Source organism: Cygnus olor, chromosome 3, assembly GCF_009769625.2.
Source record: "Cygnus olor isolate bCygOlo1 chromosome 3, bCygOlo1.pri.v2, whole genome shotgun sequence".
Classification (NCBI taxonomy): Eukaryota; Metazoa; Chordata; class Aves; order Anseriformes; family Anatidae; genus Cygnus; species Cygnus olor.
In genome coordinates, this window is record NC_049171.1 from 55,119,744 (window position 1) to 55,329,562 (window position 209,819).

Below are 209,819 nucleotides of genomic sequence, written 5' to 3' on the forward strand. Positions count from 1 at the left end.
ATCATGAAGAGATATAGTAAAAGAAAAGCTTATTTTTTCCTCAAAGATTCTTCCTCCTCTTCTGTCTCTAACTTCTGTGCTGTGTAACCTAGCATGGTTTTCATGATCATTGACTTTTCTTTTGATGTTGCACCAGGAAGAATTGGTATTAGCTCCACATAGAGATGCCCCTTTTTTCAGCGTAATGTTCTCAATAAAGAGTAACCAGAGCAGGACAGCACAGACTATGTGAATTTGAAGCAGTGCCAGTGGAGCAGCCATATTCATCCTAGATTTTATTTTTCTTAGGAGTGGGAAAGACCGTAATAACAGTTGTGTGTCTATGTGCTTCTCCACTGTTCTTTCTGTGCTATTCCTCACTTCAGGCATAAAGACACATTTTCTGTACATTTTCCATATCTTAACTTTAGTGTAGAAAGATTTTTATAGAAAATATGCTGCAGTAACTTTCTACTTCATACACGATCTCAGCTGTATACTGAGAAACATCCCTTATACAAATTCTACAAGGTATAGCTTCCCAAGAAGTACAGATTTCCTGATTACTTTGTTGAAAAAATATCCACAGTTTCTTATCTACATGGGAATGTAATCCTTCAGTTCCTGGGCAACGTGAAGTATACAGTATAGAAGCCGTTGCTGCACAAGGGTTCATTTCATCATTACAACTGTAACAAGACAGACCTCAATACAGCTCTCTGCTCCCTTTGAAATCACTTGCTCACTATTTCGCTCATTCACTCACTCACATCCCTCATACTGAGCAAAATTAACGCTCCTGTAAGCTGGTGTGGTTTTATGCAATACCTCCCTCACTACAGCACTTCAAGTTACAACCACTATTGATTTGTATGTTTCTAGGCTGCTTTGCCCTGGAAACAAAGTGACCCCATAATGTGTATGCAAACGTGTGTGCATGTACACGTCTGCTTGTCTACTCTGACCTCCTGTTTTGGAGCCTTTTAACTTGTTTCAGTTATTTTTGGGAAAAAGACAGAGGCCTCAAAGCTGGCATGTGACAGCACAGAGTTACATGCCCAAGTAGCCCAGCCCTGCTGTGGGAGCTGCCTGGAGCATCCTGCAGTTCGTGTGCAACTGTGGCACCTTTGTTTCCTACCAGAAGTGGCCAGGTTGTGGGCTGGAAGATAGGGGAAGCCTTGCATTTGGCCTGAGGGAACTGGGTTGCAATGGGCACCTACACTAGGGCAACAGGGATAGTTTAGATGTGTGGTACCATCAAAACAGGTAGGTGGGCAGAGGACGGTGATACTACTAGCTCCTCTAATGGCAAGCATAGCAAGCCCTTGCTGTCAGACACCGGTGTTTCTATATCACAGAATCAGAGTCTAGGTTGGAAGAGACCTCCAAGATCATCGAGTCCAACCTCTGACCTAACACTAACAAGTCCTTCACTAAATCATATCACTAAGCTCAACATCTAAACGTCTTTTAAAGACCTCCAGGGATGGTGACTCAACCGCTTCCCTGGGCAGCCCATTCCAATGCCTAACAACCCTTTCAGTAAAGAAATTCTTCCAAATATCCAACCTAAACCTCCCCTGGCGCAACTTTAGCCCATTCCCCCTCGTCCTGTCACCAGGCACGTGGGAGAACAGACCAATCCCCACCTTGCTACAGCCTTCTTTAATGTACCTATAGAGAGCGATGAGGTCGCCCCTGAGCCTCCTCTTCTCTAGGCTGAACAATCCCAGCTCCCTCAGCCACTCCTCAAAAGGTTTGTTCTCCAGACCCCTCACCAGCTTCATTGCCCTTCTCTGGACTCTCTTGAGCACCTCATGTCCTTCTTGTAGCAAGGGGCCCAAAACTGAACACAGTACTCGAGATGCGGCCTCACCAGAGCCGAATACAGGAGAACAATCACTTCCCTAGACCTGCTGGCCACACTGCTTCTTACACAAGCCAGGATGCTGTTGGCCTTCTTGGCCACCTGAGCACACTGTTGGCCCATATTCAGCCAACTATCAACCAATACTCCCAGGTCCTTCTCTGCCAGGCAGCTTTCCAACCACTCATCTCCCAGCCTGTAGCTCTGCTTGGGGTTGTTGCGCCCCCAGGTGCAGGACCCGGCACTTGGCCTTGTTGAACTTCATACAGTTGGCCTCAGCTCATCGGTCCAGCCTATCCAGATCCTTCTGCAGAGCCTTCCTACCCGCGAGCAGATTGACACATGCACCTAACTTGGTGTCATTTGCAAACTTACTGAGGGTGCACTCGATCCCCTCATCCAGATCATCGATAAAGATATTAAAGAGGACTGGCCCCAGTACTGAGCCCTGGGGAACGCCACTAGTGACCAGCCTCCAACTGGATTTGACTCCATTCACCACAACTCTTTGGGCCCGGCTATCAGCCAGTTTTTAACCCAACGAAGCATACGCCAGTCCAAGCCAGAGCAGCCAGTTTCTTGAGGAGAATGTTGTCGGAAATGGTGTCAAAAGCCTTACTGAAATCAAGGTAGACCACATCCACAGCCTTTCCCTCATCCACTAAGTGTGTCACTTTGTCATAGAAGGAGATAAGGTTCGTCAAGCAGGACCTGCCTTTCATAAACCCATGCTGACTGGGCCTGATCACCGTGTCGCCTTGTAAGTGCCGCGTGATGACACTCAAGATAATCTGCTCCATGAGCTTCCCTGGCACTGAGGTCAAACTAACAGGCCTATAGTTCCCCGGGTCTACCCTCCGGCCCTTCTTGTAGATGGGCATCACGTTTGCTAGCTGCCAGTCGACTGGGACCTCCCCTGATAGCCAGGACTGCCGATAAATGATGGAAAGTGGCTTGGCCAGCTCCTCCGCCAGTTCTCTCAGTACCCTCGGGTGGATCTCATCCGGCCCCATCAACTTGCGTACATCCAAGTGCAGGTCGCCAGCCATTTCCTCGTGGATCATGAGGGCCACATTCTGCTCCCCATCCCCTTCCACCAGCTCAGGGTACTGGGTATCCAGAGAACAACTGGTTTTGCTGCTAAAGACCGAGGCAGTTAAGCACCTCAGCCTTTTCCTCATCTCTTGTAACTAAGTTTCCCCCTGCATCCAGTAAAGGATGGAGATTTTCCTTAGTCCTCCTTTTTTGTGTTGATGTATTTATAAAAACATTTTTTGTTATCTTTAACAGCAGTAGCCAGATTGAGCTCCAGATGAGTTTGGGCCTTTCTAATTTTGTCCCTGCACAGCCTCGCAACATCCTTATAGTCCTCCTGAGTGGCCCGCCCTCTTTTCCAAAGATTATAAACCCTCTTTTTTCTACTAAGCTCAAGCCACAACTCCCTGTTCAGCCAGACTTGTCTTCTTCCGCGCCGGCTTGTCTTTGGGCACGTGGGGACAGACTGCTCCTGAGCCATTAAGATTTCCTTCTTGAAGAGTGCCCAGCCTTCCTGGACTCCTCTGCCCTTCAGAACCTCTGCCAACCAGTGTCCTGAACAGCTCAAAGTCAGCCCTCTGGAAGTCCAAGACAGCGGTTTTACTGATCCCCTTCCTGACTTCGCCAAGAATAGAGAACTCTACCATTTTGTGGTCACTGCCCAAGACAGCTCCCGACCACCACATCTCCAACCAGTCCTTCTCTGTTTGTGAACAGAAGGTCTAGTGGGGCACCTCCCCTGGTAGGCTCACTAACCAGCTGCATCAGGAAGCTATCCTCCGTGCTCTCCAGAAACCTCCTAGACTGCTTTCTCCGGGCTGTGTTATGCTTCCAGGATATGTCTGGGAAGTTGAAGTCCCACACAAGAACAAGCGCTGATGATTTCGCAACTTCTGCCAGCTGCCTTTAGAACTCCTCATCCATCTCCTCATCCTGGTTTGGCAGTCTATAACAGACCCCCACCAGGATGTTTGCCTTGTTGGCTTTCCCGCTGATTCGAACCCATAGGGACTCAACCTTATAATTCCCAACCTCAGGTTCCACAATATATGGGCAGGAGGTTGTACAAATCTTCCAGCCACAGGCAGAGTGTCAGTGTTGCTCCCACCTCCGTGGAAGCATGGTGTATCAGAGACTCATCTGGAGAATTAATTACTGATCATGCGACCTCAACCTTGGTATGGGCTACAATAGCACAGTAATGGTGTAGGATTCAGGAATGGCTAGTGAAACCGGGGGCAGTGCTATTAATTTCAGTAGTACTGGTGGTGTTTAAACAACCCTGCATATGTCTATTGGGCATAATATGAACAAGTAAATGTTCACAAAGCTGAAGGTTCTTTATGCCAGTAGAAAATAAAGCATTTTGCCTCATTGTCTGCATGTGTCTTGACAGGGCTGGTTTCATTCTCACAAGCTGAGTAGCGGGGAAAAAGAGCACTTGGCCTTCTTGACATGTACAGATGGTTGGCTGGTCAAAAGCACTTCCAGCACCTGAACCCTGACTGACAGAGTATTCCTTCCCCTCTGGATAGATTACCAGGCTGTCAAGAAATCGTTCTGCCCTTCATCCATCAACTTAACTGTTGAAAACTCTGGAGATTAACAGCTGAGAAAGTGTATATGCATCAAAAATATGTTACGCTTATCAAAATGGAGATAATATTTTTAAAACTATCATTCTCTTCTATTCACATCTGCAACTTTTTTGCTTTTTTCTTTTAGTGAAAAATTTAACACCTTGTCTCCTACCAAGTTTAAAAAAAAAAAAAAGTAATGAATTATCTTTATTAAAATTTTATTTCCAGCAGTGGTAATGCTAGAGGATACAATTAACCATATGATTTGATAGCAATATTTTTCATTTCAGTCTCTTAAAATAAATATATTTTGTTAGCAGATGTCATTTCTTCTTCATGAAGCAACAAAATAGGAGTCAGACAGATAGTACCATATTCAGTCCTCAGAATCACTGCAGAAAGCCTCACCCTGATGAAGAAGCTGGGGTTTAAATGCTGATCTTAATAAATTTTGATTTTATTTTGATGTATAAACTGAAAAATTGTAAAATTTGAATATGAAATATGAAGCATTTTATTAAGTTTCTAAATAGACACTGCTGGAAAATGACAACAAGTTCAAAAACTTTACAGTGTTTCTTTTTTTCTTTCTTTCTTTCTTTCTTCCTTTCTTTCTTTCTTTCTTTCTTTCTTTCTTTCTCTTTCTTTTTTTTTTTAATGCATATCAACTTTTACAGTTCAGACCAAGCTATGAACAAATGAGAAAATAACCTGAAATATTAAAGTGATCGGCATAAAATATAAAGCACAGCTGTGCATCAGACTATCAAATGTAGCAAACTAAAATTTTCTATCTATTAAAGCTTTACATTATTATTAGATCCTATTAATGCTTATATAGTAAAGACCTCAGGAAGAAATAAATCATCTTGTTTGCAGAAAACAAAAACAGAAAATGAACAAGGGCAGGCGTATCATATTCTGTGCTGATCTCTTGCTGATTTTTGATTTATTCCTCATACATATGACTTTCTTTTCTTCTTCGAAAAATTGTAGCCATAGATATTAGCCCATGCAGTGTATCAGGGCGATCTCATTTGGAACTTGCATATTCCTCCACGCACAAGCATGCTAAACCATAATAGTGTCTTACAGTATTATAGTGTCATTACACCCAAACTATTTCAAAGTATTTATGGACTAAACCTGATCATGAAATAAAGCTGCAGCACAGAAGAGAGGGTTTGGAAAAAAACCATTGCAGAGAGCCCTGTCTGGTACATAGTTTCTCCAAGATGTATGGTCTGCAGTTACTTTAGAGCATGATGGTCTTCAAATCCCAAGTGAAGAAAGCAGAAAATGAATATATCCACTAGAAATATATGTAAATCTGATAACTTAATAAGCAAACTCATTATGAAAAAGTGGCTTTAGCCTACTGTTAAGTTCTTACTATGAGAAAACTGTCACAATGTAAGGCTTTGGTAAAATGCAGAGGCAACTGCAGCACAACGTAGATTGATTAAAATTCAGGCACTAACTGAGATTGGCCTCTTTAGGATTCTTGTGAATAACCATTGTGCTTTAACCTCAGCAGGTAGCTCAGCCCCACACAGCTGCTCACTCACTCTCCCAGGTGAGAAGGGGGAGAGAATCAGAAAGGTAAAAATGCAAGAACTCATGGGGAGATAAAGACAGTTTTAAAGATAAAGACAAGCCAAGCAAGCACAGCAAAGCAAAGAATCCATTCTCTGCTTCCCATCAGCAGGCAAGTGTTCAGCCACTTCCAGAAAAGCAGGGCTCATCATCTGTTATGGTTTAATGGGAAGAAAAATGCCATCATTGTGAGTGTTCCCCCCACACACACCTCCTTTCCCTCAGCTGCTGTTGCTAAGCACAGCACCACATGGTGTGGGACATCCCTTTGGGCAGCCTGGGCCAGCTGTCCTGGCCGTGTCCCCTCCCAGCTCCTGGGGCATCCCCAGCCTCCTTGCTGGCAGGGCAGCACCAGGAGCAGGAAAGGCCTTGACTCTGTGCAAGCACTGCTTTGCAACGACTGAAACATCCCTCTGTTATCACCCCTATTTTCATCACAAATCCATAAAACAGCATTGTGTGAGCATCTACAAAGAAAATTAACCCTTTCCCAGCCAAAATCAGGAAAATGACATCCTTAGACTCTCGTTGTTTTTGGAGAGGATCTTATGGAGGTTTTCAGGGAAAGTGGGAATGTGAGTTATTACTACTGCTTCTTCTCTTCTTTATGTTCTCTAAGGCTCATTGCCTTTAATTTTTCTCTACTAAGGTCTTGACATTATGAAAGGAAGCAGATGGATCTCATATATAGAAATTTCTTTATTCACCATTCAAGCTGGTTCCTTGTCTTCTAATTCTATCAATGCTGAGGTTATTTTTTGTCTTTTTTTTTTTGGGGGGGGGGGGAGGGGGAAGGTGGGTAAATGAATCCTTTTTTCCTTTTCAAGGTAATTAATCAAGTGATGTTTTCATAATCCAGCAGCTGCAGACATTTATTTTCTGACTGTTTGATCCCCTTGTTTATTATTCAAAGATCAGCTGTTTGTAATTATTAAATATAAGCATCTCAGATATGCATAATGATGCCAATTTTCTGCCTAGTTTCCCTTTCCAGGAAACACCTTATCAGTGCAATATGAAGTACCTCTGCAGAGACAATAAAATGCAAATAGCATGGTTTAGCTTGAGTATTTTCCTCTGGAAATAATTAATTTTACTTTCTTGTTATTTTCCCTTGCACAAAAAATATGCACTAAGATTACAGCTTTTTAATTTATATATTTATTTATCTGGCTCAGATAAAAAATTGTCTATTATAAATGGCTATCAGCAAATATCTTGTATTTGTTGGATGCCGCATAATGATCAGGCACCTGCCGGCTGCCTTTTGTGACTGCTGGTTCATTGAGTGGCATTCATGGGTTTCAGATTACTGAAGTGATTTTTACTGAATTTGTGTTATGGGCTGAAGTCACTAAATAATGAGGAGCTATGAAGAGTGGATGCAGCACGTATTCATGGTTTGGATTTCAGAAACAAAAAGCTCTTTTTTTTGTAAACAGTACTTTATATGGTTCTTAGTCTCTGTGGAATTTTTGTCACATAGCCTCACTGAGGGAAAGTGCTTCACCCTAGGGAGAAAAGTATTGGTGCTATCAGAAAAATCGTATTGGAAAGGCGGAGAACAACTGTCAGCTCTCCTGAGCTCAAAGATTCCCAAAGGGACTTTTTATTTTGTGAGAAAACTGCCATAGCCTTGTAACATTACTGGTATTGATTTCAATATTCTAGTTTGCCGTCTTTTTGCAAGCACATTTTGTTTAAAATGGTATGTTAGTCTTTGATTTTCCTTCTCAAAAAGGTTTTAATTTTAAAATGATTTCTGGACAGTTTATATAGCTAAAAATGGTTAAAGTAATTTAAGTTTTTATCAAAATCACTATCCTGATTATTAATATTGAAATTGTATTATTATTAATGAGTCTGAATTATTAACATTACATTTTTTGAAGGAAGTCTCAGGTCATGTTTTGTTTGGTTCTGTGTCAGAATGAATTCAATTGTCACACTACCACAATTTATCATGGAAAAGGAATTCTTAGATTGAAGCTGCTCTGTTGCTTGGCTTCTGCCAAAATAAGTCAAAGGCAGCAAACACATATTAGTTGCTTTCACCAGTTTGCTCGAGGAAGATTAAAGAGAAAAAAAGGAGACTGTAAGTCACTTATTTGCTGACTGCCTGAACCAGAAAAATGATCAGATCATTAGCTCCTATCTTAAAATGTAAGACTGGGCTTCTGAAAACTTTAGCTAATGCTTGCACTTGCTTTATGAATTTGAGCAACTCATCCTTCAACTTTATTACCTCCATGACACTTACACAGTGAGGTGCGTACTTCCAAAGCAATGATGATTAATGTCACTCATTGAATTCCATGCAGTAGCCCAGTATCCGAGATCGTCAGAAACTACCTGCACCTGTGTGATCAGGCAGAGAGGAAGGGAAATATTTTAAACCTTTGATTTTTTTTTCCTTCATGATACTTTGCTTTCCCTATTGCCCTGAGTGAAACAGGTCAGTATTTTTCTAAGAAGCCATTTTTCCACTGAAGAGTCTGGATATAGGAAAGACTAAACACTCCATGAAACATTCCTCTCTCTCAATTCCATTTTCAGAGTAAAGTTCTTAAACAGTTTAAATACTTTTTTTTTCTTTTGATGACACATTAGTTAAAACAATAATATAAAACATTTCTGCTTCAATTTGGATATTTTATTACAATTTTTCAGATCTTCGTTAGAATTTAAGACAAACATAATTTCGAAATACATAATAGTTCTGAGGAACAAAATTTCCTTGTTTAATTTTTATTTTTGATTTGCATCAGCTTCTCTAGTTTGCTGTAGGTAACCTTCAAGAAGGTCATGATTTGATCAGTACTTGCCTCCAGAGTATCAAAAGATATTCAGACATTTAAAGTTTTATTCTTTTTTTTCCTTCCTCTTCATCTATCCCAAAGTTTCTGCCTCCTCAACTCTTACCTAACAGATACACCAAAAGATCTTTTGAGTTTTATATTGAATAAACAAGATGATGTCTTTAGATCTTAAAATCTTACAATTATCGCACGTGTCAGAAGCAATTAACGTGAGAACAACATTTCTTGATATCATGATAGACAAGGAACTCATGTATATCAAGAAAGCAATAATAACCACATACATCAGATACAAACCTGGCAGTGATGGCTAGGAAGTAAAGCATTAGGATAAATACTGCCAAGCTTTATGTGTAATCCCCACGTGTAAGGGTTTCCTTTCCTTTCTGATCAGATAATCAGCTGAAAATCAGTTTACATTAGCAGAGAGCACGCCACATGTTGTTGTAATATTTACAAAAGAGATTGTCTCCCCTGTGCAGTGTTATTGACTGCCATCAGCAGTCAATCTAGAGAGGATTCTTAGTTGGCTTGCACAGAGAGGATACAATAAAGCTAAAAATTCACTAAGAGGAACGACAAGGATGATGTAATCTACACATGGAGAGTAAATGTGCTAGGACAGTTCAGCCCTGAAAATAGCCTGTGGGGTATGAGGCATAATGAAAGCCTACAAACTCATGTGCGGCTTGGAGAAACTGAACAGTTTATTTATCTATTTATTTATTTATATTCAGGATACACAAAAGTGGGTGTGTTTTCATGTGACCTGTAATTAGAATCTTTCCCTCATTGCCACATGGCACTGTAGATACTGTAAGTATATATGACTTCCAAAACTATTTTCATAAAAAAATATTTATGTAGGGTCATTACAGGCAAAAAACAAACAAACAAACAAAAAAACAAACAAACCACTGGCTTAAGGAGATCTTGAGACACAAGGCTTCAGCAGTATGTACAGTTCACCAAGGGAGAATCAATATCTTCTTGTAGCAATCGTATATCCTTCCTGGGCATCTACTGCTGCCTGTTAGAAACAGGACCAGGTGGGACTTTAGTCAGGCACAGTATGGCTTTTTTCTACATTAACTAAAAATAACTAATGTGATGCAGATTTATGTCATTTCCAGCTCTGAAATGGATTTGAGGTTTGCTTGTATTCAATTGTATATGCTGTCTTTTTTTTTTTTTTTTTTTTTTTTTTTTTTTTGTGGTTCTTTGAAAACTGCTGTGCTATAGAGGTTTGCTATCATTTAAGAGAGACAGTGAGAATTCATCTCACCCAAATATTCTTGGTTAGAGTCATCTCACCTAGGAGATGGACTGTGAAATACAGGGCCTATCACTCTCTCTAAAGGGAAACAAATAAGTAACTCCCATGTACACACCTACACTGCAGTTGTCAAAATTTAGATATATGAATCACTCTGTGTCTCGACCTAGGTGATGGACTAACTAGGATAATTGCACTTGACTGGTTGTCCACGTTGGAGATAATGTGAGAGAACTGGTAAAGAAGGGAAGCAAGTAACCAGAGATCTGTGTCTTGGTTCTGATTCCTCCCTTGTAGAGTTCATTGCATAAAAATGGAAGTTTTTTTTTTTCCCCCCGAAAAAGAGACTACTATATCGTCTAAAACAGCAGTGGAAGAGCAAACCATCAGGAAAGGTTGTCTGACATACAGATTTTAACCAGGTTTGGGGTCCACAAAGTTCTAAGGACAGTTTTTTTTTTTTTTTTTTTTTTTTTATCAAGAAAGATTCTTTATTTTCTTCCTGAGTGTAATTTGTCTGCGGAAGATAAATATGACTAGAAAAAATATATTCATTGCTCTACTGTTGTGTAGTTCCTCCAAAGTCATAGTTCTGCAATTCAAATTGCTGGGAGTGAGAAAAATGCATTTAAGTCACTCCTGGCTCTTCGCAGTTGGGTTATGGAGAGAAGACTGCCTAAGAATGGTGTCAGACAGGAGATAATGCATATAGCAGTACATTTGAAGGGCAGCACTAGGAGCAGTGGGTGGCTGTTACTTAGGTTTAGGGGAATTGGACTGTATATAGACTGGAATTGGTGGCCAAATCCATTCACAATAGAATGGTATTAGAGGTATTAGAGTTATTATTAGAGCTATATACCTCTCTAGGTGCAGGCTTCCTCTATCACACCAAGGACAGTCATCTTCCACACCCATGATATATCGTTTCTGTTTTCAGGCTAAGATTATCTGACCTTCTGCCATATACAAGCTTGTTTGTAACCTGAATATTTTCCCATATCACCAGCAAATTTTAGCTTCCCAAATCTATTGGTATCTATACTTACAATTATAGCTATACCTTTATCTATATATTTTTTCCAGGTTGTCAATCATTCTTTTTCCTTAATGCTTGTCTGCATGTACAATAGGCCATTGTTTCTTCATGATGACACTTAAATTAGGAGACATTTCTTCTCAGAAAGAGTAATCAGGCATTGGAACGGGTTGCCCAAGGAAGTGGTGGAGTCACTGTGCCTGGGGGTGTTCAAGGAAAGGTTGTACCTGGTGCTTAGGGACATGGTTTAGTAGGTGACATTGGTAGTAGGGTGATGGTTGGACCAGATGATCTTGAAGGTCTTTTCCAATCTTAATGATTCTATATTTCTATGAAATTGCTCGTTGATCCTTCTTCAGCCAAATTAATTGTACCACAGTGCTTTGAAGATACCCCATCTGTCCTGAGAGAGGGTTGTTTATAAAATCTATGCTCCAAATGTTGTGTTTTGCACTGTGAATCTGAAGGGAACTACTTGCTATCACAGTGTGATCTTTTCATAAAAAGGTACAGCTACTGGATACTTATGTGAAGGAGAACACACAATAACATCAGCTAAGGATTATCATTTGGGTCAAAATGGGTGGGATTCATTTGACCAAATGTCAGCTAAATATAAACTAGCTCTATATACCCTAGCTAATAACAAGAAAGAGTTACGTCTAAGACATTACACATCTCATCCTAAAGCAGGAATCTTAGCTATGGGAACCATTGGTATGACCGACCAGGGAGGAATATTGGGAAACTGAAATTGCGTACATGCTCCACAGAAGCAGTACAGAAGAGAATGTTTCCTTCACAAATTATTAAACACTAAGAGGAAGCCATTTCACACATTTTACGTGTCACAAAAAGGTAGGTCTCCAAAGGAAAATGCTTTTTTAATAAAATATATATAATCAAGGCCTTAAACTTCAAAGAGACACTTTTGCACGTGCTTCCCCTCTCCTTCACAGAAGACATGATGACTCATATAAGTACTGAAAGATTTCTCAAGCTACTGTTTCCAGAGGCAAGGAAAAAGGAATGCGCTACATTTCTTTTCAAGCTGATGTTTATTATGGTGAACAGTAAAGTCCTCAGGAGTGTGAGGCATGTGGGCTTGGGCTTTCAGAACAGCTGATCTGCATGGTAATGAATCAATAAAAGACACCACAGTGGATCTCAAGAGAAAGTGCCTCTTAGCACGTTCTGTGCACACTGAACATTGAACTAGCTTTTGAGATGTATGCATACCACAGTCTGAAGTATTTTTTTTTTTCCATAACAATAAAAAAAATGTCAAAATCATAGGTTACTGTGCCAGATCTACCTCATGAATAGATATTCATATTCATTACCTATAAATCGGGACAATTGTTTTTGTGTGGTTAACCAGATCTCTCCCCAGCCTCTATTCAAACAGCAGTGGAGACTCAAACCCTCAAACCTTCGACTTGGAATCCTTACTCTAAGGTCTCCCAGTCCTAAAAGGAGCTAAATGAGTACCACAACTCAGAGATCCTGAGGTGTTTTTTTTTTTTTTTTTTTTTTTTTTTTTTTGAATGGGCAGTACTTGCACATTTGAAATTGTGGTTACTGTACTTTGGTTAGCTGGTATCAATAACTTAGACCTCTGCTTTCTGCTCTGAACTATGGTTTAGTGAGTATGAGCACTGGCTGAACACTGACTTGTGTGAACAGAGATGCAATTCTGATTCTTGTCCCAACAGTCTGCACAAGAAGAATTATTGCTCGCTGCTTGTAATGGCCAGCAGAAAATTATTTTCATACTAGCTTGTACTGTAACTTAAATGGACAACCATTCCCTTATATGCTGGCTTCAAAAGAGGCAAAAGAGCAAAAGGAAAGTGAGAGAAGAGATGACAGCAAAGCGTTTAAAGTATTAGGATACCTATTTCAGTGTGTGAGTTGGAACTTTAATGTCAAAAGCTCCTCTCATTTAACACCTGTAAGTGTATACCTGTCATTTGCACAGCGTGTTGAAAGCAACCAGAGTTGTTGCTAGCTGTGCAGTCAGACACAGAAAGCTGGAGATGGTTCAAGATGTATATGGTTCTCCCTCAAAAGAGTCAGGCTGTGTATCCAGAGCCAAATCCTGAATATTGATGATGCATCCAAATTTGCTACTTTTCAGAATGACCAAGAGTACCATCAGAAGATTTGGGATCCTGAAAACTATGTGTGGCCAAGCAGTATCTATTTCATCTGAATTCAGGACTTTCTGAGGGCTGAGTTTATTCCAGAATGGCACTTGATCCTCTTAGAAATTTAAAAAACGCTTCCCTGTCTTATCAAGAACTGGCTATGCTTAAAATATAACAAATTCATGTACATCACAGTACTACCTTCAGACATGCAATTGTCTATTCTGAGTACATGTTGTACCATTCTTTCCTGTCACAGTTTTGTGGAGGGGTGGATGGTAACAGTGATTACTACACAGGTTTGAACAATATTTTTTTGGTTTATTGGGAGAGTTTTGTTGTAGGGCCATCCAAGGTAAATTAACAAAAAATACATGGCGTCAGTAGTGGTTAAAAGGTAATTTAAAGAATTCACAGCAGGAAAAGAAAATGCTGTACACAAACTAGCTTATAAATTTCAGACATTGTTCTTAAAAAGAAGCAGGTGGTAGCTTCCCCATTGTGAATCCAAGGATTTCTTATTGGAAATCAATCATTCTTTCCATGGGAATCCATTAGACCATGTTAATCATAGCAATCTATTGCACTTCACTGATTGATTTTGCAGCAGACTGTGATTTCCTGGACTTGTATTTACCAATGATTTAGGATGGCTGGCATCTCTAAAAGGCATTAATTAGCTGTTCTCCTACTGTGTTTAAATTCTTCCATAAAGACATTGTATATTAATCATAGTTTGTCTCTGGGATTACAGGGAACAAACTTGGTATGTTTCCAAGCTATCTTGCTTTCATTCTAGAGGACTAAGCACAACATTATTAATAAATAAAAATACAACTGTGAATATAAGGACAGGAAGAATTTATAAAAACAGTGCAGCTTCAGATGATTTTCATAGAAGAATACTGCAGTGTTCTTCCTTTGAGAGGGTTTGCATTGTGTTCCCCATCTCCCATGGTGTTATAATTGTCCTCTTCAGTTCATGCCTCAATGTATGATCTCTCCAAAAAGGGTTCAGGAGAAGAGCAGGCTATAAACCAAGTCTTCAGCTTGGACAGCATGGAGCTCCTTGAAGAACTGAGAAGCAGGAGAAGACAAGGCCTTCTCTGGGTAGAGAAAGCTCATCCTGCTCTATAAGAAGTCTGAGTATGTGCTTTAGTGCAAGGCATGTGTGCCTGCTCTTACACATGAGCTCATCAGGAGTCAGATTATTATTTTCTGATGTGGGGATGGCCTGAAATGATCTTTCTGCCAAATCCAAAGAAAGAAATTTGTACTGACTGCATTCTGATATTTGTCAATATTTGACATTTTAGTATTTAGGAAGATATTTACTAAGATTATTTTAAACAGTAAGTGTACAAGCAGAAAGCAGGTATACTTTTGTAAGTACTTAAAAGTTTTTAAGCCAGAGTATTTGGATTTTGAGCACATGGGAGACTTAAATATGCATTTTAATTTAGTGGGAGAAAAGGACATTTTTCCTGTTAGAGTAACAAAAAATAGTTTATTGTGTGATATATTTCTGTATGAGACTGAAATGTTTGTCTGAGCAGTCTAGTTAATTGAGAAGTTTTAGCACCATTTTCTTCCTGCATTTTCTAAGAAGTTAAAAAGGTTAATCTCCAGCAGTACTGTGACTCCAAAAACATTAAACTGTAGATGTATATTTAATAATGTGTAATAGTCTTAATCAACAATCATAGTCTATGTATGCTTATTTCAGTTAGGTAGTCTGAGGAAAATAGCATATTAAAGGAGGGGAACTTTTCCTTGTAGCAAAAACCTGTAACATCTGTCATTTATGTTGTTAGTAGCAGCCAAACAGAAAACTCATGTGTATCAGCTTCTCTTTGATAGAAAGCTTATTTGAAGATTTATAATAAACTTTTATATTACTAGTTTACTACATTAACATAAGTATTTATTATAAGAAAAAATCAATAATTTGGTGTGTTTTAAAAGATCTATTAACTGAAAAAAAAAAAGTGTATTTAACTAGTTTATGTCTATCCAACAGCCCAGAAATATGCAGCCATACATCAGGCCCCATTTTACAAGGAAAATGCATGCAGGTATTTGGATTAGAAATAAAAATGCCTTTCCAGTAGTCATGTAATCAGCAAGTTGAGTCTCATTGACAAAATGCAGTGTATTTTTGGCCTGACTGTACAGCCAAGAAAGGGTTGGAAGATCGAGCACATCCCCATGAAAGGCTCTTAAATCCTACTCAGGATCCACAGCCTGTCTGTTAATGGGAATGTTCTACACCCTTTCATGAGAGTGAGAGAGAGGGAGAAAGAGGGAGAGAAAGGGAGAAAGAGAGAGAGAGAATTCTTAGCCCTTAAAAACACAGTTTTCCTTGCCCAATCTTTGAATAACAGGGTACTTGCAACAACTGCTCTTAATAGAGAGGAGACTAAAGTTTGGCCTGAGGTGAAATGTCCTATGCACTAGATCAGGCTGTGGGGAAACAGATTTGGGGACATTGGGGCACTTGCCACCCACCACACCACTGGGGCACTGAGCAGCAGTGATACCAAAGATGAAGGTGAAAGGAAGAGGGAAAGGAGCTGTGAGTGTGGTAATGCTGTGCTGCCTTGTGGTAGTTATGTATGGCACTCCCCTGCTCCGGAAATAACTCATACTCTTTAACTAATGGGTATCACACAAAGGCAAACTAGAAATAGATGTGATGAACAATGGGCAGTGAGCAAGGTACCTGATTGTGTGTGAAGGCAATGACAATTCTGGGAAGTTTCTCCTATAGCATTCCAGTGTTGGCCTCACCTGTGTCTCCTACAGAGATATACCCTTCTCCCCAAATTCTCCCCCATTATTTGCATACTTGCAGTAACTTCATCAGACCCCTCTCACAGCATCATTGTACTGGAAGCTCCTGCTCAGTTGCTCATTCAGTGTGATTCTCACAGAGCTCCTGTTCCATATGCAGTATTTAATTTGAGAGGCACAGTCCAGACGCTTTCGTCTAGAACTACTTGGCATTTAAAAAGATTATTTGTTTGAGTGTGCCCAGACTGACAAGTTGAATGTCTTTATCATTATTATCTGCTACTCTGGCAATCTTTGTGTCATCCACAAATGCTACCAGCAGTGATATTGTGTATTATTCCAGAGCATTAATAAAACATTATTGAATTAATCTCTGCAAAGGGATCATCCTGTTAGAATATTCCTCACTGGATGATGACTTGCCATTGACAGCTGCATTTGGGCATCTGCCAGTTAGTGAATTCTTAATCCATTTAATATGTTCTCTACTGGTTTATAAAAGACTAATTTGATAATAGAACTCACATGTGGTACTAAATCAAACACCTTACAAACGGCAAAATTTACCAATTACTTTTGTCAAATGAGTTAGAAATCTCATCAAGAAAAACCATAAGTAGAGTCATCTTGCGGACTGAGTTAGAGAATTTGAAACAAAACATCTTCAAAAGAGAAAAGTAGTTAAATATTTGTTTATGGCTAATTTTTCCAAGGAAATTAAGAACTGGAAGCTAGAAGTGTAACCCAGGTGCAGCCTCCTTTCAACTAAGTTCCTGATCCACCTACATAAGTGAAATAAGTGAAATAGTATCAGGTGCAGCGTCTTCAGTGGGAAGAAATGAAGATACCTACTCTTGCTTCTCTCTCACTGTCAGTTTCCTTTCTGAATATTTTTGCTACTCAACCTATTTACCACAAATTGTGGGAGAGGCTTTAGTACACTGTGCTTTGGACAAAAGTGTTGGGGGACCTGGGGTTGCAGTGCAAGCACTCATTTAAACTAATATTACATTAAACATATTTTTTCATTTTTAATTTTTCTTCAGCAGTTACTTATAAACTGAGGACAGTAGTCACGCTGATCTTATAAATATTAGTAGGTCATAAACAACTCTTAGGATCTTCCATACCAATAGTAATATATTTTAAATTAACAGCATGCAAGGAAAATCATGTAGACTTCTGTCTTTCCAAATCTATGCAGACATCTATATCACAGTGTTAAAATACCAAAATTCCCTTGCATATGGCATCAGTCAGTTTTATGAGCTTCTGGATAATTTAACTGTGCAGATGTTGAAAGATTTAGAGTTACTGTCACCAGCCATTCTTTCAGGTACTCATTGTTACTAGACAAGGTGGGAGGAAAATGATTTAAATATAATAATTTTGACAAATTTTAAACAAAACAAAACAACAAAACCCAAAAACAACCATGTTGCAGACCAATTAGAATGAGAACAAAGACTATACTTGGAAATAAGACGGAAATAAGAGAAGCATACTAGATGGGAAAATGGCAACAAGGTAGAAGTTCTCAAGAAAAGGATCAAGAGTTGTATTATAAATACAAAAAAGACCACATGAGGTTAGGACTAAGGTCTACCTAGCTTAGCATCTGTTTATGACAATGAACAACACTTTATGCTTAGGAGAAGACTACAAGAAATAAGAGAGGCAGAGTGACATCACCCCTGAGCACTTTTTGCCCTGCTGGCACTCTGCCTTAGGAGTTCCCTGAAGCAGAGTTATATCTCCAACATTTTTTTAAATATACCTTAGTGGATCTTCCATGATTTTTTTCCAAATCTCTCTGGACATATTTGTATTTATGGTACCAAAATCATCCTGTGGCAAAGGGTTCCATAATTTGAGTACCACATAAATCTTTATTTCCATTTGTTTATGTTAAGCCTGTTACCTGCAATTACTTTGTAAACCCCTTAGCTTATATATTATGAAAAATGGTATATCAGTGTTTTCTACTGATGTTTTTCCATGACATATATAATTTCATAAATTTTGATTATATCTTTCAATATTTTAAAAGAGTTCTACTCTTAAGTAATTTGTTCTCCTACAGAGGTCACTATATGTTGCTGATTATCCTTGTAACATTTCTTTGTGTCTCTTCTGATTCTTCTTTATCATTTTCTGATATCTGTTGTATGATTTCTGATATGGAGTAGCCAGAACCACACACAGCATTTTAAAACCTAAATTCACAAGGGTTTTATTCAGTGATATTATGTAGCTCTCTTTTCTTTTTCCCTTTCAGCTTCTTTCCTAATCATTCCACATATTCTAGTTGTTTTGTGACTGCTGGTGACCTTCAAGATCATCAAGTCCAACTGTCAGCCTGACCTACCAAGTCCCTTCACTAAACCATGTGCTTTAGTGCCACATTCATGTCTTAAATACCTTCAGGGACAGGGACTCCACTACTGCCTTGGGCAGCCCATTCCAATGCTTGACAACCTTCTCCATGAATCAATTCTTCCTAATATCCAATCTAAACTCCCCCGGCATAACCTGAGACAATTTCCTCATGTCCTATCATTTGTCACCTGAGAAAAGAGCCTGACACTCTCTTCACTACCATTGCTTTTCAGGTAGCTGAGAGTGATGAGGTCTACCTTTCAGCCTCCTCTTTTTCAGACTAAACAACCCCAATTCCCTCAATTCCTCCTCATACCTCTTATTTTCTAGTCCCTTCACCAGCTTCATTGCTTTTCTCTGCACACACCTGAGCAACTCAACATCCTTTTTGTAGTGAGGGGGCAAAGCTGAACACAGTATTTGAGGTGTGGTCTCACCAGTGCCACATACAAGCAGACAATCACTTCCCTAGTCCTACTGGTCACACTATCTGATAGAAGCCAGGTTGCCATTGGACTTTTCAGTCACCTGGGCACACTGATGGCTCATGCTCAGACAGCTCTTAACCAGCACCCCTAGGTTCTTTTCCCCTGGACAACTTTTCAGCCACTCCTTCTCAAGCCTGTACCACAGCACGGGGTTGTTATGACCCAGGTGCATTTACCCTTGTTGAATGTCATGTGATTAGACTTGACCTGTTGATCTAGCCTAGCCAGATCCCCCTGCAAAGCCTTTCTACCTTCAGGATCTACAGTCCCACCTAACTTGGTATCACCTGCAAACTTACTGAGGGTGTGTTTGATCCTCTCATCCAGATCGCTGACAAAAACGTTAAACAAATCTGGCCCCAGAACTGAGCCCTGAAGAACACCACTGGTGACTGGCCACCAACCAGATTGAATTCTATTCATGACTTTTTTGAGTCTAGCCATTCAGTATGTTCTTCACTCAGCAAACTGTACTCCTGTCTGAGCCAGTTTCTCCAGGAGAATACAGTGGAAAACAGTGTCAAATACTTTACTAGAATTCAGGTAAACAAAGTTCACAGCCTTTCCCTTGTCTTCTGACTGCATCGTCTTGTCATAGAAGGAGATCATGTTAATCAGGCAGGATCTGCCCTTCATAAACCCATGCTGGCTACATCTGATCACTTGATTGTTCTGCATGTGCTCTGTGATGGCACTTAAGATTATCTGTTCCATAACCTTCACTGGTATGGAAATTGGACTGACAGGCCTGTAAATTTCCTGGATCCTCCTTCCTGTCCACATTTGCTAACCTCCAGTTAACTGTGACCTCCCTGATTAACTAGGACTACTGGTAAATTATTGAAAGTGGCTTGGTGATTACTTCCACCAGCTCCTTCAGTACCCTTCTATGACTCCTGTCTGGCCCCATAGACTTATGAACATTCAAATGAAATGTTCAAACGTCTTTTCATGTTGCATCATTATATCTTTCAGCTACTTTCAGCCACTGTACCTCTGACTAACATCAATGTAGGAGCTAGTACTGCACCCCAAATATTAGCCCATTTCTGATTTAGAAGTGGATCTGTATACTTACATGTGTTGTTTGCTTATATGCACAGCCACTCAGAATGTAAATATGTATGTGTGCAGATACCTGGTTTGTGATTACCCAGGTGGCATTTATGCACATAGATCAGATATCCATAAACATCTGTGTTTGCCTGTCACAGAAAATCTGGTCCTCAGTGAATTAAATGCCATCCTCGTTAAAAACAGAGCTTCATGCCATAGAAGTGGTATTTGCACATAGTACAATCAATGAGTCCCAGGACTGAAAGAAAATCCAGTCTTACACTCTGCATGTTAGTGCTGTTGGTGCTGAGTTATTCTCATAAGTTTAATAGATTGCTGTGGAATGGAGCTTGTAAACTGATTAATGACAGTGTTACAGCCTGGTAAGGCCTTGTATAATTTTCTGACAAGGCTGAACTGAAAAAAATATAGCTTATAGCCAATGCTACTGTGTATGCTGCTCATGGGCTAATGTGATTCCATTTTGTATGATTTTTAACTATGAAAGAATGATTGTAGAGCCTTCATTCAAAATGATAAAGGTAAGCAGAACATTAGAAAAATAATTTTCAAAATGAGATGTGCCCAATTAGGTGTGAGTTAGCTGAATGCCTGATCGCACACCCAATTTGCACATTAAATTTATCACGTTTGCTTATTCAGTTTGGGTAATTGTGCATGCAAATGAACAGGTAGTCATGTAACCCATCATTTAAGTAAGTAATAGACATATTTACATTTGTAATTACTTTCTTTGTAATCAAAACCCAAATTTTGACTACTTTAAATTTCAAGAACAGGTCCTTTCAACAGAAAATGAAGTTCAATGACCACTGAAAAAGGGGAGTTCACCTCACAAAAAATGAGGCATTATTTTGTCAATCTAAATTATCTTAGAATATTTTCTTGACAACCTAGAGTAAGAGATTCCGCCCTGTATCAGCTATTATAGGTAACAAGGTCTTTGTTAGATGTAAGCAACAAGGACCTAGAAACAAAAAGATTATTTTTAGTGGTCACTAAATCATTAATATTATTTTCAGGAGGAATAAAAATGGAAAAAAACTGTTCAGCACATCAAATATTTCTATACTACGTAGCATAGACACCTCTATATTAACGCAAGAAACCTAGTCTCATCTCTATGGCGATGTAATAAGCGTAACAAAGATGGGATAATTCATATGACTGGAAGATGAACTTAAATTAGTGTAGCATAGTATTCTCAAGATGTCCATCTTGACATCTTGCAAGGGAGAAGGGGAAATATGTTACTACGTATATACAAATAACACTCGGTGGCTGAAAGTGTAAAGTCTATGCCAAAATTCTCTGGTTAACAGTTAAAGAGAAGAGGGAAGAAGGACTGCAGGTATGTTGACAGATCTTGACAATTTTGTCTGAAAAAAATGAAGATGAAGCTTAATGGGAACACAGGAATAATTGGCAAAACAAAATGGGATGAAATACCATTTATTTGAGACAAGATCTAGGATTTATTTTGGACCACAAGCAGAACATGAGTTAGTAAGGTTGTACAGATGTTGACATCATGATTGAGATGTAGACTCAGAAGAGCAGCTCAGAGGATATTTACTTCTCTCAGACGTGTATGGCTAAGCTGTATTGCTGTGGTCATTGCACTTTGACAAAGGTGAAGCAAGTGGAGGGAGTCCAGGAGAACTCTCTAGAAAAGATGTCCTTTCTGGAAATACTGAAAAAATAGGACCCACATAACACACAGAGTAGGAAATGACTGGGGAAAGTAACAGACCTTAGGTGTATAAAAGTCTGCTAAAAAAGAATGAGAGGATAAGCTCTTTTCCAAGTCTTTGATAGACAGAGAAACAGTTATTTTCAGCAAGAAAAGATCAAGTTAGGTATGAGGAATAGTATCATGAGTGATAGTATTGTCAAAAATACAGCTTTGTGCTGTATGAGCAGGCATCTGCAGAGGTTGTAAAAGTCTTAATTGCTAGAGATATTAAAAACAGTTTAGCCATGCATCTGTTATGAATGACATAGGACTAACCGATCCTGCCCGGGTAGGCTAACTGATATTCTCAGGGTTGCTCCAAGATGTTCTTTATATAGTTCCATTACTTTATAGTTACATTTAAAATAATGCATTTTCAGTAACTGCTTAGGATTTTACAAAACCAGAACTGAAAAATTTTAATAACTCAACAGTGTATAGTTTCACAGCTACCATCAATCTCTGATCTTCTCCTGGACTCTTTATTTAGTGTTTCTTTCTAGAAAAACAGTGGTTTAGTGGCTTAATGTGCTAGTCCCTAAGGAGGGACCCTAAGGGGAGGCTGGAGGTAGTATCAGTATCCAGGAGGGAAACAATCATGAAGGCTTTATTCCTCAGGTTGTTGCCTAATCCAAGCAGTCAGGGCTGTCTGGGTTGAGGATTCGCAAGGTCTCCCAAGAACAAAATGACACTTTCAGTCTATTATTAGTCATTTCTTAACCTGACTTTGTCCTCTAAGTATCTGGAAATGTAGCAAAACCCCCACATTCATATGCTCCACTTCTGAGGGGAGCTCCTTTTGAATCATTGAGCCATAAACCCAAGAGGTGGAAACAGGTATTGAGGAGGGAAGACAGGTGGCCACATATGTAGTCAGTCTTCCATCTTTTCTGAAATCTGTATCTATAATAGTCATATATAGTAGCTGAGAAAACATGAAATGTCATAGTTTTAATAAAACAGAGATATCTTAGATTTTAATTAAGATTATTGGGTTGAATTATTTTCAACAATTTTGATTATTTTAATGAAGATTTATTAAAGAATTTTAATAGAGATTAATAGAAAAATTGTGTAGAACTGAAAACATCTAGCAATACACACTAGCTAGTATAAATTTACAGTGGGGATCAAGAGACCTTTATTACCTTCCTCTGTCCTTCCCCACCCTTCCCACACTGGTAGTGGCTGGGCTATGTGGGCTCCGTAGTTGCACTGCGTGGAGCCGTGCTACGCCTGCACCTGGGATGCAGCTTAGACAGGGATGGCACAGTGTGGAAAATCTAAACCACAATAAAAATGCAAAATGTGAGGCAGTGAGATGAACATTCACACTGAATTGAAGCTGGAAACCAGCTTAACATATCTGGGGAAAAAAGAGAAATCCTTCATAACTTGGTGAAATGCCTTGACTGTCATTATTTCATGAAAGAGGAACATCAGTTTCTCAGGTCAACATACAGCACAATGGCTTAGTGTGAAATACCCATTACTGTCAAGAATAACAATTTATATCACCTGTACTTGCAGTCTTGTAGGTATAATTCTGAATTTGGTACCTTCAACTCTGATAAATAAACCTCTGCATTGTGTTGTATCGGGCAGTGTAATTAATCTGAGTGAAAGCAGCAAACTGAGAGGGCCTGCTCTGACAGAGGCAGTCAATGAGCCCAGTCAGAACAAGGAGGCAGCTTGGAGTTGCCCACCTCCTGGGGTCTAGCTCAAGGAGCACTCTAGGGAACAGACTGCCAGACATGGGAGGGAGTGGAGAGGGAGGTTTTCTTAGCAGCCACTAAGTCTGCAGCATGAGGAGTGTCTAGAGGTCACAACCAGGAGCTCTGCAGGAGTCAGGTAAAAGTGGGTGTCTGTCAGCCTTGGACCTCAGCTGAGCTTCCAGAGCCGTAAACCACCAAGGCCAGAGCCTACCGGCCACCGCACTGCAGGAAATGGGCTGCGAGGAGCAAGTTTTGAGGAGGTTATGAGTCAGTGAGAACTCGTGAAGTTATGCAGGGGTTTGCCTTGCCAAAGACTGTTGTGCAGCCTAGTCAAGCAAGTGTTAGTAAAACTGGTGGTCTCTGAGGGACGGTTGAGCAGCAAAGCCCAGCACAAGCGAGACTCCTGTACAAGGAGCTCTGCTGGGTTTATGACTTCCTGTGTGAGTCAGCAAGACAAATGTATTTGCCATTTGTTTTCATAATAAGAAAAACACTGATCTTTGCAAATTCAGACTCAAAGTTGTAGCCATGTTATTCTAGCTGCTCTTTTAAACTCTCAAGGATCTCTACACTATTAAATAATAAGGCATACATTCACACAAGCTCTCTCTTCAAAATATGAAGCAAAACACACTGATGCTGGAAACTCAGTTGCATAATCTCTGTGTGAGAGAATTTTATGTGGTATGTGAATGGTACTTTAAGACTCTTTTACAGATATTAGGATTCCTCTTAACAAGTGTATGTCTTTCCTGGGCTAAAGTAATTAGATTTAAATGATGGTTTTGTTTTCAGAGTGCTGCAGAAGGAAAAATATTCAGATCTCAGAGCTTTCTCAGTGAATTTTGTCATGGTAGATGCATTTCAGTTCCATTTGCAACATTGTGATTGTTTAAGGAAGATCTACAGAACAAAACTGTTCTATAGGTTATGAAACACAGGCAGATCCTGCTTTTCTGCTAAGATTTTAGTAAGGATTTTATTCCACATTCAAATATTATTGCTATGAATTAAATTTTTGCCATTTTGTCTCAAAATATATGTGTATATGCACATGGCCAAATCTTGGGTGGTATTTCAGCTGAAGAAAACTTCTTGCCAGTCAGGAAGAAGTGGCACAACATAAGAACACTAAAATTCCTCAGTTGTAGGCAGTGAACAGAACTGGACTGGGAAGTTATAGGTAGGTCTCTTCTTGAAGGTGCCTCTGAAAGAGCCTTTATGTTTTCTACAGAAAGAGGTCAGCTAGCATCTGTCCAGAATATAAAGCAATAAATATGATGGACTTCAATTTTAAATCTTTTTCAATGAGGGTTCTTCAAAGATTCAAGTGAATCAAAACAGATCTTCCCCTTAAGTAAATATTTTACTTAAGAGTAGCTAATAAGAATTTTTGTGCATCATATTTGTATTGTATGTGTAGCTCTAGAAGTAATGGTAAGAGCTTAATGACCATCTCTCTTCTACATTACTTTTGCTGGGCCCTTGTTTCTGTAAAATTTTTCATTGATAGGATGGCTTAGTGTGTTCATTTCCTCCCAGTGTAATCAAAAGTTAGGGTAAATGAATTGTTCTTGTTATTGTGGGTAAAAAACATAGACCTTCTCTTTCTCTAAATTGTTCTTAAAAGGTTTCCTGTTTTTCTCAAGCAGTGCATTAACACGGACAGTGCCAACTAATGGTGCAGGAAGAACAGGAGAACTTCATGTAAAAATAGAGATACTTTGGAACAGAGAATCCTGGAAAGTTTTTGCAGCTTTATCATTGGAGGGTTGTAAAAATATGGTAGGCAAGAATCTGATGGGAATGGTTTAGACATAGTTTATCTAGCATACTAAAGATTTCTCCAAGCACTGTTTTTGTTTTCTATCATTTATTAATTTTTATCACCTCTCTCTCTCTTTTTTTTTTTTTTTTTTCAATCTCCATCTTCTGGCACTGTGAGAATCTAAGCTGTCAATACAAAAAAAAATGAAGTAAGTTCTTACTGTTCATACCTGCAGAGAAAGGCTGAAATAATTGATTCTAAGGTAGCCTGAGGACACAACGCAAGCAGGCTTTAACAATAAAAGCCTGTTCTTAAAACAAATTGCTCTGTGAAGAGCAGAACCAAGGAAGTCTAGTTTCCTGTGGATTCTAGCACTGCATTTCTTGCCTCTCTATCATAATAATCCCAATTCCCTGAAACTACTCCATATCCCCTATCATTAAACCTCAAATTTTCCTTCAAGCCCTCTTCAGTCTGTCAGGACAAGACCTTCAGTTTTCTCATAACAGAAAGAGATACTAATCTTTTCCAACAACCTAATTTGCTTTATCTGTCAGCAAAATGCTGCTTAAGCAAGCAACAACATTCAGTGTCTGATCCAAAGTTGTGGAAATGTTGACTGGCAGCTCCTGCTGTTGGGCAAGATAAGCAAGAGTGGTGATGTGCCCGTGTCTCCACCAGCAGGCACACTACTGGTGCACCATCTAACTGACAGTTTTCATTGCAATTGCAGAACTTAATCTTTTTGAGACCTCAATACCTCTGTCAAATTTGATTAACACCCAAAAGTGATTCTGAATGTCTGGCAGACATACAGTATGATCACTGGAGTCTCAATTAAATTAGCTAAAATAAACTTTAAGTATAATGACATTTTTGGGAACCTGGCTCATGGTTTTTGAACTGCTGTCAGTGGAAGGTCTGAACAAAATGTTCTTTAAAATAAATAACTCTATAATCTGGTATCTTATAAGTAATCTCACTGGCTGCTTTAAATCAGCCTCTTTCTTTGCCAAGACTCCATTCTTTCATTTTACTCTCAGTGGTGTGAATTGTTCTGAAAAACTAATATTTAATTCTCTGGAATTTAGTAAACTATCACTGGTTCCAAGTGACTTAAAAGAAAAGATCTAAAAGCTGATAAAGGTTGTCCTGCTGGTCTGACTAAGAATATAAACACTGGAGAGTTGTGCGTTCTGTTATCAGAAGGTGTTTCAGAAATACAGGTGTATTCCTTTACACCACCTGCTCTTGCAAAAGCACAAAACACATTGACACTGGTTCTTGTTACTATTCCTTGTTTCCTTGTTTTGTCAGAGACTATATATTTTCTTAAAAAAATGTTTAAATTATCTTTCCATTGATCATAATTATTATAAACCCAAAGATCAATGGAATCTCATAACGTGACAGTAGTTTATTAAATGTTGCAACTTTTAAAAGATTTTGTGTGTAGAATTTTGGTTTTGATAACTAAAAAGAAAAAATATATAACTTGAAATATATATATTGACATTCATATACATGAAATATTAATTTGCAGCAAGATCCAAACTAATATCTATGAAACGATAACTTCAAAGACTCAGAAATAATACTCAGAAAATTATACAAAAGAAATGTTTCTGGAGAACTTTCATTCACATATTTGTTAAAGTTTCCTGCCATGATTTAATATGTCCGGAAAGAGACCCCAGAGACTGTACAGTAGCAGGAGTTTGTGCCTTTGCTCTAGTCATCTAACATAAGCCATTTAGAAGGCCAGATCTAGAATTAGTAGTTCTACGATTTAAAATGAGATGATTTTTATATGTTTACTGGTGATCATTTCAGGTTCATTTCAGGTTACAGTTATAAAGCAGGAAATGGACATGGAACAGACCTATTGTCCAAGACCAGCCTGCAAGTCACATCTGAAGACTGTGTGTACTGAAAATAATATTTCTTCTGTGCTATGCTTGTTCTGTAGTTAAAACAGCAGTAAATTATAATGGATTTGGCTTCTGTACACTTATCCCTTATCTTGTGTTGGCATTGTATTCTCAGTGAGATTTGGTGTTCCTCAAGCCAGAAAAAAAGCTTACATTCTTACTCACAGTGAAGTTGGTACTTACTGTCATCACATTCTCTGACATCTCCTTATGGGCTGGAGCAATGGAGTGAGGAACATATCAGACTGAAGCTTTGGATTTCATAGAATATTTTTTGGAAAGTTGAAATGTGATATAGAATTGCTTCATATGTCTCAAAACCAGTCATGAGAAAGAAATATCTCTTTCCCCAGACAGTGATAACTACTTTCTGTCCTTATTTTTGATATTTAGACATTGCATTTTGGAAAAAAAAAATATTTTCCAAAAGACTGTAGATATATATTTTATAATCTGCTTATTCAAACAAGAATTCTCCTTAATGGTTTTTATTTCTTCACCATTAGTTATTTCCCCTACAGTCACATGTTGTGTAGAATAACACTGGTGTACAGGCACCTAAGCAGATGTTCTAGGAAACTAGATGATGTGGAAAGGCATGGTCAGCTGCTGCTTTGTTTTGTTTCCTTACAGTTCTACATCAGCCAAAACCATATTTCTCCCCCCTGGGGCCTTGGCGCCATGGAGCTGGCTGTCCAGGAAGGCCACTCTGGCACCGTACTTGGGGTTTCCAGCCCCAGCCCCGCACAGCCCTGGGCAGCTGGGCCCGGCCTCAGTGCTGGGCCTGCAGCCCTGGGGCTGGGACGGGGATATCCCGGGTGCCCAGCCAGGCACAGCAGTCCTGCAATCCTATTGTGTTAGTGATCTTTACCTTCATTTACTGTAGTATTCCCACATTCTTATGATCTCTGATAACACTTCTCTGGGTAAAGATTAATTTAGGGACAAGACTGGATGTGGCATTGCTAGAATTGTCTAAATGACATAGGAAAAATCAGTCTGAAACACACAGAGACAATAAATCCAATAGTTGTGTGATTCCAGCTTCTGTTATGTTCCTCTCCATGTAAACAGCAAAATATCTGTCCTTTCTGCAGTGACCAAATGTAAGCTTTGTTATCAGAAGACAGATGGGATCTGTTTCTTTTCATCAAAAGATTCAGTCACTGGTATGGGGAAAAAATCACTCAGGGTTTTAAATTTAATAAAATCTCTCTGATTTAGGAGATGTGAGAAATTAAGAAACTCCAGATATTTTTCTGGTAATAAAATGACCACTCAGTATTTCAATCAGTGGAAGAGGATGTCTCTGTAGACAGCAGCTCATAGACATTGTCAGTGGACTGTAAAGAGGTTGATTCTGAAAAGGTCATAGAGGCCTTTGCTTGGTGTAGTAGGATGCCTTTTTTCCTCTAAGTGTTAGGCCATTTTATGACTTCCTTTCATTGTGGACTACTACTCATTCAACCACCTTTCCAGTGTTTTCTTTGCCTTACATAAAAATAAAAACAATGGGTAATTGGCAGCAAAAATAGCACATTAGATAGCTAACAATCACTTAAATACCTCATCTGGTTTTAAGCAACTGTATGTGAGCTATAGGAAATATACAACTAACATCATTTTCCTCAGGCACCAAACTGAGATGAAAACAACATTCATACAGAAAAGCTTGAATTACAGTACTTACCAGAATTGCTTTTGTACTAGCACTATCAATAGTGGAAGTGCTAGCATGGACATAGCCACACAGAGGGGATGTGTGTCTTGTCTTATCAGTGCAGGCCTGCTCAGAAGACAATGGAGAAAGCTACAATTCACCTATTCTTTTTCAGATGCATGTTTTATAAATTGTACCTGTTCTCTCTGACATTGCTGACAAGTTCTCCATTGATGAGGAAGGGTGATTTGCAGTAAAGATTACCATTTAGTTAGGTGAACCCCCACCTCCACCTTCCTAGTCTAGGAAGTTCGTGGGTGACTATATAGTCTAACCCCCTGCACAGACCACAAGTTATCTTTAAACCCTAACTATTACTGCAGGTGATAGAACTGTTCTCTGAAATATGTTAGCATGCCCTGCCAGTAGTGATTTTCTCCACTGCAGAAAAGCCTGTGCAGATTAAGGAATTTTCTTTCACAAAGAGCCTTCAGAAAAAAATTCTGGCATTTTATTTGTAATGAAATGGGTCAGAGAACACATATATATTTGAAAGAGAGTCGTGTTTTTAGGAACTGCTTGCACATATTGCTATTTGTGCATTCAGTACTTTACATTTGAACTGGCAAAGGGAGAAATGAAATGACAGGCATGGCTAACTTGGTCTAAATGCAGAGTTGTTAATGGCAAGGCTGCTCTGATCTCTTGCCTTATTTTCCTCTGCAGCTATAAAATGATGAGCACTTCTTAACTATTTTTGACATGGGCCTTGTGATTTTTCTTCACAACATCAACATGTCATATAGGAACTATACAAGTGTGTTAATGTTTTGAGGAACATATTTCATTACAGAAGAAGATACTTCTATAAATATGTTTTGTTTACTTTTTCATCACAATAACATAGGATTGTTATATCAGATTAAACTACTGGCTTATCATGTCTTAGAGTCTGCCTCCAGTGACAATATCTGACAGTTTAAAAAATAAGGATAAAAAAAAGTATAATGCACCTGGACTGTTACACAGTACTCTGAATCAGAGCTGCGTATAGACAAGATTTCTTTCTGATCTCTTTTACAAGGTATGTCTGTATGTCAAATATTTGAATATCTTTTGCTTCACACGAATCATTGTTGCAGTTACAGAAGTCATTCTTAAAATAAGTCCATAATATGAGATGCAATATAAAGGGGTTAAAAAATATCTACAAATCAATGTGAATGTACAAGTGACTATTAATTAAGTACTAATAAGGTAGAACAGGAAGGATGACACTTTACACACAGAGAAAAACAGAAATACATATATATATATATATTGCTCCTTCCTTTCACAAACAACCTATCATTTTTATCCCTGTTTCTTTATTTGGTCAGAGCTTTTTGTCTACTGCTCATATAATTTTGATTTGCTGAACCAAAATAACTGATATGTGCTGAAGGGGATATGAATGAATTATTGTTATGCTGCTAACTTTTGTCAAAAACATAAATATATACTCAAAAACAAAGAAGAACTGGGCAACCTAAGCCTACCCTGGTGCAACTTGAGGATATTTCCTCTTGTCCTGTTGCTTGTTCCTTGAGAGAACTGACAGACACCCACCCTGCTACTACCTCCTTTGAGGTAGTTGTAAAGCATGATAAGGTTCCCCCTGAGCTTCCTTTTCCCTAGGCTAAACAACCCCAGTTCCCTCAACTGGTCCTCACAAGATTTGTTCTCTAGACCCTTCACCAGCTTCACCAGCTTCTTTGCCTCCCCCCCCCACCTTTTTTTTTTTTGACACTGTCCAGCACCTCCATGTCTTTCTAGAAGTAAGAGGCCCAAAATTCAACACAGTATTTGAGGTGTGGCCTCACCAGAGCCGAGGAAGGGGGAACAATCTCTTCCTTGGTCCTGCTGACCACACTATTTCTGATACAAACCAGGATGCTGTTGGTCGTCTTGGCCACCTGAGCACACTGCTGGCTCATATTCAGCCAGCTGTTGACCAATACCCCCAACAAGGTGGTCTGTTCCATAACCTTCCCTGACACTGAAGTCAGATTGACAGGGCTGTAGTTTCCCCCAGGTCCAAGAGGCTTCAATACTAAGCATAGCAGGGTTAGAGATAGAATTTAGGTTGAAGGAATCAGGGCAGTTCTGGTTAGAAGGAAGTGCTGCAGGTCATCTGGTCCTACATCCTGCACAAACCTGAACTTTTGTCAAAGTTGCATAACTTTGCTCAGGAATTGACTTAGTGAAATTTTGAAAATCTTCCACAGCATCCCTGGGCACCTACTCCAATGCTTACTACTCTGATGGTGACATTTTTTCTCTTGACTCAGCTTGTCACCGTTACACCTCCAAGAAGGATGTAGATTTACTTTGTAAACCCACTTTAGGTAGTGGAAGATTGCAGTTAGACTTCACCCTTAGCCTTCACTTCTATGGGATGAAGAAACCCTGTTCCCTCAGCCTGTCAGCGTGGGGAACCGTGCATCATGCACTGCAGGAGCCCAACCACCTTATTTGCCCTCCTCTGGCCTCTGTGCAGGTCAGCTCTCTTGTAACAGGGGGCAAAACTGGAGACAAGGTACCACATATTCCTTCACAGGTTCCCTGTAGAGAATATCATTTTCTGCAAACTGCTTGGCAAAATCCTGCTAAAGCAAGCCAGCATGTGGTTAACCTTCATCACTGCAAGGATGCACTGCTGCCTCAAGTTGAACTTGATTCCACCATGATCCCCATTTTTTTTTTCTTTCTTTAGAAGTACTACCCAGCCAGCTAGCAACTAGCCTGTAATATTGTGTGGGATTTTCATGCACCCCAGCACTGCGATTTATCTTTGTTGAAGATCCTGTTGTTCTTTGTCACTTTGTTTGTTGAGGTCCTGGGGAGAAATCTGCCCTCCAGTGTATAAACCACTCCCCTTGATTTAGTTTTATCTCTCTCAGGACAGATTTTATCTCCCTCCTCCAGGCTGTTGATGAAGAAGTTACATAGTACTATCTCCAGTATTAAACTTTATGGGTCAAAACCAGTGCCCAATTAAACTCTGAACTGTAGTCACGACTTTGAGCTAGTTTTTGGTCCAGCAAGTAATTCACCTTGTAGTTTAGCCATCCAGTCCATCTCCCCAAATCTTACAGAGATTCGTCATTATTATTATTATTATTGTTATTGTTATTATTTTTATTGTTATTATTGTTATTATTATTCCTAGTCACATTGTTATAACTTAAAATTTTGCTCACTGAGTGTGTGACAGTAAAAACACACAGGGGAAAGAAGGTTTCCCTTTTCATTTAGCAATAAAGAGGATTGATGTCAGTGTTTGAGTAGGCTACCAAACAGAATCCATTCTGGGCAATGTTTGCAGCTCAAATATTGCAATTTTATTGAAGGAAGAGAGGAATTCTGAGTCAGGCTGATGGGGGAATAAATAGTGCCACCTCAGCTGGTGTCAGGGGACACCACCAAGGATGGGCTATGACAGTTCTGGCTGAGAGGATGACAGTGGAGTGCTTTTTATCTGAACAGGAGGTCTAATTAAGGCGACTCTAGATATGAACATTTTGACGTAACTTAAATGCAGCAGGATAATTACTCCACAAGCTATAAGTGGATGCCAAAGATTAATTGTCACAGCCATCTCATTTACTCTTTGCTTGCTGCCCTCCCTCCCAGTAGGTCGGTTATCATTTTGTGCAGCTTACTTGTTGGGCAGTAAACTCCCAGAGGGAGATGATGTTAGCAGGAGTTAGCACATTCAGTTTTCCTGAAGCAGGAATGTTGAAACATATACATGCAGTTCATTAAATTTTGTTCTCATTAGAGTTCTATTAAGCATATTTATTTGACTCCTATGGCTATTTATGCTGCTGTCACTGGAGTCATGTATTTACAATAAAGTATTAATGTTATTGATCAAATCCCTAGAAAAATATTGTTAATTTTTCAGTGCTATTCCTATTATATATTTAATTCATTAAAAGGTCTAACCTCAAGAATAAGTCAAACAAATTTAAGGGCAATGACCTGTTCATGTTAAATGAAATTAAATATTTGTTATAAATGAGGAATTTCAGCACTTAATGTTCAAGTCTTTGAGCATATATCTATTTCTCATAATGGAGAAAGACTATGTTTAGAGAGCACAGTGAAGTACTTTTCCTTTTTGAAAGAAAGAACTCTATAAAACATGTTAGGAGAGGGAAGCAGAACATGTAAAAGCACAGCTGCCTGAAGGAAGAGGCAAAAGGAGACAACCATTAAGTAATTGGATTAACCTTTATTTGGCCTTTTTCAGCTGAGTGAGATTTATTTTGATAGCATGCTGTTAGTTTTCTTCCAGGTTTGCACACAATATAGGAACCTTTCTCAAAGGCTGAAAAAGAAGTTGACGTATGCATCTTAGTAAAAGTCCCTGCCTGGGTAATAAAATAGTACATCTTTCAGTATCTTGGAATCTGAAACAAGGTTGTCCTGGTAGCCATATTCTGAATAATACACCAATGGAGATATTGTCTTATATACAGCTTCTTTCCAAATTGCAGCTACAAGGATGACCTACAGGAAGTGGGAATGAAATGAGGGAGAAAACTTGTCTCATTTTACTTGAAAATGGATTTATGGGGGAAGAAAAATTAAATTAGAATAAAACAACAAAATCTAAGGCTTTGCAACATGGAAATCCAAACTATCTGTGATTCAAACAAAATATTGCTTTCCATTAATTTTTATTTTTCACTGCTTGAATTGGCTATATTTAGCTTAATTGAGAAACCAGGTTAATTCAAAGCAGAAAAGTGTAAGATTTTTATTATAAAAGATCAATACTGTTTTGACAATTTTAAAGATAAGGTAAAAAACACATATTTTCTTCTTAGCCTATTATACAGAACCATTATTTAAAAAATCTCTAACAAGCATACATTCTGTAGCACCTGTAGGAGGTGTTTATTTTTCTCAGAACCACCATTTTCATTTACCTAGGCTATGCATATTTTACTTGAGAAGAACTTCAGCAGGGACATATCACATTTTCCATTTATGTGGATGAGTTATATTAAGGTTTTCTTTGTCTGTGCTGGATGTGGATCTGGTGTGAAAGTGGCCAAGCTCATGACCTTGAGCTGTATCCATCCAAAACACCCAACTCAGCCCTAGCAACTGCATGTATTATAGAGATGAGGATGGGTTTGCAGCCAAGGGCTGGCTGGCTGATGTCTGATTTGAGAGACCAAAGTGCTGGCTATGGGAAACAGCATGAACAGATGGCAAAGATAATATTGCTAGTTTTGACTTAGAAAAGGCAGGTAGGAACGAAGTTAGTTACTGCCAGCATTAAAAAAAAAATCAAAAAAAAAAGAATCAAAGAACTACTATAGAGAAAGGGATCTGGTTTCCCTCCTTAGTTTTCACTTTTTTTTTTTTTTTTTTCGTGTAGGTCGTGCATTTGGTTCTATTACATTCAGCTTAGATTTTGCAATGTATTTTACTCAGGGCTATGCTTTTCAAACATCTGGAGACTGAAAGTGTAGCAGAATTTAAGTCTCTGCTCATTGACAGCATATCTTTCTGGAGCATACACATTAATGTTTTTGTATTTGTACCATCTACTCAGTAGGAACTAAATAGGATTTTGCTTAATTTGCTGGCCTGGGACCAGCTTTGCTGTAGTATCTCCTCTCTCCTCAGGCTGATTTGTTATTGCTGTAGTTGGAAGGAGACGCAGTTTAACCCTTGCCTCTGAACAGCCCAGTATCCTGCAGAGGACATTGCAGTAACCTGCCTGCCTGGCAGGGTCCTGCCTTTCAGTGGCAAGTGGGGAGATAACTTAAATGAAGTACAACCCTGCTTGCATGCTGAATCCTTACCCACTGCACTTTCATATGCCTCTCAAAACTCCAGAAGGATAGCTACTGCAATCGGAAGCTTTGAAGTACTGTCAAAACAAACAAAGGGGCTGCATGAATACCTTGTGTGAACATTGGAAGGATCAAAATTTAAATGAACCTGGGTCAGAAAAGATCATTACGATTACTGAGTCTTGTATCCCAATACCATGGGGATAACTACAGCATAACATTGTATTCACAGACATATTAAACTCAATTTTTTTTTTTTCCTCACAGAATGTTACCTCTGGAAGGGCTGTTTCAGATCCTTATTCTACTGGCAATTTAACTTCTTTCAATTTTGTTTACCTATGTACAGTCGCTACCTGTAGTCCTCCTCAATTGTAGGGCCAGTCCTGTTCAATATTTTTGTCAATGACCTGGATGCAGGAGTTGAATGCATCCTTAACAAGTTTGCTGCTGACACTAAACTGGGAAGTGCTGTTGACTCTGTGGACGGACAAGAGGCCTTGCAGAGGGATCAAAATACATTGGAGAATTGGACAATTTTCAATGGCATGAAATTCAACAAAGGAAAATGGTGGGTGCTGCACCTGGGATGGACGAATACCAGATGAAAACACAGGCTGGGAGAAGTCAGTCAGTTGGACTGGGTGATCCTTGTAGGTCCCTTCCAACTGAACTATTCTGTTTCAGTGTCTTCAGAAGTTTGAGTGTTTAACATTGAAATATTTTTTTTTTTTTGCATGTCTTCTTTGAGGCTTTTACAGTCCCATACTTTTCATTGAGAAAAGGCTCATTTCATTATATAAAATGATTTGAATCAAACTGGTATATTTTGCTTAGCTAAAAGATTCATGGTTGAGTTGCCTGGAATGGGATATCATTTTGAATCCAAAATATTATAAAATATCTAGAGGTTCACGCCTCCTTTGTGACCTCACAGATTTAGGTATAACACTGAGCAAAGCTAATGAATCTGCTTATGTTTTATGAATATTTTTCCACTGTGCATTTTTTCTCATGACACTGTATCACTAGAAAATGTCCCACTCCCTGGTTTTATGCTGAAGATTGAGTTCTGGACTAACACCTGAGACTTTGAAGAATACAGAATGTAAATGGTTCCTAGAGAAAAATCACTGCTAGGAGTAGAGTTTAAGATTTACAACTTACTTACCTCAAATTTTGTGTAGAATTTCAGCTCAGAAGAAACAAGAGAGTAACAATGTAATTAGAATGTCAGAAACATTATAAATAAAACAATTTTAGACATTACAGTCTTCTATTGCAAAATCTCTGATAAGCCCAAAGGAAATTGTTTGGAGTTACGTGATCTCTTCCTCTTGATAGCAAAGTGAAGCAGAATCTGGGCTTATATTGCAAAACAATTTCTTTATCCTTGTGATTGTGTTATGAAAAAAAATCAGATGTAACCACCCATGCATACAAAGATATACACTAAACAACCTTTCCAGTACTGTCCTTATGCTCTGCATGGAAGTTCTTTGATGTAGGGATAACAATGGAGAGACGTCTCTGTGTCTCCCTTGGATTCTTGTCCTGGGTCTGATAGATTAAATATATCCAGTAAATAGCAAAAGGAAATGCAGTTTTAGGTAAATGTGATAATGCAAGATTTTACCAGAACCTTTGCCCAAAAGGACCTTAGTTATAAGCACTTTATTTAATTTTCACACAGCAGAACCAGGAATTGGAGGTTCTTGTTTAAAGCTCTGTGTGTCACATATAACCCGGATGGAAATGCTAACATTCCATTCATGTTTTGGTCTAGAGAAGGTATCACTGATGCACAAAGTGGGAGAACTGTCCACTTGGCAGGAAACAAGCGTCATTCTTCTTTTTACTCTCGCCTAGCCTGTGCCTTCATTTTTCTGTTTCAGAATACTGCTACTGACATACATTTATGCTTTTCTCTAGAGCTAAAGATATCTCATTGTCCACCTAAATACTAAATAGCTTGAAGATGCAGAATAATCTACTATCCTGAGCCTTTTCAGTAGAGGCAATTGGTCATTTCACATACTTTTGCTATTGCTGTGAATAAGGTTGCAGAAAGAGACTCCACGAGAACGTAAGGAGCCGGAGGTTAAGAGCTGATAGTTTGATGTCAGGAAGCAGCACAAAATTATTTGAATGTTGAATGATTTATAAAGAATTTAATGGTTTTCTTGAGGCAAGAGGGAAAAGTTTTCAGGGAACGTCATGTGTTTCACATATTTTGGGAGAGAATAAAACAGAGGGAGATCTTTACTAGATCCCTGAGAGGGTCCCAGGGCACTTGGCTTGTTTGTTTAATTTTCTTCTCTTATCAGAAAAGAAAAAAGATTCTGTACCTTGTCTCCATTTCTCCATTTTTCTCCACTGTTTGAATGAGTATTTCTTATAATGTGCTCTCTTTCTCTCTCTCTCTCCTCTCTCTCTCTCTCTCTCTCTGAATTATTTATTTTTCACCAGAGGACACCAAGACATTGACCCCAGTTTTTCAAATGTGAAAGACTCTTCACAAATAACTACTTTGAAAGCTAGCATGGTGCATAGGTGAGATGCCCTAGGTATGTTTAATTATGTAAGTTAACTTTCATCCTCTCTTCTCAGCATATTTAACAATTTTAATGGGCATTTTTAAGAGAGACTGTAACAAATATAGTATCTTTTTGTGCTCTCATTAAGGCACTGTGTTTCCTCATTTTGAAAATATTTTGTCCAGTTTTGAGAAGTGGAAAGGGATAGGTTCATTTCTCAGAGAACTTGGATTGGATTTGGATTCTGTTTTAGCTAATAACTGGACACTACATATTAGGAAAGATATTCTGAAAATCCGCTAACAGAAAAATGGCTTGAATGACGGGACCTGAGTGAAATAAAGGCTTTTCTAACAACTTATTTCAATGGTCAAATTGGTCCATTGTAATCACACAAACAAATTTGGATGACTTCCTGGCAAACGATAGGTTCTAATAGCGCAGACAGTGTGTTATGGGACAAATATTATGTACTGTCATAATTTTAAATCTGAAGCAAAGATGTATTCCAGCCAGGTCACTTAATATTTCAGACAAACAACAGATTTTGCAGTTAGGAGAAACAACGGTGTCAAAATATGAATCCATATTTCCAATATGAAATATTATATGAAAATATACGAATATATCATATATAATATGAAATACAAAATATTACATGAAATATAATATAAACATGAAATATATATTATATAATATATATGAAATATAATATAAATATGAAATATTATATGAAAATATTCCAATTTTCCAATATGAATCCATTTTCTTTCCTGGGAGGAGTAGACAAAAATGCATAATAATTGCTTTCTAACTTGATCTTTCATTTACAGAAAGAGATACAATCTACAATCTCTCTATAAAGATTATCTATGATTTTAGTGTTATTTACAACAGTTGCCCTGTAAATGAATTATTTTATTGCCTTTTTGAATTATTATCAATATATATATATTTTAAATTTTAAGTCCACGAGAGACTGTCTTTTTATTTCCAGAGGCTGTAGAAAATGGAAAGGCAAAAAGAAACAGAATAATCTTTTAAATATTACAAATTGTCATAAGTTTCCTACTATAAAGCATAAAATCAAAATTGTTCTGATATCATTTATTTTTTCATTCTTAAGAAAAGAACAGGCTTCTGTTCTAGTGATTTTTGTGTTACAAATAATACCAGTTCTGTTGGCATTGTAGAAAAGTATTGCTTGTTTTGGGCAAATACTATTTCTCTGATGTTGGTTACACGGTGCCAATATATTTCACCATTTGTAGATATTCGATCTGAGTTAACTTTTATATGGAGTAATAAAAGTAATAAGTAACTTGACTAAAGTCAGTGGAATTTTGTTAAACTGAGTAAAAATATTGTATGTTTCAAAAAAATGGTCCTTGTATTATAAATTAGTTATAGAAACCTTGTTTCTCCAGTTATTTCAGTGGGATTAGGCCACTTCCATGCTAGCAAAAATCCAACGAGCCAGTCTGCAAGAGTCACACCTAACATTTGTCTTTATTATAATAATAGGTGATCTTAGTATGGACTTCTGAATCTAGTTTTCATGTGTTCCTATATGAAAGAAGACTTGTGTATTTTGGTAAGAATCAAATAGTACTACTTTTAGGTACTGTATATTGCTTGATTTTTAGTATGATAACTGATATCAAAATGATAATGCCTATTTCTTGAGTCCAGATCTGCCTATGCTATAATGTAAAATATTGTCATTTCAGAATATTTTTCTCAAATAACTTAAAAAATCCTCATATGCTTTCAGTTTAACTTTTCTATTTTGTTGACAGATCCCACAACAGAATCCAAAAACATTTGTTTGAACTGGATTTAATTTCCACCTTGGAGTAAATTCAAAATCAAATCTTATGGAAGAAAAAAAGGACATAAAGTCCCTTCTCTGTAGAAGCAATTCAGGTCAGAACTCTCTGAGCATTAAGGTAAATTAGGAAAGACCATCAGAGTTGTTCCTTCATAAGCCTGGGACACATCTGTCATTAGTATTCTAAAAAAGAAGGAACCGCTCTGTTTATCAGTAAAGTACACACCATCGGTTTCTCAATAGATGCAGTATTTCTTTCTCCACTATTGGTTTTGTCTGTTACAGTCTTAGAATGGCAGACTTTTCAAAATCTAATAGTTCATTGGAGAAAAATCCCCACTAGGCTCCCTGCTTTTATTGAGAAAACACACTATACAGGAAATAAAGACTGTTTCTCAGGATGAGAGCAGCCCTTTCAGAATGATTCATGAAGCTTCTGAAAATGAAGGTGGCCTCAATTAAATCTGTTTTTCTTGGTCTGATTTTTTTTTCCAAGTCAGATCAACAGCTATAGTGATATTGTTAACCTCTTCATGTCTCTACAAACTGCCAGTTTGCCCCTCTCTGCTCTCACTAGGCAGCTGAATAAGGGGAATACGATGTCAAAAATCACCAGTCAGTGGGAATTGTCTTAAGAAATTTTCTGAGGTGAAAGGCTTCTTTAAAAACTATCAGAGTTGGCTTTGTTGTCCTGAGTTAGAGGAGGATTGTAATTTATTTGTCATTAATTTATTAAAGAAAGAGAATGTAAAGGTGATATGAATTAATACAATTGGAAAGTGGAAACTTACCAAATGCCCCACATAAGTGGCAACACATCAAAGGATAAGACATTTCCATTTCAATAGCACATGGGAAAGTAGAGGTCACCCTCTTTAAAGAATTAGAAGTTTAAACCATTCTGATGGGAAACATATCCCATGTCACAGCTCAAGCCAAGTCAGGTCTGAACTTTATCTACTCATGCATTACAGTTTTTGAGAAATTTCTAATCCAAAGAGAGACATTCATAGAAGATGGACTACGTGAATGCAGACATAACAGGAACAATAATATATTATGTCAGCAAAACTTTCCAGTTTGGTGCAGCATCATTACTGAACCAGAGGTCTAAAGTTCTGATAGACAGAGATTAGCAACTTCAAAGCTGTATGTAGAAACAAGCAGAGCCTTGTGAGCACTTTTTGAGACCAGTTTCTTGAAGCTGATCAGACTTTATGTCTATTCATGTCTGTTTTCTTCATCCAGTTGAATTGTTGGGCAAATTTCAACCAAGTTTGGTGGAGAAGATAGTACTTAAATTGACTTTGTTCCAGCAAATGTCATACAAAGTGGTGCCTAGGCCCACATTGGTGCCTCCCTCAGTTGAAATGCAGATGAAATCAAAAACAGAGGTAAGCCGTACAAGTGGTGGTGCAAATCAGTATGTTTTCAAGAGGTAGAATCTACACCTGCCTCTTGCTCTGCAGAAAAAATAAAAAGTGTGCCATATAGTCATAAGTGACCAATGGAGAGTTGATGGCATCATGGGAGTAGGTTATAGCGGGTTCGGCAGGATGTCCTGAGACAGAAAGTTACAGGAGTGTGGAAGGGAGGTACTGTTGTGGAGAGAGATGAGAGATTCATTAGTTCGACTGCTGCAGAACAATGCTTGGTTTTGTTTCTTTGCTTTATTTGTTCATTCCAATAATTCATTAATAATGTTGTTCTCCTTTATTATCTCAAAGAAATATCTTCACCTTCTTTGTCCTTAGTTTCCCATATGTGCAAAGACATTGATTTTCTTTGCCTATCTTGGAAACTCACAGATAATTTTTAAAAATTGATGTTGTTATTAATCTTCTGGGAAACATCAGTCCAGGTAAGTCTAATTAAATAAATAGGACAGTGTTCAAAGATTATTGGAGCAAGAATGTGGCATGAAAATTTTATATAGAGAGAACTAATTAAGTTAATGTGTTGCTGGACTAGTAAAAATGAATGTCTGATGACAAAAGTGTGCTGGAAAGAATCTTCTTGGCAACTGTGGAGAGATCTAAAACTTTCATGTTTGGAAGAAATAATATGCAGTTTGACTTGCTGAAGAATACAGAATAGTATGATTAGCACTTGAATAAATGAATGAACAAATTGCATGGGGTGTATATCAAACATCAAATGTCAATGTGAAAGTTAGAAAGGCATCTAGGTTCAAAATTGTGCAAATAACCACAAAGATGAATCATTAACATTATTTTTTGAAAGGACTGGGTTAGGTTTGCCTAGCACTTTTTGGTTGCGATCCCTCTCTACTTCTGTCCTGTAAATCAAAACACAGGTTATACAGGCTAAAAAGAAATCATATGTGTTTCAGACACTTCTTTGCCACAATTGTGTTGATAATTCATTGGGGATGTTTCAGGAACCTAATGGATGTAGCTAAATTAGCTAATTTGTTGGCTACCTCTCTAATCCATAAAGAGGGTTAAACAATTTCAGAAAGTGATTCAGAGCAATCAGAATCAGCTCCTATCTTAACTGGATATGTTAAATAGTTATTCATGAAAGGAGTGGATATAGCCCAGTCTGGATATGTTTGGTGGGAGGTGACCTCTGTATATCTTTCGTGCTGGTGCACTAGAAAATATCAAGGAAAAAAAATGATGCATCTCTCTTACCACTTCTTAATATATCTGATTCCTTATGGAGTAAAGGTGGTCATGTTGTATTCAGGTTAAAAAGGAACAAAAGTATTCCCTTAGCAGAGTAGTATGGGAAGAAATGATGACTCATGACATCATTTCTTCTTCAGATTCTGTTGGACCTTCTCAGCTATATAGCATCCCATTAGCAAAGCTTGTTGAAATACACAGGTCTTGTTGAGAGGTAAGAGATGGAGAAGACAGGTAATCTCTTCTACAATGCAAGACTCAATACAGGAGCATAATCCACCTATTTATATATTCAAGTGATGTATCTTTCTCTGCTTGTTGTGGATCTGTTATCATATGATACATTTACCATTAGGCAGCTGTCCCTGAGACTAATTTTTAATTCCTACCAGATTTTAAGGGAGAGTCAACAAAAATACTTGATACGAATAAGCACAGCTCAGCACTGGGAGTCAGTTAAAAACTGGGAGCTTTGAAACAAGATTTCCGCAAAGAACTGTTAAATGCAGACAGTCTTAGCACTGCTCCAGGAGGCTAAATGTGAAGACATTTTATCTAAGAACATCAAGATGAATCAGAAGCCAAAATCATTGTGCCTTGGAGTCTGTGGTAGAATGACAATGTTATCAGTCTTATAAAGAACGCTGTTTTTTATTATTATTATTATTATTATTATTATTATTATTATTATTATTATTATTATTATTATTATTAAATTATTATTTTATTTTATTTTTAAATTTAATTTTATTTTTTTTTCCTGACATGTTTTAGTACCAGGAAGAAAAGCTATTACTGGTGGCATTGCTTTGGTAATTGTATCATAGAATCATAAAGGTTGGAAAAGACCTCCAAGATCATCAGGTCACTGGATGCATCACATCTGTTGCAAGTACCTAATGAAGACAAATAAATGGTAACAAAGGTGGCCACATTTGCTCTATTTCATGATTGCTTGCATTATGTGGACTACATACAACAAAACCTCAGCAAAAGTCATTACACAGAATGGGTAAAAGGGAATACACTATAATCATACAAATGTCCTCTCTAGCAGGAAATGTTTTGCTCATAAATATCCTGAGAGAGGTGAAAGTACACACTGATGGATCAGAAATTGCCCTGGCCAAGCTGTGGTCAAGATCCAGTCAACTTTAAACACTAGGTGAAGATGAAATTGTATGCAGAGCCAGCATTCACAGAAACAACTTGTAATTGCAGGACACCCTCTATTAATAGGATAAATAATTTAATAATAAACCAAATATTAATAGATCAGTCTAAATCCAGATATGTAGCTTTTGAATTAAGTCAGTCCCTAATCTTGGCAGTATGCTTTCCAGGGCTGAAAGGGGTGGTCTGCTATATTTGGTCTAACGTAGTGCCTGCCCCATGGCCCATGGTCGGTATCAAACTGTAAAACCAATGTGTTCGTCAGTGAAACAGTGGCGCTGGTGTCATTACTTTCAGGATGTCCACTAGGAGCTAGGAATTTGGTTCTGCATAAGAGACTTGCTAGTGGTCTTAGCATATGTGAAAGTCTTACTAGTGGTAATCAACATGGTTACATCATAGTTATATGCCACAATGATTTCCTTATTCTAGTGTAAATTGTCAGTTTTAGTTTAGACTTAATCCCTTTCTGAGAAGCATGAGTTTATACCAGATAAGAAAGGCTACACTAAGAAAAGGATAGTGAAGACAGTAAAAGAGAAGGGCATAATCTATCAGTGTACTGGATGAATTTTAATTTATTCTGAGGTGTCTCCTTGTTGTGGTTTAGCCTGGCTGGCAGCCAAACACCACACAGCCGTTCGCTCACCCTCCCCCCTCCCTCTCCGGGATGGGGGAGAGAAACGGGAAAGTGAAGTCTGTGAGTTGAGATAAAGACAGTTTATTAAGACAGGGAAAAGAATAACAATAATAATAATAATAATAATAATAGTATTAATAGTAATAATGTGTACGAAATAAATGATGCACAATGCAATTGCTCACCACCCGTTGACCAATGCCCAGCCTATCCCCGAGCAGCCGGCTCCCCCCCAACCCCGGCTAGCCACCCCTATAATATTGTTCAGCATGACGTCAGATGGTATGGAATACCCCTTTGGCCAGTTTGGGTCAGCTGTCCTGGGTCTGTCCCCTCCCAGCTCCTGCTGCATCCCTAGCCTGCTCGCTAGCAGGACAGAGCGAGAAGCTGAAAAGTCCTTGGCTTGGTGTAAGCACTGCTCTACAACAATTAAAACATCAGCATGTTATCAGCGCTCTTCTCATTCTAATCCAAAACATAGCACCCTGCCAGCTACTAGGAGGAAAATTAACTCTGTCCTAACTGAAACCAGGACACTCCTGTGTAGATAAAAATGTTTGAGATCATGGTGAAGGAATAGTTATCATAAGAAACAATGGAAAAAAAATCCAAACATATACACACTTATTAGATATTATTAGTAACAAATTATACTTCATGAACATAAATTTTACAGAATTTTTGTTTTCTTTGAAATATTTCAAAAAAATATAGCTTTTTTTCCTTTATTTGGGTGGAGGGAAAGTCAAGAATACAATCCACCCTATCTGCCTCTTTAAAAAAGAAATTCTTCCCTGCCTGAGAGAAAAAAAAAAAAAGAGAGAGAGAGAGAGAGAGAGAGAGAATAAAAGAGAGAAAGTAAAGAGAGAAAGTAAATCACATCCTGAATGCTTAAGAACACTGAAGGAATGGGTTAATGTAGAACTGAAGCACAGGTGAAAACCATTTCAGAGCTCATATCCATCACCAAAAGATATAAATGGGTAGCTGTAGAGTGAAAGGAGGTTTCCATTGCTAGTGAAAGGATGATGGAACAGAAATGTATTTGTGAGGGTAAATATGAGAAAATTTTCAACGTGTTTTCATTTTGTTTAGACTTTTGTCTCAGTAAAACTATTATCATTTTCATAGATGAAAGTAAAAAAAAATTTGCAAAGAATTCTATTCTTGCTCTAGTCAAAGTGTGGAATGGTTAGAAAACGCCTAGTTTATTTTTTTGTGGAACAGAGAAGAGCCCATAAATTTTAACAACATGGAAATAAAGACATCACTTCATAGATGCTGCAAGGAAAAATGAATTTATAGTAGTTGAAATGATATTGTTGGCTAGCTTTTTTCCTCCATCACAAAAATTTGAAAATGATGACTTTCAATTTAATTCTTTAAATAGCCTCTTCTTTTTCTGTTGCCCTTAGAGCAATAATGTATTTGAACATGTCCCTTGAGTCACTGACTAGTTCTAAAAACACACATAAGAAAAAACAATGGAAAGTCAAATAGGAGAGAAAGTACAATGAGAAGTCCTGAACTTCAGCCAAAGATGCAAAAACTTATATGTCGTCAGCCCTTTCAGTGGTGCTTTGAGTGAATTGAAACAGTTTGCCTTCACCTCTTCACATATAAACTCCACTGAACTCATACGCTCCATATGTAAAGTAGGTATTGAAAGCCCGAGCATGACTCTATATTATCACAAGAATGAATAAGTATATTAATGTCTACACATTAAAATTTTGCATAATATTCTTCAATTTATCCTATGATAAATGAAAGACACAAAGTATTCAGAAATTGTGTCACTTACCTGCTTTTTATTAATCAATGTGTTTCATTGGATTACCTATAGCATAAAAATGTTGTTTGAATTATTAAAGAAGTCCTATTAAGTTGATTCTATTTATAGACTCTCATTTAAGTGATCATTTCATTCAGTTTATCAAGTTCAAGCGCTAAAGATAATAATAGATATTAATTAAAGATAATAATAGATAATAATAGAAATCCTTTAACAGTGTTTTTACACTATAACTTTATTACTTCTTAATTAGTTGGAAAAGTTACCTGCAAGAGAAACAGACACATGCATTTATTGTGAATAATTGGAGTTACATTGTTTGTATTCTGTATTTTCATTATGATCTTTTCCTATGACAAAAATAGTAAACACATGAGATCTTAGTAGAGAATCTGACAGCTGGCTGACTAAGAGTCAGCAATGTGCCCTTGTGGCCAAGAAGGCCAACGGTATCCTGGGGTGCATTCGGTATAGCGTTGCCAGCAGGTTAAGGGAGGCGATCCTCCCCCTCTGCTCAGCCCTGGTGAAGCCACATCTGGAGTATTGCGTCCAATTCTGGGCTCCCCAGTACAAAAGGAACACAGAATTACTGGACTGAGTCCAGAGGAGGGCTCCTAAGATGATGAGGGGACTGGAGCACCTGTCATACGAGGACAGGCTGAGAGAATTGGGCCTGTTTAGCCTGGAAAAGAGAAGACTGAGGGGAAATCTCATCAATGTGTATAAATATCTGAGGGGAGAGTGTCAAGAGGATGGAGCCAGTCTCTTTTCAGTTGTACCCAATGACAGGATGAGAGGCAATGGGCACAAACTGAAGCACAGGAGGTTCCAGCTGAATATGAGAGGGCACATCTTTACTGTGAGGGTGACAGAGCACTGGCACAGGTTGCTCAGAGAGGTTGTGGAGTCTCCTTTTCTGGAGACATTCAAACCCCACCTGGACACCATCCTGCACAATGTGCTCTAGGTGATCCTGCTTGGCAGGGGATTGGACTAGAGGATCTTCAGAGGTCCTTTCCAACCTCGGTCATTCTGTGATGCTGTGATAAATTAAAGTTTACCTAAAAAGTGCGAAGGAAAAATCTCTTAAAAAGTAAGATTAAAAAAAATGGAAATGAAGAGGAAAAATAAAACTTTTCTATTTTTATTCTCCTCTTATCTGTTCATCAGTGGGTTTTCAGTCTTTCCTTTGCCACTCTTTCTTCTCAGATGCTTTAAAGTTTGTAACTCATACCAGAAATTATATTTCTCATATCAAAATATTTTTAAAATGAAGATTTTTTTGGAATCTGATAGGATAGCATATTTGAATGACTTTTAAACACAAAATTCAGTAACATACTTAGTATGTAATTGTATTCCACATGAAAAATCATGTAGTTATGGTCTACACAAATTCATATGGACACGGTTCTGTAATTCTGTGATTCTGTGGTACAGGGTTTTGATGGGGGGTGACTATTCAATTTCATAGCCCCATTTAGAGTACACATACACATAGTAAATGATCTTGCAGATAAAAGTTGCTTCGAGGAAGGTGATTCCTTCAGGCCTCATGCCAACATGCTTAAGAGACTTTGAAAATTGAGAAGTATAACAGCTTATTCAGTACAATAATATAAAACATTATTACTTTAGTGCAATTTCTTATACATTAAGCATGTTCTCAGTAAGCTGGGTTGGGTCTTGAGAGGACCTTCAGTGCTGCTCTGTCTTCTGTAATTTGATTTAGCCATAGTGAGCACCAGACACCTCGCACAGGTTTTGGCAGTTTCATGCTTTGTCAAAAGTAAACTTGTAGGCATGTGAAGATATCAGATCAAACAGGAAGGTGTTTAATGAATATTTCAGTTACAGTTATATGGACCTAAATTTTTCTTAAACCCTTTCTCATGTATCTAGGTCCTTCTTCGTTGTTCAACAACCAGAATAATTATCTTCAGAGAATGTTGCAGAAAGAAATACATAGTTTCTCTCTTCTGGACACACTTGGTATCAACTGAAATACTTGTGCTTGATCAGGACATTGGTTTTGAAGGACAGTCAGACAGCTGACAAAGACTATATGGAGGTATTGGGACCCAGACTTCAGGCTTCCTTTCCTCTTACAACAGTTTGTCTAGAATCTTGATGCCTGCCTACTTCAAACTGACATATCTATGAAAGCAGGTGTATTTTCTGAAGTTCAAGAGAAGATTTGGACTCTTCTCCAGTGGGCACAGTGCTGGTGAAAAAATGGAGTTAGACAAAAATATTTAAAAAATTACAGTGCTGACGTTGACAATGGTTAATAAACAACAACAAAAACAAACAAGCAACAAAAAATCAACAGACTGATATTTTACTAACTCTAGATGTTACTATAGGCTAAGGTAGGAGTAAAATATGCTCACTTTCATTAAAAATGTAGGAAGCATAAAAGAGCCATGCACTCTGAGCTCTAAATCTGTCATGACTGGTACATAGCTGAAATGTCTTGCACTTTGGACAACCAAGGAGTAAGTGTAGCCTAGCATGGGATTGCTGTCCCCAGTGTTGTCCTTGAGGAACTCACCACTGAGGGAGAAGATGTTCAGAGAGAAATATTCTGCATCCAAACAGTAGGAGGCACATTGTCTTTTGTATTGCACCTGACTGGCAGCTATACTTTAAGGACCTGACCTTCCAGCTTCTGAAGAGCAGAAATGTTCCAGCTGAATTCAATGGTGTAAATTCAGGCTTTGAAGTTGAGAGGAAAGCCTTTGACAAAGATTCATTCCTGAACAAGCTTTGGCTGTCATGGTTTCATCAGTGTCTCTGCAGAGGAATGAATCACTGATTAGGAAATGAGTGATTTACACCTCTGTAAATTTAAAGCAATTTAATAAGTCAATTAAAAAAAACAAACCATAAACAAAAACAACACAACAGAACACCACCATCAACAAAACAAATAAAAAAGAACACCTGCATAAACAGTACAAGTAGAAAAGAGAATTACTTTAGGCATTTATAATGTGTCCAACAATTGAAACAATTCTTATATTCTGTGTAGTTCTGAGGGAGTGAAAGGAGAGTAGGGGGCTATTGAGGGGATACTGTAAAAGTATTTTAAAGTTTGAGCTGATTTATGCAGTGCCAAGTTATTCTTGTTCATTTTTCATTCATTAGATATAGATATGTAGATGGTGATAGCCTCTGTGAAACATCACCTCTTCATTTGTTGAGAAAAAAATTCCAGTTAGAAAGTTGAGTGAAAACTTATTCTTGTGACATCTAGATGATATGGTATTAAAAGAAAAGAGGGAAAAATAAGAGAAAAATGACCTTAATGTACCAAATCTAATGTGAATGCTTTTGTTTTTGGCAACTAAAAATTGTCTGAAATGCAGAAAATGCTGCATTGCACCTTTTCCATACGTCAAGTTTATGGTCATATACTGAAACATGCCCATTTTTAGCTTTAGTACTAGGCACATAACGTCATAGATGAATCTCATACAGCTTCAACCCCATGAAAACTAGAGAGATCTGCTCTTAGCTGGTTAAAAATACTACAGATGAAGAAAGATGTGTTCCTCTCACAGCTGATTCATATCAGCTCTCAGATATTTATTGCAGAATAGGTGAACTGTCATCAGGGGTTACTAGTCTCCCTTCATTGACCACAGACTTAACATTGACTGAACTACTGCCTTAGACTGGACACTTGACAAACCAGAGATAAGGTTAAGTAAGATAAATCACATCCAAACAAAGTGTCCTTTGAATGATACAGTTTTGTATTCGCTCTGAACTTCAGCTGTTCTTTTGTATGGCAGCTCATCTTCACTATGACCTACTGGGAAAGAAGAAATATAGCCTCAGAACTTAAGAAGGTTCACAGTATTTTTAGATTTATTCTCATAATCTCTAGAGTAAAAGAAATCTGTAATACAGTTTTTGTTATTGTTTTTTGCTGGCTTGTTTTTCATTCATATATGGCTCTAAAAATTAGAATAGCTGCAGGTACAAAAGTTATTCCATTTACAGGAATCTTAAATAAGAACTTCACTTCTAGGTGTTGCTGCTACTCAACATTCCTGAATGTTGTTTCACCGGGATTCATGAAAGTTTTACTATGAAAGTGAGATCTGGATTATCAAAAGTAAGTTTAATGTAGCCCTCCATTTTCGAAGAGATTTGAAAATATGCCATAGTAGTGAATATCGGAATGCAACAGTTTTGACAAAAGCACCTCAAATATGGTTTGAAAGCTGGTTAACTTCAAAGGAACATGTACTTTCTTGGCATTTCAGAATTTATTGATATACAAAGAAAAATATTAAGGATATACATTAACACGGAACCATAGCACACAGGGAATGGACATTGCCTCAATCAAGATCAGTGACAGTGGTGTTACTCCTGACAGGTGTTTATCTAACATTTCTTTTAAAATTCTGAAAATTCTCTGGAGTCTACCACTTTTGCAATGATTAATTATATTTACAACCACAAAGTTCTTCCTAATGTTAAATCAAAACTCTTAAGTATTCTTATTTTTTTTTCCAGTGGTTGGACTGTAGAAAGAGAATCTAATCCAATCTTTAATTCTGCAGTGAGAGGAGTATGTATATTTTCTTCTTTTTAGCCTCTCATATTGGAATTTTAGTCAGCAACCAGAATTACAGTTGTCAAAGTATTATAAAATATAGACCAGAAGAGATGGTGGCCTCTTCTCAGGGGAAAAAAAAAAAAAAAAAGACTCATTCTATATGACTATTTGTTTCATGAGGAGAATACCTAGTATTGTTACATATGAGGTTACGCATTTGTACAACACAAAGGCAAAAGTGTTAATCCCAGGGCTGTGGTTTGCAAGAAAATTTAATGGTAAAAGGATGATGAGCAGTTTTCTATTCTGTCATGAGTGATTGACAGGAGCAGGCAATGGAACGAATGTTTCACACAATCTTACAGCAAGCTAAGGCAGGAGCTGTGGGAATAGAAAAAGTTTTACTGGTGTGATATCAGGCTGCACACATCTCTTCCTATAGCTTAGAAAGAAGCCGCTTCATTGTCTCATGGGATATTAACAATCTTTATTTTTCTTTAACAATGAAAGAACAGAATTGTTATCTAATATTTGTTCCCGTGGGAAAAAAAATAAAAAATCATTTTAAACATCTGAAGATGCCTTTGGACATATTAAAGGAGCAGAAAAGAGCAAAATTAATTAACTTTGGTATGAACAGTTGGTTTTCTGCCAGGCACAGTGATGAGATCTGGGGCCTTCTGTTTTCCTTTCTTGTACCTGAGAGAGTATAATAGAAATTATTGTCCGTTGAAATTGGACAAGGGGATAGAACTCATTACACTATTTGCGCAATCCCACATCTTTTTTATTTTTTAAATTGAACAATCTTAGCAGTGACTGCTTTGCTTTTGTCAAGTTTCAGTTTAAGACAAGCATTAACACAGTAATATATAGTGGACTTATGATAGTTAAAGACAAGATGCCTTTTTACATGAATGATAACTGTCATATTATGAGCCCTGAATCAATATATAGCAAATAACGTTTACTAATAAAGATAAGGAATAGAGGACCCAGCCTAGGAGAGCTTGTGAGCACACTGCCTGGGTGCCCTGCTTGTCACAAGCTGTGGGTAGCTACCCTGAGTCTGACAAACTCATGTAGCAAATGACTCCCAGTCTCCATATATATGATGAGCCCTGCCTTTATAATTATTTTAAATCCTTATCTTGCAGGTGATGAATTACTTGCCTGTGAGCAGTTCAGTCCCCAGGAAGAGTCAAGATTTCTAGCAAATCACAGAAGCAAGCCTTCCTTGTCCAGTAGTTATCTAGCACTTGATCATAATTTTTCCAAAAAGCACCAGGAAAAAAAAAAATCACACTGCAGAGAGGCAATTTTTGCTTCCCCAGAAGAATTAACAGTAAAAGTGATTGGTGATGACTTTTGTCCATCAACAGAGGATGGTGGAGACAGCTTGATGTATTTGGGTTCTTGCCAGACATGGAGAGGTAAGGAAGAGAGAATGCTAATTTTTCAGAGGGTCAGCAGCTTCAGTTGTATAGCTGTAGGTTAATGATGGCTAGGCCAATTGATTTGATCAGGGACTGATAGCCATCAAAGCTATTATATATATATATATATATATACATATATATATATACATATATATATATATCAAAATGAAATACAGCATGTTTGTGTTTTTTAAGGGAAACAAATACCCTGTTCATAAAACTGAACAGGAACATGGTATATCCAAAGATATCTCCTCAAAAATACTTGCAAAATTGAATGATACTGTCCCAAGGATGAACAGAAAGTGCTGAAGGTTACCAAAACTTAATTTTGTAGCAGTGGCTTGGGGTCATTTCTTGGGTGATTCCTTGAGTTCCATAACATCCAAGGAGCCCAGGGCCTAATGTTCCTCCAGCCTTGTCTTTGCTCTCATCTACTTTCACTGTCCTCTTGCCTTCCATTGCTTCCTAGGGTGGTGTATGCCTTCCCTCATTTCTCCTAGAGTAAGGGGAGCTCCCATTAGCTCATTTGCAGTCATGGTTGTGCCATCAAGCTCTCATTTTCATGTATGTGATATTACACCTCACAGTTTATCTCCAGACCTCTTTCTCACAGGTCTAAAATTGAATTCATAAACAGACATTAGTTTGGATACTTTGGAAGGCTTTCATCAAAAAAAAGTCTGTTTAAAAACTTTAAAATAAGGTAATTCAGCTATTTTAATAGCTGGAGGTGCACATCTAATATCAGCTTAGCTCTTGTCCTAGGTAAACATCACATTACACCAAAATTAAAAGTCTTATAGCTTTCCCACTATTTCCTCTGCTAAAGAACTTCACTGAAGGGGTTTATGCAGATCTGTGCCACTTGCAGGTCTGCCTGGTAGGCAAAATGTGATTTTCAGGGTCACATACAAAAATAAATGGGCATAGCTTCATTGATATCCACGGGAAAACACTGATGTAAAATAAAACACTAAAATAATGTACTAAAATAATTTTAGTTGTTTTGGAGAAAAGGGGAGACTGGAGACTGAGACCTCCTATAAATACAGACAACATGGGAGAAAGAGAGCACTTAATCTAGAAATTTCTCTTCAATTTGTCCAATGTGTTGCACTTTAAACTGTAGTGCTTCGTTCCAGCTTGAGTTATTGGACTTGATATAAAAGGCTACAGCATTAAATATAGGGGATTTTTCTGGCTTTACATTCCAAGAATTTACATATGTGTGCTGAGGGAAAGCACTTAGTGTTCTGCATGTGCATGCCAACAGGAATACATGTGCCTTGCTGCATCCACACACACACACAGACATTTCTTCTCATCAGTCTTTGCGTGTTATGTTCACAATGGCCACAAAAGTTATGTCCTCAGATTGTACTTTTCAAGTGATTGGTATTTGAGCCATCAACAGGTTAGATGCCATCCCCAGTGCGTAAAACAATCATTTCTGACATCTCAGAAGACAACATTTATGTTACATGATTCTGGATTTAAGTATCCATTGTTATTATTTACAAACAACCTTGAAATTTTACAGAAATACTGGAGAAGGTCTTCCAGTCTATTACTCAGTGATCTTACTAAAAGTATCAAAGAGCCCCCCAATTTAATTTGAATCATATTTTCAAAATTAAAAGTTTTGGTTAAGATCAGTATATAACAAATAAAAGAAGAAAAAAAAATGAACAGAAGTGGCTGATTTAAAATCAAATGCAAAACTTGCTCATAGTGATAGTTCTGTAAGCCTAAAACACTCAGCTCCATTCTATAACTAGGCTTTTGCATCTTAGCCAATGATTTAATTTTTATAGCACATTGGTATTAGAGAATGAATGTTAAATAATGGCTTTAACACTCCAAAAAATATGCATGTACCTAAACAGAAGTAGAGAATGGTACATTCCTGGAAGCAAAAGACTTGTAATGGTTGCACAGTGTATAAACTCTCGTAGCATTCTCAATATAAAGGATGAAAGATGTCAAGTGGGGTCATACTCAGACCTTGATAACTGCTCTATTGTTAAAATTTCTTTTCACAGAATTTATAATGTCAACTAAATTGCAGAAACCCTTTTCAGTGGAGTGTGCCAGTCACTACTGTCCATGATACAGCTGTTTACAAACTAATATATTTGTAAAACACCCCTGCGACCAAAGTGAATAGGACTCTCATACTTCATCTGACAATATTTCTGCCTTTGGTTACATTGATTTATAAATCACACTGATTCTAACCCAATGAAACTATACGGCATCAACAGCACTGCTATAAACTGAAAACGGCTAGACAATTTTTTTCCTTAAATCATTAGGTTACAGGCAAATTATAAGCATGCTGTTGATTTTATTTTTTGTAAGCTGAAGCACCCAGATGTTTCATTTTCATTGTCATTTAGCATTTAATAACCTCACTGTCATTGGTATTAATCTTACAAGTACATTTTCTGCTTTGGGTTTGAAAATGTGTTCTGGTACATCAGGTTTCTCTTCTATTTTTTAGGGAAGTTTCCAAAATGAGTAGCTAAAGGACCAGTCAGTTAAAAAAGTGGATTCAGGGTTGGATCCAAATATCCTTAAAGTCTATAGAATTCTAGTAATATCAATAGCCACACTACTTATGCCCAGAGATGATGCATAAGTTGACAAGGCACTCATGGGAAAACACACTTGACAATTAACTAAAAAGGAAAATTTATCTGATTTAAATAGTTATATAGGATCCTAAAATATTTTTAGAAAAAACAGGTATTTTGATTAGCTTTTATCTTAATTTCTACTTTCCTTTTTTTTTTTTTTTTTTAATTATATTTCTTTGTGATTTTGAAAAGGTTGGTGGTATTTGACTGACCACTCCAGCTTCCTTGTTCTAGTTTATTAATGATCTGTCAGAGAACATGTTGTCATTTTAACTGAAATGTCAGTGGCAGGTATGCAAGGATTGTATATCTAGGTTTTCACTCACATATGCACGTATATTACAGCTGAACATTGTATTGACTTCCACATTCTAAAAAAACTCCAAGCAGTAGTGATTTACACAGGTTTTCGCAAACCAGACTTACACCCATTCACATCAAGGTCAAGGAGAGAACAAAGAGAATCAGTTTTGAGAAAGGGTGGCCGTATCACTTTGACAGGAAGATACGATACTTAGGCATATGGAACATTCTCATCAAGTTGTCTTCATGTTGCCTTTTTATTCACTGAAATGCTATAGCTAAGCTGTAATTTAACAGCATGGTACCCAAGGTTCCCTCTTTGCATTGTTCAATTTCTGAAAGAAAGAAAAGCATGGAAAGTGGGTTGCACAATAAATGTGCATTTATATCTTTGTCATTCAGCTGGAAAGTGTGTTGGAATATTGTCAGCAGCTTTATGTTTCCATTTCCTTAACAGGGCCAAAAATGAGAAGACCTTCATTTTGTAGTTCCCCTCAGTTTATAGAGAAGTTGTTTAAGTGTTTCTGTTTACCCTTTGCAATAATTACATTTTTTCTTTTTGGTGATTTCGTTTCAAAGAATGTTTGCTTTTTCTGCTAGCAGGATCTTAGCATGGGGTAGATGGGAGAATAATTATATTTGTGAGCAAAATTAAGCACAAAAATGAGGAAAGTTAAAATTACAAAAGCAAATATCACAGCTTTTGATCAGGCAAAATAAAATTGTGTTCTACAAATTTTACTCATTTCTGTCATAAAAAGAGACAAGACAGTAAAGAAAATTTCTAAGACATATTTACAGCAATAACTAATACAGTCCCTGAGACATGAGTACTGCAGAACAGATTGTTGTTGTGTGAATTTTTGTATTACAAACAAGGAGCACACAAAAAATCCGTAAACCAAGACAATAAGCTCAAATGGTCATGTTCATTCACTGCTTAAATGAAAGGCTAAGACTTCTGCTTTGAGAGGTACACTCTATAGAGTGAGGTTTTACGCCTAGGTAAATTCCTTATCTGTTCTGCAATTTGGGAATTTTGGGAGAATTTAACTCAGGATAAATAGACGATATGAAAGCTAGATATCTATTGACATTTACAGGTGTAAAAAGTCAAATGTACTTCAAATTTTTATTTGCCTTTGTGTTTCTTCTTTCTGGAAAACTATAAAGCAGCAGAAATATCACTGTCTTCAGCAGATTCTTTTTTTTTTTTTTTTTTAAATGCATATTTATAGTCATAGGTAGTTCCTTCCTGGGAACCCTTATATTTCCTCTTTTTTCTTAGTTATCAACTGTACCATACCATTCACCTCCCAATAGAGTTCACATTATCTTTTTTTTTTTTTTTTTTTTCCTTCCAAAATCTTGAGTCCTTGGTAAGAAGTGCTAGGAGTGGTATGTAACTGTGAACAGTCAGTGGCTGACTCTGTCTTAAGTCCAAAGCTGCTTAAGCAACCAGTGCTCTCCCTAAGGGAGTAAGTCTTTTCCTTGTTTCTCATTGTACTGAGTGGATTATATAGTGGCATGCTGGAGTGGAAATAAAGCATTAGGTAAAATAGGAAAGGGAAGATACTCAGGTACTATTCTGAGTGCTTATGCCCTGGCAGATAAAAACATCCCGCTGAAACTGGGCTTGCTGCACTTCTGTTCTGTTGGATTAAAGCAAAGTTATTCATATATATATATATAAAATATATATATATATGAATAACTTTGCTTTAATCCAACAGATTATTTGATATATATATATTTTATTTATATATATATATTTTTTTTTTTTCTGCAGGGAATTTTGCATCTAAACTAGGCTACACAAGTAGTAAATGACTGCAGAAAAAAAAGCTAGCAGTGTATTTCTAGGGTTTGGGATCAACAGGATAAAACTTTGCAGTGATTTACGAATGTACACTTATGTATGTTCTATCTTACGTTCTAAGTGGAGATCCTGAATGTGGGACAAATGGAAATTTGTTGCCATTCTGCAACGATTAGTAGGAGCAGGAGGTGTATAGATCTGTGTAATAACTAGCTGTGGTGGGCCACCCTTGTCTAACAGCCAATCTTATACTCACCTTCCCTGTCAACCTCAGAAGGGTGGGTGAAGAAAGCTGGAAATATACTGTTCCTGTTTACTTCAGCAGGATTTTTGCATCTCAGAGAAAGGTGCGCATTTTTGACAAGTGCAGATTAGAACTGGGAGAGGAGTTTCGTCTCATAAAACATTGATCCATCTATACAACTCTCCTGCTGAGCAATAAACCTACCATTTGTGAAGAATCACCAAACTCCATGGAGCACAGGGCCCTCATACCTGAATACAAAGCTCCACAATTGCAGCCATGCTCTCTTCAGGCCATAGTCTGGTTTGTGTATCAGCTCGCATATCTTAGACAAGCTATAGTTTCTGTAAGGTGTGAAAAAAATCTCGTAATTTTTGCTCTCACAGTTTCTTGTTAGTCAAAATCATCTTGAACAGATTAGTTATAGGAGAATGCAGTTTTGCTTTCATTGGTTTTATAGTAATATTTGAGGTAAACACCTTGATGAACATATGTGATTTTGGTACACATGAAGCTCTGCCTTGAATGACTGCAACTAACTTGCTTTTTGTCTGTCAGAGTATAATCCACAAAGTATGTAGAAAGTCTAGCTAATTATTGCAAAAAGCCCATTAGGAATGAATAAAATGCAGAATGATTCATTTTCCAGACTAACTGTAACTACTGCTATCATCATATTCAGAAGATTTGTAAAAACTTAGTAGGGATAAAAAACTTACATATGTAAACCCTTACCATCCATATTTGGATTAACAGAAAAACATCCTACAGTCACTGAAACATGGTTTATATTCTTTATTTTCCAAAACAATCATCATATGATTTTGCAATACTCCAGCCTAATTTGAGTAAAGCCATGCAATTCAAGTAATTCTTTTTAAGGTCACGTGAATTTAAATGCTTGCCACTTCAAGAGCAGAACTGTTTTCCCTGTTCTTTGAGGCAGTTAGATTGAGATTAGGAAACAAAAATAATTGTGTAATTTTTTACTACTTATTCAATGATGTTCAATTTATACTTCCAAAGCATTCACATACATAACTGAAACATTACAGGAATGATAGATGGAACATATTCTTGTCATCTCTCAACTCAAATGAGAAAGAAGGATTAAGGCTAACTATAATGCACAGAAATTATTTAGGTAAAAGAAGTTGAAAAGAATAACAGCTTATAGTATATTAAAATCTTGTCTTGATTATTTAAATTGGATAAAGTCCTGAATTAAATTAACTGATTTTCACAAAGTTATAATCTCATTTTAAGACAGCTTTCACTGTAAAAACCTAAGGCAATAACATCCTTAATAATATATAAAAAATCACAAATTAGGAAGGAAAAAAGCCACTAGAAATACAAAAAGGCCTACTGAAAGAAAAGATTGACGTTTTATCATGAAGTATTCTCTGCTGGCAGCTCTATATCCCTGTACTTGTCTCCAGAACAGATTTCACAGGTGACAGTGGAGGCATTCACCATGAACATTTTTACCTGCAATGTGTTCCAATGTGGGAAAATCTACTCCTAGGGCAAGATCTGTTCCTACCTTTTTCCAGAAGCTGCTTGTTGTAAATACAGATTTTGCAGCAAAGGACCTGTACAATATGAGACTGCATTTCAGTTCACATAAGGCCATGATCAGGAATCAGAGAGTACCAGCCTGACCCAGCAGTGTAAGAGCACAACTTTCTGAATTGCATTATCCTGTCAAGGACTCAATTGTTTGAAACACATGTGAGTCAATTATTTGATTAAGATAAGAATGGGTCAGCAAGGAGAGAGGATGTGGAAAGGCATTGATGTTTACTGGAACAATGCTAAAACTAAAAGAGCAATATATAGTTACTGTTGTGATCAGAATCTACAAGCAACCAGGTTGTACAAAGAGCATCATGCTGTTTCACCTGGTAACTATGAGACTAAAATCACCACTGTACCTTTCACAGATTAAATGCAAAAGTATAGCAAAGGAGTACAAACTAATAACAGCTCTCAAAAATGCACGATTATTTACAGTGCCAGACAATTGAGATGCTAATTTTCAGTTACATGTCATCACGTCTTTAATGTCATCCCATCTCCTTCTTAAGGTAACTAATCCGTTATTTCTACAGATATGAACAAAGGTTGAAGATTGGCATTTCTACTTCCAGTTCTCATCCTTCTAATAGCTCAGAAGCCCTTTCTAGGTGGAGGGGTTTCATCTAGTAAAATCAGCTACCCACATTATTGCATATGCTTCTGCTTTTATTTATTGTTCTTTTCTCTCACTTATTGGAGATTGTATCAAATTGGCATGTTTGTTTATTGGAAATCTGGATTGGTTTAGTTTTATGAGTGACACCTCACATCATAGTTTTTCATATGACATTATAAGAGCAAATAGTTGGCTGGTATATTCTCCATTCTAATGGTCTGCTGCAAATCAAAATCAATCTGATTTACCCGCAGGAAAAAAAAAAAAAAAGTAGAGTTACTAAAATTGATTTTTGTTGTTTCATGGGACCTTTGTAAAATGCTGTTTTTCCTTATCTTTGCCACGTTGTTTCAGTTTCTTTGCTCAGTTTGGGCTTTAGAAAGTGACCTGCTTGTACTTCACAAGCAGACAGGGCAAATACACCATGCTTTTAACTGCTTCAGGTTAAATAGAAATATTCATCATTAATATGACTTGATGAGTCAACTTACTGATAGTATATTGAGCTGCTGAGAGCATGCGTGAGCTTCAGACTACACTGGTCAGTGAGACATAAAAATAGCACCAATTGCAGAGCACATTTTCGTGACTTAGTGAGGCTTTTTCCTCTCAGCAATTTGACTGAACATTAAGAAGAAGTGATTTAGGATTGCAGGTAGTCTTGCAATCTTGCTGATATAAGAGCTACATTCAACCTCTCACTCCCTAGATAAGATTAAATGGAAAACAGACTCACTTTAATGCTGAGCAGGTAAAGAAAAACAAGAGCAAAAGAGGCAGGAAACCACACACACACACTTGCTCATACACAATCAGGCCAACTCATTGCTAGCATTGCAGGCTTTCCACGAGAAACAGGGCACTTTTACATTTCTACCTTTGTCTACACAGCCCATTACTGTTTCTTTTACCTCTGCCCCATGGAAACTTTTCCAGGTGCACGTATCCAAGTGGATCACATTCATGCAATGACGAGTACCACCCTAAGTACTGTGGACCTCAGCAGAAAAGATAAAGTGCAAATGTGAGTGATCCAGTAACTCAGTCTCTCTACTGTCCTGGTTTTCTTGTCTTTCTCTTGGAAGTCTTTGAGTGAATCTTTTCTTCTTTGTATGAAGGGGGATTAGTGGGAAACTGCAGTCCAAATCCATTAGGTCCATTTATGAAGACACATTGAAAGTAGCGGACAGGAGCTAAGAAGAGAACAAAGAAGAGATGTTTAATATTTATGGCTTCCAGACTAGGACCATGAGTCACTCTTGTGTTCTTCCAGAGAACAACAGTGTAATTTCATTCCCATTAGTTGAGTTTATAACAGCACAAATCCGTAGTGTCTCACAAGGCAGGTTCCACGTGTCAACAAGATTTTAGCTAAAAGGCTCAATGTGACATCTTTGTAGCACAAGATTAGAAGCTATTGACAATTTAGCACTTAAATCCATTATTCCACTCCACAAATATAGGCTTACTTTTCCCAGAATATTTGCATTCTGGGATAGCTGAGTGTAAACACCTGAAAGCCACACATATATCTTCTGATTTGTATTTCACAGCCTCTTTCAGATACATTGAGGTGTTCCAGTAGTACTCACATGTAATAGTGATAATGACATATTTTATTAGGGTTCAAATGAATAACGTTTTATTCTGAAAGGGGGGATCATAAGTGGCACTGCCTATTTCCTAGTCGTTCACAATCAGGGAGATTTTCTCCCATTTGTAACCTAATTTGTTACAGAAGCTGAGTTTTGCACTCTGAGATTAATGCTGACAAGATTTTAAAAGGTAACTATTAGTCTAGTACATGTTTGAGAAAATGATTGGAGGTATGCTGGCGTCTGAAAAAAGGTAGTTGTAATGTAGTTGACTTTCTGATGCCTATTTCTTTCCTCTGCTGTTCATTCCACATAAAATAAATAAATAAATAAAATAAAATAAAAATTAACTGTTCGTTGTGACAGGTCTAATCTGAGATGGACTCCAAGGTTCCTCTGTTTTATGAACTCAGGAGCAGCGTTTGTTTATTGACTGCCAAGTCACAATAAATGGTGGAACACGGAGCAGTGTGTCAGAAATGTTGGTATATTCATATACGGGCAGTTATATTTGCCTCTGTGGTTTTCTTGCCTGACTCGTGCAAAGGTTAAACCTTTGTTATTTAAAAGGCACACTTGAAAATGGTGTTGGAAATCAGATCTTTCTGAAAATGACTTACTGCATTGCTACTAAATCTAAGAATGGAAACAATTTTTTCCCTCAGATTTTCAGTGGTCCTCTGTGAGGTGAATGTGGGGTTTCTCTTAAAAAGAGATGAAACAGATCCCATGATTAATGGTCTCAGCCATAATATAACTACCAAGGTTCAAATGTAAGGTCTGACAAGCCAAGGACCAGGCACTTGGTGTGGATCAGCTACATCCTCTACCTTTGGTCACTTTATGGTATCACTGGGGCAATAGCGGGAAGTTTCTGGGATACATAATAGTTAAAACAAAAGGGCTTATTCCATCCTTGAACTAAGGTATTTTTCCTAAATAAAATTAATTAAAAACAGTATATTGCCACAAAAAAGCTATGATTAAAACCAATCTTTTCCTACTAAAATGCTCTGCCAGAGATTTCTCAATAAGGTTCATTAAGAAAAAAGAAAAAGCTAGACAAAAATTGACTACCAGGGGGTGCCAATTTGATAAAGAGAAATACCTTATAGGAAGAAAGTTGCCAACTTAAAACTCACCTTTCTCTTTTTAAATGGAAATTATTTCTGCATATTCCTTTAATGGATATAAAAATAAAGAAATATATATATAAGTCAAAAACTAGTTCTCTCTTTTTTTGTGAAGAAGGCAAGTTGGGCATCATGCACTTGCTAGCCCCATTAAATGCCAATAAATACTTTATTTAAGGACAGTAGAAATAATTTAAAAAATACCTGTATTTTGCATGCAGTCAGAATACAAAACGTTAGCTCTCTTTCCTTAATATATTCACAAAGTCCTGATACATATTAAGTCTCTTACAAGGAGCATTTTAAACATGGTTATACATCTCATAATTATAACATGTCTGGTGCCACAGCATATTCTAAAGGTGTTATTTGATCATCATTCAAATTTGCCAGTAGTACTGGCTGCTGCAACCATTTCACTTGAAAACCTGGCTTACAGTCTACTGTTAAAAGGTGTTACATTCATGGAGGGAAAGGGCAAATTTTCAGATTTTTGCAATTTGGTCTACAGCCACAGACTAAATAAGCCATAATACTAAATTTGAAAAATAGGAATAGAAACATACTTTATTTTTTTGAAAAACAAAAAAAAACTTTTTTTTTTTTAAACTTATTTGGAATGTGTAATTCTAAAGATCACCTTTGATTGTGTTATTCCTGAGATACCTGTAGTGTTTGTAAAGCGAGCCATTTTGTTTGGTTAAAATATACTCATGTCAAGTGCAACATTTTGAAGTGACATTCAAATGTTTATACAAATGTTTATATAAACCATTACTTATCACATCTTCAGGAAATATTTCAGGAAATATTAGGAAAATGTATGCTAAAGGAGAAACTCAAGAGGGATAGGGACAGTAGTAATGCCTTTTATTCTTTGCCTGATACTTCCTTTCATAAAACTATAATTTCATTTACTTAATTTGTTGTCATATTTAAATACCTGTGATGAAATTTTCAGTGTTGAAATTAGTTTCAGACTTTTTTTTTTTTTTTTGGTAGAAAACCCATAAGAACAATTTAGATATCTGAAGGAAAAAAAAAAAAGCTAGGAAAAAAAACCAGTTGTTTTCTTTGTAATAAAAAATTTTATTTAAAAAGTATCACTATCATATAATATTACAGGGGAAAAGTTGACGGCAGAATCATATGATATTACAATTACAGGGGAAAAGTTGATGGCAGAAGACATCTAACTTTTGTGTCAAAATTGACACGACTGAAATGGAAAGCTGTGACTTGTCAAGCACAAACTTGGCCTGACTGTCATGGTCGGAGACTAACACTAGTCTAGCAAAATGCCTGGGCCAAATCATTCCTGGGGTGACTGGAAGCCAAAATAGAGGATGTATAATATGGCCAAAGAGCATGAGGAGAAAAAATAGACTTAGCTGGATCAAGAGATTCTGGACAAAGGGATGGAAAGCAATAGGGGAAACTTGTGACAAGAAGGGAGGGATGAGCTGGAGATTGTGATAGACGGAAAACAAAACAAAACAGCAACAACAACAGTAAGAGTTTGTGGACAAACTGAGACTGGGGAAGCCTGAAGAGAGGAAGTAAAACTACATAAGCACTGCAAATTGAACTGGAATTAAAACAAGTGGACTAGAAAAGGCAGAGTGGTATAAGACTTTTTTTTTAGGATAAGGAGGAAGAAAAAAATCACACATTTTCCAGGAAAAAAGAGAGTAAGGAGTACAAGGCTTTTAAAACCTATAAATACTACAATATACTTCCTTCCAAAACCAGTCTTTTAGACAATAGCTCTGCTGTCAGATAACAGTCAAAACCACTGACAATATACTTTGTCCCTCTTCAATGACTGCACATTTTAAGGATGACAATGTTTTAACGTTGAATTTTTTTTTCCTTTAATGCAAATGACAGGAGCCCTTCGGGTCTGCATAGGCTGTGATACTGGCTTCAACTCTAAGACAGACAGAGTTCTCCTCTTCACTATGGAATGAGCAAAGCAGTGAGAGTAATTAACCTGTAGGAGGTTTCTCTTAGTTTCTAAGGAATAGGCAAGGGTACACCCAATGAGAAATTGAGCTGTAACAACTTTTCACTGGAGAAAATTTTTTTTGATAGAAAGGAGAGATATAGGTTCTTAAGTTCTGGTTTAACAACAAAAACAATTAAAAAATCAAAGTCCACAAATGAATTAATTAAATCTCTTTTAAAAACTCTTTTTTGACTGTTTCATTTTGAGGAGGTATATGTCAAAATAAGCAATTTTTTTTTCATCAGTACTAAGCAGACTATAGAAGAGGATTTAAAGATCCAAATATCCAAAAGAAACATTATAAGTAACAAGTGGTATCTGAAACAAAAATTTCAAAACTCTAACTTTTGACTTTAAAAACATTTAAAAGAAACTTTTCTATTTCATTGTTGTTTTTATGTTTTGTTTTAAATCTACAGCTATTCCTGAAAATTATTGTTTTAATTTTTAGCTGAAATGTCATTGTAATTCATCTGAAATTTATTTGACTCTAAAATGAAAATTTTTTTTTTTTTTTTTTTTTTTTTTTCTGAGTTAGACAAACTAAGGCATGATGCTTTATGGATTTATCCTAAGACAGTGTTTATACATGAGTAAACGAAGTAGATTGATTTGCTAAAAGAGCTATCTATTTTGCTAAATCATATACTATGTGAGATTTAGGAGATACCGTTATGGGAGTACATGATTTGGTAAACAAGAAGCTATTCTTCTGAATGCAGGTATTGGAAGAAACATTTTCAGTTTTTGGATGCTAAAAAACTGTTAAGGAAGTCTGTTTTTCAAATTGACTTTATTAGATTGCTTATTAATTCTCCCAGTACAAAACAACTCATTTATAAAAGTAAATTTCATCAGCATGCTTTCTGTATCTTTTAAATTTTACCTAATCAAGCAACAAGTGTTGAAGAAGACATACTGTAAGTGTTGTATTTTTTTTTTTTAAGTTTTCTGGTATTTTTTTTTTTTTTTTGGCTGATGAGGTTCACACTTTCTGCAAACTGAATAGTCTGTGGCATATTAGCATATGTGGCAATTTAGCATATTGTTAAGCATGTAAAACAAAGTCAATCGACTGCATAGTAATCTATACAGGAGGAAATGGTTTCAGAATGATGTTTTTTGCTATGTGCTTTTCCACTATTTCTATTTAATGTTTTCCTTCTTAGGCTGCTTTATCATGCCAACCTGAGCTGCAAAACATGCAGATAAAAACTTCATTCAAACAAATACCAACATTTTTGGAACTGTGTCTGTATCAAAATCTGTGACATTGTTATGATACAAACCATAGCCAGGAGAACAAATTGAATTTTGGCATGCAAATAAGACTACAAATGAATCCCATTCTGCTTTTGTAATTCTCACATTCAACGTGAATGCAAAATGTGTCTTTTAAGCTGAAAAGGGTTCTCACTTCTCATATCTTCAGGGCAAATGTTACCAAAAAAAGATGAAGAGTAGGAGCAAAACATGTGGTTTAACACTAGAAGTCTTTTCTCAGTTTAGTACAGGAAAAAAAAAAAAGTCTTATATATGGCCTTATTTTTTTGTTTAGGATGTAATTTATGAGAATTCATATAATTACTGAAATTTCCTTTATGAGCGTTACTGAGGAAATAAAACAAACAAACAAAAAGTAAATGCTGCCTGGAAAAGGCTAGAAATGTTTCTTTGACAAATTATAGCTAATTCTGTTATATAAAGACACCTGATACCTAAAAATAATTTGTTTTTGGAAGGTTGGAGAAGGGAGAAGGGTGTATTTTGCTTCTTTGCTTTTAATTTAGTGGAAAGAAAATACTTTTTTTTTTCTTTTTTTTTTTTTTTTTTCCCCCTCATGAAAAGAGAGAAACCTTTTAAAATGATTTTTGCCTAGTTGGAAGTCAGTTGGAAATGAGAACAGCCAAGATGAGTTCTAGAAAGCATAGAAACAACCAAACAAAGAAAAAATGTATCCAGGGTTTGTGTGAAGCTGTTCAGGGCTGGTCAAGAGAAAATGTAAAGTACATCATATAGATATTCAATAAATTATACAAATATTCCATGGAACTTATGTGTGTTCTTACTTTCTAAGTGTCTATATCTCACACTGAAAGATGGTTTCAAGAAATGTGAGGAATATTGCATTAGCACTGTCCTGGTGCTTTCAGTTCTTCAGCAGAAAGGGGAAAATGAGCTGGGTGTCGTGGTCGAGGCCTTTCCTCATTCAAGAGATGCTCCAGTCCTTTTATCATTTCCATGATCCTTTGCTAGACTCTATCCAGTGGAGCCACTTTTCTCTTGTATTGGGGAGCCCAGAACTGGACCCAGCACTCTAGATGTGCCCTTGCTAGTACTGAGTATGGAGGGGAAGGGTCAGAATCATAGAATCAATAAGGTTGGAAAAGACCTCCAAGATCATCTGGTCTAACTGTCCCCCTAACACCAATATTGCCCACCAAACCATGCCCCTAAGTACCACATCCAGCCTCACCTTAGACACTCCCAGGTGACTCCGCCCTGGGCAGCCTGTTCCAATGCCTAACCACTCTTTCTGAGAAGAAATTTCTCCTAATTTCAAACCTGAACCTCCCCTAGCATAACTTGAGGCATTCCCTCTTGTCCTATCACTAGTTACCTGCAAGAAGAGACTGACCCCCAGCTCCCCACACCTTCTTTTCAGGTAGTTGTAGAAAGCAATAAGGTCTCCCCTGAGCCTCCTCTTCTCCAGACTAAACAAACCCAGTGTCCTCAGCCGCTCCTCACATGACTTGTGTTCCAGGACATTCACCAGCTTCGTAGCCCTTCTTTGGACATGCTCCAGGGCCTCGATGACTTTTCTGTAGTGAGAGGCCCAAAGCTGAACACAGTACTCGAGGTGCAGCCTCACCAGAGCAGAATACAGGGAGGCAATCACCCCTGTGGTCCTGCTGGCTATACTATTCCTGATACAGGAATTCTATACGATTCTATACTAATTCTATATTCTATTCTATACTATATATACTATTCTATATTCTATTCTATTCTGTACTATTCTATATTAATTCTATACTACTCCTGGGGCACAGTGCTGGCTCATGTTCAGACAAGCATCGACCAACACCCCCAGATCCTTTTCCTCTGCACAGCTTTTGAGCCATTCTGCTCCAAGCCTGTAGCGCTGCATGGGGTATTTGTGGCCAAAGTGCAGCACCCAGCACTTAGCCATATTGAACCTCATCCCTTGGGCCTCTGCCCATCAATCCAACATGTCCAGGTCCCTCTGCAGGGCCTTCCTACCCTCCAGCAGATCAAAACTACTCCCCAACTTGGTGTCATCCGCAAAGTTACAGAGGGTGCACTCAATTCCCTCATCCAAATCATCAATAAAGATATAAAAGAGGGTAGGCCCCAACTCTGACTCCTGGGGAACATCACTCATGAGATCCCCTCCCTTGAAAAGCTAGCAAGCCCCCCTCCTAATGCAAACCAGGATACCAGGAGCCCTCCTTGCAGCAAAAGCACATTGCTCACCCATGTTCAGCTTTTCTACCAGGACTCCCTCCCAGGTCTACTCTGCAAAGCTGCTTTCCAGCCAGGTGGCCCACAGCCAAAACTGGTGCCTTGGGTTATTCCTCCCCAGGTGCAAGACCTTGCACTTTCACTTGTTGAACTTCAAGAGGTTCCTGTCAGTTTATTTCTCTAGTCTGTCAAGGTCCCTCTGGATGACAGCAGGACTCTGGTGTATTCACCACTCCTCCCAGTTTTGTATCATCAAGACTGTTGGCAGTACAATCTGCCCAATCATCAAGATCATTAACAAAGACATTAAATAAGATTGGATCCTGTACTCACCCTCTGACACCTGCATAAAACCCAGAAAATCAGCAGGATTTTGAGGCCTCACCCTCATGGTCAGTATTCATACTAAAAATCAAGATTAATTGATTTTTTTTTGCTTCTGCCCCATGAGAGGTCTCTGTCTTTCCTGAGCTCACCTTAGGACACCTGCATTATGCTTTCACAGGTGTACCACCCCAGTCAAACTGCCCACCTGATGCTGTCCCCTGAGTGGGGTACACTGCTAGCTAGTCTCCAACTGGACTTTGAGCCACTGATCACCACCCCCTGGGCCTGGCCACTGAGCCAGTTTTCATTCCACGTCACTGTTTGCTTATTCAGCCCATACTTCTCTATGAGGATTCTATGGGAAAGAGTGCTAAAAGCCTTACTGAAATCAGAGTAGACAATATCTATGGCTCATAGCTCAGCTCTTCTACCAGGCCAGACATTTCATTATAGAAGGTTATCAGTCTGATTAAGCATTACTTTTGCTTTGTGAATCCGTGTTGACTATTTCTGATGTCATTCTTGTCCTTCATGTGCCTGGAAATATTTTCCAGGATTAGTTGTTTTCCATCACCTTCCCAGGGATGGAGATGAGGATGACTAGCCTGTAGTTCCCTGGGTTATCCTTGTCCTTTTTGAAGGTAGGAGAAACCTTTTTGCTTTCTGCAAGTCCTCGGGCACCTCTCCCAAATGCCATGATTGTTCAAAGATTATGAATTTGTCTTTGAGGATTTAGTTTAATAATTAAAGAGCTAGAATGCAAATTACATAATATTTGTTGTTAATTGTTCTAGTTAAGCCAGCTGAATGGAGAATGTAACAGGTAAAAGGCAATTAACTGATACACGTCCCCATGTCAAAGAGAGCAAAGACTCCCAAAGCCATACAATTGGAATAGTTAAACAGTGATTTTACAAACTGTTCTATTTTCAACTATTCAGAAAAGGCAAAGAAACCATCAGAGTTGACTTGGCTGAGAACCAGCAGACAGGCATGCAAAAGTCCAAATACATCCCAGAATCAGATTTATCTTTCAAAATATACATACCTAACATATCTCCTACAGATACAATTGTCGTGTATTTTTTTTTTTTTTTAAATACCTTTACCTTCCAAACAGATTAATTACACTGTATCTTATCTCTGGAAAAGGTAGTGAAGAGTTAAATCCAGTTTTATATGGTGCAAATCATCAAGTTATGTGAATTTGTATAGGATATTAGAATCAATGTACGAGAAAGCTTTGCTCTCAAGTTTTAATATTGCTTAACAGGTGGTAATAGTTTTTTAACTTGTATTGGTTAACAGACTTTTATTTACTCTCTGGGCAAAAAAGCATTAAAATTTCAGCCATTTAAATTTCCAAAGCACAAGAAAGCAGACACTGATGAAGTGACAGCAAGATCCAAGATCTTTCTCAGATGAGAGGAGAATTAAGATATTGCTGGGAAAGTGAGGAGTTTTAAATAGATCACCAGAAGAATCTCCCATACAAAGGGAGTAGAGTGATCCCCAACCTGAGGTCCTCTTCTTTGACAAATCTGGATGGGGAAAGATTTTCATGAGTAGCCCAGTCACTGGTACAAAGTCTATGAAGCATCTGCCAGCTAATTAAATGAGTAGAAAAGATGCAATAAAAAGTTAATGTTATGTAGGCACTGGCTTACTCCTTTTCATTCTGCATATTTATGCCTTTTTAGATCCTTGTATCCTAAGCAATCTATTTTGGAATTGTTTTTGTGATGATTTAGCTGAAATAGTTTTTTATGGAAACTGATGAACATGAGGGCACTCCATCCTTAGATATATGATGGACCTTAAAAGTCAAGGTGCTATGTACAATCTAGTGCAGTCCAGTTGGGAACATATTTAAACTACAAGGACGTCCAGGGAGGTTATGATAACTTTGATGAAAGCTTCTCCTGAGCTAGCATAAGGGCATAGTTCTAATTCAGTATCATGTTAAAGAAAACCACTTAGGCATAGGTTTATATCCACAAAACTACCAAAGTGCCCATTCAAGCAATTAATGGGAGTTTCATGTAAGGAATTATAGTACAATCAAAGAAATGAATGTATTATTTGCAGTCTTTTTAAAAATTAATCTTAAAAGGAAAAAAGGGGAGAAATTCAGAAAGGAATACAATTTTCTAATCCGAAATCTAAACACGAATGTGTTCCTGTTTACATTTTACAATGGTTAAAGTCCCATTTCAACAAGGCTCAAATAGCTGTTTTTAAGGCATGCCACCAATTCATTAAAAAGCAATAGCTTTAAGCAATAGCAGCTTGGTTATTAGCGGAAAATTACAGAGAATGTGTGAGGAAAATTTTTATTACTAGTGTTTTCTAGTTTGAATCAAATTTCTTCACTTAGAGGTTTTCCTAATAGAATTCAACAAATCATAAAATTTCAGGCAATCATAGCATTAAAAGCAACTAATTAACAAGCAATACTAAATAAGAGGAAAGCATTAACAATTGTATTTATTTCTTTCTGATTGTTTCTGAGGAATGCACATACTGTGTGTTGGTTCAGCAATCAAAACTGAACCGCACATGAGCAATAAAAACTTGCTCCAGTGACTGGAGAGCTGAACTTTTTTTCACTTAATAAAATGTAAGGAAGAGAAGCTTGTATTTTGCGCCTTGCTCTGCTGTGTTCTCTGACAAAAAATTTGGGCTCTTTCCCTCAACATTTCAGTAAAATTGCACTCTGGCAAACTGACCAGAGAAAGCATGGGGGCAGATGAAGAAGGGAAGTGGTGTGGAATCCTTGCTACATATCACAATTTTTTGCCTTCACACTTTCTAAAACAAGTATGTAAGTCTTTGTGCTTAGCTGCACTGTGTAAATGCCATTTAATTAAATCCCATATTCACATTTCTCTGAATAGCAAAGCTGAATGCTAAGGGCCTATGCAAAAGAGCAAATACTCTTTCTTAAACTGAAAATATGGTTTGTGTTTAGATAGCAGCTGTTCCAAACAACACAGATTACTTCAAAAATTGGACTTGTCTTTTTGGATGAATCTTTTCAACTCCTTTCTTATTATAAAGAAATAACTATTTAATTATAATAATTATTAATATTTGTTATTATTAAGAAGGCTTTACAGTCATGCTATTTCTGTTTGCAGAAATTAGAGTGCTTAATGGGAAGGTGGAGAGAGGAAAAAAAAAAGAAAAACTTTCTTACGTACCTTATATATCTGCAAGAAATACTAACACTCTAAATCAAATGACATTTTTCTAACTTTGTGAAGGGAAAATTGTCCCATGAAGGTAATTCTTTCACATCTTATTTTGTATCTTGAATAACAAAAGAAAATGAATGGTCAGAAAGTAGCTCTCAAAGCTACTTTCAAAAGTGTCTGTCTGAAATATAACGCAAATAATTGCTCATCTTTGCAAACACCAATCAACTATTCTTATCCATTTTAGTAGGTGGTCTGTCAAACAATATGTTATTTAATAAAAATAAATATTAATGGTATCTGAGTAGCAGAGTTAAATGCTAGTAACATCAGTGTTATTACAGCCATGATTACTCAGATTGCATGTTCTCCTCAACAGCTCTTTTTCAAGCATTCTGGGACTGCAGTACCAGCACGGCAGCCCAGTCACACTTCTGTGGAAAGAAATGCCCTGGTCTCTTGGAAACATCCTCATTCAGATAAAATTTGAAAGCAGCAGGGGAGTAATAGACGACAAGTAGAGAAAATTCAGCAAGAAACATTTTACTCATTACTCATTAGCATGAGCGGATAAGAACAAAATGAATTTTAACACTTGCTGATGCTCTAAGTATTTGTGGAACATTACTCTGACTATGGGAGGTGGTTGCATGATTCTCTTGTACTGCAAATAGTATGAGCATACAGAATATGAGCTTAACAGTCATGCCATATACACTTTAAACTACTGTGAGCAACATTACAAAAAAAAAAAAAAAAAAAAAAAAAAAAAGTAGCAATACCCTGAAAGACTAATTAATGAAGGGAAAAGTGAAATACAAAACCCCATTCAACTCTGGAATCTCCACCCATGGCATAACAAGGTAATGTGCTTTGATGGCCAGGATTTGCTGAGCATCAAGATTGCTAACAAGCAGCTGTTCCATGTTGCTAGTAAATGGAGGAGGTAAAATAGTTATACGTTGAAAGACTAAAGGTACTTCCTCTAAAACTGAGCACTCAACAGTGAGCAAAAAGACACAGAATGTTGTTCCATTCCTTATGAGTCTCTGTGGTCCCAAATCATTCAGGAAAATTGTTAATTACATAAAAGAAAATAGCCTTTATCAATATTTCAATCAATGGGACAAAAATAATATCAGCACAAAGTCAGTAATATATGTCTTTAATACCACTTTCTTGATGTCAAACATGTTGTAATTGTATGAAATCAATAGCACTGGAAGGTCACTTCTTGTAATATTTTACTTAATTAGAGGGAAAAAAAAAAGAAAAAAAGGAAACAGTAAGAAATATATAAGATCCTAAGACGAGAGCTGCTTAAAAACTGTTATCATTAGATACTTATCAAAGTCACTGCTCTTTTGTAAGCATGATAACAAAGCTCAATGAATTAGGTCTTTATTATATCAAAACTGAGGTCCAGAATAAAAGGTGAAACTTAATATTTGTACTTTGAAGTCGAATATGACAGGTGACAACCGATGTCCATTTAAGGATGCAAAAAATTCTTTATTTTGCCAATTGGCTCTTGCATTGTCTAGTAAGAAGGATTTATGGAGAAATAAGTATCGTGGATTTGGCTGGCACAGAGTTAATTTTCTTTTTAGAGGTTCACATAATGCTGTGTTTTGGAGTTTTGATGAAACTAGTGGTGATAACACACCAGTGTTTTCAGTTGTTGTAAAGCAGTGTTTACACAGAGCCAAGGACTTTTTGCTTCTTGTGCTGCCCAGCCAACAAGAAAGCTGGGGGCACAGCAAAAGCTGGGAGGGGACACAGCCAGAACAGCTGGCCCAGCCTGACCAGAGATATTCTGTATCATATGGTATCATACTCAGCAATAAACAATGGGGTAAAGAAGGAGGAGGGGGCGGATATTCACAAAGATGGTATTTGTCTTCCCAAGAAACTGTTAAATGTGATAAACCCTCCTTTTCTGGAAGTGGCTGAACACTTGCGTGCTGATGAGAAATAGTGAATAGATTCCTTGTTTTGCTTTGCTTGCACACAAAGCTTTTGCTTGACCTAGTAAACTGTCTTTATCTCAATCCATGATTTCTCACATTTTAACCTTTCTGATTCTTTCCTCCATCCCACCTGGGAAGAGTGAGTGAGCAGCCATTTGGGGCTGAGTTGCCTGTTGGGGCTAAACCATAATAATAAGCTATGTGTTTACAGAAAAGTGTTGTGTTCCATGTTATGGTCACTGCTCACAAACCATGTAGCTCTCACGTAAATGGGTGAATATCCCCAAAGTGTGGAATTCCCCCAAAATTTAGTAAAAATTCTTTTTGTTAGATAATAAACACATGCAAGATGTAAGAGTGCAACATGTTGTAACACAGACTCTTCCAACAAAACATAGCAATGATCAGATTGCACAGTGAAAATAATGTTCTTTACAATTTTGTTAGCATTAAGCTTTCAAGGGAGTCTCGTACTGCCATTATTTCTTTTATTAGCAAAAGATAGGAGCAGACTAATGAAACCATTCACAGAACGGTATTTAAGAATGTCCCAAAATTCATGGAGGCCTGGATCAAAGTCTATTAAAATCGGTTGGATTTTTTCATAGTCTGCTGTGTTTACATAAGACAACAGTAGTATTTGGTAGGCAGCAATATAGGATTGGATTTTATCAGTATCCTTACTGTGGTAACGAGAAACTTCCAGCTAACCCCATACGTGTGTGGGACTTGCTGCTCCAGCTGGATGCTTACAAGTCTATGGGACCTGACTGGATTCATCCCAAGGTACTCAGAGACTTGGCTGATGTCATTGCAAGACCTCTATCAAAAAATAAAAATAATAAAAAATAAATAAATAAAAAAAATAAAAATAAAAAATAAAAAAAATGGCTGGCATACATCTAGATAAATGCATGATATAAAGGGTGAACAATTGACAGATGAGTTGGGCTTGAAGGGTTATAATAAAAGTGGTTACATCAGGTTGGTGGCCCTACTGGGGTTTCGCAGAGCTCCTTTTTAGGTCCAGTTCTCTTTAAAGTTTTCATAAATGACTTGGATGTAGGACTTGAAGAAATACTAAGTCTGCAATGACACTAAACTGAGAGGAGTGGTTGACTGCCTCGAGGGTAGAGAGGCCCTGCAGAGAGATGCAAATTAGAGAGCTGGGCAATCACCAACAATATGAAGTTTAACAAGAGCAAGTGCCAGATTCTGCACCTGGGAAGGGATGAAACTGGATATATATACAAACTAGGGAATGAGAGGCTGGAAAGCAGCCCTGTGAAAAGAGATCTGGGGGTTTTGGTCAACAAAAAGTTCTTATTCATGAGTCAGCAGTGTTCCCTAACAGCCAAAAGGGCCAACTGGACCTCTGCATATCCTGGGGTGCATCAGTTACTGCATTAGTAGCCAGTAGAGGGAGGGGATTGTTTCACTCTGCTCTGCACTGTTGCAGCATCATCTCAAGTGCTGTGTGCAGCTTTGGGCACCACAGTATGAGGACATAAAACTATTAAAACGTGTCCAAAGGAGGGCTACAAAGATGGTGAAGGGTATAGAGGGCAAGACATGTGAGGAGTGGCTGAAGTCACTTGGTTTGTTCTGTCTAAAGAGCAGGCTGAGGGGAGGCCTCATGGCGGACTGCAAGCTTCCTCACAAGGGGAGCGGAGAGGCAGGCGCTGAGCTCTGCTCTCTGGGGACAGCGACAGGACCCGAGGGAACGGCATGGAGCTGGGACAGGAGAGGGTCAGGCTGGGTGTTAGGAAAAGGTTCTTCACCGAGAGGGTGGTTGGGCACTGGGACAGGCTCCCCAGGTAAGTAGTCACAGCACCAAGCCTACTGGAGTTCAAGAAGCATCTGGACAATGCTGTCAGAAATATTGCCTGATTTTTTGGGTGGTCCTGTGCAGAGGCAGGAGTTGGACTCGATGATACTTCTTGGCCCCTTACAACTCAGGATATTCTATGGTTCTGTGATTTTTACGCCACTAAAAATATAGGAAAGAGACAGTGACAAACTGCTACAGACATACAACCCTGATAGGCCCAACATAAGACACTTGAGGCGCTGTCTTCTGGATTTAGCTCTAGCCACATGAAGTAATGCTAGGAGTCAATTCAGATTTTGGAGGGGTGAGTAACACATTGGAGAAGTTTCCCTCTCATTGACCATGGAACTTGTGTGAATATGCACGTATTTCAGTGCTGCAAGTGAGGATGCATACCTGTGTGCTCCTTATAATGAAAGATGAAGCTATATTAGAATGTCTTCCTCACCCTGAATTCACACAGTTCCACGAAAAGGGAAAAAACAGAAAGAAACTGTATGAGCTCAATAGTCTGGCTTCCTTAAGATATTTCACAGTATCTGCTGTCAGTTTTGTTCTCACTAATTAAGAATTGCACCAAATAATTATGATTTATCCACTGGAGTTGACTATACTGATGATAGCCTGGAAACACAAACTTACACTCAACATCAGGATGCACATTTTTCAGTTAATAATTCAGGAATATTAATTCTAATTAACTTTTAAAATGGATTGCTTAGTCTATACAAAAAGTGTTGTGTGGGTACTCATTCAGAATTAAAGCAACCCCAGTGAAATTTTCCTCAATTTGATTTCAAAATAGGTTCAACCAGATTAAATCAAGATCACTTAAGTTGTTGTAAATGTTGTAAATGACCACTCAATCATTTAGCATTAATAGCTCCTTAACGTTATACCTCTTATTACACCGTGTTTCTGGTTAGACAAGCCTGCTGAGAATTAGTCTCCAACCATTTATTTAAAAGTCAGCTTCAGAATGGTGAAATAACTAACAACAGGTTATTGGAAAGCTTGGATATGCCGCCTCGTCCTCATAATCTTAACAAACCTGAAACATTGAGTCATTCATGGCTTGTCTGTGAAAGGTGTATGCCTGCAGCACGGGGACTGTTCTATACAGACTCTTGAAAGCAGCATTAGTGCACAGCTAGTCCTGCTCTCACGTCGTGTGATTACACTGCAGAGTGGTGAGCACCCTGCAAAATTTTATTGCATGAGAGGACATTCATAGACACAGTTCTTGTAAATGAATGAGCACTGAAATTATACAAAAAAATTTTGAAACCCCTCAAGTTGCTGGTCCCTTCTATTATCTTCCAGCCAATGGTAGACATTCTTATGTCCAGGAAACATAATATTAATATTAGTGATTTGTGGCTGAATTCTGGTGAGAAAAAAAAATAAATTAATCTGTAATGTTATTTCAAGGATGTTAGTACTGTTTTCATTATTACCCTCAGAGATACAGCTGTTATTGTTAATGGTTCCTTTATTGGTCTATGTTTCTATTTTGAGAGAGAACTTAGTTAATATATTTTCAAAATTTTTGTTCAACTTCTCTGATAAAGTTGTATTCAGATGGTCAACTTCAGGACTCTGAGTTTGTGCAGCTGGAGTTCTGAAAGAAGCTACTGACAGAATACCAGAACCAACGTACCTCTGAGATATACAGACTATCTGAATGACAAGCAGAGTAGAAAATACATTATTTGCAGTTAATCAAAATGATGAGTTTCTCACCTATCTATTGATGAAAGGTACCTATCTTGCAGTGATGAAGTCCTTCCCTTCTCTTTTGAATATTGTGTGTTATGTTAATAGTAGTTCAGTGCTTGTATTCTATAGAACAGGGCCAATATATTTGTGCTTAATGATATTAACAGAGACTGCAACTTCAGAATGGTGAAATAAAATATACTCCAAATACACAAATTCTTCAAATTATTCATAATGAAGGGGAAAAGAAAAATAAAGTAGTCTCATTCTCTGTCAAAAAATAATGAGTGAAAAAAAATCTTATATATGGCACTGCTGTTTATTTCCCCTCAGCATTGAGGAAACATCCTTGAAGGTCTCATAAATGGCTCACATTAAATAGTTCAGATTCTGTTTTTTCAAATTTGCTAATCATCTTTGCATTGGAAAATATATTATAGGGAGACAGAAAGTGCAACTAAATTAAACAATTTTATGGTAACAAACCAATTACCACATGCTAGTACAGACATATAATGACTTCATCCATTGCAGTTGCTGAGGTTTTCATGTGGTGATGACTATGTGCAATCTTTTGCTGATAATGTGATGAAATTATTCCTTTTTTTTTTTTTTTTTTTTTTTTTTCCCCCTTTCTGGAAAACACCTGAGAAACCCTGTTGCTCTCTATCACTGCAGAAGCAGAGGATAAATCTAGTCAAGAAATGCTTTCTTCATAGACATGCTAATATAGTATATTCAAATAAAGGATGTTCTGACTCCCTTTAACAATAATTTTACTGTTCAATGAGGTACAACTTCTTTAACTAGAGACTAAGTATAGGAGTTCTCAGGTCTAAGAAATTGTAAACCTCTTAACAATTTATGAGAGTAGATGCATGAATCATCTAAGACTATATATGACACAGGATGCCAGGGAAGTTATCATGACTAATTTGATTTTTATTTACCTTGAAAACTATCCACACATTTATATAATTCAACCAGTTTTATGGGATCAGTATCAATCTAATTATTTCTTATTTTTCAAACTCTTCCATCACTGCCTCTCTTATTTTTGCCATACTTGCACATCTGTGGGCTAAGATAACAGCACAGAAAAATGTCAATCTCATTAGCTAACAGTATGACAAATGCAAGACACAGTGATTCCTGAGCTTTCAGCCACAAGGACAGTTGCATGGTAATAACAATAAATGTAATCAACTTTTGGTTACTTTAAATTTTCATACTCTGGTGTGAGCATTTAAAAAAAAAAGTGGGACTTATTGAAAACTATATAATTGTTCATATAAAATATATGGAAGACAACTCTCACCAAAAAGCTGAAATTGGACACTCCTCAAATTTTACTTCCAGAGTCTGCTTGTGAATATATTTGATATAAGGCAGAAGAAAAAAACAAAAACAAAAACAACAACAACAACAACAAAAACACTAGTCCTAACAATTCCTGTTTCTTGTGTGCATAAGTTTCAGCCTGAACACAGGTGTCAATTTTGACATTTAGGACAGGAGAAAGAAGGGGAAAGGATTTTAGGTAATTGCTTGCATCTCTACATGGGAGTGAAATTTAGTGTCTACTGAACACACCACCGTATACCTGCTTAAAATTCTATCTAAATGTGGAACTTTCTGAAGTCAAAGACATATATAGCTTTTAAAATTGCTTATTTCTCTTTATGTGATTGCTTTTTAATACCAGGAAAAGGTTGAAGGATTTGTGATCAAAATCTAAGTCTATGTGAATCTTATCTATTCAGCTTTTGAAAGTCAAAAGAAGATTTACTATTTAAATTTTTAGATTAGCTCAGAATGTGTAAATCCTTTTCTACTTCTATTTATCAACAGAAAGTATTACTATTCAGTGCAATGGAATGCACTGACTTCACCTTCAAATAACACAGGAAAAAGAAATCAAGTTCCAACACAAGTGTACATAACCTAGGATTTGGTCTCAACTTTTAATTTCTCAAATTGAGTAGATACCAAAGAATAACATTCACAAGGAAAAATCACTTTGATGTTCTTCTGGAAACTTTTCATCCACTTACAGAAAACTAACTCATTCTATTTAGTGGACAAAGAACAGATTGAAAATACATAAAATTATGTATGCAAAGGCTCTGCACAGAGCTGTTTATGATCTAGGAAACATCTAGTCAAGAGTAATTGCACAATGATAATGTGCAATTAAATTAACCAATCACACCAATTACTGTAAATGAAACACAAACACAGGCAACACAGTTTTTGAATGATACAAGATTTACAGAAGTACAGGGTGCAGGAGACAGTGCAGTGGCCAACAAGTTTTAGTACATTCCTATTTTACATTGAATTTGGAATTTTGCTGTATAAGAAAATTCATATTTTTTATTTTTTATTTTTCCTCCTGGCAAAATCTTTGCTTTTATTTACTTGTTATTTATTATGAGTAGTAGTATATATCACTCCTCAAGAAGGAAATTTTAAAGGCACAGGAGCAGGCCGTTCCTGTGTCCCGTAAGGCGAGCCGGAGAGGAAGAAGACTGGCATGGATGAACCAGGAACATTTATTGAGACTCCAGGAGAAAAAGAGAGTCTACATCTGCTGGAAGAAAGGACAGGCTACTTAGGGCGACTACAAGGAAGTTGCTAAGATATGCAGAGAGGAAGTTAGAAAGACAAAAGCCCATTTTGGAATCAGATTGGCAACTGCAGTAGAAGAGAACAAGACATCCTTTTACAAATTTATTAACAGCAAGAGAAGAACCAAGGAAATTTTCCATCCTTTACTTGATGCAGCAGGAAATGTGATCACTGAGGATAACAATAAGGCTGAGGTTCTCAATGCCTTCTTTACATCTGTCTTTATTAGTTGGATCAGTTATCATCAGGGTACTTTACACCCTGACCTGGACATCCCCTATGATTCAGGTAGAGAATCCCCCCCTGTGATCCAGGAAGAGACAGTTAGAGACCTGCTCCTCTATCTGGAATGTCACAAGTCCATGGGAGCAGACGAGCTCCACCCTAGGGTGCTGAGGGAGCTGGCAGAGGTAACTGCCAAACCACTTTCCACCATCTATCAGTGTTCCTGGTCATCTGGAGAGGTCCCAGAGGACTGGAGGCTTGCCGATGTGATTCCCATCTACAAGAAGGGCTATAAGGAGGACCTGGGGAACTACAGGCCTGTCAGCCTGACCTTGGTTCCAGGGGAAGTTATGGAGCAAATCCTCTTGGGTGAGATCACACGGCACTTGTGTGGAACCCAGGGGATCAGGCCCAGCCAGTACGGGTTCAGGAAAGGCAGGTTGTGCTTGTCCAACCTCATCTCCTTCTATGATCGTGTGACCAGACTGGTAGATGAGGGAATGATGTAGTTTGATGTAGTCTACTTAGACTTCAGCAAAGCCTTTGACACGGTCTCCCACAGTATTCTCCTGGGGAAACTGGCTGCCCGTGGCCTGGACAGGTATACTTTTCTCTGGGTAAAGAACTGGCTGGAGGGCCATGCCCAGTGGGTTGTGGTTAATAGAGTTAAGTCCAGCTTGTGTCCCATTACAAGATGTGTTCCCCAGTGGTTGGTACTGGGGCCTATCTTGTTTAATATCTTTATTGATGACCTAGATGAGGGGATTGAGTGTACCCTCAGTATGTTTGCAGATGGTAGGGTGGCCCTTCAGAGGGATCTGGATAGGCTGGACTGCTGGGCTGAGGCGAATGGGATGAGGTTTAATAAGGCCAAGTGCAGGATCCTGCACTTTGGCCACAATAACCCCATGCAACGCTATAGGCTTGGGGCAGAGTGGCTAGAAGACTGTGAAGAGGACTGTGAAGGGACCTGGGAGTGTTGGTCGATGCTTGGCTGAACATGGGCCGACAGTGTGGCCAGGTGGCCAAGAAGGTCAATGGCATCTAGGCCCGTATTAGAAATAGTGTAGCCAGTGGGAGTAGGGAGATGATAGTCCCTCTGTACTCAGCTTTGGTGAGGCTGCACCTTGAGTACTGTGTTCAGCTTTGGGCCCCTCACTACAAGAAGAACATTGAGGTCCTGGAGCATGTCCAGAGAAGGGCAACAAAACTGGTGAGGGAGCTGGAACACAAGTCCTGTGAGGAGCGGCTGAGGGAGCTGTGATTGTTTAGTCTGAAGAAGAGGAGGCTCAGGGGAGACCTCATTGCACTCTACAACTTCCTGAAGGGAGGTTGTGATGAGGAGGGGGTCGGCCTCTTCTCTCAGATAGCTAATGATAGGACTCGAGGAAATGGCCACAAGTTGCGCCTGGGGAGATTTAGATTAGACATCAGGAAAAACTTTTTCTCTCAAAGAGTGGTCAGGTGCTAGAACAGCCTGCCCAGGGAGGTGGTGGAGTCACCATCCCTCATGGTGTTCAGGAAGTGCCTGGACAAGGTGCTACAAGATATGATTTAGTAGCTTAGTGGGTAGTATTGGTGATAGGAAAATGGTTGGACTAGATGGTCTTGTAGGTCCTTTCCAACCTTGTGTTTCTATAATTCTATGATTCTATATTATTAAAATAGCTAAGACTTATGCTAATACAGATTCTACATTCTGTATCTATCTGTTAACCACAGAATTCTTAAAAGGATTTTTTTTAAAAGGTATATATTATTATTACTAAAGGTATATATTATATACTATTACTCATTAAAAAAAAAAAAAGCAAAAAAAAAAAGCTAGGCCATTCTTGTATATAAATTTAGTGGCCCTCAGACAATAAAGTCCCATGAGCTATATGTGCAAGGTACAAGTATTTTCATAAAGTACACATGCTAACTGCTAACATTTGGGAGCTTGATCTTAATATTTCATTCACAATTTCATTTCCTTGTTGTCTGATTGTTCTGTATATGTTTTTCATTTAACTACCATTTTTTTATGATTATTTAAATATTTTAAGCTCATGCACTTATACATAAAGTGCAGATATATACATATCTACATACATAGATACTTATATCTACACATACATCACATATTTTACATCATGTATATAGGATCCTGAAACATTTTACCTATAATAAACAAGATCAAAAAAACAACAACACAGCACACAAAAAAACCAACACCCATACAACAAAGCAGTCTGAATGATTTGAGGTAAAATTGTTTCCTCAGTTAAGACAACGAAGTTGTATTTTGTTGTATATATTAATATTTAGTTCATATTTTGTTGGTAAACCAGTTACAACTCACAGGTGAGATTAAAGACTTACATCCTTGTCTAGCATGAATCATACAAGGAATATTAATTTTATCATAAATTAGGAAAAACATTGAGCTAATGGATAATGCAATGTGGGGAGATGTACTCCTCAGACTCCCTACACTTATTCATTTTTTTCAGAGAGAATGAGGACCTGAGTGAGGTGAGACAATATTTATTTTTGTGAGAGAAAATAAACTGAATATATTCCTCAGAATATATGGAACAGATTTTCTATGAGGAGCATATGATTATTTTAAATAATTCACTGTCAAATTAATTATATGCTACTTGGTTTATAATATAATGAACTAAGTTTAGGAAGGTGATAAAGCAATACCATCTGAGCACAACATTCTCCACAAGAATAATATTTACGGGTTTGATTTTCTTGGCTTGCCTCACATCATGTCCCCTTGACTTGAATGAGAGATATGAAAAGACTGTAAGAGTGACAACCCTAACAACAACAGCAACAGCAACAACAACAATAATAAAATGAAGATATTGGAAAGGAAAACAAAATTCCTTTTTAAAAAAAAAAAAAAAAAAAAAGGAAAATTGTTTTACCTGATGTCAGGTTGTGGTGTCGTGGAACTTCTTTTACTGGTGGAACACCTAAAGAACAAAACATTGACAAATTAATCTTCTCTTTCAGAAACTTTATGTCTAGTAACCCCATAGAAGAAAACTGCTTCTAGAGACTAGTTTAGTAAGCATGCACCAGTACACAACTGTCGTCCTTTGAAGTTCCAGGACTTCAGTATACAATATTTATATACAAGTGGTATAAGCAAATGGCATACACAAGTATCAACATTTATAGCATGTAGTTGCTTTTGAGGACTTTCTTGTGCAGGTCTGGCTTCAAATCTGCACTTCTGTGAGAAACTCACTGTCTTTAACCAATGTAGAGAGGACATTTTTGTCTTAGACCATTAACATACTAGTCTGATATTACTACTGATTATCTTCAGAGGTGTAGCAGAAACCATTTCTCTGCATATTACTGTACAATCAAGGCAGTGCTTTGTCCAACAGGTTAGCAGGAATATAGGTGACCCTGAAGTATATCCCACATATACAAAGTGTCTCTTATTATCAGTGTAGTTATTCTACAATATGAAGCTCATGATCTAAAGCATCACACAAGCTATGGAAATGAACTTTGTACTGCCTCACCAAGGAGCATTGTGGCAGACCAGGTGGGGACTCGTAACCCATTCAACAGTGAACATTGTGCTGGAGGATCCTGCAGTTGGGCTAACGATGTGCCAGATTTGGGGTCATAGGTGGGGTACCACTGCAGCTACATTGGATGTGCAGCTGTAATCCCTGACACCGACACTTGGAGCCATCAGGCATTCAATTACTAGGGATTTTTGCACAATTTCACCATTTTGTTGTACTTGTATATATTTAGAAATGCTAACAAAGCCGCTCTTTCCAATCCCATAAAAAGGCTAATGTTTGCAGAGATTTTCATCATTGTATTACCTTTGTGTTTTTCATCTTTCAGATGTTTCTTCTCAGTTGTTTTGTCTATCAAGAAAAAAAAAAGCGTAATATGGGTGAAGGTTGGTAAATTGACTGAATTCTTAATAGATTATTACCTAGACTTTTCAAGTAAAATACTTTGAAAATTAACACAGATCTTTTAGAGTTATTTCACATAGAAATACATATAAAATTGTAATCTGAAACTATTTTTATTGTGATCTTCTACATATATATGCACACACACAGTAACTGCCTACCTTCTTTTTCCTTAGAAGTCTTTGTTTTTTTCGGGGCTAGAAAGATTTGCAAGGAAACAACATTAAGTGACAGTTATCAGAAAGATGAGTTTCTGACAATAAGCATATTGCACAAAGCTGATCTTCCTAGTAATTTTCCTGGAATAATAACTGAGCTAAATGTGTCTCATGGCATGTATACAATATATCTTTATTACAATAGTGGCTGCTACCCTGGTGGCAGTAACAGTTCTGGGCTTTCTGTACAGTCTTTGGAAATAGACCGAATATTGCTGTTTGTAGAGAAGTTTGGAAACTCCTAATAGAGACTTTGGAATTCTGAAATTCCTTAACTTGTGCAAGAATTGTCAAACTGTTCATTGCCAAAATGCATCACAGAAGGATCCCATTGCCTACTGCCTGCTTTTTACTCTATTTCCCTCAGTAAACTCAATTGTCTGAAACAAACAACAGGATGTGGAGGTAGATGGACCAGAACTACCAGATATGACCATTCTGAAGCCCTGCAGAAGTAGATTCTGTTTTGTGTGATTTATTTAATTTTTCTCAAACTGTACATTCACTTAGAACATGGTTTTTTTTTTCTTTTTTCTTTTTTCTTTTTGTCATCCTTATCCTCAGTCCCCAAACACAGACGTTTGGTCTGTGACTCCATTCAACGAGGCAGATTGAAATTAAGTAAGGTGTATTGCTGCAGGCGCCTGAGCCTATTTCAGTATTCCCTGTTGACCATAGCAGAAAACTGGCAGGCTGCCTTCAGAACGTTCATTTTCACTTCATATGATCCAAGCAGTTATAACAATGCTTCGTTCAATATCTGCTGGTGCCTGTGTTATCTGACAAACGCTAGCTTCCTCAGTGCTAATCACTTGTGTCTAGCTCACCAAAAGCATGCTACAGAAGATGAACAGTGAAAATAAGATAAAATAATCAGCTGATAAAAGCAGTCTTTGACTGGCAGAGAGCTGAGCAGCTGCAATGTTCTTACTTTACCTGCTTTGGTTTACATCAGCATAGTTCATTGCTGATGAATGTTATGTGTCCTTCAGTACTGGTATGTTCATTAAATATTTCCACAAGACACAGACACAGACACAGATTTCTAGGTTGGAAGAGACCTCAAGATCATCGAGTCCAACCTCCGACCTAACACTAAGCACTCCACTAAACCATATCGCTAAGCTCTACATCTAAACGTCTTTTAAAGACCTCCAGGGATGGTGACTCCACCACCTCCCTGGGCAGCCCGTTCCAATGCTTAATAACCCTTTCGGTAAAGAAGTACTTCCTAACATCCAACCTAAAACTCCCCTGTCGCAACTTTCGCCCATTCCCCCTCGTCCTGTCACCAGGCACGTGGGAGAACAGACCAATCCCCACCTCACTACAGCCTCCTTTAAGGTAACTGTAGAGAGCGATAAGGTCGCCCCTGAGCCTCCTCTTCTCCAGGCTGAACAAGCCCAGCTCCCTCAGCCACTCCTCGTAAGACTTGTTCTCCAGACCCCTCACCAGCTTGGTCGCCCTTCTCTGGACTCGCTCGAGCACGTCCATGTCCTTCCTGTAGCGAGGGGCCCAAAACTGAACACAGTACTCGAGGTGCGGCCTCACCAGAGCCGAGTACAGGGGGACAATCACTTCCCTAGACCTGCTGGCCACACTGCTTCTTATACAGGCCAGGATGCTCTTGGCCTTCTTGGCCACCTGAGCACACTGCTGGCTCATATTCAGCCGACTATCAACCAATACTCCCAGGTCCTTCTCGGCCAGGCAGCTTTCCAGCCACTCATCTCCCAGCCTGTAACTCTGCTTGGGGTTGTTGCGCCCCAGGTGCAGGACCCGGCACTTGGCCTTGTTGAACTTCATACAGTTGACCTCAGCCCATCGCTCCAGCCTATCCAGATCCTCCTGCAGAGCCTTCCTGCCCTCGAGCAGATCGACACACGCACTTAGCTTGGTGTCATCTGCAAACTTACTGAGGGTGCACTGGACGCCCTCATCCAGATCATCGATAAAGATATTAAAGAGGACCGGCCCCAGTACCGAGCCCTGGGGGACACCACTTGTGACCAGCCTCCAACCAGATTTGACTCCATTCACCACAACTCTCTGGGCCCGGCTATCCAGCCAGTTTTTAACCCAGCGAAGCGTACGCCAGTCCAAGCCCCGCGCAGCCAGTTTCTTGAGGAGAATGTTGTGGGGAACGGTGTCAAAAGCCTTACTGAGGTCAAGGTAAACCACATCCACAGCCCTTCCCTCATCCACCAAGCGCGTCACTTTGTCATAGAAGGAGATCAGGTTCGTCAAGCAGGACCTGCCTTTCATAAACCCATGCTGACTGGGCCTGATCGCCTGCTTGCCCTGCAAGTGCCGCGTGATGACCCTCAAGATAATCTGCTCCATGAGCTTCCCTGGCACTGAGGTCAAACTGACAGGCCTATAGTTCCCCGGGTCTGCCCTCCGGCCCTTCTTATAGATGGGTGTCACATTGGCTAGCCGCCAGTCAACTGGGACCTCCCCCGATAGCCAGGACTGCCGATAAATGATGGAAAGCGGCTCGGCCAGCTCCTCTGCCAGTTCTTTCAGTACCCTCGGGTGCATCCCATCGGGCCCCATCGACTTGCGCACGTCCAAGCTCCTTAGCAGGTCGCCAACCATTTCCTCATGAATAGCGAAGGCCACATCCTGCTCCCCATCCCCTTCCGCCAGCTCAGGGCACTGGGTATCCAGAGAACAACCGGTATTGCCGCTAAAGACTGAGGCAAAGGCGGCATTAAGCACCTCAGCCTTTTCCTCATCCTTAGTAACCAGGTTTCCCCTCGCATCCAGTAAAGGATGGAGATTCTCCTTAGTCCTCCGTTTCACATTGATATATTTGTAAAAGGATTTTTTGTTGTCTTTAATGGCAGTAGCCAGGTTGAGCTCCAGATGAGCTTTGGCCTTTCTAATTTTCTCCCTGCACAGCCTCGCTACATCCTTGTAGTCCTCCTCAGTGGCCTGCCCTTTTTTCCAAAGATTATAAACCCTCTTTTTCCTGCTAAGCACAAGCCGCAACTCTCTGTTGAGCCAGGCCGGTCTTCTTCCACGCCGGCTTGTCTTTGGGCACGTGGGGACGGACCGCTCCTGTGCCGTTAAGATTTCCTTCTTGAGGAGCGCCCAGCCTTCCTGGACTCCTCTGCCCTTCAGAACCGCCTCCCAAGGGACTCGGCCAACCAGCGTCCTGAACAGCTCAAAGTCAGCCCTCCAGAAGTCCAATACAGCAGTTTTACTGGTCCCCTTCCTGGCCTCGCCAACAATAGAGAACTCTACCATTTCGTGGTCACTCTGTCCAAGATGGTTTCCGACCACCACATCTCCCACCAGTCCTTCTCTGTTTGTGAAGAGAAGGTCTAGCGGGGCACCACCCCTGGTAGGTTCACTGACCAGCTGCATCAGGAAGCTATCTCCCACACTCTCCAGAAACCTCCTAGACTGCTTTCTCTGTGCCGTGTTGTGTTTCCAGGATATATCCGGGAAGTTGAAGTCCCCCATGAGGACAAGCGCCGACGATTTTGCAACTTCTGTCAGTTGCCTATAAAACTCCTCATCCGTCTCCTCATCCTGGTTCGGCGGTCTATAACAGACCCCGACCAGGACGCTAGCCTTGCCGGCCTTCCCGCGGATCCTAACCCACAGGGATTCAACCTTATCATTCCCAGCCTGGAGTTCCACAACATCAAAAGATTCTCTAATGTAGAGAGCCACGCCACCACCCCTTCTGTGCTGCCTGTCCCTCCTGAAGAGCCGATAGCCAGGCATTGCAGCACTCCAGTCGTGGGAGTGGTCCCACCACGTCTCCGTGATGGCAACCAAGTCGTAGCCTTCCTGCTGCACGATGGCTTCCAGCTCCTCCTGTTTGTTACCCATGCTGCGTGCATTAGTGTAGATGCACTTCAGCTGGGCCATCGCCTTCTTCCCCAGCCTAGCCATTGTTTCCCCCGGCACGGCTCCAACAAGCCTTCTTTGAGCCCCGTCCCCCTTCTTGCCTAGTTTAAAGCTCTCTCTATGAGCCCCGCCAGCTCCTGGCCTAGGATCCGTTTTCCCCTTGGAGATAGGGACCCGTCTGGGGCCATCAGGCCAGGTGCCGAGTAAAGCTCCCATGGTGAAAAAAAACAAAATTTCTGTGCTGGCACCAGCCTCTGAGCCACCTATTAACCACGTGAGCTTTCCATGTCCTCTCCGTGCCTCTCCCTTCCCCCGTAGGGATAGACGAAAACACCACCTGCACTCCCGCTCCCTCCACCAATTGTCCCAGCCCCCTATAGTCCTGTTTGATAGCCTTCAGGCTTCTCTTTTCAAGATCGTCACTGCCAGCCTGGACTAACAAAAGCGGGTAATAGTCAGAGGGGCGAACCAGGTTTGGAAGCTTCCTGGTAACGTCTCTGACCCTGGCCCCAGGGAGGCAGCAGACTTCCCTATGCGTGGGGTCAGGCCGACAAATAGGGCCCTCCGTTCCCCTGAGGAGGGAGTCGCCCACAACAATCACCCTTCTCTCTTTCTTGGTGGAGGCAGTCCTGAGGCATGGAGCCAACTTCCTCACCTCAGGCATCCTCCTGGGTAGGCTTCCTACCTCGTCCTCACCCACCGGTCTCTCAAGCTCCAGGGCCTCAAACCTATTGTTCAAGGGCACCTGGGAAGGCAGTGCCGGAAGGGGAGGGCACCTCCTGCGAGGTCGAGAAGGGACCTGTCTCCATTCCTCCTCAACTCGCAGGTAAAGACATAGCAGAGAATAGCAGAGAATTTTGATATTTACCTGTTATTGGAATTTCACCTGTTGGCTCTTCATGAAAATAATCAGAAATGAAGATGAAGAGGGAAGGAAAAGAATATGAGGATTAGTACCATGATTAATTTTTTTTTTTAAAGAAAAGTAACCATTTAAATAGATCTCCTCTTTCATCTGCAACTTTTCTGCAGGATATTAATTTGCAAAGAAATATGCCTTAACAATGGGCATGTACACAAGATTTCACAGTGAAAGCTGAGTCCTACCCTTTGAAGTACTATAATCCAGCATGTGATGGTTCCTGCAAATGCAAACACTTTGCCAATCAAAGCTTTTAGCCAAGTGAATATTTGAATAGAGTTCTTTTTAAATGTGCATTCAAGGATATAGCTGTCTATGCTCTTTTCCAAAAAATATATTTAGTTTAGTTGTTACCTTTCTTTTCTTATCATCCACACTTCTCAACCAAAGACTGACACTGACCTTGAATAGATGGCATTCACCTCTGTATAACTTTCTCCTGCATCATCAGTCTGCCTTGCCTTTTTAGAGTAAAAGCTCTTAAGAACTGGAAAAAATTTTGATTACATGTTTGCACAGTACCTAGTATAAAAGAAGCATATATTCCTGTGCCATTATAATACCTATAATAATTAATGACAATTGATCAACACAATGGTATAGAAATTCCCTGGTATAAACTATCCTTACTTTTTTTTGAAATCAAAGGAATAAATTATACTGTGATATGGAATCCAAGATTTTTTTACCCCTCACTACTTTTTTAGTCCTAGTTTTATTTTAGAATGTTATACTAAGGAAATACTGGCCTCGCTAGCCAGGCAGAACATAGAGCTGGATAATAACTGAATATATTCACAAAATAATTCAGGGTCTCCTTTGATTGAATTATCTTGGTGTTACTTCATTGCTGAGTTTTGGCTTCAGATAAATGTGAGGTTCTACAGCTGATGAGAACCCACACCAAGGCAAAAATCTTTCAGTTAGTGCTTTTTCAACAGAAAGACTGAGCAATTAAGTATAGTTTTCACTAACAAACCCCAGGAAACATTTACTCAGGGCTTGGTTCATAAGGAGACTCATAAATGTCAAGTGCTCAAGAAAAGCACCGCAGGAATTCAGCAAAGGCTAGTTTTGCTGCTATTAAATGCTAACATGCTTAAGTCCTTTAATATTTACAATTCTCCTTATGGTCATGCCCACTACTGCTGAAAACTAATACATTGCAGCATCCTGAGTAGTGGATTAATACCTCTTCTCATTTTCAAAAGAAAAAATATTTTGCCTGAGTCACCAAAACTGAGAAAGGCGTTCATGCTCTGACTCCTTAACTGAGTGGTTGCCTAACTCTGAGGGACCTGGAGAGGCTAAGTTTTCTCTGCATCTTCTAATGCTTATATTCAAATTATTACTGTCTACCTCCTGTAGATCCTATTTTAAGCATTGGTCACTGTCTTTACATGGACCGGCCATGCATGTATCCTAATTTGGGATTAATGATTCCCTTAGACAGCAAGGTACTAGAGGACTAGTCACCTAAAACGTTAGTTAGACCCTCTGGTGTATACAGTACAGAGGACATTTTCTCCTCCCATCACATCAAGAAGCTCCCACTTACTCTCATGTCTTTGGGAAACATCAGCCCCAATCATGAACCTCCTTACAGAACTAAATAGGAACAGAGTTTGGCCAATGCAGAGACTTTTATTAAAACATCAGCTTGCATGGCTTTCCTGTTGATTGCGCTGTGGTATAAAGTTTGGTATTCTTGCATAAGTAAGAAATGCCACCAGTTTTGTCGTCTGATCAAGGCAACCTCTCAGAATTTGAGAGTCTTTAGTGAGTGTACAGGGATTATATTATAAGTTTTATTAAAAATTCAAATCTGATATAGGATCAATTGCTGTCAAAGACTCTCATGTGTGTTAAAACAGAAATAATGGAAATATGATCATTTACTAATTGTTTTTATAATTGCATGCTAATTCACAAACTACTATAAAAATATATTTGGCGTTACTGTGGGGACTATTCAGACTCAACCTTGTATTTCTGTTTATAGCTTTTCTCTCATTTAATGATATAAACTCTACCAATTTAAACTCCATTTACTTCTACAATAAGATTTCACGGGTATAATGAGTGAATAAATTTGGCCCAGGGTGAAAGTATGAATTTATTTTACAGTCCTACTAGACCCAAACTACAAAGTCAGTGAGTATTTTGTGTCCATGACTATAGTTCATGCTGAATTACATAATAACTATCTTTACGTTATTGCAAGCATACTGTACACCTGGCTGAGAAACGTATGAAGCAAAGCTAAACAACTTTAGAAATAAAGAAAACAGTGGTCCAACTCTTCTTTAAGTGGAAAGAAAGTAGTTTAAAATAGATAGCACTGATGCTTAAAATCTTGAACTAGATCTGTTCAAGGATGGTTAGTTCAGAATAGGCAGTGTAAGCGGAATTACTTTTGTGTATGATTGTGGATCTGCTTGAAACCATTTTTTTCTCTTTCCTTCTCTCTCTCTCACTTTTTTTTTTTTTTTTTCTAAAGGTACTGTTAACCTTTATAACCATTTCAAGCATCAGGATATAAGTATAAGACTATGGTACAAATATCCCTCTGCAAAGGTCAGGAGAAAATATCTTGGCTGTCCCTTATATTGACAATATGTCAGGGTACTATAGCTCTCGATATAAAAACATTATAGACAGTGATTTTGGGTAAAATGACTCTTATTGCAGAGAGAGTGAGGTATTAGCCACAAATCTTTGAAGAGTCTCTAATAGAAAAGAGGGCCATCAGGGGGTTTCTCAGATAAAGCAGTGCAGAAGACATAATGTCAGTGAACAGATCCAGTGAACAAAAGACTGAACAAATATGAATAATGGAATCAAATAGAGGAAAAAATTACCTAACATATTGGCAAAAATGAAAACAAATCAAAACAAAACCCACAACACCAGTAGCTTCATGGGAAATAATAGTTTTGCAATGATGACTTGAAAACTCAACACTACAGTTCAGGATTGCAGAAGATCCTTCAGTGGAGGCACATTTCAGATGCTTCATGTTCTCCCTTTCCTCTTGGAGCTGGGATTCAGAACAGCACTGTGTCTTCTGACAGGTGTTTAAGAGCAGGTATTCATCTTGTCTAACCTACAGCACCTAACCTGGGAGATTAATTTAGTAAGCTTAATGGAAGTAGCTTGCCTTGCCATGCTGTCAGCTTCTGACATGAAGCAGGAAGAGGTGTGTGCCTCTTGGGGCTTGATCTTAGTTTTGGGTACTCTGCAGCAGAATAACACATGATTTGGTCTTGATGTGCCAGGCACAAATCAGGAAATAAATCAAAGTTCCTCTCCTAAAGAGACTCCAATTAATTGATCTATGAAGATCTATACTTCAAAATGTTAACAAATCGGAGTTCAGTGTAAACACTGCCCTTCTGATTGTTGTCTGATCATAATTACTTGCTAAAATAAACATTGATCTCAGTCTTTAGCCATTCAGAAGTCTTACTGATCTTTACAAGGACATTATCCAATGACTTTATTATGCAAGAAATTCCTCCGAATACTCCTTTCTCCTCTTTCATTTTTAAAAATTAAATACAAAGTGTATTAAAACAAGGCCGAAAAAAAAAATTCATTAAATAAGTCATTTCCAAACAGTAAAATAAGTCCTGAAAAGGTTGTCTAATTCAGTTACACTGCATGCCATTTTGATATTTTTTAATAAAATGATATATTTATATAAAGATAAATGATATGTCTGCACTCATCTAAAATCAACAGAGCATCAATTATGCTACTAGCAGAATTTCCTTTACTTTTATAAATAGTAAATTTTTTAGAATTTGAGAGTTGCAGCTTCACAGCATTAAATTACAAATGTGCTTAGCTTTGATGTGTTCAGCTGTTATTTAGCAGACTGAGTACAATCTAAGAGTACCTGTAGTATAAGCAAGGAAATACCATTATCTAACATGACGAAATTACAAAACGTGAATTGAGACAACATGCATCTGAAAAGCAGGTTTATGTTCCATAGGAAACAAGACATGACACATACTTGCAGTTGTTTTCAGTTTGACTGGGAAGTAAAAAGAGGAAAGAAAAATAGTAAGAACAGTGTAATATAGCTGAATGCTTCTATGGTGAAGAATGGCTTTATTTGTTTATTTGGCTTTATTTGTTTATTTACCGTATATCAAAACATTTTTAGTAATCTTAATGTAATTAATAACGATCTAATGACATAATAACAGTAGGGGTGTTTTTCTCAACACATAATAATGGCTGTACTAGAGTTAAGGATGAATAATACTAACAATAAGAATTTTAATTCTTTACTTATTTTCTTTCACTGAGAAGAGTGGAGATTTGTTAAACCCATGGTAACTGATTCACAGTGAAACTGAACTGTGCTTCTTTCTATAACTGCAGCAATTTTGCTCTGTCTTATACAAGAGACACTGCGTAGGAATTATGATATGCAGAGACATTTATCATAAACTATAGCTATTGCCGGGTCATGATCTGAACAGAGTATCATATAACACCTTGCTATGGAGGAGAATTAAACTGCTGCTGATCCTGAGAAATTGACTCATGCAGGAAGGTTGTGAAGTCCATATAAATACAGATACCAACAAAAAAATTGGAAAATGATACCATTTAAAATAAACACCTTAGGATAATAGTTCCGATTCTTTGCTGGCATAATTTATTTAATGTCAGTGGAATTACAGGAACAGAAACTTAACCTTTGATATACATATATATATTCAGAAGATGACAAAGGGCATTGTAAATATGCACTGTGCTACCTTAGCTATGGTATGACACGTCAAGGCAATTTGATTCTGCAAAATACCTCACAAGACCATGATTTTGTTCATTCTGACATTTGTCATATGCAATAGAATTTTACTGTTTGTTTAAATAACACTTTCAAAAGTAATGAATGCATAAAATGCAGGAGTGCCTACCTGGTTTTGTAGTTGGAACATCTTTTTCATGCCTGATTGCTTCATGCTCTAGACAAAGGAAACATCATAACAAAATTACCGTGTTTCTAAGCTTTGTTTTGCATGTCTCTCTTTCCCTCTCTCCTTCTTTTTTTTTCTCTTTTTTTTTTTTTTCTCTTTTTTTTTTTTTTTTAACTAATAAGGATTGCATGTATATTTTTCAGGAATAAACATTAATTTTCTATTGCTTCATGCTGTTATTTCAGAAAAAAAAAAAAAAAAGACAAATATTTAGTTACTAACAGATTATCCTCTAAGGGATCTGCATCAAAACAGTGAAGCTCAGTAGTATTGCACAAAGCTTTACATATATGGCTGCAATTAATGCTAGTAAGAGTTATATGCATATATTAAAGAAGAAGTCAGTTAATAGAGATTCCCCTCCATTTCTGAAATGTAATTTATAACCACTCTCTATTTACGTTATTTGAAAGGAGAGTACAGAGCAAACTCAGCAACCATTCATTTGACCTTTATGTTGAGTCAGACATACTTGAGCTGAATTCCCAAAGTCTTGAAGACATCCTATTCTGTATGGATAAATTTTATCTCACTGTGGAAAATAAGAGAACTAGCACAGCTTTGCAGGCCATGTACTACTCCCTTCCCCCGACCCCCTCCCATGCTTTTCAATTTCTTAATTATTACAGGAAATTATGAGACTTTATTTTAGGTTATTGGGGTTATTGGAAATAGAAAGGATGAAAATCTTTGTTAAAAAAAAAAAAAAAAAAAAGAGGTCTATCTAGCACTAGCACTATATAATTTATACCAAAGACACACTTACTTAAAAGGAATTGAAAATAATAATACATTAAACAAACAAACAAACAAGCAAAAAAACCCACATCATCAGAACAGCAAGTAGCAGCTATGCCAAATGCATGCAAATAGGGACCACAATACATTTTAGAGCTGAACAATCAATGGACAGCTATGCCAGCCTTGTTTACAGGCGATGTCCCCAACAGCTAAAAGTCTGTGTATCAGTTATTTTTTGAGCAATGAGAAGGATGCAAAGGGAGTTAAAACATGGAGAATGTTTAACATGTAAGCAGCCCCTGAAAAAAGGGCAATATGCCTCAACCCTTCTGCCATTTGACGAATAATTGAACATCTAGCAATAGCGATTTCAGGTGAAGATATATTCCAAGTAATGCTGAGATGAAGACATGACGGTGAATTTCAAATAAGAAACAGTTTTATGAGGTGTGAATTAAAACTTACATCTTCAGAGAGTCATATTTTTTCCCACATCTGTTTTTTTCTTGGGGGTGGAACTCTATGGGGACTGAACTGAGTTGTTTTTTTTTATTATTATTATTGTTATTTTTCAGTTTATCTTTGTATGCTGAAGGTAGGAAAGATACATAAAATCAACATGCAGACTGCATGGTATTTTAATGTATGGACTCTTCAGTTCTTCTTGACTGAGAAAAATGCTAGATGCAGCTACATTAAAAATATTAATATGATTAGGAAAACATGGATATATATATTTTTTTTTTAATTCAGCTTGAGTATTCATTCAACACAACTAATTCTTAACAGTGATATTCTGAAAGCTTGTTACTTCTGTATTAAATCTTTGTTGAGTCCTGTGATAGGGGAACTGTAGAATAAGTTGACTCCTGTACTGAAGCAATTGGTTATGTTAAATAGGCTATTAAATAGCAATAAGACAGTATGTTAAATGAAAATAATGTAAGGCATGGGGATACATACACCATAGTTTTAAGCAAATATATTAAGTTCATAATTAAGTTCATATTAAGTCCATATATTAAGTTCAAAAAAAGCCACACAGTTATATTACAGGAATTTTTCTGATCAAGTTAGGTACCACATACTTGCTGGTTTTGCCTGGGCTACAGAAGACAAAAGAAGGTAAATTATAATATTTAGATACAACGAGGATTTTTTTTTCATATTAAAATATTTTATTTTCGTTCAGTTCTTATTTGTTCTTAGCTTTTGTCACTCATATAAACATGTACAACATTCAGGAACCCAAAACCAGATATTTTTTAACATGTTTAGACCTTTGCATGTCCTCCTAATTATCTGCTCCTGCTGAAATAATGTAGTATCCTGTCATTTAACATAGTTACGCGTTTGTGTGCTCCAGAACCATTTCTCTCAAAAACTAAAAGTAAAACCTAGCTGACCCTAAAAATAATTGTGAACGTAGGTGTGAAAATCTAATAGATTCAAAGATGCCATTTCATCATTCTCCCAACTTGTTTGCCTACCACTAATTTCTAACTTGTTAAAAATTCAAAAATTAATTTGACAGCAATTTCTCTGACTCTATTAACAAAAACATAACTTTTTGAACAAGTTACAGCAGTTTATGATTAGAAAAAAAAAATAAAAACTATTTTTACTGGTTAAACAGTGCTGTAAAACATTACTTTATAGTAAAATGATAGATTATCATGTGAGTATCATGTGCTTATAGAAAGCAGTATAACCAAGAAATTATATAAATATTCACAACTAGAGACAGAATCATACTATTCTGTACTGCATCTATTCTGATACTGAAGAGAAGGAAAACAGGAAAATCACATACCAAATATGAATGGAAATGAGATAGCAAATGGCACTATTCAGTTTAATACAAAACAGCATTTTATTTTATTTTATTGAAAATATTCATAATCACCACCACCACCACCATCATCATATCAAATAAAAATCTGTTGATTTGGCATAATTGTCTAAGATTTGGCAATCTTTCATTCTATGTTTGGATAAAGGCTACTCCAAGTAGAAATCAAGAGGCTGATATCTAGAAAAAGCCTTCAAAAAAGCTTTGTGTAACCTGTTGGTGATGATGAGACTGTTCTAATTCCTTGATGACTCTTCAGGGCTTCTATAACAGTCAACATTATTTGAACCATTATTATCACAAAATGTATAAGGTCCCAAAGACCTTGGGTTAGTTCCAAAAACACTTTCCCCATGAGAAAGCCAGTTTAAGATCCATCCAAGTCCCTAATCAAACTGGTGCTTCATCCTCCTCCACCACTCCCTACTTGTGCATTGTTCTCTGTGTTGTAAATTCAGTCACTGGAAAGTTCTGAGCTTAAACAAAACAAAACAAAACAACCAACCAAACAAAAACCTGCAATGCCTTATACTGGGGATCATTTCAGAGATCTGAGTTACAGCTCCACTCCATTTCATTGCCCCAGCTCTGGCACAGAGGCTGGAACAAGCAGCCCAGGGCTGAAACACCTTGAACTGGCTTTGTCATTGGAAAGACTGTTCTTAAAACTGCATCTGCAGTTGCCAGTCTGCTGGATTTTCTCTGAGAACATGTTTTCAGTCACATATTTCAGAATACCATAACAACTGATTGTAATGCAAATACACTACATTAGAAAAATTCTGAACAGTGTTTAACACCCCCTCCCCCCACCATAAATCACGAAAGAATGACTTGTTCCTACCTGACTTCTCAGTGGGAGCTGTCTTTGGTTGTTTAATTTTCTCCTCTGTATTGTGAAAGCCGCATTAAAATTAGAAATTCATGCTGTGTTAGAATAGGTAGATATAACTGGAAAAATATTTCTAAACATGATATTGTACATATGATTCACAGTGACAAAATAAATGCACGCCATTAGCATCACTACTCCATTGTAGCACTGTGAAACAGCATGCATACATTATGAGTTCTGGCTGCATGGTGAGATCATACACCATGGAAAAATAGATTACTGTGCCTGATGTCTCAACTACCCGAAAACAGCCACATACCTGGTCGTGTCTTTCAGATAGGCACTCAGGTGGAAACTGTATGTCTAATAATACAAGTATTATAACTTTGTGGACCTCACCCTGCTAATGTGTCTAAATTCAACAATTTAGTATTATATGACCCTGAAAGCTCAGATATTGCCTAGCCACAAATATCTATGAATTTATACATTTATACAGTCTGAACACAAGAAAGGTATGGAGACCCCCCAGGCACATGCTGACTTGCACAGGCACATCCACACAGGGCAGCATCAGTTTAAATGCCAGACCATGACACATGCTACTGGACTGTCTTACCTAGATAGACCCAGCTGGATATCTGTCACAAAACCTTAGAGAAGCCTTGAGCTTCTGCTAATATCATGAGAAAGGCTGTCCAAGTCCACATGCTGGTGACCTGCCCCTGGCTGTGCTCAGCACAGTTCACATGGTCCAGAGGACATGGACCATGTCAGCCTCAGCTACCAGACCTGAGCTGCCTCTCCTCCAGGGATCTCCAGCCGGGGGGATGAAACTTCAGGCAGAGGCACAGGCAGGGCTGCACTACCTGATGAGGCAGGGCCTTGTCTAAAGCCCAATAGCCCAGTCAGATGGGAATTGCAACATTTTTTTTTTTTCAGATCTCTACTCTGCCAGTTCGGTTGACTTGAATTTTCCTCTTTTCCCAATCTTTTCATAGCTCTGCTCCCATTTTCTCTTTTCCCATACCTGAATTCAAACTTATCTCCTAACCCCTACCTTTCCACATTCACATATATCACTGCTTTTCATTTTAAATACTGTTCAGACATATTCAGAATGTGTTTCTTTTTCCTCTCACTGATGGAAGCAGTTTACAGCCACATGCCTCTGACACATTCCTTTCCCTCAAGACCTCAGCCAGGCATCAGATGACATAAACTGAGTGAAGGTCAGGTTAGGTAGGGATATCTTGTCCCCTGAAGCCATTCAACTAATCTGAGTGCTAGCTGACTAGAAATACTCCTGGGTAATCTGCCTATGCATGCACAGAACTACTTGGCTGCTGAACAGGAGCTATGTTTCCAGCCTGTCAGCCAGATGTTCTTAAATGAGATAACAGAGGGGAGGCACAGGGGAGGGGATGGTGGTTGGAAATATGTTGAGTGGTCTCAACATACATAACATTTCCTTTGAATTTAGCATGTAACTTCCAGAGATTTTTTTTTCTTTTTTTCCCCTGAGGGCAGAGAGTAGGTTCATCTCTTTGTCTGTGCCCATTTCTTTTTAACTTAGCTCTCAGATTCCCAGAGGTATACACTTGCCAAACAGAACTAAAAAGACATTTATCATGAGGCAATAGACAGAGAAACAGTCTTGTTGCTGTACGGTCTCTGTTTTTCATCCATAACATTGCAGCATGAAACAAAGCAACAGTGCACATGTGAACCAGAAAACATACAGCAATAGTTTTTATTTATTTATATATTTATTTATTTGCTTTGTTTCTGGTAGGAAATCAGTACTGATGGGGGAAAAATGCAGGGAGGAATAAAGCTCCATTTATATTGATCTTTTCTATTCTTTGGAAACGAAACATAGCTCTGCATTGCTATGCTTTACAGTTGTCATCTGGTAGGTGGTGATTTAATTTCTCTTCACTCATATTAAGTTAAGGGCTTTTTTTCTCCTTACTCAGCTATCGTTATTGTCAACTTCTTATGAAAACAGTGAATTAAAAAATCTCATCTCCGTTTCATGGCTGTCTGTGAAAGTAGAAATGTTGTTATAGCACAACCAGCAGCTTGAAAATGCAACTTGTTGAGATAAAGTATTCTCTTTCTGCTCTTAGATGAGCTTATTAGATGATTGCATATTAGCAATGCATTTCACTAATTTAGATTGGGATATTAAGATTTCCATATACCAATAAACAACAACAACAAAAAACTCCCAAGGACTGCTGACTTAAAAACATAGGCCCTGTAATATCTGCTGGATTAATGACAAGTAAAACTCAACAAGTTCGTGTCTTCTCTTTCTTTGGGTATTATTCCTGCTCTTTTCAACACCAAATAGGATATTCTTGCTTTTTCTAATTCTGGTGAGAATTTACATCAATGCTTACCCTGTACCTCTAGGAGTCAACCAAACAAGTCGTTGAGTGGATGGTAAGTCTGATCCATTTAAAAGTAAGGGAGGGAGTTTCTTTTCAAAACAAATTCATTTCTGAAAACAGAGTATCTTGAACAGACCTGAGGACTTGCATTCGTCTGGAAATAAACACAATAATTCTCCAGTATTCTCTTACCTACCTATTCTGCAACTTAACTGTACAGTAACCATTGATCTACTGATTCCACTGGAGAACACCCTGAAGGCTGCAGCTTGTCGTCTCCTGGCAGATCTACAGGAGGTGACTGTATAGCTTTTTGTCTGAGTTTCTAGCAATTAGTTGTAACCAGAAGAAAGACTGAAGGATCACATCAGCAAAACTTAAGAACACTCTACAAGGGAACACACTTCAAGAAATCAGGAGGTTTCACAAAATCATTTCAGTTCACTGAAATTTCTGTATGGAAAAAAGCAGTGAAAACAACAACAACAACAACAAAACACATCTGATGTGAATGATACATAGCATTTTGACAAGAAAAGAAGAAATACTTCATGTTTTAATTTTATAATATGGTTTTATATCTCTTACTTTTTATATTTAATATATTATGAGGAATACAGCAAATAAATAAACAAATAAATAAATTGATGACCTCATAAAGCTACAGAAAATCCACTATCTTTTTTTGTGAATATTTCTGAAAAATTCAGATTTTGTTCTGATTTTAAATATGACCAAAGTTTACGGTCCTGAAATATTTCATTGGAGAGAATTTCTTTCTTCTTCAGAGCTCTAGTTTTGCAGCACTACTGGCATTAATATTCATTTTTGTTTTGATGTATCTAATTTAAATAGAAAAAGTATAAAGCTGTAAACATTTCTCTGTGTATTTCAGGCAGTTTCAGAAGAATTACAGCAGGAAAGAATCCTCTTGCTTTACTTGCTCCCCTCCACCTCCAAATCCCTTTTTAATTTCCCTACAGGATCAATATATTTTCTGAGATTCTCTAGTTTCTCAGTCACATGATACTCCTAAATCTGATGGCAGGATGCATAGGAATAAAAGTTTGAAGCTGCTTTGATTCAAGGTGAAAAAGAAGGCCACTGCTTTGTACGGAATGAGGCTTTTGTAATTCAGTCTGCTAACTCAAGAGCACTCATTGGCACACAGCAGGCAGAAGCATTATTACCACCTGTGCCTGCAGATTAATACTTGCAGTCATCAAACTCAAAACAGCCACTGCTCCCCAAAGCAACCGTTAATCACCTGAGAAGAGATCTTTTACAGTAAAGGAAATTTAGCAAGTTTTTTTTATTATTTTTTTATTTTTATTTTTTTCTTCAAGCATTTAAATTCCAAGGGCTTTAATCTGGAATATACTGTACTAGAGCAAACTCCTAATCAGCCTGAGGCACAGGCTTTGGGACAAGATGCTCTGATGTTGGCAAGTGCCTTGCAATGGAAATTTATTTTCATGCTAGTATCTGGATCAAAACAGGCTAATTGTGCAGCTAGACGTGGTTTCATTGTGCTGGGAGGGTGAGTAGTCATGCCATCTGCCTAGGTGACCCACAGATAGGCTGTTGCTGACCCCTGTCATCATGCACAGAGCTGGACAGGGTGGCTTCCTCAGTTGGGCATTCCTGCCTCAGCCAGACCCCCTTGCACCTACCTGCTGGCTGAAGCACTATGGTAGATCTGAATATGTATAAACCTGAGGAATGTTGCTTTTTTTTTTTTTTTTTTTTTTTTCAGCGTTGACTCCCAAACAGCAATACAACTTCACAAAATCAGCTGTTCAAGGCTTTCAGGAAACCTCAAATTGTCTATGAAATATTTAACTTGCAAGTAGTTTGTTTTTATGTTATAAAAACAAATGAGAAAAACAGTAAATGTGTAGAAGAAACTGATATTTTAAAACAAATTCAGGAAAAAGAAATGATGCAAAACGATTCTGTCTGCTTAACATTGAACATTGCTGTCAGTGCTGACAGCATTCAGTAAGACCGCTCAGGAGCCATGTAAGCAGAGCATCAATAGATGAGGATTTCTATGAGGATATCCTCTTAGCCTTGTTTCTTTAAACCAGACCAAACTTCAGATCCCCTTCTTCCTCCTCAAGAGGTATGAAGAGTCACAAAGCCCTGGTTTGAAGGGGGACCCCGTCCATATCACTGCAGCCAATTATAGTTGGTTAGTTACTGTTACCTGAATGCATACTCAACCCAAGATTTTTTTAACTATCCAGTTCCTGTTCTTCTGAGACCCATAATCTAGAGGCTGCCTTTGATCTGGCTGTCATATACCCATGGGGGATAGTAGTTCCAACTTTGTGATGAGACTCACTTCATGTTACATCTAGTTTACAGAAAAAGTTGAGATGGGATAATTCCAAATAATCTTCCTTGATGTACTAAAAGGCAGCACTGACCCCCCTTTCAAAGCACTGAAAAATGGGAGAATTGTTTCTGACAATGCTTTATGTCATAATGCACCAATGAGAGAGAGTCACAGAAGCTACGAAAAACTGTCAAAGTCTAATCCTTTTAGATAAATTTCACCCTTATTTTTGTTCCTTTCCCAAACCAATTTTGAAAAAGCCAATGACACAAAGCACAAAGCTCAAGGAAGTCTCCCAGTTTTGCAGACCACACAAATCCTTTCTGAATGGAGCCAGGAGTAACTGGAAATTATATTACCAAACATACCTGGCTTCATCTGAGAGAGAGGTTTTTCATGTTTAATATGTGCAGGTTCTGCAAATGAGAAGAACCACCATGTTAGAGGGCTTCTTAATTCTTAGATTTTAAAAATAATAATAAAAAATCGTTATGCTTTTAAAAGATGACTTTGCATTATGTATTAACATTAGACTTGATTTTTGATAACTACATTTCTTGGGAAAAGGTTTTAATTTTCTAAGAAAATCTTTCTCAAAATGAAAATAATGCCAAATAAAAAGTGATTTTTGACTTTTTGTGTTGCCTAAGAAATTGCAAAATTCCTTTTTAAAAAATAAATATATAAATTTAAAAAAATTGAAATGCTGCTACTACTAGTTTTGATTGATACCACCTCTCTTCTATATAAAACATTTCTCCTTAATGCTTAATACAGGAATTATGGAAACTTTATTATTATTATTATTATTATTATTATTATTATTATTATTATTATTATTATTATATAGGAGTGTGGTAGTCTCATATAGAATGGAAAACAGAAGTTTAGTATATTGCATAAATAAAAAATAGCTTTTCATATTCCTCTGTTAGCCTGGAACCAATTTTTCTGGTTTCCATTGATATATTGTAAAGCAATAAAAATTATAAATATTATATTGTATTACAATATAAACTGTATGTAATTTTGTGCTATCTAAAAATAGTGATATCCAAAAAACAAAACAAAACAAAACAAAAAAAATCATTATGGGATAGACAAGCTCTGGAATTTCAGAGGAAATATTAAAAACACATTTCATCATGTTTCATTCTGATTTACAGCAGCTACATGTAAATTGTGTAGCAGGTCAGAGTGGCAGCAGACCAAGAGGTAAATTCCTCCATTGTATGGATCAGAGCCCAGGCCAAGGAATAGCACAGGCTGTTCCTACTCCGTGTCCCCCACAATTTTTTTCCAGTGAGATGCTCTCATGGAGGCAGAAGGCACAGGTGGGTCTTACCCAAACCTGAACTGGAAAGGGGTTTCTGCACACTTTGGGACCTGTGAAACACACGTAGTCCTGCATTACAGTCACTGAAAGCCAGTTTCACAGATCAAAATCTCATCTTCAGCTGCTAAAACTACGAAAATGTAAAAAAGTACCTTCCTCCTAAATGTTGAAGTAACAGTATTCTTAAATAACTTTTACTTACTGTGTTCATGAGTTTTCTCTAAAGTACCTAGAAACAAACAAAAAAAGAGTACTTTAATACTTGCATGGCTAAAATGCAAGATTTAATGCATTTATTCATTACATTTGTAGAGAGATTAAAAAAAAAACTTCAGTGAACTCTGTATTAAAATCTTCAACAATTAACATATTCTTGTTTATACTACCCACCCCAGCCACTTAACAGGACACTTCAGGACCACAAACACCTCAAATTCCTCATTGAGCTAGCATTTGATACAACTACTTCCGACAGACCTCCACGTCTCCTCGGTGACCTGAGTTGCCCTCCCTAATGGTGACCTAGTATATACTTGACCTTGGGCAATGATACTGCTAAGTGAGGTGCCCATTATGAGATGGTGCAAGTTCAGATGAATGAAGAAGTAACACCTAAGTTAAACTAAACCAGACCTCATAAGAGGCCCTGACAAGTGCGCTTGCCCCAGTAAGGTCAGTGAGCTTCAGATAGATAAGTTACATTCTAAGGAGCAGAAAGAAATATCTGAAAACATTATTAGGGAACATCTGAACAAAAAGACTCAGCACCTCAGAACTACAGTTTTAAACTTTGTGTAATTTCATATATATTTTGTTTTCCATGGACTATAAGAGAACATTTGTCAGTTAAAGCGAGAGCTCAGGGAGCCATGGCCAGTGCTATTACCGGTGCTCCAGAAGGAAACCCAATGCTCAGGCCCAGTTCACCAGCTGGATTTTTCTTTTTAACTTTTGCAAGGAAGGTATTTTTCAGGACATGAAGACTCTGACACCCATATATAACAGCCTGCCATGTGTGTAAGTGCAGTCTCCCCGGAGATGCAGCAGTGCAGGGGATGAGCTACCTTTGCAGGCCCAGACATGAGAGCCACATGTCTGCACTGAGCTGCTGGGCAGCGATGCACTGAGCTCCTCAGCTCCCACGCAGGACAGAAAGTAAAGAGCTGCTGTGCAGATGGGTTTATGTTTTGTTTGCTTCTCCCGCAGGGGAAAGCTGCTCTTATTTTATATGCAGTCTCTGTTTAATCCCAGTTGTCACTGTGACGTAAGGAGACAATAGCTGGGGATGGCATGCAGAACAAAGTAAAAACAATGGAACAGTTTTTGGGGTAGTAGAGAATAAAGATACAAATTAGCCGGATATGCTTGTTCATAAGCTTAGATAAATTCTGTTGTAGTGGAGTATCTGTGAAATATGTCTGAAATTTGGAGAGGTGATTCTCTGTATCACGTCAAAAGACTTTGTGAGATATGCTCACCTAGCTACAGGTTCCAATTTACTAAAGGAAATTCATAGCAAATATATATATATAAATAAAATAAATCTGAACTTCAGGAACTGGTATAATGACTTATATCACTGTGTCATGTTACACTTTCAAAAACTACCTACAATGACAGAGGTAAGCCAGAGGTAGGCCCAGCCTTCTTTTCCTGGTATAGCATAGCAAATACAGGTAAAAACAAATCAGAGAATTTTCTACTACATGTTTTGATGAAAAATTATGATCTAAAATTAAAAGTTTTTGCAGGATAAGCCAGCTATGCTAAAACATAGCATATATATATATAAACATTTGTTTTGCTAAATATGCTATGATTTCAGTCAGTTCAACATGAATCCTATCCTTCTGCCGTGTCATATTATCTCATCAAAGATGTCATTTAAACAACTTATGAAGGAAACAAAAACCCCAAGATGGAATCCCAAGAACCTTAGCTCCTTTTCTTTGCAGTATCACAATTATCTGTAACACAGGTACTCTGATTATTAACTGACTTAATGAAAATGGGAAGAAGATAAATGCTAAATGTCAATGACCTAGTCAAATTTCTAGAATGTTTATTTACATTTTATGTGGTATTTAACTTAAAGAATGAGAAATGAAAGGCTGTGTTCTGCTGCTCTCACTCATCTCATGTATTATCTTGCACTGAAACTGAAGCAGTTCTATTCAAATATTGTGCTTAAATGTTTCTTTATACAGTGCCTAGATAAGCTGTGAAATGCCATGCTACAAAATGTGTGGTTGTTGAAAATTTCCATAATTTCAGAAAGTGAATATGCAAATTAAAGAAACAACTACCAAGCACTGTTAAACATGAAGATGCTATTTCTGGCTTAGGAAGTGTCTGAGCTGAGATCATGGGAGGTCAGAGGCTCTGCTATGTGACTGTTTTTGTCCTGTACTCTTCCCTAGGTGTTCAGTGTTTTGGGTTTTGGATTAGATGAACTCTTGTTATCACTTCAAACAATTGTTTTGATGTCACTACTTGTTGCCTTGATAACTCCTTGGTTTTCATAATGTTAGAAAAATTGGTCCTAAGTACTGTATCTTCATTTGTTTAACACTTAAGCCATATTAGGGGAGGAAAATGTTCAGATATGGATCTAATGAAAACAGATGAAGTTTTGATGAAATACTTGAAGCTGTATGAGATCTGAACTTGATCAATGGAATTATCAGAAAACCTCAGAAAAACATTTTTGAAATTCCTTTTGTGTCATTCTAAATTAATCTTGGTGACTTGGGCTTGCTGGTTATCTTGCTGTTTTTCACATTTGCTTCAAGTTTTCTTTGACTCTTGTCTGCTATTCTGAATGCCAGAAGGGTATTAATTATGTATGGCATGTTTTTGTAAATTAGCTTCAGATATGGGTTCAGAATAGAAATCCTCTGTTTTATTGAACCACAAATCATTAAGGCTAAAGGCAGAACATGCTTTTTGGTTATAACTTGTCTATTTTCCATCTGGATAACAGTCATTTGATGTTCAGACAACAAATATATTTAGATGTGTGCATGGTCTGTAAGGAAAGAATATGTTGTGCAGGAAGTGAAAGCAACATCAGAACTATTTCTTTTAGTGAAAAATAACAAAATAATAATACATTATGTAGCTGATGAAATTATATTTTATCATGTAGTTATACTATAAATAAGAAATTTATTCTCCATTAGACTAAATTAGAGCTTGGTTCCCCAAAGATGGAAGAGAGCACAAGGACACTTTAATGGGATACGGACTGGGCGTTAGATGAATACAGACGTGATATTAATCTATAAAAACATTACAGGCCAAATGAGCAATCAAGATCAACACGAGTCTTTCAATGGAATGCTCAAGATTTGTGCCTATATCTTCACAGTTATACATTGTGACAAAGGATGAGATTTTGGTTCTTTTACACAGGCTAGATAAAACTATTCTTCCTTAAAATCAACTATAGACAACTTAACAAATGGGCTCTTAGACAATCTAACAAATATTCTTCTTTCAAAGTTCATTGGGAATGCTGTGGTCTTCAAGAACTTAAGATGCTACCTCATTCTGCCAATCATGAATGCACTTTTAATTTGAGGTTGAAGGAAATAGTTTTATTCTAGTCAAGTGCAAGGATTTTCAGACTGTGGAACAACTGTATTATCAAAATGACAAGCAGAATAAAATATATTATTTACATTTGGCAAGTTCAGAAGGTCTCAGATGATAAAAATTTTGGAAAACAATAAAAATATCATGCAAAGGGATTCATCAGGGCATATCACCATTCAAGAGCAGTGGGGGCCTTTGTAAAGTACTTGCCTCCCTACTCTTTGTCACTTATGGGAGCAATCTAATGTTCACACAAGATTTCTAGATCAGCAGGCCTGATCCGCCATATCTCCACATGTCTCCTTCTCAAGTCCTGCTGGCTGGTTAAGCAGCTGGCATACTGTGCGGAAAAAATAGCCCAATGAATATATGTTTAAAAAAATGACTTTTCACAGAACAGGTTAGTTGCAGTAAGGTTCCTGTAAAGAACCTTGTGCTAGATTAGGACATTGCCTTGACAGTGTATGGCCAATAGTTACCTTAAGGAAGGGTCAAAGTAAAGAAAGTATGAAGTGCCTTTTTAGTGATGGTGGTGGCATAAATAGAGGGAGCTGGTGTGTGATTATTCTAAACTGAAAGCTATGTAAGCCACAAGGCTTACAGAATCTCTTAATTTCGGTACTGAGTCCATTTGACATTTTTGCTTTATTTCAAACCTAGCATTCTCCAGGGTATCCGTCCAAGTTTCTACACATTATGGAACTACCATCCCACATTAACAAGAGTTACAAAATATTAAGTGATTTGTTAATTTTATCTGTAAGGATTGCAAGAAAGCAGAGAAATTGGACTTCCAGCAAGTGCCCTGTACTAGTGGGAATGTTTGTCTTGGTCTGTGCAGCACCACAGACTTCCTTGGACCACTGTTTCAGCATGACTTATGAGGATAGTGGTGACAATAAGGTAAATGGTTAAGGTATGCCCTCCTAAAATGCCATGGTTTGCCAGTATAATTAATAATTAACCCCTACTATTAGAGCTTGCAGGGTATTCATCTGAAACAGACTGTTTTTTTTTTTTTACTGCTGCCTTCCACCAAAAGCTGGCAGTCTGTTCTCCCAGTCCCTTCTGCCTTATTTCTTTTACCAGAGTAGTCTGTTCCAGGATATATGCCTTCATGCAGTTGGCATGTTTGTGTCCTCACTGTTTGATTTGTCATTGACCTTGGGGCTGCATAGTGAAGAATGAGCTGACTCTTGGTTTTGGGGGATTTTGCTGCTGTTGTCTAGAACAACTTGTTTTGTTTTGTTTTTAAGATTTATTTTTAACTGGCAATTCAAGACTACTTTATATAACTGGGAAAAGCAAAAAGTAGTTCACAGAGAGGAAAACTTTAGCATAGGGTAAATATAATAGAAGTAGCAAAGAAATACAGACATTTGCAACATTTTTAAATGATTTTTAATGAGAGGAATCGCTTCAACTTGAATCTGAGATGCATGCCTGTAGGGAGCATCACTAATGATCCCAATCTTTCTCTGTCTCCCAGTTTGTCAGTTAAACAATAGAAATGCACTGGGAAATGTAAGTCTTGTTGAAACAGCAATCTCATTTGATAGCACTAAAAGTTAATGCCTTTAAAGTACTATAAGTCTTAAAATCCCAGGAGGTCAAATCTTCCATCGATGGAGCTGGAAAGAATAAAATTTCAGTCAAGTGTAGATGAGGTACATATGCTGTATTAATGCATTTCATCTTTAGGCACGTGTGGTGAAAGGCCTGAAGAGCTTCCTCTCAATATCATCCTCAGCTTCTGACGTTTTCATGTGCTCTTCCCTGAAATTATGGGATGGGAACATACAGATCAGGGAGAATATGCTTAACAAGCCTTTATTCTTAGTAATATCTGTTTTATGTTTGCATATAGTTAAGGCAAAACATAGCAAAGCTCAGGCCATACAAGTTATTCCAACACAAATTATTGGCATATAAATGGTAATTGAATGAAATCGGGCAGACTGAAGTATGTAGGATGTTAGAGTGATGTCATTTTTTTCCCCTCAATATTAACGCTAGTTTGTGCAAAAATAGTGTTGTTCACCATTCTAGATAAACAACTGGAGCCAAAAAAAAAACACCTCTTGATATTATTAATACTAATTAATATTTGAATATCTGTTTCATAATGGCTGTTATTTGTGAAAGGAGCCAAGCTAATTCCCTGGGTCTAGACTCCATGCAAATATCTTGAATATGATCTTCTTTGTTAAGCTTCTTAACTATGATTGTAAAAGTATCTATGTAAAGTATAAGAATGGCTGACCATTCTTATATATGAATTCATATATGTTATTAAATAAATGTATAATAATGTTCATTAAGACAACAATAAAATGGCCTCACTGAAATCTAGAAAAGAAGGATATTGGAGAAGAGATTAATTGATATTAGAAGTGGAAAATAATAAAAAAGCAATTAGCTTTTGAAAAGATGGACTTTTTCCAGTGTGTTATCCATATTAATATGGTGATTAAAGCAGAGGACTAATGGCTAGCTTCTACAGGCAGAATATCCTGAGCCATCTTCTTTTCTTTCGAAATGCTGCTGATCACTGTTTTTCTTTAATTACAACTTTGGAAGAGCAGAATACCTCTAAGTATTCATTTGCAGCTGTCTTTGCACAGGGCAATAAAGGAATATTTTATCCTGTGGAGAAATTTGTAGCCAATTAACCATGTGTTATATGGATATCTAGGTGTTTCAGCATATTATGCTGATCGACAGATGAAAGAGTTGCTGACAATGCCAATATCCATGTTACACCTAACTTATAGTAACAACACAGGTCACCAATTACACAGAGCACTCTTTCTTCAGAAATCACAGCTGTTGCATAATCATTAAAATACTATTTTAAGTGTCTCCACTTATTGGAAGCAGGGGCTGAATAAATTACTCTTGTACTTTAACACAAGTTACAATCATAACTGTAATTGAAATGCTATGCAAGATCTATCAATGTGAATTGTTTTGCAGGTTTGCCATTAAATAAGACACAAACAAAAAAAGTGTAGTCTCAATTTTACCTTGAAGGGATTACAAAGGTGTAACCAATGGCAGGGTTTAGATTAAATTCTGCTGAAGGTAAAATTGTGGGTATTTTAAATATAAACAAATCAATGTAAGTTAGCATCATTAATTTTATGTGCCTTATCTTAATAATGAATACAATAAAAAAGAAGTGTTAGGATGCTAAACATGGATTTTGCAGCTTAATGCTAAATATAAATATTTGCATTAAGCCTATGTCTAAGTACAATAACCGTAGATATTCAATCTACTATTAAGACCAATAAATGACTGCCTTCTTTTGCTCACCTTTCCACGTTTCTTCTCTTTTGATGTTAGGTTCTTAAAAAAGAAAAATTAAAGTTTTGAAGAAGGTTGTTGAAGTCACAAACAACAAACTATCATGATGTTTATTGCAGTACATTTTTTTTTTTTTTTTTTACTAGACCTAAACTCTATGCTTTGTTTTGGCCAAGTCAGAAATACGGGTATCTCCAAGGGGCAATTTTTTGCATCCTGACAGACATATAAGACAGACAGATGAATGACTCTCTGAAGATGCTTACTTTTCTCCAATAACTTTAAAATGAGATGACAGTTAATAGCTTCCACTTATATGACTAACTTTAGATATCTAAATTTGTGTGAGGTAAAACCTCTTGATTGTTACCTCATCTGAGGATCTAAAAAGTGCTTTAAATTTATGAATTCAGGGAAAATGCAGCATATGGATTGGTCTTGAGCCCAGTGTACTCATCATTCTTTTGACTACTTCCTACTTTCATTGAATGGGTACTCTGAAAAGTGTGTCCTAGTCATGTTTTATTCTAACTGAAATATCTGCAACATGGAAAGTACAGGAACCCAATCCATTAAGATTTGGCCATCACTTAACAGAAGTTGTGTATTTGAGCATTAAGTCTCACATGACCATGCAAAGTGTACATTGCTTATTTATATCCTCTAACATAGCTGAGGCAAGGTAAACAGAGGTCAACCAAATTTCAGCTAATTGATGTAGATTTTCCAGACCATTTTCAATATTTCATGAATATTCCACATTCATTAATATTCCTTGAAAATGCGTAGGTTTTGCTGTTTCAGCAGGGGAAGTCAAAGCCTACGAGTGTATAACCATGGTTGTCTAATAAATAAAAAATATCTTTAGGCAGGAGTGGATTTACAGTTAAGAGTACCTTGTCTGTAGCTTAAGGATCCTGTAAAGTGTTCTTCAATATAATAAAGACACCGCTATTTTGTTTATGATTCCAGAGGGCAATGCTAACTACTGGCTCACAGGTCCTTTGGGCTCCATCTCGTGGCTAATTCAATGACTGTTAACTTTGGAGGGAGATTCCTACCTCGAAGGAGTCAAAATAGCACTGAGAAGTTAAACAACATGGTTGTTTGTGTTTATATTATCTTCCCACATATAATAATTTCTATTTTTTTTTCCTCTGTTTAGGAATATACTGTTAGGGGTCTGTGTAATACATTTTGCAGTTACAGAATTAGGTAATTTCTTACCATTGAGGCACTGTAGAAAACTACATACTGTAGATGTGGTTCGTATTGCACTAGTGGCATTTGCAGCTGGACAGAAATCCCAAGCTGCCATGGAGATTTGTTTTATTAATAAGGAGGCTACCTTTTTTTTTTTTTTTTTTTCTTTTCTGGTCATAACCAAAGCTAAGCAATTCTGAAAGACAGTACTGCTCAGTTCTTTTTCAGTTTGACAAACATTTTGATTTTTCTATATATTGCAAAGAGATACTTATGTGCCTTGGTTAGTCTATAGCACACTGTATAGAGGGCAGCAGTTTCCAAGTGATGGATAGGGTCCCATTACTAGGAGTAATTGAAAGAAGTTGTCCTTTACTGGATTGGCAAAAATCTGTAGTTTGGAGCTAAAATGTATATGCTTTACCCATTTTCTAGATTTGTTTGATATTAGCTGCATTTAGACTATATGTATTTTTTTACATCATGATGTGTTTATTGGGAAAAAGTCAAAATGTGATCATGCATACTTGTCAATTTTCTATTGATGAATATTGTCAACGGAATGTAGGTTTGGCTTTCTAAAAGCTGTTAAATGAATTTAAGAGCAAGCTACCAGAGCAATAATGCTGAAAATCAGAAGTGGAGTCATGGTATCATCTACTGGCAAATAGCTTCAACATCTCACTAACTTACAAGTGCTCATAACATCTAACTAGATAGTCTGTAGGAAATGAGACTCCCAGCAGACAACTAGCCTAACTGCCTCAGAAGCAAGACGGAACTCTTTCATTCATTAGCTGTAGGGATCCTATGGAAATGGACTTCCTGGCAGCTCATATTCCTGATTCATGTTATACAGTGACATGGCTCTTACATTTATGCATGTGGATGTGTAATCCACTGGAATTATGTGATGGTTAAATCCTGTTTGGCTTCTCCAGACATTTTTCACTAGAATCACAGAAGTAATGAATCTTCAGGCAAACTTTCCTACCTTTCCAGACTGACCCAGAGAGAGAATTTACTATACTTGTTAAGGTTGCTTGCTTGACATCCCCATCTCAGTCCATGAACTCTTCAGTCAGAAATCAATAAGGTATGGTAACTATGAACTGAAATTAGAAAGTCCATTTCAAGAAGAACTAGGAAACCTTAAAATTGACTTTAAATTGGCTCCATTTTTCACAAAGCACTTTTGGAACACTCTGTAATTAGGAAATATTTTTTGAAATATAAAAGTTCTGTTTTGGTTTACTACATTAACATTTTTTTTCCATAAAAAGGGCACTTAAAACTGAAAACTGATGAAATATTTTGGTTTGAAAGTTCTGTTTATCATTTTCATGAGGTGTTCTGGAGCTTATGGGCTTTATATCACCTCACCAGTATCTGCTTCTATTCTAATTCACTTGAATCCTGGCTTGTAGTTGTGTCTGTCTGTGTGTGTCTGTGTGTCTGTGTGTCTCTCTGTGTGTGTGTACTAGCAGCAAAATTTGCTCTTGGGGATTTTAGGAAATGCCTTCCTCACGCAAAGGGTTGCTGCCTCTTGCCCTTTAGAAACTGACAACTCTTTACACATTCCTATGACTGTTCCTGTATCCCACACATGTTTAAATAAGGCATAACATGACGCTGGGAGCTGAAGCTGACTGTTTTCTAGGACTTCGGTCTCAAAGTCTTAGAAACCTAACCTTTCAAATAGAAGTGATTAATACATAATTTTCATGCATAAATTGTGCCTCACTGTTCCTTGTTAGAATCACTCACATTTGGAGAAATCAATGAAATATGTAAGATTTCTCCATCTTAATTCTGTTCTTTTCTGTTGCTATCAAACCCCTTTATGTCTGATTTATGCTATATGCAGAATGTACCGTTGATAGAAAGTGTCATTCCATCTTCATCTCTTCTCTTTTTATGATGGCTTGTCACTCTGTATTGCTCATTAGTCTTGCTTTGCTAGATAAGGGGTGTGGATTTGAATAAGATGGAATAATTGGAGAAAGCTTCATAGATAGTACAGTGTCTGTGTGCTGCATGATTCACATAAGAAATGAAAAAGTGGTATTTGAACTGTGCATGCTACTAGAACAATGTATTTTGGATAATGAGCCAGTCAATTTAGAGCACTGCCTGGCTAGTTCTATTATTTTTTGCAGCTGGGCAGAAAATACTGTATCCTTAAGCAAAACCAGCAAACTTTGCCTCCTTTTATTGCAAGTCAGAGGAATACACATGCAACATTGAGCAATTTTTGATAACAGAAAAAGCAAAAATAAATAAAAACTGACAATATTGGGAGTTATGCAATATTTTCTGCGTGGGGGCCACAGAGGGTGTGAAGCTACTTGTAAAAGTCAAAGCACAGTATGTTTACTTTTGGGAAGAGGCCTGGTTACTTCTCTCCCTTTGTCCAGTTTAGAACCTATCTATTGAAAACAGGAACCTCAATGAATGGACAGTTTTCCTTAGTTACTAGAAAATATCGGACTGGCATGTTTTCCACTACAATCACAATCTTCCTCACTGACAATGTTGGTCTTAGAAAACCAGTGGGAGGTTTAATCAAAATAAAATAAAATAAAATAAAATAAAATAAAATAAAAAATAAAATAAAACAAAAAATATTAATAAATTATTAAATTATGGTATGATTAGAAGAACGACTAAAGCTGACTTTTTATTCCCTTCACACCTCTATGTTTCTGTGAAGAAGGTTCGTGGTAACTAGCAGTGCTTGAAAGTATCGTACTGTACTTGCTGGCAAAATCCGCTCAACAAATTAAGAAATTAGAAGAAGTATTTAATTTTTTATTTTTTTATGGGAAAATTTATTAAAAAAACGGAAAAAATCATCCAAATTCAAATAATATTCATTAGAAATGTAATTTTAAATCATTTTTTTGGGGGGGGAAGTTTATGGTTAAGGAGGAAAAAAAGTCTTAACCAAGAGCAAGCAGTAGGTATTTCAAACAAATCCTCTTCATGTTCTTCTAAGTCAGTGGTCAAGCCTAACCAGTGATAAGGCTCACTGACATAGCACCCTTCCACAGTTAGTAGTTTCCTCACTACTTTCTTTTCATTAAGGATGTAACAGTCCATGTGCTAAGTTCAAGACTGTGAACACAGAAAGCATTTTGATGTCTGAAAACCAATGACTGTTAAGCGTAGCTGCCAGTTTTCTGATTCTTTTTCCTTCGTGGGCTACCTTTCATGCCTCAGTTGCTACAAATTAATCTTTGGACAAGATATACTGCTTGATATCTGTTAAGCACGGTCGTTTTTGATAACCAAAATGAATTTTATTACTCTGTTAAACACATGAGGTGAAATCTTGGCTCCAGTGGAGTGGATGGGAATTTTGCCGCTAACATCAATACAGCCAAGATTTCACTCATGAGCTGTTAAAAGAGTTGAGACTATTTTTTTTTTTTCCAGTTCAGTTAATGACTCTGTATAGGAACAAAAGAAAAAAAAAAAAAAAAGGATTTAAAATGTCTTTATGAATAGACAGCTAATCTTGGCCCCATTGCTGAACTCTGTGAATCGCAGGATTTTCAAGCCCTTTTGAAATGACAAAAAAAAACAAAGTAAAAATAAAAATAATAAAAAAAAAAATCAGTAAACTTCAGAAATACTCAATGCTAAATCCCAAATAATTATCTGAAATCTATGGAGAAGTTCTGGGATTGTTGCCAGTTTAATGTGCAACCTGAGGCTTATTAAACAAATAATCAATAAAGTCAAATATTAAAGAAAATATCACCTTAATGCTAGTATTTCATTATTTTTTTCAATTGAAATTAAATTGTAAAAAATTTTTCAACTTAGTCAATCTTATTCTGAAAGACAATGCTGTAAAAATTGATATTTAGGGTCTGATAAATACAGTATATTTATCTTTACACATTTTAATTACTGTTCTAGGTTCTGTTTCAGGATTAAATTTTCTAAAACTCTGCTAAAATACCAAAGAGTGACTTCAGCAAAGCTTACATTCATGTTACATGCATATCTGAAAAGAGGAAATTAAATGCAGTAAAGAAAGCACATTCTGCAAAGAGCAAGTTGTCAGGTCAGCATGCATGGTGCACTGGAAGTTTTGTTCTCTTTGACAAATCTTAACATCATAACAAAAGCCTTTCATTTTCTTCCCAATCAGAACGATGAAGTGTTTGATACTGGGCTGTGTTGGCCTGTGGTAAAAAGGAGCTAACAATACTGGAAATGACAACTGTGTTATCACAGTCGGAGTAGACAAAGCTGGCTGATGGTAGCACATGAGGTGGTGTATGTCATTGCAATTGTATCACTGAATGAAAGAAACATTTCTCACAGCAGTCAGAGCCTGAAAGACACTTCAGTCAAGGAAAAATAATTGATTTACCTTTCTTCTCCCCTTCCTTTTTCACCGCAGCTGAAATGGAAACAAAAATACTATATTTTCACAACTGAAGTTAATAACGTAGTATTGGTAAAAATAAATACCTATGTATGAGACTTGCTTGTAGGTATCTTAAAACCTACATATATTATGAAATATAGGAATAGATTTCTTTGGCAGATGAAGAGACTGATGATTAGAAATTTGAAGTGTTTCCTCACAGGCACACAGCACTGTTATTAATGAGAGCAAAATCTAGCTTTCTAGATTCTCACACTTAAGTCACAAAGTCATTGCTCCTCCCAGACACTAATAATGGGACATAAGAGGCACAGCATAAATAAACAAGAAGGATAGTCTGGGCTGGGAAGGCATGAATTGGTAAGGGGAGACTAGAAGAAGGTTATGAAGCAACTGTTTTAAAGAATATTGTTATTATTATTTTAAATTAAAGCTTGTTGTTGCAAACAAATACATAAAATAAGTAAAACAAACAAAACAAAACCAAACAACAACAACAAACACCTGAAGTCATGTTTGTTTTTCTAAGCTTCTGCCTAAGATGAGGAATTACAAGATCTGGGAAGGAAGATCGGACACAGACTGGAAGCAAACTGCTGCATACCTCCCAGGATAAGCAACTGGGAATCAGTTCCCCAGAGCAAGCTGTGCTGTGTGAGCACTATTCAATTTCTAGGCACAAAATCAAAGTCCCCCAAAATCTCAACATGGGATTCCAATTGCGCATGGCATGTGTCTGCAGGGGATATTGTAAAAATGTATCATTTTATTAACAGGACTAAGATGCCTGAAATGGGAGACAGTTACTTGCGTTTGCAGATGATTGCTGCAATCCTGTTGGAACCAAGCCAAGCTCAGATCTTCTTGAAATCCATGTATTACCCGTTTCCCAGTCTACACTTATAGGACTGAACCTTCTAAAAATGTAGCTACAGATGTCAATTTATTTTGAAATTTATGTGCTAGGAGTAATGGTAGTGAACCTCTGCCTTAGGCTAGCATTTGCTGACTAAAGAAGACAGAGGAATTCAAATTTAGAGCTCTTAACCCCCTGAAAAGAGTACCCAGGACTGGTCTGTCAGTATGAATGGACCTGCTGTGGCACTCAAGCTGGAAAGCAAATGAGCAGAAGCAGAACTCTGCCTTTCCTTTGGAGAACATGTCTAAGAAACCAAAGATCTTGAGGTCAAAGTAGGGAGTAGGTACACTCTTAGGGGTTAGGATTTTGTGTTTGGGTACGCAAAAGAAAACATAAGGCTAAACCTGAAATTACTGCAATGCTAATTTTACCTGAGGCAAAAATATAACGTAGATTTAAAAGATTTTTTCTAGGTCTCTCCCTCTGAGTCTCCTTTGAGGATAAAATTAAATTTTGCTATCTCAAGAATGTGCCCAGCAGTGGCAGAAAAAAAGGTTTCATGTCTAGAATTAGTAAAAACAGGCACAAGGTTTCCAGGATCTGGTCTTCTTTGTAATCACATGCATATCAAAGCTGCGATCTGAGGATTTAGTATTTTCTCCCCAGAAGCTGCTATAGAAACCTCAGTGACTTTCAGAAGGCATACTTACATTGCCACTTGAAGCATGTTGGAGGGAAACATGCAGAAATCCCCAATGTCATGACTCTGGGTAGGTTTTACAAACCAATGTGCAGTGCAGAGTCTTCTCCTGACTTCAATCCTGCTAATTTACATGATGTGGCTCACCACGCTTCTGGTTCTGAGGCGAGCACAGGCTGAGCAAAGTCCATCCGTGCCTGCCACTGCACTTTTGACTAGCTAATTTCTGTTCTACACAGAATGAAAAAATATTATGCCATTGCATCCTGTTGTGACTTCTGCTTGAATTTTTACCTTGTCCATGACTTTTCTGATGTCAGGTACTGTAAATACTCAACAAATCTTAAGAGACGAAAGAGACCTCATTCTGACTATCATTACCAATAGCATTGGTCTTATCAAATCCTGTCACTCAAACTTAAAATGACAAGGAATAAATGTAAAAGAGCACAATCACCACAATTTACATTTGCTCTTTCTGAAGCTGAGCAATGTGTTTGCACCTGAAATGCAGGGGGAAAAAAAAAAAAAAAAAAAAAGGATTAGTCAAGGGAGAATTTGGTCTACAGCTGATAAAAAGACCAATTACCTTTTGAGAATGAATGTGAGTAATATAGTGTAGCTGGGCAGGGAAGGACATGCAATAAAGTAGAATGATGAGCTAGAGAATGTGATGCTCAGATATCAGAGATGCTCTTGACTGTATTCTTTTTTTTGCTTTAATTATTTGGAGAAAGAACAAATTCTTAAGCTATTTATTTATTTATTTATATTACTGTATTGATGAGACTTATAACTTAGTCCTTGAATTGGAAATTTATACCTACAAATCCTGTTAAAATAGGCTAACAACAACCTTAATTCCCAGTGAATCCAGTTAGTCACTTTCTCAAACCTATTCAATTTGAATCATATATTTCCAGTTAATATAGATATCATACAAAAAAATATGTTTATCAGTGGTAAACATCTAATTTTCAGGGATCATGAATTCATAATAACAGATACCCCAGAAACGAAAAATCATTTCATGTTCAGGATGGATGTATTGCATTTAACTTGCATGAGAAATGTGAATCTGAATCACCAGCAGTCCTTTAATCTCACAGACACTGATGATTCAGAGGGGTTTTTTTCTGAGCTGTTCAGCAAAGAGAAACACTTTTTGAACTCTTGAAAACACCGTTTCCTACTAAACAGTAGTCTGGTCCTTGTACCTTGATAACCCAGCAGTAGCCAGGAACAGCTATTTAGCCTGAATACTGTCAAATAAGTGGTTTCTTCCATAAATTCTCCTGTAATTTTCTATTGAAAGAAATTGGTTTCCATCCTGAGGCATGAAATTTAACTTCCATTCTAAATTTACAATAATTAATTATGAAAAACTAAGCTATGAAAACTACATTTCCATATAACTATCTAGTTCCTCTGAGGTGTTTTTGAAGAGCCCTTGACTTAGATTTGTGATTTACAGTCTTATCATGATCATACTAATTAATCTTGAAGGTACTCTGAATCTTCCCTATTTCTCTTTCTATGAGACTTTTGTTTCTTTTTCTTAGCTCACTCCAGTGTCACATTATCATGTCAGAGTTTTGCATATGACACTCCAGACAAGATACATCTTTTATGCTTTATAACTAAATTTCCTAATTCCTCTGCATATGGAGGAATGTTCTTCACTGATTTGTCTGTGGTAAAACTTAGGGTCCTTTCCAGAATTAAAAGTGTCCTGGTTTTGGCTAGAATAAAGTTAATTTTCCTCACAGTAACTGGTATGGTGCTGTGTTTTGGATGAGAATAATGTTGATAACACACTTATTTAATAGTTGCAGAGCAGTGCTTACACTAAATTAAGGACTTTTCAGTTTATCATACTAACCACCCTGCCAGTCAGGAGGCTGGGTGTGCACAAGAAGCTGAGAGGGGACAGAACCAGCACAGCTGACACAAGCTGGCCCAAGGGATGTCCCACACTATGTGGTATCATGCTGAACATTTAATACAGGGTGGCTGGCTGGCTGGGATGGGGGGCAGGGACCACTGATCAGGGATGGGTTGGGCACCGGTCAGAAGGCGGTGAGCAATTGCGTTGTGCATCACTTATTTTGTAAACATTATTATTATTACTATTATCATTATCATTATTATTTCTCTTCCTTTTCTGTCCTATTAAACTGTTTTTTTTTTTTTTCTCAACCCACAAGCGTTTACTTATTTTTCCTCCCTGATTCTCTCCCCCATGCCACTGGAGGTGAGGAGTGATGTGTGAACAAACAGCTGTGTGGTGCTGAGCTGCCTGCTGGGTTAAACCACAACACATAGTTAATCTGGAGACATATTCTTCTTTATTGTTTTCCTTCTAGTCTATATTACATACTATTAGTGACACTATTTCCCCTCCCCCCCATCATACTGTCCATTCACCTGCTAAATCCAGTGTATCACAGCCCCTTCTGATCATGAACTCTTTAGCTAATCTTATGCTATCTAAAAATTTCACTACATTATTATTTCTATCTTTTCCTGTTAAGTAATATAACGTGTCCAGGCATGGGATCATATGCAATTATTTTACAAATAGGCTGTAAGATGAAACTGAATCAATCGCTTTCTGTTTCTTAATCAGATATTGATTTTTTTCCCCAGTAATGTCCTGGTTAGGCAGCAACTATTAATTTTCTGCAATAATTCCTATACTGGCACTTTCCAAAGACTTATTTAAACCACCCAATAAAGGCCATGCTTATTACTTTATTAGGGTGTTTGAAACAGTTATTGCTAAGACTTCATTCACTTTGCAGAAACCATGCAGTAGAATCTGTGACATGATTTTCCTGATATTTATTTTTGTTCTAACTTTAATTATGATTTCACCATTTTTCTAACTGACTTTTATATCTCTGAATAACCCTAGAGTACTTCAAAATATCTTATTTAGCCTGATCCACCTTGAGACAGTACTTGATTTATCTGAAACTGGCAGAAGTTCTGACTAAGTTCTTACTTTTTTTGGTTATAGACACATGAGACAGCATAGATGGTAAGACAAGATAAAATGCAGATTCATTCCCTGTGTCAGTTACTCTGCGATAACTGTTCATTGCATGCTGTTATGCTGAAGTGAAAACACCCTCACGTAGGCAGCTTCTGCAAAGCAGCTTGCATTCACTAGTTGATATTGTCTTTGCCCATCTCACCATAAATTGTCCATCTGGTCATAGCTTGAGAAGAAAGTACTGTTTTAAAATATTTAAGAACCATATAAAGCGATCTTTCTCTCTCGGGTCTTCCTAACAGATATTTTATCTCTCTCTGCCTGTCTTTCTGAGTTCAGAAGTGCTTTTATTCATGTCAAGAGAAATTTTATTCATGTTAAGAAACCATAGTTAAAAGAACCAGTATAATGAGTGACGAAAAGGACAATTTAGCCTTTAAATTGTCCGGAGCATTTGTGTTTAGAATGATAACACCTTTCCTGCCCTTTTCCTCCTCTGGCCTAGGTTTTTTATGAACAGGTTTGGTGAAATAACTTATTAATTTATCTTCATACATTTTATTATTAGTGGGCAAGGAAGATGTTGTGGTTGAAGTCCCCTGCGTAACCTGACTATCCCTTTTGTCCTGATTTGCAAAACCTTGCTCTCAGACCTAAAAAGAAAAATTTCATTCACTAAATAACCTCTAAATAAAGTTAACAGTATTTTTTTCTTCATTATCCGTAATGCCTTAATGACAATATACGAGCACATTGCCTAGATTGAAAGCAACACAAGTGTGCAAGTTCTGCTTCAGCATGGACCATTTTTCTCCAAAAATTGTTCTTATTCCAGGGAGCTGGCACATCAGTGTAAAATAAACAGACCTCATGGACATTTTTAGTTTTGGATCACTTGGATCTTGTTGCTTTGGGGCTCACAGTGGACAGCTTTAGTGGTCTACAGAGCATTTAGTGGTCTCATGAGCATTTGTGGCAGTGCTTGTGCCCCAGGCAGGGAGGGGCACAGGCAATAGCAGGGGTTAAGCCCCATCTCAAGACTCATTTTGAGCATAGAGAAACTGCATGGCAGTGATAGAGGTCTTGGTGGTGCAATTTTGTCATTGGGAAAAGCCTGGGCTACCCAGCTACCCATGAGAATTCTTCAGCCTTAGGGTTCATAGGTTCTTTGGTTAACACTGATTCCACCTTGGGGGGAAACATGGAGGTTTTTTTTAACGTGTAGAAAATATTGCTCAAAAGGTAAAACCACCCTGGTGAGTGATTCAGAGTATTTTTATGGACTATCAGCACTCTTCCTCCCTCTCCCCCCTGTAGAGTCACTGGGTAGAAGCAGTAAAAGTGACTGCATTCCTAAGTGAGTCGCTTTGGACTGTATGTGGAGTCTGGTCCCACCTCTCATTGACAGCTAACAAAAGGAAAATACCAACTACCAGCAGGAGCTTGGCTTCTTCCATGCCTGTCTGGGTCTATGACGCTTGATACCTTTTAGGTTCAAGCACACTTCACAAATCTCCCTTCAGAAGCATAGTAAAAGGGCAAGGAGTGGGGGATCTTGTATTCCTGCAGCATGAGAGGATGCAAATCTCTTGCCTCTTTTCTCACCTTTCAGAGGGAGCACCCAGAGTAAAAAGCATTTTTGGAGAGGGGCAGTTTTTCTCTGGATCAGTGCAGAAAAAAACACAATGCTTTTGGGCCCAGAGATGGGCAGAAGGATCCTGACTCTGTAACCTGTTGAGAAGTATACAGTTCTGGGCAGAGAGGATCCTCATTTTTTTTATTTCAAATGTTATGTGTAATTAATAATGTTACGCAACAAGAATTGTGTTTTATTGTATAAGCATGTATGAATAAAATTTATACATATGCATTCAGAGGACTTCTAAGAGTATTATTATGGAGAACTGTGTGTTCCAGTGTGTCAAAGTCTCCAGGAAATACCCTAAGTATCAGTAGGCATATTTTCATTTATGAAGCTGTTTTGACAACTATGCTATATATATATATATATACATGAAAAGTATATTTCTGCACATCCTACTTCTTTTTCAGTTTGAATATTTTCCTATAAACAAACAAACAAAAAGTATCAAACCATAGTGAGAAAGTTACATTAATAGTTTTTAATAAAACTTGCCTCATCTTTAATTTATATGAACTGGTTTTGGAATTAAAATTTTAGCTCCTTTTTTTAAAAAATGGCATATATTCATATAATGTCATTAAATTGATGTTCTTTTTCTCTTTTATAATGTCTATTGAAGATATTTTTTTTTTCAGAAAAGTGCTGACTCACAATAAGAATTTTCAACCTCCGAGCATGTCTCAGCCTTGGTATTTATAAATCTGTTGTTATCTTAGTGTCTGATGTTTTCTCAAGAATTTCTAATCAGCAATGCTCAGCAATGTGGTTCCGTAATGGATGGGCCACTTGAGCAGGCTGTTATTTCAATTTTTGTACACCTAATATATATACCTTATATTTAGGTTTTCTATTATTCAGGATTTTCTACTCTAATTCTATCTTCAGTTTGTGTGAATTCAGGTTTCACTTTTCAGTAATGTATTTATCTTAACAAAGAGGGTAATGCTGTGGCCACTGCTGCTAACCCAGTTTGCACTGGGTTTAACAGCTCGCTGTAAGTGGGAAGTCCTATGCAACCATTGCTGCTTCTCAAGGTGTGTTCTGGTTGGCGAGTTTAAACTGAGATGTCCATTGAAGAAGCTTCTTGTGTACTCTCAGATGTCTAAAAGACCTACTGGTGCTCATAAAGGTGACTTGTTTGAACTTTACAGCGCAATGGACACACGTTCTGGAGCATTTTTCCCTGCAAAGGCTTTCCTCAAACTGTCTGTCTGATCTATGTGACATGTCACTTATCATTGTTAAGAAAGAGAGGTTTAATGAGTCACAGCATCCCATATGGATGCTTAAAGCCACTTTGTGCATTGGGGTTACACTCTTCTGACAAAATGTCAATATATTGTCATACATATTCAGTGTCACTGAGTTGGTTGTATTTGCTTTTGGAAGTGCTGCACTCATGTGAATCCCAGAAGCTAAGAAAAGGTTTGTGAAGATCTGTCACGTGTAACAGAAAAGACAGAAGCAGCTTTTAAGAACCTGGAGCCACTGAGCTGAACACTCTTCAAACTGAGTGTGTATAAGATTTGCTGTGTCATGAATTTTGGTGACTGGAAAATGACAGAATCCTATTATAGACAGCAAGGTTGCTTCACTATACACATGTATACAACCTGAGTTTTTCCCATTCAGGTTACATTTTTCTGTGGAACTCTTGCTCTGAGGGATTGAAGGGTCTGCACTCCTGCTCAGATCAGCCACTTTACAGACCTGACACACAAGACTTAAAAAGAAGGCAGTTGTCCTGATGTGTCTGGCAGCATCTAATTCAAATATGTTAAGTTCTTACAGAGCCAGTTAAAGTCAAAGGGGAATTCAGATTGCTGTGAGATATCAGTTATTCTCAGTGAGCTGTGCAAGGCATCAAGGACACCTGCATGCAAGGACTCATGCTAGTTGATAGAGAAAACTAAAGCCTGTAGTGCTCATCTCACTTGAGAAGCTGGCAAAGTCTGTGTAGAATCAACGCTTTTAATCCACACTGAACTGAACTGGCTTTGCTCATATAAATATTCTGCTGCTATTTTATATACATACATATATATATAAAAGACTTCTATTTCAGACTTAATCTAAACCATTGTTCTTTATCAGAATAACCCCAGGTGTCTCTAATGTGACATTGTACTGCAGTGGAATTAAAATCAGAGTATTCTGCACTAAACATTTATATCTTGGCTATTCTGTCTAGACTTGTAGTAAACTATAAGACTCTAAGATGACATTACCATGTGAGATTTTTTTTTAAATGTCCTTTACAGTGTTTCAATCTCTAATAAAAATAAAAATAAATAAATAAAAAAGTTAACCCACATGGAAAAAATCTGTTTGATATGCAAGTTCACTGGAAATGTTACTCCTATTTTCTACTGTTACTGTACAAAGAAAATTTTCTATGTGTCCTATGAACTACTATGTGAAGAGGAGTTATATTAAAAAAAAAAAAAAGAGGTAATGGAATTCATCAATTCTTGGTAATGAGTTTCATTCTCAAAGATACTGGGCATAAACCACTTCAAATGCAGTCAGTGAAGTTCAACGATGTTTGAATAAACATTCTCTTTCTTGAAAGAACTCAGTTTTGGAACTTCGAAGGAGCTGTTACTCGCCAGTTGTTTCAATGGCTGATCAAACTGAGTTAATTAAGTCCTTTTTGAATACTTTTTTTTTTTTTTTTTGTACAGTTGGGTGGGTGTTTGGCACTTCACTGAAGCTAATTTGTTAGTAGCACAGCTAGAAAACTCCTACAGATATGCATTACTTCTTTATACTACTAGATCTTTTTAAATAAATAATATTTTATTTTTCTTATCACTTATCCAGTCTTTAAACTGGAAATATTTTTGGAGAGCTGGAGACAAAAATCAGATGAGAAACTCAATAAGAAGCTCAGTATTCAAACACTTTAGGGTCTAATCAAATTTTAATTCTTCATTAACCTACCTATGTTTCCCAGATATGTTTGCAAGAACATAGTAGGAAGCCTACAGGCCTTGCTTTCCTGAAGCTCAAAATATAAAAGCCAAGCTGTATTAAAACAGTAATACACCAAATAAAAACACGCTTCAGTACTCACTGTTGAGTATAGTAAGCTAAAAGAAATGGTAAAATAATACATCCTTATTTTAATTTAACCTTGGACTGACAATCCAGGTTCATCCACTTTGTGTGCTTCAAAGAGTTCCAGAATATTTAAGCACTTTTGTAGCACTTAAGCCTTTATGTTGCTTTAGAATGATAATACTGCACAAAGTAATGGCTGATTTCTGCTGTGCTGCTATATATTACCTACATGCACAATGTGAAATAGCTGTACTTGCAAGTGATGTCTTTCATAACTTTCATAACTTTTTCAGAGAATATATTGCCTCATATATATTTCTAGTGATCGTTAGGTAAAATCTAAAGATAGGAAATAATATTATTAAATTAACTGAAGTAGCTTTCAAAACCAAATGAATGACTTTTAAGACTGACTTCTATTCCTATGGTTCAATTGAGTGTTATTAGTTAGCACATTATTACATGCTCTTGTCCATGTTAAACTATTTTCACATTTAAACTGGAAAACTGCTTTTTAATAAGCGATATTTAATCAATATTCAAATAGTGTAAAGTAAAACTAAATCTGGTTTGAATTTAGTTGATATGAATAAATAAACCTGAAAATATTTGTTTAATTGTAATTACATTTTTATCACTGTCTAAAAATGCCTAGTACTTAGGTCACATACTTTATATTGTAATTGATCTTTGATGGCTAGTGCTGATATTTCAGTGTAAGAGAGAGCAAACCGCAATAAAATAATGTATTGTAGAAGAAAAGTGAAATACAGTCTGAAATGATAAATTCAAATAAAAAGAATAAGGAAAAAAAGTAAGAAAGAGGAAAATAAGCCCATATAACATTGGGTGCCTAACAGTACTGCTGTTAGGACTTACATAGCCTTGAACGTATCTCTCATTTATCACACTAATAAAAAAAAAAAATCACAGTAGCAAATGATGCCATTTAAAAATCATTTTAGAATGACATAGATAAATGAAAAAAAAAAAAAACCACCAAAAAACAACTACAAGATTTCATTTGGGAATATTTGCACTATTTTGTCAACCAAGTCTTATGCTAAGGCCCAGCTCAACTTGTGATTGTTACCTTTCTCCTTAGTTGTAGCTGAAACCTTCATTTCTTTTCCTTTTGAGGAGTCTGAAAAAGATATCAAACACAAAAATTGAAGGAGAAAGTTAGTATTAGGAATATACATTATGCCCATCTATACTATAACAAACATGCAAAACACCTCATCAAGCAAAAAGTGTGAAAGAGATAGATGTTAGGAATTGGAACTTGTTTACTTCAATAGAAGACTCAAATTAAGATTTGAAAGCAAACCTGAAATAATTCCCACAGAATTTGTGGCAAAGACTGCATTTCAAACCATTCCTGTGAAGCCTATCATTTAAGTCTATCATGAATTTAGTAACAGCACTGTTACTAATTCACTCAGAATAGACTAGAATTCCTGTCGCGATGTTGGCTATGCATGTCAGACAATAGTTAAAGAACACAATAGTAAATGGTATTATTTTATTTCTGATTTGTGTAAGACACTGCTCATTTTGATATGTGATTTACTAAATGTGAGGAAGATAGGTTTAGTTCCTTTTCGCCAAAAACCTGTAATTCAAAATATACTGAAACTGCAAAATATATTAATATCAACAGACTCCTTCATGAACACAACTGGTTATTTCCTAACCGTATAATGATAAGAAGTTACCCTTTTCCTTTAAGACTGCCGGAGGCCTCACATCTTTTCTTTTACCAGTCTCTAGAAAGAAACATTTAACATTTATCACAAGTCAGGTTAGAGAAATAAGATGACACTTGAAAAGAAAGCAAGTCAGACAATTTGATATGTAGAAAGTAAAAAAGATGAGATAATTAAATGGATTTAACAGCATGGAAATAAAGAACAGGACAAAACAACAAGGTCATTCATTCATGCTTGTAGACTTGGATATGTAAAATAATAAGCCTTCAATATGTCATTAGTTTCTTTGCATTTGGAGGAAACTATTTAGCTGTCTTTTAAGTAGGCAATGAAGAATAGTAACTTACAAAGTGGAAAGAAATTCTATAGAGCAGTTGGCATCAATGGATTTTTCTTTTGCTGAACTCAAATAAAAATTGAATCTACATTGATATAATTAAAATATTAGGAATGCTGGACTTGAATGCCAGAGGCTGCTGATAAAGGTAAGTGGGAGCTTTCTTTATTCAGGAATGACAAAAGGACCAGTTACTCATTCAGAACTCTGTTATTCTTTCAATATAAAGGAGGCCATATGGGTACTGTTTGTGAACAGGATTTCAGTTCCTGCATATAGATAGCCTTTTACAATCACAGGCAAGCTGGGTATAAAATAAGAGCAGTGCGTGTCCTCAGAATGTACAGTCACATATATCACAATGCATAGTCCAAGAACTTAACTGTATTTTTAGTTCTTTTCTGCAGCATATGCCAAAGGATTAAAGGAGATGAGAAAAACATTGAAATTCTCATTCTCATTTTCCTGTATGTGACAAGGGAAAACCAAGGACAAAAGAAAATCCAGTAGTTGGCTAAACAACAAATAAAGAAAAAACTATGTTCTTTTTGTGGTGTCCAGGTGAGACCCAGGGACTGACAAGCGTGACACAGAGGAGAATTCCTTAATCTCCACATGGTGCCTTGACTTTGTTACATTGAAGAATTCAGAAGAAATACTAAATTCTTCCCAGATGTGCATTATTTTGTGTATCTCTATTCAATACTACACACTTTGCCAGACATTAACTGCATGGAATACCTCCAACTTCCAAGAAAATGGGTCTTTGACACTATCTGAACCTCTGCTAGGTTTTGCTGCTTCCTTGAAATGTTTGAGTTGTTTATGTACTCTCCAGAAAGTAGACAGTGCCCACAAATCCTAGAACTGTTTGTTTTAGTGTTCAATACATGTCACTATGCAACAATTAGGGTTTTCTCCAAACAGACACTGTCAAACAGTGTCAAACAGTGTCAAACAATCTGTGAACTCTGTGTACACAGCTACCAAGCCAACCTCCTGCATCTGGAAAGATTAGAGATGTAGGTGTCTGTTTTGCTATTAAGTGAGGTTGCCAATAAATTCCCCAGGAAGCAAATTCAAATCTGTCAATTTAAAAGAAGCCCAGGTAGTTACTATCAACCTGATTGGGGGTTTATACAGCACAAATGTCAAAAACAATAACAAGGATAAAGCAAGTCAAACATGAACCTAAACCTGAATGGGTTTGGTGTTCCATCTTTGCATATCCTTGCTACTTAAGACCTTTTTCGAGCATTGAATAGCCATTCCGATATTCAGTTCTGAAATTCTTAACTTCACTTACCTTTTTCCTTTGACCCCTCTGGATTCTTGGGATTTTTTCCTTTCAGAGACTCTGTAGGGAAGTAATTAAGTTTTTGAGATTTAGAAGATAGGACTGGAGGAAAAAAAAGAAAAGAAAAGAAGTTACAAGTATTTAAAAATTAAGACTATAATTGTGAACATAAATGGGTTCAACCTTTACTTTCCTTACATTCTCTCTGGTGACCAGCTTATATTTTTTAAGGTGCAATAGTTATTACTAGCAAATACAATAATATAAAGAATATATATCACTCTTTCTGTGGAGACCTCACAGAAGAGAGAAACCAGGAGGAATAAAGGAAAATGCAAGCAGTGCCACAGGATTAGAAATTCTTAGGGTCTTATCCAACACTTCATGAAGACAAAAGTTTTTTTCTGTTTTCTCTGATGGGCCTAATATTTTGCTTCAGTCTTCTAGGAAACATGCTTTTAAGATCAGCAAGTACAGGAAAAACATAGATTATGATGTATAAACCATTTGTATTATATTATATACATATTTTTTTCTTTCTTTCTTCTTCTTCTTTATTTTATTTATTTATTTATTTATTTTGGAAACAACAGCCTCTTGAATTCTGTTTATGTATTAGAGAATATTAGAAGGATTTTTTTTTTTTTCCAAAGTAAGAAAGAACATTAGAGCCTTCAGGATGCTGAGTAGACCCAATTACACTACATCTGACAGGATATAACACCTAAGGATCTATGAAAACAACAACAACAACAAAACCAATCAAACAAAAAACCTCATGCCATTTATTCCAAATGAAAGCTAACCAAATTTTCTTTGAAAATAGATAAAGCTAAAAGAAGATCCTTCCCAAAATAAGTTTAAAAGTGATCATCTTCCTGGCTGCCATGGTATCAGGATGTGATCCCACTTATCCATCTGGTTTTAAGTGTGAGTTGTTACAGAAAACATTGACTTCCAGTGTGGCAGAAGCCTTTGGAGAAATAACACCATTCAGGGATAAGTACTTAAATTAGGAGTTTGGTCTTCACAGCAGCAGGTGGTCTCCTTCAGGGGACTGAAAAAAAAAAACACCTTCAGCATGAAGACTGAAATCTTTTGAAGGAGCTATAAAAGGGAGCCTTGAGGCAACAGCTCCCCAGCTGGACCATTTTACCTTGTCTGAACACCTGCAATCTCAAACATCAGCAGTCACTATTACAGCCACAGGCATAAACCATTGCCTTTGGCCTGGTGGCTTTGGTGGCACCAAATACTTTTTTTTTTTTTTTTTTTTTTTTGTCTTGTTGTCATGCATGTAGCCCATCTACCCGAGCTTTCCTACAATCTGTAGCGCCTAAAACAGGTTTGGCACTTTTGACTCTTACAACTTTTGGATGCAGCCATCAGTGCAGGACACTTTCCACAGTGCATCAGATTCCCCAACCTATGAGCCAAGGCTACTGAGATCAGTGGTCCTGCTTCCCTTCCAGGGAGCAGGACTTCATCTTCAGGGGTTTAAACAGGGACTCCCTAAAGGTTGCTCAAACATCTCCTTTCTACTGACCACTTCACTGCTGGTCCCAGAAGGGGAAAAACAAAGTTATCTTAAAGCCAACACTCACCCCGCTGCTTTCTCCATGCATGCTACTTTAGAGGTGAAGCTGGGAAACTAGGAAAATCATATCGGAAGATGCAGCAGCAGTATGTGAACTGCAGGATAAAGTTCTAGTTTTCATGCAAGCAACAGCAACAAATATATTGATGTAAATAGGGGGAAATATTAGCTGAACCAACATTGTGTTTCAGTGCTTTCTGCTTAAGATCTGTGGGGGATTTCATTTCTAGATAGGCAAGTCCCACAAAATAACTTTCAATGTTTGAAGAGAAATATGTGTTGTATGTGTTATAAGTTAAGATAAAAAAAAGTGCAACGGGCAAGATATTATTTCACTGTACTTTTACTTTAAAAGAAGCACATGAATTGCTTTGGCAAAAGCAAATCAGAACATTTGTTTCTTTAGTGTCAATGTGTTATTATGTATATGGCAAGAAGGAAATGCACACTATTGACTTATTTCCCCTACTGCTCTGTGCATAAAAATAAATAGACTTATTGTCCACATACAACTTACATAAGAAAAGATGCAAAGATATCCTAAAGCATGGCAAAAGGAAACATGAGGGGAAAAAAAAAAAAAAGGAACATTTGTTTGGAAAACGTATCATGTAACACAGAGTATGAGTGAAATTACATTACATAGAGAGCACAAATACTGTCACCTTAATAATTCAATATAGTGCATTTCTAGTGAATTTCTTAGAAAAATTCAGTGAGGAGTTATGTATGATATATCATAAGCTTTTAGTGCTACTCTTAGAGACTCTAGATGAAGGAGCTTCTACTCTGATTAGCTGGGCAAGGTATCTAACAAAAAAAATGAATGGTAAATTATAGCCTAGGGTTTTCTTGGCCTCACATTATTTAAATATACTCATGTCAACAGCAAATAAACTTTTATATTAATTATTCTAAGTGGTCTTCTTTACTTCAGCTGAAAAGCTAGTCATAAATTCAAAAGTACTCCTGAGATGTCTTTTATCACAAGAAAAGGGAAATATATTCTTTCAGTGTTCTCCTTTCTTACTGTCAATAAAACTAGACTTTAAGATTCAAGATAATTTACTGACCTCATAAAATAGGTAGGGTAACACTGTGAGGTTGTGAACTGTAGAGTATCCTAGAGAGATCTCCAAATTCAGGGATTTATTTTTCCAGTCTCTTCTTTAAATACAAACACTCTACATCAGTTTAAGAAAAATAGCCTGCTTTATGGTAAGGTTTTTGGTTTGGGCATCATCCTTATTCATCAATACTTATGTCATCCTTCAAACAGAATGAGGTATGGGGTATGCCTCTTGTACTGCAAAAGGTACCAGGCAAACATTAATCATCACAAGTGTTTAACAGTTAATTTAAAAATGTTCCTTTATTTGGCCATAGAGGAATAGTAACAAACTCCCAAGATACATTATTAGGATGTGTGTACAATCTTAAAGTCCTTACTTTCCTGTGTCCCTCAGTATATATATATATATATATATATTTGCCAGTAACAGTGAAAAGAAGGCCCCAATAAGCTGGTCAGCCTTTATAGAGGCCACTGAGGAGACCTGAAGAGAGGAGAGACAGGGAGAAGGATGGCATAAGTGACAGATATGGCCTTGATTACTTTACAAATTATAGACTGGGTGAATATGGGGTGAAAGATGAGTGGTTAATATATGTTAATATATTGTATGTTTAATTAATATATAATTTATTATTATTATTATCCGTAATTATTAATTATAATTAACAATATTATATTAACATATAATATATGTTAATATATTAAATATATGCTGAGTAATCCAAAATGCAGTAGGAAAAGCACATAGTTTAGAAAGGCACTTTTTTTTTTTTTTTCCTTTCTGTACAGCTATGTAAGTTCTTCCTATAGGGTCTTTGCTGCCAATATATTCTGAACTGAGCTAGTCAGCTAGCTAATCAACACCCACATTTTTAGACACAAAGACTGAAAGTTTCACGCCTATTACAGGAAACAGTGACGGCTGCACCAGCAGGCACTCTCAGGACTTCAGGGTTCAGGCTTGGCTGGGCTGGACATCAGCATTGCTGCAGCCACTCAGAAGCCTGCAGGCTGTATACAGCTGTACTCAGCAGTAAGTAGTAGGCCAAGGACTTGCTGTCAGCAGCAGTAATGCATTGGGACATACATGACTGTATTATATGATGTAAAGAAAGTGGTATGAAGCTCAGTCTGGTAATATGTTGGAATTCTTACAGAGATTTTTGTCTTATTGTCCTAAAATGTAGAAATCTAATATAATACAACCTGTGTTTAACACATCGTGACTGCCCCTTTATGAAGACCAATTGGAGAAGGTCTAGACTCCTTGGTTGTGTTAGAAGGACCTGTTCAAATAGTGATTGAAGTCACTCACACCTCGACTGCCAAAGGAGCAGTCAGTGAAGAATGCACTACAGAAGCTCATTCAGGGCTGGCAAACTCATTTCCATTGATTCCAAGGAAACTCTTGCTACAAAGGAAGTGTTTTGGGACTCTTCTCAAAATGTTGAGCCTTTTTTCTCCATGCAGGTCACAAACGGCCATTCAAGTGTCCATTTGAATTTTCCAGCACAATCACATCAGCGAATAACAGCGATGGGCAGCATGTGGAGACACCCACAGGACTCCAGGAGGGTTTTGATACACAATTCTGGTCCATATAACCAAGCTCATGTAAATTTGGCCTGTGTACATTAGGAGTAGAATGCATATACACTAAAATTTATTTTTCATCCTTCCTGTGATGCTTGAACTAGACTCTCTATTCAGTTCTGTGTTAGAAATAGTATGTAATGACTAAAATTTAGAATAAACATTAATATGCCCATCTATACAGTAGATCTTTTTATCCTTAAGAACCTAAAGAACATCTCAGAACATAAATCACTTTTTCTTTCAAATGTACCTATCTCTGGAAAGGAGGAAAGTAATAAAATCAATAAAAAGCACCCAACAAAATAATGGATGTAAAGAAATTCAGTAGAGCTAACCATCTACTCTGACCAAACTAAAAAAAAAAAAAAAGGAAGATTCAGACAAACTCACATATCTCAGGTGGTTGACTGGATGAAGCTATGATTTTTTGCAGAGCCCAGAAAGCCTGTTCTCCAATTACATGCTCATGGATTTATTCTTACAGCACCCACAGATTTATGCAAGCATTCAGTACAAACTTCACTAACTGGTTCCTGTTAAACACTTCGTATCATTCAGAAAAGAAAAGGTTCTTAAGAAGGATCTTAACTATAACTCAGAGTGGTTTTGTGATATTTATCTAATTATTTTTGAGACTTTTGAATATGAATTGATTTTCAATATTCTCTTTATGTCTTTGTTTGTTTGTTTTTATTATAAAACCTGTATACATTTTTAGCCAATTAAATATTGTTTGGTAAGATTTCTAATGGGCAAGATTTCTAATGATTATTTTTAAGTTAATATCTTCATTCTTCTTTGTGTGTCTACTTGTTTTAAAACAAGTATTACATTCTTTTGTGTATCCTTACCTTTATCTTTTAAAGCTATAGGATTCTTTCCTTCCTTTTCTTTAGTGTGTTCTGTAAAAAAAAAAAAAAAAAAAAAAAAAGAATCTTCAAGCTAGAGTGATAAAAGGTTAACCCCTGGGTTAAGAATTGATTGAAAAACTGTTAGTTTCTCAATGAGCTATGATACCAACTAAATGTGTAGTACAAAACACTGTCTGCACTTTGTGCATGCTAATTTCACAAAGTGAAATTATGAACATTTCTTAACTGTGATGAAAGAACAAAGATTACTCAAAACTCATTTCACTTTGCAGCATTTAACAGCAAACGTTCATAGTGTTCCTAAATTCTGAGTTTGGACTTCTAAGGGCTTTTAGAAATATTTCCTATTAGCAAAGAACTGTTTGCACTTCTTATAATGCTAACAAAGTTTTACCATAAATTTACTGAACTAGTATCACACTCATAATTTGCTAACTAAGCTATATCTTAAGAACAAAAGCCCAATGGACGGCAAGATTTTTTTCTTGATGCAAATATCTTTGGGTGTTATACAGTTTTGTCCTTCAGTGTTACCTTTATCTTTTGTAGCAGCTGGAGATTTCAATTCTTTGTCTTTTCCAGGATCTGTAAAAGAAGTATTCACACCGACAAAGTGACAGTTAGAAACAATAACTGAAATAAACAATGAGATTTAATATTAAGAGAATGAAGCATCTAGATCATGTGAGAGACTACATCTGTAAATCAGAATAAACAGTGAAAAGCAGTGATTGAAAAAGTTGTACAAAATTCACCTATTTCAGTTCTGAATGACTGTAGGTCACAAAATGTGTTTTATTGACTTAATTATGAAGTCTATAAAATTTAAAAGCTTCATCTTAATATGTGATAAGGATATTTTAACTTTCTTAACCAGAAAGTGCAAAACAAAACCCCACTTTTTGCCAGTTTTGATTTATTATATGTGGCTGTAGGTACTTCCCTCATCTGGGATTGTTCATTCTTGCTAAGCAAGTCCAAGGATCTCTCTATTGAAACTATTCTTTTATAAGGATCAGATGCATGTCAAATTGAGAGCAACACAATAGTGACAAATAGGAGGACAAAGAGTTATTTTTAATCTGCCTACTGACAAGTAGTGGAGATGGCTAGGCCACACTATCCTTAATGGGCACTGGATTATGAGGGATAGTCCCTTTGAAAAGGCATAAGAAATAATCTGGTCTAGACAGAAAGCAAGAATATTGTTTCAGACAAAAGATGAGGCTGCGGTTCTGGGCTAATTAAACCAAAGATTCCCTCACCCTTCTCCAAAATTAAGACGACAGATTAGGCTGTCCAAAAATAGAAAGAACAGACTTGGACTTTGAATTCTGCGTGTTAGGTACAGACTACTGGTTGCAGTGGTTTATATATATTATCTGAGAAGCAGTAATTAACTGGCATTTTCTGGAAAAGAAATACAATATTCTTTAGCAGATATGAAGCAAAAAAAGAATAATAAATAAGTCTTTCTATTGGGAAACTCAGAAGCAATTCAGTGCCAGAAATGCTTAAAGATCAGTTACAAGATCCCCTTGGTTTCTGCACATGGGATAAAAGTTCAAGACTCCTAGTGAGCAGGAAGTTGTATTGTGTTTAGCAGATAGATCTGAAACTTCCAGAGCTACAGTGGTTACCCGCAGTGATAATTGTTTACTTCCGGGAATCACACACAATTTACAAAGTCACTTTTGTTATGAAAACATGGAATGTGTCCAACAGCAATTTATCATCATTATCAATAAAGCTTCTTGTTCTTGATTTATTATTGGACTCTGACTAAGAAAAATTAAGTTTACAGGGAACCTACATTGAAGGAATTCAGACATGATAAAATTTTATTTATATCAGAAGTAACCATCAGGTGAAAAAACTTCATTTACTGTTGACACTGAAAGCTGTCTTTTTCCATCCTCACCATATCCCAGACATCTGCTTCAGAAGCTGCCTCTGCTCTCCTGCTTCTACCTTCAGGTTTTGTGCTGAGGATTTTATTATTCAGTCACTAATTTTCAAAGTGAGAAAACAAATAATTCATTGCAAATATCCATGAAAAATATAGGCAGGAGCTATGTATTTCTAATAGTCCTAATGAAAACTGAAGTAACACTAATATTGAAATATTAAGTTAATGACAGTGGCCAGTGCTAACAGAAAAAAAAAAAAAAAAAAAATCAGTGAGAAGGCTGAAAGCTATGTCCTTCTGTGCTCATGAATTAATGAAAATTTCCAAGAGGAATTCCATGACCTGTACAATGCTCTCTACAAAAAAGGGAGTGTGGAAGACACAGACATTTCCTCTCCTCTCTCTCTCGCTCTTTCTCATTTATGATGTGAAAAAAAGAATTTGTGATTAAACGAAGTAACACAGATAAATAGTACACTATTATGCCATTAAAAAACAAACAAAAAAACAACAAAAAAAACACATTTAGTGCACAATATAAACCCGTCATGTTCAGGAGCCTGTCCATAATAACTTACAGTTTTTGTGCAAAATTAAGAATATAGTTATCTAAACTGTTGTAAAAAATGTTATTTCAATAATACATTTTTATTAAAAAAAAAAAAAAAGAACATTAATCAATTCTTAACTGCAGGTTTAAGTCAATACTGACAAAACATCTGGTTTATCAGGAAATATCTGGTGCTTTGGAGACTTTTGCCATCTCCAGGAGAAAAATTTGCTTTTAGGATGGTGACACAGATGATGCAGAAGAATTTGAAGAGTGGTCCAGGGCTGACCTGTAAATGTTAACTTAAACAATAAATAAACACTAGCTATGTTATAGGACTGAACTTGCTGAGGTCTATTAGATAGTCTGGCATAACTTGCTAAAATGACAACCTGCAGCACAAACCCAGTAGAAGAGACTTTTGCTACTTGCTCTGTATTGATTTGCGATGTTAAGCTTATATTGAGATCAGACAACATAACTGAGACTTGTAGTGAGCCTAACAGATTTGTAGAAAAGAACTGTGTGTGAAATAATAAATATAAACTTTGTAAATGAATTTACCATGCTTGCACAGCACAAGCATCTTCCTTTTGACAAGGAAGAATATACAGTAATGGGACAAAGCTTCTTTGGATTAAATAGACTAGCATTTCTCCACATACCCATTGTTCTTATTATCAGCTTTGTTGTATCAGTTCTATTCTGTTTAATCAACTATAATCTACAATGCCCAGTAGCAGCAGGAACTTTAATATTTTTTTTCCCCATCTTTAGATCTGACATTGATTCAACAAGTTAGGGAGAAGAAGTATCTAAATATTTAGCTTACTTGCTTGTTTCATCTTTGGTTTATCTGAAGAAAGAAAGGAGAAGGGAAGCAGAGGTAAAAAGAGAAAAGAAAAAAAAGAAATATTGTAATACATGTTTGCACAGGGATTTTAATACAAACAGATATTGAAAATATGTTTAAAGAAATGTTGTCCCTCACTGCTTAAATACAGTTTGAAAATGATTTCCAATCCATTGTTGCTTGACAGTTAATGTGAAAAATGTTCATGGTTCTCACCTAGTACCTTGCAGACATGCAACCAAACATAAAAATGTCAATTTCATATAACCTTATTTAGATGATGCTAGCTAACTCCTTTCTTAATAATATTGGATATTACAAGACAATATATTTCCTGTTTCCTCATTTCCTTTAGGTATTCACATTTGCCTTAATGACAAGCACGAACTCCCTGACAACATCCTGACATTTGATCATGTCATTTGTCAAACAAATATGGTAAAGAGATAAAGCACTGTCTTTTTTCAGACACTTCTGGCAGTTCTCTGCCTTCTTGCTTTCCTTTTAACAATCAGAAATGTTACATGTAGTTTTGCTTTACTACTAATGAGAGATCAGCGAACTGGAATGTTGCTACAGCCTTCTAGCCCTTTTCCAGTCAGTAGGGATTTGAGGTGAAAGCTACAACAGCATGTTAAACAACTAAAACCATTGTTGAGGTTTGAAACAATGAAGCTACACCCTAATTGCTAACCAAATAGAACTGCTGACACTCCAGATTTTAATGCAAGTCTCCATATTCTTCGTTTTTTCTTAAATCGCAAATTCTAATTTTGATCAGGTCAGACTCCCTCTACTTGTTGACATGTACAAAAAGGTGTACAAAAGATAGAAGAACAAACATTTTCATTTATTAATCCAAAAAATAGTTAAAAAAAAAACCACACTTCTTCATGCATTCATACTTTTGCCGTTAAGAAAAAGAGTCCTCACTTTTACTCAGATCTTCCAGATACCTGGGATCAGTGAATTCAGTACAGTTTTCTCTTCAGTCAAAACATAACCCAGAGCTGTTTCTATCACTTTTTTTATTTTTTTTTTTTTTTTTTTTTTTTTTTTAACTGTTCCATCAGGTATAGAAATGTGTGATAATATTCAAAAAAAACTTTCTGAAAATGTTTTTTTTGCTCATTTGTCTTTGAAAGTCCAATGTGTTGGCAGCACATACAGGGCACAGAAATGAGAAGCAGTTGCAATTACTTAATTAAAATATTCATGTTCATTTATGTGCTGTAGAGGACCTGAGCTGCTGCCAGCATTTGCAAGGAGCTGTAGAGGTAACTGAGATAGACGTTGCATGTTGTTCTTATCTCTTTGACTTGCAGAAACTAGATGGTTGTAGATATGGGGAGACAGAGCTGCTGCTGCTGGCTGTTGTTAGGGAAAATACATTGTCCCCTGTTTGGGCAAGTTGGGGATCAAAATCAGCTGGGATCACAGAACTCGCAGCTTGATGCTATCCATGTGAAACTGCAGTTTGTACTGCCCCATCTATGCTTGTTATGGCACAGTTGAAATATTTTGCAAATAACATCCCATGTAATGGTGGCACGTTGTAGAAGAGACAAATCTTACAGCAAACACCACCTCACTGATGTATGAGGAGGTCAAATAGTGCAGGTGGCTGCGGAGCACTTGTACAGCAATGGAAAATAGTGTGGAAATACCCAGACTAACAATGAATGAAATCTAGGCCAAAGCCTACCTAATTATAACATTTTCCATGATAACTAACAAGCAGCTGACAGCTGCTGCAGGGTGACTATGCTGGCTTGAGTAATGCTGAGTAAAGCTGAAGCTGAGAAACTAGAGAAAAGAGAGAAATAATAGCTCAGCTGACCAAAACTACACTTGTAATTATTCCTTATACTTTATTCTGAAGGTTACTTGCAAATTTGGAAAAACTCCATTATGAAAAGACTGAAAATGCCAAATTCATCATCAGGGCTATAATTGGTAATATGAGCATGAGTAAATACATAAATCACCTTGGTAGGCAGTTAGTAATACAACAGAAAAGAAGTGGATATATATTGTATAAAGGGAGCCAGTGCTGACAAGCTTTAGGTCTTTATGCTAACGTTTTACTACTTTGCTCCTTGCCATACTATCTTAAAATACAGAGATTTTTATTTATTTATTTATTTATTTATTTATTAACAAGTGTGTGAGAAGCTAGTTTGCAGGATATAATGCTGAAAGGTAAAATAATAAATAAATATAAATGTATGTAATGGAGAAAGTCACGATAGGAGACCTGATAGGAGGGGAAAGGAGAATTTCCCTCACTTGCAAGCTCACTCTCATTTGCACATCCTCAGTCCCAAGTAGAGTGTGTCCAAGCATTCTGTCCAGCACTTAGGCGGTGAGATGTGTGTATCCAGTTAATTTGTCCAGAAGACCTTGCAGTGGCACAGGGCACAAGCACTGCCAGCCAACAAGTGCCCAACATACCGTGTTTTTCCAATTTGGCAGCCATGTATTGCTGTCCTTTGTGTCTTCTTGTGCACTTCAAGAGCGGACAGTGATTATGGTCTTTTCCCTTTCCATGTTATTTGACGTCTGGAATTTTATTCACTGTCCTTTGTTTCTTTACCTAGATTATTATTATTTTTTTAAGTCTCCAAGCTTATATAATTTTTTAATATTCTCACCATCATCTTTGTGGTCATGGCTTGAGTTTTGTTTTAGCCTGAATGTAGACTGACCCTTGTTTTTTCTGCTCTGACTAACTTTAAATTGTATGTAGGCTTTGTGGCTTGCTGAACCATGTGCCATCAACACATGTAATTCTTGTATCCCTTCTTCTTCTGGTGTTCCTACTCCTAGACCTTCCTGTTCATACCTCACACATAACAATCCTAACTGTTTTGCTACAAACATCTATAAGTTCTGCTCTCAAAAACCTTTTGAGTTTTCTCAAGCTGCAGTGGATCTTCACAGCTCTTCATAGGGCTAATGTTTCATTTGGGATAAGAAAGGCAGCTCTTCTGACTGCAGGTGGTCTGTGCCCCTATACCTCATTGCAAGTCTGTCTCCAAGACTGAGGAGTAAAGGCTGATCCCTGTCTAGGCTGCTGGGGTAGGAAGCCTTTCACAGGACCTGTGGAACATGAAAGTCCCAGTGCAGGACTTTTAAGATGAAGTGAATGGCTTGCTCACTTTCAGCTTTTGTAGGGGTGGTGGTTTTCTGGAAGTGGGACAAAGCCAGGTTCCTGGTGGAAGTTCCCTCTTACTCCGATAAACAGAGCAGAGCTCTTGCAAATAACAGTCAGAGCAAAGAGTTTAAATGTTGCTGTCATCTAGCTATCTGAATCTGAGGTTTTTGTTTCTGTGCTGTTGTCTTTTGAAGAGAGATAATGCCAACATGCTTTGTTTTCTTTTTACCTTGCTCTCCTGCCTTCATTGCTTTTTCTTCCTTCTTTTCAGGTGCTGCTGCAAGAAAAGATAAGATTTAAGTGACGCTTCTGGTCAGAAGTGTTGCTTTTCTTAAATACTTACAGATTACTTTAAAGCAGATGATTTCAAAGATTTTTCAACCATGAGATTACTTTTTTTCCTGATACAAGACCACATAATAAGCATTTTTGACCTATCTTAAAAAAAATAAATCAAACAGGAACTTATTTCAAAAAAAAAAATAAAAGAATAGCAGCATCTTTTTTTCTTGATCTCAGGTGGAACAGAGGCTAAACTGAAGTGCATATCACATAGCTGAGGATAGAGCTAAGCAAGACTTGCTGAGCCACGTAAGGGTTCCCAACATAAGTATGTTTTTCTCTTTGCAACAGCAGAAACCTCCACTCTGCATCCCTGACACAGCAAACCATTTCCATATAATTTTAAGCATGTATTTAGTCTTACGGAGGATAACAAGCTCCAGTCAGACTGTATATCACTGACACCTAATTTAGTTCTTGTGAGTACTGCAATTTCTGAGTGTGAGAGGAGAGAACCTGACCACTTGTAACAGCAGGGCTGCTAGATCTTTACTGATGCCAGAGGGAAGTAGCAATAAAACTCAGGTCAGGATGTCTGAACGCATCTCACTGAGTATCCCCAAGCTTTAGCTTGCACACTTCCCAAATCGATTTGCACAGCCTCAGAGACAAGGGACGGAGACTATTCATTCACAGCTCCATGCTAAGGATTAAATGATCTAAGAGGAGGAGGTGGAAGAAGGAAACTCTTCAGACTTTACTCTCCTAGGAAGCTTATACAAATAGGGGTATCTTACATAATTTATAACAATTTATATAGCAGGTTTGGCAATGCATAAGATTTCCTGTAGATTTCTGAACATATTGAGAACAAAATATATTTTGGATCATATAATTAAATTATTCAGCTAAAAGTCTGGCAAATATGTAAACATGTTTGTTTAGCTGTAAATGGCACTGCCCTCACTTCACTTTCATAAAGCCAAGCTTTTGTCGTTGCAATTTATAGCCACTATGCTGAATGAGCATAGCCGCTTCTAATTTAAAAGGTGTCCTCCTACAGTATTTGAGACAAAAAAAAGGTAGCATTAAGAAAATATGCTTCACTGTCATTGCCTAGTTTAAAAGAAGTGAAAAGAATAAAAAATCAGCATAAATAGCAGGATGCAACTGGAAGATGAAAATTAATTTACTTCAAATGACCTATATCTTAAGTATAGAAATGTCTTTACAGCTACAGAGTTATCAGCACATAACATCCACTCAGCTTGTTATTTCAGCCTGACAAGCACAGAAATATTTTCAACTCAGTTTTTATTACAGAAAATCACAGTGGTAGTAAATTAAAAACTTGTATTTTAAAGCCAAAGTAAATACTGAGGGTCACATTCCATTACCATTATTTCTTCACTGAGAAATTATGTGAATTCAAAGAACTCAGAAAGTGCTTCCAAGCGTGCTTGCTGTTCTTGCAGGTCCTGGTGGCCACCCTGAGACTAAGCTTGCAGCCCAGGCAGCAGGGAAGCGCTGTGAAGCTGCTGGACATGTTGGCCTAAGCAGGCCAGCTCAGTTTGTATGCCACGGGCTGTCTGCAGAGTCTGCAAGTGGGCTTGAGGCCAGAAGAAGGATATTCTGTTCCCATCAGGAGCTCTTTCCTAAGATTCACTGAAATGTCAGGTATGGACAGATGAATTGCTTAATGTTGAGTGGGATGGACCAACTCTCACACATCAGTCATTCCCCTGCCACTTGCTCTTGTTTATCCCAGAATGCTGTGGGTTGAGAGTGTGTTTGTGAGCAAGCTCCACGTAAACAGTGAAATATTGCACCTCAGTTACGTCACTGTAAAACCGAAACCAGGACACTCAGGTAACTTATTTTATAGAAAGTAATCTTCAGTTTGCCTGAAAGTCAAGTCTGAATAGAAAGGATGACTGACTGGATCCATAGAAAAAAGTGTGAGTACTCCTTTTCTATTCCAGTACGTAACATTGTGTCTGTCATTAGACATACAGAAAAGCAAAGAGGAACAAGGTTAGTTAATATTTATTGTAGATCTCTTCTATTAACATCTAGGTTACTTAGGCCCAGATTAGCAAGGCTACTTAAATCAGAAATAAATTAGATACCTACATGTCTAGGTGAATCTGGGCTTTGAGCCCTGCCACTGTGAGCACAGGGCTCTTAATAATTTTGCTGAAACTGTCAATTATTAAAGAATAAGCTTATTTTAATATGAAAAAAAAAAGATATGAAAAGGGGCACTAGAAACAAGACCCATATGCACTCCAAAATGTATTTTCAGCAGCAATGATAAGAATAAAATGAATTCTTGAGAACAGTTGTTTTCCTCAAAGCATGTTAGTCACTTTAGCTAAAAGAAAGCAGTTTTGGTTTATTCAGTTTCTGAAAACCAGAAGACTGATGGAATAAAAACTGAAAATATTTTCTAGACACTGAATATCAACCTAGAAGAGCAATACAAATTTCTGAGATGAACGGGTATTTAGAGTCATCAAAATTGTGTGGAGGTGGTATACAAATAGTGCAGTTATGATGAAGGAACCAGCCATTCTTAAGCAACCTTGTAGCTAATATTTAAAAATAACAACTAGCACTATTATTAGTATTCTGTCAATCAGTGCATTCAGTAATGCTGTAATGCTTCTGTAAGTGTTTGTAAATAAATTGCTGAGATAGATTAGCACTTTAGTTGCTGTTGGGAACTGGCAAGTAGCATCATCTGGACATGGAAGAGTAATACTTGGAAGAAGAATAAGAACATTGCTTTATTCACTCAGTTTTTTGAGAACGGAGGTGAGCTGCTTTGGTGATGCTGAGAGGTCTTTTATTATCAAGGTAATCAGTGTCACTTTAACAGTCCTTTTAAATACACATAGTATCAGTTTTGGAATAAGACTCCAATGAAGGTTTTGTCCCATTTCTATTAGAACATGGACAAGTTTTCTAAGTAGCTAAAGATTTTGTCCCTTTTACTAAGCATTTTCAAAGTTATGACACTTCTGAGTGGCATCCTGAAAGATCATCTCTGCAAAAGTCTGTCCCTTTGCAGGCAATCCCTACATGAAAAGCTGATCCTTTAGCTGTATCACTTAAGTAACATGGAAGTAGAATAACCTTCTCCTCAGAAGGAGAACATCAGGCATAAAATAAATAATTAACTACTTGAAATAATAATAATAATAAAAAAAAGAATGCATGTAAAAGCAAAAGTAAAAATTTGCCAGGAATCCATCTATTCACCAAGTTATAGTTAAAGAAATAGATGAATTACATGGTGTCTGGACTCCCTTTATATTTTGTCATTTCACAAGAAAATCCTTAGTAACTTGACATAATGTGCATCAACTTGGTTTGTATGATAATTGTTCCTCTGATTCCATCGTAAGCTCTTTGGAAACAAAAAAGAAAGAGCTTAGCAAATATTATTTTGTTGTGAAAGCATCCAGGAGAGCAATCCAGCAGTGAAATATTTCTGCATCTTTAATAGTTGTAGGCTACAATCAAGTTTGTAAGAATATCTTTATCCCAAAACAGGGAGTTTTCATAACTAGGACCTATATCAGAAATATGTGTTCCAAAGAGTCACTGATTTTAAAGCTGTTTTGAGATGTTTGCTCAGTGTGAAGGAAAACTAAAAGAAAACATTGATTGGAGACAAAACTCACTGAACCATGACATCAGAGGCAGGAGCTCCTCGTCATGACTTCACAAACATCAAGCAATCATGAACCTAGAAAGTGTCTACTATGATTTAGGAACTCTTCTGTTGCATGGAGAAAAGAAAAAAATTCCTACCATAAAGACATTACAAAACCTTTTGTGAGAGAATGCAACAAAACTGCCTATAAGCTTGATAGTTTGCCAGAAATACAAGCTAGTGGGAATGGCCAAGACCTTCTTCCATGCCAGCATATTATTATTCTTAACTTCATCACATAAGAAGAGAATTATATCAAAAACCTCACTTGTTTTCAGGCAAGGATGGTTCTCCTTCCATGAATATGCTTAAAAATTTCAATATTAGCCAACAGCTACTAAATATTCAAAACCACACTGCAGCTACAGAGCTGCTGAGTCTAAATGCATTAATATCAGGAGAAAAAAAAAAAAAAAAAGAGGAAAACAAGTCAGTAAAGAGCAGCAATAAATAAGTGAATAGAGACTGAAAAGCAATGGTCTTGTTCAGACCTAGTATAGCTACTAAAGAATGCTAGAATTTGTCTGTCATTGTAAAAAATTAAATTTAGATGAAAACAACAGCATCCCGGTGTGATTCTTACTAAGAGGCAAAAAGAACAGCTGTAACATTTCAATAAAAACATCATTTTTTTCCCTTGAATTACAGGCTATGTTTGAGTTTCAAAATCAGCAAGAAAAAGTTAAATTTAAATGACTTATTAATAAGTATTTTTTTCAGAAATAAACAATTATTCCAGAGCTAACATCAGCAGTTTCTGTTTAATGGGGTTTGGTGACTAATTAAAACTAAATTGTTATTAACTTAAATACAAGAGAAGAATTTCAGGTTCAATATTAATCTGATCCTATGATAAAACTAAGATGGTTGAGATCAACATTTTCAGTTGTGAAACCACTCATTTGACAGCAGAAAAAAATGGAACGATTCTTGTCTAATATAATAGAAACATACAATTTCCATTTGTTTTTAGTGAACTGTGAATTTTGTATACTTTTCTTTGAAGTACCCCTTAATTCAAGTCTTATAAGGCAGGGTTCTCTTCTATTCTTCAAAATACTGGTGACACAATGAAGACAAATTGCATTTACAAATGTTTGCTTCTCATCTAAAAAAGTATGAAATATGCTATTCAGTGGAAAAACTTGAGACCACTCACTGCAACAAAACATATGGATAAAGTCTCTGTTGTTTCAAAGATCCTGTTAATTATAATTCACAGAAGACCTAAAGAAAATAGCTCTTAGTAAAAGGGTAAATATAGTTAGCGAGAATAACATTTTCTAAAGGCCAATGACAACATTTCCCAACAGTGGCCAAGAAAAACTTCAAGTTTGCAGAAATGGACTTAATTCTGCAAGAAACAAACATTTCACCTTTTTTTTTTTTTTTTTTTTGAGACCCTGATGGATACAGGTTTGGCAGAAATGGGTTCATAGTTGTTGAAATGCTGACACTGAATGAACAGTACAGTGTTACAGAAGAAATAATAATGTTTCAAAAAAGATTTGCTCAGAGGCTTCAAGCAATTGGTGAAAGCTCTATTCAGTCACACATAGCAGCAAGACTACCTTTATTTTCAGATTTCGCAGTCTAGAATTTGCTGAAAGTGAAAAAGATGCACACAAAATACTTCCCCCCCCCCCCCCCCCCCCCCCTTTAGTTTTCCCTTTTATCTGGTGGGAGTACAAAGAAAACAAATGTCTAAATTAGTTTTGTTTCTGTTTTGCTCAATACAATTATCTGCATAGCAATGACAACATTATGAATTTAGCCCATGAAGCAGGGAGCTTAAAAACATCCAATAAAGGGAATGCTGCATCAGCTTAATTAATCTCCAAGACTGCGATTCTACAACCCTTCCTCATACTGCAGAACACTATATTGCTTTCCAATGAGTTCTTTGGAAATGAACTCTAAAGTAAAAGAGGATGATTGAGTGACAGCAGTGTGTTAAAAACTAATAATTCTCATTTCTCTGCCTTTGACTTTTGGCAGACAGATTTGGAAACTGTTCACAAGTCTGAGCAGTTGATAAAAGTAGTGCTATTGTTTCAATAGGAATGTTTGCAAAGCGAGGTGGTCTTTGATGTGAATAAATACAGTAGTGTATGGACTCCGAGTGAAGTGCTTTCGCAGTTTATAATGTGCCATCCCATTTTCCACTTGTTTCTAAGATATGACTGGTACCTGTAATGTTCTGGAAGATTCAGAGTTAATATCTTACACTGTGTATATGTAAAAATTCAGACACTAACACCTAATATTTGCTCAGATGGAATTTAAGACCTTGAGGTTTCTGAGCAGTCCCAGTGCCCTGTGCCTTCAGGGAAGGAACAGATGGTGAAGAAAGTTCTGCCCCCGTATCTTCCACCTTCCCCCACTATGAAAGCAAAGCAAAAGCTGAACCTCTCCATAAAAATTCCTAGACTCGGTAAAGAAAACTGCTTCAGTCACTGGTTTTGTGTGGCAGCTGGACTGGCAAAAAGAGAAACGTTACTTTGTGTCAGGTCTTTATAAAAGATCAATTACTTGTCTTTTCTGCCTTTCACAAAACAAACAAACAAAAAACAAACAAACAACAACAAAAACAAACAAACAAAAAAAAACAAACCAAAACAAAAAACACTTATGGCTTGAATTAAGGTTAGAAAATGAATTCAGTAAAGTTGGAGAATTATAGTTTGTCAGTCCATGGATAACTTGAATTTTTTTATTATTATTTTTTTTAAGGGGCCTTTTGGGTGCTGCAAGAAAGGACCCATTAGTATTTAAAAGGTCCATTTTATTTTACATAAGTCATACCTGCTAGCAGCTTTGTCACAAGAAACTTTTTCATTAAGAACAGAGTAAACACCAGCATTCTTCCAATTTAATTTTGAAAACAAAAAAAGTTACCCACCTTTTGACTTCAGAGTTTCCACAGATGCTGTAAAATACAAGAAAATATTCCAGGAAATAACTTTTGCAAATGTATAAAAGTCCTGTTAGAATCAATTTTATAGAATAGGACAGAATATCCTAGCATATTCATCCCTTGGTCAATGTGTTACCTATTTCCACAGAGTAGGCTGAACTACTGTTGAACTACTGTTCATTCATTAGTTTTTATGCGGAGGAAAACTGAGGCACACATATGTTGCTTGTTTGGATAGTCTGATGGCAGATGACTAATAAACCTGTAGCTTAAAAGCAATGGAAAACAAGGTCAGTAGGTAAAGTACACATACAGTTTCACTAGCTTTGCTATTTTCAGGTGCTATTTTCTTTGAGCCTGTTGAAAACTCAAGGCATAACTTAGGAAAAAGAACCATTCTTGTATTGGTACAGGGGAAGATCCATTTTCAGAAGTATTGCTTGAACATGTGTCTTTCAGTTTCATTTGCTTATTATTCTTCATAATTGGATTGAAATGAATTAAGCTACCACATTTCTGTTTCTCATTATTGATACCCTCATTTTGAAGCATTGTGTCAGGTTTTTATGCTATAGAAGAGGAGGGATTCTTATTTTTTTCTCTTCTTTTTTTCTTTTTTTTTTCTTTTTTGTTTTTTTCTTTTATATAGATTGACTGTCTACTGTATTTTTTGCTCAGAATCTGTATCTGAGAAAATAGAGTCATCAGATGAGTGAGTCATCAAGCTTGGCTGTAAAAGGAGTTGAAAATCTTTATGCTCTTCCAAATCTGGTTAAACTTGAGAAGTAGATTCCTGTCAGGAATAAAAGCACTTAGCTACAGGAATAAAATATGTGGGTATAGGTATTTGAAATAAAACCAAACCAGAACAACCGACTTCTTTACTCCCTTCCAAATGCTCAAGTTCCTATTTTGTGTTTTGCTTTCTATCCGTTTACTGTGATCTCCAAGCACAGCCCCTTCCTCCCTGAAAAGACAAACCTTTAAAAGCTGAAATAAAACAATCTCACCATCATTGTTCTTCTCACATACATTTGATAAGATCGCTGTTCCAGAAGGCAAAATAGCTGCATGGCTGCTCCACAGTCAGTCATTTGCTCAAGTAAATTTGATTAAACCAACAAATCTTTATCCCTGGTTTAACTTCTCTTCTCACTATAACTACTCCTGTCTTAACTTAAAATGAAAACAGACAAATGAGAAATTACTGTTCTTTACAGGTCTTACCATGTACTTTTGCTTCTTTCTTTGCTGTTTTGGCTGTAAAAACAAGCAAACAAAACCCAAATATTTACTTACAACAGGGATTATTTTAAAACATTGGGACAGTTGAAAAATAAGATAAAAAAGGGATAATATTTACCAGTATCCACCATTTTTTCTTTCCTATGTGTTTCTGAAAAAGAAAAAAAAAGGTCAAGTACATTTTCCTCTTATAATGTCTTCTCTACTTGAGCTGGACAATCACTTTCATGTTAGAATCATAGAATCACAGAATATCCAAGTTGTAAGGAACCCTCAAGGATCATTGAGTGCAACTCCTGGGTCCCCAGAGGACCACCCAGAAAGTCAGACCATGTGTCTGAGTGTTGTCCAAACACTTCTTGAACTCCAGCATGCTCAGTGCCATGACCCCTTTCCTGGGGAGCCTGTTCCAGTGCCTGACCTCCCTATCAGTGAAGAACCTTCTCCTGATATCCAGTCTGAAACTCCCCTGTTGCAGCTTCAAGCCATTCCCTCAGGTCCTATGGCTGGTCACCAGAGAGAAGAGCTCAGCGCCAGCCCCTCCGCTTCCCCTCATGAGGAAGCTGCAGGCTGCCATGAGGCCCCCCCCTCAGTCTCCTCCAGGCTGAACAAACCAAGTGACTTCAGCTGCTCCTCATATATCTTGCCATCTAGACCCTTTACCCTCTTTGTTGCCCTCCTTTGGACTCTAACAGCTTTATGTCTTTCTTATACTGTGGCACCCAAAACTACACACAGTACTCAAGGTGAGGATGCACCAGCGCAGAGCAGAGTGGGAAAATCTCTGCCCTCGACCAGCTGGCAATGCCGTGCCTGATGCATCCCAGGATACAGTTGGCCCTCTTGGCCACCAAGGCACACTGCTGGTTCATGTTCAGCTTGCTGTCGATCAAAATCCCCAAATGCTGTCGATCAAAATCCCCAAATCCCTTTCTGCAGGGCTGCTCTCCAGTGTCTCATCGCCCAGTTTGTACGTATAACCAGGGTTGCCCCTTCCCAGGTGCAGAATCTGGCACTTGCTCTTGTTAAACTTCATATTGTCAATGGTTGCCCCGCTTTCTAATTTGTCCAGATTTCTTTGCAAGACCTCACCCACCCTCAAAGGAGTCAACAGCTCCACCCAATTTGGTATCATCCATGAATTTCCTCAAAAAAACTTCAAAAACCTTTTACTAGTGGATTCTGGATGTGGCACATTGCTTTGGAGTGTTAGTTCAGGTGAGCCTTTCTCTGCCTTCCTGCACATCAAAATAAAACCTTTATAGTTATCATAAGTCACTTTATCCCCAGTGGTTTTCACAGTGTGGAAACAGGATCAGGTTAACTGCTAATATCGGACACCAAAAGATTTAACCCATATCATAAGGTGCTAAAGGGAACTCTAGTAATAATGCAGGTTAAAATATTTGCAGTTTTACTTCATAGCAGACTAAATGGAGGCCTGTGAACCAGCCATATGTGTCTCTGCAGACATCTGTGACATGCTCCTTGCCTTTTGTCATAGAGACTGGAGAATAAGCAGAACATCTCATACAACTGCAGCAGCTTTACAGCTATGGTATAAGGGGAGGGGGTACGGACTCTTTTACATGAATACACAATGTAAAGGGAGCTGTGGCCAACAGAAGCTGATTACTAAAGGGTCTGGGTCCTGAAACTGAAAAGCTTCGCCCACCTAAGCCCTGTACCCCTCTGGTAAACCATGACTGGGATTTACAAATTTTTAATAGCAATTTCTGTAAGAGCTCTTTCCATCTTGCCAGGATTTGTTTCAGAACCCTTTTAGAGGAGTAGGCGGCCATCCAAAGGGAAGAGGAAAATGTTGAGCTTGTCTCTCAGAAACTCAACATCATCTACCAGGCATGGGCAATGTTCATAATATCAAAAATAATAGATCAGCTTTTGAAATCTGAAGATGATATCTGCACATGCTTTTAAACAGTATACGTAAAAGCTCCAGTGTGCCAGTTTGATTTACACAGGGACATTACCTAAATTTAAGAACATTTGAGCCGACAGATAAAAAGATTAACAGCAACTTCTGTTAAATACACACATTCTTGCATGCTCATCACTTACTTCTATATGATGACTATATTTTCTCCATGTTTATTATGAAAAATAGTTGTATAAATGCTCTAGTATAAAGTTGAAGAATATTAGTACCCTAACACTTTGAAGTCTACAATCAAGATATAAAGTTCCATATGCAAAGTGATTCTGTATGCTGTACCCTCACTAAAATCAAACCTGTCCTTAAATTTGATTTATTCTTGAACTGAGTAAACAAAAAGGGATAAATTTTCTCAGTAGAAAATGAAATATGCTGACCAATAACATATTAATGTGAATATTATCCACATTCAATATTATTTTATAAGCAGTATTAATACAAAATGCAGTGTATATCTAAAAGAAATACTACACAGATCTATGAAAATAATTGATATTTGAAAAAGCATGATGACCCAAAATATGAAAAAACTACAACTGCTAAGTTTTTAAACAAAATTTGTCATTACTCCATACTCCTACTCCTAGTAAGTTTGTATCAAGCAAACCATGTAGTTCTCTCTGGAATGAAATATTCATTTATTTTCTGTTTTAAAATCTGTCCGAAGAGACTGTTTATATATACATTAAAGCAAAATGGAGCTTCTAAATAGTTTTGTTTTGAGCTCTGTAAAACAAACAAGCAACCAAACAACAAAGGATTTTCATTTTTACCATTTAACCAAAAATGTTGATGGAATTTCATGACAATTTCATAAGCAATTTTGTCTGCACTTTAAAGCACAAAGGTTAGTTTTCTGAAATCAGGAACCCAGCTTTAGCATAGTTATATAAAGAACATTTTAATGTGTTTATTATATAATGCACATAGTATAGACTATCATTGATGATTTACAATCACATTGTATATATGACATGAGATTCAGTGGAGATGGTCATGCAGCAGGTTGATGTGGTCCAAGCAATGAGCCAGAAATGTGATTCTCCCAGCAACAAGGATAAGTGGTAGAGATAGAGAGTGGGTTGGCTTTAAATAGTTTATTACCTAGATAAATCTTATATTTTTTATGATGGCATCCTAGCTTGGGTGGCAATCCTATTATAGGCCAAGGAAACAGCAAAAAGTGAGAGGACAGAATTTTGGGACTCAGGGGGTTGTCTGACTCAAAGAACTTAATCATAACAACAGCTGCAGCTTTGGTTTTGTGTAGTGCAAGTGCTCTTCAGAGTATCCAATTTCATACAGATATTTTAGGACTCATCCTGTGAAATTAAGGTTTTGATTGGTTTCGTGGGGTTTTCTGTTTTGCTTTTGCTCAGGACGGCTTCCTGGAAACTAAAGGAAATGTAATTATGACTTTAGTGATTCTGAGGCAATTATTTTTCCCTCTCATTCTAAGATCTGTCAGCTCTCATGAGATGAGGGAACAGTATGACATTAACAACATTCAGAAAGCATTTTTGCAAAGTATAACATTTTTTATTTATTTAGCTTTGTTTCCTGTTTTTTAAACTGCAAACGTTAAGGACATTCCGTAGAGCTTCTTTTACATGAGTTTTACTTCCAGAAGCAATTTGAAATAGCATCCTTTCACATGGGGAAAAAAAAAATAGTAACTAATAGAACTTGACATCAAGCACTTCAGTGGAAATCTGAGATGATATGAAATTTCAGGTAATGCCTCCTATGGTATTTTAATAGAATGAACTGAAATCTTTCATTGCATAAGCCATAAACTTCAGGACAGTTCAGGTCTAGATCTTTTCTTTGTCTTTCCTTTTTGCCTCACATTATCATTGATTGATTTAAATGTCTTTTTATTATTTATTCATTTGCTAACAAGTAGTTAGTATGACACATGAAAGGATATTGCCAACTGTAGGCACATTAGATATTTGCCATGACATTTGTTGTTCTTATCTATAAAGATGTGTGTGTGTGCATGTGTGAGAGAGGGAAAGAGAGAGACTTTACATGTTTTCATTCAGGAAAGTTCTTCTGTAATAAATTATATTCGTACCATGCATGGAATTGAGATTGGATTTACTTTGATATTTCACCATCAAATAAGCTCTGATGCTTTCAAGAAAAGTTTTTTCTGTTTTATGAAAAATGGTGTATAACTTGCTCTTAAAGCCATATAAATGTGTTTTTGGTGACACACTCCTAGATACTGCTGGAGCAGGTGGAAGAGAGAAGAGAACCTGAACTTGCTTTTGCTCATCTTTTCCCCAAACCACACTCTTCCCTAGAGTGCCAACAGTGTTGAAAAGCACGTAGGTTGGCATGTTTGCTGTGGTACACTTTAATCTTCAGTACGATGATGGACAGTCACAAACTGTGACCTTCTGCCATCTGTCAAGAGAGAACTATTGACATCCCATTCTAATCTGTATATCTGTGTGCACAAGTATTTGTGTGTGCGTGTGTGTGTGCGTGCACTTTTATTATGTTCTAATTCACATATATCCAAGAAGTGTTCAGAAAAATAAAAACTGAATTTGGAAATACATTGATTGGGAAAATATTTAAATAAATGGCATTTCAAATGGATTTGTTGTTCTGTGGTATATGCCACATGTCAGATAACCAATATAGTTTTGATTGCACTCAGTAGCCGCAGAAAAAGGCATTTTCTGTGCTTTTGTTTAATTTTGCCACAATTATTTTGATGAATCTAGTTAAAGACTGCTGTTGTCATATTCTAGGCAGTGTCTTCAATACCTAAATCCTTAGAGAGTAGGAAGATAGCCTTCTCTTACAGTCTTGTAATCTTGGTTTTATAGGCTAAGTGCCTGTCATTTCCCCTCTTAGATTTTTATAACGTTGGTTAATTAAAACCAACTGAGTTAGAGTGCTGAAGCTCTCCACGATATTCTTTCTTAGAATATTAAGAACATAAGCAGCCAGATACAGAAAAGGTCCCTTTAGTCTCCTCTGTTGAAGGGAAAGGTTGCAACATGAGCTGGGTTATGTCATTTGACCTGAGATAATCCACATGAGAAAGTTTTGTATTGAACCAGATTTTTCAAGCTGCTCCCCAGAAATACTCGTTTTCCTGAATTTGACTGCTGCTTCTCTGACTGGATCACTGCCAAATCCACTGCCACCATACGTTTTGTTTTGATAAAGGTAGTGAACTGACTGTATGACTGAAGCTCAGTGAGGAAGCTAGTACTAGGATAGACATCATCAGATTGACCAAAGTCCTTAAATTTGGGCTGATTTGGTCAGTCCTCATCAAAAGCAAGTTAGATGCTTTCAAGATCCTTCCACATCACCATACAACAGTTTTGCTGTCATAGTTGTCATGGAGAAGAGGCTCAGCTGGTTATACCTTGGTGTTTTAGGGAAAACCCCTCTATGTTTTAAAGTAGTCGACAAACTGTGTTTTCCTAGAAAGGTGTACACAAACAAACAAACAATCTTGAAGTTAGAATAACAGTAGTAGTATAGGATCCTCTGTGTTATGTGGACATATTTGAATAAAGATGGCTAGAAACATTCATTCAAGTCTAGAGAACCTTTTCTTATTCATCAGCAAGCTAGATGGAAAAAAAAAAAAAAAAAAAAGGAGATGATCAAAATGCACTGAGTACTGCCCCTAGGATTCTTAGGAGATGGCCTCATTCAGAGGGTGGATCATTCTCAGTTTTCAGATCCTTCTTTGAAACTGGGGAGATCTGTCCACCCACGCTTAAGTCAGAAGAGAGCCTATCATTCTATTCTTTTAGAATATCCAGTTTATTAATCCAGAAAAAAACAAACAAATAAAGCAAAACAAAACAAAACAAAAACTTTTTAATTCCACAAGGCTTCAGTACTGAAGCCTAAAGATGAAGATGTCTCTCAGAAGAGAGATGGATACTTTAACTCTTCAGAGTCTAAAATGCTCTGTTAGTTTTCTCAAAAGGGAGCAACAGGCAACACAAAAAGTTACAGAGTATTGGATCAGCTGCAGCAGGTGTACCCATGCTCTCAGACTACACCAAGACGGAACTAATTCAGTTTTTCCCAATCTTCTCTCATTTTGAGGTTAAAAAAAAGAAAAAAAAAAGTCAAATGACTTTGTAATTTATTTATGACAAAACTATACCCAGGGATGGTGGTCATAACTCATACTGTATCTCCTTGTGACAAGGGAATAAGGGAATTACTTCTGCTTCAAGCTCTGTAACCCACTGAAAATATGAGAATATTTCAGAAGAGAAAAAAAAACTTTGAAGCAAATTCTAGTTTAATATTTTGCCTGTCATTAGGCAAACAATATGTAGATTAGATTAGTTAATTCATTAACAAAACAGGTAGATCCTAAAAATTAACACATCAAAATCCTAAAGGAATAAATGTAATTCAGAGTTAATGAATTTTGAACAGGAGCTGTAACAGTAGTGCCTGACTCAGAGCCGGAGACTGATGTCAACTGCCTCAAAAGAGAAGGGTAGAAGGAAGCAGTGAGCAAAAGCTTTGGTGTATTTGCTCTCAAAGTATGAGTCAAAGGTCATGCATGTGGTTAAATATTTTTGTAACTAGGACATGCAACTTCTTTAGAAGATATCTAAAGAGACAGTGTCATCGATGATCCTTGTGGGTCCCTTCCAACTCAGGATATTCTATGTAGGAGGACATCAACAGAAAGTGTTAGGAGAAGTGTGTAGATCTGACAGTTGATAAAATTGTGAGATCAGTCTAGCACACACATAAAATAAAATCAGCAACCACTATTTCTGAAATATGTAAATCTCCAAACTTGTGCACTCCAATCAGCTGTTAAACGAGAGAAAACATCAGATTATTTGTGTCACTCTGCAGAATAAAGCAGCACTGCAGATTGATAGTAGATTGCTTTGTACTTTTGATACTAGGTGGCAACTTTTTAATACAGAAACATTCAAGTCTGTAGTTGATGCAGACCTGTATGACATGAGAAAAATCATACCTAAGAAACATCACAGTGAAGTATATTGTGTTTCTACTTTCTGTCTACTTGTATCACTAGAAACACAGCACTATTACATTCAAGAATACTGTAAAATCTGTATGTAATACAATCACATATGGTACAGAAAACTTGAGTCCACATCACCTCTTTTGACTTCACTCCTGCTCCTTCGTAAATTAAATGTCATTTTCATAATGGCCCCAATGGGCAAGATGAGGCCCATTTATTCCCTTCCTAGCAAAGCAAAGGTGGTACCACTTCCTAAAGACAAACGTCTGAGAAGGTAATTGTGTACAGTGTATGTGACAGTCTGGATTCAACACAGCTTTAGCATGTACTTAAATGCTTTGTTGACTCAGAAGAGATTGAAAGACATACTAGATGCTTTGAAATTGGGCCCAATTCTTGCTGAAAGAGTAATTAATCATGAAACAACTTCAGGGCTATTAAATCTTGCCAGCCACAGAACAAAACACCTTAAAATGCTCTTTTCCATAAACAATGGTCACTTAATCCTTTTACCTCTCAATTGTTTTTAAATGGCATTTTATTTTGACTCTTCTAACCATCGTTAACTTTCATGTATTAAAGAACCAAGCCACTTCTTGTTTTGTAGTTAACTTGCTCCCTCTGCCTTGCTCTTAAAGTAATGCCATTTTAGTTTTAGCAATAAAACAGTACCTTGAAGCATTGCAAAAACTAGACTGTAACATTTAATAATATCTGGTAATAGCCAAAGAAACAAGTTGTTTATTATTATTATTATTATTAAAGTACACATGTATTCATGGTTAACTCTGGTGTGAACAGAAGTACAGGAAATTATTTTAACACTATCTGATAATGAATGCAGTATATTGTAAGGAATGTATAAATGCAACAGCCAGGCTATGAGACTGGGCATCTCGTCATTCTAGCAAAACTAGCAAAAATATCCTGTATTCTAGATCAAGAAGTTTTTAAAAACTAGAGGATAAAAACTGGATTTCAGATTAGAAAGCTTAGTGTAAGATAAGCTATTTCATGCTCCACTTAAATAAATCTTGTATATGAAGAATACAAAGTATTAAAGTGAAATCTTTTAACACTGGAAAATTCTTCCCTTATTGCAGCATATGTCAAGAATTCATTTTTCCATTCCCATGGAGTTGGATAATGATCCAGCTTACACGATCCAGTGGACGATATAAGACCTTTTAGTCTGCAATAGCTTCTTAGGCTTGAGTCGGGATGAAAACGTTAGTAGGCTAAAATGATTTATGTTATTTATCTACATCCACCTAATAGATTTCTGTGGATATTGAGAAAATGTTGAGTGACGGACCACAATCGCAGCAAGGTATTAGCTGCTGGGGGTATAATGAATTCCTGGCAGACCAGGAGAAGAGTCAGCTGCTGGGCTTCACTAATGCCAGTGGAGACTCACTGGGACAAATAGGTGAGGATCAAGCCCCAGTTTCTGCAGGTTACTGAGGACTGGAGAGAAGATAATTTCTACCTCACGTGAAAAGACACCCAAGCCTGTAACTCTACCTTTAAAACCAGATAAAAACCGAATAACTGAGAGAAGATATAATATTTAAATACCCCAAAAGTTAAGGTGGGAGAGAGGAAGAATTATGCTAACCTGGACCAAAAAGAAAACTCTGCTGGAATTCAAAAGGAATCCCATATACATATACTTTTTTCCTAACTCCTTTTTACCAGTGAAAAAAAAATCAGAGACATAATAAAATAATAATAATTCTAGTACAACTGACAAAGTAGGTTTGAGAGATTGGATGCAGCTGACATCTGAGCAGTTAAAATAGACCTTTCATTTGTCATACTTATTTTATTCTTTCTGAGTCCAAAATACATTTCATTGATTTTCAGGGGGAAATGGTGGTCAAAAAGTGTTTCTATTATGAACCCAAAGGGAGTAATTAATGAGTGTTTTTTTTTTTTTTTTTTAATTTATTTTGTGTGGAGAGGAAGATGGGAAAAATTAGGCATTAAAAATCAGCAATTAGACAGTTAAGTGACACTACAAAATCTGTTAATTATACTATAAAATTAAATTAAAAATTGCAAGACCGTTCCAGGGAAATTCTGAGCTGCAATTAGGATTTAATTTTTTACAGTGTTGAAAAGAATTGAGTGTGATTTTCAAATCAAGCAAATCACGAGGGAAAAGCACTGTCACCAGTGCTTAGAGAATGCACATGAAGTTGAGTAACATTTGTTGTTTCCAGTGAAGGCACTCACAGATGAGCTGATCCCAGCCCTCACCCTAGCTAAGGGAATATGTGGGGCTTGGTGGCTTTGATGCTCCATGCCTGCTGTGGAACCCAAACACCTCTCTGTTCATACCAAAAAGCTTCCTGCATGGTCTGAGCCTGTTTCACACACTCCGTTCCCTGCCTGGCACTTTCCTGTACTTGCTTTCCTCTTGGTGCCAAAGCAGATCCATCAGGCTGCCATGCACCTGTGAGCCACTGCTGACACCTGGACCACTCACCTGGCCATGTGTTAGTGACAACTGCAGGGGGAGACACGCAGCACAGTGTGGGAGCTCTTTCCACTTTCACCAGAGGATCAAAACTGCCCACCAGTGGGATGTGGTAGGTGCTCAGCACTTACATGTCAGACTCTGAGAAGCTTGGGAGCTGCCTGGCCTTCAGAGATTGGCCCAGTGCACATGGGATGGTCTAAGAAATCCTGTGAAAGAAACCTGTGCCCTTCCTCAAGGGAGGAATGCTAGACAGGTGTTTTGTAAGGTGGGGTCACTCTCAGACTTGTCCCACCAGCACAGCTGGGGAGGTGACAAAACATGGTGAGAGCAAAGAGCAGCAGGGTTTGGATGGGGATATCAAAAGATAGTAACTGGAGAAGGCTAGCATCATGAAAAATCTTCAACACCTCTTCAACATGTCTTTCTCCCTTCAGAACTTGCATATACCTGTAAAACTATTACACTTCTCTTTAAAGACAAATGCTTTGGTCTTCATCTTCAGATGAGCGTCAGAGAGGAAGTTTTTCCAGTTAGATAAAAGTACATCTGAAAATATGCACTTTGAAAATCTGGTAACAGATATTCATTAAGGTTGGTTTCCTATAGCAGCCACCAGTTTCCAGACTTGGAAGCTTTCATAGACTTCAAAATTCTACAGTAATTTTCTCTGCTTTCTCCACATAACCATATGGAGATAAAAATAGTTCATTATGTATCAGGCAGGGATTTCTTTACCAGTGACTTTAAGACCAAGAACATATGTGATGTAGAAGCAGTGGAAGATGACCAGCTGTGCTCTCAGTCTGTTCAGTCTGTTAATAGGAATAAACCTTCAGCGTTAGACATTCTAGGGTACAGGTTGCGATGTAATAAGATATGTGGAAGAAAATGAAATATGAAATTGGATAATGTATTTAATTTACTGTACTAATAGGCAGCAGTCTAGCTACGTTGTTGCCAAACAAGCATATTTAATATTTCGCTATGGTGAGTTATTCTGAGGGTAAATTAATTTTCAGAGAACAGTGGTATTTGATGAAGGGAAGCATAAACTAGAAGTCAATAATCTACTGCTCTTTACCATTTTTAAGGCAAACTAGATGTTTAGAAATGTGTTAGAACAGACAAACCCATTTTATTTTTCCATAAAAACCATACCAGTTTTTCTTCTTTCTTTATCTTAAGTACATTACTGTCATCACCGTTCTTGCCAACAAACAGACTCATTGGAATATTTTTCAAAAATGAACACAAACATTGGAGGCAAGCAGGTGGAATGAATTAATTATGAGCATATGGTTCTAACATAATGATTTCTGCAGTGTAGTGTCAGGACATCTAAGGGTCTAGCTATACAACACACTTTGGCAACAAAGATGCTTTAAGAAATTATCATGTACACGGATATAAAAGTTTGTTAATCCAAATTTAGTGAAGTGATGCAGACTGAACACCCTGCCACACACACACATTTCTAGGACATTTTTTAATTCCAGCCCACAGCAATGATGTGGTTTACACTATTCTCCCAGTTGTGTTAGCACAACTGAACATGGTGTCAAACAAACACAGAAAGCAGACACTGGGAGCATCTGTGGGGAAATGGCACTTCTTAGGTCAGCTTCACAGTTAAACTGCTGTATATTATGCCCTATGCTTATCTATATCGACTGCAATTCAAGGCTGCAAGTCCCTTTGTGGTAGAGGCAATTTAAGATGTTACTGGCTGGCATTGACCCTTGGCTAGTTCCCAGTCATCCCTGCTGATGCAAGTTGTTATTCCCTTATTCAGTGGAAGTGATCTGTGAGGTAGATCACTGAAAAAGGTCTGAACCAGAGAAAGACAGCTAGAGAATAGTCAAAAAAAAAAAAGAAAAAAAAAAAGACACCACATATCCACATAGATTTATATAGCCACATGCAATGGAAGCAGCTGGAGGCAAGAAAGAGGGAGAGTGGGCTGTCCATGGGGAGAGTGCCCATACAGCGCACTTCTGTGATGCCAATACCAGGAACAGCTCAGCAACACAGAACCTGTTGTAACACTGGCTGAATCTGTTGCAACGTCTGCTGTCCTACTTTAGGTTAAAAGAATATTATGGTTTTATAGCTATCACATTTTCACTTATGAATCCTTTCTGCTTTTTAATAGTTAATTTTAAACCTGGTAAAACAATGAATGTTCTGAATATGTAGATTGTTATTCATTAGACTCAGTACCATTAAATTTAGCAGATCTACTATGTGAATTTTTTTAAGATGACTGTGAAGCAGAACAGAACAGAAATCCATAAAAGGTGGTACTTTTTACAATCCATTTTGAATTTGATATGAATTTGTGCTATTACTTTGTTTAAAAATATTTGCCTGTCTTTTCAGTGCATATTTAAGCTAATTTTCTTAGAATTCCAGTTTTGTAAAACCTGCTGTGGGACCAGCACTCTGAAGAACCCGAATTTTCAGAATGACCCAAAATGCCACCTTACAGCTGCTATGAGAGGACAAGAAGCAACGATAATTTTAGAGATTATCAAAGTTCTGCAAAATTCAATTGTTCTTAGCAAATAATTGACCTACAGATTATCACAAACAAAGGCAAAAACAAACAAACAAAACAAACAAACAAAAAATCACCACCACTAAACACCCTTCAAACAGTGGCTTTTGTATAATCCAGCAGATGGTGCTATGATGCAATAAACTGGTTCAAGAATACAAGAAATACCCTGAAAGTGAATATTTTACTCCTTTACCTGGTGTTACTGCTTTTTTGGTGGATGGATTAGCTGCAGGGTCTTTTGCTGGCTCTGAAAAACAAACAAACAAACAAAACAAAACAAAACAAAACAATTACTATAGTGTTATATCTTAAAAAACAGAAATATAAGGGAATTCTTCCATTGAGGTAAATCAGCCTGTAGCAATTTTTTTTTTTACTGAAGAGCCAGACAAAGAGATTATCCAAAGAGAAAGGAGCTGAGCTGCTTTCAATTAAATCAAACACATCAACAAAATTGCCAGCCACAGGACTAGTATACATTTGCCGTAAGAAACTGAATCCCTTATTTTAGCTTGTTCCACTTCGTTCTTCCATACCCATTGTCAAAGCAGAGCAAAGCAGGTATTGAGGGGTTTGGGCATGGCCTGCCCACATAGGCAGCAGCTGTGGGCTGGGAGCCTTCACATCTGATCATGCAGCTGTGAGAATAGAAAGTCCTGAACCAGCCTATGGCAGCTGGCGAGTATCTGTCATTTCTGCAGTGGCATCTCTTGGGTTGCCACAGCTACTCAGAGTGGTATCCTTTCCCCCTAGTCTGAATCTCTCCATGATGAAAAAAGTGAGAATTGGGCTACTTCTGGAAAGTATATCCGCACAGACATGGCTATATTGGGAATCTCTCTCCGTTCTGAGGAATGGGGGAACATGAGGGGAACAAATCCATGTTTGGTTCTGCAATTGGAAGAGTAACTGCTTGGTTCTCCTAGCAGAGAAACATGGCCTCTCTGGCTTCTTAGATGTAGCTTTTCTTTTCTTTTTATGAAACATTTGCACTACTCTCTCTTTGTTGAGGTAGAATATTTCCTTGTGGAATGAAGTTCCAAATGAAGAGCATATGCATCCCCTGAGCAGACTTGGAGAATCTTAGCCCTCGGTAGAAGAACCTAACTAGCCTTCAGGATTTATTTACTCTTTACTAGCATTTAGTTAATCCTTTTTATCTGTGGGGGCTGCTAATACAGGCTGTGCTTAAACCAGGATAATCTAACAACTTTCCATAAGCTAAACATCAGTGACTTTCATAATGGATTTTTATATCAACTAGAAGGTCCTCTAACTTATAACTCATATTTCCATACTGTGAGAGGAAATAATTAATCATTTTAATCACAACCTGAATTACAGAATGCCAAAAAAAAAGTTAGTTAATCCTTCACATCTGTCACTGTGTTATTAGAAAGAAAAAGTATATGGCTATATCAGGAATGTAATTTTAAGTTCTTACCCTCCAGTCTTTTGAAATGTTCATAAAAAATGCATCAGATTGTCTTGTGAAACATAATGAAAATAAAATATAGTTTTGCATGTGTGGGATTGTTTTGTTTCCATCCATTTAAAAGTCTGTAGCAGATAATTATACCCTAACTTAGTTATTATCACAGCATTGTAATTACTTGGGGTGCTCACCCCTCCTTCAGGGAAGTATGTAGAAGACCTTGAAGAAGTCTCCTTAGCATTACTTTCCTGAGTGCCTGTTCCCTTAAAAGCAGTAGGATATCCAACACACATATTTTACAAATGGCAAGATAGTCTTCATACAGAAATGCAGGAATCCTGCATGTATTCCCTTCTGAGCTCTCAGATAGAACTTGCTGGCCAACAAGACTATATTTTTATTTTCATAACATGAAAACGTGAAACAAATTAGACGAGGATTCTTTTTTATGGTAGCATCCTTTTTAATTACTTTCAGTTGAATGTTTCATTTTTGAGCAAGTAAAATAATTTTGATTAAAAAAATATACATATATTTTACTAAAAAGTTCTGTATACTTTTTATGTAACTTTTCAATAACATTGAAACAAATGTACTGAATGTATTAAACTTTTTTTTTTTTTTTTTTTTTTTTTTTTTTTAAGTGTATGCTATTTAGTTAATTATAGAATCATAGAATCATAGAAACATAGAATCACAGAATGGTTTGGGTTCAAAGGGACCTTAAAGATCATCTAATTCCAACCCACTGCCATGGGCAGGGGCCCCTCCCACTAGACCAGGTTGCTCAAAGCCCCATCCAACCTGGCCTTGAACACTTCCAGGGATGAGGAATCCACAGTTCCTTTGGGCAGCCTGTGCCAGTGCCTCACTACCATCATGGGCACAATCTAAATCTCCCCCTTTTTAGTTTAAAGCCATTACTCCTTGTCCTATCACTACACTCCCTAACAAAGAGTCCCTACCCAGCTTTTCTGTATGTCCCCTTTAGGTACTGGAAGGCTATAAGGTCTCCCTGGAGCCTTTTCTCCTCCAAGCTAAACAACCCCAAACCCCTCAACCTGTCTTCCTAGGAGGTATGCTCCAGCCCTTTGACCATCTTAGTGGCCCTCCTCTGGACTCATTCCAATATGTCCATAGTTCATTATTCACAAAGTATTTCAGTGCTAATGACTCTACATCTTTATGTGAATAAGTTTTAGCTGAAAATGAGGATGGCAGGGGATTCTTCTGCCATACAGGCTGGGAAAGATCATATATGGTGTCTGGAGTCGGTGTATTCTTTAATCATAAATTTGAATGAGATTACAAAGCCCCATAGTTTTCTGAACATTTTTGTATATTGTACTTTAACTACAGAGATCTGAGCAAATGAAATCTTGCCAGTGTCAAAATATTATTACTATGTTGAGGCATTGATGCTTACAATTTGCAGGAGAAAAAGGTGTAACAATACTCTCAATACTCTTGTCAATAGCAAAACGTTCTCAAAGCTTTTTTTTTTTTTTTTTTTTTTGAGGAGGAGGAGGAGGAGGTTATTTATGCAGAACAGCCCAGCTCCTACCTCTCTTCTGCCTCAGAAGTCTTCCTGTCTGCATCTGTGGTAACTAGATAGGCAAGGCCATGCTTTTGCAATTTGCAAAAATAAATTTGATGGTCCTCCGGCACATTGGACTTTCAGTCCATTTCCCCAACTTGCTGCCACTGCGAGCATGTTCTGCTCAGACCTCGTTTGACATTTCCTTCCCCATGAAACCTTTGTTTTTGACGACAGTGATAGAAAACAAGGAAGGCAAAACTGTCAGTCACAAAGGGGAGTGTAGAATTAGAAGTAGCATAAGAATGGATTTAGAATGTAAGAGGCAGCTGAAGTTTAAACATGTCATTTTTCAATTATAAATGGTGTAGCTACTTTATTCTTTGTGTTTTCAACAATTCAATAACTATTGTGGATTACTGAAACATGCTGTTTGAAACTACATGACATGTAAAAGAGATCATAACCTATTGCACAGTAACATCTTACTTTTGAGTTCTTTGGACACAGCAGCTTCTTTTTTATCTGTAAGGTAAAAAGAAAAAAAATGCATAAAAACGTATATAGGTAGACAGTATATACTATATAGGTAGACAGAGAACTGCAGTACGTATTTTATTGTTGCGAAGTGCATTTGAATGATGCGGTGAATCATTTATTTTCTGTTTCATGATGAAATTGCAACAATTTGCATGTAAGTGTAAATGCAACAAAACGTATATGAATGTAGACATTTATGTTTAATTTCAATATAGTTATCTGTCAGATTCAACATATGGTTGAGTTACCATGGCTTACATGTACTAGCTGAACCATGGTTGCTCACCATGTGTACATTCTCAGGTTGCAGAAATGTAAGGCAAGATGCCCTAGAAACCTAAGCATAAAGTCAAGCAATGAAAAGCACTATCCAGTTTGGTCTCTCTACAACTGTTGACCATACAATTGACACGTAGTTTGGACAGCTCCACACAACGCCTACCCAAAACTCTAGCTGCCATATATTTCCTAAATGCCATAACAAATGGCATCTTCACGTTTAAAGAGAAGAGAGAGAAAGAATCTGAGATATCTCTCCAGTCCAGCCTAGAAGAAAGATCCCTGCTACTTCAAAATTTTCCCAGTTAAAATTCAAGCTAACACATTTCTTTTACATTACATTACATGTGAAAAAGAGAACATGTATGACTGTTACCAAAACTGAGCAAACATGAAATAACTTATGAACCTGAAGTAACTCAGTTCTATGTGTGGACCATGTAAGAATACGCAAAATCTGTCCCTGTTTGTTTTTAAAAAAAGTTAAAATAGCTATAGCAAAATGCAACATGGCTAAACAGAGCTATTAAATGAGCTATTCGGTCCCATGTTCAGTGAAAGTGGCACTGCTGTTCTTTTGTAGAACTTTTTTTCTGATGGCTGAGAGAAGATTTGGAATCCTTAACAAGTAGGTGCAAGTGGGCAGAAATATTCAGTGATAACTCTCCATTCTAGTGGTTGGTGTTATTCTACCTCAGGGAATTTATCTGGGTACAAAAGTGTGCTACTTTTATAACCATACTAAAGACCTTACATATTCTTTCACTAGTCTTATTTGTACAGCTAAAACACTGTTCATCGAGGTCCTATAGGACAGGAAGCAGAGATGCATAGAATAATGGTAGAAGTTACCCCCTTAGGAACCCATGAAGAAATGAACATCCTCTCTAATAATCTACAGGGTGCCTAGAATATAGGCAGGATAAGGGTTATATCCACAACTTATGAATGATAAATTAACTGTGCTTTTAATCACTAATACAAGAAATACTTTAAGGCAGAAGCTGCCAAAATAAGTAGCTTTCAAAGCCAAGACTATCCCATTATCAATAATAATACAAAGTTGCTTCAGACAGCTCTCTAAATTGCTGTGAAAAAGTTGATATGAGATAAAGTAATGCAAATGACTGCCAAGTTGTCTAATAAAGAGTCTGGAAAACTTCAGGGGAAAACACAATTCTATTTGGGTGATATGCTGCTCTGAACTGAAATGTTTCTAGGTTAATCCTTGGCTTCCACTAACTCTCTATGAAAGCATGTTTTGCAGGCATTACTTCAAAGTATGATAATTACTACATTTAGATGAAATTAATCATGAAGCAGCTTTCAGACATGTTATCTGACTAAGGAGCCTATTGAAGCCTTCAAGAAGGGCCTATTAGTAGCCAGATATGGAAATTTTAAAAGGTGTATATTGCAGTGATATGAATCATTTATCACAATAATCTTCTATTGCTGGAGGTTATAAAAAAATAAATAAATTGGCAGTATCATTTATAATAACAAGTGGGATCTAAATAAAGCCCTCGTTTTTTTTTTTTTTTTTTTTAATATAAGCCATAGTTTATTAGGACAGCATACATTAATATATTTTATAGCCATAATTTATGTTAAAAGAATCTGTGTGTTTTTCCATCATCTGAAATATACAACATGTAGTAAATTCTCTGAAATACACAACATCAACATATAGTAAATTCTCAGTAAATATCTGGACAACCTTTCAAGTAAGAGAATATTTTTAAAGAGCTGAAAAATTTTGAAAATTTTGAAAAATTATCAATAGATGATCACAATAACATTTGATTATATGAAAAAGTGAATATTTCTATTCTTAAGCTATTTTTTTTTTAAGGCAAAATGCCTAAAGTTAGATTTCTAAAGCCATACTTATGCAAGTAAGATGGAATGTAGAGGATGTTTAGTAAGACCTTAAACCAAGTGGATTCTTCCAAAGGTATATAACACATCTAGGCACCTCAAGCTTGAATGAAATGAATGAATGAATTAAAGAGAATTAAATTGAATTAATTGGTAGAGCTCACAGGAGACAAAACTGATCGCAACTTCCGAAGTCCCGAAATGCAGTTGCTTCCTATAAGTCACAAACAATAGGTAACTAAACAACTCAAAGGAAAATAATACTGAAAAAATAATTGAATAATGAGTTATATTAATGCAATTAAAGTCTAAGAGCATTTTACCTTATTTAATTTTACTTTGCACAGGTCTTGGTTTTAACTTTTAAATTATAATAGTGTGTAAGTTGTTGGGGAAAGAAGCTTATATTACAACAGGTTTCCATAGTCATGATAACTTTTTCTTAAAATCAGTAGCAACAGCAAAATATTTCTGGCATTTTTGCTAGCCAATCTGTGGTTCTGTTTTCCAGGTTAATTAAGAGGAATTTCCAGAAAAAAGTTAACTTTTGTTAGACACCACTCCTAGGCATCATATAAACATTATCCTAAACACATCTTTGCCAATCATCCTAGGAAGCATAATTGCCAGAGCTTTAGGCTCTTTTCTTTTTAAAACTTTACATTGAATGTCTTGCAATCACAAAGGCAAATGTGTGATATAAGAATGATGTATACAAGTCTTGGAAGCTATGCAACATCATTAAGACCAATATAACACATGAACAGCAGTCTGGGCACTCTAGCAGCCTTGACCAGCAGTGCAGGTAAAGGCACCGTAGCTTCCTTGGTATCGGTGACAGAACTGTTTGACATCCAACACAAGGGATTCTTTTTTTCTTCTCCAAAATAGCCCCACTTCTACAGCAATGTAAATCAATAAAATACTTTTAATAGACCATTGGGACTTACTATAGCAGATGAGACTTCAAAATCTGACCCTTCTGATATTTTGGTTCCCAAATTCAAAGCACACAATTTTTCAGGAGTTGCTGAGAACCTGTTTGGTATTCAAGTCTTCTTAAAAGGCTTATATGGATCACCCAGATACTGAGAGATCCAAAAGTACTGGGTATCTCTGACAATCCTAACCACAAGCTTTTTTTGAAAGCACCTGTAACAGGTTTTAATGTTATAGCTAACAAAATCATTTGTAAGACTATGAAACACCCCTTTTCTTTTTACAGCTATTCTCAGGAATTATTTGAAGACAGTTATATTTTGGTACGTATTCTCAAAAAGCAAAAATGATTGTACAAGGTCCCCTCTTAGGTGACTGAGCAGATTTTTCTTTTACTGGATCTTGAAAAAGAATAAAGAACAGTAAAATATTTAAAATTATTAATAATAATAATAATAAAAAAAACAACAAATGTTAATCAAATATGATTTGACTGTTCTTATCTATACAGGTTAAAAGGATCAATTTTGAATTCAAACTAGGAATAAGCATCTGGCAGCCAGCATAGATGTATCAGTAAAACAGCAAAACAGTACTTTATACTTTCACCTCTTTTTAGCACATAGCTCGATCTTTTCCTCAAGCCTCGATCAGCATTCTTTTGAAGTAAACTATCAATACACAGTAGCTGCAAATGACATCTAAACTACACACGGGGCAAGAAAAAAAAAAATCCCTCTAAGCTCATATAGCGTCTTTCATGCCATTGAGTCCCTAGGAGGTTCGTAATAAGCCATTAGACAAGGATGCCCCAGTGCTCTGCTACAGAATGTGGTGGTTGGAGTTTAAACAAATTTCCAAAATGGAGTATTTCAGACATTGCTCTGATGTGAATTGTAGAACTAGGTTTCAATTTTTTTTTTTTTTTTAGCAATAGATTTGTGATACAATGTCCATTGTACATTTAGGAATAGCAGATCTTCAACAGCTACACACAGCCTATAATTTCTATATATAAACATTAGTTCTGGGAAATAAATGGGTCTCAAATTGTATAATCTTAAAAGACTTCTCTGCTTTTTCTTCCTAGAAAACTTTCACTCATATAAAAATCCTAAATTAAAGGTGTTATTCAGATAAATAAATATTCCAGACACAATCTTCTGATAGCTCTGCTAATGCTGCACTGTTTAAAAAAGCATCTAGAACCCCTTATTGCAAGCATTATTTTTTTCTTGTATATAAACCAACTTTTCTCTTCAGAAACTTACAAAGGAATGTGACAGTAATATCACATTTACAAACAGAAACTAATTTCAGCATCTGTTAGCAACCACGACATCTGAATTAAATAGTACTTGATATCCTAATCAAACATTGTGTAATCCAGCAGGTAAGGTTCAGGATGCAAGGATTCCTAGTCTGATCTGGGCTAAGCACCAAAACTTGGGAGTTACTAGATACCTCTAAAAAACATGTTTCACTGAATGAAAAACTAAAGAGAAATTTAAAATATTAAGCAGTTACTGAAGGAGGAATTCTCCTCCTAAACCTCAGTTGGCACTGACCATCTATCTTCTCTCTCTTAGGTGATGATCACCTCCTTCGGTGTACTTATTCAAACCACATTTGTTGGCTAATGGTCTACAAAGACCCACAGAAAATGAGTTTTGCGATGAAAATACCTCACACAAAGTGACGAGCTGACTTGAAGAATGTTTCTAATAAAACTTACAGAAATTTGCCCTTGTTGGTTTCCTAAAATTTATTTTGACTTAGGTATTCAACTAGTTTTGTAATTAAAAGTAGGAGAACAAAAAGAGCAGAAAAATGATCTGAAACTCAAAGAATCAGAAAATTCTATTGGAAATTGAGTGGATATTTTCCAATGTTTTGAAGACAAAATTGTGCTGTGTCTCAACAAGACTTCTGGTGTTATTGACCAAAGAGCAACTGAGAGCATACTCTGGGAGCTTGGTTCTTGCTTTGCAAATGCAATACAACAGCAGAGCTTTTAAGATGATGCACCTTCCAAATACAACAGCTAATGCTCTTTTTCCTTTCTTGAGCAAGGATTCAAGAGAGGAAATAGAAATAATAGCAGGTGGCATTCAATTGCTGAGAATTTCTGTAATGTGAATGTAAGGAAGTCTCTCGGAGACCAGTCTTAGTACAGTCTGCTCTCAAACTAGCAGATGCACCAGAATTTAAAACCAATTTATTAAGTAGCAAGATTTGTGGTTAATATGATTTAAGAGTAAAACACCTAGATAGCTGAGCATTATGAAGTTAAGAATGAACTGCTATTGAATATACAGTAATTAAAAAACATTCTCAAGCCTTCAAAAATATTGAACTATACTACGATCTAGCATTTTTTGCTTTCATTTACTTGAAATTCTTAAAACTTTTCCCACAAAATAGTATCAATTCAACTAATATTCTTAAACACTTAAACACATAAACACCGAAAAGTCTCATAGAATCATAGAATGGCTCAGGTTGGAAGGAACCTTAAATATCATCTAGTTCTAACCCCACTGCCATAGACAGGCACGCCACCCACTAGACCAGGTTGCCCAGGCTTCATCTAACCCGATCTTGAACACCACCAGGGATGGGGCATCCACTTCTCTGGGCAACGTGTTCCAGTGCCTCATCACCCTCTGAGTGAAGAATTTCCTCCTAATCTCTAATCTAAATCTCCCCTCTTTTAGTTCAAAACTATTCCCGCTTGTCCTGTCGTTATTTCATTGAGCAAAGAGTCACTCTCCATCTTTTTTATGCCCCCTTTAAGTACTGAGAGGCCGCAGTGAAGTAACCCTAGAGCCTTCTCTTCTGCAGGCTGAACAGCCCCAGCTCTCTCTGCCTTTCTTCATAAAAGAAGTGCTTCAGCCCTCTGATCAACTATGTGGCCCTGGACTTGCTCTAACAGATCCACATCCTTCTTGTGTTGGGGGCTCTAGACCTGGACACAGTACTCCAAGTGGGGCCTCACAAGGGCAGATTAGAAGGGGACAATCACCTCCCTTGACTTGCTGGCCACTCATCTGTTGATGCAGCCCAGGATGCAGTTGGCCTTCTGAGCTGCAAGCATGCGCTGCCAGATCATGTCAAACTTTTCATTCACCAGAACCCCTAAGTCATTCTCTGCAGGGCTGCTCTCAATGAGTTCTTCTCCCAGCCTGTACTCATGTATGAGATTGCCCTAACCCGGGTGCAGCGCCTTGCACTTAGACTTGTTGAACCTCATTATGTTCACATTCTCAATTCTCAAGCTTGTCCAGGTCCCTTTGGATGGCATCCCTTCCTTCTGTTGCATCAACCACACCACTCAGCTTGGTGTCATCTGCAAACTTGCTGAGGGTGCACTTGATCACATTGTCTATGTCATTGATAAAGATATTAAACAGTACTGGTCCCAGGACAGACCCCTGAGGTACTCCTCTCATCACTGGCTTCCACTTGAACATAGAGCCATTGACCACTACTCTCTGGGTGCGACCTTCAAGCCAACTCCTTATCCACTGAGTGGTCCACCCATATATCCATCTCTCTCCAATTTGGAGACCAGGATGTCATGTGGGACCGCGTCAAAGGCCTTACAGAAGTCCAGGTAGATGACCTCAGTCTGTCTTCTCTTGTCAAGTGATGCAGTCACTCCTTCATAGAAAGCCACCAGATTGGTCAGGCAAAGTATTTAATTCTAAACTTTCTTTTAAAATTTGTTACTCAGTCGCTTTCAAATTTATGTATACATATATATTGATAGTTCTACACTAATTGTATGGCATTAACAAAGTCAGTCATCATAGTTTTGGGAGACTTTTTTTTCTTTTTAATTATTTTGATTTCAGTAATTATTTTGATTTCAGTCACTTCTGAAATAGTAGATACCCATATATAGAAACAATTTATCAGAGTCCCTGCACTTTCTATTGTAATGTCGCCATTTTATGATTAAGACTTTCAAAATTTCATATCACAGGTAATTAAAACAATGTTTTCTGTGGCTTTAATAGCTAGGAAGGCACTATCTAAACTGTACTTAATAAAGAAAGATTCCTTAGTTGAGATACTTTTCTAAACCCCTAAAATTTGACAGTAACATAAAAAAAAAAAAAAAAAAAAAAAAAAAAAACATTCATAAATACCAATATTTCTCCCACGTGAAAAATTCTGTCTTTGGACCAGCACTTGTTTTTTTTCCCTGACTTAGTCACTGAGCACTATACCACCATATGCTCTGTGACAATTACTGACAAAACCTCCCCTTGACTCTCCAAAAGATCATTTCTTGGTAAGCATGAGAAATTCTAGGACATAAGTAGTCTTCTTGGCTGCTCTGTAAATAAAAAAGTATCCAAGTAAGAGTAGTCATAGACCTAATACCTACCCCTTCTACAGAGTAAATGTTCGGGAAAATTTACTGGGAGAGGTCAGTAAGTGTTGAGTTCCAGGCAACAGGTTTTGTGTTTAAATTTCTCCAGAGTCTGGGATAGGAAGTGAGGGAAAAGTGCAGAGGACATTATTACTTGGTAAAACTGGGAGGAAGTGTAGTCTTCTGCAAGGTAAAATCAAGTTATTTTAAGTAACATTTGACTAGATTATAAGAAAAAAATAAAATCAAAAGGTACTAAAAAAAAATTGGGACAAAAAAGGGTTTGAAGATCTTAGGACTATGAAAGGTATCTCATGAACATTCTTCTGTTGTTGATTACAATATAAAATTGATAAAATTGGTGATAACACTTCTCTAAAATTCTGACAGATCATTTAAAATTCAGTTTGCAGATTGTTGTGGCAGGGAACATTTTTACTGTATATTTTCTCTGGCATTTTAGCATAGAAAAAATAATCATTTAACTTAAAATCAATTTACTTCAGACATGTATCAAGGAAAATGTTTTGCCTTCTTTTCTCTGTAAGAGCAACACATTTCTTTGGGATGAGAATGTCAAGTCATTATCCACTGTCTCTATACCAAATAAAGTCACTGGAAAAAATGGGAATGTGTGAGATACCATATAAGAGAATGGATAGACTGTTTATAAAGAGAAATTCCATCTTCAACTTTTATCATTACCAGCTCATCATCTAAACAGTAATGAAATAAAATAAAGAAATTTTTAAATATAGTTCAGGGTAAATTGGTACCCAAGAGCAGTGAAAACTTTTTTGAAGCAGGAAAAATATTCAAGTCTTTCCTTCCACCCTTTGTGGAGCATGCTCTCTCTCCTCATCATCATCCTTCTTTACTCCTCATTTGCAGTAACAGACTTTTTGATCATTCTTTAATTTCTTTGGTGTCTTTAAGTCCCTTCCAATGTCCATCTGTTGAGTTTGTTGCTTCCTCACTGCAACATCCTTGTACCACCACATCTATCACCACTGACAAAGGAGTCCTGATATGAAATTTTACCTCAAACAGATTTCCCAAAATCATTTTTTAAAGTTCATTCAAAAGACTCAAAAATAAAACAAATAAAGAGAGATGTGAGCAAACAAGTGATTCAGCTACACTTGTAGTAAGAAACAGCCTGCACTTTGGGAACAGCCAATTTCAACTGTACCAGTGACTCATGGTTCCACTAGTTACTGATTTCTCCTTTCTACTTTGTAATTGCTGAAATGCATTCAGTCTCCCCCACTGCAGAACAGGTGGAAACATGTTCCATTGCCTTCTGAATTAATCAGGAATGGTTTAAAAAAGCAAGACTCCAGAGCACAATATGAGATCACAGTCATCTGTACACAGGAAGCTGTAAATGTAGTTAATTGCACAAGCTGCAGTAATTTAGGGAAAAAGGTAATGCTTTTTGTGTAACATATGAAGGTAATAATATTAATTCCTAAAATTTAAGAATCAGATCTTTTCCTGGAATAAACTGTCATTTGAACTAATAGAAATATAACAGCTGAAATTTTTCTTCAATAATTTTACCTTTTCTTGAAACAACACGGGTAATATAACCTCTTTAAAATATTCTTAAGAAAACTCAACACCAATACTTTTTGAATTATTCACAAGAATATTATTATTATCATTTTTTATGGTCATAATAGGCTTTATTAAGGCTATGCATTCTTCTGATATCTCTCTCTAAATCTCAAAATATTTCAGTTTCTTCCTTTTTGTTGGATAGATAGATGTATGCATCTGTAGACATTATCACTAGGATAAAGACTTATTTATTTATTTATTTTTTACTTCTGAATGCGGATACAGTCAACATTCTCACTGTGTGATAAGGGAAATCCTAAATAATGTAATGTCCATCTGTTCATCTTTATAGGTGACACACTACTCTAATTACACTCTCATAAGTGAAGCAAAATCTATGAGGAAGCAACCTCATGCAGAATCTATTGCAATCAAGCTAAAAATCAATGCACTTATAACCACAGATATGTGTGGCTCTTCCGCTTAAGAGCATCTGCCCATTCTATTATCCTAATCATTTGATGATACTTCATCTGACAGTCTTTCAGAGTTACGTATAGCAAAAGCCACAAAGTTGGCTTTACTTCTTAAGAAAACAGATCAAGAGAACAAGCAGGACCATTGGGAACATTTGTTGAAAGTTTAAACAATCTTAATGAGGAGTAAAGTGCAAAGGATGCACTATCATAAGTCGAGAATGCTGTTGGTCTATGAACTTTCCTAGAAGAAAGGGTGAATTACATTTTGGAAAATGTGACATGAAAGGCTAACAAATATGCATTCATTAAAACTTAGTAATTTTTTAAAAAAACTTCATTTCATGCTCAAAAGAAAAACTTTTTTTTTTTTTTTCATTTTAAAATTAATGTAAAAGAAAGGAAGAAAAAAAAAAAAGCCTAACCTAAAACTGTGGAGATTTCTATTGACTTTATTTACCTCTGGGTCAAGTCTTCAACTTGTCCACTGAGTGACAGCAGAAATAATTAAGATAGCACTATGTAGGTATGTCGTCACAAACGGACTGATTATGCATGGATGTTTTGAAGTTTCACATAGAATAGCTATCTTACACATCAGGCCTGCTGACTCAGATGTACATCTTGTTTTGAGGGAACAGATCTGTTTTTCTTCATTAAAAAGATTAACTTTGTGCTGTTTGAGGCATAGGCATATTCTAATCCTGTTATTTCTGGATGTGACTGGAAAAATAAACATTACATTAATCCCCAGACCAACATAAATGGGGTTGATACAATAAATTAAATTCTTTAATTAAAGCTATGCCACCCAGCTGCTTGCATAGCACAGGTATATTGTTGTACGTATGTGAAAGTCCAAAGGCAAAATGATTATTTGGTTACCTGTGCAGTCTTTAGACTGAATAAGTATCACCTTCAAACTTGATACTTATTCTAGTATCTAAATCCTAGTACCTCCTTTCCCAAAAAGATTCTTTACAGGACTGACACTGCAAAAGAGATTGCCTGTCAGACACTACAATGACTCCTCTGCTTTACTCAAGGAAGATTTTCTTGCCAACTCATCAAAAAGTGAGTTTGTAGTACAAGCCCAAGCCTCTTCCCTTTTCTATTTATTAAAGGACTGACATTTGTAATTTTTTTTTTTTTTTTTTTTTTGGCAATGAGATCTTACCACCATCACTCACCATTTTCCTTTCTCACTACCTTCCCTGTTGCAGTGAAAGATGAAAAACAACAAACACAATGTAACCAGTCTGAGCTGAGCAATATTCAGCATAGCCTTGAAAGTACTCAACTCACAGAAGTTAGCAAAAGCTGAGGCGCTGAAAGGTGCTTAAAGTTTATTCATCTGCCATCTGCTGCTAATATTTCATGGACAGAGCAGGCACCTCAGACAGTAAGTATTCACCTTCTCTTTTAGAGCTTTTTTGCACATGTGGAGGTGGGTGAGGACGGGAATGGAGACAGTTTCCTCTAAAACCAATTTCATACTATATGAAAGAAGAGCTCAGTCCTCTGCTTCAGAGTCACCCACAGTCAATCTCAATCATATGTTGAACCAGTTGTTACTGGAATGTGAAGGAGAGATGAGGAAAAAGCACGTTTCTAACTCTTTGTCTCTGCATTTCACTTCACTTCTAGCTCAAGTACTGAACCCTGAAAGGCATAAGTAGTTGGTCTTGAAATAAATAACATAACCATTACCACTTCTACCCTTTCAATTGGCAATAAGGGATAATATTTTCAGAACCACCACAGTGACCTTGCAGCCTCTGTACTTTTTTCAAAAGTGGCAGAGGTTTTTAGGAGCTCAGTTCTCACAGAAAATCAATGGGAGTTATGTGCCTGGCCTACTTTGACATGTTTGCAAATCCCGTCAGGTGCCACACTGCATCTTCAGGCACCTAAATAACTTTGAAATCATGTTGTCAGTCATTGCTGAAGATGGAGTTCAGAATTCAAAGTCCACAGAGTGCTTTGAAACTTTCAGTGTAGGATGTACAAGACATCTTTTGAGCTGCCTTTTGTCTTGTTTCAGGAACATAATCCCTTAGCATCCAGTCACACAGAGACAATGAAAATTACTTTCCTGCTGTGCTTGCATCTCTACTCTGTTGATATATAGATATATAGATATATAGATAGATAATTTGCATTGCCTCTCACTGTGATCCTATTTCTGATTTTATCTGTCTGGAGAGATACAATTTGATATTTACTACATAGTTATATCTGTCTCTTGAAAATTTCTTTAAATATCAGTTAGAAAAGTGGGTTATTTTATTTTTCATGGAAAACTGAATACTTAGAGGATGACTACGAGTCATGTGTTCAGCTCGCAAAGGCATATAAAAATAAAGAAAGGAATTCCCACTCTTCCAATGAACTCGCAAAACAGTTGTCTCCAGTTGCATTCCTACAGTGGCTCTCCTCTGCATTCTCTCAGCTTATCACATGTATCTGTGAGGTTGTACATCTATAAGTTTCAGGGCTAGAACACACTAGATCATCTAGTCTGACCCTTTCTTGCAGAGACTCCTATATTTCAACTAGTGACCTTTCAGCTGATGTGTATCTTCTACTAGGTAAACAATCCTCTTCTGCAGACATCAAGGAAGACACTTCAATGGTAGTTTGTCACTCTTAGTGTTACCAACATGTACCTCATATTCAGTCTGGATTCACTTAGCTTCAGCTCCCAGCTATTCATCCTTGTTAAACTTTTCCTACTACATTAAAGGAGCTGCAGTAGGCAGAATCTCTTTTCTCTGAAGGTACTTAGTATCCACAATAAAAAAGTCAATTCCCTTTAAAGAGATGAATACTTTATCACTCTTGATGAAGAATATCCTTAATTTGTAAATCACTTCAGTGACTTTTTTTCTGTTCCTTCTCCACTTTGGACATCATATCAACATGCATGTTCCAGTTGCTTCACTGCCTTGTACAAAGGTGACGTAGCCATGGCCTGCATTCCCTGTTGCAAAATTTATAATTTCACAGCTGCAGCAAAAAAAAAAAAATATTAAAATAAAATATCAACCTCAACCTGCCATTCACCCTGTCAGTTTTCAAGCTATTTTGCAGGTGTAAATGTAGATGGCTATATAACACAAAAGGCATTAGGGAATTGGGCCTTGAGGTTAGAGAGACTATATTTGGGCATCACAAGAGGATATAGCTCAGAGTAATGGGATAAAATTAAGCAAGGGAAAATTTAGGCAGACTGAAATGAAACACTTCTTAACTGAGATCTATTAGGTTGTAGAATAATCTTCCACGGGAATTGATGGAGGCCTAGTTACTTCAAACATTTAAAACTAAACTGGAAAAAAAACAAAAAAACAAAAAAACAAAAAAAAAAAACTTGAAGATATTCTGTAAGGAATTATCCTGCATAGCCAGAGGGAAGGATTAGATGACCTAGTAGGTCATTTCCATCTGTACTTTCTGTGATTTCACTGTACAAATCCCCACAAACAGGAAATTGTTAGCAAAGTCAAGAGATGCCACTAAACCCTGTCTGTGTCAGAGAAAAAAGAGTGAATAACGTCACCTGCTGGTTAACTGTGCAGGAAACCTAATCCAGCATTTCTGCAGGTTAGAAAGTATGACCAGTGCTGAAGGCTGTATGCTTAGCTGGTGTCTGAAAGGAAAAGACTACTAATGCAAAAATGTCAGGAAACAGGAGGTGAGCTATGAAGCCTCACCAGGAGAGGAGGAGGAAAGAAAAAATCAGGATGGGCTTGAGACGCATAATAGTATCATGAGCAAGTTGTTAGTCAGGAATGAATCAGTGAGTAGTAAGGAGATGAAACCTGAAGCTCCAGTAAACCAGCAGGGAAAATTATATATTTTTATAGGCTTTGGTGTATGGGCATTGACAATAATACCATATCATAGCTAAGATGAGACCAAAGCCTGAGTCTTCGCTGAGCTTTGTACAAATATAAAATAAGGCAAGCTATGGTCCCAACAGAAACACACAAGTGTATGAGCAGTCTAAGAGTGAAAGCTGTCAAGAGAGCATCAGTAAAATCCTAAAGAAAGATCACAAAATTCTAGGGTCCATAACTTTATCTTTGTGTATGCGTAATGCAACAGGATTTGTTCCTAAATTTGCACTCAACTCATAATGTATTGTTCCCCCTTAATTTTTGCAGCTACAGATTCATTTAAAAGTGTTGATAAAAACAGTGTAAAGCAGTGTTGATAGTAGTATACCCATGTACTAAAACAGTGTTGACAGTACACCCATGTTTTGTCTATTGCTGAGCAAAGTTTGCACAGCATCAAAGCTTTTTCTGCTGAAATGCTGGCTATTTTTCCCTTATTGCCTCTCCCCATTAAGTTGGGAAAAATCTAGGAGGGACACAGCTGGGACAGCTTACCCAAATTTGCTGAAGGGATATTCTGTACCATATAATGCCATGCTCAGCAAGAAAACCTGGGGTAAAGGAATAAAGGGCATGGAGTTTTTTTTGCCAAGTGTCCATTGGTCAGAGACTGGCTGGGCATTGGTCTGTTTGCAGGAGGTGGTGAGTGACTGCTGTGGCATCACTCATTTTATTTGTCTCTTTCCTTCACTTATTAAATTGTCTTTATCTTGACCCATGCATTTTCTCACTTCAGTTTTTCCAATTTTCTCCTCTGTCCCATTGTGGGACTAAGGAGTGAGCAAGCAACTGTATGGGAGCTTAGCTGCTGGCCAGGTCAACGCACCTTTTATTAGTTATTACCTTTTATTGGGAAGGGAAGGGAAGGGAAGGGAAGGGAAGGGAAGGGAAGGGAAGGGAAGGGAAGGGAAGGGAAGGGAAGGGAAGGGAAGGGAAGGGAAGGGAAGGGAAGGGAAGGGAAGAACTGAGTCAAACAGGGTTCTATCCTTCAAAACACTACCTTCTACATCCTATAACAGCTGCTCCAAAAAATAGGCCCAGACAATCCAAGTAACACATAGACATGCACCCCATTTCCTCTCCACTGCATTTTTTACATTTTCCTCATACTTTCATAATAAACCAGAATACAAGTTGTCTATAAACCTTTTTTTTTGCCTTTTTTTTTTTTTTCTTTTCCCTGTACATGACCAGTCACTTTCAAAATATCTTGGGCTCTCTTGGCCTGACTTCACACCTCCATTTTGCCTTTGTAAGCATCCTAAATTGAGACAATTGAGACAACCTTTACATCCCACTGGCCCTTGCACAGCTGACACTGGGGTTCCTCTGAAAGCACACACCACCCTCCCATCTGCTGACATCTATTGTGTGACATCTTTCACACTGGGGAACATGAGACACATGGCAGAGCCCATGCTGGGAACAGCATGCTGAAAGCTGTCAGCACTTCAGCTGAATATACTACTGGGAGTGAGCAGTGCGGAGTGGAGTTTCAAACCCTGCTCTTGAGGCACAGCAGTCTTCCTACAAATGTGTATGCCAGCACAGCAAATATGGGATCAATGTTTGGATCCCTGATGAAAGCAGTCAATCCACTGCAGATGGATTCACCCAAAGTATTTCAGGCAGTCTGCTGTGCATAAACTCCTCTCAATCGGTGTGTATGGCAGGTATAAAATTGTCATAAGGTATATTTGAATTGATCTTTACTTTTCTGGGAGTGTTGAAAGTAGTGTTGCTCCAAAATGTTTCTTCTGAAAATAGCGTCACATTTGGATAACACTATAATACCTTTCTAGCCATGTCAGCAATAAGATAAGGAGTTAGATGAAATAAATACATCATCATAAAACAAACTATTTAATTAGCCACATTTGAAAGCAAACAATAAAAAACGTGCAGACAGAACAAAACAAAAAGATAATTGGCCACCAGGTGTCACTAGCTGTTCTCTTATAACGGAGGGATTACTAACAAGTCTGCAAGGGTAAGGTTGAGCCAAGAAAGTCACAAAATGAAATGCTTTCTTCCCCTCCCTCCCCGTCCCACCCTCCCACCCCCACCCTGTTCAGAACAGGAATTTAAAAATGATCAGAGGAATTTGTCTTCCTGTCTGGGTAGTGCGCAATAATAAAGAACACACTGTAGGCATACAAAATAGTATTTACTGTTCCTACTAAAACACTGCTACTCCCCCCCCCCCCCCCCCCCCCCCCCCCCCCCGAGTTAAAAAGACTAGCTTTTGAAACAAGGAAAGTACAGTTGATAACAACCCGTCTGTGGTCAACCTATGCAAAAAATCCACGAGAGCCCCAAAAGTCATGTTTGCTCCTGCCTGACTATCTCCATTCTCCTCTGCCTATGTAGTACCACAAAATCCTTCCTCAAAACTGTGATTAAACACAGACTTTCCTCCCTCCTCTTCCTGAGACATGATCTCACTGGATGACAAGATAGCAGGAATAATCTCGTTAGCCTGGTTCTGTGGCAGTCACAAGATAATGTTTTCAACTTTTACATCTGAGATCAAGTTTTACTTTATTTTTTTCATGATTGTAATGTGAGTTTGCATGATTGTTATTGTGACATCATTACAATGTACCTCAAGGTTTGTAACTTTAACCCCACTGAGAATTCTATTCAGGAGGCAAAGATTTAATTTGGTAGCTAGCAAGACATCATCTCTTCCCTCCTCTGCTAACATTGCCTATCAAGAAACATGTGACACAATATCATTTGTCACAGATGCATCTACACCATTGGATGTGCACCCACCATAACCTAGCTCACAGATTTAGATAGAGATTGCAATGGTCCTTAATAAGGGCTCAGACGAAAATCATTGCTCTATTGCGAGCATACCTGCACAATAAAATAGAAGTCAGATCATGCTGTTTGGTCTGGGGTGAAAGGGTCTGCACATCAAGACCTTGACTTGTTTTACCTTTGCTAAGGAGAACAGATCAAGGAGGTACATACCTGGGTTTGACACTCATAAAGCACCTGTAAAAGAGGGGCAGAGCCTTGGATTTCTTGAACACGTGTCCAGCTGATCAGGCCTTACATTGTTAAAAAAAACATATTCTTCCTAACTGTCATTTGCATTTTTTGGTGTCCTTGTTTTTCATTAGGGAAATAATGAAGTTGTCTGACAGTTTGGGATCTTTAATCCAGCTAGCACTATTTTGGTGTTCAAAAGGTATGTATAATAGGCTGTGTGGGAAACTGGTCTGGGTGAGATACATCTGTATCTGAATTTCCCTATGTGGATGGTGGGGGAAAAGGCACTGACTACCCTTGCAAAGGGGTTCTAGGATTTACTATCAAAAATGCGGCACAAGGCCCTTTTTTTTTTTTTTTTAACCATTATTATTTGAATTAACGCAGCAATAACTAGAAGGCAAGAACATCAACGACAGACAGCTAAGCAGAGTTTTAGTTAGGATATGGTGTGAAGATCCAGGCTGACATTTTCTGTGCTTTATAAGCTCATTTATTACCTATGCTATTTCTTGTGAGAACCAAAGCAAAGTGGGAAAGGAGTTTGCAGCAATCAAACTTGAAGAAAAAGACTGCTCATGAACATCATGAAATTTTAAGAATGTTGATACAAGAAGAAGCAGTGAAGCTCCAGACTGTTGGGACTGTGAGAAAGGGATCATTAGAAGACAGTCTACAAACAAACTGTGAGTACATGAAAACATCAAGTTCTGCATAATATAGTTTTATTTCCACTAAAAAATAAACTCAGATCTGACCATACTATTAGAATTACATTTTATAAGCTCACATTGTAAGCAAAGCATAAGAATGAAAGAGGGAGATGTCTTCTTTCACTCATCTCTCTGCAATTTATGAATTGAGTTTTTGAGACACTATTATCACCTCAATGATAATACTGTGACATTTGAGGCTTTCACAAAAATTTAGAGGTCTTGTTTACTTCCACACCGGGATAAAAAACTTTCTAAAAGCCTCAATTTCTACATGAGGCTGGGCATGAAAACTTTAAAAGAGAGGGGTCCTGTTTCTCTCTCAGTATGCAGGCTAGAACCCTCTGATCTGATGTATCCCAGCCATGGGGAGCATTGGGAGAGTCTGGTGAAAGCTTCTTGATGTCTATGCTCAGCATGATCCTTCATGGGGATTTGGAGACATATCTCCCTCTCTATCCTGAATAGCTCTGGACAGATTTTCATAAAATGGTTTGAAGTGTGACTGTGCCAGACCTTTGTGTCTAACAATTACGTTTGTTTAAGCAAGACCTCTGAGTTTGTGACAATGGAATTATCTATTTTTCAGGACAATTAACACAATGTTTTTGTACTAGCTGAAGGTCAGAGGATTAATGTGGTTTTATCTACAGTGCATTTTTAAAAGGTAATTAAGAATTGTTCAGTGCATTCTGTACTAAAGACTGAGAACATTTCATATAAAATGACTCTTGCTCCTCTGCAGCAGCAGAAAGAGATGGAGAGAGAGGAATGGAGGAAGAAAGGTGCTGAGAAAAGTGAGCTGGCATGCAAATAAACAAATACATCACACAGATGCAGCTAATGGAGAGCAATAAAAAAATCCACTCTGGTAACACTAGAAAGAAAATCATCTCCTGGACAAAAGGGCTAATCTAAAACATTAATCAGCAAAAATATTCAGCATTTGCAGGGGAGTGATGAAGCATTCCTTGTTACAGCAAGAGAGATGGAGAGGAATAGACGGAAGTGCTGCTCTGAGAGCATTATTTCGGAGATGTTTGTACCACTCACTGCTTATGGAGCATGTCCTCCTTTCTCTCATTTGCACCTGACAATCTGTACACGCCACCATAGGGAAAGCCTTCCTAATGGGCCCCCAGTCAGAAGTGAGTCTTCTGAGAGGCTGTGCATGAAGGTGAGAAGCCGAAGTGAGACTGGGCACCAGGAGGGCAGCTCCTGGCAGCAGGAACTGCCTGCTAGTACAAGGGACAAGTATGGTGATGGCGAGGAGGCAGCATCCTCCTCAGCTTAGGGGATTTCAGTGACTAGGGGGAGCAAAACAAGACACAAAACCAGAGACATTCAGAGCTAATACAAGGATCTGAAAACCAGGGCAAGGAGTTTATTTTTAATGCAGTAGCCAATGCATAGCCCTTTAATGGGAAAAAGTAAGAATATGAGAAGCTGTTCTTATACTCTTGCTTTTGGATACTTATCTATGCTGCTGATTAAATGCTCCGAGGTTCACTTTTTGTGTCTGCCCAAAGCGCATAAATACTATCAAACGCTGAGGCACCTCCTTTCAAAACTGGGCTATGCACTACTATTCTGTTGATCAAATGTGGCAATTATTTCAGGCTTAAAACCTTTTAGGGATAACAATAGGTGCTGCCAATCAAAGCTAGAAAGTACACATGCATTCAAAGAGCAAGCTGAATGAGGAATAACAGCAACATGTGTAGCAAGAATATATTATGGATTACAATCCTCTTACACAAAGGCTAGTAAACTCTTCAAAATGCGGCAACCTATGGGGCTAATAAAAGGGACAGAAATGTGTGGATGTCTCGGTTTGTCTAATTTGTGTCTTTCTAGCATTGGTAGGATGACTCACTGGATTTAGCAACAGCTTGTGAAGATGAACATATTAATAACTTTATGCTGCAGCTCGGGCATAAAATGTAATCTTTTAAAATTCCATATTCTCAAAAGAAATACGAGCTTAGAACCAGAATAAAGTTAGAAGACATATTTGAATTGTCATCTTATTTTCTGTTAAAATCTGTGTTATACATTTAAATATGCAACTTGGGAAAGACTATTCCTTTCCATTGTTATCCCTCCCCAGTGTGCCACTCCCTACCATTGAAGCATACTTAAATATGTGGCTGCCAATACATTACCCCAAAGTATTCTGTGTCATTCTGTGTATTTTTATATTGTATCAAGCATAAATTAATTTTTTCTTCTCATCCTGTAAACACTTAGACAGGAAAGCTTATGTAGACCATGTATTATTAAATGGCAAAGAAAGCAGATGCATATTCATATTTGCATATGTAATCCACAGTGTTAGTAAACAATAGGTTATATATCATTTTGGCTTTTAGAATAGAATTTGATAAAATTTGACAGATTTGAATAATTAGATAACAGAGCACAAGGCTTACCTTGAGAACATAGTAACTGTAGCCCTGAATCTTTCAATTCTAATTTAAACCTTACTTCAGGGCTTTAGGCATTACTCTAGCCTACAGAAAGGCTTATTTGAGTACTTGATGACCTGCAGAAGATTATATAGAAAGTCTCTGACAAAGCAGCAAGTAGAACCAGTGTATTTAGGTATTAAAATGATGACCTAAACCACTAGACTGTCCCTTTTGTTTCTCCTTGATTTTAATGAGACTTGATTTTGATGAGACAGTTTCACAGGCTGTGACACTTACAGGAGATATGTTTGCATTTGTACATTAAACCTACTTGTAAATTTATTGAAATATCAGGAAAGAAAAATTACAACAATCTTAATGTAGACAAGAACCAAATGCTAATTTCTAGTTTGATTGAAAAACACATATTTTAATGTTAAATAGCATAAAACACAATGGGTTAGTGTAAGGACATCACTAATTTTAGTTTTAATTAAAAAAAAATATATATTCTGAGTGTGGAGAAAGTCTTAGAAAAATAATCGCCTATTTTTTATCACAATAAGGGATTTAATATGAAGATGTTATTTATTACTACGTTACTATTTTTTAAAGTGAGCCGAATTTGTGAAAAAAAACATGCAAAGTTCTATGTACTCCATGCAGTCTTCCATGTATGCACTCTTTGAAACTGCTTATGCTTTTGTTTTTTTTTTGCATGACAGAAAGCAGTTTGCAATGTTTTTTGTAAGAATCCTAAGCTCATAGAACTGATAATTATGTGTATTATTTATATATACATATATAGAATATACATAAAATACAGTATATATTATAATGTAAATACAGTTTTATATGTATTTAAAACAGACTGTGATATAAATGTATATATCTCCAGCTTGAATTCTTAATTGATAATGAATTTTATGCACCCCTATCTCAAATGCTTAAAGCCTGAAAGTGCTTACACTAAACAGTCAGATATCTATTGCAGAGAAAGGCAGACTTCATTTTCTTACCTGCTTTTTTAATTTCAGGGACAGCTGTCTTCTCATGAGCTTTCTCTTTTTTTCCTTCTTTTTCTGAGATTTAATTAAAGAAAGTCATTTGATATGCTATAACTCTGAATCATACACTCAAATATGCATTCAGCCAAGCCCTGATGGGCACATGTTGAAAAAAGTGACTTATTTGGGAGTTTAGTTCAGATTATTCCCTTATAGCACTCGCACCCAACTAGCCACAGAGCAATCAGCTGAAAATGAAAATTAATCAGCATGCATCAACTATGAATGATTTGGACCCTAAATAATTCATCAAAAGCTAGGCAAAAATCATCAGTGCATGAACATGGTACCTTTTAGCTTTAGCTCTAGTAGCAATGAAATCATTAATAAATAATAAATGACACAAATATTTTCCCATGAAAGCAAACCCTGAGTGGATTTTTGGTGCTTCATGGGAATGAATGATCCAAAATGTTATTTAGATGCATATCAAGGCTTTGCAGTTTGATCACTGTAAGTTTTGGTTATGATTCTTAAAAAAAAAAAAAAAAAAAAAAAAAAAAAGGCATCAAGAAAATGTGGCACACAGTGAACCAAGTGATATGTTGCTATGCCCGTGAGTTTTGTGTTTGGTAATATCACCATATTCTGCTATTTATAGGGACCTCACTAAATTGTCTGACAAGCAGATAGCTGGCCACCAGACAGTATTGTGTTACTAGTCAGAAAAATTGTTCAGAAAATAGCAGCAACTAAAAACATCAGACATCAGGTACAGAAGAAACAGTAACATGCAAATTATGATTAAGGAACTAAGAGAAGGACAATATAGAGACAGAAGCATGGGACTAAAAACAAACAAACAAAACCAAACAAAACCAAACAAACAACAATAGGCTTTGAGCCAAAAATTGGAGTAAGACCTATAAGAAATGTTCCCAAACCGTACCTTTCTTCTTAGTTTCAGTAATAGACCTCTTTATATCAGTCCTTTTCTTTTCATCCTTTCTTTCTAAAGAAGGAAAGAGAAGTTCAACTATTTTCACGTATATGTATGCATGTCTGTATATATATATATATGTAGATATATATTTCAGATAGGAATTCTTGGCTAACTGTAATAAGTTTGAGATCTGATAAATTAGTCACTTATTTAGGAGTTTTATATCAGTATCTCAGAAATACAGCTTAATACACAAAGAGTAAATGTGGAGGTAAGATTCGAACTGGAACCAGTACCTACACCATATAATTACTGTTGGAAGTACTATTCAAGAAATTATGCCCATTAACATGGTATAACTAGAAGTTTATTGTGATGATTCAGTGTCCATGCACCTGTTCTGCCTGAGTGCTTCTATATAAAATATGCCTTAATAGCAGCAAAACTTGTAAGTGATACTAGGGAATAGGTGCATAATGCTATGAAATGTCTGCATATAATATATACCTTTATAACTCTTTTAATGAATTGGACCTTTGAAACTGTCATTACAGGACTTCTGTTATTCATGGAGAATTGCCATTAAACTGTCATCTACAAAAGAAAACAAATCTGCCTCTATTTTGTCAATCAATTGGACAAAAGTAGAAATAGAGATAATGTTTTTTCTTTTTTACAAAAAGCTACAACAATTTAATTATTTATTCTATGAATATTATTAATTAAAAAAAAATGTGAGTTCAGCAGAGGATTTTTCATTCTGGAAATTAATCCCCATTTTGATGGAGAAGAATACACAAGTACCAGAGTAGCAAATCTTCTTTTTTTAAAAAAAAAAAAAAAAAAAAAAACACAAAAACAAAAACAAAAACAAAACTTCTCATCAACAAAAAGGCAAATTTGTCATCTTCAGATTGTGCTGCATGGCTTTGGGTGTTGATGAAGGTAACGTAACTATAAGAGTTTTTTTTTTTTTGGTGATGTTTTATTCTGGATTTATGTGGATAAAAAAAAAAAACAAACAAAAACAAACAGGTTTTATTAGTGTACAAAATGTCACAAACACAGGAGCATAAGCCTTCAAGCAAAAATCTTTTCATTGCTTGAAAATTATTTTAGGTATAGGAATGTTTCCAGAAGCCAGCAGATCCTAGAAGTAATTATGCTATTATCCCTTGCATATATTAACATGAATATAAAAGAAAAGTGAAGAAACTTACTTTTCACTTCCTTAGCTACCACAATAGACTTCTCTTCTGCATGAAAAAATATATACAGAGAATTAAAAAAAAAAAAAAGTACTGCACAACATACTTCCTAAACCAAAACAAAATATGCATATACTTGATGTAAAAAATCATATTTTTATAGAGTACATGAATTCCACAGTCTGTCCACGGTGGTTTCATAAAAAAGTTATTTTGCTTTTGGCTTCAGGCTCCATATTCCTTCCTTCCATGAACATGCTTTGTGATATGCAAGATTCTTAACCACATGTAGTGTCAGCAGATTCTTTTGTATATATTAAAAGTGTATCTTAATATTCTTGTTGTTTAGCTCTTGGGTTCCCTAGTGAGAGTCTCTCTCTCTCTTTCTCTTTTTGAGAAGCTGTTCATAAACTCTTGCTAGAGAACATGGCCATCTCCTCAAGATCAAAGATTCTTCAACATTAGATTACACATAAACTGTTTCACAGCTCCATTTTCCTGTGCTACCTATGACTTTTATGACTTTTCAGTGTTTCATTTCTACATGTAATCAACATACTTCCATCTTTCCACTAACTTTTACTCCTAATAGCTAGAGACTGAAGTGCTGCTAGTATTTCTGTGATCTCTCTCTTTTTTATCTATCTATATCTATCTGTCTATCTATTTATTTATTTTGAGAGCCTCAGTTCTGGTAAAGCTGTAGACTACTCCATTCTTCCAGTTAGATTAATTGCTTTTGCTTCCATACATTTCTGGTGCCAGGTGATGCACAGGAATCGTTGTATGCCCAAGGTCCTTACAAACAAAAAGATTCTTTTTAATCAGAAACTATTTTGGCCTTTGTGCACCATGTCACAAGCTTCTGGTACCCAGCTTTGCCACATAAAATATGCTCCAAATATCACAGCAAGGTTCAGAGACATATCTGTCCTGAGAGCCATGAACTGAGACATGGTGCTTTGAGTAGTGGAGCTTTGCATGGAGGACATGTGGAAGGTAGCAGGAATTTTTACTGCAATTAACTTAAAGTACAAAGATAATATATCCCTGGCTGCAGAGGTTTTATTGCTAAGTCTGTCCACCAATTAATTCCACTGACATAATTTTCTAACATCGGAGTCTTGAGTTGAAATATTTAGTTCCCAGGGGGCCTAGAGACATCTGTATTTGTTATGAAATTTCTAGAGGATGATTACAGAGAAGTATAAAAGGACTGTGGTCCCTATTTGCTGTTAGTGCTGCCCAATCCAATGTATGCAATCTTGGTCAAGTCTCAGGAAAAGCAGTCACAAGGCTTCCGTCCAAATCTCAGTTGCATCTAGCCCCATTGATGCACCTACTGTACAGAAGTACACCTACTACTGAAAGAAGTTTAAGTAAATGAGATGATAAACTTGATAAATGGGTATTATGGGAAGAGTCATTTGTGATTTAAGGAAGCAGTTCCATTTCTTGAATAAATTTATTTCCTGTAACCTGAGTAGTTCACATTTAGATTGTGGCATATTTAAGTGTATATTTAACACCAGAAAAATTGTCATTTCTGAAACAGTAAATGCAGTGGTTTTCCTTCTGATATGTACATAGCTAAATTAAGAAGTAGAGCAAATAAATAAATAGGAGATTAGACAGGTCTTTTGCACTGTAAAACTATGAACCCCATCTGTTAATTGAAGGTACTTTTTTTTTTTTTTTAACTAGGAGCAGTAGCAGGACTATAAATCTCCATGGGTCAGCTGCATAAAGAGGGATCATAATATGCATGAACAGTAGGTTACACAAGGAAACACAAGGTTTTTTTGATGATTCAGGGATAGCTACAAGATGGAATTCAAATGCCATTGACTATTGAAAAAAATATTGTTGCAGTTGTTGTTACTTTTAGTTGATAATGCAAGTAATGATATATACTTTATTTGTTTTTTTTTTTTTCCCCACACCAGGAACTCTAGTCTAAAACCATGTCTTAATGCACAGGATATAAAAGATATACAAATAAAAAGACTTCACCTTCAAAAACCTGTAATACCTTTACAAGAATGAAATAGGGATATTAACAGATGGTGGAGTATAAAGTAACAGACTCAGACAGTAAGTCAAGCAATAGATGTTGCATTTAGTCAACTTATTTTGTAGACTGTCAAAAGTGTTTTTTTTTAGATCAAGGAGGAAACTAAGGACTATGAAAAGGTTAAGTTAAAGCAGTGATGTGCTACAAAATGGGAAATTCTTTTTTTATTTTATTTTATTTTATTTTTTTGACTGGGAAAAGAGTAAAAAAAACCAAATGCATATAGTTTTCCTAAGAAATGACTGGAGCAAAGTGACCAGCCCTAAAGCAAAGAAACATGTGAGATAGAATTATTTATTTCTCAGTAAGTGATGAGGGCCTGAGGACATGGTTAAAATCCAAGTGAGATTCAAAAGAGCCCAGGAAAGAGGTGTTTCAAACCAAATTACCTTTAACAGTTTTGTCAATGTCTTTTGCCTTGTGGGACGTCAACTAATGCTTAGCCAACAGCGGGAGGGGAGATAACAAAAACACGCTAACAACGCACCACTTGAAAGCAGACATGGCAAGACCAGTGTCTTACTGTGGCAGCACTGAGGGGAATCTAAATTTAGGGATACATGTGAGTTGCTAGGCATAGTGTCATGGGAATGCTGCCCAAGGACTTGAAGATGATTGTGCTGTGAGATTTTCCTCTCCATATCATTCCAGATGCTCCATGTACTTACAGGGACTCTGACTCTGGAAGTACTTGTCAGCGCATCCCACCCACTCTCAGAAGAAGAGGTAAGGAAGGTAGTAAAATGCAGCCACAGATACCTTCTTGTGGAGAGCTTTGGGAATAACAAAAACTAACTAGTGGGGCTGTATGCCAGACATTTGGAGATGTTTTTGTTCAAATAAGCCTTCTAAAGTTCAGACATGTATACAAGGTTTATCTGTATTTATCTAAAACCCTGTTTCAGGAAATCTTGGGAGAAAAGCTCTTGTGAGAGGCTTTTGATATTGCCTGGCTTTGTGAAATACTACAACAGTTTTTCTTGACTGCTAATTCTGGTCCTGGCAGAAACAAGGAATAGCAGTGGTATGTGTGTATTCACACACATATAAAACAGATCAAAGTGAGTTGATTTACCTTCTTCAGTGATACTGTGTTTCAGACTGATTGCAACAGGTAAAACTTCATTCAATTTTTCTGCAAACATTAAGTTGTCATAATTTCAAATCACCGTTCAAAAAAAAAAAAAAAGCTATATTTTTATTTCCTATTAGTTTTCAGGAGATTAAAGTTGTTCTTCCTTTGTTTTAATTGGTGACAGTTACCCTGTCTCTGCTGAACTCAGTGAAAGCTTTATTCTTGATTTCATTACATTTACGCTTTTGATGACATTTCTTTCCCCTCTGCATTTTGCTTTGGGTGGAGAATATCAATGACTGGTCATTGACTTTTGATATTAATGTCACTTGTTTTCACACAAGACCCTTTTATTAACCATAATACTTAAAAGAAGAATGCAAGGAAATATTTCTGCTTGGTTCAGGATGTCAAAGAAACTAAAAAAAATTTCAACTACATCTAAATTTCTAGTCAAAATTGACTTCAGATATTTCTGAAAAATCCCTTACTTGGGTAAGAGTGTCCTTGTTGGCCCAATTATTTTCTCTGTGAGAAACAATTTTGTCTTGTCTCATCCGTACTACCGAAAAGTCAATAAAGAGCAAAGAATCCTAAATCATATTAATCTAGCTTTCTTAGAATTAATTCTTCTCACACGCAAACTCACATACATACACATACTTGCACATTCTTCCTAAATTATAGGTGTGTACTTAGGTCAAAATTATGTCAATTTTCAGCAATGTTCTGTTTTAAACTTTGCATTTCAGCAGATTAATGTAATACAATTTATTGTCTTACTGAGCAAATGAAAGACTAATTGGATACAGAAGTCATTGGAGATATAGCACACCATGATGTCCTAGGCAGTCTCTAAAGCCTGATTTTGCTTATTGAAACCATTTCACTGTTTTTAAAACCTAATCTGAAATAGTATTTGGCAGCTTAGAAGATTCCTTCATGGAGATGTTTCCAAGTTCTGCAGAAAGTATGCAACAGCAATATCATGCTTGAGATTCATGGTGCTTTCATGTGACCTTCATAAATATTTCTTATTTCTTTCTGGAATGATTACAGGCTCCATTTTCATAGCTCTGTTGCATTAAGCACCAAAACTGTTTGCTAATAGCAGGGGTCCATATGTTGCCCTCACTAAACAACACAGTAGGGAGCAAAGGAGTACAAATACCAGGGAAATGAAGCCAGAAAATGCATGCCAATGGGAAAAAGAGTTGGCATGCCAACCTCCATGACATGACCGGCAGTAGGAAATCCATTGCATAACAGCTAATGGCAAATATGATGCAAATATGATTGTGATGAAGAATTAAATTCCCAGGGGAACACTGACACCTTATGGTACTACCTTCCTTTGCAAGATCCAAACTAATGGAGGTAAGGCAGCAGGGTTAGCCTTCTCTGTACTTGTTAACATTCTTACTAGGCAACATGAATCGACAGCAGCACCAATTGTGTCACCTGTGCTGGGAAGGGTTTTGATCATGCCTTTTATGGTTCTTGCTTTTGAGCAGGAATGTCTGAGGTTTAGGAAGAAGAGATGACCAGGCAATATATGACCTCTTCTTCAGGGATTTGCCTCATGGAATTTCAGCATTTGAAAGAGCAGATAATCTTAATCCATGTAAGTATTCTCCATTTGCAGGTTCATCATATGCAAAAGGTTATTGCTTACCCGTAGTACATAATAAAAATAAGAACAAACAAACAAAAAAACTCAAACTTAAATTATATTCAAAGTTATTTGGTTTTGTTTTATTGGGAAGATTTTGGCAAATGCTTATTTTAAACTTCATAAACCAATATAGTAAAGTGGATAAATAATAATAAAAATGAGAGAGTATAGTAATATATCTATTCTAAATATATGTAGCTTTATACTTTAATTCACTTTCAACATTCTGCTAAGCACTTTTTAGTGACTGTTTAATTTTTCTGTCTTATGCTGGAATAAAAGAGCCTCATGTTATTAAGTAAAATGTCAAGCACTTTCTGAAACAGTGTGGAGTTAGGCTTTTTTCATCATAGCTAAATCATTAGAGTTTACTTCTTAAATATCTAATCTAAATCATTAAATAAATCACTTTGAAATCTTGTGTAGATGATTTCATAGCTTTTACTGCATTCAGTACAGACTCATGGAAATGTCTGGCCCACATTTCTCCAAATAAACAAAAAACAAATCAACCAAACCAACCAACCAAAAAACAAAACCCAACCAAACTTGTTTTCATGCTATGTATAGAGTACCCTGTTAAAGATATCCTAATGGTTTGTTTGTTTGTTTGTTTTCTTAGCAGGTTAGTTTAAAAACTAGCCCCCTGTATTATGATATTTCTCACATAAACATTTTTCTTATTTATTTACCTTTGGGTTAAAATTTATCAGACAATGAATTGTCATCCAAAAATAATGTCAACATTATTAAAAATGCTCTAGACAGGAGAAAAATTCAAAATTCTACATATTTTCAAGGTTTCCAGTGTATCTTTCATTTAATTTTTTTTTTTTTTTTTAAGGGTAATTGATTTTATAACATAAAAACCCAGACATTTTATAGAACAATCTGTGTACAGAAGAGAAGGTCATTGACAGACAATACAGAGGCAGAGGCAGATTGATTTGTATAAGATTTATACACTTTATACATCAAGGAAGCTTTGACAAAATGTGTATTGGCTTTAGTAATTTAGATACTCTTGGTTATATCCCCTAATGTTATATTCATGAACTGAGATATAGACTAGAATTTCTTCCTAAGATAGTCAGATAGTGTACATTCTATACAGCATCAAAGTTAGATGCAGATTTATATTTCAATGAGAATTTAGCCTCCACAGGAATTGTGGAGGAAGTTAAAGATACATATTCCACAGTAATTTAATTTACTGCATTCTGCAAAACTGTAATTGGAGAATTCAAACAGTGATCTAGAGAAAATCTTTCTCTCTCTCTCTCTCTCTCTCTTTTTTTTTTTTTTTTCCCATAACAAAACCTCCACAGATATTTCAGATATATTTCCCTTTTTTCCTTCATTTAATATCACAAATAATAGCAATATGGAAAAGAACAGGCAGTCAAAGGAGGAAGATATTTCAAAAGCCATCATGATCCATTAGCAGATCAGAACGATTATGTTGATCACTATTCTGTGATAAATGTTCTCCCACTCAAAGATACAAGCACAGATTTTTAGCACAATACAACCTGGTAGATCATAGTCAGATACAATGCTGTTTATTTATTATTTATTTATTTATTTACTCATTTACTTATTTATTTTTGTTTTTGGTGGTACACAATGCTCTTCAACGTACTTTTGTGTTACAAAACATGCTGTCTGAGTTCATAGATAACATGCATTAAGATGCCTTCCACTGAGAGAAGGATTTAGATACAGGCTTCTCACAAAGATACTCTGATCTCATGGAAAAGCAAAGGAATGCTATTATGTAACAATTAATATGATGCTTTACCAATAACTAACTACATTTCTGAGCTTAGTTTTTACATTTCTAGTCTAACTGCAGCATCTTCTTTAGAGATTGCCCAGCCATGCCTGAGAACACAGCAGGGGAGGACTGTCAGAAAGGGAAATTATTTCTCAGGCAAATGGGGAAATAGAGGAAGCTAAAACCTGTGTGAATTGAGAAAAACAGTCAAGACCTGAGAGAGCAGACACACAGAAAACCAATGTTTTCTGCAGAGCAGCACTAGGATGTCAGTGGATAACAAAAAAAAAAAAAAAAAAAAAAAAAGAAAGAAAGAGTTAAAAGAGTTAAAAGAAGACAACAATCAAGGAAGATGCCTATTGCAGACAGAAATTCACAGAGCCATGGAAAACAGATCTGTTCAAATTACAGCCAGCACCAGCATCCTACCTAGATGGCAGTGTCACAGTGTCAGCCAATATGAGAGTGCTACTTCCAGAAGATATAATAAAGGATGTAAAATGAGTTATTTTACTTCATGGTTGGGCAAACAAGGTTTTGCTTGGAACACAAGTAGAAGTATGAATCAGTGTCTTCCTCTTCACAAATTTCCTTTCCTTATTTCCCTTGATTGTTGTTACTGGATCCTTTTGTTGTGGTTGTTTTGGTTTGGTTTGATTTGTTTTGGTTAGATTTGTTTGGGTTTGGTTTGGTTATTCTTTTCTGTTTGTAGCCTAAAGCTTCAAACTCTTCATTGAACTTTGAGTGTAAGATCTGAAAACAGCAAGGTTTTTTTTTTTTTTTTTTTTTGAAAAGGACCAAACCACTATGAAATGGAACAGAAATGATTTGGTCTTTTCCCTTCTGACTAAACGAGCACAAAGCATGTTGATTTCCTACCAGGAGAAATCTGAGAAGTTCAGTTCATATGCATGCATTTCAATGCACTTTATTGCATACTACACAAAACAGGATACAGGTTAAGATTGTCTTGCATAGTCACTGTCTACAAAAGACCTACAATGGAGGCAAAGGAAGAGAGAATGACAGTGACAAGCAGAGAAAGGTTGATATTTAAAACATAACAACAATGTGCTGATTTTCTAAGACTTTATGAATTCAGCAGAGAATGATTTCTGCTGGGTATTGGATATTATCCAGGAAAAGCTTTCTATCTGAAATTATAAAACACCTAAAATTATTAGACATATGCTACTGCCACTACTTTCACATTATCAGAAAACAAAAACGGTCCAAGATTACCTAAGAAGTCAGTGGCAAAACAGGGCAGTAGTTAAAAAAATAATAAAGTATTTTCAGCTTTTACCATCTGCATGGTTTTGTATCTAATCTCTGAATGCCACTGAGTTGGAATGCCTAAGGTCTAAATAGATTGGTTTCATGATTTTTCTCCGTGACAACCATTCTGTTACTTCCTAAAGTTTTACCTTTTATTCAGGGTTGGTTACTTTTATCAAAGGCCAGGCCACTTTCTTCCATAAAGCACATTTCTCAATCAATGAATGCTTGTATCTGTTCACTATCCTTAGAATTTATAATACTATCTTTGTATTTACAATAAAACCAGTATTTTGTTTCAACCTGTCCCTTCTCCAGCTCAGTAATAGCAATGTACTACTCATAAAGGTATGCAAACATTATGAAGACACAGATAGATGTCTCTTCAGCTATTCCAGGGATTTAAATTTCTCTGACTACTTCTCTTTCTCCTTTCTGATATTATGCCAGCTATTCTCATAAATTACTTAATTATTTTCCCAAGGGCTGAAATAAAGCTCCAGAGTTTAAGTTTCCTAAAACCTTTATATATGTAAATATATATATGCTTGCTTTTCATATTTGGAAACCACACAGTAGTGCAATATAACAGCTTTTCACAACAGCAGTTTCACAATAATTCTTCCTTCTTCCTTTCCTTCAAAACTCTTGCATGAGTGGTGTTGCATCCTAGTGACTGGTCTTGAACCTTAAAAAGTATTTAGTTGTATGTTTCTGAGTGCATAATCTGTCCCACAATTTGTTTGCCAAATGGGTGTTTGCCTAATTTACATTCACAATTACCTCAATTGCATGCATAAATGAGCTAATGAAACCCACAAACGTGTAACTGGTCATTTCTGTGTGCAATTGCAGTAATTGCATGCACCTCATGATTTTGAAAATCAAGAACTTAATGTTAATTTGATTCTAGTTCATGTTGTATAACAGTTATATTTAAAGATTAAGTTTATCACTCAACAAATGCAGACGTCTTTTTCCATTATGCCTTTTTTTTCATTATGGCTAATTGGTGGATAACAATGTTTAACATTTCAGGGACTTGTTTTTGCTGATAAGCAGGGTTCAGACATTTGCCTTAAACAAGCAGGATGGCAAATCTATTTATATATTATGTTGTGTCAAAGTAAATACAGATTTGTATTCCTTCCAAGAATGTATCTATCAAGAAATATTTATTTGAGGTAAAAGGGGAAAAGAGATTGTAAGTCACTTACCTGTTTTTATCTAAATATTCTGATTGAAAATAATCACATTATAGAAATCAAATTAATTTAAATGTTTGTTTCAGTCATAGGTTCTGCCAAAATCTCTCATTTTCCATTTTCAAATGCAGGCAAACCTTGTAGCATTTGTTAGTTATGCTGCTGCCACTCCATCTGCTTTTATTTTAGATCGCAACTGCTTTCTGAATAACATAGAACTAAGACATCTACAAGTAAGTGTTGTGGTGTGACTAAACAAATTTATTATATGAAATATGATAAATGATTACATAAAAAGACTCATGTATTTTATAATATTAAATATTGTAGTATAGAGACCAAGAATGTGTGTTGCAGTAATGGTTTTAAGTCATCAGGTATAGTCCATTTTAAAAGTGAAATGCATATTTCAACCAGTTTATTGATACGATTAGACTGTAAACAGTATAATTTGATTGCAGGGTTATGTTTTAATCTTCTGAATGTAAGCTCTGACTTCTCATTTTTTCTTTCAGTGGTTTTTGCAACAGAGATAAATATACAGCCAGAAATATTATCTTCATTATTGTAGATAGTACACAGAAAAAAAACACATCTGAATTACAGTAGCTGAAATAGTAATCCAAAGTAAATTAAGAGGATAATGCTGATTATGCTTTACAGTTAGATGGCAACTTATAGCTAAGTTACTATATAAGCTACACCATCCAAAGAATTTTAGAGATTGGGTTTTAGTTCTGCAATCTATTTCATGCAGGAAATCCACTGAGCCATCTGTGGGACTACTGAAAGAAAGATTTGTAATGCGAACATGATTGCACCATTCATAAAACCAGCCCTAGTCATTTCATCTGTTTTGTAATACAGGTTATATTTATAAACAAAATCCATTATAACAGAGAGTCAAGTTAATAAGTAGAAGACAATAAAGGAGGAAAAGACTCAAACTTGCCTTCAATAGCTGCTGTTTTCTTTCTTGGACTATGTTCTAGAAGAAGACGAGGTGATACCATTTCCTTATGTCCTGCATGAGTACACAGGTTAAGAAACATGGAAAATGCATTTAATAACAGGCTGTGCACATTCAGTAGAAGGATGAGCTCCCTTCAGAATTGTTTGTGTTTAAAATCTAACATTGTGCATAAAAGCTATTATCTTCTAGACATCATAGGAAGAAAACGTATTTCTCAAAAAATATCGTAATTATTTTAAAGAGATACATTTTAAATCTATAAAGACCAAGTGACTCAAGCATGTGCAGAAATGCTTACAGATCTATTTTTCTTCATTAGACTAAAAACCTCAGAAGAATACTATTGTAATAATAAAGTTACATATTCATGATGCCTCTTCTACAGTAAAAGCATATTTTCTTCTGTCAAGCAAATGATCTTCAGTTGTTCCCTCAAGTCCACTTATTATGAACTTCTTGAAAGACTGGTAAAAAACATTTGTTTCTTATCCTCAACGATTATTCTTAATTAACCAATACCAAGAAGGTCATGCACTGTAAACACTGACTAGCTTCTGATTCCAACTGCTGAGTGAAATACCTCAACTCTCTTAGAGTATTGAACTGTACTTTCTCACAAAATTGAACTAGGACTTCCTCTGCTAAGCATGTGTCCAGATACAATGCTTTATGAAAAATATATTCACTTAATTTCCTCAAGTATTCACGAACAGATGTATTATACTTTTATATTACATAGCTTTTTTTTTTTTTTTTTAATGCCTATTTGCAGTCTCCTTATTTCCTTCTAATTTCTTTCTCTGCCATTTATGCTTATTAGCTATCCTGTCATGGTCACGTGGAAAGTACAGTTTCTTGGGTATCCTGTGAAATAAAATTAATTTGTGAAATATAATAAAAATACAGTCATATGCACTAGCACATATTCACTGCAACTGAGCCCACATGCAATGAAGTTGTTAGGTTTCAGCTCCAGATCTACAACAAAAACTGAAAGCCATGCCTCACGCTTGGTGATAGACTCAAAAGAGAAATAAATATCTTAATGATCCTTGGAAATTGCACTATCATATTTACCCCTCTCATTTTACAAAGGTATGTATACTCATGGGGAATGCATAAGAAAATCATCATCTTGAAGACAGCAGTGGGATTTGAGCCCTATGGTCTCAATGTTATTTCATATCATCAGCATGTGTATGATTGCAGGCAAATAATTTGCAAGCACACAATTTAGTTCACCTGTTAATTGTAAAAAAAATTCACACATAGAACTGCTCAAACTGACTCACATGTCTGAGCCACTGGAAAAATGTTGACACACTGACAAAATAAATGTACTGAAGGCACTGTGCAACAAATGAAAAAAAATCTCAGGTTTTACACCTATTTACTGTTTTGGTGGTAACCATAACAGGATATTTACCAATCTCACCACAGAATGACTCTAGCCTCATGTGACTGAAATGAACTATAGGCAAACTTCAGAAATCCAGATATCTAGCCATATTTTTCCAAACATTTTGTGTTTCAAATGAACATCTTGCAATTCTAAACTAAGCTAACAAGATGCTGAATACCACTTGTTTCCGTCAAGAATCTGAAAGTTATACTCATAAGTTCTGTCAACAATGAGAAGCTTCATTAATTGAGTTCTTATTACAGAAAGAAAACCAAAACAATGTAACATGTAATGAAGAATGGGTAAATAATCTTGCTCTTTCTCCTAGTTCTGATTAAAGTAAAAAACAAACAAACAAACAAACAAAAAAACTAAATATTTAAATTTTTTTTCTTGTTTTCTTTGCCTTTACCTAAACTAGATCACCTATCCCTAGATGGAAAAAGTGATAAATTTTACAATTTGGAACAATTGTTTAGTGTTAAAGGTAGTAAAGGACAGTGGCTCAGAATGTTGAGTAGATAAAGAAGGACAGAGAATAATTTAGCTTGCAGTGTGGTGTCTGCTGTGTGGGACAATGATCTAGCACCTTCAGGTCAAAGTACAAGGTGGCCCCATTATTTTCCTGTTCTTTGTTGTAGTAGCATTTTTCTAATGATTGCACCAGTGTTAGTTAGTATAATGCCAGTGCGATACCACTTATTGCTAATGACTTGTCAAGTTCTATTTTATAGTTTTACAAGTTTTAAACAAATCATTTATTTCATGCAAATTGACCACATGATCTAATATGAGAGTGTTTTAAGCACCAAAAGCTTAAGCTTCACAGATCAAAAACTTTCCCTTAGGCCAGAATGTTTGTTCTGAGCAGGTTCCAATCCACTCTGATAAAAAGCTTCTTTAATGTTTCCATATGTTATTAAATGTCTCTCTATTCACTTTGATGGGAATGCAAAGGACAGTAGCTAAATAAATATTTTATCAATTCTTTTGATGAAATATGTTAAAGGGGATATCCTAAGTCAAATTTCTTTTTTTTCTTCCTTTTTCTTTCCTCTGTAAGTTATAAAGCGTAAGTGGCTTTCTGCAACGTAGAGAATTCTTAAATAGAAGTAAGGGATTGGCCTCAGTAGATCAGACCATTAGTGTTAATGGTGTCTACTATCTTGATTTCAGCAGTGGCCAGCTGGACACATATCCACAATGTAAATGAAAGGAAGTCAGGATATTTCTAATGATCTTGGTGGACAACCAGTATAGTCCATGAATCATGAGAAGTCATTATCCAGATTGCTACTGTTATTACTGGACATACAACTTCTCTGCTTAAAAAATGCAGCCACATCACAGCTTTGGAATTTAATGACTGCATATTTATTACTTCTCATTTCACATGTAGTGTACTACTCATTTCACATGGAGTCTTTATTTTTCCACTATGTGATAAGCTAAAAAGAATGATTTGTCTTTTAGATTTCTATGTCTAATTAATTCATGCAGTTGTGCTACAGATACCTCCTTCATGTGTGATATTGTTTATAGCTATCTGACAACATATTACAGCTCATGGAAACTGATGCAGAATGGAAAGTTTTAACTTTAAGCTCATTAGAATGTGCTCACCACGCAGAAAAAAAAAAAAAAAAAAAGTCATGTTAAGATGTGAGTAACTTCCTCCACTGCCTGAAAGGAAAAAAAAAATGCTGCAAAGCTGACTGGGAGCTATAAGGCACTAGATACTAAATGAATACTTCATTGAAACTAAGCTACAGTCCTCAAGCCCAAGCTCTGTGAAAATTCTGTCATTGGTGTTTATTAAATTGTTTGAGATGTGATGAAGAAAATCCTTCTGATTTGTTTGATGAATATTTTAGATTTTATATTGCATGATAAGGAATACAAGGCAAACTTTAATTACCTTTCTTTTCTTATTCTAGCTCTCATCTTTCTACAAGTGTCAAGCATGTCATGTCCAAGTATTGAGGATAAATTTATTTCTTAGGATAATAGCAAAGCATATGGATTTTCTTTCTTCCCTGATCTGTCCAGTTTGACTAGTGCAGTGACCTTAATTGACATAGTCTTTAAATTTACCTTTCTAAATCAAAAGTTCATGGAATTAAAGGAAATATTTCTAAAATTATTATTATTCTATAACAACTAAAATCATTGTAGATGGCAGAATATTACAATTGGATATGGGGGGAGAAATAATGCCACCACAGAAAGCAATATGTGGAAACACCTTTCCTGTGTGCTTCCTCATATCTCCCTCACATCCAAGTTTTAGTTATCTGAACAGCAGGAATCCTACAGGCCAACAGCACCAATGCTTTGGTGTATTACCTCTCAAATAGCCTGGAAAAATATCTTCAAATAAATCTTGATTTGCCCAGATGTGCCTTTTTTCTTAATAATAGTAGAAATAATTGAAATCAGGTAAGCAAGCTCTTTGCAGAGTCATTTGTCATGAAACATAGATTCAGATCAAATGCTTCATGAAGCTTGGAACAAGACAAGGACTAGAAGAATGAGGTAAGTGCTAAATATGCTTTTAAAGGATTGAAATCTTAATGGAACCCCACTGTTCTGTCTAGTCTTCCAGTTTTGACATATAAGTTGCTTGAAGTTAAAGATGAGCCTCCCTTGTTATTAGTTGTTACTCTTCAGACATTAGGCTGTCATTGCTATGGGGAAGGGTTTCCTGACTTGGTATTAGTGTATGAAAAAACATGAAGGAATTTGTTGCATTAAGATAGAATAGCTGACAATCAAGAGGTGAGCTTGTGTAACTGTTCTGAACAATGTAAATACTTGTTTTGGGAAAGGAACTTAAATGAAAATGCCCTAAATAGGTGATCTTTCTGAGTAATGTCTGATAGCATGATGGTTTTACGCAGACTAGTAAATTAAATGGTGCCTTGGAATGGTACTCGGCTCTGGAATTCAGGCATATGTAATCTACAATATTTTTTGAATGGCCTCTGATAATTTTGACCTATACCAAGTAACACTGTCTTAAACAATTCATTGGCTCATTTCTGGAGTTAGCAAGGGTCAGGCTCCAGTCCGAATAGATATCTGGGATAGAGCCAGCCACTCTGACCAAGTGTAATGGATTTGATTTACTAATCTTTATGTAGTCCACAGGCTTTAAAAGTGATAAAAGATATGTAAAATCTGAAAAAAACAGGATCTTAATTACCCATAAGGAACTCAATTTTTAACAGTGACAGATAGAATTAATTATTAATAAAAGGAGACATTTAGAGATGTTTATCCCGGTAGACAATATGCATTTCTGTTTTTCGATTACATTGAGGATGTGGCCATTTATAAATGGACAATTACCCAATATGCAATGAAACTCTCATTTTGCATGAGGTTGATATCACCTAGGAAAAACACTGTTACAGTATATCCAGCAATTACTAATAACAATACAATAATTTATAATATTCTGTTATACTGGTTATCTGCCAGTTACTATTATGATGTATAAGAAAATGACAAATCTATCTATATGTTCCACTTGGGTTTAAAATGCATTAAAAATAGCACAGATGCTATTGGAACCCTACATAGTATCTAATGTATGCATAAAACATGTTATTGAGAGATTCTCCTCCCTCAACACACAGATAAAAAATTCAAGCTTATTATAAATAATCTAACGCCCCTGGGAGGTCATCCACCTATTAAGTTAAAAGCAAGGACCACTAGGTTAACAGTGAAAGTGTAAGAAGGATGGTTGCAAACTGATAATCTAAATGCTCTTCAGAATATAGTAGGGGAAGGATTAAATTTCCCTTCTCAAGAAGCCAAGTAAAGGGCAGCAGCAACTTGATAGTCCTCTGTTTTTAATACAGTTATATATTTACATCTATATAATATATACTAGATATATGTGCAGCCATGAACACGTGTGTATATATACATGCACGCATATATGCAAATCCATATAAATTTCAAATGATTTTTCTGAACAGAAAATGCTTTTTCTAACCCAACTTGATTTGGTAATTGAACAGGCATGAGTTTTTATTGGCTCAGATTCCTGGAGTTTTTGTGAACATTAGTTAGTACATTTTCATGCAGCCACCAAACCTGATTAAAGTCACTTAGAATTTGCTTGATATTTTTTTGTTTTCCTGTGGGTTTGTATCTCACTCGGTACAAATGTACATAGCAAGGATAAGGTGATGCAAGCAAGAGAGGCATGGGCAGACTTAGGGGAGTGGTATTTGCTGGTTTCAACTACTCCAGCTTTATTGATCCCAGACAGAAATCTATGCAGTATCTCTTAGTTGCACCACGGAGCTGTGCAGTTAAATCTACTTGCAACAATTTATTTGTTGAGAATTCTTTTCCAGAGGTTTTTTCACATTGAGGCTCCAAAATCCCTCTTTACCTTAATCTGTATCTTGTAAAAGCTGTTCTAATGCTTATGTTCAGAAGATTGAAGTTGTTAAGGAGTAAAGTTTTAAGAGATTTTTCACTATACATTAAGTCACACAGCCCTTCCTGACTTTATAAGAAAATTGAATTTGTGTCAAATTTATAGTGTTGCAACATCCCACTTCATTATGTCACCAGTAGTTGCTAGAGGCAAGTCTTTGCTCCATACTTGAATTGTACATTGCAAAGCAAATTTTACTCAGCATGGCCATGGGTTAATGAGCGGGAAGTTTATTAATACCAACTTATGTAAGTTTGCTTCTGTATTGTGTCATCATCACATGCTACTCAGCTCCCTCTGTTGTCTCCACTTCCTTCTGCTACTTATCACCTGCATTTAGCAGGTAAAGATAATCCTACATGTTATGTTTATAAATATTTAAAGCTAGATCTCAAAGAGCTGAGTCCATGGGCAGTGAAAATGATGGATTATTGTATGAAAATGACAGGTTGTTATTGTTGCATACTGGAGTGCAAAAAGACTGGAAAAGCAGATTATAAAATGAAAAGACATATTCAGCTTTTCTCTCTCTCCCTAAATAACCGTAATAAAGTGGTTTCGTATACAGTGATCCCTAGCATGATTAACGTGAATGTCTGAAGTTGGTATAGATGCATACTTTTCACAATATGAAGTATCCACAGGAAAATAATTAAAACAGAGAAAAGAAAACTGTGCAATTAAATACTTGCTGCTAACAATTAAACAAAATGGAAGGGACTGATAAGCTGTTATGTTGAAAGGCAATAGACACTGCTGTGCAATGGGATCACTGCTCAGTAATTTAAGAGTTATTTGAATCTGGTTTATCTGTAAAATAGCATCAGTCCAACTACATCTCAGAAACATCCAGTGCTAAAGTCAGAAAGCTATCTAGACATTACTTCAGGACTGCTAAAACTATGTTGTCTTCAAGAAAGAGTGCATATGTCAAGTCTTGCTAAATGACAGCCTGGCATTAACAAAATCAAATTACAGATGCTATAAACCCTCACTACAATTAGAGAAGTTTGATGAAATGAATTTAGTACAGAAAGCACTGGAAGTCCAACTGAGCCCAAATGGATGTGATCAAAAGCCAAGAAATTTTTAACTTCTCGAACAGAATGAGGAAGAAAAAGTAAATGACTCTTACTTTTCTTGTCTATAGCTGAGCATCACCTAAGAGAGTGAATCTATAACAATTTTTCTGAAATTAGTATTTCAATAACACAATTCAAAGTTAGAGGGAAAAAAGCTGAAAGATTTTATTAGATCAAATATCAGGAGTAGGGCTTAATTGTGCAGAGGTGTTGGCTACTAGCTCCTGTTCCTCACTCCCACTGAAATCAACGAGAGCTAAGCATTAGGTAGGTGTTAAGTACCTAATACCTTTGAAGGTTAGGCTCTGTTTTATTGATAAACTCAGTGAACTTTCTCTTTCTTCTAAAAGTGCCTTGTCTGTAATATTTTGGAGAATCACAAGAAGATGACATATTGATAATACAGAACTTTGAAATTTGAGACTGAAAGCTACATCCTTCATAACATGATGGTGCTAGGTTTGATGCAAAACTTCTCATCAAATGTAGTTTCTACAGAAAAACAGTATACATGTCCTGAACTGTTGCAGGTTGAAACAATTTCCAATAAAGCTGCTTTCATGTAAATGATAGGAAAGATGGTGAAATATACTGGAGCAGACAAACTTTAGTACTAGAAATAATCATCACTTTATCCAACCCCATTTTGCTAATTTCTGATTCTTCTGCTCCATTTCCTTTACCCAGGAAATATTCTCTTTCCTGTAGAGGAAAAAGATTCCTGGAAAATAGTCCTGGGATTTGTTTTCATAAGTTCCAACCCTTGTGCTGCAGGCCTCCTCTATGACTTTTGGGAAACTATGTTTTTGTGTGTGTGTGTATATGGGGAAAGGAACATTGCAAGGAACTTTTGGTTGGTACGTTTGGAATGTGAATGGTCTCCATATTCTTCCAAGAAATTATTTCCCTCTTCCTTTTACCCTTCTGTCTTTCACAAAATGCTGTTATCCTTTCTTCAACTTTTCATACTTTTCAGAGTGGCACTGATGATTTCTTGGCTAAACCAAGAGCTACTTCTAATAATGCCATTTGAAATCTTGTATGAAAACACGTCTTTTTATGTCTTCATTTAAATTAAACCTTTTCTTGAACGTTTTTAGTATACTTCTTGAATGTTTGTAGGCTCTTTCTCAACCAGCTTTAGACATTTAAAAGTTAACTTTCAGACAGTTAAATTTAGATAAGTCACCCAAGGGATCCATTTATAGTCAATGGATAAAAATTTGTACCTTTAAAGGGTGATTCATCTTTTCTATTTTAGGCATCTCTGTTGGGATGAAATTGTACTCTGGAGGCCTCCATTTCATACTATTGGCTATAAAAACAGCTAAAGGTTAGAGTTTGGCAATTAACTTCTGGATATCTAAGTGAGGTGCAATGAATTGCAAACATTTCATTTTGCAGTTCTACATAAAGATGACACTATATGCCACCAAAATATTCCAGGACTAAAATCACGTGCCATGTATGGTTTTTCACAAAATAACTGCTGCCTAGAAACACAGTTCTCCCCAACCTCCAGGAATTATATGAGTGAATATCACATGCAAAGAAAGGACTCTGTTGTGAAGCTTAACTGAAAAAGATAAAAGCATCGTTTAGGCTTAATGCTGTGTGTGGGCACAGAATGTCTTTTGAACTCTGTGTGCAATTTACTCTGTCACCTAATACTGAGTTTATTGAAGTACAAAATGAAACAAAAGGAAGGAAACTGAAGTACTGAAAGGAAGAATAGCATTTCTTGATGAAGAAAAAAAAAAATCAGTCTTGACTCTTTCCAGGTGTATGTTAGGAAGGTGCATGTTTGCTTTATTTATTTATTTATTTTTTTGGACAAGATATGCACAGAAAGAAAATGTAAAGCAAAAGTAAGAAGTACCCAAACAGAGGAAGGTGAAAGGAATGGACCTGCCACACCCAATTGCCACTATGGCTGTGGAATATCTGCAGAAGGAGGTGGTAAGTAAGGGAGAGCATAAACTGCTTAGGAGACAGAGGAACAGTCTTCTGTCCTCTGCATTGCATGTTTTCAGAACAGAAAAGGTGAGGAATTATTGCTAATCTGGAACTGCTCCAAGAGAATATATCTTGTTGAAGTGTAGATAGTGCCTGTGCTCTTCTTATCTGTGAGGTATGATGACCAGGTACCATCCCTGTTAAAATCGAGCTTTATCCTTTGACACAAGAGACAACAGAGAGTCTATAGCTGGCTGAAGAGAGTAACTTCTCTCAGTCCCATAACAGAACTAAAGGTTTTGCCATTAACAAAAAATTCAAAAGAAAACTGGAAGCACTTCACTGTACACATTTCCTTCTTTGTTATGTTTCATTGTATTCAGATTCAAAAAGTGTTTAAGGGCACATTGCATAGATTTCAGCTGTCTTCCATTCTATTAAAGTTGAGAGATACTTGCCTAGAAGTTAACTTCCCTAAGACGGTTTCAGAAGTATATTCTAAGGGTAGTTGATTCTTTAGGTTTAGAAATATACATCCTGGTGAGTGAAAATACAGATTTTGTCGCGCTCAATATCACAAGCACAAAATCATTTTGTGGTTCTAGCTTGCTCTCTAGGAAATGGCAGAACCAAGAGATCCATATATATATAATATATATGGATATATATATATATAATAGTTAGATATATTATATATATATATATATAATATATATGGATCTGATAGATAATCCTAAACTCCTTTTGACTATACTAGTTGCTGAGTAGCTGTTGCTGAGCAGGCATTCCAAACTGTGAAACACTTAAGCCTTCTAGTGAGTCCCACTTTTAGTTAGTCTAAGAATACACAAAACTTTTGAAAGGGAAGGGCTGAAGAAGACATTTTTAAATGGCCAACAAAAAATATCTTTCTAAGTTTCAGAAATGTCTGAAAAAAATTGCCTAAACTAATAATTTTTGCTAAAAGAATAATCTGTCATGGTAAATTTTGAACCCTACCAACAGAAGTTTGTCAGAGTTATATGCACCTGACTTCAGTGACAGCTTTTTCTTCCAGCCTTACTAATAACACAGTCTCAGCTCTGTTGAAAATTGTATCCCATTCCTATAAATAACTAATCCTATGTGTGTTCCAAATACAGATACTATCAGCAAAATCCTCAATAGACATAATTTTTTTTTTTTTTTTTTTTTCCATTATACTGTTTTTTAAAAGCAAATCAATCCAGGCTTGAAAAAGAGGCTCTTTCTTTCAGGAATTGTACATTTTCTCATACTTGAAGCCATCCAAGCTCTTAGAAGCAAACATATGGTCTTAAAGGCTTATACTGTTTTTTAGGCTTCTGAGTCGTTTCCTTGCCAGCTTTGCTCCAAAATTATGGATAAAGCTACTTTTGGCTTAAATTGCTAGTCTGTGGCTATTTTTCATATTGAATTCACTTCTGAAAATTATATTGAGTCCTGAAGAAGGGTTTGTAATTCTACAATGCTTCCATTTTATAACCTGCTTGAAATACCATCATCAGTATTTATAGTAATATTTCTAACAGGAAACCATTGATGACAATGAATCATTAAATGTAATAACTAATTCACAATATTTGTTAGTTTGTTTATTATATTTTTTTTTTTTTTTTTTTTTTTTGCGGGGGGGGGCACATTTTTGCCTTTACTTTCTGAATACTTTTCTTTCTAACATAAAGTGGCTGAGTCTTTTGATGATTCTCCAAAATACAACTAGCTTTTTCAGATACTGTTAGTATTTTTTTTTAAAGACCTTTGATTTTGAAATTCTGAATGGATTCTGAACTATATGAAATAACTATATGAAATAAGAATGATAATAAAAAATAATAACAAAAGTGTGAGACTACTTTTGCTAGTCTAGTGTCTTTGCCATCCCATATTAGAATGGTTTATTTCTACTAAAATCAAGGATCTAGCCTCATTTAAATCACATAAGACTGACTCTTCAGAGTGGCTTGCAGTGAGCTATTAAAGAAACAAATCAATCCTCCTCTACAGAATAAGAATGCCAAGCATTCCCTGGGTAGCTGCTTCTGAGACAGTGAAAGTCGTTTGAAATTTTTTTGGCAAAGTTACAATAAAGTGCCATAACAGTGTTGACAGATGCTGCTTCATGTGCCAGCATCTGGCTTTGATTCACAGTGGGATGATATAAACAGGGAATAATGGATAGCTGTTTTGCCTCTGTGGGATGGTGTCAGGATTGTGTGCTGATAACGTCCCCATTAAAAGATCAATGTCATTTCAGAGTTTACCCAAATAGACACAGCTATTGGGGTGAGAGGTGAGTCATAGACAAGAACCTAATTAAAATGACACCAGTGGACATCTCATAGTTTTGCATAACTGAATAGAAATGTAAAGAAGCAATATTTAGACTGTAAATGACAGCTAAAAGTATTGCAAAACTTGCTCATTAATAAATTAGCCATATTTCAATAATTAAAACAATGTTCAACTTCTCATACATATATTTAAAATTACTCTTTATTACTTCTTTCTTTTCAGACTATTTGAAAAGTAACCAGAACTCTCCCATAAGATTATGAGTGGAATAAATGCTTCTGTCATTATATCATCTCCATTTATGTCATTAGTGGAGACGAAAGTGTTGACGAGTGTTTCGTCATACAACCCTTTTTTTTTTTTTTCATAAACAAATATGGACAATTAACCATCAGCTCTGAAAACGAAGTCACAGCTCCAAAACTCTCATTCTAGCACTTCACTAATGATTTTTTTTTTTTTTTTTTTTTTTAACTCTGGGGAGAAGGCTATTGAGTAGGGAGCATCAGAAAGCATCTGTAGAAAAAAAATAAAAAAAATTCTTGTGTTCTCTGTGAAACATGTAAGCCTATAACTCTTTCCACAGTTTCTCATGCAGAATTTCTCTGAACAAGAAGCAGATATCATGTTATTTTCTTATTTACTATGAGTGATTTTTCAACCGCAGTGCATCAAATACATCCCCAGAGGAACTACTCTCATATCAAAGTTACCCCCATGTAAATCTGATGTAACAAGGTGAAAAGTTAGACCTTGTCATTGATATATCCACAACACATCCCAGTCTTTAATCAAGCAGGAGTGACACTTAAAAATAGTTCAAGAGCTTAAAGAGTTTAGCTATCTGTACAGCAGAGGGCAAGTATTTAACTCCAGTGCTACAGCCCACCCACAGTAAATGCAGACAATTTTACTTTCAAAATTAGGTATTCAGTGCTCTAAGATCTTATGCAGAAATATTATTTCCATGATCTTATAATATTGATGTATTTTTATAACAGTATCTATATAAATCATTTTAGGTGGCAAGTATCATACAAGCACTGACTTGTAATTCTCTTACCACATTTGTGTTATAGAAATAATCCCTGCTCTTTGACTGAATAGCTCTAGACAATGGAAAAGAAGAGTCAAGTCTTGTAAGAAAATTATGCACATGGAGGTCATTCAATACGTTACTTTTTTCCAAGACCAAGCAGGCTGTAGGATTCCTCATGGACTCTGGCCACAATTTACCTGAATTTATTAACAGTATTTTTTGTTTTATGTTTTATTAATTTTATTTTATTTTATTTTATTTTATTTTATTTATTTTATTTTATTTTATTTTAATTTCACTTAATTTTAATTTTAAAATTTAATTTAATTTAATTTTTAAATTATTTTATTATTATACATATATATACTTTTTTATTTTTTTCCATAAACATATGTGCCTAGGGGGAGAAATGTATGAGATGGTGGGATGACTATTTTACACTATAGGGATACACTCTCACAGTGCCAGAAAACTTGAGTTTCTTCAGTGCAAACATTTTCTCAACAGTATAAGATTAACAAGATTGTCTACATTACTTTGGCTTTTAGCCCCTGGCATGGATATAAACAATAACATATGAGGGTAAATTGATAAAAGGAAATGTTATGGACACATTCATTTGCAGCCCACCTATTATTGGAGATGGTCACTGGATACTTCAGTGCAAAGATTTCAGATATGCTAATACCTAAATAACATCACAGCTGTACTTTCTGATTTTCCATGATCTTTGTTGTCAAAGAGGTAACTGTAAAAAGCATCAATTAGTGAGGCCGGAGTAATGTGAAATGCAAGTTTTTAAACCAAAACTGAAACACAATAAAACTAATTACTTAAAACAAATTTCCAAGTGATTAAAAAATAAAAAAATCCAAACATAAATATACAATATACCTGTGCAAAACAAGGGTGCCGCATTAGGACAAAATAACCAAGAGATGTTTATTGCTTAATTCAGCAGTATGCAACATGCACAATCACATGCTTAGGTGGGCATGCAAAAAGAGAGATACACACAAGAATTCACTTCTTTAGGTAGCTGCAAAGAAAAGGCACTTGTTCATTGGAACAACTTCTTGATCTGCCAGAGTAGTTCAAGAAATATTTCTACTATTCTGTGTAAAGGAAGGTGGTAAATACTGCAGGGAAAACAGGTGAGCAGAGTGGTAAAAAGGAGTTTTGGACTTCTCACCTAGTGAAACCTACCTGAGCTTATGGCTAAAACTCCACTCATTTTTATTCTAAAAGGCTGAGACCCTCAGATACTCTCTTTTACATACAGTAAAATTGAAGTCTTGGAAGTTAGTTGGTATTGATATAATTATTGGGAGTTACAGGAAGATTTGCATGAAAACACTCAAAGTCAGGGACAAATACAGGCCAGAGAAATAAGAAAGTGGATGTGGATGCTTCATGAATCAGCTTAGCAAAAATTCTCCCTTCTATAGTTTCCAATGAATCCACTGTGTACAGTGTACATATACTTCATTCATTTTTTAAAGCTAAGTCTACAGTAACAAAACAAAGATTAGAGTAAATGAACATTTCAGCCTCACTTCTTAAAATCAAAGCAAGAGTGTAAACTGACCTCCAATTCAGGTTACTGTCAAAATGTATTAATATCTTTTAAAATGTGTACATAATGAAATGCAAGAATCTAAGTGTTGCTGTTAATTATATGGTAACTATAAAATGCTATGTTAAATGGTCTACTTTTCTTTATACTCTTGTATAAAATTTATATAAACCTAAAATCAGATAATATTGCCAGTAAATAAAATGATCTTTTCACTAATACAGAAATTCCAAAAATACCATCAAAGAATATATACTGAATGGCATTGTTATTATTGACATATAAATCCAAGTATTGTGCCTAAAGAAAGTAATGAGCAGGATACTCCTCTTATGAAAGTCACTAAGATAGAAATTCATATAGGGTGTAAATATTTAAAATATTCTACATAATAGGCAATACACCTATATAAAGGAATTTTCTATTTTTATATATATTATAAATATATATATATATTTTCTCTTTCACAAATGGTAATATTGGGGCTGACAAAAATGATTCCTAGTTTGAAAGTATTGTGGTGTCAGGGTGACTGTAATTAAATTCCTTAGCTGAATTTCCCTTAGATCTCTTTGTTTGGACAATGTAGTTTAACATAAAATATATAAACTGACAAAAGGATAAAATATATCAGAT

The 209,819-nt window shown here is 36.8% G+C and overlaps 1 protein-coding gene and 3 long non-coding RNA genes across 4 annotated transcripts; 1 reads left to right on the top strand and 3 right to left on the bottom strand.

Moving 5' to 3' along the window:
- Nucleotides 1-57,177: 57,177 nt before the first annotated feature.
- Nucleotides 57,178-82,606, bottom strand: LOC121067852. The gene is made up of 3 exons (XR_005818483.1): nucleotides 82,566-82,606; nucleotides 81,639-81,686; nucleotides 57,178-59,785 (listed from the first exon to the last, which is right to left on the bottom strand). It is a non-coding gene; the product is annotated as an uncharacterized LOC121067852 (long non-coding RNA).
- Nucleotides 82,607-91,612: 9,006 nt separating this feature from the next.
- LOC121067060 lies at nucleotides 91,613-147,060 on the bottom strand. Its single transcript, XM_040551097.1, has 15 exons — nucleotides 147,054-147,060; nucleotides 145,812-145,838; nucleotides 139,136-139,183; nucleotides 135,729-135,752; nucleotides 132,972-133,022; nucleotides 132,417-132,467; nucleotides 127,307-127,399; nucleotides 125,670-125,720; nucleotides 125,045-125,095; nucleotides 114,669-114,698; nucleotides 102,375-102,401; nucleotides 101,205-101,252; nucleotides 96,106-96,150; nucleotides 92,609-92,656; nucleotides 91,613-91,710 (listed from the first exon to the last, which is right to left on the bottom strand). The coding sequence occupies exons 3-15, from the start codon at nucleotides 139,152-139,154 to the stop codon at nucleotides 91,613-91,615; spliced, it is 636 nt and encodes a 211-aa protein (XP_040407031.1). The 5' UTR covers nucleotides 139,155-139,183; nucleotides 145,812-145,838; nucleotides 147,054-147,060.
- A 1-nt stretch (nucleotide 147,061) lies between these two features.
- On the bottom strand, nucleotides 147,062-183,393 carry LOC121067853. The gene is made up of 6 exons (XR_005818484.1): nucleotides 183,161-183,393; nucleotides 174,782-175,121; nucleotides 162,543-162,578; nucleotides 159,275-159,328; nucleotides 147,190-147,222; nucleotides 147,062-147,086 (listed from the first exon to the last, which is right to left on the bottom strand). It is a non-coding gene; the product is annotated as an uncharacterized LOC121067853 (long non-coding RNA).
- Nucleotides 183,394-199,218: 15,825 nt separating this feature from the next.
- Nucleotides 199,219-207,828, top strand: LOC121067856. The gene is made up of 3 exons (XR_005818487.1): nucleotides 199,219-199,293; nucleotides 204,138-204,258; nucleotides 206,791-207,828. It is a non-coding gene; the product is annotated as an uncharacterized LOC121067856 (long non-coding RNA).
- The last annotated feature ends 1,991 nt before the right edge of the window (nucleotides 207,829-209,819 follow it).

Coding starts and splice junctions, on each gene's coding strand:
- LOC121067060 (XM_040551097.1), bottom strand. Junction 114,699..125,044: donor AGCTACAACTAAGGAGAAAG/GTAACAATCACA, acceptor TTTCCATTTCAG/CTGCGGTGAAAAAGGAAGGG. Junction 102,402..114,668: donor AAAGGAAGGGGAGAAGAAAG/GTAAATCAATTA, acceptor GTTTGTTTCTAG/GTACTTTAGAGAAAACTCAT.